The 276,533-nt window shown below is 40.6% G+C and overlaps 2 protein-coding genes and 1 long non-coding RNA gene across 4 annotated transcripts; 1 reads left to right on the forward strand and 2 right to left on the reverse strand.

Annotated features, from left to right (window-relative positions):
- The first annotated feature begins 1,843 nt into the window (after nucleotides 1–1,843).
- On the forward strand, nucleotides 1,844–89,523 carry LOC135183532 (uncharacterized). 2 transcript variants are annotated; one of them, XR_010305588.1, is made up of 3 exons: nucleotides 1,844–2,167; nucleotides 59,541–59,702; nucleotides 89,291–89,523. It is a non-coding gene; the product is annotated as an uncharacterized LOC135183532 (long non-coding RNA). The 2 variants fall into 2 exon arrangements; XR_010305587.1 differs by lacking the exon at nucleotides 89,291–89,523 and having other exon boundaries at nucleotides 59,541–64,778.
- On the reverse strand, nucleotides 22,838–24,801 carry MAP1LC3C (microtubule associated protein 1 light chain 3 gamma). The gene is made up of 4 exons (XM_064158635.1): nucleotides 24,692–24,801; nucleotides 24,556–24,611; nucleotides 24,313–24,419; nucleotides 22,838–23,357 (listed from the first exon to the last, which is right to left on the reverse strand). Exons 1-4 carry the CDS (start codon nucleotides 24,747–24,749, stop codon nucleotides 23,057–23,059), a joined length of 522 nt encoding a protein of 173 aa, XP_064014705.1. The 5' UTR covers nucleotides 24,750–24,801; the 3' UTR covers nucleotides 22,838–23,056.
- PLD5 (phospholipase D family member 5) lies at nucleotides 65,950–227,828 on the reverse strand. Its single transcript, XM_064158637.1, is given in 15 exon segments — nucleotides 65,950–66,548; nucleotides 68,530–68,644; nucleotides 72,263–72,428; nucleotides 75,825–75,964; nucleotides 79,397–79,594; nucleotides 102,002–102,129; nucleotides 123,860–123,974; nucleotides 134,731–134,899; nucleotides 163,464–163,600; nucleotides 189,163–189,192; nucleotides 189,194–189,246; nucleotide 220,712; nucleotides 223,520–223,694; nucleotides 225,618–225,700; nucleotides 227,739–227,828. Coding segments are annotated over 14 exon segments (1,677 nt in total). The 5' UTR covers nucleotides 225,632–225,700; nucleotides 227,739–227,828; the 3' UTR covers nucleotides 65,950–66,312.
- Between the last annotated feature and the right edge of the window lie 48,705 nt (nucleotides 227,829–276,533).

The following is a 276,533-nucleotide window of genomic DNA, read 5'->3' on the forward strand; positions in this document are numbered from 1 at the left end:
TTTGGCTTGAAATGCTTTCACATGTGAATACATCTCACAGGTGAGCTTCCCCTTTCCTTGAAGCTGGACATTGAAATTGCTGAGCAGCTCTGTTACATCTCTCAGAAATGCAAGGTGCTATTTCCCTTCTACATCTCTGAGCTCTGGCACTTCTTTGCTTTTAGAAAGTAGAAAATCATAAACCATAACTCCTAAAACCGTTTCAAAACTCTCCCTCGACTCAGCCAACAGACTTCTGTGTGGTACAGAACCTCTCCAGAGGCAGCATTTAGCTCAGACAGACACTCCTGACACCGCCTGTGGTTTAGTGCATGAGCTCCGATGAAGTTAACACAAGAATCCACAGTTTTCATGACACACTCCAGCTTCAGTGGCTCACAAGACAGTGCTTGTTGGTGGATGATGCTGTGGATGGCTACGGGACGTGAATGGTTGCGTTTGTCCATCTCTTGGCTAACGCATGCAGCCGCTCCTTCCATGGGCCCCACCATGCCAGGAGCACCATCAGTTGTCACACTGAATAGCTGACCCCAGTCCAGCTCCAAATCATTCAGTGTTTGGCAAAGTGTCTCATGCACATCCTCTCCTGTAGTTGTTCCTTTGGTGCTCCTCAGTGCAGCAAGCTCCTCTGTGACACCGAAGGACTCACTTGTCCCACGATGAACATTGGGAGTTGCGCAGAACCACGAACATCATTGCTCTCGCCGAGTGCCAGTGAGAAACAGGAGGAGGAGGAGGAGGACGGGGCGGCGGCGGCGGCGCGGTCCGTAGCCGAGAGGCGCCCCGTGGGGGGGGCAGGTGGAGGCCGAGGCGCCGCTTCCCGCCCAGGCCCGGCGGTGCTTGGGGCTGCGGGGCCGGCGCGCAGGCTGAGTGGCGGGAAGCGGCCGCTCGGTTTCCCGCCCGGCGGGAGGGGGTCTGTAAATAGCGGCGGGCCGGAGTGAGGAGCCTGGGGGGCGTAGTTTGAGCACCCCTGCCTTAAGCCAATCTTAGGCCATTCCACCAAAAAAAGGGAAAATGCACATGCCCGGCACGCTGACCGGAAACAAGGCAGGCTGCAAAACAACGCCAACCGTGGCATTTCTGTGGCAGACTGAGAGGCACCAAGGCTTTTGTCTGCTCTTCCTGCCCCAGAAGGAGAAAGAGGGTGGGGGTGGCAAGGTGAGTATGTAGGTGTGTGGTTAGGACGTGTCTTGGATATGTATTTTAGGTGCAATTTGGACCTTCCACCACACAAGGCCAAGTACCAGGGCCTGCACTTGGGTCACAACAGTACTGCGCAGTGCTACAGGCTTGGGGCGGAGTGGCTGGAAAGGTACCCAGTGAAGAAAGCTTGGGGGTGTTGATTGACACCCGCTGAACAGGAATCAACAGTGTGCCCAGGTGGCCAAGAAGACCAAACAGATCCTGGTCTGTATCGGGAATGGTGTGACCAGCAGGACCAGAGAAGTGATTGTCCTTCTGCCCTCAGCACTGGTGAGGCTACATCTTTAGTACTGCGTTCAGTTTTGGGGCCCTTGCGACAAGAAGGACATTGAGTTGCTGGAGTGGTGTAAGAGACTCAATCTTGTGTCTCTCGTACATGTAAATCAACGAAGATAAAAATCATCTTTGCTTCCCTCGGACAACAGCTGCTCAGGTGGTTCGCACGAATGCCCAGGGATGCGTGTACTGAAGTTGGAGACCCCTGCAGGCACAAGGACTCCGGGAACCTGCAATGATTGCTGCAATTGACCTTCCTGCTGGGTCAGCCCTGCCCACTGGTAGCACACCTGGCAGTCATTTATGCACTAATGTAACCAGGGTGGCCAGGTGGAGCTGCACAAAACCTGAGTAAAAGGCACTCGGCACGCACCAGAGAGAGTGTGCGAGAGGAGGCATTACCATGGACGTCCTGCCTGAAAACGGCAGCCCAGGAACCCTCTCTCCGCTAACCACCACCACCGCCGTGCCATGCCCTAAGTATTGCCTGCTGTAAGAAGAAAAGAAGAACTCCTGGAGAAGACAGAGCTCCACTGAAGACACCATTCGCTGGAAACATTCCTGGGTAACACAAACTGAAAAGGACTTTGGAAACTCTTTCTCTCCCTTCCGATGACAAGGACGAACCTGGGAACACCTCCTCCGAGCCAAACCAGCGGCACCCTTCCTCAGACCTCCTCCAGCTAAAGTAAGTATCTTGGGGGAGGGTTTGGGGTGTGATAATATAATCCCTTTCCTGCTCTTCTCTCTCTGTGTTTTTTTCTCTCTCTCCCCTTCTGTCTTTTTCTTTGTTCCATTCACTTTATCCTTTAGTAAATAGTCTTGCTTTTGGTATTTGATTCCACTTTTTCACTGTATATATTAGTTAGTGATGGACAAAGTAACAGCAACACAAGAATATGTGGATATAGTAGTTAAGCCAAAGCCGTTTATTACTATAGCAGCAGTCTTTCTATATGCCAGTCTACAAATTGTGGTAACTCTACCAGTTATGGAATACAGTGATTGGGTAAAAGACTGTTTTCAACATTCTTATTGGATAACAATGAAGTGTTGTCTATCTTGGCACAGAATACTTTGAGTTCTTTGTTCTAAATTTACTATGCTGCTGTACAAATGTTACACAAGGCTAGCGTATTGGTTTACTATGTTTCTAACCTTAATCTTGTGTCAGGGATGTGCTCTGGCTGACTCCCTTCTTCAGTTCCCACACCACTTGTGCCTTAATTTCACAGCATGGGAATATATAAGAACAAATCTCTCTTCTCCAGACTGAGACAGGTGTGTCCAGAGAAAGATAATGCAACTGGTGAAGGGGCAAGGAGAACAGGTCTCATTAGGAACAGCTGAGGAAACTGGTTTAGACTGGAGAAAAGGAGGCTGAGGGGAGACCTTATTGTTCTCCACAACTACCTCAAAGGAGGTTGTAATGAGGTTTGTCCTGTGTAGCTTCTGTAACACAATAAAAGATACCATTCCATCTGTTTAAAATTCAGTGCCTTATGTATAGGGCTGCATCTAAATTCCTTCTATTACCTTTTTTTTATCATCTGTGGTCACTTTTTAAGAATTTCACATTAGACTGAAGACTGTTGGTCAGTGGTGAATGACATGAGTTACAGCCCTGTTTGCAGTAAACCCTTCTTCCCTGTTCTCATCACAAAGTTCAGCCTATGTGTCTCATAATGCACCATCTGAGGGTACTGTTCATTTCAAGGTCTTATCTATGGAAAGTGAGACTACACTTTTTCTTCCTTCATATAGGAGACTGTAGGAAACACTAGGTGAGGAGTGCAAAAATGCTTGTCAGAGAGACTTGCCCTGTGTGAAGGATTAGTTTCTGTTCCAGTAGCTCTCATTCTTCCCAGACTCCTGTGATCCAGGCAAAGTCTTACTTTTAACAGCTGTAAAACTCTGGATTTGGAACATGACAGATACCTGTGTGAGGTCCTGTTTTGGGAATGTTTCTGTAATGCCTTTTGAAGTAAGTGTTTAGTGTTACAGATGTGTGTGTGTGTGTGTATATATATGACAACCTGGACCATAGCTATAAATATTAGAGGTGCATAGACAGTGTATGGATAAGACAGACAAGATTAGAAGTTTTGGTTTTAAAGTAATGCAAAGAATAATAGAAGTTAGCATTAACTTCTACAGCATGTCTCAAAGAGGAATTTGGGATTTGTTCAGCTTGTTTCAAGTCCAGTATCTTGAGGAGTACCAGTTTATTTCTTGGAAAACATTCACTTTAAGTACCTGCATGAAGGAGAAATCATTGCAACACTTGAAATAGCACAAGCACTCAAATGACAGATTTGCTTTTTAGTATTTTAAGTCTAGATTGTCTTCTACCTTTTGGTTTGTGTTATTTTTACTTGCTATATTAAAAGAGGTGTATTTGGTTTGGCTGAGCTGGAGTTAATTCTCCCCAGAGTATCTTTCCAGTGCTGTGTTTTGCAGTGATGTAGCTGGGTGTTGGTGACACATCAGTGTTGTGGGTACCTCTCAGCCTGGCACCAAGGTTGTCCTTCTCAGTGTTTCTCCCTGCCCCCAACAGCAGGCTGTGAGAGATGAGCAAGATCTTGGGAAGGGACACATCAGGGCCAGCTGAACCAAACTGACAAAGGAGTATTCCATGCCATGTGATGTCAGCCCAGATGGAAAAGCTAAGTGAATAAAGAGTGGAGGCATTCATTGATGGTGTCTGTCCTCTGGAGTAACCACTATGTGTATTGAAGTGCTACTTCCCAGGAGTAACTAAAACATCATCTGGCTTGATGGGAAGTAGAGAATAATATCTTTGCTTTGGCTTCTGCATGCATCCTTTGCTTTGGCTTTGCATCCTATTACACTGCTTCAATCTTAACTCCTGTACTTCTGTTATATTTTTCCTTTCTCCTGTCCTTCTGAGAAAGGGAGTGATAGAGCAGCTTTGGTGGGTGTCTGGCCCCAGGCCAGGACCAAACCACCACAGGAGGTCAGTTCAACAATATTTATCTGTTGTTTGCCACACATTAGAAAACAAATCAAGGAAGGGCCTACATTTGTTTCTTCTAAGCTCATACTAGTTAAATTTAACAATATTATTTGATTTCTTGTAAATTATTATAATCTTTCTTCAGTAATGATTTCTTTTGGCACTTATCAGAACTCAATATCAAACTCTGAAAGAGCTCCTGAAAAATAGTGGAATTTTCTGATTTGAAGCCAAATGAATTTTAATTTTGGCAGTTCTTTACAGTTGGAAGTAAATCAGAACCTCTTTGTCTGGTTACTTGACTCACTGCCAGAAGGTGACAGTACCTCTTTAGTAGCAAGGGAAAGAAACATGGCTGTTACGGAATTGTTTAATTATGACAAGGTGGGTATTAATAAAATTATTAATATTATTTGTTAATATAGGGGGGTTTGCTGACCCTGTGGTCAGGGTGAAGACCCTGTGGTCTTTGTAATTGGTTGCTCAAGATATGTAGAGGATATATACAGTATATAGGGCAGTCTTAAACACTTCTAAGCACTTTAAGCAAACCCAGAGAAAGCAAACGGTGATTTAAACTGGAGTTCCTTGCCGCGCAATATGCCCCTTGCGCGCTAGGGGCACTCGAGAGGGCAATGCTGCTCGACGAGCAGCTAGTCAAAGCGCAGAGTTAAGCAGAGAACCTTTGCAAACAGGCTTTAGAGAAATTATTCACTCAAATGTAGTGTCTGTGGACTCTTTCAGGGGCTGCCCTCACAGTCCAGAATGCAGTACACGCTGTATCGAGTTTAAACACGAAGAAAAGTGGCGCTGAGCCACATGCTGACTTAGGGCTCTGCGACCTTGCACGGAGCCTTTCAGAGTTTCCTGGGGCTTGCAGGCTCTCTGCGCCTCAGGCTCAGTCCCAGACCCCAGGACAGGGTCCTGCTTCACTCAGTGCGTCGAAGCTGCATGGAGGTTTGGGTGCAAAGCTCCTCTTGCTTGCAGGCTGTAACTGTGAGTTGCAGTGGTACAGCTTACTGAGGGCTCTTGGCTCACCTGGTGCTTACTCTTTTATGCATAGTTAAGGCAGCTGTTTGCCTGCCAGCGGGGTTCCTGATGAGTTACAGCTGACAGTCCTGGTTCCAGACAGTGCTTGGCAATTACTTTCTGCCTGCAGGGCACGTGCTGGGCACTTGTGCTTCTCCCAGGTAAACTGAGGCATGACAGAATTCTGTGTAGACAGGGTTTAAAGCATCAAGGCAGTGCACAGAGCAACAAAGCAACTCATTTACAAGCTGGTTTATCTTTATCAAGGGAGGTTATTCTTCCCCTGTGCTCAAGACTGGTCAGGCCACACATTGAGTGCTGTGTCCAGTTCTGGGTTCCTCAATTCAAGTGAGACGTTGAGATACTAGGATGTGTCCAGAGAAGGGCAATGAACCTGGTGAGGGCCTGGAATAGAAATCCTGTGAGGAGAGGCTGAGGGAGCTGGGGGTGTTTAGCCTGGAGAAGAGGAAGCTCAGGGGTGACCTCATAGCTGTCTACAACTACCTGAAGGGAGGTTGTAGCCAGGAGGGGGTCGGTATCTTCTCCCAGGCAACCAGCAACAGAACAAGGGGACACAGTCTCAAGTTGTGATGGGGAAGGTATAGGCTGGATGTTAGGAGGAAGCTCTTCACAGAGAGAGTGATTGGCATTGGAATGGGCTGCCCAGGGAGGTGTTGGAGTCACCATCCCTGGAGGTGTTCAAGAAAAGCCTGGATGAGGCATTTAGTGCCATGGTCTAGTTGACTGGACAGGGCTGGGTGCTAGGTTGGACTGGATGATCTTGGAAAAAATATGTCATATTTATATCCATCATTCAAAGAGGAAACTATTCTCAACCTGAATAAATATACCTACTGTGTTTAGGGTTCTTGTGTCTTGATTTGGGAAGAGTCTGTCAGGAATCAGTACTGACTACAAACCTTGGTTAATTGGCATTGTTATCACATCTGGAACTGCTGAAACAGTTGTTGCTACATAATGGCTAGTAACACTGGCTAAAAATTATATTAAAATTTAGTACAGAAGGTAATATTACTTGAAATCCAGACCATAGCTTTCTTGTTCATTCTCTTGTGCAGAATTTATGACCAGAGAAACGCCTGTCACAGAAACCATTCCTGTGACACAAATAGAAGTAGTTCTAAGTAGAACAGAATCATACAATGTTAGTTGGTGAATACATTTTCAGCAGATAATTGTTTATTTAAGGCATCTGAGCATGGAGGTTTTGAGGTCAGTTAGCAGTCATCCTTGTATCATCAGCATATTTTTTTAAAACAATTAGCCAATTTGTCCAAACTAAATATTTTATTTAGCTTGATTCAACTTCTTTTCTCCAATGAAGATAATTTCAAATTAATTAATGCTAACTTGAGTAGTTTTAGTAACAAATGCAATGACCTTCAGTTTTGTGCTAGTTTGAGCCTAGCTAGAATGTTTTGGTGAGAAGCACTGGATTATAGGCTGTGGAAGGAAAACAAGGCTGATGTCTACTGCACTCATAGGCTTGCTGAGATGTATAAAAATAAGAATCAAAAGATAGATAAGGTACTTCTCCTGCTGGCGAGCTTGGAGCTGCATCTCTCTTCTAACCTCACCCTCCGTTTCTTTGACTAATCCACTTTGCTTCCTAACCCCCTGGCTGAACCTCCATTCTTCCTTGGGACTGGGGTAAGGTTGATAGGGGTAGGGGGAAGGTGAAGGTGCAGTTGGGAGCCCCTCCTGGTGACTCAGGTTTCTGGGAGGGTTGTTGTGGTTTTGTATTTACCTTGTACATTTCTGTATATACTGTAGTATATTGTGCTAGCTGTAAATAATAAGCTTCATTCAATTTCCAGAGCTGTCTGAGTCTAGTCTGGGTGATTTCCAAAGTGTGGGGGGGTGCAGGTAATACCCAAACCATCACAAGTGTTCACTTGAATTACAGTGGACTTTGTAAGAAACTATCTAGGACTAAGTAATATAAGTATTGGTTATAAATAATTTATAGTATAAGTGTAGAGAGCACTGACATCTGAGATGTATAGTTGCTAAGTATAAGAAACCATCAAAGAGTTGTGTTTTTTTTAATGATAAACAGTATAAAAAATATTGAAACCCTCTTCTCCTGATCTGCAGCTGCTAAGTAAAGTAAAGATTAGTTTATGCCTTAAGCTGATCAAAACTATGCTGAATTGTTCTGTCTTATGAATGTTCAGAGACTTAAAAAAAAAAGAAGCTAATATTAGTATTGGCTTCAAAATCTAGTTCTTGGAGGTCAGTCACAGTGAGAACATCCATCTTCTTACTAAACTATACAAAATATTTAATTTTGGAGGCTTCTGTGGTTTGTCTTATTTTTCTTGGTTTCCTGTGTCTGGCAAGCACATTTTGCCAGTGCCAGAGCCCTGAAATGATATCACCCGTGACTTACCACTCAAAGATGTGTGCTCATAGGAAGCTGAACCCTTATCTTCTCTCTTACTGCTTTTTGACAGACTTCTTGCAGATCTGAGACCAGAACTTGGTCTTGGTGAGATGACTGAAACTTTCATTTTTAATATAAAGAGAGAGAGGTATACATTGGAGTGAAATGTAAAGAGCAAAGCATGTTTTCAGTCTTCTTCAAAAATGTGCCAGTAAGGAAGTGTTCCAGGTTCATGGACTCTTGGATTTCCACTAAGTGCTTTTACATCCACTAGTATACATTGCAACTAAGTAACATATACTTTCTGTATAAGAACAGATAATTTCTTAGATTGGAAAAGACCTTGAAAATCATCGAGTTCATAAAAAAAGGGTGTGGTTGTAAGAGAGAGAGATTACAGTGATATCTTCTATCACATGAAGGAAAAAAAGCTTTTTTGAGAAATATTGTATATTCTTAAATCATAAGACAGTGGTGTGGCTCTGTTCCCCCATTAAGAGTGGCTGTCATCTTCAGCCTTTCTTATCAGGCCACTTCACTATCAATTCAGTAGCTTTTCCTCTGACTTTCAAAGGACTGTCAAGATGTAGAAAGAGGAGGTTAGGGGTACTTCTGAAGATCAAACTGCAGCATTCCTGCAATGGTATCATGACTCTTTCTTCTAGGTTGGTCTTACCTAGTCTAGATGAGATAGGTGGGAAAGAGGTGAAAGAAAGCAATGAACACTGCCATCATGAAGAAACTCTTCTGTGGTATGAAAAAGAAAGGTTCTACCTACAGTTTTAGAAAACCAGATGTCTGTTCTTCAACACTGAAGAATCAACATCCCTGCTAAAAGTAACTGTCCTGGAATAGGATTGGTGAAGAACTTTGTGTGTGGTTCTGGCTAAGCTGCACTTTCAGCTTGAACTTTAAATTCTAGTATCTGGCAAAGATGTGAAGCACAAGAGTATAGTCTGTGTATTAGGTGTAGCTTCTAGGCCCATGCTCAAAGTTAACAATAAATTCTCTTAAGAGTTCTCAAAGTTTTTGTGTTACACAAATGTCTGCAGTAGGTCATCCTCACTTGGAATGATAGGATGATAGGATGCTAGCTACTGAATGCAACTGAGTTGAAGCTGAACATAATCTAGGAAACCTGTTGTTTCTCTTGATGTATTTTAGCTTCTGCACCAGAAAAGCTAAAAAGTGGAGGATCAAATAACATAGATCTGTTAAAGGAAGCAGAAGGGACGTCCAACCAATTAGAATTTGTCATAGACTTAATTCCAGGAACAAATATTAACCTTATTACCTCTCTCTCGCCCTGAAAGTTCTGCTTGCATGTAACTTTGAGTGATAAAACCATTTTCTTGGCGATCTTAATGTTTCATGCTTATTCTGTACAACACAACGTGAATAAGTGACAGACAAGAATGCATTTGTTTTTGTCAGTTCTATGTCTAAGCCTCCACTGTCTGCGGTATAACATAAAAAACTGCTTCTGTGCTTGAGCTGTGTACTTAATGCTGTCCTGATATGGTTGTGGTTGAGATTGTCTGAACATTCTTCAGCTGTGCCTCGAGGAGAATAAGTGCAAAAATGTTACATCTCTTGTGAAGTGCTAGCGTGCTCTACCAATTGATGCTAGTATTTTATTTGAGTTTTGGGGTTGCTTATTTAAATGCCAGTAATCTAAGTTTGGAAAACTTTGGTCTTCCATATGGGATATAGATTTCAGATGTGTACATGTGTGTGTGCGTTGGAGATGAAGATGCTGAAATAGCCTTACAAGTGTTCTATAATTCTTAAATACCTGCGGCTCAACCTCTGTCCTGGAGCCCTGTATACCCCAAAATTCCTCTCCCTCTGGTTTGAATGGGAGAGGAAAGGCTCGAAAAACCTGTTCCCCTGCCCTGCAGGCGTGAAGAGGAGGAGCAAAGGGCCCTTCCAGCACAAGGTGTGCCCGTGCAGTGCCCGCGCTGGAATCGGGCTGGGGATTGGCTGTGGTCTTCATGCCTAGGCAGTGGTAACTTGACTCCTTGTCTAGGAAGGGTATAAATATTGGGGTACTTCCTGCCTTGGGGCTTCCACCCTAGAGTTCTCCCCTGCCTGGATAGTTCCTGCAGAAAGAGTCCCCTGGTGCTCTGAAGGATAAGCTCCTGAGGGACAGGACTGTCCCTGCTTTGGACGGCTTCCCACCATAAGCACCCTTTGTGCAAGCTAAGGAGGCTCGGATGTCTTTTGAAAGAGAGTGAGCATCTGGACTGCCCTTTCTCTCAGACAGCCTGACTCACTTGTGGTAAACTTTTGGCTCAGCCTGATTAATAGTGGGGAATTCTATGTTTAGTAGTTTAGCCTTTTCCATTTCCTGACTTCCAAAATAGTCAAATTTATGATATCCTTGTAAGATCTTCTCAATCAAACCAAATCTGCTAATTAAAAACTAAATTAATTTCTGTATATAGTTTTGGGGGCAGGAGAATAAAATTATTCTATTTTTCTATACTTGGCCACATTAATTCCCTGCCTCCACAACAACCTCTAAATACTACATATGTATAATTAACTTCTCCGGTGCTGCATTCCAACTGCCTAGATATGCAGGTACAAAATTGTCAATTCTCAATGTGTTCTGTGATGCCACTGAAGTCACACATACTGAAGCTTAAACATCAAGAAAAATACTGTAACTTAAATGAAAGCAAAGATGACTTCTGAAGTGATGTAATGCAATGTATTTTCATATATGTGATAAACTATTTCAAAGAAATTGTTGGCCAGTGAGATCACTCAATTGGCTCCAGTTGTGCTTTTCCAGAAACAGATGTGGCATTGTGCATTGAGAGATCTATTCCAGTTGTGCTGTGGGAGAATCCATTGCTTACCATAGATCTCTTTAAAAAAAGCACATTTTATCTCATTATTTTCAGGACAGATTACATGTTTGGACTTCAGGACTGTGGGAAACCAGGCATCACTTAGAGCAGACAGGTGTTCTTTAGTCCAGGGATTGGCCTGTATGCTGAGCAGCTTTGGCACCTTGGAGACTCACAATATTGTTCAAACCTACCTTGGCTCTACCCATCAGGTTTGCCTACATCTGTCTTGACCCTAACAGGACCAGAAATTCTGGCTTGCAAAGTGCCTATCACACATAATGTGAGTCAGAATATTCCCTGAAGAGCGTGGTCAGAATGATAGATTATTTGGAGCAGGGGAGGGTGTTTGTTTGCACACATATAGCCCACTGAAAGTGGCCTCATTTTGCTGGACAGTGACAAGGTCTGGTATATTTCTTTTCAGTTACAAGTACTTCTGTTTTTTTCCTTAGTGACTACATTTTTCCAAACAACACAAAATATTTTGCTTAGAACGAGTACCATTAAAGCAGACATTGCAAAAATGTTTAGGAAAGCTGACATCTCTTGAATAGCAAGGCAAATAAATGCCCAAACAACTTCATCCTAGCAATGCTATGTAGCACTCATTACATGTGAAGGAGAGATCTAGAAAAGGATCTTTTGCCTCAGCTTGACATGACTATAAATGTCTGGCCTCATTAATCTAGTTCTGGGCCCCTCAATACAAGAGGGACATTGAGGTTCTGAATGAAGTACAGAGAAGGGCAATAAGGCTGGTGAAAGGCCTGCAGCATATAGCCTACAAGGAGTGTCTGAGGGAGCTGAGGCTATTCGGTTTGGAGAAGAGGAGGCTGAGGAGAGACCTCATTGCGCTCTACAACTACCTGAACAGAGGCTGGAGCAAGGAGGGGCTCTCTTCTCCTTGGTGTCAAGTGAAAGGACTAGAGGAAATGGTTTCAAGTTGCACCAGGGGAGGTTCAGGCTGGCTGCTAGGAAATACTCTTCACAGACAGGATTATCAAACATTGGAATGGTCTGCCCAGGGCAGTGGTAGAGTCACTGTCACTGGAGGTGTTTAAGCAGCCTGTGGACTTGGGGCTAGGGACATCATTTAGTGTTCACCCTTCAATGCTGGATTGAATGTTGGACTGGATAATCTTTGAGGTCTCTTCCAACCAGATGTTTTCTGAAAATGCTGGGCTAGTCTTCATTCCAAACTGCCTGCACTGCCTAAGAAGTTATCGTATGCCGTTGTTGTGTGGTTACAGCAAATGTCTGGACTGCTACCAGAAAAGATTTGTTGTCTCTTCTCTGTTCCTCTCCAGTAACACACTACCTTTTCCCTGCTGCTTTTCATGTCCTACCTCTGGTGTGCACATAGTAACCCTTTGAATCAGGCCAAAGAACATTATCTGTCTGAAAACTAATACCAAGGAAGGAAGCAAACAAACAAGTCAGGGCTCTTACAGGGAAGCAGGAACATACAAGAGCAGAAAAGTGGGTAGGACATTGTGGACCACTGTAGATTTATGCTGAAGTGCTCATATAACCATGTTCTCAGGAATTCAGAGGAAAAAACACCTCGAGTTGAAGAGAGATCAGTTTATCAGGAAATTGGAGGAGCTGCCATAAATCCCAAGTTCCACGTGAAGATCGTTTATAACATCTCTTTCAACAATTCACAGTTAAAGGTGGAGATGGATACCTGCCATACATGGTACATCAGTAATCAGAACCCACCAAAAAAACAGCCAAACAAAAAACCCCCAAAGCCCCTACCCAAACAGGAAATTCATCTGCTGCCTTTTTTGAAAGTGCTTTTACTGCTAAGCCAGGGACTGCCCTGGAGCTGATGTAGGGAAGTCCTTCCACTGTCTCTGAATATGTGATAATCCTGTGAAGGAAGGCATTCCAGATTGCCTGGGAGGAGCATGATGATGTTTTCAGCCAGTTTGGATGGAAAAGAGGCTGGAGGTCTGCTCTGGCATAAAGTTTACATGTTTCATAGTAACTAGGATGTGGTGGGAGCAAGAATAAACAGTAGATGTGAAGAAAATAGAAACCTATTTAAGTTCATACTGCCAAAGGCCAAGTGCGCATAAAAATCTCCTTGCTGCGAACTATACCTGAGATGTTCTAAAATCCTTTGTAGATATCCTTTAAATTCAATAAGGTATCTTAAGGGAAAACAGACAGTCATTTTTGAATGAGAGACAGATAAAGTTTTTTTCTGATTATTCTCTACACCAGCAAAATTGGCAGTGGTGCAGGAAGAGAAACAACAGTAGGTCAAAATCATGTAGACATCAGCAGTTAAATCCAGAGATGTGTTTGATGATGTCCCTGTAATTAACATGCACAAACATAGCCTAATTCTGTTGTAAAGATATGTATTCCCTGCCCCTTGGGTAACATAGTCTGGGAAAGCTCATTCCACATCATTTAGAATTTTTTTTTAGTTTGAGTAAATTTTTTATCACAGCAATGCACAACTGACATGTATGATTTTATTTATGCTATGTAACCAAGTTAATGTTCTTAGTACTCTGCTGCATATCCCACTACACCTTTGCAGGAGGAATGATTCATCTTGGCAGGCTTAGCTAGTGAAACTCTATAAATAACTATATGTGAAGCATATGGTTCAGGATAGAAAATATTTTGAGAGTGGAATAAGGTCAGGAATAGCAGCTGTAGCTAATGCAGTGAGATTAGATCACTCATAGGCAAACCAAAGCAAACTAATCTCCCAAACTCTTTATGCTTACAAACTAGTTAGAAAATACAGGACTACGAAGGATATGCTCCTTTTAGTTAAAGCTGACTTGCCTTTTCTACCATGGCTCTAGTAAAACATTTTGCTTTGTAAGGAAGGCAAAGTTTCCCATGTGTGTAGGCAGGCAGAAACAGCTGGGAGTTAACCAGAAGATTCAGAAAAGAGGATAGCTGGCAGGGGGCAGCTGAAGTATGTGACTGCAGGATTCCGAGAGGCCAGAGTGTATTCTGCTGATTCATTACTGGGACTTAGGTTGGAAGTCACAGCAAGGGAGAGTTGTGTCTTTTTCAGTCTAGGTACTCATTTATTTTTTTGCCCCTCACTCCACTTTGAGGAATACAGTGCCCTTGAGAGATAGGTGTTTAAATGTAGCAAGAATATGCTGAAGAAAAATCTGTAGGTAGGAACAAAACACATTAAGGTGAACATGTGAGGAATTACAGTTGTAATTGAAGAGAATCTAAGAATGATGGACCAGGGACTTCATGGGAGAAGCTGTTTCAGAGACAATGTTTTCTTCTGTTTCTGCTTGTTCAAGGTGAAAATTCTCCTTGCAGCATCAATCCTGAACTGTATGCATTACGCTGGATGTAGCAGCAGTCATTCCAGTGTTAGGTGCAGGATTAAAATTATTTTCCCTGTACATATGTCCAAGGATTGTATTGGCTTTTTTTTTGATGATTTGCAACACATGGTGGCTACTGCAAAATTCTTATTCTCATGTTCTACAAAACAAGTCCCAATATCATCTCCTGTAACTATAGGTCTAGTGAGACTTCACATGTTGCTGTTACCATTGCATGTGTTTGCCTGCACATCATGCAGTAGCAGTGACCTGCCATTCACTTTATGTTGCTATTGATGGAGACATCTGTAGGCTTTATCACTGGTAGATTTATGATAGGGGATATTGATTTGTTGTTCTTCTAGATTATTGGTTAAAATACTGTGCTAAAAATAGCACAGACCTAGAAACATAGCAGTACAGAACTGAATTAGAAGTATAATTACTTAGTGCTGATTTCCACATGTTCAGTTATTTTGAGATTGCTCCTTTAATCAAAAGTCTGTGTAATACCAAGACAGACATCTGACAGATTAAGTGGAAATCTGAACATGCTAATACCAATACCCATTAAATCTTTACTTCAATCCTACTGAAAACTCTGATAGACTAACATATACTTTCAGTTAACACACTAGCATCAGTATTCATCTCCTTTTAAACTCTCAGCTAATCAAGTCCTTGATATGCCCTAGCAGTACTGATGCCAGGCTGTAAGGTGTGTGTTTACCTTTGCTAATTCATTTACTCTTTCAAAATGCTATCACAATACTAGCCTTCAGTTAGTCCTGTCTGAGTTTTCAAGTGTCTTAACTGATATCAGCAATGGCCCTTTTATGGTCCAGCAATTGTAACTGCCATTTGACTTTCACAAAGTCGGAGTGTAGCTTCATTCTTCAATTTGACTTCTTTAGTAGGGATATTCTTGCCTTAATCATAGGGTTCACTTTTGCATGAGTGGTCAAGTGATCAAAGGCATTTACCCAGTTGTTGCAGGGGCTCTGATGATCTCATGCAGACAGCTGGATCATGGACCTGGAGCTTGTCAGGTTGGTTTCAAGCATTAACACTTTCAGCAGCAGCACAGATTTAAATGACTTCATGCTGTTTTGAGACCACACTTGCATCAGTGTAGACTGTCCCCGACAGAAAAGTGTCAGTGTGGTGGGGCTTGATGATGCCTATCAGTATGCAAGAAGCTTTCCCAGAACAAATCTTTCCTTGTGCTAAAGTGATGTGTTGACCTTAGTCTTTTTCTTCAGAGAAAAACAAGAATATAAGAAGATCCTGCATGCCCTCCAGTGTTCTGCATCCCCTTCACTGGGATTACACAAGCATGTGTGATACAGATACAATCTAAGAACATTCACTACCAAGACAAAAAATTAATCTAAAGAGCAAAGGTGTTTTAATAGAAAACAGATTCAAAGGAAATAAGGACTAGGAAAGGACCTTCAGTAATCTTCCACTTGCTGCATCTTCCAGGGATGGACACTTCACAACTTTCCCACCAAGTGATCATGGCATTTCACCTCCTCTTTCATTAAGAAGAACCCTAAGTTCTTCTTGCTGCAGTTTAAGCACATCACCTCTTGCAATAGATGGTATAAACAAGATTTTCCCCTTTTCCTTTTCAAAGAGCCTCTCATTTATGAGGAATATACTTTCCCTTTTCCAGCCTTCTTTTTGACTCTAAACCACCTCAGTTCTTACATCCTTCATCATGAGATAGAGTCTAAATCTCTGCTTATCATCATTACTGTCTGAATTCTCAAGTAGTTCATATTCTTTTTGCAGTGCATGAACTCCACACAGTATTTCAGGTAAAGCCCTGCCATTGTTCAGTACAGCTGAAGGCTTATTGCACAGATCTCACAGGCTCCACTCTTGTTTAGAAATCCCAGAATGGTGTTTGCTTTTTTCCACAACAGCACAATAATGTTGACTTAGCCACTTGTTTTCTATCCTGTATTTGCCTGTCTGATTATTCCCATATAAATGAAGTTTTGCCCAGTTATCCTTCTTGAATTGTAACCAGGCAGTTATGAAGGAGCTCTTCACTCTGCCTGTAAAATATTTGCAATATTTTTATGTGTCTTATTGCAAAACCCACAAGATACATAGCACCAGCTATTACATGGAAAATATTGCCTTTGGATTTATGTCTTTATTTCTTTAGAAGGCATAGGGAATAAAGTGTTAGATGAGCACCGACTCTATGAGCAAATACTTTGTATGGGAACAAGATAAGAAAAGCAGCTTAGTGTGGTAAATTCCATAAATTCTGATTTGTTTAACCAGTACTTAAACCCAGGTGTGAAGCAAACTGCAGCAAGAAGAAAAAGGGAGGAGCTGACATGGATGACATCTTTGTAAAGTTCTATGATGTCAAGCAGATGATTAAAGTCTAAGTCTGGAGAAAAATCTCCAGCATGTATAGATTTCCTTTGCGTTCTCTTGAAATGCAGTCATGACTTCTGGTGCAAAATAATCAAGGAGTTAGTTACAAAGACAACATCTCTTTCCAAAGATGTCAGAACCAAAGAAAAACCTTCCTTTTAAGGTGCTAACATGGCCTAGCTTGCAGACCCATATCATCTTCAAGATCTACTTATACCAGTAGCAGGTCACCTCCCTTTATTTCTTGTAACACCCTCTCTTTGAACAGACCCCTTCCTACAGATTGTTACTTCTTTCTAGCTTGCTGCTGGATGATTCCATGTGAGGCATCCTCTTTCTCTGTGGTAAAATCAGCTGGACAAGCCAAGATGAGAAATTAAGCTGCTACACTAGCCTCTCTTGTGCCTGTAGCAAAAATAGGTCAAGCTGATGAGCAGAGCTAAAACACACATCTGTTCAACTGATTCAAGAAGGGAACTGAAACTCACTAGAAGGGAAGAGCTACCTAAATGGCAGTAACAGCCTCACACATCCCATTTAAATTGCTGCTCCAGACCTAGCAGAGGCTTAGAAACTTGAGAGAGACCAAGGCACAGACAAATTTTGTGACTCCAACATAGACTGAATTACAGTAACAGAACAGCTGTGACTTCTTCTGCAAGCAGCAACTAAAGGCATATAATTTATAGTTTTCAGCAATCTTGGAATCTGTACTCAATTTCTGCAAACACAGAAGACTGATTCTTTTCCAGAAAAAGAATAGGAACAAGAGTCAGTGAGCATGAGTATGGCTGGTGAGAGCTGAGGGTTAAATCAAGTCCAGCTGCCTCCTAGGAAAATGCAGTATTTCTCTTGAAGCCTCTCTTGACAAGTTCGTAACAGAGCTAATATAGTTTAAAATGGCAAAATTATCTTCATAATGCTTGCATGGGTTGCCCTGATAGTCTAAGACAACACACACGTCTGCAATAAGCTGATGATCCTGCCCTCACCTGTACTACAGCATCTGTTTTTCCAATTGGTGGCTCTCTTCTTTTGTTGATGACTAATGCATCAAGCTGCTGAAAAATCAGTTATTCTTCTACAGCCAGTCAGCACTCAAACACATATCTCATATCGTTATCTTAACTTTTGACTACAGGTGCAGCATTGTAGGGAAGGAGAGTCAGAGAGACCATATTCATATCCACTACTTGACATTAAGTTCTCTGGGTAAGAGCCAAGCCAGCTGCATTGTGGGGTAGCACCAGCACCAAGAATAGAATGTCTTTACTTGCCACATCCTCCTTTCAGCACCCTTCTTTGTTTTTCCAGTTGACAGTTTGCTTCTCATTCATGTAAAGGCTACATCCACCCTCCATCTATAAGCATGTGTGCATGTTTTCTTTCTCATAATTTCTCTTTGTGAGCTAATGGGTGTAATAGTTGCCTTAGTGAGGTCACACAGAGTCTCAGGCTTTCCAGGCAGTCACAGACAGGCCTGTGAAGAATATGTGGCTGCAGCTGCTACATGTGGAAGCACTGACACACATACTTAAATCCCTGGCCCACTCCATCACGTCTCACCCACTGGTTAGCTGACTTAAAGATTTCCCTGCAAATCCATCTCTGAGGCTGTAGGGTCTTGGCTCTGTTCTTGAGAGCAGGAAATAAGTTTAGGTGTATCAGGAATGTCTTGATCATCAGCAGTTGAACCTAGTTCTTTCTGTTATCTCAAGACACAAACTTTAATCTCTGATTAAGATTCAGACTGTGCTGTTGCATACAGAAAGTAAAGCCAGGAGTACTTGCAAAAATAAACACCATCATCCAAGCCCACCCTGCAGCAAATCATAAACAGCTTCATAAGGGCCCTTTACAGTCCCTGCCGGACATGATGTCAGTGTTGAGTGGCCTAAGCAGCCCCTCCTCAGTCCCTGCCTGCTCTGGAAACTCATGTACTTGGGCAGGTACTCTCATTCCCACCCAAGGCATTGTAAAAGCAAACTAAAAACATCATGGGGGAAAAAAAAAGTGGAAACACTTACCATTACAAATCATCTTAAGTTCCATAGGCAGAACTTTGTGTGTTTGCACTAAAACATGACAGAATGATTTGAAATTGTATTAAAAGAATGGGATGTTGTAAAATTCAGGAGAGTTGTCAGGAAATCTTTCCAGAACAGCAATCCCTATGGGAAGCACATGTGCCACTAGAAGATTGTACAGTAACATATGAAATTATGTTTCTTAATTACCTTTCAGGGATCCCTTGGATGCTTTCCACATAAACTCTCTCTCTGCCCTCCTCTACTGTATAATCCATAAGTTAAAAACCAGTATACTAAAAATAGTTTCCCTCTTGGTTCGGTCTTTTAGTTTTCTCCCTGTAGTTTCCATAGAGGCTTTCTTGACAGGCAAATATAGCAGTGCAATTTGCTGCTGAAGGTTATGCTGTTCTGTTACTTCATTTGCCACCTTATTTTACTGTCTCTTGCAAAACACAACTCCCTTATTTGAAGGGGAAGCTACAGTCTGTCATGTATGTTTAACAGTACCTTGTAAAAATATTCTTACTCCAAAAGTACTACCATCTGGAAGTAGTCAGCATACAAAACCAACAAAGTGCCCATCTAAGTTTGTAAGACTTGTTGCCTACAGCACTCAAGTGAGAAGATGAGTATTTTCAGTCATTCATTTACTCTACCCACACAATGCTAAGTCATTTTTGAGCGCAAGCCTTTTAGAAAGCTCCTACTGTTGCTTACATGCTAAAGCCCAAGGTGAGGTCATTATGCTTGCCTTGCAGCAACAAATGTCAATTTGCACTCCATACAGTATTGTGCAGTTTGTAGATGGCTGTAGGACATCAGCTGTAACAAGGAAAGTACAGACAGCTAAATCTAGTCTTAGCAGGCACAGAAAAAAAAATTTGATTGATACACATTTGAAATTCAAATGTGTTGGTGTCCCGGGTTAGGGTGGATCCCTCTCTCAGTAGAAAAAACTCACCACAACACAGATTTTTTTGGAAAGTCAGGGAAGGATGAAATTGTATTTCTTATAGTTTATTTCTCTTTATACTGTTATACCTAAACTACTAGGCAAAAATGTAGTAACCTTAAGGAGGATGGGCAAGGGGTCAAGTGGTGGTGAAGCAGCAAAAGCAGCAGCAGGGGAAGATAGCAGGCAGGTGTAGCTGAAGCAGCAGAAGCCAGCAAGGGGAGAACAACAAACTGTGCTTCTAGACGTAATGTAATTTCATTGGAGCATTAAAAGCTTTAACTTATCCATTGTTGCATTCTATGGCCTATCCCTGGAATGTTCACCTCTCCCCTATGTCTGAGCTAGAAAATCAGCTCAAATGGCCACAGTTAGGCATTGTTGACCATATTAAAGAGTTTATAAGTAGGGGGGAGGAGGCTGTCTTTTGTTTTTTTTAAATTGCTCCTGCACTCTTCTCCAGCTGCTCTTATGAGCAGAGTGCATGCAGCCCATAGCATGCACCTCAAAAGAAGTTTGTTCAGGTATTGGAAACAATCCCTCAGAACAATCACAGTACAGACAAGAATGGCATGTTTCATGAAAATCTCATTTTTGCCCAGCAAGGTTGCAGCCCCAGCTGCCTTTGTATTTCCCTGTTAATAACTCCAGCAGTATCTGCAGTTATTAAGACCAGACATGTTTTAGTATCTTGGTAAAGAATTTTCCTATATGATTCTACTTGGCTATGCTTAAGTCACAACTCAAGTATTCTATTTGCAATAATGCTACAAAAAAAAGAGTCATCTCAACAGCAATGGCAATTTCAGCCCTCATCCCACACTTCATTTCAGTTTGGCTTAATATTTGAAGATGGGACAGTGCTTGGTCTCATGGAATAATAGAATCAACCAGGTTGGAAGAGACCTCCAAGATCATCCACTCCTCATAGGGTTTGTGTTCCAGGCCTTTCACCAGCATTGTTGCCCTTCTCTGGACACATTCTAGCACCTCAACATCTCCTGAATTGAGGGTCCCAGAACTGGACACAGTACTCAAGGTGTGGCCTCATAAGAGTGAGCAACATGAACCCAATCTAACAAGATACTTCAGCAAAACTTGTTTGTACACAACTGCTCTGAGGCCAAAACACCAAGCACCCTCCATGATTTAGTTGGTAGTCTATGGCAGAAAACATTTTCTCTGATAGGTATTTTCTACATTAAAGAATACAAAGACATATCATAACCCAGAAATGAAGATACCTGCACAAACAAGTGGCATCTCTGTCTTATCTTTTTAGATTAGGGGTATGCTGGAAAGAACAATAACATTTACTTACCACAGCATGGTGTCCTTTGTTGTGAAAAGTTATGTACTTGTCTAATCAATGGGTATTTGCTTGAGCAAATATTAGCTCTTCAAACAGCAGCTACACTGGAAGCAGCTGCAGTTATCTGTTGCTGAGGTCAGAGCAGTTTTTCTGTTTGCTTCTTTTTCAGTCCTTGTTCCTTGCACTTAAGAGACAATAGGTTGAATCCAAAACCTCTACTCACACCAAAGCAACCCCACAAGCAGGTATCTAACTTCTAGTTTATTTTTAAGAGACTTTTTAGAAACTAGTTTTGATGGTTAATACTATCTGTTTTAACAACTCATAAAAGGATAAGTCTATTACTGTTATCCAGTGATGAAGCTTTCCCAGTTCACGAGACTTCTTTCTAAGCTTAGCAGACTAGTTTAAACAGGTTTGTATGATGCTCTTTAGCTGCAGTTGACTGTCTCCTTGTGCAGCTTTTTGGATGACTTGGCCTTTTAGACACCATAGCCTAATGTCAGTAAATACAGAAGGGGTCAACACTTACACTTCAGCCACTACATTACAAACCAAGAAAGTTGGCTGTTGGACACAACATTGCTCCAGCCGAGAATCCATAGTGCTTCTCTCTTCACGTACAAAGTATCACACATGACAGTAAGACAGAGGAGCTAACGAAGCAAAATATTAGCCCAGCTCTTAGATTAGCAAGAGAGTTTGAATACAGCAAGACTTAGCCTTGCATGTTCCACCTCAAGGTTCCCACAGCTGTTCAACATTGCTCTACGGTACTTCTGCCAAACAGGTGTCTCTGCCTGAGGTCTGGTAACAAATGACTATTTGAGTTCAGTTTGTGCAATGGAAACTGTCCATTACAAACATAAGCTCAATCTATCCAAGCAACTGATTCTGGGATCTCCAATCTTGTGTGTTTTTATAACCTGTAGTAACATAGCTTCAACATTTCCCTTTCCACTGTCATGTCAATGATTTATTTCTCAGCTCATGAAACATGAGTTGGCAAGCACTACCTTCACTAAGACAGGTACTGCTCTAAACCCCCTGGTTCAAAGGCTTGAACCCATGTCTGCTCAGAGCTTTAAATTCAAGAAATTATTAGTGCAAGAGAACTACTGCAAATGCTTACACACAATCCTTTCCTATGCATAATTTAAATAACTGTCAGCACTTCTCTTTGCAGTCTAATAACTCCTACATTACTCATTCTGCACATCAGTTTGGTACTGAACAGAACCACATAATATTGTAATGATTTAACCATCTTAAGATGAGGCTGGTAGAGACTGATGACTGCATATTGTAATATATTAAAATAATTGTTCACAATCAGAACATTTACAACTATCCAAGACATTCCTCACATATGGGAAGGCCAGTAGAGAGAGCTAGAGCTGTACATCAGACTAAGCCTCATGTCAAGAGTTCCCCTAATATGGTTAGGAAACAATTCTGTATAGATGAATTCTCACTACATGGCAGTTTTGACATTTTCTAGAGACACTAGTACACCTCTTCATCGAGTGTGACAATTCTATCCATCCTTGAAAGAAGGAGCACTGAAACTCTTCAGGGGAACTGACAAGCAGTTGCCTATAGGGAATGAATATGATAGCTTTACCTCCTGTCATAAAGTAGCAGAAACTACTAGTAAGAAGAGATTTTTGAACACTTGATTACACTACAGTTCATGCTATCTGCACCGAAGTTATGCTGACTACCAATCACTTTTGCTTATTTAAACAAGTAGTTATTAGTTTAGTCATAGTTTTTATCGTAACAGCAGAAAGTAATTTCTCCAAGTGTTTAATTAAACACTGCATTTAAATACTGCTCCAGTACTAGCAGAGTCTGCTTTACCTTGCAACTCATATCTAGCTGCTTGTTAGGTATACTTTTGTTAATGTGTGATATAACTTAACCTTTGTTATTCCATTCAAAAATTCAGAGTGGCTGTGCAAGCAATGCTTCATTTAAGCATAGTGCTCAAATGCTCCAAATTATTTTAGCACCTTTTCCTAGATAGACTTTTATAGTCTTTCCCCAGATTAACATTCAATTCAATACTTAAAAAAGATTCTTTATTTTAGTCTTATGTTCCAAGATAACCTTAAAAATCAATTACATAAAAGATTGATATTGCAAAAAAGTGGAGGTGCAGTTCAAAAAAATCCTATTGTGTCTTCTAATATAAAAATATATATTCACATTATTATATAGGAAAAGCATACTGCCATTTCTGCCTTAAGCTGGTCCTGCCAGCTTGGGATCATAGCTCCCTACTCAAGAGCTCATATTGGCAGGAGCATCTCTGAGGTTCATGTCACAGGTGTGATTTGTAGGAAATTGCTTTGCTGCAGCATGTGGACCCAACTTTAAGTGTTTAAGGAATGTCACAGTTTTCCCTTCAGCTGTAGGTAAAAAGCACCCAAACATCTCCTGGGAAGCATATGTCATATACACAAAGCCATCTTCATCTTTGTAGTCCCTGTATACTTCTGCCATTGTCAATGACATACTGGCTAGGCTTTTGTTGTTCACCAGCAAGTAGAAAGCTTGTGTAGCTGTTAGAGCCATCCTGCTTCTAGGTGAAGAAGGAAAAACAGAGGATTAAGCATTGCAAGTTTGATAACATTTCAGCTTTAGTCTATGAAATACATCAAGCAGAGCAGCTGCTTAAACTAGGCTCAAGAAATGCTGTGTGAAGTTGTTACATGGCTTCACATTTCCTTCAGCTTCCAGTAACTTCTGCTGATAAGCTTGCTCTCTGGAGAAAGGCTTGCACTGTTAGACCATAAGTGCTACTGAGCCTAGGCTTTGAGTTCCCAATTACCAGGGAGAAGGACTGAGTAGAAACCAAAAGCTTCTGTAGTACCACAGTAATAAAACATTCCAGCATGGTCTGTTTGACTTATTAACTAGAGCACCTTCAAAAGAAGAGTCCTTTCCAGAGACATTGCATACAAAGATCAGGATCTAAGCTTTCCAAGAGCAAAAAGTATATTTTACAGAAGTTGTCATCTAGAAAGATCTTTTCCACACTTAAAAAAAGCATACTTTGTCATGGAACATCACTAAATACTTTGGGAGACTTCTTCCCTGTAGCGTTTTATACAGAGTAATTTACAAGCACATTTCATCCTGCTCACATCTAAAACCTGCCTTGAACTGGAGCAAATTCAGCAAGTCACAGTAAAGAGAGAAAGGCAGTAACAACTGTAAGCAAAGAGGAAGCACAGAGCCCCAGCACCAAGTTCATCATGCAGGAAGAAAGCAGAACAGGAATTTGATGTCCTTACTCCCTACAGTTAGGGGGAAGAAAGAAAACTTTATGAATCCAAGAAGCATAGACCTTATTCCACCATCCCCTCCCATGCCTCTGAAAAAAACATTTGCAGGAGAGGGAAGCCGTTACTAACACCTTCATCCTGATGCCGTCAGAGAGAGCAAGATGTTCCAGCACAGCACGGAACAACATCTCATCAGAAGCAACAGCAAGCCCCGGCTGCAGCACAGACTCACAGGCGCTGACTACCTACCTGATGATGGTTATGAACTGTGTCATGGTCAGCTCCTCAGGAACAAGAAACTTGGTTTTGTCCAAGAGAGGCAGATACTTCTCTCTATGGTATCTCTCAACGATTACCTGTTTTAATTAGACTCACACTTAGCGAAGCCTAAAACATCAAGGTTCCTCCCCTCCCACCCTCCAATTCAGAGAGCTTCCCAGAGTTTCCCTTTAAATTACAGCAATAACCTCCGGTAACAAAACAGAGCTTTACCGGGATTTTAGTTGGGAACTTCGCTCGGATTCCTGCTACTTCTTCCAGCCGGGTGGCTGCGCGGGAGAGAGGAGAAAGGTTACTCGTGCGGAAGGCCCTCCGCGGCGCAGCCCCTCCGCGCACCCGCCGTCCCTACCGAAACTCTTCCTCATCTTGAACGGCCTGGCCGCCTGCGCCCCGGGCGCCGCCTGCATCCTCTCTGCGCTCCGCTCCTGCGGCGGCTGCCGCCGCCACCCCGCCCCACGGCTCTTATGGGACCCGGCGCAGACCCCGCCCCGGCTTGCGGTGCCCGGTGCAGCGCCGCGCCGCGCCAAGAGCGGTCCCCGCAGCTGCCGGGCGTTCCTGCCCTCCTTCGCACGCTTTCCTCTCCTCGTCCCGTCGACAGCGGAGCGCCAAAGGAACGTGGAACGTGGAACGTGCTGCTGGTGAGCCTGCCTCTCTAGTCTGTCCTAGCAGCATCGTTGCTGTTCTTTGCTTTCTTTAGTGTAAATTATCCGAACTGCGAGATACTGTGCATACAGGACGATGTAATAGTTTGTGAGAGGTCTTTGACTACCACACAGGGTGCTTAAAAGGTGCTGCCCAAGGCTGGATTGTCTTCACCTGTCTTCCCTTTACAGCTGTCCAGTCCAGAATATCAGTTACCTTCTTCATCTTTACAAACTGCTTTCTAATTATTTCTTTGAGTTTAGGGAAAAAAATCAAAACCTACCCAAACCTTGCAAACCCACAAACGAACAGGCAAACACAAATAACAAATGGAAAAAAACCACACTAGCCTGACAGTGCTAACCCTAACCATTCCGTGATTTTATGATTAATTTATTCCTCCCTCCCCCCCATATTCACAGCATATCAAATTGCTTGTTTTCTGAATGACTTGGGAGATGAGTTTTAACTCTGGGTGTTTTTTATCTCTAGTGCATGGTTGTGATTTTAAGCATGTTCCAAGCAGTCTTCAGGTGCATCCATTTGCCAAATTGGATGAAACAGATTCTCTGCCTTTTGTGTTGCAGATGTGAGGGAACCTGACACGCTAGAGTTCCACTTTCTGTGTCACTTGTCACTGCATACGAAGTGCAAAAGTGTGACTTTGTACAGGCATCAGAGGTCCAGCTTCCAGAGAGAGGTGGTTTCTTAACCATAAGATCCTACATCAGCTCCTAGTAGGGAAAATGAGTATCTGGCAAGAAGAAGAGCCAAAGAAAGGGAATTCCCTGGTGATCCCTGAAACTGATTATCAGTTACAGCTCTAACTTCTGTTGAGAGCTGAGTAGGTGCTGACTTAAGCTTTGGTTAACAAGTGCTAACTAATAATGTAATGTCTTTAATTGTTTGCAGGCAGAGAGAATTGGAGGTCTAGTGTGTGACTACATAGCACCTGCATTGAAATGCTCAATTTTAGATCCACATGTGAAATTTATTCCTTTTTACCTGCTTTCCCTTTTAAGTTATTCTTGTGTGATATAATTAGTAAACTGTTAGAGGAGTTTACTAAGAAGAGAATCATAGAAGAACACTACACTTGAGAATGGAATACTCAGAGGACCCTACTGAAACAGAAACAGAACTACCAAAGGGAATCATTACACTAGTTTTGCCTGCTCCAATAGCCCAAGATTACAGTCATAGGAGTCACATGAGTCCCTGAACATTAACGCATAAGCTTGGAGTTGCATATCTTATCTAGCCTAGTTTTGTTGTCATACTTAGAGCCTCTCCCACAGTCTCAGGCTTGCAGCTGTGTAATTGAATTCTGATATATCTGTTGGCTTTATATGGAGAAGATCCGAGCTTCACGGACTTAATCATACAGAGTTTGTCCCAAATGAAGTTAGCACAAAAGCAGCAATGAAACAGCATCTCCTTCACATTGACTTAACACCACTTGAAGACACTAAAAAGCTTGTCCAATATCCTCATGGTGTTTTAATTAAGGAATTATTTTCTCTGTACAGGAGGGTGCAGTGTCCAAAATTTGAGCATACTATAGAGTTATAGAAATGAGGGAACTCCTATGAAAAACTGAATTGCAGTATATGAAGAGAGTCTGAAACAACCTTGCAGGAACATTTAGGGCAAGTACAAACTGGTTTGTCTGAGAAGTATGGCTGTAGTCTGAATAGATGATACTGCAGCAGAGGAGAATGTCTGAGCAAATGACCGAAGGTTTTGCTTGTTGATCAAGTGAGGAGGTGCTTCTTTCATGGACTGTCTAGTATATGTGAGTTGTCCATTCCAAAAACTGGCTGCTTTACCTGCCAATTCATTTTACACTTTAAGGAATTTTCACTTCTTCCCTTGTTTCTTGCACTTTTCATCCCAGTTTCCTGCATTTTTTGGAATCTGGGTTGGGGAGTGGGTAGAGAGTACTCTGTACTCTGCACTGGTTAGACCGCACCTTGAGTACTGTGTTCAGTTCTGGGCCCCCCAGTTTAGGAGGGACATTGAAATGCTTGAGCATGTCCAGAGAAGGGCGACGAGGCTGGTGAGAGGCCTAGAACACAAACCCTGTGAGGAGAGGCTGAGGGAGCTGGGGTTGTTTAGCCTGGAGAAGAGGAGGCTCAGGGGAGACCTCATTGCTGTCTACAACTACCTGAGGGGAGGTTGTAGCCAGGAGGAGGTTGCTCTCTTCTCTCAGGTGGCCAGCGCCAGAACAAGAGGACACAGCCTCAGGCTGCACCAGGGGAGATTTGGGCTCGAGGTGAGGAGAAAGTTCTTCCCTGAGAGAGTCATTGGACACTGGAATGGGCTGCCCGGGGAGGTGGCGGAGTCACCGTCCCTGGGGCTGTTCAAGGCAGGATTGGACGTGGCACTTGGTGCCATGGTCTAGCCTTGAGCTCTGTGGTAAAGGGTTGGACTTGATGATCTATGAGGTCTCTTCAATCCTAATAATACTGTGATACTGTGAATGGGCTCTAACGTAAGACTCTTTTCTTAGACTTCTGTTTCATTCATACTTGTGTTGCTCAAAAGAAGGTCATTATTGGTGTTAAAGGCCTGGAGATGTAGAAAAAGTGCATTTACTCAAATTGTTCTTGCTTGGTAGTTGTCATTTGAATAATATAGGTCTATGTGGATATTCAAGTCTCCCTGTGTTATGCCAAATATAAGCAGCTCAGAAAAAAAAAAACAAGCCTTCTCTGAAGAACTGGAGATTTGAACTTCCCAGACAAGATAAAATGAAGTAGAAATCTCTGTCAGATGCAAAAATTACTTAATGCAAATCATTCATGCAACAGTTTGAACACAGTATCACCAGGAAAGTTAAAACATAAATGATAACTCATTCCATGTTTTTGGAGCAGAAATTCCATGACCTGTTCACAGGACCACCCTGCCTCTTAGAAAATTAAAACAAACTCCAAAATAAATCAAAACAAAGCCCCCAACAACCAAACAAACACAAAACTATGCACATAAACAGCAATATTTCATATGTGATTTTACTTTAAAACTATAGAACTCCTTACCAATTGCCTTTATACAGCTGCATGCTGCATTCTAAGATCACACTTTCAAAGAAGAAAAATTATATAAAAAGTGCAGAATGCTTGAGAGGGACAAGTTCCTTCCAGAAGGGTCTAGTCTTGACACATCACAAAGTCAGGATAGCACTATAACCTGTCCAATGTGGCTATATATGTATGTCCAGTTGCCATAGAGTGGATCTATAACTTAATATTTCCTTAGAGAGAAATGCTAAGCACCTCTTTGAATGGTGAATTACTCTTGAGCTTTGTGAATTCCGCTCTGTTCTTTCCTGCTTTGAAGAAGGTTTGAATGACTTTCCTGTAGCATGTATGAACGTTTGAATGACATAATCTGTGATTTGCAGCTGTTGGGGTTGGTTACACTAAGGTCAGTAGCAATAAAAAAGGTGTAAAAAGATACTGAGGCTTTTACATCAGTGTACTGAAGTCTCTTGTTTCCTCTGCAGGTATTTCTGAATACTCAGGTACGTTGCAGAGGCACAATAACCTACCCAAAACGGTGGGGGCAGTGAGGTTTTACATTGCCAAAGCTTAATCTGATGAGCTCAGGAGGCAGGGCTCCCAGTCTGAAGCTGGGCTAAAGCTTTTCAGTCTCTTCTGTCAGGGTGACTGAACAGTGTGATGTCTAATGAAGGGAAATCCAAGGTTAGTAAAGTTAGTACACTTTAGTAAAGTGAAAAACCCAATAAATATTAAAATGTGAATGGCATTAGAAGTTATGTGTGTTCCAGAGGAAGAGATTCACTCCACTGTTAGATGGTGAAAAGTGCTCCAGTTTGCCATGGACTGAGATTAGGTTTTCTTCATAAATCAGTATGCAGGTGCTACTGAGTTAATTCCAGTGTAGCAAAACTTGGATGACAAATGGGTCTTCACTCAGGCTATAAATTCCACCCAGCACTTAATAATTCTGAACACAAGCAGATATATATGCAAGAGAAGCTGATGGATACAGTGCAGAAAGCATAAAACAGTTATGTGTAGACTAATAATTCAAATATGAATGATACAGCACCAGAGGGACTGAGATTTATTTATTCAAGCAGCCTAACTGAGAAGGAAGGAAAACTGCAGCATGATGTTCTAGGGAAAATATGTGACTTGGCAAAATGAAGGCTTATTTGCTGCACTGAGAGAGTCTGTGACTTCTACAGTATTATGTGTAGTTATCGTAAATATATGCTTTCATGAGGGTTGTCTATAACTGAAAATAAAACTGGCAAGAGCAGTTTGAAAAGGACCTCAAGCAGTCAGACTCAGCCAGCCAATTTAATGGCTTTTAAAAGAGCCATCCTGAACATTTGTTTCCTCCCTGAATATGGCAAGTTGCTTTCTTCCCTTCTACAACTCTGAATCTGTCTTTCTTCTCTTGTGACACAGAAGCAAAACCACCCTCATGGCTAAGCCTTAAGTAATTAATATGCCAGTAACTAATTGTCTGAATACCAACAAGCCAGCTGGAGTATTCTTATGTTTTAGAGGATGCTTATTCCAGTATCTCAGGTTTGTGGTCCAAACTCATCTGCTAGTTGAGCCCTAGATGATGAGCTCAGAATGCTAAGAGTAAAGGTCACAAGTTCTGGGCTGATTTGCTAGTATTGATATGTGCTTTCGGTCCTTGGCCTCCTGATTTCTTAACCCTTTTCTTGAACCTAAATCATATCTCTGCTGTTTATTTTGGTGTAGCTGCAAGAGATAGCAATTATTTCTGTTACTTTTGAATGAGAGACTGTGTGACAATCTTTTACCAGAGCTTAGGATTCTAAGATTAAAATGTCTCTTCTGCAAAAGAAGTTTGAGTCATTTAATCTCTTTTCTCATTCTTGCCATTCTTACTGTCCTGCTGGTGTTTGGCTCATTGTGATGGAATAATTTGTTTATGGTCATTTTTGTTTTCAAGTGCACTAATTGTGCTTTTCTTGAGTGCTCTATCTTCCATTTAAAGTTTTAAAGAAATCTCTCAGCATTAATTCATTACATTTTTTCAACTACATTGATTTTCAACCAATTAATGGTGAGATATACTCAACAGTTCAATCCATGTGATCAGTGCTTCTGGTTTAGGATTTTAAATTTGAGATTTTGAAACCTAAATTCTCAGCAATTTTCTGCAAGTGATGTTTAAATTGGAGATTCTAACTAGATGCAAAAAAAAAAAAATCAGTGCCTTTTTTTGAGGAAAGCTGACAAGGTTATCTAGTGAAGGTCTCTGCAAGTACATGTTATACCAGTGGTTTACCAGTTTCTGTCCCATAGGGGCTGAGCTCAAATTCTAGAAAGATTCTAAAAATGGCAAGCCATCAGTGGATCCTCCTTTCCCATCATCTACTCTGTTGTTCTAATTGTTTCACTGGGTTGAAACTTGGGTAGGTTTCTGAGCCCAGAGAGTGGTGGTGAACAGAGTTAAATCCAGTTGATGGCTGGTCACAAGTGCAGGTGTTGATCTGTTGGAGGGTAGGAAGGCCCTGCAGAGGGATCTTGACAGGCTGCATGGGTGGGCAGAGGCCAATAGGATGAGATTTAACAAGGCCAAGTGCAGGGTTCTACACTTTGGCCACAACAACCCCAAGCAGCACTACAGGCTGGGGACAAAGTGGCTGGAGAATAGCCAGGAAGAAAAGCACTTGGTGGTACTGGTAGATAGTAGCTGAACAGGAGGCAGCAGTGTGTCCAGGTGACCAGGAGAGCCAATGGCATCCTGGCCTGCATCAGGAACAGTGTGGCCAGTAGGACAAGGGAGGTTATTCTTCCTCTGTACTCAACACTGGTCAGGCCACACCTTGAGTCCTCTGTCCAGTTCTGGGCTCAATTCAGGAGAGATGTTGAGATACTGGGACGTGTCCAGAGAGGGGTGACAAAGCTGGTGAGGGGCCTAGAACACAAACCCTGTGAGGAGAGGCTGAGGGAGCTGGGGTTGTTAAGCCTGGAGAAGAGGAGGCTCAGGGGAGACCTCATTGCTGTCTACAACTACCTGAAGGGAGGTTGTAGCCAGGTGGGGGTTGGTCTCTTCTCCCAGGCAACCAGCAACAGAACAAGGGGACACAGTCTCAAGTTGTGCTGGGGGGGAGGTATAGGCTGGATGTTAGGAGGAAGTTGTTGCTAGAGAGAGTGATTGGCATTGGAATGGGCTGCCCAGGGAGGTGGTGGAGTCACTGTCCCTGGTGGTGTTCAAGAGAAGCCTGGATGAGGCACTTAGTGCTATGGTCTAGTTGACTGCACAGGGCTGGGTGCTAGGTTGGCCTGGATGATCTTGGAGGTCTCTTCCAACCTGGTTGATTCTGTGATTCTTAGATGGGCCTTACAGCTTCCATATGGGTAAAATCCCACTGAAGGAGGATTCTTGATTTGTGTGTTGGCAGTGCGGTCTCTTAGGCAACTGTCTGTATGTTGGATCGTAATGATATAACATTTAAATTGCTACCAATTTATTTTGTGCCACAAGATTTGCATATTAGAGATTAAGCCCTTGATGAAGAATAAACTAGTAGGCTGAATTCTTTATTGTATTGGGGTTTTTGCATTAGCTACAGTAAAAATTAAAAACCTAGCTTTGTAAAATCACTAACATTTATACATTAACTTTTTGAAATTGCAGTACCACATAAACAATAGTGTTAACTTTATTCAATATATAATCTGGAGGCATCTCTGTAAAAGATTTCTGGCTAGTGGCCTTTAAACATAAAAAAAGCTGTGACTTCTGGAGTCCTGTGTCTCTGTATATATCATGTGATACTCGACCTGCAGTTCTGGAGGATTTTTGCCTTCGTCACTTTTCACTAGAGAAAGCACATTCAGGCTGTTGTAATGAACCTGCTCAACAGAAGGCATTGAGAGAAGAAATGGTTGGTGTTTTCAAGATACTAAATGCAAAACTAAGACTAACTGAGATTTTTTTTCTTTTAACTAAATGAACAGAAGCACAATAGAAAGCACAACAAACAGCCCACCTCACCAAATGCTGAAGTTTTCTAATTTAAGAGCAGTGGAACCATTCTTCACTCAGTTTTATATGCATTTTACTGCTCTTTCTCATACATTAAGGATTTTTAAAGACTATTTACATTGCCTTTTCTTGGTGTTTCCTTTGCAACTGGCATATTTGTAGAGGAAGTATCCTCTCTACAACCAGAAACTAAAGTTTTACTCAGGGAAACGTCATCTGAGTGATCTTGAGTGCACAAGGTTTGCTTAGTGCTGGCATCATATGTGGCAGCACTGGTGTTCTTTGGACTTTCACACTGTGCAGAGTAATTCTTTTCCTCTCTCTTTTTCATGGTCTCTGCAGTGCTGCATCTCTGATTTGAATACATGTCCTTCTGCCTCTTCTTTGAGATCACTTCTATTGCTCTAGTTACTTTCTCTTTGGCAAAACTGGCAGAGTTTTCTATTAAATGAAAGAAACAATGTGTGAAGATTAATGCCTACACTCTTAGCCAACTTTTACTTAATCCATAATTTATTTGATTTCCAAAAAGAAACATCTAGACTGGCCAGTGTAGGAGAAAACCAAAACTTGCTTTAGATCAAGACTATTCCTGCCACAAGGAGATTCTGATGATCCTCATGCAGTAGGCTCACATCAGCCAGTTGGTAGACAAACTTATTGCAGTAAATAATACTAAAGCCTTAAAAAGGACCCATCATCCTTGGCATCAACACAACCAGAAGCTCATTATATTACTAAACTGGAGTTTTTAAGATTGACTGCAAAAGTAGGGTCTTTGCTAAACCAGTAGATTAACTAAATACAACACTATTGAAACAAGATCTGGGCTGGGATCCTGTGCTTTTACTGCTTTTACATCTGAGGATAAATTGAATGTGTGCATTAGTTGAATTTCTTGTTTCCATTTCAATTGTGATAATTGTATGCTGTTCAAGGAGACATAACTATCTAAGAGGTAGTATGAGACCATCATGGGTCATTCTGTTTAAGATGCTACGATCTATGATCTAAATGTCTATTATTGCAGACTATTTAGGCATAATTTAGTATCATTAAAGTTATCAGAAGGGATTTTAAGCATACGTATTAAAAAGAATCACTTCATTAAGGCATGATGCAAGTAGAGAGATACAATTTATAGATGAAGAGAGCAGAGATCTCCCTCACGCTGTGGGAAGAAGTGCTTTCTCATCTGAAATCTTGCTTACAAGGGCTAAAAATACCTTTAGCAAGATTTTCTATTCTTGTTAGTTAAGTTAAAGCCTGCAGAAAATAACAGAAGGTAATGAAACAAAGGTAGGCTATAAAAACAGTCAGTTTCCTGACTGTCAATAGCCCTGCTTATAATAAGTGTCAGCACTGTAATTCTTTGTAAACATCACAGGGTTATCAAAAAGAAATGTTTTATGATGGAGCCTGAAAGACTAAAATATTTTGAAAAGTGTACCAATGGTATGTAATAAACATTTCAAGGTGATGCATACTTTATGGACAGTTACATACCTTTGCCACTTTTTTTCCTGGCAGTTGCCTTCCATTTAAGTGCAGAAGCTCTGCCAGTTACTTCAAGGACACTTATTCTGTTGAGGTAGACTCTTACATCTTTAACAATACCAAATTTTATTCTTAGTGCATTGTCTTCTTCTTGACATGCTTCTTTCTCATATTTTTTTTGCATGCCTTCTGTGGATGAAAATGCAGGCTTGTTGAGGAACTGAAACAAGAAAGAGTAGGAATTGACTATCCAAAAGTGCCCAGCTTAACCTCCCATCTTCTTTCTACATTATCCTTTACGTCAAGGATGTGGCTTAGTAAGAAGAATTTAATTCAGGAGAGCCCTTGCAAGCTAGCACTTCTCTCTCCTTTCACTGTTACTTTAAAATATGATAATGATAGCATTCATTGCCTGTTTTCAGAAACCTCACCTTTTCACTTGGGTAATATCTTGCCATTATCCTACATTCAGCTCTACTGTTCACTAAATAACAACAGGCTGTTCCCATTAAATGCAGCGATTTTTGTCCTATTCAAATACTAAAATATTGATGTATCTCATGATGGATTCCCCCCCCCTCAGCATTATGATTTTTTAAATTGTAAGATCTTAAAGACCTCCAAGCTTTACAGTTTTTTGCTGGAGGTTTTTTGCTTCTCTCACAAAAGTGAAATAAACCCCAAATCACTTCTCTTTTGCAGCACTTGTCCTGTTATAAATAAGCTGAATAATGCATGTGGCATTCAGCTATAACTAAAAGTAAAGTAATTTACTGTCCATACACAGACATTTAGGAGTTCACCATAGGTTACTACCTGTTGTTTGCTCCCTGTAGAAGATGAGCAATGCTTGGGCTGTGAGATGGTAGTCACAAAGTGTGAAGAGACTTGTGTTGCATCTGAAGTTTTACCTTGGTATATAGAGGTAGCAATGCTCATAAGAACTTTTGTGTCCTGTTTGACAACATACTGGCTTGACAGCAGTGGATGTGGAACTTCAATCATTAAGTCATAGACAGCCCTACATGTAATGAGCCAGACTCTGGTTGTTATAACCGACATATCACAGCCATACATTTCCACTTCCGGTGACAGAAATTCATGCCTCATTTCATATAGAATGTAAACTTGCCCATCATATATCATTAGAGCATTTCCCTTAAAGAAAGGAATTTTCACTTGCTCTCCCATAGGACTGATAGATGAAAGTGAGTACACATTCTCATACTCCTTATTCTTGATGTTGGTCAGTGATTTCAGAATTCCTGAAATGACACTGTTATATGACTTTACAATAAGAGTATAGGATCTTGCTGTCTTTCTGTCTAGCTCTCCTTGTGAAAGCTCTTTCACTGGGGCTGCTGGAGAACATTTCACATCTTCACTTAGTAAATCTGGACTAGAATTGTGTCCTGTTAAGTTTGAGCTGGTTGGTACTAAATACTTTTGAAGATTCTCCCAAAAGGGCCTGGAAGCCTCTTCCACCTTTATTACTGGCCATATATAAGTTACACCTGGTATTTCTGTAGCATGTCTTGGTTTGGAGATGTGTTTACCTGTGGACAGCATTAGTTGTTGCATTTTAGGTGGTAAAGATGAAAATGCTATTGATGTGATTTTGGCTTGAGGTGGTATCTCCAGATCATGTTTTAAAATCTGTACTTGAGATTCTTTAGTAACTTCAAGAAGTTCATATCTTCCCAAAACCGATGCTGTGTCTTCTTGGTCAGCATGAGCTGGTGAGAGAAATCTTTGCAGAGTATACTTTTTATCTGAGGTTTCATTACTCTGAGCATTAAAAATTGTTGAGAACATTCCTCTCTCTGCAGAGGTCATGCTAACATTTTCTAGGATGTTGAAACTTCTAGTAGAAAAATCTTGGCTGATACTCTAGCATCAGAGCAGATGTAGTACTGGCTTCTGTTTTCAGCAAAGCATTATGGTTCTACTTAATGTATTCTGTTAAGACAGATGGGCTACTGTGATCAGGCAGTTGTATACATCACCACTTTCCAGAGGAAAGAGAATGCAGGAGTTTCAGTACCTCTCATCTATCTTCATCTCTTTCCCAAAGGGCTTCATTTATGCAGCCTAGCACATAAAATAAGAGTTGATAAAAATTAAAATGTGATTATATATCCTTTAATGCAGAGTGACTTTTTCTAACTAACTCATATTGAAAAAAAACAACCCATAAATATATTTGTAAATTAACTAAATCTCATCCAGCCAGTAAGATTTGTCTTCAATAATAATTTGTGACATATTTCCAATCCTGAATTAAATTGGCAGTGAGCTTCTGCTTGCTTCAGTAGGAATTGGCTCAGTGGTGCAGACTGCTGGGGAACAAGATGCATTTTGTTTGGGTGTAGCATTCCCTCATGTAAAAAGATACACTCTTGAATACAATGACATTAAAGTGAATACACATTTCTAAATAAAACTGGCTTGATCAGAGGCATCTGGAATAAATTTTCTGCTTTTCTTTCTCACTTATTTGACTTCAGCAATCACTCCTAGCTTATGCTACTCCCAGCTGTAGCAGAATTGTATCTGGTAGATTTGTCATGGCTTTTAATAAAGATTTACCAAAAAAATGAAAAAAGAAAAGGCAGGAAAGAAATCATGTTCAGTATCAAAATCTAAGCACATGTAATTATAAGACACTAAACAACTATAAACAAGTATATAGTTGAATTGACAGTATAAGGATATAGAACATTTTCTTTGGTGTTATACAATTTTTTTCAGTGAGGTCAATTAAAAACCTACTTATACTAGCACTATGGACTTGAAAGTAAAAAAGCCAAACAAACCAACGTTCATGTTTTGCTTGACAGTCACAGAACTCTAAGGTATTTCTTAGCCTTCCTGAATATCAAAAACCACAGTGATTTCTCACTGCCGTAGCTAATTAACTTATAAAAGGAAATGTAATGAGTTCAGTGAGCCTTTGTTCAGAATCATAGAATCAACGAGGTTGGAAGAGACCTCCAAGATCATCCACTCCAACCTATCACCCATCCCTGTCCAATGAACTAGACTATGGCACTAAGTGCCTCATCCAGTCTTTTCTTGAACACCACAGGGATGGCGATTCCACCACATCCAGACCAGATTCAGGAAACAGAGGAAAGGCAAAGCTGTCCTGCTGTGGCAGTGATGAACACAGAGGCCCGTAGTGGTAGTCCTTGGCAGCCCATTGCCATCCCAGCCTGCTGCAAGCCCTTCTTGAAATGAGGAAGTTCTCAAGGCAATGGGTGCTGCTTTTACAAGCTCCAGTCCTTTCTCCTTGGCTGTCAGGCCCTGGGCAAGGAGTCACTCCCATGGAGGGGCTGTGACAGATGTGCTATGGCTGTGCACTGGGGCTACCCTTGAGAACTTGCCAGGCATTGCCATGAGGCATCTCCCTAAGACTGCAGGCAGGAGGGATCTGTGCTCCCTGCTGCTTTGCCATGCTGGGAACAATGCTCAAAAATGTTTGAATAAGTAGCTGATTTAATCTGAAATGCTTTAATTGGATATTCACAGAAGTACAGGATAATTTCTAATAGGCACCTCTTGTGATTGTCTCATCCTATCCTGCCACAGCACAGGAGTTTATGCAATGAGTTGTGGCCAGACTTAAGCCCTACATGCTGGGCTTTGAAACAGCCTACAGTTCCAGAAAGCACTGAAAATAAGCTGCTTTTTTGTTCCCATCCAGTTAGTAACTAGCCTTGGAAAACTACTCACAGCAGAGTCAGACACCTTCTTTTACCCTAAAGAACAGAACAAAGCTAGAGAAACATAAAGCAGAGATTAAAAGTGGCTGATGAGATGCATGCATTATGAAAATAACCACCTGGTGCTCCAAGTGTGAAAGTCTTTACAACTTCACTGCATTTGTCCAGCAGTTGTTAGGTTAAATTTATCAACCTGAGATTGTTCACCGACAGTCACCATCTGCCAAGCGTTCTTACATTTAGCCAGAGCATGTGTTTCATACCTGTCAAGTGAGGTGAATACCTACTGCCTCTGGCTGTCCATAGCTCCAAGGTCAGTAATATTCAGTATTTGCCTTTTCTTGGTGTTTAAGGATGCCTGAGAAATCAAGGGCATTTCTTCCTAGTCAGGTAATAAAAGACAGTCCTTGCCCCAGAGAGCTTATGAGGCAAAAATTTCAGAGAGAGAATAAGGACTTTTTGCCTTGTTCCTGCTGATCTACAGAGTTTTTCTAAAATGATAGCCTGCTGTGATGCTGGCAAGAGAAAGGAGCATAAAACTACTTATATGGCTCTAGCACAGGTAACTGCTTTATTGCAGGCAACCTCAGGAGTGACTCTGGCCTTCAGCACTGTCCCTCATCATTACAGGATGTTCAACATTCGCTACTTACATGCCTTTCAATTTATAAGTGTGGGTAAAAAAAACAGGTGATGGAAAGGAAAGAAAGAGATGAGCTGAAAAACAAGGTGAAGAACAAGGTGAATCTCTGGGAGTTTTGCTCTTGCCTCTCATCTCTGCTTTGTCACCTGTGAGCTCAGAGACAGTGAAAGTAAAGAAACAGCACAGTGAACAGCTTTCAAAGGTTAAGAAATATTTATAGGGAAGATGGGAGCTGTGGTGCAGCTAGGTTGTTAACCCTAGATGGTGATATCTAACTAGGAACCTTAAGGTCAGTGCTGTTCAGATTATGTATGTGTGTGTGCATGTGTCAAGGCAAGAGTGTAATGTGTCATGATTTGTACAGAATCCATTCCCAAAACAAGGAGTAGTTTGGCTCTTCACTGTACCAGAACTACTTCTACTTCTCAGCTGGTGCATATTACTTTAAGCAGAAACCTGCTACCCTTTCTTTGACATTGCCTTTTCCTACATCCAGCAAAGCTGAATTTTATCTTTTGGTGTTACTCAAAGCTCAGTACAGTCACTTACAAATTACAAAGGAAGATGTGTTAAAGATAAAATCCTAAATTCTGCCTACCTTGGAGCCCCCTGGGACTCTTACTGGAAGTGTTTGCAGTAGCTGTAATAATATGTAATAGGAAGTAAAGGTGTATATTGAATACACCATTCTTACCAAGAAGGCATCTCTGTGTTGGGTGGAGGAATAGGAGCAGAGCCCCTTGACAATCCCTGTCTCTGCTAAATCTTCAGTCTTTTCTTCCTACAGAGAGGTGTTTTTTATATTCTGACCTTGGCTTGGTGACATTTAGCATGATTTAGCTGGAGAGCTGAGCGTGATGTTTAGCATGAGCTCTGGCTCATTATCATACTTAAAGTGTAAACGTTTAATATCCATTTTGCACTTAATTGGCCAAAGTTTTTGCTCAGTCACTGTTGCCTTTGAAATGGTATTTTGAAGCTGCATGTTGTTCTTGTTTGAGCCTTGCTTCACTAGTTTTCACTGAAAAATGTCATAAGACTCCCTCCTTCATCTGCGTGGCAGACCACTTCTGCAGATGTTTGACAGAGATAACATAAGCATCTCTTGGTCATAAACATCTCAACTTTTCTCTGGAAATGTGCTAAATTAACCTGCGTTCTTGTCACCTGGCAAGCTGAGCACCCATCCTGCAACCTGATTGGTTGTCTCAGTATTTCTGACAACTGTTTTGCTGTAACCCTTGGAAACACTGTTTGATATAATCTGCCTCATGGATCCTCTCTCTTCACCTGCAGTGCTTTGTATCTGTCTCCTCGTGAGACCTCCAACGACCTTGCCTTTTTTTGCCAAAAGATCACTTGAAGAAGTGATCTTTGCCTTTCTGGTAAGAAGGCTGCAAACCAGAAAGCTGTGTTCCTTACCTGTGCGGAAGTTGGAGAGAGGGGAGAAGATTTCAATAGCGACCTGACTCTCTGTTTATATTTTTTCACATTGATTAGAGAACTTGCTAATCAATGAGAAAGTAGTTTAGAGCAGTTAAGTTACTGAGTAGATGTTAGACTCAATCTTGATGACTTTAGAAAAAACAAAGCTTTTCTTTAATTGAAATTTCCTGTTTCAGTGGCTTTTGGACCAATTCTTAGCATATTGAGCACTTGCTGATAGTACACACATATTTACGTATTCGGGTGTTGAGCTGTGACATATATCACAGTATCACCAAGGTTGGAAGAGACCTCATAGATCATCAAGTCCAACCCTTTACCACAGAGCTCAAGGCTAGACCATGGCACCAAGTGCCACGTCCAGTCCTGCCTTGAACAGCTCCAGGGACGGCGACTCCACCACCTCCCCGGGCAGCCCATTCCAGTGTCCAATGACTCTCTCAGGGAAGAACTTTCTCCTCACCTCCAGCCTAAATTTCCCCTGGTGTAGCTTGAGGCTGTGTCCTCTTGTTCTGGTGCTGGCCACCTGAGAGAAGAGAGCAACCTCCTCCTGGCCACAACCACCCTTTAGGTAGTTGTAGACAGCAAAAAGGTCTCCCCTGAGGCTCCTCCTCTCCAGGCTAAACACGACACAGGTTTTGAGAAGTGATGGCCTTGTGATAAATTCTGGCTGTGAACAAGCCATATCCTCGAAGGAGGAACCTGAAAAGGCAACTCCCCATTTACAGCCCAAGAATAAGTAAGCCCCGGGCCGTCGCAGGACCAGAACAAAGACCACCACATGGTTGTGATAACGGGCCTGCAGAGAACCAGCTGAGATCTACACAAGCCCCAGAACAGTAGGGAGTTTGTAGCGTCCCATGTGAGCAACTAAATCCTGCCAGTGCAGACACTGAAGTGCGTCAGCTCTGTCAGATGTGAGCTCTGCTGGTGTCCCAGGTTGAGGCTATAGGGGTAAAAAAATCTTCTGGGGACTAGAAGACTGTTATTCTATCCCATAATTCTGCCACCTTCCTTATAAACTCACAACAAGGTCACTTCGTTCTGCTTTCCTCCTCCTGCCCTGTGTGTGTGGCAGGAGCCACTTTACCGGGAGGAACAAGTGAGCAGGAGGCCTCCAGAGGCTTGTTTAGGCCCCTGTGGATGGCAGAGGCACTGGGGAGTATTAGATTTAGCTTTTTGGGATGGGGGAAAATTCAAGGGGGTTTGCCAGGGATGAGGTAATTGCTTTGTAATGTCTCTCTCTGTATCTCTGTCCGAATATGATTCTGTATTTTCCCCCCAGTTTCATTTGCGGGTTTAATTTCTGTCGCTATCTGTAAAAGACCACGACAGCCGGAGGTAAGCTGCCCTGCACCGCCCTGTGGGTCAGCGCAGCCTTTCCCACCTCTGCTCTCAGAACTCTTCCTTACCCTGAGATGCACCTTCCAGCAGAGAGCTGCTCCTGGGAAGCTGTAGTTGGCGGCGCTTGTCAGGAGGTGGCAGAGGAGACTCAGTGGTCTGCCCGCACTGCCTGCCGTAAAATGGACTGCCGCCGTAAAATGTCTGACCGCGGCCGCCGCCGTGCCCGGCGCCACCGAGCGGCGTTCCCTGGCGAGCTTAGCTGCCCCAGCTCTCTCACGGCACGCTGCTAATGCGTCCTTCTACACACACACGGTCCTTACGTAGGGATTAGGTTGTGTCTGGGCGATAAAGGCCCAGATAAAAAGGTATTGGAATGCCAGCTCTTTTGAGAATCATAGAATCAACCAGGTTGGAAGAGACTTCCAAGATCAGCCAGTCCAACCTAGCACCCAGCCCTATCCAGTCAACCAGACCATGGCACTAAGTGCCTCAGCCAGGCTTTTCTTGAAGACCCCCAAGGACGGTGCCTCCACCACCTCCCTGGGCAGCCCATTCCAATGCCAATCACTCTCTCTGTGAAGAACTTCTTCCTAATATCCAGCCTATACCTACCCTGGCACAACTTGAGACTGTGTCCCCTTGTTCTATTGCTGGTTGCCTGGGAGAAGAGGCCACCCCCCACCTGGCTACAATGCCCCTTCAGGTAGTTGTAGACAGTAATAAGATCACCCCTGAGCCTCCTCTTCTCCAGGCTAAACAGGCCCAGCTCCCTCAACCTCTCCTCATAGGATTTGTGCTCCAGGCCCCTCACCAGCTTTGTTGCCCTTCTCTGGACATGTATGGCAGAGGAACTCGTGCTCCTGGGACAGAGCAGCCATCAAAACCCACGGTCCCAAACACAGGAGAGATTCCTCTCCAGCAGCTGTATGTGGAACAGCTTATGGCATACTGAATAAGAGCACTTAAAGATACAAGTGCATTAATAGGGTTGTACATCCAGCCGTTAACTGGAGAATGGTAGTGGTTGGAAGGAACCTTTGACAATCATCAAGTCGAACCCTTTCAAATCAGGGTCACCTAGGGCAGGTCACACAGAAACACATCCAGGTGGGGCTTGAAAGGCTCTAGACAAGGAGATTCCACAATCTCTCTGAGCATCCTGTTCCAGTCATCTATCACCTAAAGACTTTTTTCTTGTGTTGAAGTGGAAATTCCTCCACATCTTCCACAGTTAAATAGATTGATTACACTCAAATATCTTCCTTTTTAGGTGGTCCTGCTTATTGTAGTTCTTTGCTGATGCCTGCTCCTCAAAGATTTTATCTATCTATAATTCTTAGGAAGCTGGATGTGTCATGATCAGCAGCTCTATAATATATGTTACATCTCACACTGGCAGACATTTTGGCCTCTGTATAGACATAAAGTACCAACTCACAGGAGTATCACCAGTTTTTCTTAGTAGTGAAGTCCAGCTCGTTGTGCTTGGTCACAACAGTACAGCAAGACTCAGTAGCACACAAGAGCATGGATTACTGTTGTAACCTCTTCTGTAGCCCAGGACACAGTTCCATCTGCATGATATGATTTCTAATCTTAGGAACAAAGCCAGCCATGAAGAAGTCCTGAAGAAAATGAAGAGCTGGAACAGAAGGGAATTGAAAAAAGGGAGGGAAGGGCAGATGAGGATAAACTGAGTACTAGTGCTAGCAGTTGTGACATTTCCTGCACCCCCAGCTTTCATTAGTTAACAGGTCTGGAATCCCCCAAGGTCTGCTGTTCTGGGTTAGTTCTCTTAGCTATAGACAACTGAATTCACATACATGCACTTAAACCTTTTATATTTCATTGACATCTGAATTCAGTAGTATTTCAACACTGAATTTACTCTTGCCGTATTGTCTGGCTCCTAGAAAAGACAGACTACAGCATGTGAGGAGTGACAACACTTATTATCAATCTGTTTTACACAGTAGTAGTGCTGACATCAAGATTATTCTGGCCTTAGGGACCACAGGGAGATAGGGGATTTTGAAACAGAGCTGTAAGAATGGAGGTTAAAGTCACATAAAGCTCTGCTGCCTCTTTCTGGCTTTGTTTCTCTATACCTTCTACCCAGATGAAATGTAATGACTGTACACTGGGCTTAGGAAAAGCCTAGGGTAAGAAGAAGATAAGATTATGCCCAAGCATAGAGGAGTTTGAGACTGCATTGAATTTGTGCAGCTGGCACCAGGGTAAAGTTTCCTTGTAATGTAATGCCATCTGCTGGGACTTGCTATTAGCTGATGAGGTAGTTCAAATGGACTTGGGAAAAATGACTCCAACAGGTTTAGAAAACATGCTGGCTGGGTCACAGCCATTCTAGCACAGACTGAATGCAATCACATTTTCAGTTAGCAACAATGTATGGTTTAATAGCAGTAGTTTTTAGAGACTTTTTGTTCCTTACTAGTATCTTGCCATGAAATGTGACAGTGTGTATAGATCCTATGATGTGTTCAGACTGACTGTTACTGTGAAAAGCTTTTCCCTCTGGAGTGAAAAATCAAAGATACTGTGTCATAACAGGGCAAAGAAAACTTGCATGGTGTTGCCCATGTGGCCAAGAGAGCCAGTGGCATCCTGGCCTGCATCAGGAATGGTGTGGTCAGCAGGAGCAGGGAGGTCATTCTGCCCCTGTACTCTGCACTGGTTAGACCACACCTTGAGTATTGTGTTCAGTTCTGGGCTCCCCAGTTTAAAAGGGACATTGAGATGCTTGAGCGTGTCCAGAGAAGGGCGACGAGGCTGGGGAGAGGCCTTGAGCACAGCCCTATGAGGAGAGGCTGAGGGAGCTGGGGGTGTTTAGCCTGGAGAAGAGGAGGCTCAGGGGAGACCTTATTGTTGTCTACAACTACCTGAGGGGTGGTTGTGGCCAGGAGGAGGTTGCTCTCTTCTCTCAGGTGGCCAGTGCCAGAACAAGAGGACACAGCCTTAGGCTGCGCCAGGGGAGATTTAGGCTTGAGGTGAGGAGGAAGTTCTTCACTGAGAGAGTCATTGGACACTGGAATGGGCTGCCCGGGGAGGTGGTGGAGTCGCCGTCCCTGGGGCACTTCAAGGCAAGGTTGGACGTGGCACTTGGTGCCATGGTCTAGCCTTGAGCTCTGTGGTAAAGGGTTGGACTTGATGATCTGTGAGGTCTCTTCCAACCCTGATGATACTATACTATGATGCTGCTGAAAGTACTACAGGTTGCCTAACTACATGCTTCCCCAAGGACTAGCAGAAGCAAAAAGAGAGACCACAGCACTTGCTTAAGATTGTTTCTTGAACATGAAGGCTGCCTGTTGCACAGATATGTGAAAGAGCTGGTACCATCCCAGAACCAATGCTGACACATTGCTTTGGTTCTTCCACACTCCTATTGATGTGGGAAGAGCAGCACAGGCTCTTCAGAGCTGGCTGTTTACCTTGTCAGAGTGCCCAAGATGCTTAAAAGAAACCAGGCAATATCATAGAGAGCATCCATTTTGAACGAACAAGCTCAAGGCATCTTCAGGTTAGCTTGCATGTTGTAACTGTAGGGACCAGTTCAGGATTTTTTGACTGAACTGGGGAATTCCTGCACTGTTTCATGCAAGCTTGCAGCCCTGGGAAAAAAAATGTAGTTCCATCCTTGTCTCACAGGTTGGAAGCAGAATTTGCCTAGTCATTTATTGTACTGTTGCTTTTCCTTGTATTTGACACCTGACCAAATACAGTCAAATTATTAAAGAAAAAATAATGTTGTAAAGAGAGAGCTACGCAGTGCCAGAAACTTTAACTTACGCATGGGTCAGGTGCTGGGTTCACCATTGTGTCACTTTTAAGGGAAGGACACATTTGTTATTCTTATGTCCTATCCTTGCAGTGGATAGAGTGGTAAGGACGGACTTGTCCATGAACTGGGATTTCCTTCTCACAGTGATTACCAAAGGTACAATCCTGTTTGTAATCTAGGTTTGTTGATTGAGATCACTTATATGACCGGGAATGTAAGATGCTGGTGCCAGTCTTGTCTGAGCTCAGATCTTATCCTAATGTGTGATTGGGCAACTTTCTGCTTTTAGTTCCTTTGGGAGGCATGGGGATGCAAAATGGGTGATAGGTTGGACTGGATGATCTTGGAGGTCTCTTCTAACCTGGTTGATTCTATGATTCTATGGGTTTTGTGAAGGTTTTTTTGAGTGTTCCACTGTTTCAAGTTGGTTGACTTTTTTATACTGCTGCATAGGTTTGGTTTGTGCCGCATTGGTCATGTGTAGTACTTATGCAGTGATGTATGACCTGGAAATCTTTCTGCACTGGGCACATTATGCTGGATCTTCTTTGATAACAGCCTTAGCTGTATCACCTGCCTCTTGTCTTCTTTTGAATGCCTTTGTGTTGGCTTGAGGCTTAAATTCCATTTCATGTATTGAAGGAGCAGGCACCTTTGCAAATACATATTTGAGTTCTACTTTGAAGGACAGAAATCTGGCTTGAAAATGTAAGGAAAATTCTGAGAAATGATTTTTTACAGTCACCCTTGGGGAAAGAATTGCCTTGCTCTGAATACCTGTGTGATACATTCCTTTTCCTGCTTTGGAATATCCTTTCACGTTGGTGTGTTCCATGATGTTAACATCAGTGGTGACCTGAGTCATGCTAAGTGCCTCAGAGGCATTAACGTGGTTGTGAGAGCATGACTGGATAGTCTAATATGCTCTATAGAGGTTTCACTCTCTTTCAAAACCAGGGCTTTAAATCCTATTCCTGTCATATGAGGCCTACTGTGTTGAGATATACATAACATTTACGGGCAGCATATGTGAGAAAAACAATTGTTTCAGTCCTGTAATGAATGTGTTAATATTGACTGTGGAGATAACAGTTCTTTAAAAAACCCTTCAGAATGACTGTGCATCTTTCTTTAGTGAAATATCTCAGTATCCTGTAAATCCCATGGGAAACATATGCTTCAGTGACTTGTCGTGCTGGATGCTTCAGGTTGATTACATTTGTTGTTTCAGGATGGTTAATACGTTGCTTGGTGACAGCCTCATTTAGGCTAAGATTATTAAGAAAAAAAGATTCCTACAGCATCTGGTCCATCTGCATTTCTGTGACATGGTTACTGTGTCCTTGCAGGCGTGTATTTAAATTGCTCTATCCTTACAAATGTTAAATTAGAAGACTTGCTTTATTTATTTATGGATATCTGATGTTGAACTGTTACAGAATGGTCCGTGGCAGCATTCATGTAATATTGTAGTTAGCACAACTACATCTGGCTCATGACTGAAGATTCAGTGTGCTTTAGTGAACTAAACTGAGATTTTTTTGCTCTAGAATATTTATTCCCCTGGAGTGCTGATATCTGCCACACACTCTGCTCCTGCCTAAACAAATATGTTTTGAGCATGCTAAGACACAGAGCAGTCTGTTTGAAATACTGATTTGTTTTGTCAAGGTGCACAGTGTATGTATGCTTCTTTTACTTCCAATTTTGTGGCCAAGCAGGGACAAAGCAATTAATAAATGACATTTAGTTGGCATAACAGCTAACAGTCAGCTTTAACATATGACAGTGTGCGAGACAGCATTTGTTAGTGCCAAGTTGTTTAAGATTTCCAAGCTTTAATTTTGAGACTAAAAAAAAACCCAAAACTCATAAATTTTTCTTTAAACAATTCTGTTTTAATTCTGCTCTCAAGTATGATGGGAACCAGTAAGGAGCAAGGCCTAATATACAGGTGATGCCCTCCAAAGAAGCATATTTCACCAGCATTTGGGATCACTATTGTTTTCCTTGGATCTTGTTGAAAGGCACCTCCTTCCCACTTCATTTAGGCAGTACTTGCAAGTGGTAGGATGATATTTACTAAAGGATATAGGAGGCAAAAAGTTAGCTTCTTGTACAAATTGTGTGCAGTCAGAAGTGTAGAATCTTGGGCATAAGTCACACCTTTGAGCTGTTTCTTACTGTCCCTCAACTATTAAATCAGCAGGAATTAAGCTGAGCTCTTTTACAAGCCCTGAAGTAGTTTGCACATAGCCAGCAGGCACTGTTGAGGGCTAAAGACATAGAAGTTTTAAAAAAATGTGTATTTTTTGTTGTAGGAACAGTTTGCTCTAATAATGTGATTCTCAGAATATCTGACATGCCCACTCTTTAAACACCTATGAAGTTTTCTTGGGTTGTAAATTCTTTTTGTTGTTTTTGTTGTTGCCTCAGGCTGCTTAAGTTTTGTTACAGAGGTGTAGTTTTGTCATCCCTGCACACATGCAAACGTCTCAAACTAGATACTTTTCCTCCTCAGAGGGCTGACCTAGAAAGGATGTTCAGATCACGCCAAGCACCCATGACTTTACAGTTTCCACTGTGCCTGTTAACAACTGCTGGAAGGGTAACCTGAAGATATACAAGTCCATGGGACCTAATGCATCCCAGAGTCCTGAGGGAATTAGCTGGTGTAGTTGCCAAGCCACTCTCCATGATATTTGAAAAGTCCTGGCAGTCAGGTGAAGTCCCTGGGGACTGGAAGAAAGGAAGCATTATGCCCATTTTAAAAAAGGGTAGAAAAGAGTAGCCTGGGAATGACTGACCTGTCAGCCTCACCTCTGTGCTTGGGAGGACCATGGAACAGATCTTCCTAGATGCCTGCTAAGGCACATGGAGGACAGGGAGGTGACTCAAGACAGCCAGCATGGCTTTACTAGGGGCAAATCCTGCCTGATTAACCTAGTAGCTGGCTATGATAAAGTGACTATGTTGGTAGATAAGGGAGAACTTAGGGGTGTGATCTGTCTGGACTTCTGCAAGACCTTTGACACAGTCTGCCACGGCATCCTGCTTGACAAGTTGGAGAAATACAGATTTGATGGTTGGAATGTCTGGTGGATAAGGAATTGGCTGGATGGTTGCATCCAGAGGGTAGTGCTCAATGGCTTGAAGTCCAGATGGAGAGCAGTGACAAGTGGTGTCCTCAGGGGTCTGTACTGGGACTTGTACTGTTTAATATTTTTATCAGTGATATAGACAGTGGGATTGAGTGCACCATCAGCAAATTTGCAGATGACACCACGCTGAGTGGTGTTGTCAATGTGCCAGAGGGACAGGATGTCATCCAGGGAGACATGGAAAAGCTGGAGAGGCAGACCCAGGTGAACCTCATGAGGGTCAACAAAAGCAATTGCAGGATTCTGCACCCAGGCCAGAACAATCCTCACTATCAATACAGACTAGGGGAGGAGGTATTAGAAAGTAGCCCTGTGGAAAAGGATTGGGAATGCTGATGGATGAGAAACTGGACAGGAGCAGACAGTTTGTGCTTGCAGCTCAGAAGGCCAGTCACATCCTGGCTACATCAAAAGATGTGTTGCCAGCAGATCCAGAGAGGTGATTCTGCCACTTTACTTTTGCCCTGGTGAGACCTAACCTGGAGTACTGTGTCCAGGTCTGGAGCCCTCAATACAGGAAGGACAATGACCTGATGGAGTGTGTCCCAAGGTAGGGCCATAAAAATGATCCAGGGGATTGGAGCACCTCTGCTATGAAAGACAGTCTGAGACAGTGCGATTGTTCAGCCTGCAGAAAGAGAAGGCTCTGAGGAGACCTAATAACAACCTTCTAGTGCCTGAAGGGGGCTAACAAGAAGGCTGGAGAGAGACTGTTTACAAAGGCCTGTGGTGATAGGATGAGGGGCAATGGCTTCAAAACAGAGAAGAGCAGATTTAGATTGGATGTTGGGAACAAGTTCTTTCCCATGGATATAGTTGAACACTGGAACAGGTTGCCCTGGGAGGTGGGTGTGGCCCAAATCCTGGAGATATTCAAGGTGAGGCTCGAGAGGGCTCTGGGCAGCCTGATCTTGTTGAGGGTGTCCCTGGTTCCTGCAGAGGGGGTTAGAGTAAATGACCTTTGGAGGTCCCTTTCAACCCAGACCATTCTATGATTCTGTAACTCTATGATTAATGCTGCCTCCCCTCTCACGCTGTAATTCAGTAGCCTGTTGTGCAGAGCACTGTCAGCAAAGAAGAGCTGGCACCCTTGCTTGCAATGATTCAAATCACAGCTGCTGCCTCCCAGCTATAGCTGGACTCCCAAGGTGATGCATTATGAAAGCAAAGCAGCTTTGTGTTCATTCTTCACCAAGAAGGGAAACGAGGCAACACCAAACAGCCTGGACTTGATCTGCAACAAAACCAAGAAGGTCTGGTGTCTGTCCTTCTACGGAAGGAGCTTCCTATGGCCATGGGACATGTGGAAAGGGACTATGAACAACAAGTTGCATGTGGTTTAGGAGCTGTCTCTCTAGAGGTTCTATCCATACTGGACCTGAAACAGCACATGGTATACTACTTCCATTGTATTGGGCCAGCCTGTGCTGGAAATTCTTCCATAAGATCTTCTGAGGTTGTTAAAATGATGCATTTGCTTTCTTCTTAGTAACAGTCATACCTGTCATGAAGACACAACTTCCAAAAGATACTGACTTTGACTTGTGTGATACAAGTTGCAACTTGCTATGGTAAAGAGTAGGTAGTTACCCTTACTTAACTGCAGTATCTGTTTAGTTACTCTTGGCTTTTATTACCTTAAGTTAATTGTTAAACAGCAGCTGTCCCATTTTAATGACCTTTAAAAGAAAAGTACAAGAACTTATATTTCAGTTTTCCAAACAGGCCCATTTTAGAGGCCCTCACTTAGCAGATCTTCTAATTCATGCCCTATGGAACTAATTTCCATGACTGTTAGGATCATTTGCAGAGTGTTTCATGTAACACAGTGCAAGTTTGCAGTGAACCCTTCCTGAAAGCATGTTTTTCTGCTGGTGATACACTGTGCATACTTCAGCTCCACCTGGAAGCAAGGCACTCTGCATTTAAATGATAAGCAGCCCAAGTCAGTCAAGTCAGCCCAGCAATAAGGGGATGATTAGCACCATTGAAGGGATTTACAAACTGAGACAGAACTTTCTGCAATTACTTAATGAAATGAGTTCACCCCAGTTTTTATTAAACCTCTCAGTCTGCCTCAATTGATTCTCTGAGGGGATATGAATTAGCAGGGATTGCCTTGATCACTGTTGTGGTAGAAGTGGGAATAGTGAGATCTGCCCCTTCTCATGTAAATTACAGGGATTTACTTTTAATCCTGCAAAGGAGAAGGTTGCCCCAGATATCCTGTTGAGCTCCCTCCTAGACTTCCTATTGTTGTCCCAAATCTGGATTCTTTACATGGCATGCAAAAGCCAATCAACACACAAAGTTATGTGTTTTGTTCCAGCTCTGCACAGGTGGTAATCCCACAAAGCTAGCACACCAATTGAAATGTGGTGGATATTCATGTAGCAAAATATATCAGCTATGCCTCGTGTCAACACCTACTATTGGCTGGTTTCTTGCTTCATCTTAAAGATACAGCTGCCCTTAAATTCACTGGGTAAGGGGCTCATAGGTGTATAGGACTACTCTAGCTAGGAGGTATGGTTTTTCACATTACAGTGATGTTACAATGAGGTAACTTCAACATCAGGGCACCATTTTGCTGACTTTACCAAACAATGATAATCTTCAAGGACGCAGGTCTCTGACCTTTCAACCTTGATAAGGGTACCCCGAAACCAGTTCTCTCAATATACTTTTATCTTAAGGTAGACAGCATTACCATAACTTCACCAGTTCCTCTTCCTTATGCTAGGGCAAGCATGTCACTGTAACTTTTAAACACCAATCATGTTGTGCTGTTAGCATAGGGACTGAATGCAGGTTGCAGATTTATAGGTGCAAATGATATATGGTGTTACCTTGGCCAGCAGAGACCTTTTTCCTGTGCTTGCTTTGTCTTCTGCTGTGTTCCTCCATAGCCTCCTGTTTGTTGTAATAACCCTCACCAAGGCCAGTTTTTCATTAAACTCTTTCCCATAGTGTAATCTGTTGCCCAGAGCAATAGCCTGAGGAAGCCTGGGGACTGAAAAGAGATCTAAAATTAAATCCCTGCAGAGAAACTGCCTTTGTTCTCTCCCAGAGAAATGAAATATGAGTTTATCCTTGCCAGAAACAAAGGCACCTGTACCACAGGGAAATGACATTACTGTTGTTCCTTGCCCAGGGGGGCATGAGGGTGGAATGCTGCTGCAGACAACAAGACAGCCTGTTATGAAAAGCAGTCTGACTGTGCCTTAGCCTTTGCTTCCTTGCTGAGCACTGAATGGAGCCTGAGAGCCATTCGCCTTATGCTCAGGACATCAAGCAGAAAGCACCACTGCCATTTTGAAGCATAGATTTATTTAGGTTTCTCCTTTCTTTACATTTCTAATTTGTCTCCCAAGCTCTTCTGTAGCAGGGATTTCTTTATTACAGTGATGAGTGTACCCAGGCTGGTGGACTGCATGGTAAAAAGCTGTGCTTTGTGAACCATTCATTTTCCACATTTCTGCTAGGAAAAAAACACATTTTTCAGCAGCTTGGCAGGGGAAGGAAAGGCCCAGCCAGAAGGGTGAGGCCAGCCCATTTTTTCCCTCTGCCTTGAGAACTACCTTTCAGAAGACCTTCGTTTTCTGACAGGAAATGCCTGAGAAGCCAAATAAAGCATCCCTCCCCCCTGCCCTTTTCCTCTGGGACCTTTGTCACTGTGACCAAAAAGCACCTGTGTATGACAAGGACGGAGCCACTGGGCTTGCTCGTTGCATTTTCAGTGCCTGTGTGCAGGGAGACCCTATTTGGGTTGCACAGCACTGTTCATTGCCATTATGGTCTGATTGGAGCAGCGATTCTGAACAATGTATAACTTTGAAACATGTCTCCAGAACTTGTGTGGGTTATTGCAGAGACATTACTGGGATCCAGTGGTGCTCATCTGTTCAGTACCTAAACTGTGGGCCCTGGTCCTACTTGGTAACATACTAAGTGATTTGATATTGTTTAGTCAATATCCAGAAGCAACACAACATGGCCTTTTGTCCTTCTTGTTGTTTCAAAAGGTTTAGGAATGTATTGCTGGTGTTCAGGAAGCAGTGAATGTTACATGCAAACAAAATAGCTTTTGTGTGTCCTGTACCCTAAGCTTCCACATCATGTCTGACAATTTAAATTTTGTTAAGATAAGCAGGTGAATCTAAAGTGACTGCACAGCTGTGAGTATCAGTTAGGTTTCTTGCAACGACACCAACGTGGTTGCTTTCTTAATAGCACAAGTTGCTTTCCTGGAACCTCACTTCATGATAGGAATGTGGCTGCCATACAGTGGAGATCCTGTCAGGTGGTTTGAAATTGAAAAAATATCTTTTTTTTTTTCTCATTTGGCTTTATTGCTTTACTTCTGGAATTCTCTTGCTACTTCTGACTTTAGGTTAAATCTCTGCTGCCCTTAGCTCTTGTTATGCATTAGAAAATAAGGAGAGCCTTAACTGATCCGTGCAAGAATGGATTGCAGTGGAAATTAGGAGTTGTGACATTTTGCACAATGTTTAGAGCACTTGTTGAGGAACTGTGAGACCTTCACATTGGCCTTTGTTTAGAACAGTACCATAATTCCATTACTTCAGGCTGTTAGTTTGTGAGACTGGAACCTCTTCTAGAGATTTTAATTCTTTTTAAATGAAAAGCTAAAGGCCTTTCATGTACAGATATCAATGATACAGAGACTGCCTTCCAGCCTTCTTTTCTTTTAATGGAATCATATGAAAAGAAGGAAGCTGAAGGAAGACCTCATTGCTCTCATTGCTCTCTACAGCTACGTTAAGGAGGTTGTGCCAAGGTGGGTCTTGGTCTCTTCTCTCTAGTAGCAAGTAGCAGCAAGTGATAGAATGAGAGGGAATATGGCTGCAAGTTGCACCAGGGCAGGTTTAGATCAGATACTAGAAGAAAATTCTTCACTGAAAAGGTTATCAGACACTGGCATAGGCTTTGCAGGGGGGTTGTTGAATCACCATCCCTAAAGGTGTTTAAAAGAGGCAGAGATGTGGTGCTAAGGGACATTGTTTAGCAGCAGACTTGGCAAAGCTAGATAATGGCTGGGGAGGTGGTGGAGTCGCCGTCCCTGGGGCTGTTCAAGGCAAGGTTGGACGTGGCACTTGGTGCCATGGTCTAGCCTTGAGCTCTGTGGTAAAGGGTTGGACTTGATGATCTGTGAGGTCTCTTCCAACCCTGATAATGCTGTGATACTGTGTGACTTGATGATCTTAAAGATCTTTTCCAACCAAAATGCTACTATGACTTTATGATAATATCAGATGGGTAGAAGGCCAAGAGGGAAAATGTAGGCAGTAGCTTTATATTAATGCTTCTTGCTTCCAGATGGTAGCTCCTAACTGCCTCATTAATTGCTTGACTATTAATATAAATCTTGTTCAATTCCTGTACATATTCCAGAAGGCATAATGATAGTAACCCCTTCTCCCATGTCATTCAGCTAACCAAATGCAAAGCAGTCTAACAAAACCTGGTGCTATTGCAAATGCACAGGTTTATAGGGGATTTAATAAAACGTGTGACAAGTGACTTTTCTGGTCCTCCCTTAGAAAAAAATGGCAGTGGAAGAAGTTCCATCTTATTAGAACTTCTGGTCTTGGTATTTAAGGTGATGTGTCTGGCCACGGTGTGCTAAAGGCAGCAATTAAAGTAGCTTATAAACAGTGGAGAGATTTTGTTTCTGACGTTTTATGATTTCTATGAAGCTGCCTATGTGAAAGGAGTTCCTAGTGGCAGATTTTGGTATTAAGTGTATACTGCATTTTTCTGTGCAAATGGGCAGTAAGATAAGAATCAAGTGAAATAGTTATCTTGTAAAAAACATGAGAAATATCAAAGTGAGGTGCTCTGATACTGTTAGAATAAAATAAGTAGCTTTGGAATTAAAGTAAAGCTTCTCTTCATGGTGACTGCTTCTTTCTCTTTGTTCTGAACTCATCGCTCCTGTTGCATTCAGTGAAGACATCTGTAGAAGTGTTGCTTGTGAAACAGTGTGGGTTGAAGGGCAGACAGCTGTTGCTTAACTCATTGTGACCCATGAAGTCAAAAGCTTCTAGTAAAACATAAAACCAGCTCTGACAAGAGCACATGCTACTGAGAGCAGTGGTTACCTCAGGAATTTCTGCTCTCATCTCCTACCAGTCTTTGCCTTTTCCATTTAAATGTTATCTGCTATTTAGTGTTCTCATTTGCAAATTACAGAGAACGAGTATCTCTCCATGGATAAATTACTTAGCAGTAGACCTGGTTAGAAGATTTTTAGATAGAAATTGGAAGAGGAGGTTGTGGGTTTGGTTTTTTTTTTTTTCTGTTTAGGGCTGCTGCAGTCTTAAGAGAATGCAAGAGCAGTCCCTGCAAAAAAAAAAAAACCCAACCCGGTGACTAAGGCAGTCTCCTGGGAAATGAGCAATCCAGAGTAGTGCTTGCTTCCTAAGACTAGAATGTCAATCTGAATCTATTAAAAAAGAGGAGCACGTTGCACTAGTCATAATGGTTTGGGTAAGTACTGCTTGTTGATCAGCCTTCTTGTTAGGAGAATTGCAAGTTGCAGCATTCTTCTAGTGAAAAGGGCGCCTGCTGGATTGAGGTTAGTGTATAAAACTACAGGCATCTTAGAATTTATTTACAGGGTACTCCAAACAGTGGAATACTTACCTGAAGTGTCTGGAATGCTTCCTTGTTTGATGTCAGCTTCCTTGCTTTTTAAGTCCCCATTTTGTTTTTACCATAAGCTGTGTAGCCCACACTTTGGTGGGAAGCAGACTGGGCTGTTATCCAACTCCCATTTCCACAACCAACATTTTCCACCTCTATGCATATATCCCTTCTGTCCCTCACAGCACACTGCTTTGTCTACAGCCTTTCTGGAAAAGAGTTTCCCTTTTAAGCATCAGGGTCTTTATGTTGAGATCTGTTTATATTATTTCTGTAACTCATTTCTTGAGACACATGAGAAAACCTGGGCTACCATGTGTTACAGATCTTTTTTTCTTTGTTAAGTTTGCCAAGCTGTACTGCAGTTCAGATCTGGTGGAGGTTGGAAACCTTACTTTATATTGAGCCACAACAGCAAGTAAAATTCTGGGCCATATAACATAGGAGTATGAATAGCTTGCACTTAAACAACAAAAGAAGCCAGAAGTTGGTTGTCTGTACAGCTAAGTGACACAACGTGATGGATATCCAAGTGCCTAGCCTGTCCTTTTCCTCTTTTCTTCACAGGGCCAGACAGTATTTGAGACAGTGACTAAGGCACCTTGCCCTAGTTGACTGGATAGGGCTGGGGGGTAGGTTGGACTGGGTGATCTTGGAGGTCTCTTCCAACCTGGTTGATTCTATGATTCTTTGATCTGGGCACTGCCTGAAAGAGTGATGGTTGTTGTGGGCCAACATGAGAACAATCATGCCAACTAAATATTTATGCCATAGTGTAGGTACTGTTCAAGCTTGTACCATGCCTCTGTTTTATTTACAACTACAGCCAGCAAGACTGCTTTATAGCCAGAGAGGCTGTTTAAGGTGAACAGCCTGAGCAGCATAGAGACTGATGTGCCTAAAAAAGAAGGATTTAAACTTAATGTGTCTGAAATCTAAACTGGCCTACAAAACATCTGTGTTCCAATAGCTGTGAAGGTTGATAGATGTCCAGTTCTTCAGTGCCAGTGCTGCTCAGATTTCACAGTCTTACTTGGAGGTACCAGGCTGTCTGTCTGTGTGGCTGGGTATACCTTTGGTATGTGCAGACTGTGAGCTAGGGTCTAGTATCTGTGATTTAATGCCCCCAGAAACCAACACTGATGGAGACGAGACCAGAAAGAATAAGAAAAGCATACATAACTACTGAAACAAGACTTTTTTATTTCAGTGCAGTACAAAGAAATAAGAGTAACTTTGCTTTGAATGAAAAGTACTGAAATGAAAAAATAAGCAGATGAAATACATTCGTGTAGTACTAGGAATCCTTGGATATCAAAGCAGTGAAAAATGAAAGCTGTGATGCTGCAGCATTAGAACAGATATTTACATAGTTTAAAACTAATGCATTGCTTCCTTGATTTAGTGTTATATCATTGGTAACTTAGTTTTCAGCAGTATAAGTTATTACCACTGCCAATGCTATCTTAGCCATCAGTCTTTCAAGGCAGTGATTTCCTTGCATTTAAAAAGCACTGGTACAGCAGCAGCACTCCATTACCAAGTCACCTCAGCAAAACCAAAGTCAGCCTCTCTTTTTTTGTCCCTTTTCTCCCAAAAGCATCTGCTCAATTCTGTTAATTACACTGAGCTTTGGTTACGTGTAAGGAACGCTGCAAACAGTGGGCCCAGTTCACAATCAAATAATGCAAACTCATTGGATTAAGGTAATGAGAAAGGATTGTTTAAAGGGGGGGGAAAAGAAAAGAAAAAGAAAAGAAAGACTGCTACATTGTCATCCTACAGCACCAGACACAACAGCTGTGCATTTTTAGACTTTTCCAACCAGAGCACTATTGTTCAGCTTGAATCAAGACCGTTTTTCTTAGTGTATGTAGGTAAGTTACCTTTTCAGAGGTATCAAAACATACTGCCATAATGGTTACAGCAGTTACTAGCCCCATTTAGAGACTCAGTGATTAAATTAGTTTAATAAGTAAACTATTACACAGGTATTGCTGTGAACCAAGCCCATTGTCTAAAGGAAGCACATTTCTTGCCCAATGAAGTCTTTGCTTAAGAACATATTTTTATAATGGATTTCAATTGCTGCTGTATAAGTTATTAAAATCATGTCTTCCTGCTTCAAGTTTGTACCAACACAAAAAATAAAAAAGGATAACCATGCAGTATTATGTAGCATTGTTTAGAAAATAATGTGTAAAAACCCCATCCAGTACCTGATATTAAAGCATTTACACTGCATAGGCATTCATATAAGGATATAGTGTAATAAAACTCATCAAATATACAAGCATGCAGCAGTTGCCTTATATTCACAGTTCTAGAAATGACCACATATTGATTTCCTCAAATATAAACTGGATTATCCAAAATAGATTTTGCAGCCACGTCTCTTGGCAGTGGCAAACTATGTTGTTGTGTGCATTGCAGATACTGACCTATATAACAGGCCTAAGCTATGCCGCTGTATTGTACACATCTGTGATAAATACTGTGTTTTGAAGTAGGAAGGATAATGAGAAGTTATCCACACTTCTCATAGGAGAACTTGGAGACTACGCAGTGCTTGGACAAAATAGATAAGCATATTTAGTTGTATTCTCCTTAGAGAGTAACACTGCAACCTTGCCACATATCTAGCTACTGCATAAGCTGGCCATGCAGTTTTCAAAATAAGTTTAGACAGATGTTGCTATTGAATATTTTATTCCTTCAGAAGAGTTCTAGTAGTCAACTTACACAATAGATACTTTGTTCTGCAAACTTTATGAAAGACTCTTGCTACTTTGAGGAAGTAGATTGTAGGGAAGTAGAATGCAGTGCCCAAGTCACACTCAGAGATTTAAAATGTGTTTGCAGACAGGTCTTCTTTCTTCATTTACTCTCAGTTTTGAAAGTGGTGATGTTGTATACGACGGCAAACTTGGACCCTGTGAACTGTCACAAAGTGACAGTACTCAGATTAGAACCCCTCTGTGGTCAAACGCCACGTGGAGAGTAAAGTTGAGGTCATGAGGCTTGAAGTTCTCTGTGTTTTGACTTTCTTGTTATTACCTAGCTGAGCAGCTTAATCTGGTGTGTGACTCCAGGACAACAGTGAACAAAATACCTGGAGGCAAGTCTTGTGTTAGTTGTACAAGGTTTGGAAAATTTGGCTGCAGATCCTGATACAGATTTCAAGGCAAAAATGGATCGAGGAGTGTCACTTAAAAACCCTTTCTCCATTTCTCCAGTAGTGCCTGCATTCTGTTTTTGCCCCAGCTTCTCGTCTTCATACATAGTGATGTGTGTGTCTTTAAACAACATGTGCATGTACTTCCTTCTTCTGAGCATTCTGGCTAAAGCTAGTGGAAGCAACACTGTGGGATGTTACAGCACCAATGATGAAAGTTGCAGGGATTCATCCCAGTGTATAAAGCAGCAAGGGATTCAGAAACAGCATGTAGGAAATAGCTTGAAAAGGAAAAAAGACAAGAGGCAGGGGGTACCTAACAGAAAGAGTTGCCAGTGAAAAAGGGGAGTGGAGAAAGAGACACTTGAGGCAGTGGTTGCTGTTCTCTCTGTATGACAAAATGTTGCCCTTTGTTCTTTAAAAAAGTGAGCTTTGGCATTATGTGGCAATGAAAAGGCGAGCAGATGGCTTTGGTATGTGCTATCAGAAACTCTTACACTAAAGTACTTCTGTGCTGTGGCCAGGAGCTTATTTGATTAGTCTTTTTACGCTTGCATATTCCTATTTTCTAGTAAAGGCTATGTGGCCCTTCCCAGAAAGAGCTGTACTATTTTCTGCCAGTTTCAGTTAAGAGTGGGATAGCAGTGGCACAAGTCACTGTACTCCGGCACAAGCTCTTCTGGCACAGCTACTCATTTTTCCTTTCAGTCTGCGTCATTGTGTGTATGTGTGAGGAGCCTCGGCTCTGTGTTTGGAATGCGATATAAGGACATTTAGAATTCACGATGAATATGGGGCATCAGAGTGCTTTTATTGTTTACACTGGCACTTGGGAAAATGGGCTTGCAGTTTCTTTCAGTTGGCTTGCTTTGCTGCCACAGCTACTGCTTTTCTGCCTTTCTCCACATTCGTTCACTAGGATTTCTGTGCTGACATCTGAAGACTCAAATGCTATGAGAAGTGACTGTTTCTTTATGATTACTTGGCAGTAGGGGCTGTATAAATATACACAGAACCCCATTCTATCTTCCTACCTTTTAAGCTGTATGCATCCATAGACGGACATAAAACTTTCAATGCTGAAGCCTTCGTACAACACATCAAAGCTAGCGACTCACACCTCTGTTGCATCAAGGGCAGCAGTTTAGATGTGGGGGCTGCCCACAAATGTAACAGTGTTTTGGTTTATAAATTTAAGCTCCATTAATCTGAGTTGCTCCACTAGCCTCTCATTCTTTTCCAAATGATATATATATTTTAATAAGAATGTGTTCTGGTTTTGGTCCTGATTTCTTTATTTTAATATTTGTAGTAGGTTCTTTGGGCTCCTCGCTGAATCTGTCATTCATTTTCCTTTATGCATGGAAAATCTTTCTAATCTAGTTTGGAAATGTCTTTGAAGAATCCAGAGATTGTTGAAAGCAGATGTCACAGCTGTCTTGAGTGTAGTGAGAAGAAGGAAAAGATCTCTCTTGAGAAGTCTGGCCGTTTGCCACAAAGAATGTGGTATTAAGTTGTGAGCCCTGAGTTCTCACAGGTATGCACCACCTTTTGAGAATGAATAGAAGCCAAATGCCTAAGATCTTTGCCTTGAAAAAAAAACTTGTAAGCTCTATTTCTAGTAGCAACCCAGGCTATTCCTTAAAAAGAGAAGAGAGTGCATTTTCCATTTGTACCTACCTCTTCCACCACTCTTACAAAGTGAAGAAACGAACTGAATTCTAAAGGAGTGTTTGTTCATGCTAGTTAATCACAAATTTCAGTCTTTACGAAGCTGCTTGTATGGTAAAGAATGGTTTACACTAGAACAAGAACAGCAGAAGAGGTATTTGTATCACCAGAAAAAAACTTCTCTCTCATATAAATTTTTCCAAATGTTCTCCTCTCTGCTATTTCTTCTTCCAGAATTTGTTTCTTCAGATGAAAAATGATGTGAAGTACCAGGAATTACGTGTTTGACCTCCTTTATTGTGCTATCTCTCATACCATAATAGGTGAGGGATTTCTCAATAGGCAAAAGTATATTGAGCAGCCAGGATTTTTCAGAAGCAACTAAAAGTATTTATTTTTCTTTGCTTCTCAGGCAATGACAAGTGAAAACCCAGACTGAATTGCTGGTAAAACAGGAGGCAGTGAGAGAACAAGTGAAATAAGGAGAACAGCCTTCTGACCTTTGGAAAAAAACCCAGCTGCTCCAGAAGTGTCCTGCTTCTCTGTCAAGTTTCAGGAAAAATACTGACTGCAGGTACAGTGTCAATTGAAGCAACACAAATAAGAAATAATGTGGAATAACTGAATGCTGAGGAAATCCATTTGAAAACATTTGTTGGCAAACCACCCGTGCCCTTCAAATGGATTACTCCACAAAATGATATTCCACACACTTCCATTTGAAGAGTTTACAATTTTATATGTTGCACACTGTCTGGCTTAAGTCACACCATGTATAATGGTGCATATCTTTAATTTTTCAAATGCAGATTCCTCCCCCCATTCAAATCTCCATTACATCACTCAAAGTTATACTTGAAAGCAATTCTAGCTTCTAAGTAATTTATGAACTTCATGTAGTTAGCATTTTTGGAGGATTCTTTTTTTTTTTTTTTTTTTGGAGTGTCAATAATTTGACAAATTTGATTGCCTGAGACTTGTACCTAGTTTTCACAAGTTTATTAGGAGTTCAGAATGGTATTTGTCAGATTGGACTATATTTGTATATTCAGATATCACATGCAAATGCTGTATATGAGATGAAATTTGCAGGTATGGGCTATGTTGTAAATCCTTATACTGCACTAGAAACTTCTGATGTACAAAGAAGAACCTCATTTCAAACAGGGCTTTACTTCTCAGTACCTGCTACATAGATAATTGATGGGCTTTTATTCATGGTGGTTTTTTTTTTCCTCTGCTAAGTTGTAATTGTTAAAGGTTCCCCCCTCATTCTGAAAACAATCGTGGAAGTTCACTCATACAAAGGAGAGCAAGTGGGATGCATAAGAAAGGCAGAGTTTTGTAGGAGAAGGAACAAAATGAGAAAGCAGCCCAGAACTTTTGGGTCAGCATCACTTCCATTAACTCAGTCTGATTCATTTTTTTTTCCCTCTGTAGCAATTTTTGCTCCTTCTTTTCTACCCTCATTACATTTTATGTTGCTTCAGGATTGGCAGATACTATTCTGTGAGATGCAACGCCTGCCAGATGTTCCCACAACATCATTGTAACACATAAAATCTGCATTCTTCACATTTCTGGCCATGCAAGGCCACAGGGAACACAAAACAATCCTCTTGGCCATTTTATTATATTTTGTTATATTTTCTAGCCTGAATCAGCCACCAACCTTGCTTCTATTCTTAAAGGGGAAATTATCATGTTCGTTTTGCAGGATTAAAAAGGTTTATTGAGTCTTCCTGTAAAATTGCAGTGTAGAATTTGTTGTGAACAAAGCAGAGCTGAGTCATTGACTATAGCAGATAGTTTACAGACAGAAGTGAATTGTGCTCTTAAAATCTTGATTTTTAACAGGGTTTCCAGAAACAAGTTGTGGTAGCTTGATTTTTGTCCTATGTGTATTTTGAGCTTTACAGAAAACCTGACAGTTTTTTAATGCAGTCATAGCATATACATATGGAACAGAAATATGTTTGCATGAAAATCCAATTTAAGTTATGGTGTTGAACCACTCAGTACAGCTGGATTCTTCATTCAGATTCTCCTTAAAATTCTGATCCCGAGATAATTGAAACACAATTCTAACAGACTTCTTCGAAGCCCAGGCAGAGCTAATCCAAACAGGAGATGCAATAGAACACTCCACTATCTTCTAAGACTGGGATTCATCTGTTGACCAGCATCCACAGAGTGTAAAGCATGTGAGTTCTCTTTTTCTTGTCTAAACTATTTTGAATGAGGTCTCTTTTACATGCTAGTTTGGCAAGCTTCTAAGGCATTTGTGCAAAGTGATGATGCAAGAGCAACCTGATTCAACATTGAAAAATTCACAAATAACATCCAGTTGTAATTCAAGTGAAAAACTACAGCTAAGAAAAGCAATCAGCCTACAGTATCAGCTGAGCTACTATACTCTGCAGTGTTCAAAGTGAAATATGTTTACTGGTGCCTTCAACTCAGAGGTATCATTGTGAAGTTAAATATACCAAGGATTCATTCTGTTTTTTTTACATAGATTGAATTGGGTTAACAGTGATTTAAAAAACATGGATATACATATGTAGGGAAAAGACAGCAGTGGAAGAAAAATGCAGTGCCAGAAATTACCATCTGGAAACAGACTATACACATAGTATTTCTGTATTAAAATGAAGAGTTAATTTTGAAGTCCAAAACAGTTTTAAGATAACTTAGCACTCTCTAAGGCCATTCTTAGGAATCAAGTGCATGACAATTATTTAAGATGGGGATATTATAAAGGACTTCAGTTTAAAGCACTGGAATAGCCATCTGATGTCTTTACCATCTTGATGAGAGAAGTCTGTGACATTTTCAATATGGACACACTAAAGTCACAAAAAAACTCCTTATAAATTCTTTGTGTGGGTTTCTGCTTAGGTTAGGGTTAAATAGCAGGTAACATTGCCAGCGAGATAGTAGTTTTTAGTTTTCTGCATGCAAAACTCAATAAAGTAGTAGAATTTAGGTAGTACACTCAATAATGGGGAGGTCTTAAAAGCAGCATTCTAAGACCCTTTTGTTTTGAACCACCATGAGAGCTTGTATTTACTGGAAGGAACACTTGGCCTGGTATCGTGTAAAAAGTTGCACAGCATAGCCTCAATTTCAAAGATGGCATGGTTGGGTATTTTTTCCCCAGGAAAAGTTGAGGAGGAAAACACTGGACAAAAAGTTAAATCTATGCCTGTCAGGATACAGCGATGGCTGTTGTGCTGTGTTACATAATCCATGTTTTCCTGGTATTTGAGTAGAAGATGGAGCAGTTGTGGGTCACGCTTCAGGCGGAAAAAGAGTTTTAGCTGGCCCAAAGCAACTTGAAACTTAGCATGCAAGACTTGTAAAGTAGCCACTGCATGATTTTTAAGCTTCACCTATGCTTACAGGAGCTTCTGTGTTTTGCTTTTGATAATCAGCCAGGTGTTCAGGAAATTCAGATTTCATTTCTTTTTACATGTTGGTAGGTCAGAATAATAAAACTGTGCTGTGGATTCGTTGATAAGGAAGACAGGAGAAGCTTGTGAAATTGAGTTCTAGAACTGGTCTTGCATAAAAAATGCTCAGGTTTAGATGTGCTTGTGGTTTGGACTAGTATCACCCATCCAGTATTTGTCTTTTTGTGACTCTAGCTTTAGGTGCTAACCTGTAAACATCACAATAGGTAGTCTTGTTACTTAGGAAGTTTGCTGTATGCCTCAGTACTAGATCCAAGATGTTTAGCAGGACTTCACGTGACGAACAGTTAAACAAAATCTTATATGAATAAGGCACTAGTAAATGTTTGCAGCAAACAACAATTACAGTCTACATTCTTTAAGAATAAAGCCGTTCTGTTTAGGAAATTGCCTTTAATATGACAGAGTTACCAATGCCAGATAGAAGGGAGTTAGAGAAAGTGCATCTTTTGGATTATCTCTTTGAGAAACCACTGAATGCAAATTCTTGTTAAGTCTGGAAATAGCCTGTGCAATGGTGATACTCTGGGGAATTAAAGCAAGAGGAAACTGGTCTAGATTCTGATCCCTAATAAACCAAAGTGAAATTGCTCTAATGGATTTGCTCCAGACTTACTTACATTGGTAGAGGGATCTGAAGCAGGAATTGAAGCTGCAATGGCAAGTCTAGTTAAATAGTAACAGTAATTCAAACCAAATAATTGGCTATAATCTCCTTCTACTTCTTCAAGTAGAATCTGATATTTTATTAATTTCCTATGCAATGAGGTCCAAAGATGCACTTTGTTTTTTTGGCTGATGTGACAGACCAAAGCCTTCTGTACTACTCTGGAGCTGCTACTATTCTAAACGTTATTAAAATATCAATCCATACTTTATACGAAATGAGGCTTGAATCTGCCAGTCTATTTGTAGTATGTCTGACTGCTAAGTAACTTTAGAAGGTGTTCAAAAATCTCTGAAACTCCTCCATTTATAAAATCAGAACATAACTGTCACTTCTAAAATTAATTTTACATATCAGGTCTTTTGAGAGAGTCACTGAAGCACCCAAATTTGTTTTCCAAGCTGGTAAGAATACATTTGTAAACTAATCAATCTGGATAATACTCATGACACTGTCCAGGATTACTACTACAGTGTGAGTCATTCATGTGGTACATTAAATGGAAGGCCAGTGGTAACTCCGCAGTCTGATTTCATCACTAAGTCCTGCTTTGTAAACAGACATCTCAGCTTTAACATCTGACAAATTCCTGTTCCACTCAGATCCTCTAATATTTGTACAAGATGTCATTTAAAAAAAACTTAACATATTTCAACTATTCATAATGCAAGGGGGGAAAATGACATTGCTCCATTCTTGTATATTATTGCCATCAGGTGCTACAATTAAGAGCTCTGGACAGTGGGGATTTTTTTGTTTGTTTGCTTGAATTTTTTTGGATCTTGTGTAAGGACTTAATCTCAAACTGTAGCATCACCCATTCATAGGGACCTCAGAAGTTTTCCAGATATCTCAATTAACCTTTAAGTAGGTGGTTGTTTTTTAATATGCTTGATTTTGTCTTTAGCTTTGACTCATAAGACTAAATGCGCTGATGCCATAACTTGTCTGAAATTTCCACCAGATTAATCCGGGCTAATATTTATTTCTTTAACAAAACAAACAAACAGAAATCCCACTAAATAAGGGAAATGTTGAGGATCTCTGTCCCACACTTGCTATGCATATTCTAAATTATATACAGAAGCAAGAAAGTACAGAAAGTTCCCTTCATAAAGATCTTTCCTTCATAACAACTCAGGCATTTAAAAATACCAATTCATTTTGCAGGTATTTGTTTGTTTTCTGTCAGAATACATGCTGTCATATGTGTGTAGGCTAGTAAATGGCATGTGTTTATCTGAATATTAGAAAACACTGACCATTTGTGGTGTGCAGAATTTTATCTGTAAAGGCTGCCAACTTAAAAGTTTTTGTTACATCGTTATTTCACTAGGATGAGGCAAATCTTGGCAACTGCAAAAGAAACAAACATTCTTTTGAATTTCAGAAGTGTGCCTTTGGCAGCCATAGCCAGTTTGGTGGTGTGCCTCTAGCTGGAAATTTGAAGTTGTGCCTATGTTATACCTGATTAGAATTGCCTAAGATGTGCTTACTTCAAAAGAAATGAGGAATTTTTGTTAAAGGTCTAAATGAAACCTGTGTTTTGAAAGTCAAGGTGGGGTTTCAGCTTCTTCTTAAAGTAGTACCTTTGGACGTGGTTGGTTTTCCTTGCCTTTTTGCCCAATGCTTTTGAAGTGTGCCTTCCTTAACCTACAGTCAGGTGAAAGAAGTCTGCATTTTGGAAAAGGTTCTGTGCATATTTAACAAAATGCAGAATGCAGCTTGCTGTCATGGTCACATTTCTTCAAAAGAAGCAGAGGGGTGGTAGTGAAGCATTTTTATTCTGAAACTGATCTATTACAGCTCACACTGGAGAAAATTCTGTTGTCAAAGGTGTGTTTTTTTCACACTTGTATAAAGCAGTTGCCTCTCAGTGCAACTGAATTGTGTTTGTAGAGGCACACTACTACACCAACTGAAACTGCAGTCTAAACGAAGGCATCACATTTCTGGTTGCGCTGCTGTACTCGCTTAGATGGATAACACTTTAACAAAAAATGCCATTTCACTAGTATTTTTTTTTCAAGTAAAAGTTAGGAAAGAAACAACTTCCAGGTCTAAAATCAAACAAAATGGCAATGTCCTCATTTGACAATAATTATCACATCAATTTGCATAACCCTTGACCTTCCTAAAAAGCAGTATTTGATTTTTATGTAAGCGTTGCTTTGACAATAAGTCATCAAACAATTACTGATTCTGACTTGGTAAATATTTAACTTGGGGAAGAAATTTTCTGGACACTAAAAAAAAACAAGAAAAGAAAATCAGTCCTAGGTCAGAGTTTTTTCATTGTTACATGAAATATGTATAATTGGAAAGAACTGTTGTGTTGAAAGGAATCCACATTACTTTGATAAAAAATTCCATTTATCTGAGAGGCTTTAGAGATTCTGATTAATTTGATGAGGCCAACACCAATCCCTTAAAACCTTCTCATACTTTCAGGAGATTAATTAATTACCAGTCATGTAACTCTAATGTATTTTAAGTCTAGTTAGAAGAAATAGAATAGTGATAGTCAAACTCAAGGATCAAAACTATAAAGTACTTGCATGGCTGAGTGTTTATTTAAAGGAAATAACTTAGATGGGTGAAAGTTTACTTATTCCTTTATGTTTTCTACTAAGTAAACCTACTTGTATGTCAATAATAAGTGACCATATAATCCATATAATGCCATTTCATAGCCTGAATCTTGGTTTTGCCTGAAAACGTTCCTTCTAGGCAGGATGGCAATTAGGGAAAGTCTTAAAACTGAAACAGAAAAATTGACACATGCTGTTAAATTCAAACACAGGACATTAAAATTAACATGGAAGAGAGAGATGACATTCGGTGTCAGAAGTAAAAATCTGAAAGTCTTAAATAGTTCAATATAGAGAATATAGGTTAGACAGTTTTTATATAAGTGTGCTTTTTCCTAAAAACAACCCCCAAACTTTTTTTTTTCTTTAAGTCTTTTGTCTTTAAATATGAAAGAAGGCTACACCCCAATGTAATTCTTCATTGCAATACTAAACAGTAAGATAGTCTTCCTAATTCGCGTTGCTCATGGCAGTCTTATTTGATGTTGCTTTATTAAGTTTGTGGTTAAAGCAGTTTGGGATTTTTGTTGGTTGTAAACTTTTGGCATAATGTGAATACCAGTCCCTTTCAAAAACAGCCTTGAGTTGCTTAATGATGCTTGTGCTGTTCCCCACGTCTGCTTGGTTGATTACAAGGCCAGCTCCAGCATTCTGCGTGAAAGCATTTCCTACCCAATCAAAATTACCTACAAGTAAAGGCAGAATTACGATGAGTTTCTAACTTTAAAAGACCTCACAAACAATGACCTTCCCGAAGGCACACACGCATGACACAACATCATTTTCCTAGTGCCTACCTAGGCAGAGAAAGAAAAAGGTTTTCTATACTAACAGGACAGAAAAAACTCCAGTACGTACCAGTGTGTAGTACAGTTAATTTCATACATGAAACCATGTTCTTTTATTTGCTCAAAACTAACTTGCTCTTACTTTTGCACATATTATTACTCCATTTACTTTCCTCATTGGCCCTTTCAGTGCCAAGAGTGTTTATTGAAGTATACCAATTTAAAGTATATGGGATGGAGACTGCTTTCTCCATAATGCAGAGCCAAACCAATAGATCTTCTGCAGGTTACCTGTTGATCGATACTGTTTCAGGAAAGAAGCAGGTTTTACTAGTTTATGTCACTCACTATCACCTTTGTTGAAATCTAAGGTAATGAATGAGCATTTCAAATCCTGGTGGCTGAAAGGCAAAGAGGATAAATTGGATTGGTGGAAAACAGGTTAACAAAAGTGTTTTAGTTATTTATTTTGTGTGCTTTTGTGGTTTCTTTGTCTTTCTTTTTTCACTATGACTGTTAAGTTGCACAATAATATGCAGTACTTTGGAAAAAAATGCTGTTACTAGAGGTCATCTTTTAAAATAGTATCTGAATATACATGAAATATGAAGGTATCAGAAATTTCTACCCTTCCAGCATCATTTCAGCTACTTCAGCAGAAAACATTAAGAATGCCAGAGTTGTATAGAATGATAAATTAAAGCCTCACCATAAAGGACATTTCTTTCTTTAGGAAAAGATATATCATGCCCTTAACATGCATTTGCATTATCTTCACACAGTTTTGATGTTTTCTTTCTCTTACTTACATCTATCTATCTAGCTGTATCTAAGAATGTAAAGAAAGAAGAAATAACTCAGCTGAGAGCCATACTGTGCAGAAAAGCTGTAAGTTACTGAAATTTGTTCTGGCTAAAGGAAGGAATTTAAAATGAAGTGAAAAAAAATAAAATGGAGGGCTGGGGGCATTCATAAAACATTTAGGAGATGAGAGAGGAACAAGGTGCACTATTTGAAGTGAAAAGTAAGATTTGGATAGGAGAAGAGAGGGGTGTGTGCGTGTTTAGAGCCTATCAAAGTGGGCTTTTCAGAGTAGCTTAGTTGTATCTCTGCTACTCAGGATTCTCTTTTCTTTGTGTACATGGGCATGCTTCTGTTTTGCTCCCTTTGCCCCCCATCACTGCCTCTGCAGTCATTGGCTTTAACACCTTTGAATTAAGTCAAGGTGAGGAAATAAGAAACTAAAGCAACAAGCCACAGCATATTACAATGCAGGTTTCTATCTCTGTACAATCTCATGAGGTACTTTTTCTTTCAGTAGTGTTTTTTTGATCCTGCAGTTCATGCACAGCTCAAGCAGACAGATTTTTTCAAAAGGTACTTTTCAATCTGCATTCAATGAGCATACCAATTAGAAATACCAATTAGATATGTACCTAATGTTAGGGGGGTGTCTGAAATGGCATTGCAGAAAATGGAGTAAGACTTCAAAGATGAAGATGAAAGGCATTTGTACATTATTTACCAGGACTGATCATAGCTTTAGTATTAACATGGGAAACAGAGAAGAGTCCATCTTCATTGGATGGCCGAAACTAGAGAATGTGTAAATAATCCAATTTATTGCTGTTTCATGAAATGCACTGAATTTTTGGCTCTGCTCTGGTTTTAAATACTCAAAGCTGAATCTTGCTTTTGAAAAATTGATTCACAGGGAAAGAAAGAGTTTTTAAGTGAGGCTCAAAGCTCAAGTTTTCTCCAGATTCTCCAAGCAGTGTGCTATTGTTTTAACAAGCATATCAGTTGTAGATTCTTTATTTACAAATGTGTGTTATTTCAGGCTTCTGGCTACAAACCAGAATTTCTTCAGATTACTTACCAATGTATGCAGCTCCATCAGTCACCATGTATTTGTTACGATTCAATTTGGGAAGGGAAGTGTTCTTCTGTTCTTTAAGAAAGCATGCACTCTCTTCCTCAAGGTCAAAGAATTTCTGCCATGAAATAGAATGGAAGAGTGCAGGTTAATGAGAACTGCTTTGTATCAGACAGGAAAAACTGCTCTGTGTTCTCTACTCTTCATTGAGAATGAGTTAGTGCTACAGAACAGCTTGCAGTTTTTAAGGCCAAGTATTAATTTTAACAAAACACCACACAGTTTATCATAGAATCATAGAATGTCAGGGGCTGGAAGTGACCTCAGAAGATCACCTGGTCCAGCCCCCCTGCCAGAGCAGGACCACCTAGAGCAGATCACACTGGAACGCATCCAGACAATTCTTTGTAAGACAGCAAATTTCAGATTCAGGCAGAAAAAATATAGAAGTCTTGAAAAGGTAATGTGTTATCCAGCAACAGCAGAAAACCTTTAACTCCCTGACAATGCAGATACCAGTGGGGAAACTCATCTGCCTGCACGCACACAGTATATAGATGTAGCTTAGACGAGCAAGTGAATTGCTCTGGCATTAAGTAGCACAGCCTAACATTCTTCAACACATGCCTTCAGCAGAAATACTGAGTTAATAATACATCATCTTCTGCTGATATTTCATTAATATTTTCCATTCTTATTTTAGGAGCTTAAAGCTTTAAAATTAAATGAATGCTTAGAAGCAAAGGCTTGATAGTTAATTCCTAAGATCCTGTTTATTTGTGGGGAATTTCTGGCTTTCTGGCAATTAGGGGAAAGTTCTGGGGTTTTTTATTTACCTTAGCTTAGCAGGAACACTTCTGCACAACTCAAAAATAGCTGAGGAGGTTCAAGAACATGTGCTGTAGATATGTCTGTTCATACCACTCCTTCTAGGTCTCTGGTTATCTGATGAAATTTTGTTCTAGTTCATGCATTCTGTGAGCCCTTCAAAAACACAGCACTGCACCCAACAGAGCTCACTCCTTTTTACTGCTCCTGTGAGAGTCAGACTGAGCATTCTTGCACGTAAGACATATTTACAGGGTCAAGCACACAAAACATAAGGAGTACTGGAGTTAAGATCCCAAGAAGCACAATGGGTAGCTCTTCACCTTGAGTTCACCCATTGGAATTCTTACTTAAGTTCCATGACCATGAGGTTGGTTCAGTGCACAGGACAGAGTTCCCTGAGCCACAGTTTGGTATGCAGTTTACTCCTTGACATTTGGCTGTGTTTACAGCATTTATTTAGTTCTCCATCAAAGCTTTTTCCTCCCGAGTTCTTCTTTTTCAGTGTACTTGTATTGAGCTTGCACTCTCAAAGCGCTTTCAGTTGAATCCAATAGTTATTAATGCTTACATGAACTGGACTCTAGAGTGAGATGCTGAGGAATGCATCATGAGGGACTAACCCTTTTTCTAACTGCACTGCTGATGTTAATTGCCCACTATTATGAAAGTTTTGTGGCAGAAGAGGAAAAAACTTTTTTAGATAGAACATGCTGTTACAATTCAGTGTTCACAAGTGGGAAATTGTGTCTTTCAGTTTATGGTTTCCTAAACTCCATAGCAGAATGAAAAATTACATGCACACCAGCTGGTGGCTGTTTCTGACCAGAGCACTAGGCATAGCATGTTTGCAGTGTCATGTTTCTAACTACACACTTGCAGTTAGGCAATATTAAAACTTCCAATAACCTGGTTAGAGACCAGAGGAAATCAGAAAGAGATTCCCATTTAATAGAGAAACTCCATCTGCACAGCCCTCTCTAAGCTGAGTGTGTACCTCAGGCTGCTGCCATTGCAAAAGAGCATACCCCGAAGCTGCAGCAAGTCATTGGCACTTGCTTGGAACTCTCTAGCCAAATTAGTTTTTATGCAGGCATAAAAAAAAGAAGGAAAACAATTATGACAAGGCATATCATAAGGATCAAAAGCTAAATCAAAATAAAAAGTGACTGGATATGCTTTATAGAACTCAGACATATCAACCCCCATAGAACAGAAGGATTGTGCATGCAGGCAGCAGCTTGTGCCATTTCTGTCAGACCTGTATTGAGGTATTTGGACAGTTTTGCAATTTTAAGTATAATTGCAACCAGAATTTTTAACATAAGAGAGCCTTAAAATTTCAGTGTTCTTATGTGTTCTCTCATACCCAAAACAGAACCAAAAGCAAAAAGCAGACTTTTAAAATAATTCTAAAGGTTTTAGTCTTTACTTTGTTAGCCTATTTCTTTTCCCCCATACACACATACAGTTTTGTGTCACCTTGGTCCTGGCTAGAACAGATGAACACAAAGGAAAGGCAGTTTTAAGAAAAACAGGGCTCCTCTCACATGTTTTGTGCAGTAAAGGAGTATCATGATGGAGCCTGTGGCAATGTTTAGGCCAAAATCCAACAGATAACAATAAACTCTGAGCCTTGGGCTATTCCTTGTACTAAGGCCTGAGGCAGTGACATAACCCAGTATATGCTGTCTTGCACCTTTACAACTATTTACATCTGAGGTGGTCTCATTTTTTTAGTGGAAGTTTCACTTGTATTTTGTAGCTAGCCTACCTAACCGGAATAGATGTCTAGAAATAGTTCTATTTTCCCCTTTTAGCATTTTATATTGATGAGATAAAGCCTGTACTAAAGACTTTACCTGCTGTAAATAGATGGAAATAGATAGCAGTACATAGAGCACTAGGTGCCACTTAAATATAGTTGTGAACACATAAATAGAATTTTGATGATAAATGTGGAACAAGCTACATGTTACTTTAAAATGAAGTGACTTAAGAAGTGTCAGCCACAAAGGGACTTTGTGACTTAAAAACACACTTTATGCTGCTCCTTACCTATCAAACTTGGAATAACATCATACCTTATAACAAAAATCCCTGTTATCTAGGTATGCATAAATACCACTTTGTACACTTAGTACTTGTTTTGCACCACAGTTGTTGATTTTAAACAGCCAAAAATAGTTAGTGAATTACTAATTTAAGAAGTTAAAATAATTCAGCAGATTAAGACAGTTATCTGAAAAAAGACCCAAATAAACAAAAGACCCAAATAAACAAAAGGAAGTTAATTCAAGATGAAGTGATTCAAAAGGTTTTCTTTCCAGCTTGCCTTAATTTCCTGGAAATGAACTGCATCAAACTGAAAGCAGAACTTAGCACCAACTCACACAATGTAACACAGACAGCAGTTCTCACTTTCCTGTATTGTATATCTAATATGGTCACATAATGCTTGTTCTGGTCCTCATAAATCTGAGTTTGTAGCTGAATTTAAAATAAAATCTTCATTATTTTTTCTCATACTTTGCACTTATCTGAAGGAACAGCATATGCTTATGTAGCTAAACAGTAAGATTACTTGAATCCAAACTCTAACACTTTCGTGTGCTGTCACATTTACTCTTATTAACCAGTACATACGATACACAACTATGGTTCACGCTGTTCACTTTGCTGTGAAAGACCTGATGTAGTATTTGCTTAGACCATTCACCACAGAATCTGTTTTTTGGCATTATTCTATTTTTCCATCTTAAAGTCTGTTAATGCCAGGAGTAGATTCAGTTAATTATATTACATTTATGATACCAGCAGAAAACACCTCTCACTTGTGAAGTTTTCTTGCCTTTTTCCAAGGGGTAGAAAATGTCTTAAATTTCAAAGCAATAAAGGTTATACTTACAACTTTCAAACTACAGCTTGGAACTTCAGTGCAAATAGCTTTCAGAGATGAAACAAAGTTAAAAGTAAGAGGATCTGTGTCTCTGGAGAAACTTATGAGAAGTCGCACTTTAATACTTCGTAAAACTAATGCTTCTCTTATCTTCCCATCTAAATATGGCCAGTACCTGCAGAGGATGAATGCAATATATTCAGACAACTTCCAAAAAATGGGATTTTTAGCCACCTCTAGACATCACAGAGAAAACTAAATGCCTGTGAATTTAATTCTCTATTTGTTGAATGGATGCTGTTGTTGTTTGAAGGTATTCTTGGTAAACCCACCCATCAGCATACTTCTTTGTGTCATTTTACCCAGCAGCAGAATTGTCACTGTGGAGACAGTAAGGTCAGGGATGGATGAACATATCTTCCATCTGTTTACGTGCATGGAGAGCTGCCAGAACTCTCTGACAAAACACAGGTACTTTTACTGTCTGTGGGCTGGGAGAGACTCTTGGGTCACTGGCCTCTGTTGAGAGCAGTGGGGAGACCTTGCCGTGACAGAACCAGCTAGAGGGTGCTGCTTACCGAGCCCCGACAGAAGGACCTGAATGGTTTTCTGTTGATTAACACAAATAAGAAAACAGGAACAATGAATCCCTCTCTGACTGCTCCCTCTATGCTGGGACCATGCAGGCTGGGGACTGGAATGCTTTTGGTTATTTCTTGCCTCAGAAAAGGAAAGCTGTTTCTCTATGAGTGCCTGCATCCTTCAGCAGCAGATGAAGATGTGTTGTTTAAGGAGCATGCTGCCTTCTTTCCCCACTGAGGGTTCTACAAGTTCTGCCATGAATGGGATGGTGGCCTCCATGATTCTGTTCTCATGCTTTCTAGTTAGCTTTGTGTCTCTGATCTTTGGTGGGAGCAGGTCAGGACAGGGAGAATTAAACAAAGAAAATTAACATTTTATTTATTCCAGCAGTAGCAAGGCATTTGGTGTGATGAAAACTGAGCTCTACAATGTCAGGAGATAACTTACAAATGAGAACTAGGAGCTGACAAGGTAGAGAACCTGTGGTAGTGTCCTAAGCACAAAGCCATGCTGTAGGAAAAACATTGAGGAATTCAGACAAGTGGCTGCCCTGGATCTCCCCAGTCCAGTAGATTTCCAAATTTCTCAAGCAAGTAAGGAGAAGTATAGGAGATAACATCAACTGCAACACTCTAATGGTTCGGGGTACAAAGAACCTTTGTTATATAAAGGAGAAATGCAAGGGGTGTGCATGGGGAGACTGAAGTTCCTACAGCACTACCCATGATTCTTTCACTCTAACAGTTGCCCTACCTAGTGGGTCTATTGGAAAAATCCTCTTGCAGACTTGAAACAGCTTATGTTTGCTATCAGCCAAATAAGTTACTTTTAAAAGCCAACAAAACATCTTTAATTATTCAAACTGCAAAAATGCAGACAGTGCCATGCTTAGTTTGCCTTAATTGTATTCACAGGAAGTGCATGGATGGAATGGTGAGCTTTGCTAGATGTGGAATGCATTGTGAATGTTACTGACAACTGGAAGGACCACTGGATACTTGCCTCCTGAGTTGGATGGTTTTATTATCAGAACAAGACTACATAGTCTCAACCTGCACCAAGACAGGTTTAGACTGGACAGTAGGAAGAAATTCCTCCTGGAAAGAGTGATTGCCCATTGGAATGGGTTGCCCAGGGAGCTGGTGGAGTCATCATCCCTGGAGGTATGTAAAAGGAGGCTGGATGAGGCACTTAGTGCCATGGTTTAGTTAATTAGAATGGTTAGGTGATAGCTTGGACTCAATGATCCTAGAGGACTTTTCCAACATGGTTAATTCTGTGATTCTGCAATTACACTGTGGCTCCAGTTTTGGGTCTCGAGTGCTTTTAAATCATAGAATCAACCAGGTTGGAAGAGATCTCCAAGATCGTCCAGTCTAATCCATCACCCAGCCCTGTCCAATCAACTAGACCATGGCACTAAGTGCCTCATCCAGGCTTTTTCTGAACATTTCCAGGCATAGTGACTCCACCACCTCCCTGGGCAGCCCATTCCAATGGCAAATCACTCTCTCTGTCAAGAACTTCCTCCTAACATCCAGCCTAGACCTCCCCTGGCACAGCTTGAGACTGTGTCCCCTTGTTCCGTTGCTGGTTGCCTGGGAAAAAAGACCAACCCCCACCTGGCTATAACCTCCCTTCAGGTAGTTGTAGACAGCAATGAGGTCCCCCCTGAGCCTCCTCTTCTCCAGGCTGCACACCCCAGCTCCCTCAGCCTCTCCTCACAGGTCTGAGTTTCAGGCCTCTCACCAGCCTCATCACCTTTCTCTGGACATGTTCCAGCACCTCAACATCTCTCTTGAATTGAGGGACCCAGAACTGGACACAGTACTCAAAGTGTGGCCTGACCAGTGTTGAGCATAGGGGAAGAATAACCTCCCTTGTCCTACTGGCCACACTGTTCCTGATGCAAGCCAGGATGCCATTGGCTCTCCTGGCAACCTGGGCACACTGCTGGCTCCTGTTCAGCCTACTATCTATCAGTACCCCCAGGTCCCTTTCCTCTTGACTGCTTTCCAGCCACTCAGTCCCCAGCCTGTAGTGCTGCTTGGGGTTGTTGTGGCCAAAGTGTAGAACCCTGCACTTGGCCTCGTTAAATCTCATCCCATTGGCCTCTGCCCACCCCTCCAATCTGTCTAGGTCCCTCTGCAGGGCTCTCCAGATCCACACCTGCTCCTAGTTTGGTGTCATCTGCAAACTCAATCCCCTCATCCAGATCATCAGTAAAGATATTGAACTGGACTGTGCCCAGCACTGATCCCTGGGGGACACCACTAGTGACAGCTGCCAACTGGATGTGGCACCATTCACCACCGCTCTCAGGACCTGCCCTTCCAGCCAGTTCTTGACCCATATCACAGCAAATCTGTCCAAGCCACGAGCTGCCAGCTTTGCCAGGTTCATATAAACAAAATAGTTCATACAAACAGGATGCTTAAAAATTGATTGTCTTTGTTTTTAGCAAGTTAGTTAACCAAAATGGGATACAATTCTAATGGAATCAATGTTGAATTTGGATTTTTCATGTATATTTCAACAAAATAATGGCATCTCCCACTCTGTATATGACAACCCACATGTTCTTCTCTCCTAACATGCACACACACTTGTCATGTGGAACATCTGTGTGATGCTCACAAAATGCCAGCAGCTGTGATATCAAGATAGTAAACATAACAGTATAAGAAATAGGATTAATGTATAAGCAGGTTCTTGTGTTCCTGAGTCTCAGCCACTTGCAGATGGTTGGACTAGACAATTTCTGATCTCCTTCAATAGGCAGATCCAAAGCTTAGGACCCAGAATTGTAAACGTCTTCTTAGGTCCCAATTCTGCTCCCATTTAAGTCAATGGCAGAACTCTCACTGATTTCAATAAGAGCAGAATTGGGCCCCAAGAAAATGGTCCACAGTAGTAACTAATCCCCTGTGGGTTCACTTTCTGTAGCAGACTTTACTGACACGTTTTGGTCCTGGAGGTGGGCACTCACCGTTTAGCATTGGTGTCGATGACGATAGGCAGGTAGTCCATGACAGCTATGTACACAAACTGTTTCGCCTCATCGATAACGCTGTATATAGCTTCAATGTCCAGCACTCTGTCCTTGGGGCAGAAGAGTTTAGGTGAATTCTGTGAAAGGAAAAGTTCAAATATGGCACTTAAAGTAAGTGATTTATTTTTCTCTTCCCCTCTTTCTTCCTGAGATGGCAAATAGCATCCTTTCTTTTAGTAGAGGATACTAACTGATACCTTCAGCTGTCCTGCTAGAATACTCGAGAGGGATAAAGCAGAGGTACTTGGTTAATTTTCCCCTGGGAGCCTCACCATTTTGATGTAACTGAGGGCAAAACGCAGAAGACACAAACTTCAAAACATCTACTGTCACCAAAGATGAAGTTATGTTTCAAAGAATTTTGTTCCAACAAGTTTCAGGACTGCTGTAGTGGGCACTCTCTCTTAGCAGAGGCTTGAATGGGGGAAAAAGAAGGTGCGAAACTGCTTCCCGCCCCTGCACCCTTGTGGGCTTGAATGGGGAAGGGGAAAAGGTGCCCTTTTTCCACCTGTGTACTGACTCGTGGGAAAGCCCACTCTAAAGTCTGGGATTATGATTGGCTGGATTCTTTACACACAATATATATTGGTGTGGGACACATTGGAAAGATTTAAATAGAGTGAGGAAAAAAAAGCTGGCACAGCTTGCTTTTGTGCAGATCCACGGCTCTCAGGCAGTTCTCCAAGTCTGGCAAATCCATTAGGTCCACTTGAGAAAGTTGCCTGCAGCACCTAGACCCAGCTTCTCCCCGGACCACCACATCCTGGCCTCCTGCTTGCTACCCTGAGCTGGAAGGACCCTGCCTCTGCTGTAAACTGCCACTGTTGGCAGGAATACGCTAGCAGTACGGCCATCCCTGCGCTGCTAAGGCAATGCCACTCCCTGAGAGCTGCCTCATGGAAGCTGTGTCTACAAACACTTTGACTTTGGTGGGTCTCATTTGCATTGGATTTAAGTGTCGTGTGGATTATAAACTGCAGTTCCAGAGGCTGCTGCAAAGGAATTCCAGGGAGTGTCTCCAAAATCCTACTCCACCTTCACGAGTACATCAGCTTTTCCCTAGGTTCTGCGCTGTCTCTGATTTTCTAAGTGGGGTAAAGCTATCTTGTGGCTCAGCCTTTTCCATTTGCTGACTTTCCCAAATTACCAAACCTGCCCATTAAGCATCCTTGTGGAAATTCCTGACCAAATGAGAATCTGTAAATAGAATTTAACTAGTTTTGGATATAGTTTTGAGGCAGGGCTTTCAGGAAAATAAAAATACCTGTATTTTTATAATTCCTGCTGCCTTATCAAATTAATTCCCAACCAAATCAACTGCTTACCATTAGATATTGCCTAATGCATCACTTGTGACCAGGAATTAAGTCAATTGTGTTAGTTCTGCTTGAAGTTCAATAAAAAGCCACCATTTGCTCAGCCACCATTGCAAGGAGATGCTGCGTTCTGCAAGACATTTATGTTTAAAACCTAGTTTCTGCTATAAATTTACCTTTTACCTGGTGATGAGCCAGTAAGTAGTAAGCCCAGATTTCAGCTTTTCTACCTTACATCTAGGGCTATGGAAGGTGTCAGTCAGCAAGGTGAAGCCAACAGGAATCACCCATCCATGGCAGAGAGGCCCAGGTCCTTTTGCTTTTCTGCCAAAGCAGCAAGAGAAGCAGAGCCACATGCCAAGCTGCTCACAGGCAACAACACAGTTCTCCTGGGAGCAGAGGTTCTTAAAGCCACTTTATCAAGCTACAGCAGGTGCCACTTCTCCCTTCCCTTTACAGCTGGCCCTGCCAGAGCACTGCCTTCCTACTGCCATATCACCTTCTTGCCTTTTTTATCTACTTGGGTTGCAGCTGACATGAGGATGAATAAGTTTTCTTTAGGGACAGATCCCAAGGGTTTGATTAGTCTTGGTGTCTTTCAATACAATTCCTATCATAGTTTTTTTTTTTAACCATTGACTGGTATTCTTAAGGATTCAGAAAATTAAATATAGCAAGATTTCAAGACCAGTATTCCAGATCCATTCCTAAACATGTAGAGAAACCACCAAACCCTCTCACATTTTATCAGCTAGTCTGGAAGATGATTTTGTTGCTAAGCAACACTAAGCCACGATTCCTGAGTATAACAAAAAAATGAAACGACTGCATGTTATGCCACTTGTTGCACAGATGTTGGAAGTGAAGGACATTTCCAGAGAATGATTTTTAACTCAAGCTTTTGTAAATATAATTTATGGCTATTATCATAAATTCTGGGAAGTTATTGCACTGAGATTTTGTTCCTACTCTCTTACTATTTTCTTGAATAGAACTCCTAAGTTACAGAACAGCTGGAGAAAGGAGTTCTTCTGTATTAACTTTTTCAGATGCATCCAGTATGAAGATCAGAAATTGAGAGACATTTAGAAGATAATTGGGAAAAAAATTCTTGCTGGGAATGGTAGGACTTCTAGTGCCATGGGTTCAGAATGTATAAAAGGGAAAAATACTGAGTTAAGTAAATACAGGGTCAAAATGACCTTAAAGAATAAAACTAAAGTAGATAATGCTATACAGAAGTATGAATGCTTTTAATAGAACAGGGCAAAGAAGACAAATCCTAATGTATATTGCTTTATTTAAAATGCAAGCTGCTATATCAAGTTTATTCTGAATCATTTTAGGTGTCTGGTTAAACAGCTCATTTACTCCTAGGTCATTTGCCTTCTCTCTAGCAGTGTAAACAAATCACCTAATTTGAAGAGCTTCCCTCTATTTTGAATGCAAGGGAACATGCCAAAGATTATATAGAGAAGAAAAATAATTGTCAAATGAAATCCTGCAGCATTTTCAGTCCTAACAAACTGCAAGTACGAACAATGTTACAGAAAGCAGAATGAATAAAACCAATATTGGTCTAATCTGCACTGTGAGAAAAATCAACTAACTTCAAAAACCTTTCAATGACAGACTTCTCCACAGAAATAAACCTATTGGAATAGCTGTTCTCCCAGACAACAGAACGATTTTCTGGTGTTATGAGACCATCAAACATGTTCTGTCCTGTGTGGATGGCAGCTGTAGTGATCTTACTTCTAGAGTTGAGTTTCCAGTCACTTGCATGCATCTCAGTTTTAGTAGCTGTGTTTGGTTAAGGATGTAGCAGTAAAGTGCATCTTTTTAAGTTAGTGCCAGTTTAGAGAAATACTTAAGTATGGGTTCAATTTACACCGTGTATATTCCCAATAATGGAAATGGCTTCTGATGGCAATTTCTCCCTGACAGTGTATTAGTGAGAAGACAGAATCATGATGAACTAACTGCGAGGAACTGTGACTATCTCTATATTGGCTAAGACATTTGAGATTCTTTTGGAGATGCTGCTAACACCTTCCTAACCCAGTCTCACTACTCTATATAGTTTGTACAGGACAATATTAGGAGAGTAAATGTTTAATTTCCAGGTATTAAAAAAATCTGGTGTGTTAAATAAGTTTCTTACCTCCCTCTGCAATTCATTTCAGAACTTACCGACACGTAGGCTTCTGATTTTGTCTCGTTTAGCTGGAGTGTCAGCTTATTCTGCGTATCGTACACTCCGTACAGTCTCTTAGACCAGCTTGGAGGAATTTTATTCTTGTATCTTAGTGAGCTATACAGGGCAAATATCCTTTGCAAATCCAAGACCAGGCAGCTGCAGTTGTATACGATGACACCAAGTTCCTTCATCTGTGAAATGAAAAGTTTGTGTCATTAGTGATATTTTGGCTTACGGGTCCATGGCAGCACACAGCAAGAATGTAAGCATGTCTGAGAAGCATGTTCCAGAAGGGTTCCTTGAGCTCAGTGGCAGTATTGTTGACTACCAAGAACATTGCTAGCAACACTCTTTTAAAGGCAAACACATAAGCTTCGAAGTCATGAGCAGGCAAACCTTTAAGAGGGTTTATATGTGTTCACTCTATGTCCCGACAGAATACAACATGACTTACAGATGGACACAAGTTAGAAGCGATACTCATTTGTCGCAGCACCCTTTTTGTTATAGGTGTTGGTGAAGGTTTCCTGCTTCTGGCTAGACTGGATTTTATTCTTTGTATTTATTGTATTCTATTCACAGGAAAAGCATCCTTTCTGCTGGACAGTCTAGGAGCACATGCTGCTACTAGTGACACAGTCTTAATTCAGACACTATTTGTTTTCTGTGGGTTGTGGATAAGGTGAAAGAAATGAACTTTTTTCTTTGCTAGAGAAGAAATATTATGCTCCACTTTCAAATAAAAGGATGAAGCAGCAGGTGTTAAATCCAGCATGATCCAGATATGGTACACCCAGTGTAGTGGTTTGAAGCACACTAATATTCCCCACTATCAGGAACATGTATTAAGGACATTTTTCAACTGTAGGGCGTTACCATCCTAGACAGAGGATTTTGGGTTGCTCTCCTGCTTTTCCAGGTGCTGAGCATGCAGGTGTGTCCTTGCTTGTTTCGAGACTCAGGTGGTATTTTTTACCTTTCTCTTTCTTTCTGTTTCACATATATATACTGATGTGATCTGATACTTCCATAGTGGAATTCAACTGAGAAAACTCTCTCTGACAGTATTTCCCCCTCCCTTTTTTATCTCTTGGTAAGAGGGGAGGGAGAAGGGGAGAAGTGGGGGACTTCTTGATTTTTTTTTTCCCTTGCACTAAAACCATAACAGCCAAGTAATCTAAGTGTAACCACACCCACACTCCTCTTTCTTCCATTGCTTTACAAGAGCTCAGGGAAGCACTGCTTTGGGCACAGGTGCTACTGACCTCTCATTATCTGCACTTGAGTTCAGCCATCTCCAAAAATAAAGCATCAAAAAACCCCGTATGTATCTGTTGGAAAACAATATGCAGGATGGACATTTAAAGGATCCATGCTGGTTTTAAGCAAGTAAAGTCTCTTGGCAGCACATCTCCGAAGTCTGCCTGGGGTGATTAAGAAAACAGGGGACTACAATCTCTCCAGCATGCTCATCCTTTTACACCTAAAAATACCCACTGGTTTTATTCCCTTAGGTGAGATCTCCACAGTCACATGGAATAGTTTCTGATAGGAGTGTGTATCTTTTTGCAAGGCCTGTGAGAAGTCTGAACTCCACACTAACATTATTTCAGAGCTTCTTCCTGAGGAATTCTCCCTGATTGCAGATGAGAAGTCTCTGCAAGAGGGGGCAGAAGAAGCTAAGTGAAGGATAAAGCTGAACCTTCACTCTCTTTCTATGGTGACTGAGAGGAAAACAATAAATTCCAATACTCCAATGGGAAACAAACTCAACGGGTGGCACTTTCTTCAAGTCTTTGACCTGGAATACCACATGCATAAGATTATACAACACTGAGAGATGTTGTTTCCAAACATTTACTAATGGTCACAGCCACAGGAATATTACCTAATATTCTTACCACCTAAATCAGAGTATTTCTGCAAGTTTCTTTAATCAATTAAAAAACAGAGCAATCCTCAATTAGCCTGCACAACCTGAAATTTGTGGACACTTGAAAAATGCAAACTACTTGCTGCACTGCAGCCTCTCATTTATGGATAAGACATTAAATTCAGTTTTGATAAATAGAAATTATTCCAGGCTATGCACACATCCTAGCTGCTCACTCTCTTTGGAGTAACCTCTTTGGCTTTTCCTCTGGGTACAGTATCTTTGAGGACACACTTATGCTCAGTTGCAGGTGGTTCCTGTACAGTATGTGCTGTTTGTCTCCAAACATTTTTAACTACACATTATCACTGTTTTCACTGTGCTGCTCCCTTAATTGCCAGGCATGCTATTGCAAAGGACTTGCTAATAGTATTCTGTTACATGTATCTGCATAATGTGGTTTAATTGGCTTTTCATGGCTGTTAGTTGATTCTGACATAATTATGTGGTTACAGTTTTCCTTTCATTTATCAGTCCCATTATTACTATTCTACTTCATCCCTTCCATTAAAATTAAAGATAAAATAGTGTCCTCAAAGCACACCAGAAGCTGACAGGATTGCTTCTGCGTGAGAAACGCTCTTTGGAGCCGGAGCATTTGCAGTGTGTCCCCTCTTCACGAATTAAAGGATTGCTCTTCTGCCTAAGTGCTTCCTTATGCACAGAGACAGGGAAGAGGCCAAGGGCACTAATGGGTCTAAGTGTGGTTTTTACAGCTCACCACCCAGTCTGACTGCAAAATGAAGCATTAGCCATGCCTTACTGCCAGCCTCTCCCCCTGCACAGAAGCACACACAGACCAACCCATTTAGCACAGGAACTTGACTCTCCTCCCGTGGGAGCAGGCATCTGCAGGAGTGGAGGTCATGCCCTGTCTGAGGCCCTGCCACTCACCCACTCGCAGCAGCAGTGTTCAAACTGCAGACTGGAATGAAGCCAATTCAAGAGCTGGATTTGCAGTACAGTAAGGAACCCTGCCACATCACAGCCTTCCAACTTCTAGTTGGCTTCTCTGGTGACAAGTGCCAACCAAAGCTTTTCCTGCCTCTGAACCCACGATGAGAGCTCTCGCCCATGTGTATTCCCTGGAACATGGTACAGACTGGTCTCTTCCTTCCCCTTTCTGGGAAAACACAGTTATCCTCTTTACTCAGCTGCCTGTTTTCATTAAACCTTTATAAACTTAAATTTTACTGAACCTGAAAAGTAGATTCAAAATTAATGGAAGAGAGCAGACGGTGATTCCCCTGCTTATTCTGCAGATCTTATTTCTTAGGAAACCAGGTTAGATGCTGGCCTGTCACCTCCTGACCACAAAAATACTGTTTCAGAAGCATCTTCCACACAGAGCCTATTTTTACTTCCATACTCAGAGGTGAGGAGAGACTGCTCTTTTTCCACTTAATCACAGAGCCTGTCATCCTGGAGGCACTGCAGAGAGGGAGAAGCAAGGATGTGCTAGCAAGAGACTGAATATGAAGTAGTATGTCATCTAGATTAGAAAAAGGCTTCTGTCACTTTGTGACAGCAGTGAGAGCTGCTGTCACTATAGACTTTTTTGGGAAAAAATAAGTCTCAGAAGGGAAACAAAAACCCCCACATATATTGGAAGAATTAGAACCTGAGCGTTGCTCCTTGGCTTGTAGTGACTGAAACTGAAACCCTCAGCCAAGAATCATCTATCTGTTAAGGTAAAATCCTACAGGGCAAGAGCCCTTAGGGCATTGGAAGCATTCATGCTGAGTTTTAAAAACAACTGACACAGTAATAAAAACATCACTTTTTAAAATCCAAAGTAGAGATCTCAAGAAATCAAAACCTTAGTAAAACTAAGGAAGACAAATACGAAATTAAGAGATTACCTCAAAATAGAACAAGTGTTTGGATGTTAAGGTTGCAGAGTTTCTTGTGAGTGACATTTTCAGGGCATGTGCTGGTAGCTGGGAACAGGACCGTTCTTCTTGGTACAGTATTTTGTGTCCTCTCACGAGCAAGTTTCTTCCCCTCTTTGTTAAGAACCATCATAAGTGCACTTCTCAAAGAATGAAAAACATGGGAGCTTACTGTCTTTGTTCTTCCCCTTGCCATGTATAGAGCAACTATTAAAGGCTACCAAACCAAACTTGTCATTCTTGCCCATAAGGGCTTTCTTAAAGCCCCAGAGAAGGGCATGGCTACACAAGACTCAAGATGTGGTGGCTTAAACCCACTATGCAGTGATGCTCTAAGTACAAAAATCACTTAAGCTACCTAAACTGAAAAGCAGTGTTAGGAAGGCTTTTCAAATACATTTGGATCCTAGGTTAGACAGAGTGCATGGTGTGCCCTTATCCTGCAGACTAGACAGTGTGTTTTACATTTTCCTCGAGCTACATTGTAAGAGCCAACCCCACAGCGTAGGCAAGGTACTACTAGATCTACTTAAGAGTGGTACAAACTGGTTCACAGCTCATGTCTGAATTGTGGCAAGCATAGCAAGAGGCATTAGATAGCTACTTAAGAATTTCTTTTAAAGAAGAAGCTTTTAGTAATTGCTTAGATACAAGCCTCATCCTGAAAATGACAGCCAGCTGTCCTCAGGCACTACCTGTCGTTTGCCCAAAAGCTACAGCCACCATTAGGTGCTGTGCATCCACTGCCTGTGCTACCAAAACTCTGGATTAACTACTAGTCTACTGCACACTAGACTTACTAAGTAGACTTTTTGCATACAGGACTGTGTGTGCATCTGCCATTTACCTCTGTTTGAAAATGTATTTCACTATGATTTTAATGCTGTGAATTATTTTTCTAATCACCAATTTCCCAGTGAATGACTGAGCACAACCAGAATCACAACGGAGTAGACTAATGGAGTAATAACCACAACCATGCCATACTGATGACTCAATTACCAAGACCCAGAAGGACCAGAGAGTTTCAATAGCTTCTAAAGAAAAATAATAAACAATGTATTCATTACCACATAAAAGCAGACCAAACATATTTAGAGTGGTAAACGTGTCTTTCATTAAAACATGCTCTATTTGGACAGCCTGCACTCCAAACACACCTGCTTTTTCACCTGGTTACCAGTCTTGCCTGCCCCTGTTACAAACCTCCCTTACGTTTTCATCTAGTATCATTTAATGCTCATGCACAGCATCATCTTAAGGCTGCCTTCTGTACAGTTACTCTTTACTGCTCACTAGACTGTGCTGAGTAGATCTATGTACCAGTCTCGTGCCAGGCACAGGATACATCTGAGTGGTGGCCTCTGGCAATGGAGCAGAAGGGGAAGTGCATTCTGATGGGAGTGACAATAACCAACAGACAGAGAGAGAAAAACAGATCTGAGAAAGGAAAAGACCTCTGTTTGTGCAGTATGTTTGATGTGGCTGCTGCAGCAGACCTTGCTACAGCAGGATTACAGTGGTGCTCATCACAAATTCTTTATGTATAACAGACCCCATTCGGATAGTCATTGTTTTGCTGTAAACCAAACATGCCACCTAATGCTGAAGAGACTGAGAAGGCTGCAGTGCTGCCTGTCTCGTCTCTTACAAAACCTGTGAAGCCTTTAGAGTCCACTAACAAAACAAAAGCAAACACTTTACTAGAAACTGCAACCTACCCTCAGGCATTTTGAGTCAAAATACTCTTCCTATGCTTGGCTACTAATACAGAACTGAGGCTTCACACTTTTGTTATCTTTAAATCAAAAATAATTAAATGAACTCTAAATCCAGCACATTGCTGCTTTGCTCCGAGTTTCACTTTTTCCTTGCACATTGGTAAGAGCAGAATGACTACATTACTGTTGAGAAACACTCAGCAAAAAAGATTGATACAAATGGTAAAGTGCTGTGTTTTCAGCAAGTTAATAAAACTCTGTCCAGCTTAAACTATCTAAGAGTAAATGCAAGAAATGCAACATTTAAATTAGCAGTGTCTTTGAATGTCAGCAATCCTCTAGGGCACACTAAGTGTAAGAAGTTCCTGTTATTTTGAGAACTGCAAACTGCTTGTGAAGATTACCTAAAGAATTCAAACAGATTAAATTTGGAGATTAACCATTTCATTGCATCTATTGATCCTTTTCTAGAGACACTTCTATTGAATAAATTCTATTTTGAAATTCCTAGATTCAACTCTTAAACATTCTCCACTGGATCACTTTGCCAGTCTTGCACACAGGTGTCTCTTGTGGCTGGCCTTAAGTCCCACAGTTGTGTGGGATTTGCATTGCTCTAATCTAAGCCTAAAGGTTAATTTTCTATCATTTGAAAATAACCACAGGCAGAATTTCTACTGAACTAGAAAAAGAAGTCCCTCCCGCTTCACACAAGAATGCAGTCTCAGCTGGACTCGATCCTATAACTGTCAGTAGAAAAATCCACAGTCATTCTAGCTGCTGTGCTGGAAATAAATCTGGGCATGGGGAGTGGATGCATTCAGCAGAGAGAGCACCTAGTATATGCCACTATCACATAAAGCTGTGACATGCTTTCACTAAAGAAGAGACATCAGTGGACTCTATCCCATTGGACCTGATAAAATACCTTTGAATGGGCACCCACTAGTCTTTAATTCTCACCTTTAGAAAGTACCTTTGGCAGATTTAGGTCTGTAGTTCTTGCAGAATAGAAATTCCAGGTAAGTTACAACTGCAGACATTATTTTTCCTTTTATTACCTAAGGCAAAAGGCTGCCATGGTAAGGCAGCAGAAGGACTTTAGAAGCCGGTTAATTTTTGTGTCCTATTCCTTGTTATGGTGGCCTATAGGTCAAGAACACAAAACTGCACAGTGATGCTCCTCTAACTTCACCTTACATTCAGTAGCTAGTCCCAGCATTACCTTGGCTAGCATGCTGGTCTTCAGAAAGTCATTCTGAAAATAATAGGTTCAGGGCTTCATTTGATGGGTGCTGCCATCCAGATGAAAAGCAGGCTAGACCCCCCTGGCAAAAGAGAGGCTTGTTTGAAAACAGCGTGGTTTATAAAACCCTTGATGAGGAGGAGACAGAAATGCATCTTCAAAGCAGAAAACCAGGAGTGCTCCACGTCCTTGTCACATTGGAAAAAACTCTACTAACATTTTTTCAGCCACCTGCTCTATTGATATGGAAGACTCAGCAAAATTAAATCTGTTTGGATGGACGATACAATTTGGTTAAACCATGTGCTGCTCTGAGAATGCAAGTTTGGGCTTTCTTATTGCTGTTGATGCAGCTCACTAACAAACTAAGCTTGACAGATTGCTGCTTTTCAGAGCAAGCCAGAAGGCAGAAGTGAATCAGTTAAAAATTCCTTGCCACACAGTCTATCAACATAATTAATATCACTTGGCATAATCACAGTCTAATTTATCATTTTCAAATGACTTCGTTTTATAGTTTCATTACCCTCTCTCAAAATAAGTGGAAGTGTCTCTTTAGGGAAAATGTGATCTTCCAACTGCAAGAAACCATTTTTCCAGGATGATATTTGATTTATTTATTGTTTTAGTGCAGGAAATTTAATTAATGTGAATTGCAGTTTGATTTTGTTTATATTTTGAAACACAGTTTGTGTTCCTTATATCAAAAGTGCAGGCTGGGAAGAAAAGGGCCATATTGTGCTGGCCTCTATCTCACTGCTGGCAAGCTGCATCACATCTCAGTACTAGTGTCATTCATATGACATTAATCAATTCACCAGTTCAGTGGAACCATAAAAACACTAAAAATCAAAGTGGATGATCCTGCTAGCTTCTGGAAAGGCCTGGACCTTTACCATGCACACAGACATACCCCCCCACACTGCCTCTTTCCATCTTTCCTGCATCGAAGCCTGGCCTTATCTTGCATTCTCCTCACACAGCTGGAAATCACAGCACGAGCTCTTAGTATTTGTTCTCATGCTATGTACTGCTGCAAAGGGCAACCTCTGCATGCCTTCTGCTGTGCAACGCAGAGAGAAGAGCGCAAAGGACTAACCTCAGAATACAGGCAATATTAACCCTGAACATTTCTCTCAAAGCAGAATTTCTTGGTGGCTTTCAGAGTTGTGGGCTTCAGGGAAAAGCAGCAGCACGTAGTTGACTAATTGGATGCATTATTTATAACTGACACACACACAGAGTGTGCTTTCCTATTGCAGGCCAAATAAGGATTAGTGGTGGGCAAGCTGTGTATGCAGACTGGGACAGTGACATTGCATGTGAATTACTATTCTAACTTCTGAGCCTTGCCAGAATGCCAGATCAGAATTAGAAGCCTTTCTCTTAAAGTAAGCAAAGGGTCAAAGGCTCTAATTAATTTTTGTTTGAGACCTGCTTAAATTCAGTGTACAGGACCTTGAGGTAAGATAGGAAACTGAGCAGTTTAGACAGGTAAGGTAATGTAACGAAGCAGTACACAGGCAGCCCCAGGGAAATGACTGGTCTATAGGAAAGTCTGTTTCAGAAATCCATACTTGCTCTTTGTCCTATTCTTCCGAGTAGCCACCTTAGATATTTGCAGGGTTTCTGGCTGCTTCAACATGGAAGCAATGTCTCCTGTAAAGATGTGGTCCTGGTATATGTTCCTAGGAAGAAAACTTGGAATTAAATTAATATATGATATTTCTGTCTCCTGACCCTAACAAAAAAATACCCAACCCCCCCCCCAAAAAAAAAAAAGAATGGGAAAACATTGATTCATGATTCCCAATTCTGTCTTTCTGCTAAGGCACAGTATTGCAAGTACAGGTAAAGGTCACCTGGGGCATCTGAAATGCCTCATTGTGGATTCAACTGAGGTGTCTGCTAGCTGCTATGAATAATGGATGCTATGCACACTATGGCTATATCATCATGAAAGAGGAATATTAATCTATTTATTGCATAAGGTCATGGACCTGGGTGTTTTCTACTACAGCAAATCAAAGCAGGCACTGTCCCTGTGGATGTAAAAATGGGTTATTCCTAAATAGTGTGTTATGCTCCTTGTGCAAGAAACACAAGTGTTGTGTGCCAAAGATTTAATATGCTAATAAAAGTCAGCATAGCTCTTACGTAAGCTGACACCAAATAGAAGGGAAAGGAAAAAAAGCCCACATAAGTGTGAGACAACTTCAAGGCTTGATGCCATTTTGATCTGAAGTACTGGACAATAATCACTTTATAGGCAAAACAAAGAAATACCTGAAAATACATTGTTCCAATTCAGCAGTAACACTAACTTCCAGTCTTCAAAGTCTAGAAGATCAAATTTACTTCTCACAGTTTCTGTTTAACCCAAATTCTTTGTTACAGCATATATAGATGTAATAAAATACAATGTCACAAGGATGATAAAAGATGCTTTCAATTTAAGCAGAACATACACAGTGAAACTGTGGTATATGTTCATGGTGTGTTTCTGTGCGTGTGTATATACATATATGTGACACATGCAGATTCTGTACCTCTGCTGCACATCTACTTACAAACTGGTCTGCTACTCAACCACAGCAATCTCCCATCTCATTAAACTGGAACGAAATGCCCAGTAAGTCGTTACAGAGATGAGAGACATTTCTGAAGATGCACTTCACATTTCTGTTTGCATGAGCTGCCTGCCCAATACCCATCCCTAAAGCAAGGATTAATAGCTTGCCACTGAGCAGTCCCAGGCAAACATCAATATTGCACTGTTTTGGTGATGGACATTTACTTAGCAAGAAAGGTGACTGCATGATGACTTCCAAACTAGGCTTGTGGTGACAATATCAAAACACAAAGAGGTTTAGCGATGACATTCATCTTGCACATTCATATGGAAAGAATGCTTTGTCAGAATCTGTTTTGTTCTGCTCGGTGACTTATGGCTATAGAAAGACCAGATTTATTCTGAAATACAGAACCATTATTCTTTTCATAGAGTGACTGAAATGACTGTCTTTCCTTGCCCTGACTCATGCTGATTTATAACATGTTATTTCAGCTTGATTTACGGTGTGCCTTTTTTACAGGACAACAATGACTCCAGATTTCCATGACAGGATTCCACTGCTAAAGTGGAAGGCTAGTGGACTGCTGCATTTGGGAACCTTTTGGAGTAGAGGCAGTTCTGAATGGAGACATTTAGCTGGAAATGAACTATCAAAGTGTTATGTGTGGGGGTGGAATCATGTGTTGGGAATACACTTTCATGATTATTTCAATGTTGTTATTTTAACTGTTTAGTTGAACAAGACTGATCTGACAGGGTATGCTAATAACTAAACCCCTCTGAGAGGAATCTGCCTTCATTCATTAACATCACTGACCAAGATTAGTTGCCAGCAAGTTCTTGTAGATGTAGGAGTCTGTTCTCTTACATGAGAATAGACTGTGGTGCATTAGCTCCTCCTCAGAGAGTCAGCTAGGCTTTAACAAACAAGTTCTCTTTCAGCACAACATAAATCACGTTTTTGGGGAAGTGATGGAATTACTGCCTTTCTTACATCCATGTGAGTTTACTGATTGGTCAAGACTACCACCAGCTGCTGAGCCAGAAGGCAGAACCCTGGATCAGACTGTATGGCCTGCATTGCTACCCAGGATGAAAAACATGATTAGCAGTTGGACTCAACGACCTTCAGGGTCTTTTCCAACCAAAATGAATCTATGACTGTAAAAGGCCACACTAATTGTAAGAGCTCTGACTCCTCGGGCATGCCTACCCCTCAGCTGCTGAACTCCAGCAGGAGGCTCTAGCACAAAAATCCAGCCCAAATAATTCTGCCTCATCCGTGAAATCCTGCTTGGGTTCAGGAACAGCAGTGTGCAGTGCAGGTTGGTGCAAAGAGGTCAAGTTCCGCTTCCCCCACTTTGTGCAGGCTGTCTGCAAGCCAGCTCTGGTGAAAAAACTGTGAAACCATTCCAGTGCAGCACCTGCTCTAATGCACACTGCTGTCCCAGCGTGCCTGACTGCTTCAGGGTTTCTTAATGAACACAACACAAATCAAACTACAGGACTTATAAAAGCAGCTGGTTAGAGGATCTGTAAATTCCAATTGGGCACTTGCTTTGCTGACCACTGCAGACAGGCCTTATGGAGGCATGCCTGGAAACCACAGAACCATTGTCATCACTGTGACCAATGCCTCTGAATAATTTGTCTAAAGGGAAGAGAACTGCCTGCTACACAATTTGTTTCTGGGAGATCCTCCTAAATAGCTTTTGCCAATTTCAGTAATGAAATCCTCAGGCTACTGAGTGTTATCTCTAGGCAATAAACACGTTCAAGCACATCTCACCAGTGCTGTCTGTTTACCACACTGCCTGCCTGTTCGCTTCAAGATAGCAGTAGAGGTCTTTCAAGTTGCCTTTAGTTTTACACACACTTGTATGGATGAGTTTCTGTCCTCTGTGCACTGGACAGCAGTGAGTGTTCTGTCATTTGTCATGGTTTAATCCCAGCTAGCAACTGAGCACCACACAGATACTCATCCTCCCCCTTCCCACTGGGATGTGGAAGAGAATTGAACAAAACAAAAACCCACCACCAACAGCAAAGGGAAACCAGACTGATGCCCAATCAGTTTCCAAGTTGGGGTGCCCCTTGGCCAACTCCCCGCAGTTTATGTACTAAGCATGACATCACATGGCACGGAATTCTCCTTTGTCTCATTTGGGTTAGCTGTCCTTGCTGTGTCCCACTCCTTAACTTAGTATAAAACACTGGTCAGCAACAACCAAGTCATCTGTGTGTTATCAACTGTTTTTCTCATCCTACATCCAACACACACCCACACTAGGAAGAAAATTAATTCCATTCAAACTGAAACCAGAACAGCACCAAATTCCTCCATTCCTTCACTTTTCTAAATGCTTCTAGAAATCATGAGTCTGAGAATCCTAACACACTGCTGTTATTTGTCAAATGGCTGAGGGACCACCTGAACACCAGAACCAAGCACACTCACTCTGTAGCACCATCTGTGACTCTTACTTATTTAAAGATGCAGTGATGGCATGGCAAATATTAACAAACAAGTAAATGATTATGAGGTTAGCTTTACTGGAGAAAAAAAAATGTCCTTTCCTTTGGATTGCAGACATTTGGCTTCCTGAATATCCATGCTGCTTTGGAAAGAAGTGAGTCCAAAGTGGCTATTCCATAACTGTGCTCTCTAATTTTGTTACTTATTGATTCAAAATTTATTATGGATTACTACAACATTAGGCAAACCTGTTCTTCAGAACTTTCACAGCAACAGACAAAAAATTAAGAGAAACAAATATATCTGCAATTTCCGAGATGAGAGAGCAATAAGCATATTCCTACAGTCAACAGAAAGCAAATTAAAACATGCAGCAAGCTGTGCATTGCCCTCTCCTACACTAAATAGAAACAATGTGGAGGACACGTGAGAATGGAGCACAACAGTGGGAGAGGTGTGTGTGCTGGTTTGAGGCTAACTGGAATATTTTAATGGGAGAAATTAGATCAGTGGTTGTGAAAAGAAGACAATGATGATGTCTGTGTCATTCACTGGTTTGCTGAGAGGGACAAAAAGCCAAAATATAAACAGATTTCCCTCACTTTGTCTTGGGAGTTTGCCCTATTCGTTTCTCCTTTGATCTGGTCTAATATCTTTCCTCTAATCTTGGCTAAAAACTAACATGGAAGCTTTGCTGGCTTTTGGTTTTGTTTGCCTGTCTGAGATAGAGAGGGAGAAAGAGGAGGTAGATTTGAGCCCTTCTGGGCAGTTTCCTTTGTCCAAGAGGGTGTCTGAATTTCTGTATGATTTCTAATTATATATAATATATAGTTATATATATAAAATATATATATAATAATTATATCTAATTGTAAATACTTGTAAATATATTGCATATATGTGCTCATAAATTTTTGCCATGGTGTAAACAGAGCTTGATTTTCCAAGCCCTCTGAGCTAGTCTGGTACATTTCAAATAGTGGTGGTGGGAAAGTTCCTAACCCACATCAGCATGACAAACAGGAATGTCTTCCTAGCACCTCAGAGCTGGGAATCGGTTTCACATCTAGAGAAACTAGCCAAGCTGGAGGGGCGTGAGGTCTTTTTGGTTCTAAGTACAAGGTGAAGATGCAGCCCCATGCGGTTTTTAGTCACTAGGTCACAAAACCAGGAGCCCACAGGCATAAAGAGAAACCAAGAACACTACCAGGCAGTAACAGAAGTACACATAGAAGACAAGTAGAGCAGCCACATTTCCTGTGTTCCCACCTAGTGATATCAAGGCCTCTGCTGGCAGTGCACATCGATGCTTGCAAGAGACAAACAGGCTGTTTGCTTCACAGGGACTTGTTTGTGAATACTGTATATTTCAAAGAGTAAGCCTGATGGGAAATACTGTCCTGAACGGGCTGCCCAGGGAGGTGGTGGAGTTGCCATCCTTGGAAGTGTTCAAAAAAAGACCACACTTAGTGCCATGGTCTAGTTGATTGGACAGGGTGGGTGCTAGGTTGGACTGGATGATGTTGGAGGTCTCTTCCAACCTGATTGATTCTGTGATTCTGATGTCTCAGTTAAATAATAAAGCAAAGCATCAGACATCCAAACCCACAAACTTTACTCCATGATAAATGCTGACTTTAAGTTTCGCACATTTTCAAGGGCAAGGTAACTTCCCACAAAACCCTGAAGGAAGAGGGAAGAAAGAAGAAAAGCTGCTAGTTTGGAGACAGGTATCAGCCATCAAACTGCTCTAGATTCAGTCAAAGCAGCAAAAGCTCTCAATGAAGATAACAGTGTATTTTCAGCCTGCCCTTTGAAGGCCAAGCTGCAATAACACTACAGCATGGGTTCGACGGTACGACTAGTTTTCTGTGCAGTAAGAAACAAAAACACTAAAAAAGACTATTTAATTGCCAAAACAGTTCTGCAGTGTTTACTTGGACCTGTTCTCATCACATTTTCACTCATTCACCTACTCTCGACGACCTGGGTTACACTTTTATGTTATCTTTATAATATTAGCTAGTTCTGGAAGTAATCCCACTGAAATAAATCAAATGAGCAGCACAAAGGTTTTTAAGGGTTGGATCACATGACTAACACTATATCAAGCTTTTTGGAAGCAGATACTCTTTGTCAGACATAAGGGATCTTATTTAACACACAAAAATTACTTTAGATAGCATGTACTGGTTATTATATTGTAGGCACTGCCAGTCTAACATTTACCCATCCGAGCTTGAGTGACCCTTGGTGGATGATGAAGTTGAAGGAGCTGTGTTTCATATTACAGGGCACTTGAGACTGTGCTCAATTTACTAAAAGCAATATAATACTGAACACCATTGGGACAGTAAGAAAATGAAGCAAATTAGTATTAGAAGATGGGAAGGATTGTCAATAGTCTCAAGTGCACATCAGGGATGTAACTGTTGTTCGCATTAGAACATTATCAAAAGGCAACTCTCAATAGAACTTGTGCCTGAGCGAAAAGATGTGATTCCACTAACTGCCAGACAAAGTGCCTTATCTCAGGAGGACCAGATGTGCCATTATGTAACTTCAGAAGACTAATTTAGATAAAAGTTCCAAAAAATAACTGGCTGATTATAGAGAGCCTTTTGTGCCACACAGTTCTGTAAAGATGGGATGCAACCATCACGAACAGAAAGCGCAAATGTGCAGATCCTGCACCTCGGAGGAGTGGGTCTGCTACAGCAGGTTTTTGGGGCAACTGGAAACAAATGAGAGAATCATGATCAAGTTTGAGGATGTCCAGTATGTATTACATTTTGGTTTTATGAGAGGACAAATTTGATCACATGAAGAGAAAATCCAGTGTTGAAGCATATACTTTGAAGAAATGATCATTCCCCTTTCCCTGAAAGAGATTAATAGAAAGAAGCATGGCTTGCCTGAATGTGGGGAAAGTTTTGATTTGGATCTATATCCCCAGAAATGGAGACCAAGAGAATCATAGAATCAACCAGATTGGAAGACACCTCCAAGATCATCCAGTCCAACCTAGCACCCAGCCCTATCCAGTCAACTAGACCATGGCACTAAGTGCCTCATCCAGTCTTTTCTTGAACACCTTAAGGGATGGCGACTCCACCCCCTCCTAGGGTGAGTTTTGCCACTCACTAAGTCTGGCCTTTGAGCTGATGGACTGGATTTTTTCAGTTCTTGGGAGTCTTTTCCTCATTTATCTTTTCTATTAAGCATAGGGATCTAATTCCAGAAAACTCAGAATCCAATATACTTTCAGGGCAAGGATGCACTAGATTATTCATATTTATAATTAAAAGCATAATATTGTTTATCTGCTATATCTACAGATGCTCAATAAACCTTTTTTTGAATAATTACAGCTCTCTTAACATCTTACACTGCTAATCTGACTGACACTGAATTATTAATAGAAGAACTTATTTCTTATTCTTCAAATGGAATTAAAAATTCAGAATTGCTAAAACTTTCACATGCTGGAGGAGTGAATTCTAAGGAGACAAGTATGTTTTACATAAAGCAGGGCACAGAGAGGTTATCATTCATGCACTGTCTCGCATTGCACCTTCTACAGTATTCTGGCCCCTGTTGCAAATTTATTTCACATCTTAGTTGCATCAAGCAGAAACCTAAGTCCTCAGATAAAATAGGGCACTGCTTCCAACCTGATAAACAGCATTGCTTTATAATTATGCAGATAGCAAATCAGCAGTTTCTAACAACAATAAGAGTAAGTGGAGGATGGAAATTAAACTGCCTGAAAAGGTAATGCTATTGTTTAGTAGTCCTGTCAGATACCCAGCTGGGACACCAGAGAGTGCTCCAAGGCATTGTTGATAGTCAGCAAGAACAAATCATTGATCCTTTGCAATGGAGATGATTAGATAAACTTCTGCTATTCAAAACATTGCCCAAACTCATTTCATGAAAGCAGCAAGGTCAAAAAATCCTACTCATAAGACTAAGCCTAATGCACTGAGGATTCATGTCTTCATTAAAAAAAAAAGGTGAAGACATCAGGGATTATTCTTCCAGTCCTCCTCCTGATGGCCTTACTAGACAAAGAGAAATCAAATGTCTTTCTGAAGTCTTACTTTGCACTGGTGAAACAAATCGCACAAAGAATCCAACAGAGGCATAAAATAAATATGAAAATGAGAGCAATTTCACATGATTTGTCTTTTTGTTCTTGAAAACACTACGTTTTACAGCCTGGATGGGTTTTTCTCCCTAAAAAACGTACATCTCACTGCCATTCAGCTGAAACTGGCCTGAATTTAAAACAACCAGAAGAATGAACAACCAAGAAAACATATGGACTTAGGAGACATTTTAAAAAGAAAAATCCTCTGCTGGATTTTCACCTAAGAGAGAAAATCATGAGTCTGCTTAGGACTCTTCCTCAGGCATCATCCAAATAGAAATTGAAGTAGGACTTCTGGAGATAGTGCTTTTAGGATGTCACAGGTAAGACAGTGTTCATGACTACCTGCAGTGAATCTGGATACTGAGGCTTATTTAAGACTCAACAAGATGAGAGCTTTCGCAAGTACTTGATTATCTTTCACACCTTTCACTCACAGCTTCCATTCCTGCAGGGAGGTGGATCTTGGCTTGGGGTGCTTGGGCAGAAAGTTACTTTGGACCCTGTCATGTGGCTGCTCACAATTGCCTATCTTGGGCATGACCAGACTGTGTCCTTGGTGCATTCTCTGTCTTCCACCTCCTCACAGATTTTTGATCTCCAGGATTTCCACCTTCAAGATCTTTCCTCCAGCCAAGAACCTCACCTTCTTCTGTTCACTTCCCTTTCTTTTTTTCCAAGACCACTTCTTCCTAGTGCCTCTTATTTTCTGGCATGCCAGCACTCATTCTTCTAAACAGTTGTCACAATCTGAATGGCTTCTGTGCAGAAGTGGGAGGCACAAGCAGCCTCTTACCTGGTGGTCCCATCACTAACATGAAGAGATCAGATGTGCCACTTCTGCTTAGCCTAGCTGTTTACAACCACATCCAACCAGTTACAGGCTTGCTTACAAGCCAGTTACATGTTTCTGCTTGAAATCTTGAACATGCATATTTGGACACTAACCTCCACACAAACACCCAGCTGTCTGATACCTGTTAGTATTCACGATGTAAGCTGTTGTTTTGCTTGATTCCACAGCCAGTGGAATTGGATAAATTTTACTTGTTTCAATAATTTTCAGTGATAGAGTTTTCCAGAGACAGATAATTTATTGCACACAAATGTATTCTTCTGAAATGGTTTAACTAATCCATCACAGTTATTTGCTCACTGGATTCAATTATTCATGTGTGCATAAATCTTTTTAAAATGTGCTTTTAGTATGAAGAGCTCCAGAAGTGTTTTTTTCAGCTGACCAAAATTTCTTTCTCTACTACAGGAATGAAGGTGTTAAAAGCATTCTCAAGCTCTTCTGGAATTATTGGAGGAACAAATATATGATACTTTTTTTCACCTTTTCCTTTGCATTAATACTGCAACGATTTTTATATAGCTGAAATGATTCATGTAAGTACATTGAATAGGTTACCTGGTCAAGGAGCTAGAAAATAAAATACAGCACTGCAGCTGCCTTGATTCTTAGTAGCTTGAATCACAGGCAAAAAGTAGTAAGCACATATACCTAAGCAGGTTGCACAGCTGTAGGCCAAAGGTGTTGCTTGGTTTTGATGGTTTCAAGACTAAATTTCTAGGGGATAACTGGGAAACCTGGGAAAATACTTTATCAACTTCATTCTTTACTGAATGCATGTCAGTGAAGTGTAAAATGGAAGTTGTACAGCTGACCACACAGATCTACATAAAAACAAGTGCAAAATAGCATTTAAAATGTTATCCTCGCAATTTTCTTCTTCTAGTACCTCCCCAAACCACACTTTGAAGGCAGAATGCCACCATGAACCACAGGAAACCATCTCTCCAGATGTCTTTCGCCAAGCTGATAAACCTGCAAGACTTGTTTCTACAGATTTTGCACTATTTTATCACTTTATAAACATTTACCAGAAATAAACTAGATCAACAGACAGATTAGTTTACTGATAAACCTTGTATAGCTTACTGTATCTAAGAAAGTGGTATCTGCCTAAGTGATAATAAACTCTGGCTGTTTGTAACCCAGAATTTTCAGTGGGTTCTTGTGGGAACGGAATGAGAAGGATAACAACAGATGGATGCTGACCTTGGTTCTCCCCAGCTGCTGGCTACCTTATCTCAGAAAGGATAACAGACACCTCATTAATGAGGAAAACAAGGTGTGGTTTATGCTGATGGACTGGGTTGTTCTTGCCTAATTATGCTAACGTGTAGGTGTGTGCTCTATGCTCCGAGACTACATAATGAGAGCCAAAATGATCAATAAACATCTCTGGCATAATTCACATTGAATCGTCTGGAGTCCATGTGGCATTGCTTTTGATCACACTGATCTCTGTGTAAGCTCTGGCTACATTCCCACAGCAGCTAACAGGTTTCTGCAACAGGTTATGTTATTGTATTTCAGTATATATCCTGTTTTCAAGGAGCCTAAACTGTATTTTTTCCTTTGCCTGTGAGGTTTGCTTTCAGAACGAAGCAGAGAGCTGACACAGATGACTTCAGCCAAAATTATTAGAGTTTTGGCAAACTTACAACCTAACTGAAACACAGTTTTACTTGGAAAGTAATGATGTACTCTCAGCCTTGCCCATAATTTAAAAGCTGAGAATCTACCAAGTATTAAAACTTTGACAGTGAAGCCACAAGGATATATGGAAGTTTCAAGGTTGGTTCCTAAGTAATGTATGCAGCATACAAAAATCTCTCCTTGATGCAGAAAATTGCCTTTCAAAGGAAATGCTAGCATTGCTGCTTGTCAGTGCTGGCAAGCCAAGAAAACGGCAACAAAACTCAGTAAGCCTCATAGGAAATTGATTTCTAGTGTCCCCTTTTTAAGCACAGAGAAGAATTCTCCACAAAACCTGCAAAAACAAAGCTGACCTCCTCAGGCACGTTAAGTCCTGATGCTGTTTTCTAAGGAGCTGTTAGAAGTTAAATCATTATTTTAGCTTTAGACTCAGGCTCCAAGGAGAAGAATAATGCTAACAGACTTTCTTCTATACCTTTGCAAAGGGACCAACCAGCAGTTGGATCTACCACAGTACCCTGGCATAAATATTCTCTAGTGTGCCAAGCTGCTAAATATTAAATGCTCTGCACTGCTACATCACAGAAACATTTCTACAGGCAAGAGGTAAGAATGGTCTGAGACTATAGTGCAGGGTGAAACACTGTAGAAATCTGCTGCCTGTCTGGTGCAACTGCTGCAACAGAAAAGTAGGGAGGTGCTCCTACATGAGGCATGCAATTTACTGGCCTGAATGTATGTAAAATTTCAATACAGAGGAAGGAACAAGCATGTACATATTAAATACAGGGGAAGGCACATGAGAAGATATGACAGCCATGGCCAGCTACTGTCTTAAGCTTTTTACTGCACTTAGGTATTATTAGGTGAAAAACTGGATGGACTGATATTATTTACACTGAAACTCTAATGCTGAGTAAGAAGACTTTGTTAGCTGCAGAGTGACTCATACTGGAGGCTTTGTTTGAAGGAGAAGGCAGCTGCTGTGGTTGACATGCAAGTACCTTAAGTTTCTTCAACAGCAAGGAGCTACATTACTCTGTGACATGTTGTCAAGATCTAGCAATACCCACTGAAGTGGTTTGCTGATTCAGTAACCACAAGTTCTGTTACTCTTGAAGTTGGATGAGCTTTTTAAAAGTGATAACGTGACTAATCAACAGCCCAGCCTGCCATTTCATGGTCCTCTCCCTGCAGGTAAACCAGGATGTAACAAGAAATGCACAGTGCCATGACATCAGCAGTGAGTTCCCTGCCTCCTGATGCAGCCCAATCCCACTACTGCAGGCAACACAAGCGCAAGGACATGGGGCTGGGCACGCTTGGCACCATCTGCTTTGCTAGTTGCAGCTAAACTCAGTCCTTACTTAGGTTTCTTTGACAGAAGCAAAGAGAGACCTGATCCCTCCTGTGCAGCTACACTGTGACCCTCATACTGAGAACAAGGACCCACGGAAAGTGTGTTTCACCAGTAAGGGCTCTGAACACTGTGGGTTTTAAGACTGTGTGTGGAAAGCATTTTCCTTGAGAAAAGTGCTCAGAGTGAAAAAAACCCAGAGTTCTGTGATCATTTTGCCTCGTATGTGAAAGGACAAGTTCAAGACAGATTATTGTTTTAGCACTGCATATCAGATCTCTCTGACAGCTTATTAACCAGTAACTCCAGGGTAAGGTAATTGGATACTCGTTATCTGATGTCAACAGGAGCCAAGCATCTGATTTCCTCAGGCTTTTCTGAAACCTTAGTGTACATTTCTCAACCAACTGAAAGCAGATTATTTTTAGCTGTATTTCAGAGAGATTTTTTTGCTGTTCTTTAATAGATATTCTTCTGAGCTTCATCTTACCACTAGATGTAAAAATATACTGTCATGTGACAACAGGATAAAAAAATAACCAAATGTATGCAGAAAAAAATAGAGTAATAAAATTAACAGTAACATCTGAAAGGTCATACCACAAAGAACTCACGTTGAAGTTTAATGTAGGTGTGTTACAAGAGTTAAGAGTTACTTCAGTCTGAAAAGACCAAACTTCTAAGGAGCTGTAGTAGCTGTGATGCAGTTGATAAACACAACCATTAAATAGAACAGTCTGTATGGTAGATGTGCTGCTTTTCTCCATGTTCAGTATTTTCACTAGTACTCCAAACTCCCATTCCAAGAAGAGGTTACAAAGCTAAACTATTTTGAAGCTAAATAATTTTGTGAAGAGCTATTTTATTATAATATATGAACAGTTTACCTCATGAGGCACAATGGATAAACATTTCATGTCTAAAGTGTGAAAAAGCCCAAACTATGTTCTGACGTTGACTAAGAATACAACATCCTCTTAGTCAAGGCTTTCCCTGGAGTGCTAACATCCTCTTGCCTACCAGTTTGCCAGATTTCTTTGTAAGCATACAAAAGTTACATTTAAAAAAATGATTGCACAGAGAAACAGTAAAAATGTATTTAGCCACTCTACTGAAAAGGCTGACCTGGTATTATTCACAGTATCACAGTATCACCAAGGTTGGAAGGGACCTCATAGATCATCGAGTCCAACCCTTTACCACAGAGCTCAAGGCTAGACCATGGCACCAAGTGCCACGTCCAATCCTGCCTTGAACAGCCCCAGGGACGGCGACTCCACCACCTCCCCGGGCAGCCCATTCCAGTGTCCAATGACTCTCTCAGTGAAGAACTTTCTCTTCGCCTCCAGCCTAAATTTCCCCTGGCACAGCCTGAGGCTGTGTCCTCTTGTTCTGGTGCTGGCCACCTGAGAGAAGAGAGCAACCTCCTCCTGGCCACAACCTCCTCTCAGGTAGTTGTAGACAGCAATAAGGTCTCCCCTGAGCCTCCTCTTCTCCAGGCTAAACAATCCCAGCTCCCTCAGCCTCTCCTCGTAGGGCTGTGCTCAAGGCCTCTCCCCAGCCTCGTCACCCTTCTCTGGACATGCTCAAGCATCTCAATGTCCCTCCTAAACTGGGGGGCCCAGAACTGAACACAGTACTCAAGGTGTGGTCTAACCAGTGCAGAGTACAGGGGCAGAATGACCTCCCTGTTCCTGCTCAGTTCCAGTCTCAGCCCAAAACACACCTTAAAACCTTCAGCAGAACCAATATACCTTCTTAAAATCAATACACCTTCTTAACGTCATTAGAAACCTTATCCAAAATAATTCATGTGTTTCTGAGATTCTGCTCATATTTAGAAAGCAAGATTTTTAGTGCAATTAATAATTATCTAGGATGGCTTCACTTTCCCTTCTGTTATGCAGTTACAAAGATCTAAAAGCACAGGCTCCAATCCCTATACATGGCTGACAGCAGCCTCACGCAGTCATTGAGTAATTCTAAGACTGTTACAAAAAGAAAAAAAGCTACAGACACCTACACAAAGGCAAGTAAGGTGCATTGCTGATTAATTCATTCTTCAAAGTGGTCATAGACTAGAGAGGGTCCTCCATACTCCAGCTGTTGCCAGATGCCTTAGTACACATCCTTCAATTCTCGCATTCGTGAGGAATCAAAGGAAGGAATTCTCTCTAATACATTCAGCCTTCAAGATCCTTATTCTGCTTGACTTTGTGCCTCCATAAATCCCTCCCTTCCTAAAGATGGGGGGGACTACCCACAATCCAGTTGGAAGCTGTTTCAAATCTGCTTTTCCATATTTAAATGACAGATAAGAGAGGCCAGATCATGACATCAGCATGAGGTTTCCACAGTGGTTTGTTTCCCAAGAGGTTTGCTCATTTTCTCTGTTTTTTTTTTCCTTCAGTAAGCGAATTAGAACTTTCCATCTTCAAACAACAAAATCATCACACAACTCAATAAAGGCAACACATTGGTTTTTTTTACAGTTTAGCCCAGAGCATAACTGTTGAAGACAACTATTCCCATGAAAAGAAGTAAAATTTATAGTAATATACCTCTACAAACACAGAAGAGTTGCTAAAACCATGGCAGCATAGCTTTGGATGTCAGCACTTTTGCCAGCAAACTAGCAGAAACAAAAAACTATCCAACTCCACTATCTGGCCAGAAACCTTTCTTTTCCTCATTATACTCTCCAAGGGTATAGGATTACTTTTCCAATTAAATTACCTGTCCCAGTGATCTCCAGTCCAGGCTGGCACTTCCAATGTACACGTGCTGTTTATCAACAATCCAGAAAGACGACTGAAGGCGACCTTCATTATATGCTGACATGTTCATATACAACACTTCAGCACCTACAGATTTAAGGATAAAACAATAATTAGCACTGTTTAAAGTAACATAATTTACATTATTAAAAAAAGAAATTACTTCACATTTCAGGACCTCATCATCCCAAATTAAAAGGGGTGGAATTAAATGTGCCATCAAGATTTAAAATCAATGATAAACAGTGTTACTGGCCCACTATTTAAGATCTTAATTAACCTATATCCCAGAAAAGCAGGCAGAGATAATACTCCCATGCTGTTTCTTTAATTTTCTTCCATTTTAGAACCAAATAATTGCTGTTTTTCCAGCACTGTATGTTCCTAAAATATTTTTAAAGGTCTATTCTGTAACTCAAAACTGCACTATATTAGTGACCTTTAAAATACGAGCCAAATTATAACATCTTCATGAAACGCAGACTTTGTTCGTTTCCTTATACCACAGTTAGGAAGGTAGGCTATCACTGTATCACCAAGGTTGGAAGGGACATCACTGATCATCAAGTCCAACCTGTTACCACAGAGCTCAAGGCTAGACCATGGCACCAAGTGCCACGTCCAATCCTGCCTTGAACAGCTCCAGGGATGGCAACTCCACCACCTCCCCAGGCAGCCCATTCCAGTAGCCAATGACTCTCTCAGTGAAGAACTTTCTCCTCACCTCCAGCCTAAATTTCCCCTGGTGCAGCTTGAGGCTGTGTCCTCTTGTTCTGGTGCTGGCCACCTGAGAGAAGACAGCAACCTCCCCCTGGCCACAACCACTCTTCAGGTAGTTGTAGACAGCAATAAGGTCACCCCTGAGCCTCCTCTTCTCCAGGCTAACCAATCCCAGCTCCCTCAGCCTCTCCTCGTAAGGCTGTGCTCAAGGCCTCTCACCAGCTATGGTGGCCTGTTGTCTATAATAGACCCCCAACAAGAGGAGCAGGGGTGGGGAATTACAGAGTTAGGAAGTAAACAAAGGCCCAAAGTATGCTGAAACTGCTCTCAATTCTGCTAATCTGTGACAGTCAATTTACCACTTTGAACTGCATAGGTAGGATTATAGACCACTAAAATCAAAGGAGTTACTTGTTGGGCAAAAGCACATTGGCTACCTCACACCAGTAGGAATGTCTGAACTGGCCCCATCAATATGTCTGCAGGACTAAATCTAGACTATATTTAGTATTAGGTGAGTTTAGAGGATTTCTCACATCATTTTTGTTCCTTCCTTACTCCAAGGGCTTGAAAGATTAGCTGATAAGATTAGGTGATGAATTCAAATTGATCATTGCTGAAGGTACAGGCACCCACTCATCTTCACATTTTAGCTGTGACAGTAACTGGGGAAGAGCAGTGCCAATAAACAGCAGCATGGAGAGCAGTAATGGTACCAGCCATCTCCCATTAAACATTTGTGGTATCTTCAGTACCATGAATTCCAGTAATCTTTTGATAGGAGTCACACTTGCAGAAGAATTCCAGCATATGTAGAGAGCTACACATTTCTTTTAATCTATCTCCTGATTCTGTCTACCTTGACTGGAGATTTTAAGCAACAGCTACCAGTGCTAAATATTTGGGGGTTTATGAAGAGAATTGTAATTCTCGTTTGAACAAATGGTTCTAGAAGTTCAGACATCAAGCAGAAAAATCAGGTAAGGTGCCACATTTTGCAAGACACTAACCATACACCATAGGACTTGGGGCAAGTTACAGAATTCAGTTCATTATACAATTACATTTGCTGTGACCCAATAATCTTTCCAATTTCTTCTAGGTTCCATCCATCCACATCCATCTGTGCATAAAAAGAAAGGTATTTTCCAATTTTTCTTAGTATGTGCTGTTGCTGACTTTCAATTCATGCATTAATGAGCAGAACTGTTGTAATTAATGAGATAATGTGTGTCTAATAGAAAAACAAATATCAGAAAAGACTATAAGAGGTGTTAAATGGTTTAATTCTTTTTCCCAATGAATAAACAAAAGCAACTCACCCTAGCAGCTAAGGAAAACAATTTTTGCAAGGTACAGAACTTGTAGTTGCTTATCTGAAAACTGTGTTTAACAGCAGTTTGTCATGATCAGAGTTTCCTCCCACACATCCAATTTGCAAAATTAAATAGCAGTAAGAATTTAGCACCCACAACACACCTAGATCAGTCAGGTTATAATAGCAAAGGTAAACCAGTTGGAAGTTACAATTATCTTACTTCTCATAGGCAAGAGCCTAAAATAAACACATTTTGTATAATATCCAATGCCAAACAAGCAAACAAAAAAATGCTGTTTGCCAAGGTTACAAGAAGGACTCTTTAAAAAGCAATACTAATGTTAAAAATAGCAGACATCATCAGAGACCTGACCCAAATTTCAGAAGTTGTAAACCATCAGGATTTGTGGGTGTGAGCAGTTTAGACACGGGCATAAGCAGTGGGATGGGACTCTCACTCTAAAAGGTAGTTGAGGCTTCAGTTGCTCTAACAGTAAATGTTGCAGTGCAGGAGATACTCCTATCACACACAGCCCATTAAAAGAAAAACCTGGAACCCAGTTTCTTTTCCTTCTGGAAAAAGCCAACTCATAAGACTGAGGAAACAGTGTCTCCAAGTTAATTAAAAGTCACATGTTGCAAACAGCAGCTGCTGTGAAGTCTATTAATGAGTCCTTAACTTTGGATGCAAGGAAACGTGCATCAGTATTGATAATTACCTCTATTCCAGAAGCCCTTGAGATGTTTTGTTAAAATAGGCTTAGCAGGCCTTCAACACAATCCATCATCCCTAGTGTGGTCCAGGTCTCATGAGGAAATTAAATTGGATTGATCAATATGTGAAGCCATAGCAGAACTCTTTATCATGCTGCAGCCTCAATTACGCAAAGCTGTGGGTCGACAGAGTTCAAACAGAAAGCACAATTTGTAGGCTTGACTGCTAATAGAGATGCCAGATTCTTTAACCAAAAATAAAGAATCTAACAATTTTGTTTCACTGGAGATTCAATTTCAGAGCGAGATCTTAGAGAAAATCAGTGCTGCCACTTAAAACTCAAGTTGATTTGCCTGTCCCGTAAAACTGTGAATTCTAAAGGTTGGGCTGGATCACTCTCCTGGAAGAAAGAAGAGCACTTTAGGGATTAAAGCCTGCTTTAGGTAAAACCAGACATTGCTCTGAGCAGTTTTTTTGTTTAGGTAGGAAGGTTGTGCACTTTGTAGAATGGAGATGAGTGACAAAGTCTGGGATACACAGAGAAGACCCTGACGTTGAGTACCTGGACCTTCCTTGCGTGTTGGGAGCACTGCTCCAGGGAGGTGCCAGGCTGCTACTTGGCCTCTTTTTCTCACAATGGAGAAAAACAACACAAGACATTATTATTACTGCAAAAAGACTGACTTTTTGTTAACTTCCAAAAGAAATCCAGCTCCTGAAGAAGGATGGCACAAGCAAGTGCTATTTCTGCCTGCTCTCAGATACTCTACTAACAACGCTAATGAAGGCTTCGGGGCAAGTTTCACTTCAGGAACAGCAGACTAAGGCTAGGACCTCTTCTCCATGTTTGAATCAAAACACTAGGAAAGAGAATTTAATCAAGAGCTCATCATAAATACACTCTATAGTGAATAACTATAGCTGTAGGTTTTACTGCTGCTCAAGCAAGGTCACCAGGCAGCTACACAAACTGGGATACTCTTCCCTGTAGGAGACTACAGGAAGCTGGGGCTCACAAGGCTGTCACTCATCTTATGGTCTCAGGTTTATCCAACAACTGGAAGAAAGTGCACCAAAGAGGCCTTGGATCTGACACCTGCAAGCAGTCTGTGACATTGCCAGATTGTACTAGTACAGAAACAACATCATTGAGCTAAATCATCTGCTTGGTGGATACAAGAAGTCATATTTAAAGAAGACCCAGAAAGAGCAACGATTTAAACTGTTATTATCACAGCTGCTTTGAAAGCAAACATGCAAATTCTGCCTGCAACAGTTTTCAACGGCACCAGTTACAGGCTAAACTCACTCTGGAGTTAGCAAACATAACGCCCAAGAAACAGAAGCTGCATTTGCTTGTGCCACGGCTAAAATTGGCCTTCTGTCTCCACAACTTTCTTACTTTCACTATAGTTTTTCTAAAGGCAGAGAGAAAGAAAAATGGGAAAGCAGGAAGGACTTGGGGATTGAGAGGACTGCCAGACAGATATCTAGGAAGTTACAGAGACAATAACAGTTTATTTATGACTGGCAGAGCAAGGATGAGAAAAGCACCAAGAGCCCTCACCTCATTAGCCCTGACAGCAGGAAACAGTGGCACAGCAGAAATCAGGGTGGAAAGAAGCAAAAGTTACATGATCTGATGGCATACACTGGGACTGTGCATCATGCAGAGCCCTGGGACAAAGGGTCATGGAGGCAGGCTGGGCTCTGCTACTCCCTGCTAGGAATGTGAGAGTTGTAGAAGTGAGGAGACAAGCAAGGGCTTTTAAATGTCTCTTTTCCTCCATTCTGGAAAACAACTTGTCAAGTGCAGACTGTAGAGGCACAGCAAGCAACGGAAGAGGAAGCACACTGGAGTAGATGGATCTACACAGGGCTGTTGATAGGATGGGGGAGTGAGTAGGTTGTAGAGGGGCTGCAAAAGAGAAGGGACACCAGGATCCAAAGAAGTGCTAGCATATGAAATGAGTTCAGCCAGTGAAAGCAAGACTGCTTACAGCTCCTGTGCATTTACAGCTAAAACCAACAAATGTGCCTGCACCACATCCAGTCACCATTCCACCTCACCACCAAGATGGCCACAGCAGGAGCATCTGCCCTACTCCACTTACCCTACTGTTGCTGTCCATACACTCGTCTCATCACCATGTCCAGAGGCTTTGCTCACAGCATTATTGGTCTCTTTCTCCTAATTCTGTGTATCCCCAAGCAAACACTTCAAGTAATGAGACCTTTAAAAAGGCGTCTGAGCATGTGAGCTGTGGCCTTTCAGTTTCATTCCACTGCTGACAGTCACCTGGCACACAAAGATACACATTTCGATCTACCGTCTGGAGGGTGGCCTCAAGCCACAGTTCAGAGCAAACTTAACTAGTCCATGCTATGAACCCTAAAGCCCACAAGCCCATGCACAGCTGAGCACAGCTGGTGCTAAACCAGCCTGCACTGTACCTTGTACAGCCTCCCTGGCAGGCTACCACATGGGTAGGAGGAAACACACGCAACACTTGCTGTGGTGCCATAGACCTGCTGTATTCTTTCAGCTGAACTGACTTTTCAGATCAGCACAGATGCAATTTATCATCATGTGCTACCTCAGAAAGATCAGTAAGAGATCCTTTACTAGCCTTAGGTCCCAAACGTTTTTAAAAACACAATTTGCTCACTAGGATACAGTTATGGACTTTCTATACCTGTAAGTGAATGTCTCCTTCCCTACATTTTGCAACAGACATTTTGGTTCCCTTTATTTGCTTTCAATTACAAGCCCCAACACAAAGTACACCCATGAATAAAAATCATTTCCATTCTGCCAAGACGTAAATCCAGTTTTTCATACCCTGCTTACAAGTGGCAGAGTAGCTGTCTCACATTGGGCAGACACAAATGACCCAAGCAGAGGATCATCTGCCCAGGAACGTTCATGCTTTGTTCTCAACTGACTGAAAAAACCCTGGTGTTTTTCCAGGAGCCCCATTAACATGACTTGTCAGCACTCAGAGGAAGACAAGTACAAAAGCAGAGGAATGCATAACTTGACAACAAAGTTATTTTTGCTAAGTCTTTGAATGATTAAAAGACAAACTAGACTATTTACTGTTTCAGCACTCTTTATGGAATACTGGATTTGAAATGCAATTTAAAAGTCTGTCTGCTCCTCAAAGATTAATGATTCAGACTTATTTTAAGGAGAGAACAAACACTCAAGGACTTTTAGGGAAATCTCTGATGGTAACATGTAGTAACTGAATCAGCTGTTCTGTTTACACTGCCATCTGCTCCTTAAACACATCCCTTCCCCTCCTGCCCCTTTTAAAACACTACCAGGACCGAATCCTACCATTCTGGGATTGTGTAGTAATACTAAGTTTAAGATCATAGCAAAAAAACCAAACCAACCTGCCCCCAACATCCCACAACTAAGCAAAACCAAATGAACAAACCCCCAAAACCAACAATCCCCCCCAAAACAAAATGTAGAATAAAAAAACATGCCTCCTGTGGTTTATTGGGGTTTTTGGGGGCAGTTTCATATGCAAGTGCCACACATGCAAAAACTGAAATCATAGTTACTCAGAGAAATCACATTCTGGTACAAGCTGGAACAATCCCCTGAAAGCCTTTGTAATACAACTTACACTCACATCACCTTGGCTCTAGCCTTGAGAATTGTGGTAAAGGGTTGGACTTGATCTATGAGGTCTCTTCCAACCTTGTTGATACTGTGATACTGTGACTAAGGGGTAGGGCTGATGTTTCGAAAATGTAAAAGAACAACTCATGAACATGTACAAAGCTAACACTATATTGTTGGCTCGTCCAGGTGGGGCTGCAGTGGGGGTGAAAACATTTGCTGTCCCCTGTGTACTGCCATCGCCCATACTACTGACACGCTCCCCAGTCGGCTCATGTGCCCGTGCCTGGCCAGACCTGGCAAGTTAGACTCCTAGAGCAGATGGGCAGCAGTCAAGGATCTCCCTGTGGAGTTGTGATTGTGAGAAGACAGAGGCCCTGTCACTGCTGGCTGACTTCCCAGCCCCCTCTCCAGGCACTGAGCCAGCTTCTCACCTTGTTCCCTTCCCTCCCCAGCAGACTGTAACATGCTGTTGGGCTCTGTCCTGCACGATCAGGGAGCACAATTAGGGTTCTACACTCATCATTACTTTTTGGTGTTGTTTTTCACTCATTCAGTGATTTTAAATAACCTCTGAGACAGCACAGCCCCAGAAACTGCACTGTCCACACACTGAGGAAGCCAAGAGTCAAGTGTAGAGAGAGGAGGGAGGAGAAAGAAGAAGAAATAGCAAGAAAGAAGAATGACAGAAACCAACTCTCTGACTGAAAACAAAGTATTACTGAATTACCACTGGCATGGTTAAAAAACAACCACCACCAACAGAAAATCCCAGGACTAGTGCCATGAACAGATCTCATTTTCAACAACTCTTCTTCTTCCCTCTCCCACCTCCACAGCTGTGCTCAATTAGTACTTCAGGGTTCAAGGAATTAACTGGTTCAGAAAATGTATTCAGATTAAAGAGAAATAAACCCAAAATTGTTGTTTCAAATACAGGGTAATTCACTAGTCCAGCTCATCATGTGGCACTAAACAATGTTTCTGACACAGCTGAGTGTGGGAATAAGTGGCTCGTGGCTGGGTGCAACAAGATGTAGGAACTGCTTATGCCAGTGGTGCCATTTAAAAGTACACTGATGCCATTGCAGCCTCCAGTTCCTCTCAAAATCAGGCCCCTCAGAAATTCCAGGTGTCAAGCCTCTGTATTTGTTTGCCTTTATCTTGCACAGCCATTTGCCTCAGAACGAAGGCAGTGCTGGCACTTGCTTGGGATGACATTTCCCACATGCTTACACAGAGGTCCACGGCGACACAAGAGATGCAGAGAAGCCCTGTCAGGGGATCCTCTCCTATGCAGTTTGCTCACTGGATGCAGGATCACAAATTCTTGAGTACAAAGGAAAGGTCAGAATTAATTTATTTCAATTGCTTGTTTAACTTCAATGACCTCTTGGGAGCTAGTTAGTTCTCCAGGTAACATTTATCTAAGCATGTCCTGAAGGTGCCAATGTTGGCCTTTGTTGCTAGCCCAAGTCATTAAAATGCTGATTTCTCAGCCGAGTACCCTGCTGCAGACAGTTTGGCACAGGAATGTTACAGCTCTCATCCATGCGGACGCATCTTGCACTGCCTGCTAGGCCCTTTTGCCTTGGCATTAAAAAACAGACATAGAACCAAAATGCTTCCCACCCCAGGTCACAGGAGACACAAAAGAGAGAGGCCTGACAATATTTCCTACCCACCTAGCCATATAAAAGTTCTGATTTACTGAGAAGCAGACATGGATCTATTTTAATTGCATAATGGGCGATCCATGGCAAATACAACTGCCCAGAGGTAAAAGGTCTCCTCTCTACTCACAGAATAAAGCACAGGCACACTCTGCTTGAGCTGCCCTGTGAACAGCAGATAGCTCAGCAGCTCAGCTGGTTAACTGCCTGTGGGAATGTTTCATTAATCTAGGTACAGAACTGCAAGCAAGGAAGAAACTCCTAAGACTGCAGACCACTGGTCTTCCCAAAGACCACCCACCCATCCAGCCTGTCCAGGTCCCTCTGCAGGGCTCTCCTACCTTCCAACAGATCAACACCTGCTCCTAGCTTGGTGTCATCTGCAAACTTACTGATGCAGGACTCAATCTCCTTGTCCAGATTATCAATAAAGATGTTGAACAGGACTGTGCCCAGCACAGATCCTTGGGGAACACCACTAGTGACAGCTGCCAACTGGATGTGGCACCATTCACCACCACTCTCTGGGCCTGGCCCTCCAGCCAGTTCTTGACCCATATCACAGTGAATCTGTCCAAGCCACGAGGTGCCAGCTTTGCCAGGAGCTTGCTGTGGCAGACTGTTACTGTAGAATTCTACTTTCTACATTTTTGTCTGGAAAAAAACTTTCTTTTTAATTTGAACAAAGCCATGTTCATGTCACAGTGTCCTTGGGAAGCACCATGCTGCCCCTTGGGAGGCATCGTGCTGCCCCTCAGTAGGTATTTGATAAGCAAGCACCTCACAAATGCAAGCAGCCAACACTGCAGTTCAGTATGTGAACCATGTCAGGAAAGCAGACAAGCTTCAGCTATACTCCTTCCCATTTACATTTGGCCTCTAATATCAGTGATTTCTGTACTATATTTGCTATAGATACCCTCACTGTTTGAGACTAAGTTTAGACCTCCCATTTTAGACTATCTTTCAAAAGCAAAAAATTCAATGTAACTTAAAATTACCCAAATAGCTTTTCCTTTCCCCCTAATCATTTTATTGAAAGTAGAAAACATTTCTTGCCTCTTTTAACAGATTTTGTTGCCTAATTCAGCAAACATGAGAGAAATCCTTATTTTGCACTGTCTTGACTCTGACATCAGCATTTTTCCCATCAAATTTTTACTTTTTTTTGGAGCTATTTAAGGTATTTCATATCAATAGCCATAGATTATGTTGAAAAAAAAAACCCTGAATAATGAGAGCACTGGTGATCAGTTCAATTCTTTCCCCTTAGCAGAACTCAGCATTCCTCTAAATAGCATTTTCTGAGTATAAATCTGTTTTGTGAGTCTGATGATTGAGTACAGTCTGTGAGATAATTAGTGTACAAAAAAGTTTGATAGGATTTAATAAAAAATGTTCCCCTTGTTTTTTTGCCCTTCATTATTGCAGAGTGGGCTGCTCGTTTGCTAGATGGAGCTACAAAAGTGATTGCTTTAGAGACTGGGAAAAGCAATTTTCTTAGCTGATTCAGACAACAAAGCATAGTACTGCTTAAAGGAAGACTATAACTCTATCAGTAAAAGCATCAGTAAAGTTGGACTGTGGCTTGCTCTCTTTGCCTAATTATAATTGCATACATTTTTACTACTGGAAAAAAAGCTATTCTAAATACAATAGAGAGATTAGTAAGCTCACACACCTCTCTTCAAAGTCTCGTCTCTTTACTTGGATTAGCATTATGAAGCACTAGATTTCTTCCTAGATGAAGCATCCAAAAATTCAGGGACTTTTCTTCATCTTAACACATGAGGAATTAGGATCATAATCTTCTGTGAATGAACAAGGCTAAATCTCTACCAAAAAATGCAGCAACTGTTCATCCCTCTTTTTTTTTAACTTAGCAAAATTACTTCATCTGACAGTTATAAGTTCTAAATCCATCAGTACTGGCAGCAGTGACTTCTAAATGTGCTGGTTAGCAACACCACCACTTGTGCCATCATATCCAAAATGTGGTCCTCAAACATTCATAGCTCTGCTTTGGGTTCTCTTGGTTTCCTTTCCATGAAGGAGAATCTCATTTCTGGAAGAAGAAAAAGCATACTGCAGCGTAGGTGGAGAGGTGAGGACAGAGTATGCTTCCTCAGGGAGCAGTCTTGGTATTAAGCTGCTGCTTTTTATCTTTGCAACGCCTTCATAACACAATCCAGTTTTTCCTAGGCACTTTCATTACATAATTCTCAGAGCACCCCTACAGTATTACCTACAGGCTACCAAAAGCCACCAGCACTAGCTGACCTAGCTGTGACTGTAGAAGGAATGCAGAGGGACAGTGAGAAAAAATCTGGGCTGGCCAGCAGCATGACCACTTCCTTTTACTACTACTTCTCCCTTGTCTCTCAGCATCTTTCCCTACCTCTTTCCTTTGATCTTATCCTATTATCCAGCTAAGTCAGCCTTTAACTTTTATATATTTTTTCCAGTTCATTCTGATCTCCATTGCAATTATTTTTCTCTTATCTATTTTGTCACAAGCCCACCAAGGATATGTTCCACCTGTTGCCAGCATTCTTACCTAATCTTTGACTAATTACTCAGTTTTCTGTTTCTGCCCTTCATGTTTCTTATCCTTTATTTAATTTTCCCCACTACTTTTCTCCCGTGTCATCCATCCTCCCTCTCCTTCATTCTGTTCCACTGAAGTTTTAGAATGCACTGCTACCAGGCATAGTGTTTTGTGAATGAAAAGAACAACAAATACACTCAAAAGTGATTGCAGGAGGTAAAGTGAAAAACCGTCCATACACCACAACAGATTGCTGAACTTCATGACAAGGCAGGTCCTAACTGACAAAAAAAGATATTCAGATCAAGGGGAACATCCCCCTCCACAAGTGTGTGGTTCTGCTGATCCCAGCGGTACAGACCCACCTTCAGTCTGTTTGCACTGTTTTATGGCTGAGAACAGCTGCTTTGCAACCCTTTGCTTAAGAACTTCTGTTTCTGAAATCTTGACATTGCAACCATTGTAATGTGCTTTCAATGTACTTTTGAAGCTTAATATAGATATTACACAGTCCCAAAAGTCTGCTGGTATTTTTTCCCATGGCTTTATTTAAACATGACTCCTGAGATTAAAAGCATCAAGAACAGAGGTGTGTTTTAGAGTTAGTGAAGTGATTGTCAACTTCTCCACTACATAATTACTAATATTTGCACACTATATGCAGTTACTATTCTGCTCAAATGAAGGAAAAGATAATGAATGTATTCTGTTCTCAAGGGTATTAGAGACAATCACTCTAGAAAGTTGTTCAGTAAGAGATAGAAATTACATAGAATAACATAGAGATCCCATTCTGGGAACTCTTCTGCCAGTTGAATTACTTTAGAACAGCCTTGATGTAATTTCTTTTCTGACCATTAAGGTGTGCAAAAACTCACTACACCCCAAAGTGCTGTAGAATCATGAAGTTCATTTGAAAACTGGTAAGATTACCAGAAGGATCACTACTCTTGTAATACAGATAAGCTTGGTAACTAATACGGTTATAAACCAGTGACATTCGGTTACATGGTTTTACTTTATGGCATAACAGTACTGGGTGCAGGAACCCAAGGGTAGGCACAATTGAGAAGCCTTTCCAAACTGTTTATCAAAGGAAAGCCAAGTGATGCCAGTTAAACAGTATCACCTTGGTTTGGACATTTATTAATGCTCTTAGATGCCTCTGACAACTTCTCATATGACTTTGAGCACACAATACTTTAACTGTACACGTGAAACAGGAGTGATTGAGGTAAGCGGTGAAGAAGGTAGAAGAATGTAGCAACAGACTGAAGTGTCTGTCTCATGTCCTTTCAGATGATGGTTTTCTCAGAGCTGACTTTGTAGTTGCATTTCAGTCCAGATGACATAAAAAACCAAGTAACCAACCCCACCCTCTCTCAAAAAAAAACCCAACTGGAAAAAGATGACACTCACCATCGCTTGTGAGGCTGAAGCCTGCTTGCATACAGTAACAATCAAAAATGCACCAAATCATATTAGTGAGAGTTCTGTGACTGACCAAGGTGCAGTTCTAGAAGAAAATTCAGGCTTCCAGTAGATATGAAACATGTAGGAATCCCATAAATTAACAAGACAAAATTCACTGAAAATAAAGTAACCCACTTCCTTTGGGGAATTAGCTTTCACCTCTCTTCAGGATGAGATAGTGCTGGTGCTTTCACTTACAGGAGAAAGTATGGGGTGCCAAAATTTCTCCAAAGGGAGCACAGCTACTTAACAAATGCTTTCTGAGTTCACGTGGTCCTGGCAGCGTTTATCAGCTCATTCACTAACTGTAGGTGGAATGTTGCAGTTATCCATATGTTTTAAGAATGTCACAACTAATTTCTGCTAATGCCAACGATTATTGTACTGAAAATTGTCAGTGAGTCAAGCCAATTACTGCCATATAAGAAGAATCCACTCCAGCATGTAAACTATTAAGCAAGACTTGGATACAGTCCTCGTGATACAAACCTGCTATGTTGGACCTGACTAGCTGCTACCAGACAAAGGCAATTTGGCTGTTCATAAAATGGCTGGGTTACCAACACTCATACTGCCCATTTCTGCCAAATCCATGAATGTACATGTATTAGTAAGGGAGTCAAGTGCAAAGACAGCTGCAAATTGAAATGAAGTACTAAACTATTGTTCAATCCACCATGAAAGACCTTTTCAATTACAAATGTCAAAGCAGAAAAATCACATTATTTCTACTAAACACCTAGCATATTAATAGTGCTTTTCAGTACACCTAGCCTTAATTCATTAAGGAAAAAAAAAGTGACATTCTTTACCTAAGGGTCTTTAAAACAATGACAACAGATACTGTGACTGGTATTTTGTAATGCAGAACTATTCATTACCAACAGGAGGGCACAGTCCCTTGGAACACAGCCCTTCCTCTCAGCAAAGCTACTCATTTCTAACTAAATGCTACAAACACAGATGCTGCAGCTTAGAATTGGAATTTATTGCTTGCATGTCTGGCTCTGATGGGCACAGAGCTTTTGGCTTAAGTAGAACATTTTCCCCTCTCTCTCTTTGCAAAACAAGCCAGGTACAACCCAAAATATGCCTGCACATGTTCCTGTGCAACCTGATCTATGTGCACCTGTGCTAGCAATGGGCTTGGGCTCTATGATTTCCAGTGGTCCATTCCAACCTATACCACTCTGTGACAGGTTTATATTCTCCTTCTAAACAATTATAAAACTATTAAAATCATCTTTGAAACCAATCTAGACCTTTCCCATGCCCCAGAGCTAAGTACTTCTGAGGCTACTCCCTGCAAGGGCTAGTCTACTTTATTCTTAACATAGCCAGTGGCAGCTCTTTTATAATCTGCTCAAGGTCCACTGTCCCTGTGTTTGGTACAGCTTCCCCTTCTACTGAAACCAAATCTTCTTGGCTGAATGTAAATGAACGTCACTGTGGTTTACCCTACCAAAGGCTTTCACAAAGCTCCATGTTGCCCACAATCCACATATTTTTCAGGCCCAGAGAAACTTACCAGGAAAAACTCTCTCTTACTCCTATCTTTATCTTTTCTAGAGACAACTACAGTTTCTCCCTCCCAGATGATGAGCTCCACATTCACGGGGTTTGCAGTGTACCAAGGTTCTAGGTTAAACAAGTGCTTAACTCACAGCTGGTTTCCTAAGGAGAAAGTGGACTGATGTTTCCTGGGTGATCTCCATCTTTGCTATGATATAACAGAAGTTTATCAGTTCTTCTGTGTTAAAAATACGACATCTTCTTCCCATCCCCCTACAACTAGATAGGAAAAGGAAATAGGACTGTGGCCAAAGGTAAGAACTCATGTCCCACAAGCATCACAGCTCCAAAACTATGTAGCACTTTAAGTGCTCCAACAGAAGCAGACAGAATACATTACCAAACACATACTATGATATATAAATCACGTTCATTATTGCTGTCTTTTGTACAATAATTTCATTGAAACAGAAGTACAGGGGAAAAAGCCCAAACACTAAAGGTCCCTAGGCATTACACAAATTCTAAACTTCATGGTGGCATGGCAAATTAAGCCTATTTAAACCAAGTTCCAGCAGACCTACTGCCCTTACCAACCCCCCCCCCCCCCCCCCCAGCTATGTGTTTCCTATCTCAGTGTTATGTCTGTAAGATCATTCACTGAGTACTGCAGAAATCTAATGCATATGACAATTATGCCAGCCAAAAAAAAAAGGCAATCTGTAGCCAAATCAGTCCCCTGAACTGTCTTACCACATGATCATTCATGCAAGAAGGAAGGCAGGGACAACATATGGTGGGGAGGGCAAAGAGAAAGCCGGGATCATGCAACTGCCCAGGCATAAACTGATTTGTCACAGAAGAGTGTCTGTCAGTGTTTACAGTCTAAATTGCACAAATAAACCACAAAAATAGCTAGATCTCCACTTTCTACGAATTTCTTTGTCTTCCTGCAATAATGTTACTTTTTAGTTTCTCTGTTTTCGTTGCATCTGTTTAAGGGAGTGTAGTCCTGGGTAAATGCATGTGAACTGCTCAGTGAGTAACAGCTGCACTTGTGATATAGTGACTAGACCAGGCCCTAGCACAATGACTTTATATTACTCTCCAGTTTCAGTGATAACATTGATAACTATTAGTTGAGCTAGTTGATTTTTATTTAAAACAGAAGAACAGACTCCTCTTTTCATATCTGCCTTAGCTACCTCTGACAAAAACACCCCACCCATTCCTTGCAAGTGCAGGAAAAATGATTCATGAAAAGGGAGTAATAGGAAAAAAGCAAATAGAAGAGGAATTAAGAAAAGCAGTTTGAAGAAAATAAATCCATTGGCTTGCCTTAAAAAGCATTAACACTATCAGCTAAAATAAGATCAAAATTAATAAGGAATTTAGACTCTGTACGTGTAAGAAATGACACAACAGCCTGGAGGCAACAGAATTTAAATGTTATTGAGGCACAAAGACTGGTACAGAATTATGTGTAGGGTGTGGGAGGGCTACAAGAAATATTTCAATCTAGTAAACTGAACCACAGCTGAGAAAAGGCTAAAACAATAACCTTGGAAACAAGCATTAATAACCTACTGTAAGAGCACAAGGAGGATAAAGAAGACCATGTTTGTTTACACGCATGTACTAGGTTTAGCTTGGAGTTAATTCTCCTCAAAGCATCTTTCTAGTGCTGTGTTTTGCAGTGCTGTAGCTGGGTGATGATAACATATCAGTGTTTTGGCTACTGCTGAACTCTGCTTTCCCAACATTTCCCCACCTCAAGAGTAGCACGCTGAAGAGTTGGGCAAAACCTTGGGAGGGGTCGCAGCCAGGGCAGCTGACCCACACTGGCCAAAGGGGTATTCCATGCCATATGATGTCAGCTCAGAAATAACAACTGAGTGAAAGAAGAAAGTGTGGGGATATTCATCCATGGTGTCTGTCCTCCAGAGCAACCATTACACGTGTTAGAGCCCTGCTTCCTGGGACCGAAGATCATCTGCTGATGGGGAGTAGAGGATAACATCTCTCTGTGCTTTTGTTTCCGTGCACAGTCTTTGCACTTTGCCTGTGCTTAGCATTATTAAATTGCTTCTACCTTATTACTGACTTCTATTCTATTTTCCCCTCTCTCCTGTCCATCTAAGGAGGGGAGTGATAGAGTGACTTTGGTGGGCATTTGGCCTCCAGCGACGGCCAAACCACCACAGTCATTTTTGGTATGTTGGCCAAGAAATATAACATAACTGCATCTTTGTTTTAAGCTTGTTTTAGTTAAGATAGAAGCTCCTCTGCTGGTCACGGAACTTGCTAGCAGCATTCCTTTGTTTTGGAATATTTCCTTTGTTTGGGAACATGTTGAGACAGATAATGTGTTGCCTCCTGGTGTTGGTAGCCCTGCTGTTTTGTGGGAGTTATGTTGGGAAATTATCATCTCTTCCTCCCCACCTGAGATGAATATAGAGTCCTATTATGCAGGCCCCCAAGGTTCTGGTTCACACCTATGTGAGCTCTTTAATACTGCTGATCAACGTCACTGGCACGCTATGGGCTTTGTGGAACATGGTGCCATCACGGCATGAAAGGAGACAGCCTTCAGGTCAGGAAATAGTGAAATGTGACCCAAGATGGCCAGTCCCTGGGTGGCAGGGATGTGGAAGGATTTGTGCAGATTCCTAGGATGGTTATCACATCTCATACTCTAGGACTTGACCCCAGAAGAGTTGAGTTAACCTGGTAAACTGATGTGACACCTGATAGAAGAGTACCTCACCTACCCCAATGAAAACCAGCAACTTCTAGCACTCTGCTGGGGCCTGGCCTGTGCTTACTGAGCCACAGTTCAGTACTCTAAGAGGACTGGGGCTGAGGCAGGTAACCAAAATGTCACCTGAGGATAGCATCGCTGAGATGGGGACCCAAACAACAACCAGAGTGATTGCCCCAGTCGTGAAAAAGAAGCAGTGGTCAAGAAGGTCAGTAGGTCCCTATCATCGGTTAGTAAGGCATGAGGAGGACTGTGATCAAGAGGCTTGTCCATCAACTGGGAGATAAGAGGGAGTGAGATTAAGCAGGAAGCAGAGACTATCTGATCTCTGACCTCAGCAGAGCTTGGAAACATGCATAAGGATTACAGCTGCCAGCAGGAGAGTGGGTTGCCACTTGGCTGCTCCAGTGCTGGGATAACAGAGCTCGGTTTCTGTACGTCGTACCTTTCACAACAGAGTCACACACATACATGCATATTATTTGCACACATGTATGAAAGTGAAATACAGTTTTAAGATTAAATGTAGAGAAGCAATACTACCCACCCTACAACTTCACATATAAACATAGGATGGTCATTTATAGCCTCTTTAGTAGCAATTTTGACGTGATCTGGAAGAACTTAACATGAGGTAGATTTTAAAAAACAAATGCACCTTTTTAAAACTTAGACTAGGGAAAACAAGTGCTCAGATCTGGCTTTTGATGTTTGTGCTGCTCTTAGTAATCACTAGTTGTTCCTGAGAGGCAGAAATAGCATGCAACCTCATCTAAGGGTGATGTGAAAAGAAATTCCTTAATAGTGCGTTTGCAGAGCACTCAGATATTACAGTGAGAAACAGCACAGAAAAGCCTACGTGGAAGTTAATCATTCTGCATTCAGTGTAGTATCTGGCAGATGCACAATAAAAAAAAAAAGCCTGGAGACACACATTAAATATGAAGATGAAAAAAGATTCCAGTCATTGCCAGCAGAAATAATATCCCCTGCATAGGCATCATTTGCCTTAGGCAGTAAATGTTTGATGTATTCCCATTCTATACAAGGGGGAAACTCAGAATCGATGTGGTGAGATTACAGCAAGCACCAGTCAGATATTCTATACAAAATATAGAATCTGATAATGTAATTAAAGCCTATCACAAATATATGCTCTGGGACTAATATTTCCTCATTTCCACATGCTTAATTTCATGACTAAATAACACTCCCACAGGGCAGCAATTCTCAGCAAATGTACATTATCTCAGCACTCAGAGGCCCTTGTCACCACACTTCTAAGTGTGTTATGTGTTGGCACAGTAAATCAATCCATGTTCCATGTTGCAGCTGCTAGACTGCTTTGGTAATCAAGCTACAGCAAGGTCAAGAGTCAGGATAGCAAATAAATGGGAAAAAAAGGCTAAAGGGTGGCAAGAAACCTGCATGTTTACAGCTACCTCACATAGCTGTACTAATACTGCAACTGTAAAATACATCAGTTATCCACATGAATTATACTTTATCTTATCCCATTAGCTCAAATCTGAACTAAAATTGCAAATTTCTCCTCTGTTAATCAGTAGGGATGGCTGTTGGAGGGGAAGGTTGTGAAAGGGGGACTTTAGATTGCACACTTGAGTTCGGAAAGGTCTGTCACAGGTTCTTTCCACAGTACTTCAGAAATGGAGAGAAGATGCAAGGGGACTCCATGCACACCTGCCTATTAAAATAAAAGATGTGGCAGAATAGTCTGCCTGGCAGAAAGTCTAAACATCTGTGCTGAGATGCAGCAGTGCTGTAACATATCATGGTTCCTAGGATGAAAAACTCCCAAACCACTGATTGCCTGAGACAAAATGGATGACCAAGCAACCACATAAAAAAGGTTCCTCAAGCAACCACATATAAACCTATTCCACAGCACTGAGACTAAGATTTTCACCTGCACTACTTAAGTCAGAAAGGTCACACCACCTCAAGATGCAGATTGAGGCATAAAACAGTGGGTTGAGGAACTGCAGCATCCTTCAGGGTTCGTGGGCAGTATGTCAACAGGTACATTCTGGGGCTGACACCAAAATTATCCTTCATTCTAATCCCAGGAACCAGCCTGCAAGCACAGTGACGCAGATTAAGAGCTTTGGTCACCTAGTCTGCTGAAAATAAAGGTAAGGCTCTTCCACATTCAGTGGGCAACTGAAGCTGTTTCCCATGGTTGAGAGGACAGCTTAGCCTACTGCCTGGACAAAGTCTGAGTCACATACAATCTGCCTGGGAAATAAGAAACTAACCTATGCTTGCCAAGTAAGGTGAAAGCAGGCTCAGAAATGCGTGAAACTCCTTGAACCCCATAGGCTATGTGCTGTCTCTCCATGCTCTCCACGCTACTCCAAGCACACGGGAACAAGCAGCCCAGTTGATTAGCTGGTGAGCCACACAGCACTGCTTGCACCTTCCTCTGCCTAATTTAGACAGACATTGCCAGTAGGAGTTCGGGTCTGTTCAGCCAAATATACTATTTCTCCATCTTGGGAAGCTTCAAAACTTGGCTGAGCTATTGATATGTTTACTGATTTCTTTCTCACAAGATGGAGCATTTCTATTAATAAAGGTGCATGGCAGACTTTCTAAGACCAATCAGACCAGTCGTGTGGAGAAAAAGAATTATCTTTGTGAACGCATATGCACAGTTTCCTTGCAAGGATCAATTCTGACTGATTTCTGAGGATGCATGTAGCCAGTGCTTCACAAGCAAAATCGATAACTTTAGTAGAGAGATGTTTCAGCAGAGCATAGCAAAGCTTAATTACATGTTTGTCTTCAGCTAAGACAATGGTTGTAAGTAACAGTAACTTTTTCTCAAGAAGACATGAAAAAGGCTGGCATGTTTCCCATTCCCCATGTTATGAATATTACTGAACTAATAGAAACAGAGATAGACATTTGAAGCTAGCCTACAGGTCGGCTTGTATTTGACACAAGCAGGACACACCACGCTGTTCATACAAAGGCTGCTCATTTCAACATAAAATTAAGGCAACTAAAGCTACCTGAATGTTAGAAGTTAAAAATAACAGTTCAGGTAGCTTTCCTGACCATAAAAAGCAATCAACAAAACTAAACGCTGGTGAAAGAGCTGACAATCACCATGCAAAAATTAAGACATTCTAACAAAAACCCCTCAAAAGTTGTAGAAACAGGCAAATCAAAGCATGGAATGAGGAGAAAAGCAAAACCCAAACCACATACATAGTGAGAAAATCAAGAAGTTAACAATAGTGATCTTTGGAAAAGTCCAACAGCACACAATGATATCTTCAATTATAGAGTTCAAAGAAGATGATAGCAAAACTCCCATGAATTAATACATCAAGCTAATTGTCCCTATTTTTTTTCTATCTCAGAGTACTCAAATGTATTTGAATACTCCAAGATTTCCTGTCTGAGAAATTAGAACAAAGCATAACATGAACTCAAGCTAGCAAATCTGTAAAAGCCTATGTTCTGTTTGATTGGTTGCTCAAAAAGCTAACAGGTCGGATTAATTCCCACATAAACCAAAGGCAGTGTCAGTGACAAACTTTGCTCCCTTTTTAACTAAAACTTGGTTTGTTGATGTTGTTTGTTTGGTTGGTTTGGTTTTGTTTGTTGGTTTTTAAAGAATAGTTTACAGTGTTGGATATTCACAATAGGGAACTTGGAACATTAGAATCATAGGGAAAAGAAGTCACTTTTTCAGTTTCACTGACATTGATATTAAAACACCTATTTCTTTTTCAACAGATCAGGAAAAGAATTCCTTATCTGACAAAGCTCATGTATTCTTGCATGCTTTCAAAGGATCAATATCACTTTTGGTTAAGCAGCAGAAACAATTAAAGCCCTGAAATAGCGTTATGAAACGGCAAGGTTCTGTAGTTATTACATTTAAATGACATGTCAATCTTGATCAAAGTATTATCTCTTTAAGGAAGGAGGATTTTCATTAGTAATGTCTTGTATTTGACTAGCAAGGAAACGATGTGGAATTCAAACACATAACTATTGATTTTTGCTGGAAAAGGGTGATCTTTACTCTCTACCGTACACAGACATGCTATGTTAGGCTGCTGCTACACATAGCAACTGTTTTGCTTAATTCATTTTTGAGATTTCCCTTTGTGATCCACATAGTAAGGTGTCAAAAATGATCACTATCAAAATATACAGGTTCTTTTTGCCCTTTGAAAAACATATCCTAACCTTTAAATCATACTTTTGTCAGAGTATATAAGTAATTCATAGAATCAGCCAGGTTGGAAGAGACCTCCAAGATCATCCAGTCCAACCTAGCACCCAGCCCTAGCCAGTCAACCAGACCATGGCACCAAGTGCCTCATCCAGGCTTTTCTTGAACACCTCCAGGGACGGTGACTCCACCACCTCCCTGGGCAGCCCATTCCAATGCCAATCACTCTCTCTGGCAACAACTTCCTCCTAACATCCAGCCTAGACTTCCCCCGGCACAATTTGAGACTGTGTCCCCTTGTTCTGTTGCTGGTTGCCTGGCAGAAGAGACCAACCCCCACCTGGCTACAGCTTCCCTTCAGGTAGCTATAGACAGCAATGAGGTCCCCCCTGAGCCTCCTCTTCTCCAGGCTAAACACCCCCAGCTCCCTCAGCCTCTCCTCATAGGGTTTGTGTTCCAGGCCTCTCACCAGCTTTGTTGCCCTTCTCTGGACACATTCCAGCACCTCAACGTCTCTCTTGAGTTGAGGAGCCCAGAACTGGACACAGTACTCAAGGTGTGGCCTGACCAGTGCTGAGTACAGGGGAAGAATAATTAATATGGTATTACTCAGGAGAAGTGTGTATGAGATTGCTAAAACTCCTAACAGATTCTAATTTCTTTCAGCCTGCTCTTTGCTGGTTTTCCATGCAGTTTTGCACAAAGCAAATTGAGTAATGTAGTGCCAGTGTGTAACCCCTCTGTGGATAGGGATTTTAAGGCTCAAAGCAATGATTAGGAAGGCAGACACCTGTGAAATATACTTGGTACAGAAAACCTTGTCAGTTGGCTAGGTCTGTCTGCAGGTGCATTTTCCTATGCTTCAGAGTCGTCAGTACCATGGACACATTATTATTTAGGTATCATTCAAAGAAGGTAACTGTCTTGTCACACCAGGTATGGCACTAGTCTCTCAGGTTACACTGCACATCATTAGAATGGCCATAGTGAGTTTAAAGACCTATCTAATCACTGCACCACTTTTACAACCACTTGCAAACTGGAAACACCAACTTCAGCAAGAGAGCTCAGATTTTGAACCTTCAAACCTTCTAGACAGGCAGACTCACAACTATGAACCAGAGAAAGTTGAAGGATTATAAGGGTAACAGTGCTAAACCAACAGTGTGCACCTGATTCTGCATCTTAAGTTAAAGGAACATTCTGTAGCAGTCAACGGCACAACAACATAAAGACCTTGGTCTTACCCTTTGTTTTCAAGTCGTTTAATACCTTGGATTCCACGGGCAGGATGTCACTCACTAGTTTTATCTCGATATTTCGGGATGCCAGTTCCAGCAGCTTTTCAAACAGACGCTGACCCTGGGAAGAACATTAAAGGGAAGCAGAACTTGTAAGACATGGAATTGTTCAAACAGCCTATCAACAAATGAAAGGTGCACGTTAAAACAACACAAAAATCCCTTTTCAAGATGCTTGGTAGGTTTGCAGAGCACTGTAAAAACATTAGTATATGCTTTTGCTGGCTTTGTTTTATTGCTTCTATTTTTCCCATGCCTATGGCAATGTATTCAGAAAATGATAGAAGATTCCACTGCTAAAATTCTCTTTATTCAACAGAGAGGGGGAGATGTTGGGTATAGTAATGTTACATAAAGTGATTTTATAGAAATGTCTGAATTTGGTACACTGAAGCACAAGCCAGGGGTTTGAAAGCAGGCCACTGAGCTGGGTGAAAGTGTAGGAACAAAGTGCCTCTGAAAGAAATGTGGTTTATGAAACAAGAGGCCTCCAGTCTAATTGTTTTATGGCCTTCAGAGCCTGGTACCATTTGGTGCCTGTTTTCTTACTTAGACGCCATAACTGTCTCCTTAGGATTAAGTTGATAAATCCTCTGAAGGGCTAAGATAATATAGCTTTGCTAAGAAAAGTTATTGTGCCTTGTTAGAAGATAAGAAATACATATCAAAGAATCACAGAATCATAGAATCAACCAGGTTGGAAGAGATCTCCAAGATCATCCAGTCCAACCTACCACCCAGCCCTGTCCAGTCAACCAGACCATGGCACTAAGTGCCTCATCCAGGCTTTTCTTGAACACCTCCAGGGACGGTGCCTCCACCACCTCCCTGGGCAGCCCATTCCAATGCCAATCACTCTCTCTGCCAACAACTTCCTCCTAACATCCAGCCTAGACTTCCCCCGGCACAACTTGAGACTGTTTCCCCTTGTTCTGTTGCTGGTTGCCTGGGAGAAGAGGCCACCCCCCACCTGGCTACAATGTCCCTTCAGGTAGTTAATGTAGCTAATGTATCCTAGCAATTAGTGCGTAATCCTAACCTAGTCCTAGCGCAAATGTATGCAACCAATCAGAGTCTAACATGATTTGTAATCCTGTTATGTAGCCTTCTTATAGAGAGTCTATAAACCCACGTTTGGGTGTAATAAACTGGAACTTGCTTATGTTAAGCCTTCTCCCTGTCTCTTCATCTGTACCCATGGTACTCAGCATGTGGCAGTATAGGTGCTGAGTAAATATGTTTCTAGATACGGTTAAGCCTACCCAAAATGTTAGCATAACAAAGAACTTTTTGTTGGAGAAATACTGCTTTGAAGGCCAAACTTGTTCTCTTCCTTTTCCCAGACTGTGCAATACTATTGATGGTAGGTGACACACAGAAAATGAAGTGTCCAGGGGATTTTAAGCTACAGAAACATATTCTGAAATTAACTTTCTTCCAAATAATTACAATTTGTTAAGCAAGGTTTAGAAGCTCGAGGTAAAATAATTTATTACATTTATTCTGTAACCTTTTTTGGTGTGTACATTGTTCTAACCATGGTACAATATATTCTCAAGTGGTCACATGCTCTTCTTCAGATGAGCTATAACAGGAAGGAAAACAACTACCCACGTGTATTCCATATGTTTTTCCTTTTTTAAACTGTTATAACTTCAATATTTTAAGCCCTATTTCTATTAAAGAAAAAGAAGGGGAACCTTGAACTGACCTAAATACATGTTAAAACTGAAATAACCAAGTTCCACGTAAAACATTAAATTTTAAACCACATTTTTCCATATTCAACAAGAAAAAGTAGATCTTCTAAATGGAGGTCTAATTTTTACATTCCCTATTTTAACTTAAAGAAAAATGCTTAGAGGCACCTAACTACACAACATCAATAATAAACTATCACTACTATGCTATTAACACAGCCACAGGGTCTGTTTTCTTGCTGCCATTCTAGCTTATTGCAGCAGACACTAGTTAGTGTTAGCAGTCGAATACACAAAGCTCTGAGTTTACACAGCTGACCAAGTCCCTACTGTACCTACACACTTCACATTAGATCCAATATAGTGTTGGCCCCAAGGTAAAGCTGAAACAAAGCAAGTGATACCAACTTTCAGACAAAGAGGTAGAAAAAGTTTTCCACATCTGAGGCCTGGCTAGGGGGACAGGCTCTGCTCACTTGCTCCCTCGGATAGGACAAGGAGCAATGGGTGTAAGTTGCAGCACAAGAGGTTCCACCTCAACACAAGGGGGAACTTCTTTACTGTAAGGGTCATAGAGCACTGGAACAGGCTCCCCAGGAAGGCTGTGGAAACTCCTTCCCTGGAGACTTTCAAGGCCTGCCTGGATGCCTTCCTCTGTGATCTGTGCTAGATTGTCTGGTCTTGCTCTGGCAGGGGGGTTGGACTTGATGATTTCCTTGGGTCCCTTCCAACCCCTAATATCCTGTGAATCTGTGAAATGCCAGAGCTCAGGCAGTCTTTGCACTCACTTCTTCCAGGTCAAACACCAGCAGTTTTAATTTTAATTACTTACATATTTGCAATAAGTAAGCATGAAAAATTAAGGACTAAAAGGCTGGCATGACATAAATTCATTTTACACACATAAACTGCTACTCTGAGTTTGTATGTGTTGATTTAATTTACTAGATAGAAAGACAGAAGAGACTGCTTCTGTTTGCTTCATCCATAAAAAAGTATTTTTGTCTAGAAGCACATTAGAAAGCTTTAGCATACAAAAACAAACATGGAAAAAGCATTCATAAAACTGATGAAACATGATTCACATAAATGCAAATGAATATATGAACTGCTCTGTTAAAGAAATGCTTAGAGAGTTAACCTCTAAAACCATTAAAATTGTTTCACAGAATGATTCTTTACCTTTTTTTCCCCCAGGGTAATTATTTTTACATATTATTGGCACTTCTACCTGCACAAGATTTTATTTATGAAAGATTTGCAAAAGCTTTGATAAACAAGGCTGCACTTTCTCTATGAATTTCTTGGACCAAAATCTTTAGAAGGACCTCATTGCTGAAACTAATTTTCTCTTGGTCATCTAATGTTAAACTTTGTGTTCTTGTTCTGCTTTTAAAATATACATAGGTGTTTTGGAAAGTATAAGTGCCAGGGTGAGGACTGCAATCTCCAGAACATCAGTAGGGTTTCAATGCACAAGTTTCAATTCACTTGCACAATGGAGGGCAAGGACAGGGAGGAATGGGTGCTAGGTTGGACTGGATGATCTTGGGGGTCTCTTCCAACCTGGTTGATTCTGTGATTCTATGACAGTGCAGGCATAACAGAACTGTCCAGCTCTGTGTCAGTTATTTGTCCAGCTCTAGGACCCCTAACAAAAGAGGTACATAGACATGCTGAAGTGGATCCAGAGTAGGCCACAAAGATGATCAGAGAGCTGGAGAACCTTCCCTATGGGGACAGGCTAAGAGATCTGTGGGTATTCTGCCTGGAGAAAAAAAGGCTTCAGGGAGAATCATAGTAGATTGGATAAGCTTGAGTGCTAGGTTGGACTGGATGATCTTGGAGGTCTCTTCCAACCTAGTTGAGTCTATGATTCTAAAGAGTCTATGATTCTAAAAGAATTAAAAAAGAATGATAAAAAAACACCTAACCAACCAAACTGAAAAAAACCCAAATGGCAGCATTTCCTGAGTTTTACCTGATCTTAGTATGATCCTTGACAGGTCACCTGTCTGTCTCTTACAGGCTAATGCTGACAGCTGAACAGCCTGTCCTAGGGGCAAACAGGTGACCTGGAGTGCAGCCTTGCATTCCAGTGAAGACATCTCTGAAAATACATCTCTTTTCCCATCAGGAACACCACAAGCCACATATCTATAAAACTATTTTTTTGTCCAGTTATGTTCACCAAACTGGTAAAACCTGCAACTGATAAAACACTTAAAGCATCTCTAAGTTCTGATGATTAAGATTAGGGAGTGCACACATGACAAATATTTGTGCTTACACAGGTATAAAAAAACCACCTCCTGGTGCCAAACTGGAAAGAATTCCCTCAGTCTCATCTGTCGCTGCATCATCCCTCAGCAGGCATTCATATGCTCACCAAGGCTTAGTCTAGACACTCTAAACAACTATGAAAAATTCACAACTTGCTTTTGGAAATCTCTACATACCATAATAAATCAAGGTACTAGAAATTCTTCTTTCGCTGTTGAAGAACCTGGCCTTTTGCACCATTAATATTAATTAGAAACCCTGTTTCTATACTTTCTGACATGTTTACTTGCAACTTTTCTGTTATGCTCTATGAAAAGGGAAAAAAAGACAGAACAGAAGGTCTGAAGAGTTTTGTCACTGCTGTCAGCACATTTGAAATGCTTCTGTGGAATACAAATCCTCATGCTGTCATTCAGATCACATTCCCTTTGTGAGACAATACAAGGCTGCTGTGTGACGATGTGACAGTATCAGAATCATGTCTATAATCTCAGCTTGTGAGTACAGAGAAACAGTAGCAGCCAAGTACTATGAAACTGCAGTATGCTACCTTATACCATATCTGCATTTTAGCAAACATTTCCACCAGAAATCTGCCTATCCTGAGAAATTATTCCCTTAGACTTTTCCCTGGGCTGTTTAAAAAAAAACAACCCTGAAAAAGCATGCAAAAAGCATTTGTTACACTACAACCTTGACATTCTCATGGCAGCTTTAAATTGTGTTACATCTGAAAAATCAATCCCAATTGTACCTGCCACAGCCACCTGGTGAGTGAGGGAGGAAAAAAATGTTATCATTACTAAAAGGCCTTGAAAATGTCCCCCTAAGCAATTTCTTAGCCATCACTAGGCAGACTGACTCTAGCCTGGTTGATTTCCCGTGCCTGATGCTGGTTTTAGCAGCATGTGCTTCTCATTAAAAATAAAACAGAGATGATGTGAACATGAAAATGCTCTATTTATTGAAGTACTCTAAAACTGAATCATTGTGCTCTTCAGTAACTTAAGATTCCTAGAGTTTAGACAATGCTTAGCTTTTTCTTTTCACAGAAACAAAATTTCCTATTTTTCTTCTGGATTTTTTTCTACATAATTATAATAATAATCTTTAAAGTTGTCCTATGATTAAGACCCTGGGTGTATGTATAAAACATCACTAAAAATCATAGCATGCTGGCAGAAACCAGCACATAAATCATGGAAACTTGTCTTTAATTTCTGCTGTTTAACAGAGAACAGAGAAACTCAAGTGATCTCCTCAAATTCATCTAACAAAACAGGCAATGAAAATGGACAGGACATCCTGTCACTTTAACCCCCCTTCTTTTTAAATTCCCAGCTATGCCTCCGTCTGTGTCTCCTGCACTGAGGAAATGCCACCATCTGAGAGGAGAGATGCAAAGATCAGCTTAGAGAAAAGAAAATACACTGTTATGCTGGAGATGTCATGGAACAGGCCATCCTGTGTGCCATTGCAAAGCACCTGCAGGATGGCCAAGGGATCAGGCCCAGCCAGCATGGGTTTAGGAAGGGCAGGTCCTGCCTGACCAACCTGATCTCCATTTATGATCAGGTTACCCACCTGGTGAATGTGGGGAAGGCTGTGGATGTAGTCCACAACACTGGTCAGGCTACACCTTGAGTGCTGTGTGCAGTTCTGGGCTCCCCAATTCAAGATAGATGTTGAGGTGCTGGAACATGTCCAGAGAAGGGCGACAAAGCTGGTGAGGGGCCTGGAACACAAACCCTATGAGGAGAGGCTGAGGGAGCTGGGAGTATGCAGCCTGGAGAAGAGGAGGCTCAGGGCTGACCTCATTGCTGTCTACAACTGCCTGAAGGGAGGTTGTAGCCAGGTGGGGTTGGTCTCTTCTGCCAGGCAACCAGCAACAGAACGAGGGGACACAGTCTCAAGTTGTGCTGGGGGAGGTCTAGGGTGGACATTAGGAGGAAGTTCTTGCCAGAGAGAGTGATTGGCATCGGAATGGGCTGCCCAGGGAGGTGGTGGAGGCACCATCCCTGGAGGTGTTCAAGAAAAGCCTGGATGAGGCACTTAGTGCCATGGTCTAGTTGACTGGACAGGGCTGGGTGCTAGGTTGGACTGGATGATCTTGGAGGTCTCTTCCACCCTGGTTGGTTCTACAACTCTATGAGCTCTTCTTTGTACTTTGCATTTTTTAATAACTGCCAAGTCCAGGTACTTAAGTTCTGGCACTAATATTTAGACTACCAAAATTAAAAAAAAAACCACTTATGATCCCTGGGCAATGCATGACTGAGTGACATGACTCATGGTCAGAGGTTCATTTCGAACCTGGACAGGCTAGCTTACATGAGATGCATTATCGGATGGAGCCGCAGACTTCTCCCATCAAGCCGTGTGCACAAAAGGTAAGTAAATAAAATCAGAACCATCTATTTTTTATCTGATCATTATAGAAAACAGATGCACACCTACTCTTCAATCATTTTCTGTTCATCCAAATAGCAATCCAGGAAGATATGTGCCATACTCATGCCATACCAATAAGCCATGATGGCATTAATTCTTTGTGAAACGTGAAATGAAAGCTGTGAGCAAGAACTTGCCAGAACCATAAAAGGTGAGATGAGACAGGGGAAATTAATTGTGAAAATAATGAAATTGGCACAATCTTATGTTCACCTCTCTCTTCACTGCATTTGAATTGAAAGCTACCCTCCAAAGCCATTTCCATTGTCCTCCGATATATCTAAAGCATCAGATTGCCACAGGAGGAGTCACATTCACATGTCACAAAAAACTCAAACAACCACCCTGTTATCCTGAAAATGCATGGATGGCAACACAAAGTCACCAAAACACATGGTTTTCTTCTGAATAAGAAAAGCAGGCGTAGAAAGACCCAGCATTTTACCTAACAAATATTTGTTTACTTGGCTGCTTAAGCTATAGAAGCATTTAAATCACTGTAGCATCCTGTGTTTGCACTTGGACTCTAATTTAGCAAGACTCATGAACTCAAGACAGCTGAGCACAGCAGCTGAGACCTGGACAGCTCAGTCAGCAATGACTATTTAGATTTGTAACAAGAAGACATGGATAGGTAACTGTCAAGGATGCTTGACAGAAAATAGAGCAGGAAATTCTTCAATTTTACATATGCATCTGTATATAACTTTTAATATATAAATATTTTTATATTTATATATATGTCTCAGTTCTAATTTTAAATCCCAGAGACTCATATATATTTGATAGAACCAAATAACAATTTTATAGAGTGCCCTTCTCTCTTCCCCCTTCTTTCCCAAAAGAAAGGAATTAGATGTAGAGAAAGGAAAAGGTAAGCACACCCAAATAATCTCACTCTGATTTGGAAGTTAAAAAAGAAGAAAAGTTTAACAAGAAATTAAAAAGGTATCTGAAGTAGGGAAGCTACACAGGCATAGGGAAGGGAAAACAAATCCCAAATGTGTAAATACAACCTGATTTTGATGGTGATGGCTTTGTCTGCCTCGTGGGTGATGGCCACGTGGTAAAACAAAGAGAACCAGGACCAGGATGGTGATGCTGGTAAGCAGGGAGGCAGGGAGCACAGAGAGAGAGAGAGAGAGAGAGAACAGGAAGCCCCCCTGCTTTTATGGGTCTTTAGACAGGAAGGGGAATGGGCTAACCATCACCTGGTAGTGTTCAGACCCACCCCTGGGAGGGGTCAAGACCACCTAGGGTCAGGTTCAAGGTCATCCCTGGAGGATTAACCCTGTACAACATTGGACATACATATAGACTTTAAATATATCTGTACATGTATATATCTGTATGTCCAATATACATTTGGACAAAATGGACAATATCTATACATACAGATAATATGTATATTGGGCATAAACCACATATGTTTGTACACAAAACTGCAGAGTTTCCTGTTGGATTTGTCCTCAATAAGTATACTGGACATATGTGTTCATATATGTATGCAGGTGTGTATGTAACTACACAAACAAACACATGTGCAGAGAAAGTAGCTAAACCTTATAACTGATGTAAGAAAGAAAAGGCCATCTAGCCTACTCAGCTTTTCTCCTTCAAGAACCTTGCTTTGCAATATGCCTTGAATATTCATAACATGAAAATTGCTAGTTAGAAAGCAGGATGTGTGTCCACATGGAAAGTGGTTTTGTCCTTACTTTCTGATAAAACAAGAATCATTTAAGAAACAACAAGAACTTACCCACTAAGCACCATACTGCTTAGAAGGTTTGCATCTCACTCCCCTATCTTTCATCGTGCTTTTGCTATTTCGGGGCAAATTTCTCTCAACTCAAATTGTAAAGACTTGAGAACATTCAGCTTATACTGCAGAAAATTACTAGATTACAATTACTGAAGCTTCTCTGAAATTTCACTTGAATTTTACAAGTGGAGAAAGCAGATGTAAGGATAGAAGTTTTCTTCCTTCCCTTTCACACACTAAGATTTGTGAATGTTCTCTGTGGCAAGGATTGGCTAAGAAATGCTGCCTCTGGGCAATTTCTTCAGCAATCAGATTGGCCAATAGCACTACACTGTTTTAGCATGAATAGACAAGCTTGACAGAAAGATCTATCAGCTGTTCAGCCCACACTGCTGTACAAATGAGGAAATGACTGGAATATTAATTGCCTTTAAACAGAAGCAATTACTCATTTTTGTAAGGCTCCTAGCAGGCAGAAATAGATAACTAGAAGAGAATATTATGGAAAATGTTTCCTTTTTCTGGCTTTAACAGGCATTTGGAGTATGAAAGAGCAAATCGAATTCTTACGTCTCTGCCATTCCCTGCTCTGACATTCAGCAGTATCTTACAGTTTTCACTTTGCATGTGAATGTGGAACAGTGAATGCATTTCTTACTTAACTACTGAACCCTCAATTTCTAGCTTGATATTTCTGTTCTCTGTTTGAGTTTTGGTTTTGTCTGCTGGTTTTGAAGCAAATGACATACTGAATTTGTTTCAGGCAAAATATTTTTTCAAGTTTCATGCACATACCTAAAAACATCTAAAGCACTACATCTTTGAATTCATCTGCTTGAACAACAGGACGGGGGTTTGAAGTTTCTTAGGCAACAAAATATGCTTCGCTACATAATTACGTAGGGAAAAATCCTCAATATTTGATACTCAATGAATTTAGTCATAAACTATATTCCAATATTTCTAAGCATTCTAAAAGAAAGGGTTTTCACTGCATTTTCCATTTGGCTGCTCACCTCAGATTTTTAGTCCTTTTAAATGGACACAAAGCAGAATTATTTTGAAGAGAAGTTAACATATGCCATTCAGCTAGGCTATAGCCTAATTCAAAAGAAGCAGAGTCCAGCTCATGACTTGAAAAGGCAGGTTATTTGCAGTACTATATTTAGTTGCTCAGAACACCAGACTTTATTATCTACCAAAATGCATCATTTTGTAGTTTATGGCGTAAATAGAACTAGAGAGGCAAGTGAAGAGTCTCTGACAGAGCATGATAGAGTTGATCCCACACAATTACCTGGCTGTCATTTTAACTCTATGTCATGTCAGCTGAGTGGCTTTTTTCCAGCAAAGAATCCATTTGGTGTAAAAGAAGAGATACTCTCAACCTACCAGTTCTTGGACATCATAGTTTCACAAGCAATATTTAGTGGAAATCTCCCTTGATCATATTCTGAGAAGATACCTTTCAAGAACAAAGCATTTGTTGGCACAGCACCATTGTAACACAAGCCTCTCTCATTCACTGTGATTTACAACTTTTCCTATTGCTCTTAATTGCAGACATCTTGGAACACTGCTTCCTCCCAAGACTCATTTGAAAAGGTATGAGAAATCATCTGATACTAAATTCTTCTTCCCAAGTGGAATTCTGTTCCACTGTTTGGCTACAGAATTGATCCACATGCTTGCTCTTTTACTTCATCATCTGCACCAAACAGCAATGCATACATTTATGCCTAGTGCCACATAATGTCTGGATGTGTTCACACTGGTACAGCTGTGCATGTTTAAGATTATGCAATGACATCCTTTCCTACTGTGGAAGCAATATGAATGCATGTTAGATGTGTTATCTAGCCCACATGCACCACCACTCTCAGAAAACTTGTGTTGGCAGGAAAATCCTCATAAGAAAATGTTCCAGAGGTTTATTACGTTTCTTTGGGGTAGTTTTTGGTTGGTTAGTGTGCTAGTTTGAAGCAGGCTAGAATGTTTTGGTGAGAAAAAGTAGATTATAGGCTGTGGAAGGAAAAAAATAGTGATGTCTACTCCCCTCAGAGTCTTGCTGAGGATGAAAGGAAAACATTAGATAACACTCACTTTCTGGCTGGGCTGCTGACTGAGCAACATCTCTCTAACACACCTTCCACTCACCTTTGCTTCTTAACCTCTTGGCTGAACCTCCATTCTTCCTTGGGACTGGGGTAAGGTTGAGAGGGGCAGGGGGAAGGTGCGGGGGTGGCTGAGAGCCCCTCCTGGGGACTCAGGTTTCTGGGAGGGCTGTTGTGTTTCTGTATTACCTTTTACCTTGTGTATTTCTGTCTATAACTGTATATACTGTAAATATCTGCTTGTATATTGTACTAGCTGTAAATAAATAGCTTCATTTATATTCCCAGAGCCGGCTGAGACTAGTCTGGGTGATTTCTAAAGTGGGGGGGGGGGGAACACCCAAACCATCACAGTTGGTTAGTTTTGGTTTGGTTATTTCTTTTTCCAGACTACTTCAGTAAATAGGTGGGCTACAGAGAAGGGCTGTAGTTCTGAAAAAATTAACTGTGAAACAACAAGAACAGATTGTTAAAGTCCCACCCTCTGGTCAGGCTAGAACATACCTGGCATGCTGATGGATGACTGTGATTGAGGTCCCACTGGGAAGATACTATGTCAACAGACTTTTCAGCCATATTAAGCAAATTCATCCAGCCTTGGAAAAGAGACAAATGAGATGGTGCACTGTCTGAATAGTTGATCCCTTCAGGTATATTTTCCACAAGAGCAACCCTGAGAATAGATAAGGAAAAAAAAAAACAAAAAACAACAAACCACCACTTAACAAAAACACTTTTTCTTTATTAATAAGTTCCAAATTGTAAAGGATGTCAAGTTTTTGGCCTATGGTTCAACATCCTCTCCCAGAGACTCAGCAGTGAGCCACCCTGCAACTTACTTTGAAGTTGCTACCTGTCAGGCTCTGCATTTCCCGAAACAATACAACTCAGAAATGACCTACTATTAATGCAGTAAAGCCAATTAAGCTTTTGAGGCTCTGCAAAATCCACACAGAAAAGCTCTTTCAACACAGTAAATTGGAATCAGTCCTTAAGGTGGAAATGAAACAATCTCTTCTTGCCTTAGTCACCTTTGCATTTAATTTCTCCTTTCCAATGCGGCAAGCAAGAGACATTCTCCCAGGTCTGTTTTTACAGCTGACATTTTATTATACTGCAGTCTCTGTAGATGAATTCTTCCTTTCCAGCTGTTTTAAGCTAACTAATTTTTCTCCTTTTGCTTATCTGCATAAGTCTCTAACTTGGATCCAGTGGTTAAGACAAGAAGAATTATGCCCTATTAATTTCCTGTTCTTTCTGTAAGGCTCCGTGATCTTACTGTCTAAATCATTCAAAATTACAGTATATGCATTCACACAGATCCAAGAAGCTAAACAATCACTGTAGTAAACTGATAGTTCAAAATCTGCTCCTCTGCCCCAGAGAAATAATGTCTTTCATTCAGCATACTGCATCACCATCAAACTTCCTAAAACTGCACCAAGTGAAGTTCCTCCCAACATTCAATACAGGAATCTTAAAAGTAAGTCAAACAGGTTTCTCAATTCTGTCTTGCAGTAAAGAGATTAACTTTTCAACTTATCCACCAAGAGGCACTTCTGTAAGTGCCACCAACATCTGCCACTTTTACTATGAATCATACAAACCAGGTATAGGAGCCCTGTCACAGGAACTTGGCAAATACTCCTTTTTCATTGTATCCAAGTACATAAAGTATTTCCAGACTGTTTCTGTACTTATTAGAAGCATTAATTATCAGCTCCAACATTTGTAAACATTTTAGAAGTGCATTATTATTATGGACTTCTAATGTAAAGAAGAATTTTACACTGACAGAAAGACAGATCGGTGCATCATTTTGTCTTATTCAGTTATAGGGTCACCTGAAAACTTTTACTTCAGAATATCGAGCATGTTTGTGGAGTTAATGCATTAAAAGACTGGAGATTATTATTTTTTAACAGTGTAAAGAAAGCCCAGCAACAATGGTGATAAAGTACACCTGTGGTATTTACCACATTCTGGTGGCATTGTCCATGACACATTTTGAACACGCTCTTCTCTTGATTAATATTAAGTGCATTAAAGTAACATGTTTGTAACACTACTAATTTGACTCTAAAATGATTAAAGCATTTCATTACAAAAATGTCTTCAAAGCATACTTTAAAACACTGCCCACCCAGTTTACAAACTCTGCAAAATAACAAGCATCTGGAAAGTTTAATGCTCTTATTACTCAATTAGCAATCAAATACTTTCAAAAACAAATATTTGATTCTAGCAGTCAGGTTTTTACACTTGCCTCTGGTGCATCTAACTCAGTTACAGAACTTAATAACATTGTTAGATCCCCTGAAAGCTTGGTTAGTTCATTCATTACCAATACTAATCATATTGTAGCTCTTAGCAATGTCCTTGTTCCCACAGCTGTCTTAGGGAGAGTTGTAGGATAGCCACCTTCAAAGAGCAAGAAATAGAAGCACAGTAGATAAAATAATCTCTGCAAGGTCATAAACCCCTTTTCCCAACAGTCAGTGGCAAAGATAAGAAATTAATCCATGTCTTTCTAGCCTCTATCATTCCTTGCAGAATCACACATAGTTATTATGAATATTCTTCAAAGACATTTTTCACATCAAATGATTATTCAAAACCTAATCTATCAAATTTGGTTCTGATTTAGCTAGAATTTAAAAATGCACATCTCTCCCCTAGCAGAAGATGTGACCAAAACTTCTCAACATTAGAATATTGCCTGACATACATGGTATTTTCTGGTTGAACCTAAGCAAATGAATATACAGCAGCTCACAAAACAACAGATAGGATTGAATATGCTATGATCACTTCCAGTGGCTGGCAGTGGTGCTTCTTATGGGCTATACTGAACTGCTGCCTCACTGGAAAACATTAACCTAACTTCTGTTCTTCTTATCTCTGTCTTTGGCAAATTGAAAGCTGCCAAAGGGCTTGATATGATCTGGAGATCACATGGCTCAACCTCTCTTGTCAAAGCAGGGTCAGTGACAATAGGTTGATCAGGACATTGACAAGTATATTCCCTTACCCACAGCAAGCTCCAAAGTTAATAAAGGTCAACACCAATTTTCTAAAGTAACTGGTTTCACCTTCAGAATCTTTCCTTTTCCTTTGCCACAAGAGAAAAGTTCCAGTGCTTAGCTGAGTTTTGGTAAACCTTCTGTACAGAATTTTGAGTTTGTAAGCCTCGATTCCATCAATAAAAGCTAAAATGTAGCTCCTTTCATTTTATCTTTTGTTCCAGTATGACCCAAAAAGAGGGTTTTAAAATAGGGCACAACAAAAACTTCCAGGAGAGAAAGCAATTTACGGACCTTGAGGATGATCAGACATAGTGACCTAATTTATTTGGCAAAAATTGCATATAACACAAAGTGAACCAGATCAAATATAGCATGGTGATTACATTGGACTTTTCCTCTCTTCAAAATGATCAGATAACCATACACCTGCTGGATGAGATGTCCTTCCCTTTCCCAATTTCCCATTGCTCTATTTCACCTGATTAATGCCAATGTAGGCTAGCCTCTTCAGTTATATAGCTGTACATTCTCCAATCTACCTCACACAGACTGAGACACCTGAAAGCAATTGCTGCGAAGTATAGAGACAAGGGTCAGAACAGAGATTTAAACATCTCCAATAGAACTGTGGTGAGCAATATAATGGTATTTAATACCTACCAAAGAGGAGACTCTGACCTCAATAATAACACTCTTATGAGCTCAGCTACATGACTTGTATTTAGCAATTCCAATTTTTTTCTGTCCCACGCTAAGAATTCTTCTTCATCTTTGACAGTTCTTTGGTCTGAAATTGAGAAGGTTTGTTTCTGATCTCACACCAATTTTTTCCTCTGAAGGAAACAGAAATACTCTAAATTTAGCACCTGGGTTAATTAGAGTAGAAAAAGAGCTAGGGCAGTGAAAATAGGCAGAAGCTATGTGTCTGTCTCTTGAATAAAGTTTGGGTTATCGGCAAAACATTACAGCTCTGCTTGTTGGCAAGTTCAGCCACAGCAATTACACAACTGAAAAAGTAAAGTTCTTTTGATAGTTCAGATCTCACACATGAAAATGAGAAACTGTAGAATGTAATTCATTTCAGTTTATTCCATTGCAGAGTTATACACTACAGAAAATCCAGGTTATATGCACCTTGAGCGTCTGAACAACATCTGAACTTACCATTAAGAGGAAGAAATAAGACAAAAAACCCCCACACTGCAGTGATTTTTTGACACAATAAAGAAATGAAAGATGAGCAAAGTGCTATCTTTGTCATAAGGTTGTTATGTATCAGACAAGGGAGGAAAAACAAAAAGACTGGTAAACGTGCATGAGTCCTCCCCCTGCACCGGGTCCTACTTAAAGACACCCTCTTGTGACACCTCTCTCTTAATCCAGAAGCCCTGGAACCACCAACCCCTGGCCTAAAGTGCTCCTCAGAGTTCCATATCCTCCTTTGTTATAGCCTTTTTGTCTCAGTATCCCTTCAAAACCTACCATCTTTCTCAGATCAGTGCTTTCAACTGAAGCATTCACCATGTCATATTAAAACCCTCCACTTCCTTCTATATCACATCACTGCTACCTCTTCTCCCTTGGCCACAGTCATTAGCAGACTGGTGTGATGTTTAAACTGAAAAGCTGCTCTCACTGTCTCTCTGACAAACAATGTATTTTTCAACTTGGTTCCATGTAATGATAAAACACTGCAATGAGAAAATTAACACACATCTTAAGAAATCAAACTGTACTTTGATGTTAGAGACACACAGTGTCAGATTCTTGATTTGAAAGAAGATTCTTCATGTCTTGATTACCTTAATTTTCAGAATCTAGTGACCACTCATGAGATATAGGGGTAAAAAGGTAAAAACCTGTGGTGTAAAAAGTCCACTTAGATGATACAAAGCAGATTTACTGACTTCCCTGTCCCTGAACATGTGAATTCACAGAATCACAGACCCTCAGGATGACCAAGTCCAACCTAAAACCCTACTGTACAAGATTCACCTTAAGCCATATGCCTAAGCACCACATCCAAACGACCCTTAAACACATCCAGAGGCAGAGACTCAACCACCTCCCTGGGCAGCTCATTCCAGTGCATGACCACTCTTTCTGTGAAATTTTTTTTCCTAATGTCCAATCTAAACCTACCCAGCCTCAGCTTGAGGCCATTTACCCTTGTTCTGTCTCCAATTACCTATGAGACCAGCAAATAGGCATCAATATCTTTTGAGATCAGTACACTGAGGTAGGCAGGTAGATGGCAATTACGACCACCTTGCAAGGCAACTATTAACAACCTATTAAAACAACAAAATATCTGCAAGTATGAGATGAGACTTTTGGAACAAAAAATACCAGACACTATGTGTGAAGTTTCTGGGGGTAAGATCATCCTTTACCCGATTCATCTAGATATCCTATATAGTTTCTTTTCTTATATATAACATATTAAGTCAACAACTATACATGGAAAATAATCATGTTTAGCACAGGAGATACATCTTTTATGTAGATTTAAGTACAATCATCTTAAGGAAAGCAGAGACCTGGTATGAAACTTTCTAAGTATGACACAATTTAAAGAAGTTGGAGAGGATAGTGAAAAGCATTTCATAACAGTAAGGTTAACTGATTTGCAATACAGTTTTCCAAAGAAAGTGATTATATTTCATTAGAATACCAAGGGAGGTAAGGAAGGAAAATGTGGAATATGTGTATACCCACAGAGCAGTCTTCCTCTGCTTGGGCAAGAGGAGTGGTTTAACAGGGTTGGTGGTGTGTATGTAAATGGGACTACCAGCCTGCTGTGTAGGAGTGTGTACTGAAATACAGCTATGGCTAGGGTGCAGCAAAGCAGCTTTCCTTCTAGCCCTGCTGGTCAAGCCAAGAAGGTGCACACTGGTCCTGGATTCTGCTCCTCAACACAGCAGTATATCAGTGGCTCCTCAGTCACACTGCTCACCTCAGCCACTGTGGATGTCACCACAGAACCCTGACATTAGAAAAGGCCACAGCATTTTCGTTAGAAACACATGACATCCAGAGAGTTTGCTAAGCAACATACAGCTACAACTGCTTACTATCCTGCACCTACTGCAAACAACTCAGTCAGATCTCCTAACTAGTGGCCTAAATTCTGTGAACACCTTCCATGACTGGACTCAGAAGACACATACCCCTCCAGCCAAATGAGTGGCCCAATTCTGTTTAAGATGCAGCTGCAGGAGGTGGCTGTGGCACAGGAGTGGCAATAAGCAGCCCTGACAACTTCAAGTGTTCACTGGACAGAAGCCTTAAGCACTTCAGCTAATAACTAAAATTAGAAGTTGACTTTCAGCTTTCCCCTTGTATGGCTACCCTTTCTTTTACTTAGTCTCCTTTCAATTTTTCTTACAGGCCCGCAGAAGTGATTGCAGTATGTTAAATAAATACCATATTTAACTTCTCACCACTTGGGCCTTTTGATAGTTTCCATAATCAGCTTGGAGATCAGTTTGTTATAGCTACTCCCAAATATTTATTTGGTTTTGTGCCCACTCATCATGATGTCCACAAGCCAAATATAGCACACAGACGTGCACAGTGTCCACCAAGCTTGCAGACTTCATGTACCAGATCCTTGGGGTACAAGAAAGAAAATCAAGGATTTCGGTCTAGAGTTAAGTCAGTGGAACAATACTGGGTTTTAGAAGTTGAAGATTAGACTCAATTGTATGGGGCTGCAGAATAAGTAACAACAACAACTCCAGGAATGGCTCTTCTCTTCGGACTGCCTAATAGATTGTTTCTTAAGAAAAGGATGATTCTCTCCCTTTCACAACATCATAGAATCAACCAGGTTGGAAGAGACCTCCAAGATCATCCAGTCCAACCTAGCACCCAGCCCTAGCCAGTCAACCAGACCATGGCACTAAGTGCCTCAGCCAGGCTTTTCTTGAACTCTTCCAGGGATGGTGACTCCACCACCTCCCTGGGCAGCCCATTCCAATGGGAAATCACTCTCTCTGTGAAGAACTTCCAGGAATAATGTACCAACAACAAAATCCTACTGCTTGAAAGATCCTCAAAGTGACCAGCAACATAATATTTCTGTTGTAACATATGACATATACCTAAATTTCAAAACAGGACTCACTGCACAAAACCACAAGTCATCTAAGTTTTGAACCCGTGAATGATCTTTTTTTAAACATATTTTAGGTGCTCACAGTTGCATTTCAGAAGCAGCTTTCCATTACCAAAGGTAAAATTGCTTCTCCAAGAGGGAAAGAATTAACTAGATGTTTTACAAGGTCATTTCATCCTACTGAGGACAGTATTTCCCCTGTGCCAAAGCAGGTCTGAACATTAGTCTGAAATTCAATCCAGCCTGCCAGAATCATTTTAATACTGGAATTAAAACCACAGTCATATGAAATAGCAAATGGAAAAGGAGTGCAAACATGGGGAAGAAAGAAAAAAAGCAACATTAAAGAGTCTTGTTTGTAGTGACATGACTGATACTTGCCTCAGGTCAAAAAAACATGTAATCAAACCAAAACTTTAAGCAACCTTATTGATTTCCTTAGGACCACTCGTATGCCTGATGTGGACAGGCATTTTCTTGAATTAAGTAGGTTAGTCCAGCTTGATACTAATCTTTTCCCTCTGTTATTACACATCTAGCCTCATACCAGAGCAATACTTACCAATTCTTCTTGCTTCATAAATAGGATGCCTCATATAAACTTATTTAGCATCATTAAGACTCAATATCAAATCTCTCAGAAGAAAAAAAAAATAGAATGCATTTGGAGGGTACAAATAAAACATGTGCAAAGACCCTTCTGGAATAAAACTAATGTGTGATTTTACTTCAGATTCTGAACCACATTAGCACACCTAAGGAAAAAAAAAAGTGTAAATTAAAAATATTTAAAATTATTTCCAATTATTTTAAAATTAATATAATTGGTTATTAAAATCCAGTCATAAGTAAGCAAATAAAAAAGCTGAAGGCTAGCAATCACCAACAGGTATCATCAGCTGAGATCCTGAAATCTCTCTTTACCACATAGAATTAACATCCTAAGTATGTAGTGGATCAAAGAAACCTTTAATTTACTGCATTAACTTTAATGACTGTTAATTTACTGTACAGAAAAGATGTGGAGTTTGATCCTCTGGACTTTAGTCTGGCATTTAATTGTGATGTTCTGCTTCACAATCACAGAATATATCCAGTTGGAAGAGATCTCAAAGATCATCCAGTTTAAAGCTCGACTCAGCACTGAAGGGTCAGCACTAAACCATGTTGCTAAGTGCCAGGTCCACGGGCTACTTAAACACTTCCAGGGACAGTGACTCCACCACTCTCCTGGGCAGACCATTCCAATATTTGATAACTCTTTCTGTGAAGAAATATTTCCTAATATTCAGCCTAAGTCTCCTCTGGTGCAGCTTGAAACCATTTCCTCTCGTCTTGTCACTTGACACCAAAGAGAAGAGGCTGCCTCTCTTCACTCCAACCTCCCTTCAGGTAGCTACGGAGAGTGATGAGGTCTCCCTTCAATCTCCTCTTCTCCAGACTGAACAACCCCAGCTCCCTCAGACACTCCTCATAGACCGTGTGCTCCAGGCCCCTCACCAGCCTCCCTGCCCTTCTCTGGACATGCTCCAGCACCTCAATGCTCTTCTGGTAGTGAGAGGCGCAGAACTGAACACAGTACTCAAGGTGTGGTCTCACCAGTGCTGAGTACAAGGGAACGATCAGCTCCCTGTTCCTGCTGGCCATAGTGTTTTTAATACAAGCCAGGATGCCTTTGGCTTTCTTGGCCACCTGGGCACACTGCTGACTTGCATTCAGTTGACTGTATACCAATACCCCCAGGGCCCTCTCCAAGTCACACCTTTCCAACCACACACCCTACCACGAAGCTCAGTATAGTCACAACTCCTAATTTCTCAGAAGAACCTCTCCTCTTTTCTGTACTTTCTGCAACCACTTACATATGTACAGACTAAACAAATAAAAACCTAGTATGCCACAACAGATACATACTTTACAGAATAATTATTGGAGTAACTAAGTCTTACCAATTCTGATTGGGAGAAGAAGGTTTATCAAAGCCTGCCAAGTGAAAATACAGTATCAAGCTGAGCAGCCAAGCTATGAAACTAGAAATGAACGTACCTACATCACGTAATAAAGGCAAGTGTACAAACATAACAGACTAAAATCTATATGATAGATGTCTTGTGCTACTCCTAATTTCGATTTTGAATATTACTTTATTCTATAAAGAGAAAGGAACTCGACAGGAGGAATTAACAGTAGATTAAGCACAGATTTAATTAAGTCCAGTTCGACTGGAAAAACAACACGATATCCCAATGAAAGTCCTACGCTTTATAGTCCCAGCTTTCCCACCTTCATTCATGACAATAAGTGCTTCATTCCACGAGGGAAGAGCGTAATTTGCTAGAGAAAGTCTGCAATGGTGACACCTGCAACCGAGTTTCCAAGAGACACAACAAAGGTCCATCTTAGGAAACATTCCAGTGTCTTATTTAATCATTTCACTTCAGGTGAAATCTTGCAAGAAATCATGAGTACTTGATTATCAATACCTAAATTGCTACCACAAAGCTGCAGTGTTCTGCTCATGGCTCTCTTTGTACCCAACAGATACAAGCCTTGGATATATGTGTGAAATCTATTTCGTGGACACAGACCAGGAACTAAAATTACCATTTGTTCCTCATAAATATTTAGGCTTGCTTTATGACATTTCCCTAGCCTATTGTTAGGGTATGATGAGTCTAAAATTTGGCTGTGACATGTCCTTTCCCTCCTCCAGTCTAAAATATCACAGGATTACAGGATCACAGATGTCAAGGGTTGGAAGGGACCCAAAGAGATCATCAAGTTCAACCTCCCTTCCAAAGCACGACAATACAATCTAGCTCAGGTCACACAGAAACACATCCAGACAGGCCTTGAAAGTCTCCAGAGAAGGAGGCTCCACAGCATCTCTGGGAAGCCCATTCCAGTGCTCTGTGACCCTTACAGTAAGGAAGTTCCCCCTTGTGTTGAGGTGGAACCTCCTGTGCTGCAGCTTACATCCACTGCTCCTCGTCCTATCCCAAGGAGCAAGTGAGCGGAGCCTGTCCCCCCCTCCTGACCCCCAGCCCTTAGATATTGATAAACACATACTGAATCCCCTCTCAGTCTTCTCCTCTCTAGACTGAGCAGCCCCAAGTCCCTCAGCCTCTCCTTCTCTGGCCACGGCTGCAGCTCTGCCTAACCCTGTGGTCCCGAGCCAGCATCGCTGCCCTTGCGTGCCCTGAACAACAGACCTTTACCCCGCTAAAGCCACCCAGGGAGGCAGAAAATGACCCTTGCCCTCTTTCTGCTTTTTATCTTTTCCCTCTCCAGAACAAATTGTGGGATTTAGTGCCAGGCACACACAGCCCACAGCCCAGAGGGTAAGAAGGGCAGGAGGGATTCGAGGCCAGGCTGGTGGCTGCAAGGGCTCCCCAGAATGCCCCATAGCAGCCTCCTATCCTAATCCCAGTGGGGGCAACCCCACAGCAGAGCATGGGCCCACGGGCACTGGCCTGGGATGAGCTCTCCATGTCCCCATGTTCAATATCCCAGTGGCTCCTTGTCCCACTGTCCTCATGGCTCTTATCCCAGCGATCTCTTGTCTCCACAGTCCCCTGTCTCCATGATCCTCCATTCCCACAGTCCTGTCTCCACAGCCTTTATGTTACAAACCTCTTCAGCATCTTATCATGTGCCAGAACAGTTTCCTTTTAGACTGTAATTTCATGGCGGTGTTTAAAGAGAATGGAAGAAAAAGAGCTTGAATTGTGATCATAGAATCATAAAATGTTAGGGGTGGAAGGGACTTTTGGAGACCATGAGGTCCAACCCCCCTGCCAAGGCAGCACGAGCAGGTTACACAGAAATGCATCCAGCCATCTTTTGAAAAGTCTTAGGAGAAGGAGACTCCAGAACCTCTCTGGGCAGCATGTTCCAGTGCTCTGTCACCTTCACAGTTAAGAAGTTTTCCTTTACGTTGAGGTGAAATTTCCAGTTTGTGTCTGTTGCCCTTTGCTGTATCACAGGAACACCACTGAAAAGAGACTGGACCCTTCTTCTTTACATTCACCCTTCAAATATTTGTAAATATTATTAAGATCCTCTCTCAAGTCTTCTCTTCTCCAGACTGAACAGCTCTGTGTCTCTCAGCCTTTCCTCATAAGACAGATGTTCCAGTCCCTTAACCACCCTCACAGCCCTCTATTGGACTCTCTCTATCATTTCCCTGGTTTCTCTTCAGCCTTTCCTCATAAGACAGATGTTCCAGTCCCTTAACCACCCTCACAGCCCTCTATTGGACTCTCTCTATCATTTCCCTGGTTTCTCTTCAACTGAGGAGCCCAGTACTGACTTCCCTAAAGTGAACAGCAACATTTCTAACAGTTCAGTTAGAACAGAACTCAATGATTTTAAATGACCTCCAAAAAAATCCATACATAAGGGATTCTAGAGTAGCTCACTTTTCACAGTATCACAGTATTATCAGGGTTGGAAGAGACCTTAACTGTTTAATCTTACTAATACTCAACTTCAGTTAATAATGGTTCAGCAATTTTTTGTCCCTCATGAGTTTGTGTGCATTTAAAAAAACAAACAAACAAAAACTCTAACATGAAAGAACCACAAATGTTTTAATTTGCAAGGACTAAAAATTGCAAGTAAGCATTTTTTAACAGCCAAGTTTAAATGCTTATTGATGATCAAAAGTACTGTACAAAAAAGCCATTTACGGCTGTTCAATATCCTGGCTGTAAGGTCCAGGATCCACCAGGAGTATCCTGATCAGTGGACATAGATGCACACAAAATTAAACAACAAAACCAAACCAACCAAACCAAAAACCTGCAACCAAACCCAACAACAACAAAAATACAACAAAGAAATAAAACCCCCAAACCAAATAAAACTCAGTAAACATCCCCCGCCTCCCCCAATCTCTCTTTACAGAGTTGCTCATTCCATTTGCCCTCTGAACTTTGCCTTATTTCCTACCAACAGTTTTAGCAAACAACACAAAGCCTGGTTGTGTCCCTGGTATGTTGATTAATATGCTCTTCCAAAGGGAAATGTACCAAGGAAAAGCTCATAATGCAGCTCTTCTGCTTTCCTCTACCGCTCACTCTACAAAGGCAGGCACCAACAGCATCACTGCTGTGGTTATGAGCTCAGTGGTGTGAGCTTAAGGGAGGTTATTCTTCTGTACTCTACACTGGTCAGGCCACACCTTGAGTACTGGCTCCAGTTCTGGGCTCCTTAATTCAAGAGAGATGCTGAGATACTGGAACGTGTCCAGAGAAGGGTGATGAAGCCAGTGAGAGGCCTGGAACACAGCCCTGTGAGGAGAGGCTGAGGGAGCTGGGGTTCTGCAGCCTGGAGAAGAGGAGACTCAGGGCTGATCTCATTGTTGAAGGGAGGCTGTAGCCAGGTGGGGGTTGGTCTCTTCTCCCAGGCAACCAGCAACAGAACAAGGGGACACAGTCTCAAGTTGTGCCAGGGGAAGGTCTAGTCTGGATGTTAGGAGGAAGTTGTTGCCAGAGAGAGTGATTGGCATTGGAATGGGCTGCCCAGGGAGGTGGTGGAGTCACCATCCCTGGAGGTGTTGAAGAAGAGACTGGATGAGGCACTTAGTGCCATGGTCTGGTTGACTGGACAGGGCTGGGTCATAGGTTGGACTGGATGATCTTGGAGGTATCTTCCAACCTGGTTGATTCTATGATGATCACATACAGAGGGTGGTGATCAATGGCTTGAAGTCCAGATGGAGAGCAGTGACAAGTGGTGTCCCCCAGAGGTCCATATTGGGACCTGTGCTGTTTAATGTTTTTATCAATAATACAGACAGTGGGAGCAAGTCTGCAGACAACACCAAGCTGAGTGGTGCTGTCAATACACCAGAGGGACAGGATGACATCCAGAGAGACATGGACAAGCTGGAGAGGTGGGCTCAGGTGAACTTCATGAGGTTCAGTAAGTGGAGGGTTCTGCACCTGGGCCAGAACAATCCTCACTATCAATACAGACTCGGGGGGAGGCTGATAGAAAGCAGCCCTTTGGAAAAGGAGTTGGAGGTGCTGGTAGACAAGAAGCTGGACAGGAGCAGATAGTGTGCACTTGCAGCTCAGAAGGCAAATCACATCTTGGGTTGCATCAAAAGCAGTGCTGTCAGCAGATCCAGAGAGGAGATTCTGCCACTTTCCTCTGGTGAGACCTCACCTGGAATACTGCATCTAGGTCTGGAGCCCTCAGTACAGAAAGGACATGGACCTGATGGAGCGGGTCCAGAGGAGTGCCACATAAATGATCAGGGGGTTGGAGTACCTCTGCTACAAGGACAGGCTGAGGGGGCTGGGGTTGTTCAGTCTGGAGAAGAGGGGGCTCTAGGGAGACCTAATAGTGGCCCTTCCAGTATTGAAAGGAGCCTACAAGAAGGCTGGAGATTGTTTACAAAGGCCTGTGGTGATAGGATGAGAGGCAATGGCTTCAAACTAGAAAACATCAGATTTAAGTTGAACATTAGGAACAGATTCTTCAGTACAAGACTGGTGGAACATTGGAATAGTTTGCCCAGAGAGGTGTTTGAGTCCCAATCCATGGAGAATTTCAAAGTGATGCTTGACAGGGCTCTGGGTACCCTGCTTCCTGCAGAAGGAGTTGGACTAGATGACCTTTGGAGGTCTCTTCCAACGCAGACTATGCTATGATTCTAACCCTTCCATCCTGGGTTTTTCTATAAAGCATTTTGGCAGGTGAAGACAGACAGTTCCATTTTGGAGCTTATAAGGCAGTCCTTCCTTTGTGCACCAATAGAGGAGAATATCACCTCTAAGCCCATTCTTAAAAAAAAAAATACAGAAAGCAAACAGTCTGTGCCAAATTCCTGCAGTGACTGTGGAGCCAAAGCACCACTGATTTTATTGACGGTATAAGCTTCTCTCCCATTGCTTAAAACTCTGCATTCCAGCTGCATCACTCCCTTAAACCTTTATTCAGCAGTGAAATATTAAATTAAAAACAAATTTTTTTTTTGGTATCTTGTCCTTAAGCAGGAAAAAAAAAAAAAGCATTTTCACAGCACTTCTGCCTGTCAGCACTAAAATGCTCTAATAGGTTTTGCAGCTGGGTAGAGAGAACTGAGAAATGGTCAGCGGATTCTTATGGCAGACTGCTGGGAGACAAGTGCCTGAGGGTGCAGAGGCAGGAGAAAAGAGCTGAGCTGACCAGCCTTTACACTCCACAGAAAATCCAAACAGCAGCTTTCACCTTCAATGAGCATGCCAAAACAAAGGCTTTTCACAACTCACGGGCTCTGTGTAGTAAGAAACATTGAAATCTTTAAATTTTGCTTGATCTTAATAAAAGAAGCAGCTTACTGTAGGACAGCATTCAGAACTCACCAGTTTAGCTACTGAAAACTTCAGCTCACACAAGCTGTATTCATATGTGGGGTCTAAGTTAGAGATCTTTATGCTATAACTACTGCATGCAATTTGAGAAAGCAAACAAGAGCAAAATCAGAGAACTATGTCATTCCAGGTTTCTACCTGGAGATAGGGATGGTAATACTACTTCAAAGGATGTTACCTAAACGTACAAGTAAGGGGCATGGTCTTTGGAAGTCTCTTCCAACCCAAACCATTCTGACTCCATGGTGAGAAGTAGCAGTAATTCCAGAAGCTAGTCAGTGCATGCAGTCTCCACAAGAGCTTCAGGCTGAGGCTGGCATAAGAGGATTGAAACTATAAGCTACCATTCCTCAGTAGTCATCCAGCATTTGGACATTTGGTTTCAAGAGGTGAGTTAAGTCCAGAAATTCAAGTCTAGCTAAGGAGTAAAATGCACTTTCCCCTATGTGCATTCTTCTCAGTGCACTTTGGCTCTTGGTTAAACACTAGCCATATATATTTCTTCCACAAAAGACATCCTTTGGCCAACCCAAGAAGAGCCTGCCTTGATGTTTCAGTAGACCTTATTGAAACATACTTACTGTAGTCAGAAAAAAAGAACCCTTCGAAGGAACAGGACAGCCTAAGTATTTTGATTTCAAGTGTAATAAAATTGAGATCACATAAGCATATTCTTCTAATAATTACACCAAATGTTTTTTAACTAATTGGCCAAATTCTTCTCTTAGCTATACTAATACATGAAATTGTGGATTTATTTGATATTTGCAGCACTGTGGCCAACAGAAATTTATCCTTGAGATACTCTGTCTCCAAATATAGATTAGAGATAGTGTGTCTAGGCAAGGAACATGCATGTGTGGAGGAGTGAGTCTGAAAACATTCTGAGGAATGGCATTTATGCCATTTCTTAGACGACTGGGGTATACGGGAAGGAAGCCTGTAAGGAAAAGGTCAAGGGAAGTGCAAGCACACTGGCAGAACCTCATAAAGCCAAACTTCAATGACAAAGCAAGGAAAGAGAGAAAGAAAATAAAACTACAGATGGCTGTCAAGGGAAAGGAAAATGTAAAAAAGCTGTAAAGGTAAGAAAGCAACGTGGAAACATCTTCCTACGAGGAGAGGTTGAGGGAGCTGGGCCTGTTTAGCCTGGAGAAGAGGAGGCTCAGGGGTGATCTTATTACTGTCTACAACTACCTGAAGGGAGGTTGTAGCCAGGTGGGGGGTGGCCTCTTCTCCCAGGTAACCAGCAATAGAACAAGGGGACACAGTCTCAAGTTGTGCCAGGGTAGGTATAGGCTGGATATTAGGAAGAAGATCTTCACAGAGAGAGTGATTTCCCATTGGAATGGGCTGCCCAGGGAGGTGGTGGAGGCACCGTCCCTGGGGGTCTTCAAGAAAAGCCTGGATGAGGCACTTAGTGCCATGGTCTGGTTGACTGGATAGGGCTGGGTGCTAGGTTGGACTGGATGATCTTGGAGGTCTCTTCCAACCTGGTTGATTCTATGATTCACTGCATGGCAAAATCAGAGTGCAAGACAAAAAAACCAACAGAACAGTCCACACTAGCAGTACCACCAACTACTTCATCACAGAGTCCGTAGAAAAAGTATGAACAATTTAACAATCGCCATTCATTATTCAAAGCATCCACACTCAGCTGACTTCTTGCAACCTGCCTTGCTTCTCAGGTTTGGAGCTAATGAGAGGAATGGTGTTTCCCTCTGCCTGCCAGCGTTCTGCCCACGTGATACAGCCACAGTCCTTCTCCCACCATCAAGGTGTTGTATCACTCAGCACCTTGAAGAAATCAAAACCTCATCCTTGCAAAAAAGCAGATCTGTGGCGCACATTACCACACCTTAGACAGCTGGATGCTACACTGAAGGGTAAAAGTACGAAAACACAAGGACCCTGAAGATCTGAGACCGAAACGAAGAAAGATGAGGTACGTATTACAAAGCTCTGACTGGAAAAAGCACCAGTGTGATGCAGTTCTGCTGAGTTTATCTGGCATTGCTGGTTATCTGGACTGCTGCAGATACTATTAACCGAGAGACACTACATCATTTGGGTTTCTCGCTTTGCGACCATACTGTAATTGAAGATCTAGAGGATATGCTTATCAAAAAGCCCACACAATTGCTTTCTCTACATATTTCTAAAGCTCACACTTAATCTCTAGACATGAAAGGACAAGGTCACCATCAGAAAAGAAACATTTTAAGGCCCAATTTTAGTTAACAAAAGCACTATTTCCCCCTGCAACTTTCTCCTTAGTTTTGAGAAAGGATCAGCCAATTACTATTTTTTTTAATTTATTTTTTTGAACACTACATTTCTGCCCTCTCACCAGGAAGATGCAAATGATTTTATTTCTGTCCTAAATGTCTCCATTGAAGTTTCATACAACAGTACTCACAACACACACACAGATTTTTTTTCCTGAGTTTGTTTTCTAAACAGCTTTTTGGTTTGGGTTTTTTTTTTAATATACTCCCAATTCTGAACTAATGTTTTTGAGGTTTGCTATCTATGAATGTTACAAAAGGTCTTCCAAAGACAGTAACAAAAGACTGCCTTATATCAAGTGCCAGTTTCACAGTATCACAGTATTATTAGGGTTGGAAAAGACCTCACAGATCATCAAGTCCAACCCTTTACCACAGAGCTCAAGGCTAGACCATGGCACCAAGTGCCACGTCCAACCTTGCCTTGAACAGTCCTGTACAAAACTGCATAGTAGCCACACAAGTCACAAACCAAGTTAACAACTTTTTAGTTTCTTTGAGCAGAGAGACATCAATTTTTCTCCCACCTGTAAAACACAGCAAAACCTCCTATCAATTCTACTGAGCCTCTGAAAGGATTAGAAGATATTGTATAAATAGCCACTCTCATACACCTTAATTAGTTGGTGAGATGTTTTTGTTTTATTTCTACATTCAGCTTATGCCTGTGTAGAGTCTTACAACATATTCTTTATAAGGCCTGAATATCAGAAATAAATATTACAGGGATATTTAGTCTTTTTTTTTTTCCAATCACAAAATATATTGCCTTTCTATTTCCTTCCACACACCCTCCCATCTTCTTATATGAACACTTTGCAACTGTAAATAGCAACATAAATTTGAAGTCGGTAATCATGTCTCAACATGTAACAAGTAGGAACATGATTGCTACCTTCTTTTTTCTTAGCCTGTGCATTTTTCTAAACGTCTTGATTATCTTGGCATGACTTGGGAAGGATAAAAGTGTTAGCTCACAGCTGCAGAAACCAAGTAAGGATCAAAATACTACTTTTCCTCATAAATAAACATGATTTATGATGTTAACTATAACTTAATGAGACTCTTCCAAGTAAGAGCTCTCTGCCCCAGAATAAAAAGAAAAGGATATGCTATGGTGTTGACATTTACACAACCCAACAATCCCCTAAGCTTAATTAACGCCCTTCCTGACCAATAAGAGAAAACCTACTTTGCAAAATGATGAAGGAAAATTCAAGATAAAACCTTTATAGTCAGCAACTATTTGAAATCAACTCTGCAAATTCAGCAGATAAGGTCAAGGTAGGAACAGCAATAAAAGTCCACAGATGAAAAGGATAAAGTACTCAAAATATCTATCCCCAAAGGATATTGCCAGCATTCAAATTACAGAGGTAAGACTCCATAGAAAAGTACTAGGATATCTTTTTCTATCAAAGGAGTGTTTTAGACTGATGCACGTAAGAGAAAACAAAACAAAGCTGTGCTGGTTTGCAGCTAATTGGAATATTTCAATGAGAGAGCTTAGATCATTGGCTGTGAAAAGAAAATAATGATAAAGTCTGTATCATTCATTGGTTTGCTGAGAGGGATACAAAGCCAAAACTGTTTTCCACTAGGGGAAAGAATAGTTTGTCTGATGTCATACAGATGTTGCAAATCCACTGCTTTGTCATACCATTCCTCAGACTTCCAATAGTGATGGACTGGCTCCATGTTGTAGAAGTCTGCCTTTGCCCAAAACTCTAAAACATCTAGGGTATCTTTGAAGTGACTGATATACACCTCCTACAAAGCACAAGACTGGAGACTTGGAGACTGATGCCATTCCAGTAGCTCTGGCCAATGCTCAAGAAGACTCTTCTACTAATTCAGCACTTAGCCTCCATGGCCCATAACACATCACCCCTAGCATCTTCTAGTGCCTTCACTAAACCACATGCTTGTCTACTTTACACCAGCATCTGTAAAACATGCACTGCCGAGTTGGTTAAGTGACCTCAAAAACTGGTAAAATCAGGACAAGAAGTTTTGAGGGTGTTTGAATAAAACTTAGATGGCAATTGCCCTCCTCATGCTGATGGCACGTTCTTTAAAGTTTTGGAATTACTTATGAATCCTAGAAATGCCTGGATTTGTGCTTGGGATTGCCCCGGCCCAGATGCAGGACACTGCACTTGGCCTTGTTGAACCTCATGAGGTTGGCTTGTGCCCACCTCTCCAGCCTGTCCAGGTCCCTCTGGATGGATCCCTTCCCTCCAGCATGTCTGCTGCACCACACAGCTTGGTGTCATCAGCAAACTTGCCTCAATGCCTCTGTCCATGTCACTGACAAAGAAGCTGAACAAGAGTGGTCCCAGGACTGATCCCTGAGGGACTCCACTTAAACATGGACCCGTTGATAGCCATTTGGAAGAGGAAGTTGTCCTCTCTGCAACCCAGGAACATCCTGGATTGCTGATGCCTTGCTGTGTTAACCTATGCATATTCATATCGTGCTAAACTACTGGTAAAAACTCTATTTTCCTCCAATACTGAGCCAGTAGAATCCAATCTCTGAAATTTATTAATGTAAAGACTGATTCAAGTCCAGTTGGCAAACAAGAAAATTGAAAACTTACTTTATTTTCCCAGCAAATTTTTTTAAGGAGTATTTTGGATGATCAGTGAAGATCAATTAGCTGTATACGTGCCAAATTCACAAAACAGAATATCATCTGTCTGAGTACAACATGTTTATTCCAAGAATTCCAAGCAGACCTTGAAAAACAGTGAAAAGTAAAAGCAACACTTTTAACATGCCATTAAATATTCATCAGAAGTTTAGTTTGAGGCAAGATAAATCCTCCCCCTCACATCAGAAGGCAAGCAAATCACTCACAGCTCTTAGAAAAGCCACTTCAACACACAGTATGTGAGAGAACCAGATTAAAATGTGCTGGATTATGATGCTGTTAATCATGGAAACTCCCTTTGAGTTGTATGACAATTTTGCAATGTGAACCTGCTCTGGCAAATAATATCCAGAGGTCCCCTTCCAATCCTTATCACTTTGTGATTTTGTGTGTGTGATTCTGTGAACGGACTGGTGTGGTGGTTTAGGAGTTTCCTGACACACACACACACACACCCCGAATTCACCAGACTAACTCAGCTGGCTGGAAGTTAAAAAATGAAGCTATACTGGCACAATTTACAAGCATATATACAGATATTTACTATTACATGCAATTATATAGAAGTTAAAAGTAATACAGATATATAAAACCCCTCCTGAACAGCAGAACTGCCCAGAAGTGCTCTCAAACCTATCCCTCTCCTTCTTCCCACCCTCCGTATCCCCAACGAAATAAACAAAGTAAGCCCCATATAGCTCATGTGATTAACTGCAGAGACCAGAGGGTGAGATATCAGAGGTGAGAAGGAAACTACTAGTCGAGTTATGCAGCTTCGGGCAGAGATAGTTAATGCAGCAGCAGAAGCCAGAGACTGACTGACTTTATTTGCATTTCCTGGTTTTATATCTCTCAGCAGAACAAATGGATGATATAGACATCACTGTTACTTTTCTTTTCACAGCAAATGATCTATTTTCTCTCATTAAACCATTCCAATTAGCCTCAAAACAACACAACTGGTCATTAAATAGAGAACAAATGACAGATATGGAAATGGCAAATCCAAGGCTGGTATTTGTGCATTATTTTTCCATTTACCAGTAAGGTTAGCAGAATGTAAATTCATTATGGAAAGAAAAACTAAAACATAACATGAAAAAAAGAAAGGGGTAATAAAATGGATTAAGTCATCCAATGTACTTTTCCCTCTTAGTCAAGACAACTGGATATGGGTAAGTCAAAGGAAGCAAACTCATGCTTTCTTAATGAACAAAATTCATAAACAGTGAGGTTCAGCTGCCCAACACCCAAGAGTACTTCATTATCTAAAGCATTACTCACAGACAGTGATGCTCTGACTAACTAGAGATACAGACACAGGGAGACTATAAAATATCACAGAGAGGTGCTCCTGGCTCTCCACCTATTAGAATCTATGTAGAGAGGTGGTCCTGGCTCTCCACCTATTAGAATCCACACATTAACATCAGTAGAATCTTCTGAGTAATAAAGGAAATTCCTAATGCTTCACTCAAGTAAGGGTTGGACATAATGCTTAGCCCTCAGTGAACACCACAGCTACCTTTTCTTAACTGTGTCACTAGACTGGGCAGTCAGCCACCTACTCAGCAGGTCATCAAAGGCAGTGTCTACTATATTACACCTGTACTCCTGACAAGTATCAAATCAAGCTAGCTGACAGGACACTCAGAGTACAGATTAAACACAGGACTCAACACATCTACTGTAGGCTGATGGGATAATAAGTACTTTTTTATATATATACTACATTGAGAGTGGAGAGGCAATGGAAAATAAATGGTGCCACTGGAACAGGTGCTTGCCAGGTTCTGATGTAAATTCAGCCCTGGATGAACGAATAAGTTACCCTGAAATGGAGCATAACATCAAACTCTGCTACAAATTTTAGCCACTTTTAGTGCTTTTCATGCAGACAAAAGGAAGAAGAATCTGTCAGAGAGCTTTATTAATTTAGCTCACTATTCTCACCAAGCAGAATAAAAACCTTTTCTGAAATGTCACCAATCAGTCTTCAAGATCACAAAAATCAGTAATTTTATATAAAATAATTCCATTTAGAGCACTCTTACAAGCTGGTAAAGAAAATGACCTTGAGAATCTTAGGAGTCCTGCCAGAATTAAGTAATTTCAGTTCACTGACCATATTAATAAGAAAAGAGGAAAGGGGGGAAATGGAAAGGGGGATGGAAAAGGATTTGATCATAGAGAAACCTTAGCAAACTACACAGAAGAAAGGCTAGTCTGGTGCATTAACTGCCCCTTTATCCCACTTGCATTACTTAGGAATGTTAAAGTAATTGGAATGTGAGTTCTATTAAGGTTGGAAGATTTTCTTTGATGTGTGTTCACAAACTGCAAATCATGAAACCAGAAGCAAACAAACACGTACTTTAAAAAATCTTCCAAGAACATAAACCACATCAATTTCCCTATTACATCCTAAACAATGCTCAGCCTGACATGAAAAGCTGCCTTAAGGAGACTTTAGGGCACTATATTCAACTCCAGAAGAAACCATTAGATTTAGCTGAATGAAGAGTAGGAGAAAAATGTGGTTTGTGATTGGACTAGATGATCTTTTGAGATGCCTTCCAACCCCTAACACTCTGTCATTCTGTGATTTGGACAAAATGAGTTGAAGCCCAGACCTACTGGATATGGTATCATCAGTGATGATCTACTGGCAACATGCAGAGAAACAGGTACATTTGGGCTCACCTTTTTTAATTTATGAAGCTGAAAGTAAGTGCAAAACACACAGGTCTTTTTTTTTTTATCAGTGCAGTATTAGAGGAAAACAAAATACATCTTGCTCTGTACAGATACTAAGAAACTGTTAATACAGTATCCTTTCCATTGAAATACATTTTAAGAAATGAAAAATAAAAGGTAGGAAAGGTAGAACTTCCTCTTGTGCAGGGGCCTGTTGAATTATGGATTTCCCTTCCTGGATCTATAGCCTCAACTCAGATTCAGCCTTTCCAGGTCTCTCTGAAGAGCTTTCCTACCTTGAAGCAGAATAACACTTCTGCCCTAACATGGTGTCATCTTCCTGTGGGGGCACTCAATCCCTTCATTCATCATGTTGACAGAAATCATTTTGATGCCAAGTGGCATAGGTATTTTGTAAATAGAAATCTTTGTTTGTTCTTTTATAGGCTTGTTTTAAAAATCTGAGCATCGAGTTCTCCTTAGACATTATTATGCCTGTCATAATTTATTAAATAGAAATCAATATAAACCTTGCTATGCTCAGAACCCACGCAGCACAGAGAAGATCTCCCCCACAATCAGCCAGGGGCAAAGCACTTCCAAGATAAACCTATGTAAGCATGTGCTGCAGTATGCTTAAATAATAGCTCTGCAGACAGGAAATAGCAGACAAGAGTTGAAGGAGAGGTTTATAAAGCAACAGAAACTATCAACTGTGAGCTCCAATTGCACATTCTCTCACAATATGAGAACAAACACTTAATGACATATATAGCAGTGCACATAACATATTATAACTCTCAATACAATTATTGTATACAACTAGATTTAATCTCTGGAACTCAGCACTGCAGGGTGCCATTGGGATGTAAACCTCAGCATTTCAACTGGAAGATTCTACTTCTCCACTTTATAGAGGATACAAACTCTTCCCAAAACAATCCAAACAACTTCCAAAGCAAACCAACCCCGCCTAAGTATCACCACCTACTTGGTTTTGAGCAGAATTTGTCAGAGCTCCCCTACAATCATCCAGTGAAGCAAACAGCTTTGTCACGCATGTCATACAAAAGAGAAAACTCCTCAAAAAGTTCCAAGCTCAGAGGAACAGCTGCCTGAATTATATATTACTCTGAGGGCAAAACAAATCATCAAAATAGCCAAATTGTGTCACAAGAAAAGAGTCTGAGGCAGAATTCACCTTGAGCAAAAAAAAATGGGGAAAAAACATAACAGTTTTAGTGCATTCTAAACTGTGCCAAGCTGCTGCCATCGCTTGCTCTTCCATGTTGCTGTTCCTTAGCACCTCTCAAGACATGCAACCAAACCTACAGCCAGGGGCAGGAGGCTGTGCCAGCTGCTACTACCGCTTCAATGGATCCTGGAAAAGCTGGTGAAGAGGGGATAATCAGCGGCATGTGCAAGCTCTGTAGGAACTCTAGCATGACCAGCAGGCAGCAGCAAGCAGAAGTTACTGGTGATAAATCAAAATTACCTTGGTTCAAACACTTTGGATAACACAGAACATCTCTCAACAGCAGGATTTTCTTTGTTTCCAGGATGGCCATTTAAAAGTTTTACCAGCCAGTTTCAATGAAGCCAAGTAAGCCTTGACTGACATTATGACAGAGGCTAGCCAAGATTCACTCACAACACATTAGCCATTAGAAGTTTTAGACTATTTTCAAATTACACTAATCTAATTTTATTGATACAGTGCATAATGGACACACAGCAAGACAGGCAACATTCCCAGACTGCTAAGTATATCCTCTTAATCAGCTTCCAATCTATCAGGGCTGACTGACAACATTAATGTGGACATCTCAAGAGAATTATTTGTATCCCATACACCAAGCCAAACTGCAAAATCTGAGCATTTCACAGTCATTGCTACATTTCTGATTCCTTAAGAGACAATTTGTTGATATTCCTTTAAAGGAGAAAATACATATGGCTTTTGACCTTTCCAAGTCCAGCATTCTAAAATAAAATTGTGTGGAATAAACCCAAGAGTGTACAATTCCCTCTGAATTGAGTAACTGCCTTTTAGCAAGCCTGGTGCAGGTATAAAACAAAATACTACTACTACCACCAAAAAAAAATCTTCTGGTCAGCTACTCCCTCCACATATAGCTCAGTATACAACAACTGTGTGGGGCAGTGCAAACAAGTATGAACAGCATTATTTCATCTAAAAAGTCTGAGGACCCCTGGTTTAAACAGGGCTGTAGTTTGAGGACCCCTGATCTAAATCAACACTTTTCCAGTCAGATTCTGGTTTCAGTTCTGAAGTGAGAACTTGTTCGCCTGGTACGTTTTACAGGCCTTCTCCCTCTAGCTCTTCACAGTATCACAGTATCAACAGGGTTGGAAAAGACCTCACAGATCATCAAGTCCAACCCTTTACCACAGAGCTCAAGGCCAGACCATGGCACCAAGTGCCACGTCCAATCCTGCCTTGAACAGCTCCAGGGACAGCGACTCCACCACCTCCCCAGGCAGCCCATTCCAGTGCCCAATGACTCTCTCAGTGAAGAACTTTCTCCTCACCTCCAGCCTAAATTTCCCCTGGTGTAGCTTGAGGCTGTGTCCTCTTGTTCTGGTGCTGGCCACCTGAGAGAAGAGAGCAACCTCCTCCTGGCTACAACCACCCCTCAGGTAGTTGTAGACAGCAATAAGGTCACCCCTGAGCCTCCTCTTCTCCAGGCTAACCAATCCCAGCTCCCTCAGCCTCTCCTCAGCCTTGTCACCCTTCTCTGGACACACTCAAGCGTCTCAATGTCCCTCCTAAACTGGGGGGCCCAGAACTGAACACAGCACTCAAGGTGTGGTCTAACCAGTGCAGAGTACAGGGGCAGAATGACCTCCCTGCTCCTGCTGACCACACCATTCCTGATGCAGGCCAGGATGCCACTGGCTCTCTTGGCCACCTGGGCACACTGCTGGCTCATGTTCAGACAGGTATCAATCAGCACCCCCAGATCCCTCTCTGTCTGGCTGCTCTCCAGCCACTCCGACCCCAGCCTGTATCTCTGCATGGGGTTGTTGTGGCCAAAGTGCAGCACCCTGCACTTGGAGCTACTGAATGCCATCCCCTTGGACTCTGCCCATCTGTCCAGGCGGTCAAGGTCCCGCTGCAGAGCCCTTCTGCCCTCCAACCCAGCCACATCTGCCCCCAGCTTGGTGTCATCTGCAAACTTGCTAATGACTGACTCCATGCCCTCATCCAGATCATCTATGAAGATGTTAAAGAGGATGGGGCCCAGCACTGATCCCTGTTCTTCATTTGAACTGCAATGTACGTGCCAGTAGACACAGTAATTTTTCAGCAGTACTTGCTAACTCATCTGAGAAGTGCATGCATATTTCCTCAGTTACTAGGACAAAGCTGTAAATCCTTTTAATTTACGTATTTGTGCCTTTTTTTAATTACAATCTGCAAAGCAGGCTAAAAAATGTACATGATGATACAGCAAAAGAAAAAAAAAGAATTCTAGTTCTTGAACCTTCCACTCAATATGACAAGAAACACAACGTGACATAGTTTGTGACCTACAGCTATCTGAATTCACATTGTAGCAGTTACAAGATCCAGCAGGGCAAGATCACAGGATGTTAGGGGTTGCAAGGGACCCAAAGAGATCGTTGAGTCCAAGCCCCCTGCTGGAGCAGGGCAGTACTATCTAACACAGATCACAGAGGAACGCATCCAGAAAGGCTCCAGAGAAGGAGACTCCACAGCCTCTCTGGGGAGCCTGTTCCAGTGCACTGCACTTCTCAACCACAGGCTAAGTTTTTCAGCAAGAAGCTCAAAGATTACAAATGAGAACTCATAATATAATTTTCAAATGTATTAATTTTCTTTCTTTTCCTACGTCTGCTTTGAGATGGGTGGCAACAATCCCTTCAGCCATCAGTGAAGACATGTAAACCAGTTTGCTTTTCCACCTCCCTAACTTGCTTTTGTTACAAAGCCCCCAAGAGAAAATAAAATATAACTAGGTAGAAATAAATACCTTAGTAAAGAAGCAGGTGTTTTTCAAGGCATATGCAGCAAGAGTTTAAAGAATGATTAACAGAGGAGGAACCTCATGTTGAATTACAGGCAGCAGAAAGGCTGCATTTGCAGTCATGAACAACAATACAATCACAACTGCTGAAAAATACTGCTTACAAGGTATTGTAAGTGATTGCTCTCTCAGGCTACAAAGACATCTAGACTTCTAGAAAGGTCTTCCTTTCTCTCTTTTTAAAATTTCTCACTTGCTATTTTTTTGGCACAAGCTCCAAAATCTCTAGCCAAAGAAGTATTTGAGACCACAGCTCTATTTCAGACATACTTTCCTTTACAGTAAAAAGACAGAAAGGGAATTGATTTTTCAGAAGACAAAAAGCCTTTAACAAACCACCAATGAAGTTCTCAAATCAATAACATCCCTTCCTACCCAGCTTCTTCACAAATCCAATCAATTAAAGTAAAAAAAAAAAGCTAGGATCATACATGTAACCTTTCATTTGACAATAACTTTATCCAAAAGAAAGAAGAAAAGAAAAGACCATCATTTACCATTCTGTCTCAGCACATCCTGACATCCTGTAAACCTAAGAGCCCACTCCTGAATTTCAGTTAAAATACACAGCAGAAATACAAGAATTCAATAATTCATGTCTACTTATTAAAAGTGCTTTCCTAAATGTGTGTCACATGCAGTAATTGATCTTACAGCATTTAAGTGTGCAATGTGTTTAACACAAAGGAGCCTAGTAGAGAAGCATTCAACATTAGCAAGGTAACAGCTGCCAGCACTTGGATGCTGATATTAAAACCGGTTTAGGCAGTTTACACACACAGCACTGATGTGCCTTCTGGTTCAGGCATTAGTAGCTAGATCACGCACTCAAATCACTCTGTGAAAGGCACCTTAAAATAGAGCTGGGAGCTGAGTTCACTTTTATCACTGTAAATGCAGAGCAATTTCATTGACTCTTACGCTTGAAGTCAGTGTGCTCAATTTCACTCCCACAGTCCTCTAACAGTCCAGGACAGAAAAGAGTGACACAAACCAACCAGTAAAATACTGAGCAAAGCTGTGTATGCTTTGGAAAGGCAGACCAGTGCAACTTGTAGGAAGAGGGGGGGAAAAAGCAATGAATTGTTACACGTGGGAAGAAAAAACAATCACCCAGTTTTTCATAGCACTGTATGCTGCTCCCACTTGGCAGCTTTTTCCACCTGAAGAATACAAAGTGAAGAATGTTCTTCCTTGGCTAGGTCTACACAGCTAGCCAGAACAAAATGGGAGCCACTAGTCCATACAACTAAGGGGAAAATATGGTGCAGCAGCTGCTGAGTATACTGAGGTTGTGTGCAGCACCTTGAAACCAATGAACAGAAAGACATTCCCCTCATCCAACCTAGTTCTGTCAAAGATTCACACATGAAGATAGTGGGTGTGGAGGTGACATAGGCATATCTTTAAGAATTTTGGAAGGCAATAACTCACAGGGAAGAATACTTAAGACCCCAGTGGGGAGAAAGAAAGTCAGCTGAACTTTAGAATATTCAGACGAGATGTTTGAAGACTGCCCAGAACGGCACAGAATGCCAGCCATGAAATACAGTGAACAGATGAGAGCCAAACCATTTTAATGCAAAAAAATGCCCAAACAAAACCAACAACAAAGCTAAACCCAAACAAACAGGAAAAAAAAAACCCAACAACTAAGAAGCTGTAATAAAAATGTCACAAGGATGGTAGGTTTTAGGATGAAGCTACCCGATACTGCAGGTATATCCTGTTTGAAAGAAGATGCAAATGTAATCCCCTTCCCCCTCAGCATCTTTTTAAAGCAGCATGTTAAAAAATGTTGAAAAAATCCAGTATAATTGCAAAAAAAACATAATCCAATTTGCTGGATTGTGAATTGTTGCTGACTGCACTGTGACAAATGCAGCAATAGAAGGGCACCATCTCCAAAGAGTTTTCACACAAAATCAACAAAGTATAGCAGAAATAACAAGAAAAGGCTCAAAGAAACTTTTTTTTAAGAAGTCAATTACTGCACAGGAAGGCTGTGGAGTCCATCCCTGCAGCTGTGCAAATCCTGGCTGTGCACATCCCTGAGCAACCTGCTTTAGCTGACCTTGCTCTAAGCAGGCGAATGGACTGAAGCATGCCCAGAAGCCCCTTCCCACTCCCGAAATTCTCTGATCAGATTAGAATGGATTTCTGAGAAATGACTTCAGGATGACTGTGTTTCCATAAAATGAATCAGAGAGAATGCTCTATCTACAAGCTACAACTCTTGAGGAAACAAAAAAAGTAGAAGGCAATTGTGAAAGAAGTCTACAAATGTTTGTTAAATCAGCTGTACTGGTGGACAGAAAAGGACCTTGGACAATACCATTCAGGAAAAGTGTGAGTCATCACTAATGAACAGATTCATGAAGGAACCTCATAGAGGGAAGCAACAAAATAAAACTCACAGTCTGAAAATAAAAAGGGGGGGGGGGAATCTCATCATGTACTTAAATCTAAAGTTAAAAGATACACACAACCATTGTAGGTGTCTAAGGCAAATTTTAATCTAACATAATCTTTTTGACCATATCACTGATTTTCTTACACAGCTCCTAGGCAAGCCACTGTGTCTAGTAGCAGAGTGCACCAATAATATAAAAGGCACTGTATTCTAAGGTTAAGAGTGATCAGTGACTTTCCTGGAGGAAGCAGAAAAGTTCTCAGTGAAAGAAATACATGACAGAATTGGGAACTGTTTGAGCCATCTCACTACTCATTTACTGAAATTAGTGGTCTTTGACTTCTGTTTACAAAATAACTGAACTAACTCAAGGGCCTTGCTGAAAATGTCACCAAAAATAGCTTCCAAAAGTGTGCTTTATTTTGTCAAACCAACCTCCAAAAACCAGAAATTTACACCAAGAAACCACTAATTTCTCTGTTACTTAACTCCTCTTAAGCACACTACAGGACTGCAGTAATCACTATGTGCCAGAATATAACATATATATGTTTCTCGTTCACCCCAAAAGAGAAGTTTTGTTTGTTACCTCTTACCGACAGTTATTTTGACAGTTCTTTTCTGAAAGTCCATCCTCATCTTCTCCCATAATATCCACTGCCGAAAATATCAGTGCAACCAGAATTGCAAAGCAGCATACCAGTGCAAAGATCACAATGCATCTTTGCTGGGACTGAAAGAGATTAAGATTAAAAGAATTTTAATGGCTGTGAGCAGATTCCAGTCAACAACCTGAGACTTTAAAACTCTTGCATAAGATCTAAAATTCTTTGAAGATCTTACTGCCATAGCTGTCAACATGAAAAACACTTCAGGATGAAAACACTCTTCAAACTGTCCTTCAGGTATCGCCTTCAGATGCATTTTAAATCTCTCAGCTGTTGTTAAATAATTCATATTACAAATAATATTCATAATTTAAACTGTTTTCTATTTGTACCATGAGGAAAGTATGTGATAAAGTAATGATTCCTGCATTAGCTACATGTTTTCTGATTGTGTCTTACAGATAAAGTACACTCTTTGGATGCCACTCAATAAACCTTGAGAGTTTTGCTGTGTTTGGCTGAAACATGTCACTACAAGAAGACTGATGACCAAAGTATTTTTTCCTATTGCTGCACAAAATGAAAGGCAACAAAGGGAGACTTGCTCAGTATGCTAGGCAATGCCCTCCATATCTCAGATTAAATATTCAAACACTGCATAGCACTATCTTAGTCTACGATATGAAATCCTGCTGTAGTAAATCAGATAGAACAGTGTAAAACCCTACATAAATGTGGCAACTCCTAAAGTCAACCCCCTGGCATGCAATATACATAGCTGCATGAAAGTAATGTTCAATGCAATGTTCAAACAAATAGGTCTATTTCTCTATTGAAGAAAATTTGTCCTGACACACACACGCACACATATATATATACAAATATAAATCTAACTACCATTGCAGGTTATTTTCTTAATTTTCATTATTTTTCTGTAATTAAAAATAAAATCACTTTTAAAAGCTTTATAAATAAGTGGGAATGCAGGAAAGTATATTGGAAAGCAGGAAAAGTGTAAGGAAAAAGAAATGTCATGCTTGCATATGAAAACCAGCTTCATAATATTTCCGTTGTCTCTGACATTTTAAGAGGTTTCAGAGTAATAAGGACATTTTCTTGCATGCATAAAGAAAAAGCTTGATTTTTTTAAAATTAATAAGCACCTAAATGTTCTAAACTATTGCACATCCCAGAAAGAACAAGCTCATGCATTTCAAAACAAATCAGACACATGTGTTTTCATTCTTTCTGTGGAAATCTAAAACACAGCAAACAACTTCCTCAGACAAAAAAGAACAACTCTCCTGAAATTTAGTGTAGAATGTATCCTTTTACCTAACGGTAACACTGAATACTATTGTATGGTTATGGACATGCATATTAGACACTTCTATACATTTCAAGTGTAAGTCTAAATCTATGTTTTCTAATATATTACCTACAATCTTACAAGAATGCAGCTTAAGAAAATCTTCACCCAGTTACAATGATTACTTCTGGAATAAAATGTTGACCTGTTTCCCCCCCCCCCCCCCGCTGTTACTTGTACTCATGACAACACATGCAAAGAATCAGAAATGCCTTCATCTGAATGTCCAGAATCATAGCATCATAGAATCAACCAGGTTGGAAAAGACCTCGAAGATCATCCAGTCCAACCTAGCACCCAGTCCTAGCCAGTCAACTAGACCATGGCACTAAGTGCCTCATCCAGGCTTTTCCTGAACACCTCCAGGGACGGTGACTCCACCACCTCCCTGGGCAGCCCATTTCAATGCCAATCACTCTCTCTGCCAACAACTCCCTTCTAACATCCAGCCTAGACCTACCCTGGCACAATGTGAGACTGTGTCCCCTTGTTCTATTGCTGTTTGCCTGGGAGAAGAGGCCACCCCCCACCTGGCTACAACCTCCCTTCAGGTAGTTGTAGACAGCAATGGGGTCACCCCTGAGCCTCCTCCTCTCTAGGCTAAACACCCCCAGCTCCCTCAGCCTCTCCTCATAGGGTTTGTGTTCCAGGCCCCTCACCAGCTTTGTTGCCCTTCTCTGGACACGTTCCAGCACCTCAACATCTCTCTTGAATTGAGGGGCCCAGAACTGGACACAGTACTCCAGAACTAAGGCTGTAGTCTGAGGCACAATAGGACTTAAGAGAAAAATGATAAAACATTGCCTTATGGCCTCCTATGTGGCAAGGAAAACTAAGAAGTGCCAAAGATAGAGGTATTTAGATGTGGCACATTGCTTTATGCGATTTCATCACCAGGATGGCTCACCCTCACTAAGAAGACCTCTGTCTCAAGCAGCCTTTTACATTTCTCTAAGGGTGTTTGCAGAAACTGATGTGGCTTCCTTCAAGCACTGAGTGTATCACCATGGCAGCAAGGTAGCAAAGCAACTCCCATACCGGTAAGCCAAACAGAGACACTTCTTGCCCTCTGGTCTTTAAGACCACTGGATATGACCCAGCATGGCTCACAACACTAGTGTTCTTTTTCCTTCCAGCTCAGGGTAACTGCAGCCATTATACTCACTGAGTACAGCATCAAGCTTATTTTACGGGCAAATCTGCAGCAACAAGCAACCTAGCTACCACACAGCATAAATGATTTCATACCTTTGCTTCAGGGAATAACACCCATATTCTTCTTGCTGCATTGCCATGCAAGCAGCACAACTACAGATAGTTGCACAGTAGCTGGACCAGCAGGGACCACAGCAGGCTCCAAGGCTGGGCAGGCACACACAGAGGCAGCAAGAGATACTTTACTAAAAGGAGTCTATACTACCTCTATCACAAACATCATATGTCATAAAACTACCCTAAACCCCTTTTAGTCATCTGAAAACTTAAAGGTCAAAAGGTGTAAAAAATCTGCAGTGTATCAACAAATTATACAAGAGGGAAAGGAACCCAAGGGAGCTGGTGCAACAAGTGCCATAGAATTTTAGAACCATTTAGTTTGGAAACCATCTTTATGATTCTTAAGTCCAAACTATACTCTTAAGTTTCTTCAATACCAGGAAATTATATGGTAGTAACTTCTAGGTGGTTATATTTAAGAAACAGAGAAAGAGAAGGCCAGAATGACTCACAGTAAAGAATTTTGGGAAACACATTCAAGCCTTCTGTATAGTGGTTGGAATTTGTATGAAGTCAAAATCCCTGTTCTTTCAGTTCTGCACATGTACAGCTTGTCAACCTCTGCAATTTTACTGTCTGCTTCTCGCTATGAGAAGCAAAAAGTTAGTACCACTCATAAGACCTCTGCCATTCACTAAACACAGAACTGCACAAATCCAATTTAAAGGTCTTATTTGCACAGAACCTTTACATTATGCAACAATTACATCTGATTAGTTATTTCTTTTTTAACTACCAGCTTGACAGTATGGTTAAAAGTAGTGTAGACCTAGTAAATCCATATATAGAAAAAGAAGCATCTCATGAAACTGACAATGGTATTTTTCCCTTGAACCATGAAATTGCAATAGTGCAAAAGTCCAGGAACTGAGAAACATTATGAAAAATGATAATCAAAATGATTAAGAGGCTGGGGCAGACAGCCTAAGAAGACTGACCATAAAAGGCTAGGGCTTTATAGTTTGGAGAGAAGAAATATGACCAAGGGATACAAAATTACCCCAAGATATAGCAATGCTATAATCAAGGTATAGCAATGGTGAAATTATTATTCACCAAGTACTGCAATAAGGTAAAGAGGGGATGTTTATTGAAACTTATAGGGGTTAAGTTTCAAAATGATAGTATTTTCTTATGTGGTACATATCAAGCATCTGGTGTTTGTTGCCATGGGAGGCTGTGAAAGCACACAGCAGAGCAGCAGCAGCAGATTTAAAAAGAAATTAGACAAAAACTTTGAAAACAGATGCTAGAGAAACTGGGAAGAGGTAGACACGATGTTGGAAATGCAGTATAGGACTAGACATGCCCTGGGTTCCAGCTGTAAGACTCTACATACTCTTAAACTTGCTATTTTTCTACAGAAAGATCTACAGGTTCTAGAAGAATCCAATCTGAACATGAATCAATCATGTCATGCTGCTGCGTTGACATACACAAGGCAGAAATAATCCTTACCCCTTACTTCAAGTTGGCATGTTTTGTTCATCTGTCAAGACTACATGGAGATGGTCTAGAGAAAAATCAACAATAAATATCCACAGAAAGAAGAGAATCAAGAGTTAATTCTACAAGCAACATTCTTTCATTTCCAAGCAAACATGGCATAGGAAGTCACACTGTGGTCCCAGCAGCCTATCCATTTTCTTTTGCAACTGTAATTTAAAGATAGATTTATAGAATCACAGAATGATAGGGGTTGGAAGGGACCTGTAGAGATCATCTAGTCCAACTCCACTGTATGCCTAAATCAGGCTGCACTCAAACATGTCCAGGTGGGTTTTGAAAGCCTCCAGAGATAGAGGTTCCACAACATATTTGGGCAGCCTGATCCAGTGCTCTGTCACCTGTAAATAAAGCTTTTTCTTATGTTTAACTGAAACCTGTGTTCTAGTTTGTGCCTGTTACCCCTTTTCCTGTTACTGATCATCACTGAAAAGAGCTCCCCCCACCCTGTAGATATTTATATGCAATAAGATCCCCTCTCAGTCCTGTCTTCTCCAGGCTAAAGAGCACCTCTGATCACTTGTAAGAGAGATGTTCCAGTCCCTTAATCATCTTTGTGGCCCTCTCCAGTTATTGGACCCTCTCCAGTGGTTCACTGTCTCCGTTCAACTGGGATGCCCAGAACTGGACACAATACCCTAAGTGTGGCCTCACTAGGGCAAAGTAGAGGAAGAAGAGGAAATCTCCAAAGAAGGAGACTCCACAATCTCTCTGGGCAGCCCATTCCAGTGCTCCATCACCCTCACTGTAAAGAAATTTCTCCTTATATTGAGGAGTCTACACATATCCAGTGTCTCCTGCAAGATTTAAAAAAATGGCATCACAAAACACCATTGAATTATGTGAACATGGCCTGAGCAACCAATGCAGAATACTCTTAATATCTCATTAGAAAAAAAAAACAAACACACTTTAAATCTGGACCCTCAAGTAAGGTCTCTTACAACATCTAGTGTTAGGCCCATTATTCCACCAGGAAATTTGCAAGTAAAAATTGCTGGGCTAGAGAAAGCAGGACTTTCTTTCTTTTTGGATTCAGTATATTGTAAAAAGGATAATTATCTTCAGAAAAATAAGGCAAGCAAAAAGCCCCCCAAACCAAACACCAGAATTGATGACAACAGTATTAATATTTTGGGGTGATCCAATATTAAAGATCTTAGAAGTACATTTAAGGGGAAAGTGGAGAGATGGGGGAATTACATCCTGTATGGGGAACAAATCTTAACAACAAAATCCCATGGTTCATAAAGAAAGAGCTGGGGAAAAAAGCAAGGAATTGAAAGATAAGAAAGAACAAAGGAGCAAGAGGTAGAGATAAAACCTGAGAGAAGTGGAAATAAATATAAACCCAAAAAGATAGAAGAAATAAAGGCAAAAAAAATTACTAACACATATACCCATGAAGTCCTTAACTTCATTTATTAGCTCATTTATATGCAGATAAAAGACCCTCTATATACAATTTTAATTGACAAATAATTTTTTAATGAACTCAGTCCTCTTTAGAAATCAGGTGAAACACAGCAAATAATCACTGAGCAAACAGATGTTTAAAGGTTTATTACTTCCCATCAAGAAGTGGATCCTACAAGGCAGGTCTTGAGAAAGAAGCTTGAGAAGCAAGGTATTTAGTGTGTTGCAGAATGCCTCATTTAAAACCAGACAGCTGGTTGGGAGGATCTAGCAAATGATAAAAAGCCTGGTCTATAGTCTCCAAGTCCAGCTATCAGAAGGTGTTGCACAAAATGCTCTTTGAAAATGTTTGCCCTTTATGTATCACTTTGGAGTCCCCAGCATAGCAGGCAGTTAGAAGTCCTTAAGTAGGAGCCCTAATTCCCTTAAAGTCTAGTTTAATGTTGATACTCTTAACTCCTAATGGAAAATTAGACTGAAAACACTAGAATCTCTACAAACTAGAATCTTCTGTGGACAAGGAACTGCAGTAATTTGCCATACTGTATCTGCCTCTAGTCAGTAATTCTCTTGTTTTCATAATCAACAGAAACACAACAGTCTACATTACCACTATCTTTTCCATATATTTTGTGTGCCTTCATCATAATCTCACTTTTACTAATCCTAACCCATAAAATTCTTAAACCTCTCTGGGAATTCACTCTTTGTTGTACAGTTTCAAATTTCAATCTAGAGATTAATCATATTTTCACTAAAGAGAAATGGAACACTTCAAATTGTAAAGAGGACAATTACACATTTCTTCTTAGTTGCTCACGAAATATGTTCAAAACTTTTCCCTTTAGACATTTCAGAGTAATTTTAAATAGCTCACCAAGAACAGAAGGATACCTACGTGTGAAGTACTTAAGTCACATATTTAACAGGCCAAACACATATTTCAAGTTTCATTTCCATTTGGTGACGTTTAAACATCAACATGAGGCAAGGCACTATAGTGTCAGTTTGGTTGCAATGACTCCAGTGATTCCATCCCACTCCACTGGATCAGTTGAAAATACATTGCCGTGGCAGCACAATTCTGCCCCAAACAAAGCAGGACTGTAGCAGCTACAAGACAGCTTTAGCTCTTCTGGCAAAGAAGATAAATAAGACAGCTAAAAAGGTTCTAAATTTTAACCCTATCATGCAACTAAGGAACGTTCCAACAACTGAGCTGTTGTTCCAGTAACTTTAACAATCTGAATCCAGGACAAGAAACATTTGGTGTGATCTGACTAACTGGTATTTAGCATTGCAACATCAAAGAATTTGAGGATGCCTGACAAGAGACTAGCCAAATGTTAGTCAGCTATTTTATGTGCACACAACTGAAAAAAACCCAACACTTTAATGTGCAAAGGATCTTTTAAGGGAAATATAATAAGCCTAAAAATGTTAGTGCAAGTATGTCTGTGACAGATCATTCCTTATCACTTTGGCATCCAAAAATCACAGAATCGTAGAATCAACCAGGTTGGAAGAGACCTCCAAGATCATCCAAGTCTGACCTAGCACCCAGCCCTATCCAGTCATCTACACCATGGAACTAAATGCCTCATCCGGGCTTTTCTTGAACACCTCCAGGGATGGTGACTCCACCACCTCCCTGGGCAGCCCAATCCAATGTCAATCACTCTCCCTGGCAAGAACTTCCTCCTAACATCCAGCCTAGACTTGCCCCAGCACAACTTGAGTCTGTATCCCCTTGTTCTGTTGCTGGTTGCATGGGAGAAGAGACCAACCCCCACCTGGCTACAGCCTCCCTTCAGGTAGTTATAGACAGCCATGATGTCCCCCCTGAGCCTCCTCTTCTCCAGGTTAAACAACCCCAGCTCCCTTAGCCTTCTGTGCCATAAGCCATACGTATAAGCATGGATATTGATACGCTCATAAACCCATACACGTAGTAATGACTGTTAACAGTCAATAATAAACTAAATTACAAGGAAAACATAACAGTATGTAAGATTCAGTTATGTACTATTATTTGCAAAGGTTGACTAGACTATATGCAAATGAATACACTGCCTTCATGCTTGTGATCTCAAATTTACAAATGGTAATGCCTTTGTTGTGTTTAAAAGTAACTTTAATGTATTTTACTGCTTTATTAACTGTTGGAAAAAAAATACTACTCACATACTCAGTTAAGCAACCTAAAACTTGCTAAAAGCACAGCATAAACTACAGAAATCTCATTTCTTTCAAAAACAAGCTTTATCTAATAAGGCTTTAAGATAAACTAAATGAAATTTAGAAGTTATAGAGAATTTTTTTCCCCCCCCACTGTTTCCATATGTCATTTTTTGGCACGTTAAATGCTCATATGTACAGTGAGCTCAAGCTTCTTGCACACAGCCTTTAATTGTTTGACTCTTTTTGACAGAATCTAAGAAAAAAGAAAAAAAAAAAGAAAAAATGGCACATAACTGGCACATAAACATCACCATGGAGGCTGTTACACACAAATCTGAGATCAAGTATGGTTCTACAGTGTAAGAAAGTCACCACTCCACTTGAAGCATGTTTTTTCTTACCCAGATTAACAAGGCAAAATACATTACCTTAAACTGTTTTCACTGAGGTTTAAGCATTCCATTCTGCACCTGGGAGAGGCTAACAGTGCACACACCATCAATTACAACAACATTCCCATAAAGCAAGCCTCCTACCATCTAAGGCTGGTGGTGCAACTGAACCCAGAGGTATTAACTTAGCATGAAAGAATGAACCCTAAATGGCCAGTCTGCCTCTCATAAAGTGTAAAAAGCAAATACTAAAGATTTCAGAATGTTTTTGCTTTTATTTTTGAAGAGCTTTCTTTTACTGGTTCTGATGAGACACACTTGAGGAAAAAAAATTAACAATATTATAAATTGACATAAATTCAAGAAGTTGTCTCATATGAAAAGCATTTATTTTTAGCTCACTCTGAATTTCTAATTACTAACTGTGAGTACACGCTGAAATAATAGATTTGCCATTCAGCCAAGCAAGTTAATTCTATTGTCACAGAGAACACAACCAATGTGACTTGCACAATAGGAATTATATTCTACTTTAAAGAGAGATAAGGAAAATAGAAGATTATGATACATAGCTAATCAGAGATATAAAGGTAAAATAGTTAATTATAGTGATTAGTGTATCTGATCTATGCTTTCTTTCTTATGGCATACTTGAGAGGCACTTCAGCTACCATGTTTTTCATTCTATAAAATTCTGTATTTGAATTAAATGACAGCACTTGTAACTTCTATATCTTAATTAATTCTACCTGATGGATAATTCCTTTAATGGCTAGAAAATATGTAACATTATGAGTAAAGATGAGACTGCTGTATTGACTTTGGCTTCTAGGAACTCAAAATTATATACACAAAACACTTCTGGAAACAGGATAGAAAGATTATTTGGCCCAGATCATTCCTTGCCTGCCCAAATCTTTGATGATGTTCTCTGTATCAAGGTTCCTGAATTTCTGCAGAAAATGAACATGAAGCAGAAAGTCTGCCTCCTTTGTATCTGACACTTGTCTATGATTCCAAATGACCCTTCTTGCAGTGAGCAAAGGACTGAAGAGCATGGTGTCACCAAAAGCAGCACAGACCCCTATTCTGCAGTGGAAGCTCCACTGTGAAGAAAGCCAGACTGGAAGTATCCGCTCTCACACTGCATCTCATGAAGGCAGCTGACAGTCTTTAGAGGGGTGCCAGGGGCTCTGCTTTGCTTACTCTTCTTTCACCAAGAGGAACACTGCTGTTGAGTTTCGTTTTGGTTTTTTTTTCCCTTTTGTTGTTGAGGGCAGTGGTTTGACTCTGGCTTGTTGGGGTTTTGTTGGTTGGTTTGTTGTTCAGGGTAATGCAAGCACAATGTAAATTGTTTCTGGATGTTCTTTTCATTCATCCTTCCAATCACATTCAGTGGTTCCTTGTGGCAGAATTTTCTTGCTAACAGGACATGAGCTGGTAAGCAATAAGCAAACCCATGCTGCCCCGTGTCCTTGGGGCAGTCCATCTTGGACTCAGAATATCAGGTGCTGGGTGGCTCCCCTCATGCATAGCTGCAGGAGGCTGAGCCCGCCAGCTGCAGGGGATGGGCTCCTATAGGTTGTTGATATCAACTGACCTATCTATACCTTACACATAACTTTGAGCCAATCTGTACTTTCCACTTGTACCAATCTCAAACTAAGTTGTGCATGCCTCTTCCAAGTACCATATAAGCTGCTGTATTGCCTCACTAAAGCGTACTGCTTGCAGCTAACTCGGACTGTGAAGACTCGTCAGTACCCCGATCCTGCCTCTGCTGGATTCCTGCGGCCACACTTCCTCCTTGCCTGCTCCACCACACCTCAAAATAATTCATCATTATCACATTTTCATTCTCACTAACAAGCCCCTTCTCAGTCCTGCCATCTTAGACATTTCTTTCTTCACACAATGCATGGAAAAGTCCAGGAAAAAAGGAGATCAGGTGTCAAAACCAGAGAAGGGAACAGATATCTTAAGTGGAACATAAAACACTAGCACCAGAAGCAGGATCAAGTTTTGGTGGGGTCAAACATATTAATTTTCTAGGAAGTGCTACAACTTTATTCCTAAATCATCAGTCCCTTCCAATCCTTAACATCCTGTGATCTTCATAACACTTGACTGGAAAACCTCTTGAAGACCTCCACCTTTATTTTCATATTAAGTCAACCAACGGATTTAGAATTCATTGAGAAGGGAAAAGATGCATGAACACGCATATTTGCACACACAGCCTTGACCACAAAAGTCTCAGTTCAATCAGAAGATAGTTCTAAAGATTAACTATGATATCCAGTATATATATATATATATATATATATATATATATATATGATTGTCATGATTTAAAAATTAAAAAAAGGTAAAATCCATACAGATACATGGCTGTTACCATGAAAACCACCAAGACTTACTTGAGTTTGTGGCTAGATTTATTCTTCTTTTAAATTAGGTAATTGAGATTTTTTTTTTAAATCATTGCCAATTTGGAATTTTCATAATTAAGTAAAATAAAACATAGAATGAAGCCATGGTGAAGTTCTGGCTTCTTAATTCTGTATCACAGCAATGTAACATGATGTATCCACACAGCTTTCACTGATGCTTCAATATTCCTGAAAGGAGAGAAGGTGTATTGCACCTCACCAGTAAAGGTGATGATGATGCATCAAAGAAGGTTCCAGGAAAGGGTAACTGCATTCCCAAGTGTCACTAAACATTATCACCTTTCATCCTACTTTGAAGGGCAATATTTTTCTGGAAGGTTTTGTTTCTTTGCTTTTTTTTTCTTTTTTTGACAACAAACAATTTGGTAAACTCTCTTAGGAGGAAAAGAAACAAAGTTATTTAGTATAAAAGTTTCTTATGAGAGACTGTCATTGAGGAAAATTGTTTTGGGCATGGATTTGTACTTACAATAGATTACAAGTCCTTTCTAAACAGTAAAATAAAATGAAGCTTCAATTTTCATTTAAACATCAAGGCCCTAAAATAGTAAAAGCCTTAAAAGAAAGAGATTTATCTGGTAATCTCAGTCTCAGGATGATAGTCTCATGCCCAATCTAAAGCTATCAATAACTTATCAGAAGCTGTCCATCATTGCTTTGTTAAGTTCTACAAAGTTCACACAGAGATCCACTTTTCATGTGCCATACTGCCAGAAATTCTCATAAGCTTCCAGGGGTCCCAAAATACAGATATTTGCTCATTTATCAGAAAGCAGTAAAATGCTAAATAATGGTTAGCATTTTGGAAGTACTTTGAGTTATTTAAATCTTGCACTGTCATATTACATTGATTAGCATTTAAAGGTTTCTCCTGAAAGCAGTAAAACATGTGCACAATCTTATTTCCAGGCAAATTCTACTGTGTATCAAAACCATAAAAGAGTAGTTCCCAAACTTTCTGGATCACTGAAATATTGTCAGATCTCAGGAACTGTAAGAGAAAACCACAACTACTTATCAATAAATCACAACTGCAACAAAAGTGAAATAGTACTTAATAAGGTTCTGTGGGTCAGCTACAAATCACAGACTCCCACAGATCCCCCCAGATTCCATCCTCCTGGCACTAACCCTTTACATATTTATAAACATTAATGAGGTCACCCCTTAGTTTCCTCTTCTCCAGACTAAACACCCCCTATCTTCCTCAGTCTCTCCTCATAAGGAAGATGTTCTCTTGACTTACTCACCACAGCTCTTCTAATACATCCCAGAATAACGTTGGCCCTTCTGACCACGAGAGCACATTGCACACTACACCCACTAGGACCTCCAGGTCCTTTTCCCCTTCACTGCTCTCCAGCAGGTCAGTCCCCAACCTATACTGATACCTGAAGCTGTTTTTTCCCATGTGCAATACTCTACACTTGTCCTTGTTGAACTTCATTAAATTTCTCCCTGCCCAAGTCTCACTGAAGGGCAACTCGACCCCCCAGTGTGTCAGCCATTCCACCCAGTTTTGTGTCATCAGCAAACTTGCTGACAGTGCACTCTGTCTCCTCATCCAGGTCACTGACGAATATATTGAACAGTTCTGGTTCTACTACTGAGCCCTAGGGATCCCACTAGCTATAGGCCTCCAAGTGGACTCCATCCTATTGTCCTGGTAGGGCAAAAAATCATTATGTGAATTAAAAAATCCTGCTGGTCCAAAGAGAAACTTGACAAGACTGTAATTGATACAAGTTCATCCTACACAGAATGAACAACCAATAAACCAAATAAACCAGAAGGAAGATAACTGTCATCACTATCTTAGGCTAGGCAAAATACATCTGTCTGCAGCTGGCCAAAACAGAGAAGAAACAAATATAGGCAATCCATTGTAGCTGAGCAATTTCTGACTATATTTTGACCAATCCCAGAGTAAACAAGAATCTAGTCTCTTCTGCAATCTGACAGCATTCTCATGCTCTGAATTTAGTCACTTCCTCATTCTGGTTTGAAGGGGATTTGTAGTGGATAAACTACACAGCAGTAAAAATATACAATCTACATCAGTTCTGTGAATAACTCAGTTTGCCAGGTTATGGTCTTAGGACCACAGAAACAGATGTATTAAAAAAATAAATATACCATCAGGAAAAAATATAAATAAAAATAATCAGTTAACAGTAAAATCAGGTTCACTAGGTTTCAAAAATGAAAACTACTACAATGTTAGGAAGCAGGATCTCAATCTTAAATTTATAAACACATTCTAACATCTCTATAACAGACCCACATACATTACACCTACAAGTGCAAATTAGCTATGGAATTATTCCCTGGATTACTGGTTTCCAAACCTTAAGAACCCCTGAAAGGCACCAAGACAGCAAAACATAGTGCTCCTTGCCTTCTAAAATACTGATTATTGGGGTAGGAAGAGTATTTTATAATTCAGATGACAGAGGAGATGTGTTTTAATTTCTCCTACGCACTTTCCCTGTCTCCATTTAAAGGAGATGCAACATGTATGAGGGCAATGCTGATAGCACAATTAAAAGTTACATTAATACACCATTCATTTCTTAGAGTAACATTAAAAGCATCTGTGAATCTTAATTTAGATGCTGATAAGGGACTTTAAATGTAGAGCAACAAAAATGTAAGTCTGCTTGTATTATACAGTCTGCAGAAGGAAAACTAGAAGAATTAACTATTTTCTCAGAACTGAAGTGATGAGCTTGAAAGTACAATTCAAAAAATATGAAGGATGGTTCAGTAATTCAAACAGTATTCAAAGAACAGGAGTCCCTTGAGTGGATTTTGTGATGAGAGTAAATCCCAGTGTTCACCTTTGTGCTTTCAGTCTTAACAACCTATCACTTCCATCTGTGCTTAGCAGTACTTTAGCCTTTACTATCCAAATCACAGATTCCTTGCAAACTGAAGTCTGTAAACGTCTCCCCTGCAGCAGACAACAGCTTCCAACTGAAAAGTCCAAAATTCTTGAAGTTTAGCTTTCAAGCAAGTAACTGCTGGAAGTGATTCATTACAAGAGATTGCACTGGCTGGAGGAAGAGGATGAGGCTGAATGTCCTGAGGCAGGGCAGCAATGTGCAGCCTGGACTGAATAATTTAATCTGCTTTAGAAGCATAGCTCAAATAGAGGTGGTCTTGACAGCTTCCTAGATAACCTCTCTAATAACCACGGAAGCTGCACAAAACAACAGGGATTATAGAATCATAAAATCAACCAGGTTGGAAGAGACCTCCAAGATCATCCACTCCAACCTAGCACCCAGCCCTAGCCAGTCAACTAGACCATGGCATTAAGTGCCTCAGCCAGGCTTTTCTTGAACTCCTCCAGGGATGGTGACTCCACCACCTCCCTGGGCAGCTCATTCCAATGCCAATCACTCTCTCTGCCAACAATTTCCTCCTAACATCCAGCCTAGACTTCCCCTGGCACAACTTGAGACTGTGTCCCCTTGTTCTATTGCTGGTTGCCTGGGAGAAGAGACCAACCCCCACCTGGCTACAACCTCCCTTCAGGTTGTATGAAGCACTGTATCTATTTAAGCCAGATGCCTGTAGTTGGATGATGTGAACATTCCTCCTATATTCAGTTCTCAGCTGTAACAAAGCCAACATTTGCACAATTAAAAGATGTCATGGATCCACTCCATTCTTGCTCATTGCCTTCTCATTTTCATTGAAACTTTTAATTCTCAGTGATCACTAAACAACAGCAGTATGATTGTGGCAATGATCTACCATGATTTTTAGACTACTAACTGAACCAGAAGGCCTCTACTAAAAAGAATGACTGCTTCCTGGATGAGTTTTCTAGGAGGCATAAACGACTTGTAGGTATCATACACCTATCACAACAAAAGTTGTCAAAGTTCATAATTAACTGCACATACACTGATCAGCATTTGGAAAGTGAAACACAACAGGCTGCAATTTTAACAGTTCAGAGTAAACTCCCACATCTCCCAATACTAGCCTTCACTTTCAAATATAATCCCTGGACCTTCTGATGCAGGTTTCAGCACTAGAACTCTCTGAAAACCCTTTTCCCTTGACACTGAGCAAGGAAAACTCTTAGTTCATGAGATCATCTGTCACCAGTGCCAACTGCAACATAGCAGCAGGAGCAGTGTTGTGATCTTGACTGTGATTTGCAGACTGGATACAGGTTTCCAGAGCCTGAGTTCATCCAGTTCTTACCTGCACTGCTTTCTGTGCTGGATGGAAAATAGAGTTGTTTTTTTTTTTCTGGCAATGCTTACATGTTTTGGTGGCAAAGGCTTGATGGGAAAAGCAACCTACTTCCTCCTCCATCTCTTCCCATCTCCACTCCCCCCAGTAAAGGTTGTAGCACATTGATAAAACAGCACGAGGAAGTTTGGACTGCCACTGCCTAGGGAGCACATATTCCGTGGGCAGGCAGACTATTTCACTTGCCAGAGCTGTCATGCCAGCCTTTTCTACAAACATTAGCTTAAGACAAAATAAAAGAAAAAATATTAAATGTTTTAAAAGCTGAAAGCAGAGTGAAGCAAATGCATGGTAATTAACTAGTTTCCTGGGTAACCAAGGGCAGAATGATCAAATCTGCCTGCTTAAAATTAGATTTTTAAATTTACATTAGACATTTTAAGAGTTGCACCACTTCCAGATGTTCTGAGCTGCAGCTGTTTTGATGAACTGCACCTCTAGCAAAGTATGCAAGAGTGAGTCCTCAGTTTCAGAACACAAGTCAGTGAGTCTCCTCCTTCCCATAACTTCAGTATACTGTACAGACAGAGCTTGATTTGCCAATGTGTCAGCACCCACAACCTTCCAGATTCAAGCACAAGTGACCTTTCAAAAATCTGAACAAGGTGAGACTAAATTTAAGCATTAAGATGTCTTCCTAAACACAGGTCTGAATCCAGTCCACTCTACTAAAAAACGTAACACAAAAAGACAGGTAAAAATCCAAGTGTCTGATTTAGAGGGAAAATTAACAGCATGAGCCCAACAAGAGAGAGTGGAAAATTCTCTCACATCCCTCTTAGCATGTATCCACATTTCTTCAGACAGCTAACAGGGAAATAATACAGATGAAGTGGACAACAATGAGCATACGTCCACTGAACTATCTCTCTCCATGATGGACAGCCTGTCTTTAAAGTCTTACATGGGTGCTCCAAGTGCTTTACCACTCATTTTGTGTTCTGTCTGTCTCTATTAACAAGCATGACATCTCTGTAATCAACTGTGCAGTGATGGCTTAAAGAATTACTTAGAAATTTTATTTACCACACAAAGAATAAAATGCACACACTGGCAGATGGGCAATCATAAAAGAGAATTTGGACTATCTAAATCATTTTTATTTTAGGAATAGATACATCTTGTGCAGTTTTCTAAACCAAAGAATCAGATGTCTGGAAACTTAACTGTTGTAGCTTAAAACTTTATTTTATACTATTATTTTTCATCTTTGTGTGTGGGAGGTTGTGTGCATGGTAAAGAATATTGTATTAGCTGGATAATAAGTGATTCCTCATTACAAACAAAATCAGACGTGCTTTTCTTTGGTTTGTACAACAATGCCAGCCAATGGCTGGTGTCACTTAATGAAATTGTTGTATTCCCATTGAGTATGCCTTTTTCCAGGGAGGTTATAACATGATCATAGAAGTAATAGGTGCATGTAGTTCACTAACTGGGATTCAGAAAACAACCTGCTTGGTAAAAAAGAAAGTTAGAGGTTCTCTCTGCAGTTCATTGCTTTTTTATTTATTTATGAGAGAGAGAAAATACATGCTCTAAAAATTTGGGGGGAAAAAAAAAGATGACAGGTGGTAAAGAAGCATCTGAGCTATGTTCCAGCTCTGTAAGCAACTGAGTTGTGGGAATTCTCATCTTTCAAAATAATTTGAAATCTTCAGAATGTTATTCCCTATGGTGTTTCCTAGAAGCTTTTCTGCACTAATTTAAGCAAGAACAAACAACACTGAATTTTAATTAACTGTCAGGTACATCAGTTTATATTCCAAGCCTCCTCCAGGAAACAGCTATTTTAGAATTGAAGATAGAAGTGTTTATAACACAATAAATAATATGCTTCTCACTGCAACCTAGTGAGTGTCAGGCATTGAAGGTAGTACAAATCTTTAACCAAGCACCATCTGCCATGTCCTCCATCCATTTCTACAGAATACACTGTCCATTGAGAAATTATGCTTCTAATTTAATATACACATCTACGTAACACAGTCCAAGATCAGAGACTCGGCAGAAAGTACCTCTACCCAAAATAAGAGACCTACGTAAGCTCAGGATACAATCTCCATATCTAGTTTCTGCAAGTTTGCCAAACACAGCTGTGGGTCTCACTTTGACTATAAAAACAAACAGCACTTTTTTTTTAAACACTCAGACTGTTATATTGGTTTAGGTTATGATATCTCTTCTACCTGGCAGAAATTGGGCTGCACGGGCTTGGTCAGGATTTCTCTTTGAAATCGGTGCTCATGGATTGCACCATCCTTCCACTAGCTGCTAAAGAGACAGTCCAGGTCAAAAATCTCCCCTCTGTATTTTGTGCAACACAATAACAAAATACAGAGCAGAACCAGTGCAGGGTTGAAGGCTGGACTAGAAGATCTTTGGGTCTCTTCCAACCAGATGTATTCTGTGATTCAGTGAAATGGCAAGAAAGCTCAGCTCCAGTTATTATGATGTCCCTGTACAGTGCAGTTGCAATATCCTGACATAATTCTTACTGAGTAGCAAAGATTACTAGCAACCAAGCTGGAAAGAGCCTGTCTTCAAAACACAACAACTGGTTAACTCCCATTTTCCAGTTATAATGGCATGGGTTACACTGGGGTTTGATTTTCAAATAATAGTTAAGGAGATGGTTTTAACGAACCCTCCTCCATGTCTAAACTGCTGTGCCAACTCTTTTTCAGCATACACTTTCTGCTGCACTACAGTTACACCTAAGAGCAAGATACAGCAACCTTTTAGCAAAGCACAATATTCACAAGCAGAGGCAGGGTGGTGAGCACCAGCCTTAGCCCTGTTCCTCCCATAGCATCTCTTATCTGAGGGCCAATACAGATAGCATCCTCAGGAGACCTGAGCATCTCCTGATGAAGGTTTCCTTGAGCAACTCTAAGAACACAGCCAACAACGTGCATTTTTGACCAAGATTGTTTAGGTGCATCTAAGTTGCCTGTTCTTGTCAACAAATGTCTTCACACATGCTACCTAAAGTCTTGTTGGGAGTTAAAATCCGCTGAACACTTTTTCTTTCCACAGAAAATGGAGGAGCAGAGGGGATGAGGATCAGGAACTGTAGTAATTTTTTGTCTATTCAGAATGTGATTAGTCCCAGGAAAGTCACAACACAACATAGGCAGTGGCCACTTACCCCTAAGCAACTGATTCTGGTTTCATTTCTGAATTATTTTCTAGGTAGGACAGTATTCAGCAGGAAGTGAATTAATATTATGACCTAGTGGTGATACCTTCAGAAAAACGTAGGTATGAACCATAACAGTGGCAGATACACACATTTTCAGTTGCAGTAACTGCACAAAAAAATCTACATCTCTGGAAAGTTTTTATAGTTCACATAACAGGAAAATAATCTTTAAACTATAAATCAAACCCTTACAACACTAACTTGTGTACGTTCTGTATTAAAATGAGAGTGTAATATGCCAAATAAAAATGTTGATGTAAAATTCCTTTCTGAAGACACAAAGATTATTAGAAAAAAATACTGTTATAAACAGGAAACAAACAAACTACTCAGAACAGATTTACACAGCTGGTAAATTAACAGCACATACTATCATTCCAGAGAAGTTACTTTTCCCCTATAATTACCTATTTCTATAAAGTACTTTCTTAAGTAGTATCTTGCAAGTATCTTTTAAGTAAATGCATTTAATTATAATGTTCATGAAAAATCCTCCTACTCCCTCTCCATCCTTGACTGGAAGCATATATTGTATGTGCTTCCCCACCACCACTGACACAGATCAAAGTGAATATTTCACTCGCTTTGCGCCATTACAGTAATCCACAGCAAACACACTACTTGTAAAAGCTTCCACTAGAGAACCCACAAGGTTTCTAAACCTGATCATACTATTAAGGTCTTTGTACATCATAGAATCAACCAAGTTGGAGGAGATCTCCAAGATCATCCAGTCCAATCTATCACCCAGCCCTATCCAATCAACTAGACCATGGCACTATGTGCCTCGTTCAGGCTTTTCTTGAACACCTCCCAGGGACAGTAACTCCACCACCTCCCTAAGCAGTCCACTCTAATGGCAAATCTCTGCGAATTAGTCATTTTTTAGCCTTTATTCATACTTCAGATTATTCTACAAATATTTTCACATTTGCTTTTACTAAAAAATACCTCTAATCAACAGTGAAGCCAACTTCATCGACAGATTTATGACAGAGGCATAGCTTTCTGGGACTCACAATGGATAAACAAATCAAAAACTACTACAGACATTAATGCAACACAGAGTCAGATAAATTCTAAAGTATTGTGTACTGAATTTCATCCTATAATACAGTTTAAAAATTGCATGCTCTCTTTTATGATGCCTGACATGAAAATTAATTTCTTCAGTCAGAATTCTTTGACTTCAAGGAGTTCTGAAATTGATACTGTAGCAAGATTCATATTTATCTTGGTACACACACTTGGATTCATTTATTTCTCCCAAGCACTTAACTGTACATTGCATCAGAAATGTTCTGCATATTAATCCTGTGGAGGTGTTTTGTTTTCTTTTGGTTTTATTGCAAATGAATGAACAAACAATGGGTTTCTGCAATGGCATCCACTACAAAAGCTGTTACTGCCAGCATCAGAGGAATGAATTGCTGTTACTATAGATCATGTTCTCAATACATCCAAAATTATAGCCATAATAACAGTTTCCTAGAACTTTTTCTTCCAACGAACTTTTAACCCAAGACTGCAGCTGCCTCCTTTAGGAAATCTAACAATACAATTACCTGCCAACTGCAAGAACATTAAATTTACCAGGATCACCAATACAAAAGATTCTTTCAGGATTTAATATTTCAAACTCTTCTGCAATTTCTCAGGAATCCAAACTGAGCAATTAGCTTTGGATTATGAATGCATTAATGACCTTGAAAGAGAAAATACACGAGGTGCAGCTGGAGATAAGAGAACTTGCCATCACTTGCTGGCTACAAGGCCACACTAGCACTGAAGAACAGAAGAAATGCAGTCTAAAGGCAGCCCAAATGCACAGAGGGAGCAGCTAACTACAAGAATCATTTTATGACAACCCTGCAGGAACCAGATGATAGCAGAGGCCTTAATATATTCTGCCTATAGCATTCCTAGTGCGCTGTACTCATCACTTATAGAACTAATTATTCTCATGCTTTGCATGTGCAAGGAAACCAATTTTCTCTCTACCTGTGTTGTAGTGGAAGAATTATTAAATGTTGAGTGCTGCTTTTGTGTTCTGAAATAGTAGGATGAAAAGTGGGACAAATAAGGGTTTCTTTTTAACAAGCTTATCACTTTTGACAATCATACAAAAAGAAAAACCAGACAATTAACAGTAGTGGATGCAACAAGTTTAGAGGAGTCAGGAAAGAACCCAACCCTTTTTTTTTTTTTTAATAAAAAAACAACTTTCTGACATAAATTTTGCAGAACAGTTTCAGCCCATGGAATATCCTTCATTCTCACCTAAACGAGTCAAACACCTGCAGAGCAGTAGTTCTTTGTTACTCATGACTCAATGGCTCATACAACACCTCTGGGCCAACTCAAGTATATATTCTTCAGGAACTTTCTCTCCAGAACTAATGCTGATAGAATCTATACCACATTACAGAAACATTTTCCTTTCTAAACAGGAAGGATTACAACAAAAACTATTAAAATTATTGCCAGGGAAAACATTCAATCAGCAAGCCTAATCCTACAGCATCTTCCTTCTTGTTGCTTTTCTCAAATGAATCTCCAGTCTCAGTCATCACCTGACCATTTAAATCAATACCCATGTCGTGGACAAAACAGAGTTCGCCCTGTTACTGCACACATGTACATCCACTCATAGGAAGGGCTATGTCAGCAGCCTCACACACATGCATCATCTCATATCCTGTGACAGGGAGAATGATAAAAATCATGTGTAGAAGCCACATTTTATCACATATGGGTAGAAGAGGGAGTAACACATGGTCTCGGAACATCTCTGACCTACCTGAAAGACTAGCACTACTAAGTCAAAGCTATGACTACTAAGAAAGTCATCTTACTACAGCAATGAAGGCAGAAGTGTTGTGGGCTTTTTGTTTATCCTCTTCAAATGAATAATGATCTACACCAAAGGTTGCCAAACTTCTGCCATGGATCTCCTTCCAAAAGCTTTAGTCATACATCTGTGTTGCATCTTGGTAAGACGAGGAAAAGCAGAACCTCTGGCACAGTTCCAGTGGAGTAGATGGCACTCACCTTGGAGCTGTCAACTTTGTGATACAGTAGGGCTAGCTATGCAGCTGTATCCCTAGGTGACATAGCAATATTGGAAAATATGTTTCAGTAAAATGTACCCTGAAAACTCAAGTGTGAGTTCTAGAGAATTCCTTTAGGTCTGGTAGCTTTCCATCACCACCCTGTGTAGTGGAACGAGCTTGAAAGTCCAGCCAAACTGTGCATCCTGCCTCCCACCTCTACAGATTATGCAGCCTCAGTTCTGAGCAGTGCACATTCCCTATATAAGCACCAGAAATACATCCTTAAGGGCACAGCTCCATACCTGGCTCTTCTTACAATTGCAAACTATCCAGTGGGTATAAAGCAGTCAGTATATTTCTGTCTTCTCTAAAACACTGCAAAGCAAAGCAATGCAAACAAACAGATATAAAGAAAGATCTATTATCCAGATACCTTCTCACTTTACCTCTATTTCTTAGGAAGTGGCTTCCATCAATTATATTTCACCGGGAGACCAGACTGACCTTTTCCTCTGCCTTCATTTTCTCTAACCTTCATTTTTCATGTCATGACAGGAGGATTAATGCTAAAAGCATTCATTTACAGTAGTTTCTTTGTATGGGTGAAGGAATAGAATTCTGTTTAGAACACAGATGCAGCAGACATACTAGTACATCATATAAACCACAGCAAATAACTTCCTGAAAGCAACTCATTTAAGTTGTACCACCAGTGTAATGGCATGGTTTTAGAGATGGATTTCAGAGAGCAAAACCTGATCTACGTATTAGAGTGATAATGAATCAAAAGAAGAAAATCTAAAAATCCAATCATTTACATAAAAAAAAAAAAAAACAATCAGGAAAAAAAAAAAAACACAATCCCAAACGAACAAGTCCATCACCACCAAAAAAGTATTCCCATTTAGGAATCCTTTCATAAGCCCTGTGTGATGGTTTGGGTGTTACCTGCCTCCCACACACTTTGGAAAAATCACCCAGACTAGACTCAGTGGCTCTGGAAATTGAATGAAGCTTTCTGTATGTTTACAGCTAGCACAATATACAAGCAGATATTTACAGTATATGCAGTTATTTATAGAAATATACAAGTTAAAAGTAATACAGAAACACATCATCCCTCCCAGAAACCTGAGTTCCCAGGAGGGGCTCCCAATCACCCTTCCACCTTCTCTCATCCCTCTACCTTACCCAAGACTTTGCCTAATGCTCAAGGTAGCTTGGAGGGTTGGCCAGGGGGGTTAGGAAGCAGATGGATTAGTCACAAAGACAGCAGGTTAGGTTAGAGAGAGAAATTCAGCCCAAAGCCCAGACAGAGAGCAACTCTGTCATCTATGTTTGTGTTCTTTTTCCTTATACATCTCGGCAAGCCTATGAGTGCAGTAGACATCACCATTGTTATTTTTTCACAGCCTGTAATCTAGTTCTTCTCACCAAAACATTCCAGCTAGGCTCAAACTAGCACACTCTGCTTGCTGACACTTTCTTCACCAAAAATATTCCAGCTTCATAAACATGGATATGAGATGTCAAAAGACAAGTTTATTTCATGATGAATAATCTCTATTACATACCTGAAAATATTTCAGCATTACACTTCAAACAAAAGTCAGAGTGGTGATCCCTGCCCTTCACAAACTACTCATGGATCATGCAAGTGTGCAGTTCACTCTAGAATGGTGCAGAGACTTACTGGTACACTGTAGTAAACATCTTATCGCAAAGCTGTGACACATCACCTAAACTAAACTGTCCCAAAAGTTAGTTGAGATATAAGTCATTACTAAACACACACACAGCGCCTGTGATTTCACCAAAGCTGCACTGCACCAGATTTCCTCTAAAGAAATACATCAAAACTTTTCTAGTAGTAGCATTCTGAGAGCTAGGATGGAGTAGCTCTTGTGGACTATGTCCACAAGAACAAACTATCTTTTTACCCAAAAAATAGGTAGGAGAACAGCCAGTAGAACTTGAAAATATTACTCAGTCTGCCACAGCAGACACAAAGCTGTTTTTCCTTTCCTAAAACATACTTCACAGATATATATATCTTACACATTTATAGCATACATTTTTAATACCTTTTCAGGCAGATTATCAGTGTTCTATTTAACCACAGGGATTTTAAAAAGTACATAGACTAAATTAATTTGGATGAAGCAGGTATCAAATTCTTGAGCAGGCTTCTTAAAATTTTGCACCAGAAAGACACTTAAACCCAAACTTTGCCTACCCAGCATCTCTTGCTAATGCTAGATGATACCTTATTAGAATTTAGCATTGCAAAAGTCACGTTCGTAACTTTTTGAGTTTTCAAATAAAGTTGCTCTGTTATTTGTAATTTTGCTTTTCTTCCTTAGACTTATTGGGAAAAAAAATTAAGAAAACAAATATGGTATCAAAAGAATTTGACAGCTTTCAATTCTGGCCTCTTTAACACCATTTAGAATTTATATTCCAAAAGAAATGATAATTTCAAAAATGCAGTCAAGCAACTTTTCCCTTTAGGCTAGCTATGTCATTAGTACCAAGGCTTCATCTTTTGAGGAGCCAGATAACTCTCTTTTATTTCCCTTTTTTATTTTCCTTCAACAACATACACAAAATCCTTGCCCAGACAACAAACCGAAATAGATCCCTTCTGAACTCCCTGCACTAGTTACCCAACTAATCCCTGTCAAGAAAGATACAATGCAAGCTTAGCTTAAACACTGCCAAAAACAAATACATGGCAACACATGCAAGTTATGTTTCTAGAAGGAAAGGTTTTCTTTAATTTGCTGTTACTGAAAAATATCTTTATGTGATTTACACAGGAACTAAAGAACAATACACCTGGAAATAGATGTAATCCCTTTTATTAATAACAATTAACATTACAGTTAAGGTCTGGGAAAAAAACAACCAGACCTCCTGTTTTCAATCTGTTCCTGTATCAAATAACACTAAATCTAAGCACATTCCTTCCTGACAAGAAACAACACCACACTACAACCTCTTCAGTACCACACCAGTATTTATAGCTATTCAACACAGGGCATTTTTAATGAAGAAACTAGTAACAGCAGTTGTAGCAGTGGTGATGACCACCATGCTTAAATTCATACTAAACACCTTTCCAAGATTGCAGCCTGGTTGCCATTCAGCTGTTGGTTTTGTAATCTATGCCGCACATTGAGAAGGAAAATCTAAATCCTTAACACATCAAAATGTGTTTACAGTTGTAACCTGGACTATGTAGTCAGGCCAAGCTAACATGATTTGCTATCTATTGTACTTTAGTATTTTATTTCTTGCCAATCAGGGAAACCACTTAAAAAGGACAAGATCAGAAAGCACTCAGTGATAGTTTTAGTCCCTGCATTCTAATTTTTACAGCACTGAACACCACCAGATATACAAGCAAGATTAAAAAATACAGAAATCAGTCTCACATCTGCTGTACACTTTTCCAACTCCCATAGCTGCTCTTTTTTAAATCTCTTCTATTTGAATCACAAAAAGAATAATTTCCCACACATCAGCTGGGCTACCAAGTAAGCATATTTCAGCACTCTTCAGACTTGTTTAGTGATTTGTTTTCCTTTCACCCTGATGTACTCTTATTTCATAATCAATGTATTCTTGGACTTTATATGCACTTAAAAGGAATAGCTGAATTCTCATATGGGAGATTGTTTTTTTAATTGAAATATGCATCAGGCATAGTCTTGACAGTGAGCCTTGGGAGCAAACACACCCAAGATTTGCATTCCCCCTCCAATTAATTAATACAACAAAAACTGCTAGTGGGAGTATTTGTATTGTATCTTCAGGCATTGTTTAAACTACTAATGGCATTGGCATCAATTTACAATAATTTTAGATTTTATTTACATAGTTCAAATTCTACTTCTGATATTTCAGACTACTGAAATTGCTACAAAGAAGAAATGCTCTATCCTATTAAGTTCTCCTTGATTATCATTCCCATTAAACAATTAGAGAAGCACAATGTAACTAACAGGTCTTCACAGACTGAAAATGCAGAAAATAAACCCAAACAAAACTTCATAGCTCCCTCAAAGTCACAGGCGTGTACTGAGCATCTCTGACTCTTTCTAAAATCAATACCCTAAATCCACCATAGGAATAAAAATTAAACAACCACCAAACATATAAACATACATCCTGTAGAAGCAGGCAGCAGAGGTCTATCTCTATTTGTATTCATAAAGTCTGTGGCAGTGGTTATTAATGCAAAATTATTTTAAAAGACCATTCAGCTGTCCTTCTGCAGTAATACAAGCAGACAGGCTTACATTTTACATCACATTCTAGTCAGCAGTGCTTCTCAATTTTAAAGATTTCATATAAAGCTGCACAACATGTTCAGTGCCAAGGATATTTGTCACCAACTTGCTTTGCTGATCTCTTCCATTAAAACATTTATAATGCTACCCTATCTTAGGCATGCTTTCTTGATTTAAATACTGATCCTTACTAATCCCCTAATCACATTTTAAGCATTCCTTTCAAAGTAATAACATAGATCTGTTGAAAAGTAGTAATGAGCTTCTTACCATTCTGATCCGGTATTTTCCTCGTCTCTGAAGTCCAGCAGCAAGGAGCTGTTGCTGATGCACTGCTTACTAGAGACACAGAGGCTTTGGAAGCAGAGAATGTTTTATGTGGTTAAAATGTATCAGCACTGATTACATTTCAGTCCCTCAATTCCTAGTCTTGATGCTCTGGAAATCAGCCAATCTGAGTGATAAAGAGGTTTGCAACAAGAAGTTGCAGAATATTCACAGCAAGTGCTTCACGGAAATGTTTTGCTTCTCGATACTTTTTTTATATCCACTAAATGTTAAAATAAATCCTGGCTGTCTCTTCCCTCCTCCTCTTTTTTTTTTTTTTTTCCTCTTTTCCTCCAAAATGAGATTCATATATTGTTCACAAGGGACTTTAGCACTTGCTACAGCTAGGCACAGTGCAGAAAGGCATCATGCCAGATTACGCATACACCTCTGCCAAGACACCTGAATTTTGACTTGCAGCACACCCTGTTATTCCAAACATGGACCTTCCTAAGCCAAAGCTCCTAACTTAGCCAAATTACACAGTGTTTTTGTAAAGCAGCCAAATGCCCCTTTGGGTTAGCTAAAAGCATCTTTGATCTGCAATGTGGCTACCCTGTTGGCTTTAAAACAAAACAAAACACAACAAAACACCTTTTTAATTTTTCTAGTGTAGGTGGTAAGTTACAAAGGGATTAAATGATCAACTGGCATTTCTACTACATGTTTCTACTCCTACACCTCTCAAGAATATGGCACAGAAATATCTGTGATGTTGTAACTTCGATTAATTAATTAGTTAATATTACTGTCTTAAAGTTCTCAACAGCAATCCAGGATATTACTGTTATGAGTGTGATACAAAAAAACAACAAAGAAAGTCCTGACTCCATAGGCCTTGCATCAAACACCATAAGACATGGCAAACGAGGAGGCAGAGGGAATCAAATCAGACAGTACTAGCTAGTTGGATAGGTGCTTAGAGTAATATTCCAGCAACTTGACCATTTTCAAGCTTTGGGGCACCATAATAAGAGTTCTATATAAAGAAAGGGGCATCAAGAGGCTGTGGAGACTACACTGGAAATGTTCTCAAGGAAAAAGCATATAATTATAATAAGAGAGCACAAGCCTGAGCATGAAACTTTAATGAATAGATGAATGAGGAGGGAGTGACGCTTCTGTAATCTCTGAGAGTTTAGAAAGATCTGTTCAAGGAAAGAAAAGACAATCAGAGAAGATGCTCATAGCTCTCTTCTCCTTGCAACAGGATATGAAGGTTGGTTGAATGAGACTGCAGGACTGACCTGAACAAAGCAAGGGAAAGGACGATTAGACTAATTGGCAAGTTTAAAAGGTGTAGAACAGCTGGATGGACGTTTTGATTGTCTGGTGAAACAGCAATCAACTTAATTTAAGAAATTACATTTAAAAAATATATATATATTTAGTCACCAGTATCACTGACCATGTTGTCTCTGAACTTCAAGAATGACTGATTAAATCACATGTGATGGAAATCAGGGTACAATTTGGTTCTTTGACAGAGTGACAAGGAAGCAATATTAGGCAAGTCATCTACAGGAGGTCTGTTTTAGCCATGCTACAATGTTGATATCTAGCTTAAGGTCTCTTTACTCCCAGTTGAAGAACAAAGGTGCAGTATAAATAAATTTGCTAGCCATTATAACAAGGATTAATTTGATTTACATTTATAGGTGAGATAATCTGACGTAAATAAAAGAAAGGGACCTCAATCCTGAGGAAAAGGAGCAAGATGAAGTGGAAAGATGCACTGAAAGGTGATTAAGGTAGGAGGACAAAATTAGGCAAAACAGATTCTACAAAACCAAAAAGGAGAACATTTCAGGACGAAAATGGGCAATAGTATACAAGGTAGCTTACAGGATAAAGAAAACAGCACTGGTTTCACTGGTCAGAAATCTATCTACAAACATTTTTACTTGATCGTTTTCAACAGCACAAAGCAATCAAGAGATGCACTGGGAAGAGCCCAGTGCCATACCAGAATTTTGGCAGTGGCAGTAAGCAATTTATACAGCTGATTCAATCAGACTGAATATGGGATTTCCATCAGAGAGGCTCCACTTATAAAATCATTGAGACCCAAAAGACATTCAACAGACAGTCACTGAAATGACTCAATTGCAATGAATCAGGCTACAGAGGGTTTGCCTTTTTTAGAAATAAAAACTTTTCCACCAGAATGTTTTCATCCATCTACTGGTTTGTTTGGTTCTTTCCTGCAATCCTTGGTGTTTCTGAAACCCTTTTATTCACAAAAGACATCTACTGAGATAGTGGTAAGACCGTGAATAACTAAAAGACATGCAGCCAAGTCTTGCTCCTGTATGTTTTTACATGAAATGTGCAGGGAACAGGGTGATACAGCCTTATACATACATGTAAACCATTTCAAACTCTGTCTTTCAGTCAGCAAAGCCAGAATGCTAAAACATAAATTAACAAATATAAATTTCAGACTAAATTCTTACAGAATCTCCTCATGTTTAAAACACCTTCTAAACCCAAGTGCAAACATCACAGAATGTTACTGATAGGCTCCGCTAGGTCAAGGTAAAACTCCTACCACAAGGCTCCCTTTGTTGCCTCAGTCTCTAATACCCACCTTAGCTAGGCACTCCACCCACTTCTTTACATAGAAGGAAACACCTCCATCCCTTCTGAACAGCTTGTAACCATCTACAACCACATTCCATCCATAGGATTCATCCCAAGTTTCTGCAATTGCCACTATGTGATAGCTTTCCTGTAGCAGGAGAGCTTCCAATTCCTCATTTGCTACCCATGCTGCCCGCACCAGCGTAGAGGCACTTCAGTTGAGTCACCAGCCATGTCACCTTATTAGAGGGGTGCCACATTGCTCCCCAAAGGCTTTCCACAGGAGCTACCCTCCTGTCCCTCATTACCTCAGAGGCCCTTGGCTAGGCTCTGTAAGAACTTGCCTTTGCTGTAGTGTTCACAGCATGTTTCAAAGCAACAGTCTGGAGCCTCTTACTATCACCCCATCTCTCCAGCCCTGGTGGTGTCAACCTGTCACTTGCCGCAGAGCCCTTCCCTCTTCCAGCCTAGTTTAAAGCCCTTTCAGTGAGCCCTGCTAACGCATATACCAGGATCTTGACCCCACTCCAAGACAGATGTAGTCCACTTGTTGCTAGCAGAATGTCACCTATACATCACCATCTAAAAGACATTTCCATACAGAACAAACACTATCAATACAGGCATCAAAACCCCCCAAAAATTCTTCATCGTTAGCACTATTGCTTCAAGAGAAAGCTCCACTTTTTTTTGTTTTGTTTTGGTTTTTTGGTGTTTTGTTTTTTTGTTGTTTTTTTTTTTTTTAATATTCCTCCCAACATGAAGAGTTAAAAACAAACCAACCAACCCAGTGCACCCACCAATGCAAAGAATCATAGACTGGTATAATTGCATCGACTTTGCATCTACATAAGCCTTAAAGACAATTTTTACCCCCTTTCTTCTCCTGAAATTCCTTAAGGATCCACGTGGAAAGAGAGTTTAAAATTTTCCTCTTCAGAAGAAGAAAATGTTTTCCTCCCAAATTTGGGTTAAAACCTTTGTTTTAATCCTTGCAGACCTGCAAGGGCAGGTAAATTTTGCCAGATTATACCACTCTGAGCAGATTAATCAGCACAAGGAGCTCCATGATTTGGAGGCTATTTGAAAAATATAAAGAAAGCACCCAAAAGCATCTGATCTTGTTTTTAGGCACCTGTATGTAGCTAGCAGGCCACATAGTTTAAATGACTATTCAGATACTTTTTCTTACATAGAGAAGTCCTTGAAAGCTCTAAATCATCAGAGAAATTGAAATGTTATCAGAAGCAATTATTTTTGTGATGAATCATAGAATCCTAGAATCAACCAGGTTGGAAGAGACCTCCAAGATCATCCAGTCCAATCTAGCACCCAGCCCTATCCAGCCAACTAGACCATGGCACTAAGTGCCTCAGCCAGGCTTTTCTTGAACACCTCCAGGGACGGTGCCTCTACCAATTCCTGGGCAGCTGTATCTACTCTATTTCACATGCACATGCTCTGTACAGCTAGTAAACTTTCACAGTAGAGCCTTCTCTTTGCAGCAACTGAATACTTGTGCTATAAGGTACAAAAATACAAAACAATGACCAAAGAATTGATTTTTTTGCCCTGACAGCATTTCTTTAATTTCAGCATTTGAAGTCTGAAGACAGAACAGAAAACCAAAGTACTTCAATTTTTCATTGTGAAAAGTCCTAATAAATTTAAATTCAGAACTGAGTCATTATAAAACATTGTCTCTTCCCCCAGGTTGCAATCTAAAACCTATGAATATTTTGCTATAAATAGTTAAAAATAAATCACATCTTCAGTAAGACAAAAGTATGTGATATTATTTGACTTTGCAGAATGAAGATAAATAAAGTTAGATATGCCTGCAGAAATTCTAAAAGCCATCAAACCACCTATACAATCATCCACTACACCTACACAAAATAGGAAATTTATCAACAAAATATTCTGAATGTTTTTTAAAAAATTATATATTTCACAAAGTAATTATTTCTCCTCCCCCATTCCTCCTCCAAACCCCTCACTCTTAGAAAAGGTCTAAGTCCATCATGACAGTCAGGAACTATACAGAATGATTAACACACACTTTCTCATTTTGAGGATATTTTATTCCATTAGGAACTGGAAAACCATAAACCAAGGCAGAATAGAACAAAGCTCTTCAAGATCTTAAGGTACCCAAGAAGCTTAAGATCCACACACAAATACTCTCAGTATGAAGTTCAGCCTGCCTTGTCTAGATGAACTTGAACAGCAGAATTCAAATCTGATTATTGTTAAAGGCTTGGAATGGATAGAAATGCTCTAGAAAACTACAGTTGGCAGTGCAAGATAACTGGAATGAATATGACAACATAACATGTCTTACACTGGCAGCCTAAGGTAACTGGAATGGATATGGCAACAAGTAACTCTGTGTTCTCTACATTACCATATGGAAGCCTGACATGACCAGAACCACAAGACCTTGTACATTGTGTGGGAGTAAGAATTGCATTCCTGTTTATTTATCCAAACACTGTTTTCATACAAGAAACATCACCTCAGATAGTGCCTCCTCTATTTGCTTGGGTATTTTCACCAGGCCCATGATTTCAAGACATCTTCACTCTAATACACTACCAGCTTGTTGGATATTTTGGCCATTATTATCAAAACTGTTTTTCTTACAATCAAATTGTTTTCTGAAGTAAATAAAACAAACAAAAAACCTCCACAAAACACACACACACAAAACAAACAAACAAACAAAAAACCTAGGTCCCTGTCATAGAATCAACCCAGTTGGAAGGGACCTCCAAGATCATCCAGTCCAACCTAGCACACAGCCCTAGCCAGTCAACTAGATCATGGCACTAAGTTCCTCAGCCAGGCTTTTCTTCAACACCTCCAGGGATGGTGACTCCACCACCTCCCTGGGCAGCCCATTCCAATGGCAAATCACTCTTTCTGGCAAGGACTTCCTCCTAACATCCAGCACAGCTACAAAGAAATATGTCCAAAGTACAATCCAAGTGGCAAGTGGTGAAGTTCTGCACTCCCATGTGCTAAAAAGGAATTATCCATTACTTCAAAAATCTAACTAGCACAGAAATTCCAAAGCCAAAAGACCCAACTATAAATTATACATCAGTATTCATTTTTAATCTGGTCATCAGTTTTGCTGGTGACAAGGGAAACCAAGAAAATTTGCAGGGAAACTAAATTGTTGGAAAGAGAAAAAAGAAGGGAAGAAGGAGAAGAAGAAGAAGAGATGTGAAGGAAGTAAATAAAAGAGAAAAAAAATAGGAGGGAGCAATACAGTAGGGAGTCTCAATCTAGTCCCTCTTCAAGGCTCATAGGTTTACAAAACTGACACCACTAAAATCAAAGATATCACCACCTAATCTGTTGGTCTTCCACACATACAACAATATTTCACCTTGCAAAAAACTCACATGAGCCATAACCTGAAATGCCCTCAAAATTCATATATTAATGTCATTAAGACCTTCCACTAGTAAAATCATGTTCATTAAGAGGAAAAACTTAAAAAGCGCAGTATTAAATACTTTGGATGATACTCTGGAGCAAAATTAGAGATTTAAGGAGTTCTAGTGGCCTTGCAGGAAAGAGAATTTATGTGGAAAATTCTGTTTGTAGAGAATAAAGCCTCACAATAGAAGGTATGTAATTTCAAAGCAGTAGAAATATGATGTTACAAAACTAGAACAGAAGCTACAGAACAACAGAGACTACTTACCAATAAAGACACCACTCAGCAGTAGCCAAAGGATGAAACATGGTCTTAAATGGTTAGCTGTCATAAAGATTGCATGTAGTACCCAGACTTAAACTCATCACAGATCATAACTGAAGCATGACCCTGTCCGCACCGATTTCCTGTTATTTAAGTAGGCAATGTTAACACAGAAGATGAGTTTTCATTGCCATGAAGACCAAACACTGCTCACAAGCTTGAAATAAATATTTTTCCATTATTTTGTTAAGGAGCTGAAAGTGTGAGAAGAGCTGCAAAAGAGGTGACATCATATTAAAAACATCTCCTTTTGAAAAAAAAGATCACATAGAAATGAAGAGCTAAAACCTGCTTATCTATCAGATGCAGCTGAAAAGCATATAGGAGTGCTGCCTCCCAGAGTTCAGATGCCTGGAAACAGTTCTATTTTGCTGTGGTACACTGATTCAGTGTCCAAGGAAACAATCTCCAAGGACTGTGAAATGACTAGATTCCCTGTTTCCAACAACCATTGTACCAAGGGGGCAACCCTGGACCACCTCAGCTCCAGCTACGCAGAGACCTAGGCCTCTGTGTCACCCAAACAGCACAATCAGTTAACAACTTTAAAATGGAGCTGAATACATCTCTCTCTTATTTGCACATGAATGCCTGCCCACCCAACCTCATAAAAGAAAACACAGTTAAGGGACTGACACTGTCCACAGGCCTCAAGATAACTGCACATAGCCTACTTCTCCCACCACTCCTTCACCTGGAGCAGCCAGGTGGGCGATAAGAGCCTCTTCGGCCCCCTGGCTAGATGGCTGCAGGTGGAGAGAGAGGAGTGTGGTGCAGAGCTGCACTGAAAGGGTGGGCAGCTTCCACCTACTGTCATCAGCATCAGCAGAGATGGTGACATTGTGCATGCTGCAAATGACTCAGGCCAGCACAGCATTTCTTGATCTAACTACTGAAATTAGTACACAAATAAAATTATATTCTTAAGCAAGAAGTAGGTGTTTAAGGAGTCCAACTTAGCGAAGTTTAGAGTTCAATCTATCCTATTTTGAGTTCAATCTATCCTACTTTGAGCACTAACCACAGATCACTGTTTTGCAAGTTTAGAGAGTATCCACAGCAAGCATCCTTCCATCACAAAGCAACTCAAGAAACGTTTATAAAAATCCCAATACACATACTATGATCTTACTTTTTAGCCAACACAAAGGAGAAAGTTTGTCTCTTTTCTTGTATGTGAAAACAGGACACAGCCTTAAATACTGAACTTTCTATCAGTACAATACCTCAGCAGCAAGCAAACTGTGTCCGCTACTGAAGAATACGGTTAGCAGAGTGGTATTCCACCCAACAGCCTCCGTTCCTGAGGAAATACTTGCCCATATTCCCAGGGGAAGAAACCACTCACCAGAGGTGGGTGATGCACTCGGGCACACCCCTGCTCGCCGGGCTCCCTCAGGGCCGGCAGGGGCTGTCGCTCGCCACCAGGGGGCGGTGCAGCACCGCTCCGGCCTCTGTCACAGCCACTGCTGGAACGGCAGAAGCGGATCCCGCAGCACCCACTGAGATTCACTTAATTAAACTAAGCAAGATGGATCACAACATATGCTATTGAGTACTTAATAAACCCGGGTTTTATACAAAAAGCCCACCTAATGTACGCTCTGAAACCCAGGCAAATTTAAAAGCAGCTAATTGTTATACGTGCATTTGGATTTGGCCTCCTACACCACACTGGCTGTGTGGAAGTAATTCAGTTTGGTCTCCAGGTGACGTTAGGCTTAATGCAATTTTCCTAGACTATAAAATACATTTAATTCTGCTGCAGTAGCCTGCCTAAAGCCAGTCTCAAACTTGGCACAGAAAAGGCAGAAAGATCATAGCTGCCACTTTGAGACCGAAGTGGAGAAACAAGAGAGACCAGAGAGTCACACAGTATCACACAGTATCATCAAGGCTGGAAGAGACCTCACAGATCATCAAGTCCAACTCTTTACCACAGAGCTCAAGGCCAGACCATGGCACCAAGTGCCACATCCAATCCTGCCTTGAAGTGCCTCAGGGACGGCGACTCCACCACCTCCCCGGGCAGCCCATTCCAGTGTCCAATGACTCTCTCAGTGAAGAACTTTCTCCTCACCTCCAGCCTAAATCTCCCCTGGCGCAGCCTGAGGCTGTGTCCTCTTGTTCTGGTGCTGGCCACCTGAGAGAAGAGAGCAACCTCCTCCTGGCCACAACCACCCCTCAGGTAGTTGTAGACAGCAATAAGGTCACCCCTGAGCCTCCTCTTCTCCAGGCTAACCAATCCCAGCTCCCTCAGCCTCTCCTCGTAGGGCTGTGCTCAAGGCCTCTCCCCAGCCTCGTCGCCCTTCTCTGGACACGCTCAAGCATCTCAACGTCCCTTCTAAACTGGGGGGCCCAGAACTGAACACAGTACACAAGGTGTGGTCTAAGCAGTGCAGAGTACAGGGGCAGAATGACCTCCCTGCTCCTGCTGACCACACCATTCCTGATGCAGGCCAGGATGTTCAGCAAGGCTGCAGATGACACCAAGCTGAGTGATGCTGTTGACATGCCTGAGGGACGGGGTGCCAACCAGAATGATACGGATGAGCTTGAGAAGTGGCCCTGTGTAAACATCATGAAATGAAACAAGCCCAAATGCAAGGTCCTGCACGAGAGTCAGGGCAACACCCTTGACAGCAGCCCTGCAGACAAGGACTTGGGGGTACTGGTGAATGAAAAGCTGGAAAATAAGCTGGCAATGTGCACTCACAGCCCAGGCTTGTTGCATCCTGGGCTGCATCAAAAGAATCATGACCTGTAGGTTGTGCAAGGTTTTTCTGCCACTCTGTCACTCCCACCGGGAGTACTGTGTCCAACACCGGAGTCCTCAACACAAGACAGACATGACAGACAAAACAAGACAGACCCTTTGGGTGGGTCCAGAGTAGGGCCACAAAAATGATCAGAGGGCTGGAACACCTCTCCTGTGAAGAAGAGCTGAGAGAGATGGGGTTGATCAGCCTGGAGAAGGCTCTGGGTTGACATTATTGCAGCCTTTCAGTACTTTAAGCGGGCTTATAAGAAAGATGGGGACTATCCTTTTAGCAGGGCATGTTGCAACAGGACAAGGGCTAAAGGCTTTAACCTAAAAGAGAATGGATTTAGACTAGACTCAAGGAAAACTTGTTTTACAAACAGGGTGATGAAACACTGGCATAGGTTGCCTAGAGATGTGACAGAGGCCCCATTCCTGGAGACATTTCAGGTCAGGTTGGATGGGCATCTTAGCAACCTGATAGAGTTAAAGATGTCCCTGCTCACTGATGCCCCTTCCAATCCAAAGCATTTTATGATTCTATGAAATAGAGCAGCATCCAAGGAGATCTTCAGATCTTGGCATGATCTCAGGACTACAACAGACGAGGGTGACCTACATGTGTTAAACTTTCTTGATCACGATGTCCTCAGAACATGATCAAAGCTGTACTCGGAAATCTAGTGTCTAACAGAAAAATAAGGCTCTAGAAATCTGTGAGATGCTCTGGAAAACTCCAGACAAACATACAGAGACACAGCAAGCTACCGTTGCAAGGTCATGTGGACAAGAAAAAGTTCAGAAAAGCATTGGATCTCTAAGGTTTACATCCCTGTGTGACAAACATGATGGCAAAACTCCAAGCAACACGGCTAGAAGAACATATCCCAGTGTAACTAGCTGAATAACAAATACAGCTATTTTAAACACCAATACATGAGTCTCACCAACTGCTTCTTGGAGAAGAGACTGATTCTAAGAAAGAACTGTAGAGTATTGTACTTGTTGTAGAGCATCAGCATTTGTTCAGGTACCAGACATTGCAATGCCAAATTAAGTGGTGCTAATTAAACCCATTTCCAAATGAAAAGAGCCATGATAAAGAAATTAAAACAGACAAATCACTGCTACAAATTGGAAAAACCTGAGAAGCTCAGGTATACCAAATACATCCTGTTCCAGTTGCTGCTTCCAGTCCCCAGGTTTGGGGTGCTGGCATTTTCTGCTGTGCTGGCTGCTGCTTGCTCGGGTGAGCAGATCAGGTTTTTTACTGGCTTCTGCTGTCGCTTTTGCTAAACAGCAGTAAATTGCTAAGTAGCATTTTAGTAAACTCCTCATCTCAACACAGAGGGTTTTTTGGTGTTACTTCCCCTTCCCCCCAATTTGTGTGTGGGGCTTCCTTGTGAGAATGGGTGTATTTACCTAGGACAACAGCAGACTGTAAGACTTCAGAGCATCTTGTGAAGAGACTGCAGGTGGTCAGATGCCTGAACAGAAGCCACCTCTGAAAACTACAGAATACCTGAAAAAACCTGTGATACCAGTGGATGAGAATCTGGCCCACTTGCAGTCAAGCATACACAAGAATTAACTACATGCAGGAAGGCCACAGAACAACAATTTTGCTGCAAACTTGACTGTCATTTCTAGAGACAGGAAAAACACGGCAGTCTGAGTAACACAGGCTTCATGCACTTTCATGATCTTAAGATGAGAGAGAAAGTTGCCATCTGCCCAAAGTCATCATAGTCAGAGTTAACTCAGAAGACACTAAGGAGAAGTAAATTATTAAAATCAGATGTAACTTAACACAAAAATAATCTCAGCTTTACTTTTATGTAGCAAACATATTGCTTGTGTTTGAAATTAAGTTTTTAATGATTGCCTGGAGTCAGATGGCAGGATGACATTAATAGCTATAATTAGGAAACAAGAGTGAGAAAGAGCTGATCAATAAGGCAGCAAAAAACCTCAAACCAAAGCAACTTGACTTCTCTGAATGCATCTTGCAGATGAAAGACTTTAATTTCCTTGTAAGGCTGTGTTTTCCAGTTGAGAAGGAAGTGACTGGACAGTGGGACAGTGGTTGAGCAGCGAATTTAAAACCACTGTATACTGAAGCATGAGAAAGAACAATAATATACTGTGTGTGCCTGGTGCATACAGTCATTGTACTACACTGGCAAAGGAAGAAAGGACTAATATGCATTCACAGTAATTTAGATTCATACCCATATTTTGTGCACCGTGTCTGAAAGCTACTGTTCAGAAATTTCATGTCAGGTAATGAATAACTTAATGAACTTATTACCGGTCAAGCTGAACTGAAGGTACAGCTTAAATTCATTAATGGTTTAATCACCTAATGATTTTAAGCAATCAGGTGAGTTCCAAGAGGTGATTGAGGCCCAGGACAAATTCTTTGCCACTGTAGCACACACCTTGTCACCATAGTTGTAGCTGTGTTTCACTTGTTGCCGTTCCACTTGTTTACACAACTGAAAAACACAGCCTTGAAAAGACTGAAGAGTAACCCCAGCTTGATCTGTCAGGAAAAAAATAAACCACTCTTTAAAAACTAAGACCTAAGGAATATATACAGAGAATCCCACACGTTGCAGAGTGATGTCTTAAGCCTTTCCCATTCTACCTTTGGGCAACCACTCTTCAGCTAACAAAACTACTTTCATGCTACATTTGTTGAGTACTGTGATTTTCCTAGCAGTCTGATCTAGCTAAGTTTCAGTAGAAACAGACCCAAATAACTCACACAAAGAACTCAAGAATCTACAAATCAGACACTTGCATAGTGAAAACATAGTTGGAGTCTCCTCCACATTGCAGCTGGTTTTGCTATACTCTCATTGCCTTACAACACAGAGAAGCTTGCCCTAAACAGCACTTCTGTGTCCTTCAGCCACACATCTTCTTGAATGAAGAAACTTAACAATACAATGCTCAAATTTAACTATCAATTAAAATCCTTTGTACATTGCACAGAAGACTTTCTAGCTCTGTAACACCTTTGCCACTTTCCTTCCAAAAAACTATTATTTCCATTCCTTGTAAGGATTATACATAGCATTTCTGCACCCAACAGAAAAAAGCTTCCTCGATACACTCATTTCCTTAAGACAATAGCAGTACTTTAGTGTGCTGTAAATAATTTGACCATTAACTGGAGAAAGAGACACAGTACATCCATGCATTTTACAGGAACTATTAAAACCATGAATCAGCCTAGACTGAGTTGCAAATTACTTTCCACAGATCTACATCTTTTGTGTGTGTGCTTCATTTATAATTACATAAATTGCATTTGGATTATATTCTGGTCTCAATATTTGGAGGTAATTACTGACATCTCTTTTACACTATCTTTTTTTAAGGCTACATTATCCTGGCATTTAGGAACTTAATGCTTTTCCTGATATGAGGCTGAAACTATGAGAAGCACATCTCTTAATCTCTACTCCAGGGCCACATTCGACAGTATCCTGAATGTTGTTCAAAAAGATCTCTAGATCTCCCTTCAAACAAACATACAAAGAAGCCCCAAAAAAATCAAACCAAATGAAAAAAAAATCCAAAACACCCACCTATGCAATGTGTTTGCACTTAGTCTCAAAACAAAGAAGTTCATTCCTTCATTAAAAACAGTCCCTCAAAAAAGGAAGTTATACTTGGATATGCTACTCTTCTGAATCTCTTCTGATCATATTTCCATAAACAATTTTCATGCATTTAATAAGTCTTCTTAACTCTTAAAAGCCTCCAGTTGATTTGATTTGAGAAGAACGTCAAATATATTTGTGTAGGAAAGAAACTCAAACCAACAGACCCTCCCCAACCACAAAGTTTCAAGCCCATAAAGTGAAATTTTAAGATCCAGTATGCACATGTATGCCCTTCATTATCTTGAAAAGTTTCTTTTTTCTGTATTTGATGATTATATCTAATCATAGAATCAACCAGGTTGGAAGGGACCTCCAAGATCATCCACTCCAACCTAGCACCCAGCCCCAGCCAGTCAACCAGACCATGGAACTAAGTGCCTCAGCCAGGCTTTTCTTGAACACCTCCAGGGACGCTGACTCCACCACCTCCCTGGGCAGCTCATTCCAATGCCAATCACTCTCTCTGCCAACAATTTCCTCCTAACATCCAGCCTAGACTTCCCTCGGCACTACTTGAGACTGTGTCCCCTTGTTCTATTGCTGGTTGTCTGGGAGAAGAGACCAACCCCCACCTGGCTACAACCTCCCTTCAGGTAGTATGAAGCACTGTATCTATTTAAGCCAGATGCCTGAAGTTGGATGATGTGAACATTCCTCCTATATTCAATTCTCAGTCATAATAAAGCCAACATTTGCAAAATTAAAAGATGTCATGGATCCACTCCATTCTTGCTCATTGCCTTCTTATTTTCATTGACACATTTAATTCACAGTGATCACTAAACAACAGCAGTATGATTCTGGCAATGATCTACCATGATTTTTAGACTACTAACTGAACCAGAATGACTGCTTCCTGGATGAGTTTTCTAGGAGGTGCAAGCAACTTGTAGGTATCAGGATTTGTATCATACACCTATCACAACACAAGTCGTCAAAGTTGTAACCATGGCAACACTGTCACCACTGTAACCATGGCAACACAGTAAACATTGTAAACATGGCAACACGGTAACCATTGTAACAATTGTAACCATGGCAACACTCACCATTATAACCATTGTAACCATGGCAACAAGTAAACATTGCAACAATGGCAACACGGTGACCACGGCGACACGGCAACCACGGGCAACACCGTAACCATGGGCAACCACAGGCAACCATGGGCAACACAGCAACCACAGGCAACATGGAAACCATGGCAACCATTGTAAGATTTCAGCTTTCTTCAAGAGTTTAACTTCTGTAAACACACAAATCTCCTGATTATCCCTGTCTTGTACTGCATACTGACAAGCAGACAATAATAGTTTTCAAGACAGGTAACTACTTATTGATATTCCAGAAAAATAAGAGCGACAGCAAGTTAAAAACAAACCTCATGTCTCTTTTGATGATACAGCATTGGATGGACCTTTAGTCAAGACACAGCACAATACAATGATTTTCTCCACGTTAAGCCTGACTAATCCTGCATTCACTTTCATTCCTAGAGTCCAGCTTACAATACAGATTCATCTACCACTAATAGCAATAAAGTCACAACTCAATATAACACTGCCAGCCTGGGGCAGAGTGGCTGGGAAGTTGCCCAGAAGAAAAGGACCTGGGGGTGCTGTTTGACACCTGGCTTAACATGAGCCAGCAGTGTGCTCAGGTAGCCAAGAAGGCCAAAAGCATTCCAGCCTGGATCAGAAATAGTGTGGCCAGCAGAAGTAGGGAAATGATCATGTCCCTGTACTTGCCACTGGTGAGGCTGCACCTTTGTCACTGTTTAAGGTTTCAGAGCAAAAACCCCACAGGATAGAATTTGCATTATCTTCCTGCCCCCACTAAGGGAAAAGATAGGCAGAGGAGGTAAGGGGTAAACAAAAGGGACTGCATGAAATCGGAAATTAAAGTAGTTTTGCCAAATGACAAAAGGTATTAAGGGAAACAGGATGTACAGATAAATTGTGGGAAGGAATATATACAAAAGCAAATCACTGATGACAATGGATTCTGCCACAACACATGGATACAGGCCCAAAACACACGGAATGCAGGCCTGATCACACTGAGGTTTCCAGCAGCCAGCAACAGCTCCCTACCAGGGCAGAAGGCAAAAAGAAACAGAGCTCACCGAATCTTCCTTTCGCCTTAAATAGAAGATAGGCAGGAAAGGGGAGGGAACAACATGACCTGCTGACCCTAGTCGAGTTAGGTTCCACCTGCCCATCTGTTAACTTTCAAACCACAACATTCCACCCCCCTCCGCTTGAGTTAAATTGCACAATTTTCTTGAATCACTCACCAAGTGTGTCAAGGACTTCTGCAGAGATCACTCCTCAGATAGGTTTGCCCCCACCTGAAGCAGGAGAAACCTACACAATTTTCCCCAATAGATTCCTCTCACAAACAACAGGAATTTCATCTACTTCTACAATATGCACCAGGATTGATTGAGCAGGACAAGCCTGGTTAACAGACTCTCTGTTATTTACCAACCAAGTGGCTTATGCTAGATGTTTGTCTCAAGTTTTTTAAAGTCTCGCCCACCTCTGCTTTCAGGGTAGTCTTCAGTAAGCCATTCTAGGGCTCACAGATCACAGAATCATTAAGGTTGGAAAAGACCTTCATGATCATCAAGTCCAACCATAACCCAACTACCATGACCACTAAACTATATCCTGAAGCACCACAATCTTTCCCAAAGCTAGTGCATGATAGGGAATGAGATACATCCACTCAATCACACGTTCTTTGGCCCAGCTGCTTCCAAGGTAATTCCTGAAATTGGTCCCATTATCTGGCTCAATCCTCTCTGGGGAACCATGTGACCACACAACTTTTCTCTCCAGGCCCAGAATGGTGTTATGGGCAGTAGCATGAGCCACATGATGCACCTCCAATCCTCCAGTACTTGCCTCTACCATTGTTAGCACAAATTGCCTACCCCGGCAAGTTTGAGGAAGGGTAATCGATCTGCCATGCCTCTCCATACTTGTATTTCAACCATCATCCTCCACACAACAAAGGTTTCATCCATTTAGCTTGCATTGTAGCACACATATGTCACAGTCGTGGATAACCTGTGCTGTAGCAACCACAAGTATATCTACAAGTCCATTGGTATGTTCCTTGATGTCCAGAAGAGTCACAGGTCCACTGAGGCAAGAACACCTCACCATAAAAAATACTAACTCCTTCTACAATAGTCTCCTGGGCCAGCCACCATAATCCCCACTTCAGTTTGTACTCACAGTGCAGCTGTACTTACTTGGACTAAACTCACACATGCTTTTCAGGAGCACAATTTTTCATACTCAGAAACTGCTATTAGGTGTTTAGTCAATGGAACTGTACTACAGTTAGTCCTGCTTAAGCCTTCCAAATGTGTATAGTACGGACACTCAGCCTTACCACCAAATATTTTGCTTTAAAAATCTGATTATATTGCTGTGTATGCTTTGCTATTGTAGATACAGTTCGTGCAAGTGCCAGAGATAGACGAAAATTGAGGCCAGGATGTCTCATTTTACAGACATTTGCAATAAAAAAACCACCACAACCCTGGAAATTAAATACAGTGACTAAGACAGCAATCTAGGAGCCAGAGAACTAATTTAAATCCCAAATCAACAAACTGAGCAAGACAAGTTACTGTTCTATGCCTTTATTCTATTTCCTTAGCCTTTATGACAAGACCTGCTTCTCACAGCATTTGTACACTGCATTGTACAAAACCTCAGTCGAAAACACTGATCTCTATTATCATACAGTATACTGTTAAAAAAATAAAGGTGACCAACTTTCTTTATACACTCCCAGGTTGGTTTTAGCTTGCATATGTCCCTGCACACAGATGGAAATTAAACAGCTATTCTTAAAAAAAAATATTCAACCCAAACATTGTTTGGTATAGTAACATTAAATGTAGTGATTCTATAGAGTTATCTGATTATAGTACAGCCATTGGAATTTGAAATACTGGAACATAAGCCATGGACAGGTGAGAGTGCATGAGCTCAGTACGTGCTAAGTTAAGATAAAGTGGAAGGTTGGAATGACCTGTCCTGGAGTCCTGTATACCCCTAAATTCCTCTCTCTTCGTGGCTCGAAATGAGAGAGGAAAAGCCGCCTGGTTCCCCCCACCCCCTTGCCTGCCCTGCAGGTGTGAAGGGGGTGAGCAAAGGGGTCCTGCTCGCACGAGGAGTGCCCCGTGCAGTGCCCGCGCTGGAATCGGGCTGGGATTGGCTGTGCCCTTTTGCACCTAAGGAGGTGGTAACTTTGCTCTTTGTCTAGAGAGGGTATAAATATTGGGGGCTTCCCGCTTTTGGGGTTCCCGCCTTGGAGTTTGTTCCTGCCTGGACGTTGGTGCCTGCCTGAGAGTTCTCCCCCCCCCCCCCCAATCACCTGGCCTGGATACAGAAAGAGCTTCAAAGACTGCTTCACCCATTGACACCCTTGGTAATCCTAACGACCCTTAACAATCCACCTGCAGCTGCTGAAAGGAACAGAGGGACAGACCTCAGGAGGAAGTCTGCCTGATCCTGAGTTATTTTGGCTCAACTTTATTAGTAATTGGGGAATGCTATTACAGTACCACAGTATTAATTAATAGCTAAAGCCTTTTCCAACTTCTGACTTCCAAAATAGTCAGATTATCGATGGCATCCCTGTAGATATTCTCAAGCAACTGAATCTGTTAATTAAACTAAATCAATCTTTGTATATATAGGTTTGGGGGCAGGTTTTGGGAAAATACAATAACTCTGGTTTTGTATAAAAATTCCTGCCTCGGCCACAATAATTCCCTGCCTCCACAACATGACCTTAGAGAATGGTGTAACAAATATAAACAAATGTAAGGCTGGAGCCTGTGGTTTTCACCTATCTCTGCTGACTTAGATTGCTGAGACACAATGTACATGTTGCTGAGAGAATATGATGAATGTTTATGCTAATTAGTATGTAATTTGTAACTTAAGTACATGTAACCGTTTACAGTTTAATACAATTTGTAGCCTTCTGATGAAAGGTATAAAAACACATGTTTGGAATGCAATAAATGGATTTGCCTTCTCCCTGTCTCTTCTTCTAATACCCATGGCATCGAAACCTGGGGCAAAAAAGGGACCAACAATACAAGTTAAAAAACCCAGTAACTCCCTCTCACAGAAGTCTGATGAGCATGAACATAAAACAGGTACTGTCAGTTATATTCTATAACCAAAGCATATTTACTGCAATCTGTCAACCAAGAGCCTACAAACCACTTTATCCATAAATTTTTGCTTAATGACTACCTTACCTATACCAAAACTACAACTGCTAACTGATAACAGTAAACTTTTAGCAACAAAGCTGTCTCTTCAGCATCTATCTTAACAAAGAATGTTGACATGACTGATTTTCTGAAAACCACAAACAGCATTTTAAAACTATTTGCATCTATCTGAATATACTCTTGGAAACTAAGCACAACCTCAAGCTCTCAAAAACAAGAGTTTCATAGTAATCAGCAGTGCACAAGCCATCATCCTTTCTTCCTGAGGACCTTAAAATTTAAAGTTTCAAGGTCTTGATCACGAGTTTACTGGAATTAACAGAGTTTTCAATGGCTTTGGATAATGTCCCAGAGAAATAGACAAGAAGATAGAGCAAGTAAGCAAAAAAAACCAACCCCAAACACACATTCAGAGTAAGGATGAGCTTACATTAACATTTTGAGAAACAATTTGCACATTTGCTTTATTTCAAAATTGTAATACAATTGTACTTCGGGCTACATGTACACGCAAGAGGCAGTACTTTATTTACACTGAACTCCTTTAGTTTATTTCAAGATAAAACTGTAAAACCAAACATAAAAAAGTATTACTGACCCACAGGAACTCAATAAATTTGCAAGCAGAGATCATTATTTCACAATTTTTAGAGGAATTGTAAGGAAAAAGACTAGATACTTTCATCATTATTCTGCACAGCAAAAATGCAAGAATAATGAGTTCTAAACATTTTCTTACCAGAAGCTACTATTTTCATTCCTTTTCCTCATGCTCAATATATAACTACATGCAAAATTAAGCATTACACTTAGCTGTAGTTAATACAGTCCAGAGGCATAAGAGTAAATTAAGTGACTTCCAGTCTTCCTTTCAATTTTGTTGTCTGTGATTTACTTGAGAGGGATGTATTCATATGATCAAGTGATTGGCTTCCAGTGGTCAAATTACAAAACATACACTGTTGTAAGAGCTGATAGCAAGTACATAGACTATTTTATTATACCATTTCTCTCTCTTGCATTCCCCAGCAAAGCAACCTTTACATTCTGAGAAAATGTGATCTTTCACCAGTGCAACAGGTACTAGTTAACAGGTCTCTGTGTCCATTTTGCATATGAAAACCACAATGTAATGAAAGAAAAAAAAGTATTTTATAAAGGTACACAGAAATTTATCCTAACATGTAACTGTCAAAGACTGCCTGTTGGTTTAACTACTCCAGTGACTTTAGAAAAAAGAAATGAGGGGGTGATTTATTTTTATAGATTGGTTTGAGTAGTTATATAGGGTCTTCTACAGTCTCTTATAACATCCTCACAGGGAGTCTGATGAAGTACAGGTTGGATAAACAGACAGTGAGATGTACTGACAATTGGCTGAAAAGCCAGGCCCAGAGGGTGGTGATCAGTGACACCAAGTTAGCTGGAGGCCAGGAATTAGTGATATGGCTCAGGAGTAGATAATAGGTCCAGCCCGCTCAACAGCTCATTAATGATCTGAATGATGAGGAAGAATATATCCCTCAGCACAACTGCAGATAATACAAAACTGAAGGCTAATATGATTGTTCTATGATCCAGAGGGACCTAACAAACTGGAGAAACAGGCTGACAGGAGCCCCACTAAGTTCAACAAAAGGGATGTGCAAAGGCCTGCATGGGTCAAGGAACAATCCCACCAGTACTTACAGCTGTACATGTTGAGGGCACTCAGCTGGAAAGCACCTTTGCAGAAGAGGCCTTGTGGATTCTGGTGAACACCAAGAAACTGAATATGAAGTCATCATTAAGAGAAAATTCAACATTTTTTGAGTCTCACAGTAGCACTGCTACTGTTAAATAGCCCTTCCTCCAATACAAAAAAAATCAAGTGCAAATACTGCCTCTAATCTCTTAATCAGAGTAACAGCCAGTCTAACTGCAGACAGCTTGTCTTGGGAGTCATCTTGTGAAGCTAATAGCCAGGTTGCACTGAAGTGCAGCTACTGGGCAGGAATTTCTTAAAAGTGGAAAATGCAAATATTTCCAGTCAAAATGATACCAAGCTCAAGAATCAGACAAATGGTTTTCATACTTCCTCACTTTCTGCCTTCCCTGTTGAAGATGATGTAGACATAACTTCAATTTATCAAAAGCACACTGCATTGAACTAACCTGAATGCCTCCTGTAAGAGATGACTGTAGACAGCAGGAAAGCAAAGATATCTTGACATTAGCAAGGCTTCTGACAATTTCCCATGTAATTCTGACAGAAACTAGCAAGATGGGTACTGCATAACCATATAAAACAGGTGGCTGAAAACTGGATGACCTACTGGGCTAAAAGAGTTGTGGTCAGCAGAATCCCACTAGTGGCTAGACCATACATGAGTATCTGAGTCCATATTGTTTAACATTTCATCTGAACAATCTGGACAGAGTGACTGTGAATATGTGAGCATATTCACAGACGATACAAGGCTAGCAAACAGATTTCAAAAGTCTCAAGAGCTAGGCTGAGAGGAGCCCTGTGAAGGCCAGAGATAAATGTAAAGTTCTACACACTGGGCAGGGGACCAAGGACCAATAAAACTACTGAACAGTGTGATGCCTTTTGAATAAGCAATTGACATTAGTCCACAGCAGAAGCAAAAGGATTAATTAGATAGCATTAGTAAAGATACCATCTTGTCTAGAGTAGCAGAACAACATAAATCTCATGACTTTTCAGCTAAATCCTTAGGTAAAGAATATAGGGATTTCATAACAGTAAAAAAAGGTGTGGTGGTGGTTAAAAAGAATGGAAAACAAAGATCCTTAAAACCACATCAAATCAAATAACCTAACAAAACCAAAAATAAATAAATAGCCTCTTGGAAACAGGTTTATGACCAGTATGACTTCTCTTCAGATCTACAACAAAGTATTTGTCACTGAAAAGGAAAGAACATGAACTAGGTTTGAATTTGAGATTCCAAATCATAAGATGAAATGAAAAGACAAGTGAAAAATCAACACCTCTAGCCCTTTATAACTGAACATACTGGGGAAAGCCAGCTTCTCAGGAGTGACATAGAACTTTCTGCAGACAGTTTGAGTTTTAAGTAACACCTTCTCCTTCCCTTGAAATTAATCCATATTGAGTTTTTCATTAAGATGTATACACAGCCATGAATTCAGGATTTAGGCAATAAAAGAACCAGTATTATTTCAAGCACCCACCAGTCCAATGCCTTTTTACCTGCAATTGGAAATTATCTTTATGAACTAGAAAAATCTACTGTTAAGTCATTTCAGAATTGAAACTGTTGCTATTACTATACTTGGTGCTAATGCTGTACTTGGAGGCAACTGTTACCACAAAAGACTTGCGCTTTTTGGACTCCATGATCTTATCCATACTCTCTCTATGTTCTCCTATCTCAGAACACCAATGGTAGCTGAGAAAGAGAACAAAAAAACCCAACACTTTGCTGATTAGCCAAAGTATCCACATTAAATCACTTCATGTATCAAGTGAAAATGTTCCTGAAACACCATGCAAACTAAAGAATTTCAGCTCTGGAAAACAATGCTGTCATTCAAATGACAAATGGAGACTACTCATAGCATGCAATAGGTGATTCATATAGAAATAATTACAGCTGAAGTTACTGTGACATGGTTCAAGTAGTAACAACCTTACAGATTATACAGCAGTCATTAACTAATAAAAAAGCATTTTTTTAATTTCTGTAGTCTTATAGAATCATACAATCATAGAATCAACCAGGTTGGAAGAGACCTCCAAGATTATCCAGTCCAACCTATCACCCAGCCCTAGCCAGTCAACTAGACCATGGCACTAAGTGCCTCAGCCAGTCTTCTCTTGAAGACCTCAAGGGACTGTGCCTCCACCACCTCCCTGGGCAGCCCATTCCAATGCCAATCACTCTCTCTGCCAACAACTTCCTCCTAACATCCAGCCTAGACTTCCCCTGGCACAACTTGAGACTGTGTCCCCTTGTTCTATTGCTGGTTGCCTGGCAGAAGAGGCCACCCCCCACCTTGCTACAACCTCCCTTCAGGTAGTTGTAGGCAGCAATGAGGTCCCCCCTGAGCCTCCTCTTCTGCAGGCTAAACACCCCCAGCTCCCTCAGCCTCTCCTCAGAGGGTTTGTGTTCCAGGCCCCTCACCAGCTTTGTCACCCTTCTCTGGACACCTTCCAGCACCTCAACATCTCTCTTGAATTGAGGGGCCCAGAACTGCACACAGTACTCAAGGTGTGGTCTTGGTTTAGAATACTCAGGAAGAGGATTCTGGTTGAATCTTTGCATAAATCAATGGCAATTTATCTGACAGACTGCAGAAAACAACTAACATTCCTGTATCTCAGAATATTTAAACAAAAATAATTTATCTCAGTGTATTTTAACAAATCAAGTGAGACTATTATGTGTGAAAATTAACATCTGAGGGGGAAAAAAGGAAGAAAATGCCTCATTTTTATTTTACCACTGGTTTTGGGTGACATCCATACACACAGACATTTGAAGTGGGCTTTCTGGGGGTTGAAAACAAAAGCTCTCCTCAGAAACATTAGTGTATGTGTACAATTTGCAAGTGCATGTGTCAGAAGTGTTAGCATAGTCATCCAGAAATTATTTATGTATCTTCTCTGCAGAAAACAAACATTAAAGAAAAAACAAGTTTAACACAGCCTTCCTTGCATCCAGTTATACAGCAAATTGCAGCAACACAAAAAAGTTAAATCAACAGAAACCACCAAAAAAGATTGTCAGCTACACTGGGACTTTGATAAAACTAACATTCAATTTGAAAGCTTTCAGCTTTTAGAAAGCAAAAGTGACCCCATTTATCTACATCATATATGTTTTTAGAGGCCACTATGGATTGCAGGATGTCAGGGCTTGGAAGAGACCCAAAGAGATCGAGACCAACCCCCCTGCCAGAGCAGGACCACACAATCTAGCTCACACAGGAATGCATGCAGGTGGGCCTTGAAAGTCTCCAGTAGACTCCACAACCTCTCTGGAGAGCTTATTCCAGTGTTCTGTGACCCTTATAGTAAAGCAGCTCCCCCTTGTGTTGAGGTGGGATCTCTTGTGCTGCAAAGAGTCAATCACAAATGTTGCTTTTTCTGTCCTTGCTTTGCTACACTACTTGGCCAGTTTGTATGTGGACATTCACTATAGGGTATACCAAAGTGAAAACAACATGAAAACAGGCAAAAAAACCCCAGCAGTAACCACAAACATGACCCCAACACTAGCACAAGAATACTGTACTAATAACAAGTGCCAAACTGCTGCATCGTAAAACCTGAAAAATAAACCTGCCCCTATAGTTTTTTGGGGCAGATTTTTCCCTCTCATTTCACTACCTGATCCAAAAGCTTTCAAATTTTTAGTTGAAATATTTTCACCTCTAGAGCCCTGAAAAAGCTTCTATGTTTCTATCCTACTACTATGAGCAAGTTCTCTGCTCTTCTCAATAATCTTTCAGCCTACAGGGTGTAGTGGTTTGGGAGTTACCCATCTCCCCCATACTTTGGAAATCACCCAGACTAGACTCAGCTCTGGAAATTGAATGGAGCTTTATATTTGCAGCTTAGCAGAATAGACAAGCAGATATTTACAGTATCTACAGTTATAGACAGAAATATACAAGGTAAAAGGTATTACAGAAACACAACTCCCCTCCCAGAAACCTGAGTCCCCAGGAGGGGCTCCCAATCACCCTTCCACCTTCTCCCACCCCTCTACCTTACCCCAGACATTGCCTTGTGCCCCAAGGAAGAATGGAAGGTCAGCCTGGGAGGTTAGGAAGCAAAGTGGATTAATCAGAGAGACAGAGGGTGAGGTTAGAGAGAAATGCAGCCCACAGCCTGAACAAAGAAAGAGCGATTCCCTTATCTGTGTTTGGATTCTTGTTCTTATACATCTCAGCAAGCCTATGAGTAAAGCAGACATCACCCTTGTTTCTCTTTCACAGCCTGTGATCTAATCCTTATCACCAAAACATTCTAGCTAGCTTCAAACTAGCACACAGTGGGGGGGTGTTTAAGCTTCCCAATTCCTCTCCTCGTCTGCTTGCCCTAATTGTACCCTAAAAGCTCCTCTGGGCCTCACGGTTCAAGCTGCTTTCAAAAAAAAAAAGTCCATCACTCATCTCCCCCTTCCTGAAAAATACAGTAGCCAGGACAATAGAAGACCATGAGTTTCCTCTCTGCTGCCAAGTCTTTTTGTTGGTGGTGGGTTTTTTTCCCTTTTAAAAATTAGCATACACATACATAGACAAATACTTAAAGCTAAGTAAGCACAGCTAAACCAAACTACAAACTACTATGAATCCAATACAACTCAAAACAAAGGGAGGCTACTACCAGGACTTATGTTGTTTTCAGATTACATCATCATGATGTCTCTAATTAGACATGCAATTATTATCTAGAACAGAAACATCTTCCAGAAATGCTGTCATGGTGGTAATGATCAAATGCCTGTTAGTAGCTGGTTCTTCATCAAGCCATTCTACCAGTCAGCAATTCCATACTCAGAGCCTCAGGGAGTTAGCCAGACATACTATCAAAAAATAACCATGTCCACAAATCAACTGAGAACATCTGATGCCAAACAGAATCATACTGTGGAAAAGCAAAGCAACAAGTATTTGCAGAAGTTATTCCAAGTACTGAAAATGTGTTAATAATAATTGTAAAAATAAATCACAAATAGATGTTGGAGAGAAAATTTCATCAGAAAAGAAATCACAGAAGGCAACAGCTCAAATACAGTCACTAGATTTGTGCTAGTTTGAAGCAAGCTAGAATGTTTTGGTGAGGAGAACTAGATTACAGGCTGTGAAAGGAAAAACAAAGGTGATGTCTACTTCACTCATTGGCTTGCTGAGATGTATAAAAACAGAAATTCAAACATAGATAACTCACTTCTCCTGCTGGTGAGCTCCGACCTGCATCTCTCCAACCTCACCCTCCTTTTTTCTTTCCTAATCCACTTTGCTTCCTAACCCCCTGGCCAAACCTCCATTCTTCCTTGGGACTGGGGGAAGGTTGAAAGGGGTAGGGGGAAGGTGAGGGGGCAGTTAGGAGCCCCTCCTGGGGACTCAGGTTTCTGGAGGGCTGTTGTGTTTCTGTATTACCTTTTACGTTTCTGTCTATAACTGTATATACTGTAAATATCTGCTTGTATATTGTGCTAGCTGTAGATATAAGCTTCATTCAATTTCCAGAGCTGTCTGAGTCTAGTCTGGGTGATTTCCAAAGTGTGGGGGGTGGGGGACATCCAAACCATCACAAGATTAAACAATTTTAGAAAGGATTTTACAATCTTTCAAAAATATCACTCTCTTATTTAAACTATGTATTGAAGAAACAAACCAACACAAACACAACATAACCAGAGAGCTGCAACATATGGAAGTTTCAAGTATTTCCTGTTTCTCTTGTGTAATGTGGCCTGTAAATCTCAAAGTATTACTATACACTGGTGATCCTATAGCAAACAGGCATTTCTACATCTGCTGCCAATTTCTCCCTAAATCATAAAAAATTCCATTTGCTACCTTTGCAAAGGTAGCTAACTTTGGCTAACTTTGAAAGATGCACTCTTTCAGTTGTCAGTTTCTGGAAGATAAAAGGAACTTTGCTATCCTTTCAGAAATAGGTTCCATAATACTGAGAAGCACTTTTTGTATCCTTTTCAAGGCACAAGAGTACAGGTGCTCGTATTTCTCCACACTGAAAATCTCTGAGCTCTCAACTGCAAGGAGAGGAGACTTTGAAGGAACAGGCTGTTGGCTGAAAAAAAAATGGTCACACTGGTGGCAAAAGCTTCTGTTGTTAGCACAATCATTGTATTTTATATTACTAGATCTACAGACTGCACTTGCAAGCCTGTTGCTCAACTGAAACTGTCACAGAACTCAGAAGCCTTATGTTTTCATTGCAGCTTAAATGTTTTCAAGTGTGCAAACTCAGAACACTTAAGAACTCCAGAAAGTGTTACCCTGCCAGCACAAAAATTATGCAAAAAACTTGTGAAGGAAGAGTACTTTTGCCTACCCTACTGTAGTTCCTCTGTGAGGGTGGCAATCAACACCAAAATAGGGCTGTGGATTCGTCAGAGAGGTTCAAGAGAACAGGGCAACAGGGTCAGGACAAGGGAATAATGAAAAATAATTTTTAAAGTAAGCATTACAAAATAATTAAATTATGGGAAAAAAGGAAAACCCAAATGCCTTGCTTTGGGTTGATAAATGCAACCTTGGAGAAGTAAAACAATGAAATAGTGGTGCAATACTGTGGCTTCTACTAATTGGATATAAAGCAACAGTTACTTAAAGCCAAACAGAATGGTTAGAAGAGTCCCAGCCCAGACAAACCAGGCAAACAAAGTGCACAATTTGAAGAAAAAGCAAAGCAGCTTTAAAAAAAAAAAAAATAATCCAAATTTAAAACCATCTAAGGTTTCACCTGTCACATCTTTGCAGAAACAAACTGACTTAGGCTGACGTACGTTAAGACCACATACCACACAACCAGAGAATATAAGCTGCCACACTCCAGCTTCCTGCAGTGTGAGTTTGAGGCAACTAATTCATGATAACAAAGTTCAGGGAGACTAATACTACATAAAATGGGATAAAACATACCAGAAAGGGTTAGAGTCCATCTGCTTGTTACCTGTTCAAGAAAGAACTGAAAAAGTCTGCAGGGACAGCAGCTCACGCTGACAAAGAAATCTGCTTTGTTCAAAAGGGTAACGTTTCCCAGAACACTGAAGCGACTTTCTTTCAGGCTAGATGCAAACTATTGGTGATAATCAAACAACAAATCAGGCTCACTGTAAGCGCCTGAGAAGTCATTTGGTATACTGATATCTTCTGATGCTCACAGCATCTCAAATAAGCACCCATCGGTCTTCAGAATTGCAAATTTGGCATGTCACAGTCTACAAACAAATCACTCAAAAATAGTTTAATTGCAAATAATTTCAAAATTATTGGGGTTTAATCCATCCATGTTCTTTTTATTTGCTTGTTTCAAGCCATTCGTTTTCAGTTTCTGATTCCTCAGAACCATCCCATCAAACACACCAGCTACGCAGTCTTTATTTAACTGGACTTCCTCAAAAGATTAATCTTCTCAGGGATGTAAAGATCACAGATACAACAGATGCAGTACTGAATGCACTTCATCCATACCGTTTTAAGCAGGACATGCACAGAACTGTATGCAATGACTCTAAACGGCTTATCTGAAAAATGGCAAAAGTAAATTCTTCATGAAACATACACATGAAGAAATTCCATGGTTTAGCAAGCACTTCTGTGATGGTTTGGGTGTTCCCCACCCCCTGCCCCCCCACTGCATTTTGGAAATCACCCAGACTAGACTCAGCCGGCTCTGGAAATTGAATGAAGCTTATTATTTACAGCTTAGCACAATACACAAGCAGATATTTACAGTATATACAGAAATATACAAGGTAAAAGGTAACACAGAAACACAACAGCCCTCCCAGAAACCTGAGTCTCCAGGAGGGGCTCTCAACCGCCCCTTCACCTACCCCCTACCCCTCTCAACCTTACCCCAGTAACAAGGAAGAATGGAGGTTCGGCCAGAGGTTAGGAAGCAAAGTGGATTAACAGAGAAACGGCAGAGAGGTTAGAGAGAGATGCAGCTCAGAGCTTCCCAGCACTCCACTCATCATTTCACCCCAATGTATGCTGTCTGTTTTACCACTGCCCATGAAACGGCCATAGGCCAACTTCTGCCAGCAGCCACAGGAAAGATGCCGTTTCAGAATTTCTTGATATTCCCTAATCACTTTGGGTTTTTAGGAACGTAAGCCTTTCTAGATGCTCAGGGTTCCTTCCCAATAAAAAACTATATGGAAATACTATAATTTGACAAGTGTCTTCATCTTAATTGTTGTCATTAGTCACATCTATACACATTCTTGTATTTTCTCACCTATTTCATGTTCACAAAGGGTAACAAGTTGTTTGGTTTTTTTTCCAATTATTGTCATTAAAATACATGCATATTTCTACTTAAATACAGCACAAAACAGATGATACCTGTTGTCAACAAACAGAGATCATACTCTGTTTTAGCTCTGATTTGATTTTCAGCATGACAGGCATTTTCTTCACCTACACTCTACAATACTTCTCTTCCGCATTTCAATCAGAAACAAAGGAATAATTTCAGATGCAGCTTTGCTTTACTAATCTTTCTTTCATTAGTCTTTACAGATAACTTGCAGTTTCCAATGTACTTGTCAGACTTCCTTCTGTATTCAGCATTCTGGAACACCTTAAGGGTGGCAATGGGATGTGTATGACTTTTTACACACTCACATGCACCTTACAGTTTCTTAATACCCGTTTGTTACACTGCAGTGTCTTCTGTCCTTCTCATAGCCTCTTAAAAGATTTCCCTGTGCTAACTGAAATAATATATCCAGCAACTAGCCTGACGATACAGAGCCTTAAAGCACAAGAAAAGGTGAGTACTGCAAGATTGATTTTCCCTTCAACTGCCTAACACCATGTACTGGACTTGGGTTTTTTTCCCCAAACCCTTCACAGTTGAGCATGGAGCTCGCATACAACTTAAATCCATAGAAGTGAAGTCACTGGAGACTTTGCCACTGCTTTGAAACAAGGTCAAGCTGCACTGATGAAGTATTGTTCAAATCACTGTCACCTTTAACACCATTCTCCTGAGTTCAGCTGAGGTAATGCCTTAAGTTTATTCAGCAAACACACATCCCCTTATTAGAAAGCTCCTGCCTACAAAGGATCAATCAGAGAATTACAGGCAGCAACACAATAAGCACTAGTGAGACTTGCCACATGACATTATGTGTTTCAAAACAAGCACACACCTGCTTGTTATGAAAGGCTTTGTGTAGCATATACTAGAATAGCTTTTAGAGAATTAGAGAATCAAGAACCAAGTAAATATGCCTTTATTACAGTAACATGAAAGTTAAATTGATCACAGTTGCTATCTCAGCACTGCTCCATACTTGGTTCTGCTCTAAACAGTTCAAGATGCCTTGGGGGAATCCAAAATTGACAGAATGGCAAGAATTACCTGAATCACCATTTGTTTTGTCAGCAGAAATTCTCAAGCACACTAGCTTTTTTTGTTACATTAAACCTTTCATTACAACTGTAAATAGAGGAATAAGAATTAGAATAGAATTACTACTATTTATGAGTTCCAGCAACTATATGAATTATAAAATAATCTCCTGATTATTTTGGCATATAATTAGAAACAGAACTCACTGAGTTTTTAAGAAAAATCGGTTTTAATAAGAAAAATTAACAAAATGCATAAATGTATTCACCTATGAATAATGGATATAGAGAAGAGAATCTCCAGCTGTTGAAAAGTGAGAAAAACAGTACATTTGTCTCTGTCTTCGGAGACCAAGCCAATGAGGTATTGCTAAAAATAGCACTCCAATATTTCTCTGTTCAGAGATAGATACTATCCACACTGTCAGACTGCACGAGGCATTGTTCAAAGGAAAAGAAGCCAAATCCATACAAGCAATACACAAATCCTATGTTACATTTGGAAAGCCTTTATCAAAGCAAAAGGATTCTAAGGAACAAATATTAAAATATTTTTTAAAGTCACACTAAGTTTTGAGAGGTAAGCACAAAAAAAATCTATAATTTTGCAGCCTAATACAAAGATAATTTCTGATTGAATTCATAAGCCTCATTGGCACCAAAAAGCCATTTGCTCGTCTCCTCCTCCTAACCCTCCACACGTTCTCTCATTTTTAGCCACGTGGCCCTTCCATCCACTAAGGCATAGTAGACAGGTGACCACAAGAAGCTCAGTATTTAAGTCACTTTGAGGGAAGAGCAGGCTATCTGGCTTCCTTTGCAAGACAGATGAATCTCAGTAACTGGCTCAGCTGCATCCTGCCAGATACAGTAACACCTAGGCACACTTCATTATTTCTCTGTTCTAGAAACGTGGGCATACAGGTCACAAGCAGCAGGACAGGTCCCCAGTTTGGCTGATGAGTGGATATGTATGGCTGACATGGACCTATTCCCTAACCTAGATACTTTCTCAAAAGAATCTACTCTAGTTCCCAAGAACCACAGAGAGATTACAAGCAACTTCACTGTCCACTAAGGCCACAAAGTGTTACTGACACACCAGGACTGCCACTGCACTGAAAAATTAATGTTATACTTTCTAGCAATTGTCATCTAGTAACACAAAAAAGCTTCCTAAAGCCTCCAAACCTCATTTAAGAAACCTCCCCAACAGCTATAGTCTTGAAGCAACTTCTTAAAGGGCCGAATTTTAAATGCTTTAACAAAATTAAGTAAAAAACTAAACTTTATATTTCTTAGAAAAAGGCTACTACTACATCTCAGAGGAATACCTGAATTTGTTATAAAACAGAATATATGCTTGAAGCATCTCTCTTGTATCTTACAAAAAAAAAAAAATCTATCCTGGTTGTGTTAAACATTTTAAAACATTTAAAATTAAGTTCTCTAGATTACTGAGATACTAGGAAAGCAGCTAGATAGTACTTGTCATTACTGGAAGGATACAGACATGATGGAGAGCTGCTACAAATTAAACCAAACAGGGTGACCCCTACCAGCTAAAGTCTATCAAGTTAGGTACTCCTTATCTCCATCCCCGCCTCTTCCTCCATTGTTCTTAATTCACGTTCCATTTACAAAAAGGCAATATACACGAAGACGAAACCCCTAACAGTATGCAAAGGAGACATTAAGAATACTTTACATAAGGGCTTTCACTCCAACACTGCCAGTACCAGCCAAACAACTTTCCAAAACAGGCATGAGGAACTACCTGAAGCGGATACACAGAATCTGAACGATCTCAGTTGTAAGAATTTCACAGGTTTGCAGCATCACTGAGGACACATTTGCAATGTGAGAATTCCTCTAGTAATTTTCTCAATTAAAAGTATGGCTCGTTGACACATCAGCTACAGTACACATGTACAGTGACACCTCACTTCAACAAAAACTCCTCGCTGGCCTGTCTGTAAACACGTTACAGCAAATCCACTCATCTTAAATACAGCATCTGATTTCACAAGAGAACATGGTTGAGTTGTGTTCAGCTCTTGCATGCTACAATTCTGTTATGGCCACTTGGAAAGATAACTCACATAAACAATTAACCAGTGAGGAGGCACTGTATTAGCAACCATTTGAAGAACAATCAATTATCAAGACACCAGCAATATGTTCCAGGTTTCTGCTTCCTCTTTGAACAGCCAACAACTAAAATTTTGAATAGCTTTAAAGAAACTGTATCCTATTTGTGCATGTGAACATGTTCTGTGCTTTCAGTAGAGATATGGCAAGTGTTGAATATTGAACCACCTTACTACGCTGTACAAATTGAGATGTTGCGAAAAACTCCAATCGAACCGAAAAATACCACATCAAAACCCACAACTTTTTAACATTTTAAAATATATAAACAAATTGATAAAAACTGGTTTCAGATGACATTTTTAGCCCTTCAAAGTATATAGGGATTAATAAGTGTCACACATTAATAAATCATGCCACTGGCTTTAAAAGCCAACATAATGTATCTTCTGAGGTCTGCAAGGATTTACTGGAAGCAGCATACAAAATATATTGGCCCAATCTTATCCCTGTTATAACTACACCAAAATCAATTTAAGAAATCATTTCAATGAAGCAAAAAACTAATGGCCTCCCCAAAGTCTAGAATACATATCAAAAGTTCAACATCTGTTCATGCATATATTCACTTACTATATACTCTTATTCTGCCTACATCTGTCATTACGTAGCATCAAATTTATGATGACAATTCTTTCAAAATCAGTGCCTCTGTGAATGCTTACTCCTATTTTGACTTTTCTTTGTAGGTATTAGATAATGTGCTTATCTCAGAGGGAGCTGCAATAAAATGCTATTCATGTCCTCCATTCACCTCACAAAGTATGTGTGTTTTCATTATCCAATACTGGCCATAAACTATCATATGTCAATGACAATAACATTCAAAACAATGCATTTCAAATTAATTGGTCTATCTTTTAGAGTGGAAGAAGAGTGCAGGAAATCAGTTCTTTGGCATGGAAAGATTCAAAATCCTCAAAGATTTATCTGAAAATAAAAAATACCACTTTGGTCCAAAATCATGTAAGCAAAATACAATCTAGAAATTAATACTTATTCACATTCATTTGAGGGAGCTATGTAATAGCCTGTTACAACCCCCATGCAGTTACCTTAAAGTAATAAAGTGGTTCCACATATATACCATTGCAATACTTAATGTATTGCTGGGTATTCACAATAAATGTCAACAAATAGTTCATGACAAGCAAGAAATATCAATGTTTAATTTTTTTTCTTTACAATGTTCAAATAGGAACTGGGAATAAAAACAGCTGTATCAAGTGAGAGGGAAACTCCAGAAAAACATGCATTCATAGCAGACTGATGATGGAAAAAGCTTTTCACACCAATGCAGCGAAGTTGTTGGAGATTACTATTCTGGCAAAACATTGATATCATCCAAAAAAACCAGCCAAACAAAAACTAACAAAAGAAACAAACAAAAATCCCAACTAAACCACACAAATGTTTGCACGTGTAATCTTCAGACAAATTAATGCCTATTTCTCTTGTCCAGGCTAATATCGTGGTACAATTTAAAAATCCCTATTTTTGACCATGATAATACTCAGATACCAGAACAGTAGTTAGCTATCAAACTGTTGACAAAGTATTCTCCCCCCACAATTAGTAATCATTCAATTACATATATCAACATAAGTACATGTAGCAAAAACCATTTAACAAAAAAAACAGAGCTCAGATTTTTATGCTTTCCACATTTCAGCTGTACTGAAACAAGGCATCGACCTTTCTTCTTGGTTCGCAATGGGAGAATACTCTGCTTACAAGCTTATTACTGTGAAGCCTTGTCTTAGTGTGAAGAATCACAAAAATGTATAAGAAACCAGACAAGTCAGTATCTTTCTCAACATTTGAAACGTGGTATTTCCAACAGTTAATCACTTCTCATCATTTCCCCAGACACCTAAACATTTAAAGTCCAAGATTTCACTGACAAAATACTCTGTAGATTATTGGGGAAACAGGATAATACTCCATAAACTAGTTGATAGAGAAGCTTTCTTCAGCTTTCCTCTTTAATCTACTATGCCATCTAGGATTCTCTCGTAATGAAATGCTTGTAAAGAGACTGCTCCTAGCCAAGAGACTTCAGATGGCTCTATCACCAAAAAAAACCCCACTTTTCTGTGCATCTTGAAACCAATGTAACTGTGATCACAAATTATTCACTAATGTAAAGAATGGCAGACTGTTGCATTATGCAAACCCATCCACGTTCTTCTGCATCCTTGTAAATGCGGCTACTTTCCTGTTGTCGTTGTACTGTACATTAACAATGGGTTTCACCTAATGAGCTATTCTGAAAACTCTTACACTGTATGCAGGTCATCTCAACCCATTTCCTTTACGTTAGAAATAACACAAAAAATGCTTTCAAACATCATCCAAGACTGGAATACTTACAAGCACCTTAAATGCTCATAAAATATTAACCAGAGCTATCAACGGTATCAATTCTATTGTGGTCCCAAACACACTTTGTTAAGTCATGTATTACTGCTGCAGGAATATAGGTCTTAAAGGAAACCTGCTCTACCTCACACACTGAGTATTTTCAAAGTCCCATGCATGAAGAACAAGGAGATGAGGAGGGGCATGAAAGGAAATCACAGATAGAATTTTAATCTTTTTTTCCTTTTAGGAATTATAGACCTATAACCACTGTGAGATAAATGTTCTAACCTCCATCTGCACCATCCTAGTCTTTCTCCTCCCACATCAGTGCTGAATTTGCAGGAATCAAAGAATGCTTAAACCAAGAACATTAAAAAAATACTTGCAGTTAGGAAGAGACTTGCATGTGGTTTGGGAACAGTAGTGACATCCTATTAAACTCAGATTTGAACAGCCTGGAACCTCTTAGTAGGTCCTTTCTCTACCATTTGGGAAAGCCATGTCCAACTACTGGAGCACCACTTCTCTTCTGGATTTCAAGCTGGTAGAGAGATTACCTAACAGAGTACCTAGACAGAAGTCTACAAGGAAAAAAAGGGGTGAAATAGAAACGGGCTTACGTGCTCCAGTTTGTCTTTCCTTCTCAGCCAAACACTGGCACTGTAGTCCTGCTGCTTGACAGTGCTGTAGAAGTTCGCGCCTACTCTGGTGAGGCTTGGAGAAGGCTCCCTGGGTCTGCTCTTCAGCCTCATCTGCTCGAAACCCTCATGGGGGGATGAGGAAAGCCAGTCATGCCTGACTTCCATTTTGACATGACAAGGCAAAGGCCAAGAGAAAAAAAATCAGGAGAAATCAAGAAATTCAGAGGCACTAGATGAAGAGGGTCCAAAAATGAACAGGATGGGGGAAGGAGAAGGAAAGGAAAAAAAACCACCAGACGCACACAAAAAAAGGACAACCTCAGAAAATGGTAAGAGAATAGGGGGGGAAGAGAAATTACAAGGTGGGTGGAGGGAGGAGGAGAGGCTGCAGGTAAGACAGAGAAACGGGCAGAGCGAGATGAAAGGGCACTCGCAAAAGAAAGCGCTCCAAGATGCTGCTGCTGCTTGTTGCCCTCGCTGCCAGCCAGCTGCAGTCCAGTACCGACGCAGCGGGAAGCGGCTGCTTGCGGTTCTGCCCGGGACAGAGGCGATGGGAGGCGCGGCCCGGCGCAGACGGAGGCCGGGCGGGGCCGCTGGCTCCAGCCCGCCTGCAGGTTGGCGCAGTGGAGGGGCCGCCGCCCGCCCGAGGATGAAGCCGGCTCCTCCCCCGCCTCCGCAGCCACCTTCGGGGGAGCGGAAAGCAGCACGGGAGAGACCCGCTCCCGCCTCTAGGAACGCAGCTGTCGCCTCCTCCCTCCCACCCCGGCTCCTGGGGGGCAGGAGACTGCTCGTTCCCCTGGGGAAGTTCCTTCGATCCTTCTTTCCCCGTCTTGACGGACAGCGACCCGAGGTTCGGCGGACGGTTGCCACTCCCTCTTGGAGAAGCCTTTGTCCGGCATCGTTTCCCCGGGGCTCCGGCGTCACGCCCTGCCCAGAGCGGAGCGTGTCTCTCGCCATCGCCCCCCGGGCCCCACCGCGGTGAGGAGAAGCGGGGCTACGGCCCCTGGGTCCGCAGCGCCAGCCTCTCGCCGCAGCACCTCTGCGTCCCCATGTCGCCTCCCTCCCCCCTGGCTAGGGGCGCCCGGTGCTCTGAAGCGTAACCTGACCGAGCAGCCGCTCCCTTCCCCAGGGCAGCCAGGAGCACACCTGCTCTGGCCACGGGCCCGACGCACAGAAGCCAGACACGGGGCAGGACGGAGCCACGGGCCAGGCTCAGGGTCCAAGCTCTGCCTGGAAGCCACGCAGCCCCCTTCCCCCACATGCACACGCCCGCCGCAGCCGCTTCGCCAGCGCCAGATCTCAGAAATACAACCGCTTCTGGGTCCTAGCAGGCGTAGATACCTGAGAGCCTACAATTTCTCACGTAAGAGTGTTTTGGAGTGGTTTCCACAGTCCACTAGCATCTTCTTCAGCAGAAGTTGGTATGCGTTGCTATTTAGCTCAAACTTGTTTCAGGAGAAAAAAGGACTTTCCTTTTTCATACACTGTAAAGCCACCTCGCTAGCTGCCCACACACCCTACAAAGCTATATTAGGCGCCGACAAGAAAACTTTCTCACATAGCACCAAGAAACAATTACTGGATCTCAGAAATGCATTTTAGTTTCTGATAAATACTTGCTGGCAGACAGTCTGTATACAGTCACCAGAGAACTAATGTAGGTATTCAGATACAGAGATAGTAAAAGACTGCTTGAATCCTGTTACCTGAAAACAGCTTTTGAATGGTAAAACAGTTCAGACTAGAGGACATTGCAGAAGACCTGTCTGCTAACCACTTGATCTGGAGTCTGATAAAAAAGCACGTTTCAAATAACCTTATTATTGGGCTCAGGGTGTATTACAACAAAGTGTTATTCAGAAACCAGAAAGATTCTCAAGATAAAGACAAAAGCACATCACACCTGGTAACTGAGTGCTAGCATGGTTACAGGCACGTGGTAGGAACACAAAGCATAGCCTTTTCCTCTAAAAGGGCCATTTCATAATAGTTACCTTAATACCAGCCCTCAAGAACAGCATAACAAAACTGCAACAACACAAATCATCGAAGTTATATGCAAAGAATTGTTACTTACCAATACAAAGGCATTGCAGCTTGCTTTCTAGAAACTACCTCTTCGGTTGTTAGAGAAACTCTGGCTATATGCTCTCATACCACCTGGAACAAAAATTAGGAGCATGTGACTATAATGCATACAGGACACACCTGAAGGCATGGAGATTTAACTTAGGGCATATCACAGCTGTGGCAGTTTTGAGTTAACACAGAATAGCTTGATTAAACACCTGCTGAAATGAACTTTACTGCAGACGCCATTTGTGGATTGTTTATGTCCATAGTTGCAAACATTCAGTCACAAAGAGAGGGAGAAAAAGCCTCTGACTTTCTTCAAATACACCGTGAGAAGTTTGTGTGTTGTAAATAAGAACACCTGCTTTTGCATAAGAGGTTTCACATTGTTTCTGTAGCAGTATATAAAGCACTTATTCCTCTGGGCTTTCTCATTGCTGCTTGCAACTATCAATAAAAATAAAGGTTTTAGTAGCACTCTACAGATGACACCTGCTATCTTTCTCATTCCTTAATACTCTGACAGAGCAGAATCAATATGCTACTGTACTTCAGTGCAGTACATTATTCCATTCCTCCTGGATTATTTTTCTAGTAAGGATTTTCTAGCATTTAGATGATTTTTCTAATAAGGTTATTTTATCATACCTTAACTTCCCTAGCTACACGATCAGTCACCTTCTCAAATGTCTAGCTGGAGCAGTCACAAAATGGAGTGCTGAAGCTGCTTTTAACCCCTAGGCTAAAAAGCTGGTTTGCTTATCTTTCTAAATACCTTCTTGTTACCTAAGTGTTCTGTATGTGCCTTTCTATTACTACTGCTGCCAACATTAATATTACCTTTATTGTTATTAGGAATGAGAGAGAAAAGGAAACGAAGCCTAGACCAAGTCTTTAAAATCATGTGAGAAAGCTATGTTTACAGAGCCCTTGGTGCTTCCTAATTCCGTGCAGGAAAGAACATTTTGAGTGAGAAACCATTGTATAATGACTATAAATTTATTGTGTTTTCATAAACATTTCACTCATGTAAATTAACAAGGTAAGAATACAGCTTCAGTTCCCAGTTAATGCATGGCCATTCATCTATTTTGAAAATAGTTTAAAAGCCCTTTCCAAGCTTTTCTTTTACAGTTTATTTCCAGTTTGGACCTACACAAAAAAATAAGTTTGTTCAAAACCACAACTGCAAGCCTATCAATCAGCTTAATTCAGAGATAATTCAACTCATTAAATTTCAATCAGTTCTGTAGTAGATGAGCAATTCAAATTGACTGTATTGAACTGGCTTAAACTGTCTTTCTCTTCCATGCAATTTTCAGAATTACCCAAACACCTGTTCCTGTCAAGGCATTTCCATAGCCAGGTGACTACAGCAGCAAGAATGACTGAATTACAAACATCATACTTGCATCACTAGCAACTGATGCAAATCACAGAATCACAGAAGCATTCAGTCTGGAAAAGACTTTTGGGATCACCAAGTCCAATTGATAATCCTACTCTGTAAGGTTCACGCCTAAACCTTATCCCCAAGCACCACATCCAAATGACCTTTAAACACATCCAGGGTTGGTGACTCAACCACCTCCCTGGGCAGCCCATTCCAATGCCTGACCAATCCTTCCTTGAATTTTTTTTTCCCTAATGTCCAGTCTAAACTTACCTAGTCATAGCTTGAGATCATTCTCTCTTGTTCTATCACTAATTACCTGTGAGAAGAGACTAGCACCAGCATATCATGCATATAACATGATTTTACTTTATTGTGATCCACACTGTCATTTTCTGTAAACCACTGCCTATTTTAGCATCAGGATTCAGAGAAACTCTTTCTAGGCAATCTACAGAACTTTGTTTTCTATACCAACAGAATGAATGCTGTAGAAAGGACTGTTAACAGGCCAGTGCAAAGAAAATTACCAGAATGTAAGTGGAAACATGTATTATAATATCATTTTTAATAAATGAATAAAACAGCTTCTTTTTCTTCCAAAAGTCCAGACAAGTTTTAAAGGAGCTGTCTCTGTGCTCCAGGTTTCTAAACCCTTTTTTCACTAGGGGCTTCTAGGAATACAGAATATATACAAGAGCATTAGACCTTTTGTCAACAACGGGGACATACCTGAAACAGTGAAAACTCCTACAGCAAAACTTTCTTTGTGGCTGGATAGCTAATATACACGAATATGTGTAACTGGCCTTTTTACAAAGCACTAATTTATGGTGCAGAGCTGGAATGCACACAGGCTCTGGCCCACTTAGAATTTACTACACCTGACCAAAACGGCAGGCAGCAATTGCCTGCAGGTTTCAGTTGGTGTGCAGTCAGAGGGCCGTGACTGACACCAGCTTCAACAGCACTGCACCTGACAGCCAAGCAGGAAGGTAACTGTTAGCTTCTTACCTAGCTCAGCTGAACTTGCTTTCTCATTTAGAGATTGCAAACAAGACTCAGGTGGGGAGGTGTTTCACACATGCCAATACCACTGGCACATCTGAGATTAAAGGACTGGCCTTCCTAACCATTTTCAAATAACCAAGTCAGCAGCCCCTGCTTAGCTACCCAAATTTTAGCAGCCTACAAAGAAAAACCCATTGCAGCAGACTGTTTCATCCATTCTAACAGGCTTGGAAGGCATGTCTCCCAGTCTGTCTCCTGTCTTCTGCAAGCAACTGCCTGTCACCACTGAAAAATGAGTTTGCCATAGGAAAGAACAAGAGAAATAAAAAATGAAAGAAAAAAAATAATAAAAAGAGTTTTTTCCCCTATCATTTGATCACCTACAGTAGCATGCACAGGGTCAGAATAGTAAAACTCCTTAGATGTGAAGTAGAGAAACAGTAAGAAAAAATGTAATGCTACACAAAGAATTGAAAATAATTTCTGCATCACTGCTTTCCCGATTTTTAAGCAGTTAAACATACAACCTTAGTACAGAATATCTGTAGCCACAATTTATAGATAGGAATTGCACTCACAAGAATGTAATATTAGGGTCAAAGATAAGGTTACAGTGAACGTCTGGAGTTGAAGGTGTGTCCTAGTTTAGAGCTTCCCAGAAACCCAAAGCACAAAATTAAATATAGGATGCCTCCCCTCTCCCCACTTTGGAAAAAAAATAGAAATTAGGCAGAAAGAGTGAGAAGAGGTAAAACATCTGAAGAAAAACAGTCTAGCAACAATTTTGGAAGTTAAAAAAAATCAATAACAAATAAAAGGTATTTAATGTAAGGGAGTTCACAGAGCTATAAGGGGAGGAAAACAGATATGAAAATATGTACAGAACCAGATTGATGACAGTGGATTTCCTGGATGGGGGTGGATTGCAGGAGGTAGCTGGTCAGCCTTGTGGTTGGCTGGCCATGTGGTTAGGCTGGAGCATAGTCATAGAGTCATAGAATCAACCAGGTTGGAAGGGACCTCCAAGATCATCCAGTCCAACCTATCACACAGCCCTAGGCAGTCAACTAGACCATGGCACTAAGTGCCTCATCCAGGCTTTTATTGAACACCTCCAGGGATGGTGACTTCACCACCTCCCTGGGCAGCCCATTCCAATGCCAATCACTCTCTCTGCCAACAACTTCCTCCTAACATCCAGCCTAGACTTCCGCCGGCACAGCTTGAGACTGTGTCCCCTTGTTCTATTGCTGGTTGCCTGGGAGAAGAGACCAACCCCCACCTGGCTACAACCTCCCTTCAGGTAGTTGTAGACCGCAGTGAGGTCCCCCTGAGCCTCCTCTTCTCCAGGCTGCACACCCCCAGCTCCCTCAGCCTCTCCTCATAGGGTTTGTGTTCCAGGCCTTTCACCAGCAGCAAACCAGATGATGGTCAGGCAAAAGTGGGAGGCAGAGAGAGAAAGAGAAGAGGACATTTGTTCGCCTCTTAGAGGATTGCAGACAGTTGCGTCTGGATGGACCTGCCAATGGGAGGGGTCAGGAGCACCTGGGGGGAGGCCCAGATTCCAGACCACACCTACCAGAGGGGGCCAGGGGGACCTGGGGTCGTGCTTCCAGACCACTGAGCCACAGGAGGGCTTAACCTGCAACATGGTCCTTCAGATTTCAGGTTATGAGCAAGTCAGACACCAACCTCAGAAACAACATGGAAACATTGTCTAACACTGATAATGTTCCTAGTTTTAGCCTCCACATGTCTGTATTTCGTGCCTCAAATTTTAACCCTGAACTCTTTCTTCATTCCATAACTGCTAATTAAATCAAACCCAACAACAACCAACAAAAAGACAGAAACCAACGACGCTAGGAGTATCATTACTCTTGAGACATCTCCCTTCTATGAGATTTGTTTGAAATCAGCCATGTGTTTCAGAACGTGTCAGCCTGTGACTGACAGACAAATGTTGTGATTGTATAAGCTTTGTTTCCTCTAGAAACCAAATAAAAAATATCTCAGAGATTAACTAGTCCATCTCCCATTTGAAATAAAATACTACCCTGCAGAGCTCTCCAAAATTTCCAATTAAGCTAGAACTCCAGGGCTAGAATTTTTCTCCTATGGCATCCTTTCCACTTCCAGATAATCTTAAGAGGGTGCTAAACTGGCCCTGAAAGTGCATTGTGTGCTGAATGTATACCAGTGTGGACTAGGGTGCCCTCACTTTCACCAGGGTTTGTGACAAAATTTGTATCTTTCACCTAAAATCAAATTCTGCTTCATCTTTTCATCCCTCTGTCCACACTCATCCACATATTTGTGAAGAATATTTTCAGCTCTGAGCCTCAACAATCTTGTCCAGACAAGATTTCATCCGGCACCTTAAAATAACATTCATTAGTGGCACGTACAAATGGGGTCAAATCCTGTCCTGCATTGCACCTCCACGTCCCCACTGGAGTCATGAGACAAAAATAATTGTGTAATGAAGGTCTAACCAGGGAGGGCAAAACTTGGCCTACATTTCTGTAAAACAAAACTGCAGCAAGTAATGTCTGTCCACCTCCCCTGAGAATGAGACCCTTTATGTTCGTGTGAAGGGCTTTTTGTGTGTAGTTTACTGGATAGGCTTATGTCTGTCTCAGCCTGGGTTCTTCATGCTGTATTTATCTGGTTGGTGAAGCTAAGTGCAATAGGCAAACCACTGACAAAATCTAAGCTCTTGAGTGCTCTTGCAACGAAGTGAGTAGCTAAAATTATTCCAGAGGAGTGGTATTCAGCAGAGGAAAATACTGCAAGGGACAATGTTTTTTTCCCAGTGAACTGGAACTGAAAACACAGCAGGTGGAGGGATCTGTACCAGCAGAAGGAGGGATCTCCAGGGATAGAGGAATGCTTTTCCACTTTTATTTTCAACACATACATTAATTATGGTTGTTAACAAGAGATACATTCTCTGCATCTGCACAATCTGCATTCTAGGGATGGAAGAGAGAAGAAAATTCAACAGCCTTTCATGAATAAGTAACAAAGAATGTAAAGAAAAATCCAAGTAGAGGGGGAGGGAAGTAAAACAAGGAGAAGAAAACACTTGTGAATGCTTTTCTGTGGCTAGATAAGTAGGTCCATATAGGGAATGAACTGATTCTAGGTTTAGCAATCTGAAACTTCCCTTAAGTATATCTTCACAATGCATTAATACAGGACGAAGGAAGAAACATACTTGAAAAAAGAAGTACAGAGATAGAGATTCTTAGTGCATAATTATACTTACTCAGAAAAATTGTCAGTAAAAAAAAGGTCCAAAGACACTATCTTGTTTCTAACATCAAAAAGAGTATACTTTAAAATATTCCCTTTTTTTTAACACAGAAATTTGCACATTCATCAATATATTCTACCCAATTTCAAGCTACTTTGCTTTAAAATGGCCTAAATTATAACTCTCAAAACCACCTGTTCAACGATGCAAGTTGCAAGTTGCAAGCTACACTTTCAGAATCTTTATCAGAGACAGCTTTCTAATTGCAAGAAAGTTTAAAAGTAGAAATGGCTGATCTGTATTCATCCTATTATGTGTACTATAGATACAGCTGATATAAAATGTTTTGCACTGAACTGCTTATAAGCATTTGGATGCTGGTTTCCAGTTAAATACAGGTAGAAGGGTCATTGTTTACTGAAATATTCCCCACAGAAAGCAAGCAGAAAGTTATGTCGATAAAATCCTAACATTTCTTCCCCAAAGAGATGTGTCAGTGGCATCAGACATATTTGTGTGATGAGAAAGATGCTTATTAATGTGACAGCACCTAAAAAATAATTTAAGAGCTATGAGACAATATGACATGAGTTGTTTAACTGATGATCTTGGAGGTCTCTTCCAACCTGGTTAATTCTATGATTCTATGCTTATCTTGATCCAGCAACATTTAGCAGGATTGTCTTTCAATCAAACCAGCTAAGTGTATGTCATGGTTTGGGAGTTCCCCTCCTTCCTCCCCCACCCCAGATTCACCAGACTAACTCAGCTGGCTGGAAGTTAAGGAATTTTACAGCATAGCACAAATTCACAAGCAGATATATATAACTATACAAGTATTTACAATTATATACAAGTTAAAAGTAATACAGAAATTCCTTCCTGAGCAGCCAGACTGCCCAGGTGGGCTCCCAACCAACTCCCCTCCTTTCCCCCTCTCAGAACTAACCAGATAAAGCTCTGTATAGGTCACATGATATATTTGCAGATATCTGCAGTGAGATGTCAAAAGCCAACAAGGAGTTAGGAAATGGTTTGATTTGGTTCCATAGGTTTCATGCAGAGGAGTTAAGGCAAGATGCAGCCAGACACACAACTGAAGAAGTAGTGAGAAGTGAGCGCCTTATTTTGACTATTTATGTCCCTCAGCAGGACAAATGAGTGATATAGACATCACTATTATTTTCTTGTCACAGCCAATGATCTAATTTCTTGCATTAAAATATTCCAGTTAGCCTCAAACCAGCACAGTGTGTAAGACCAGAATGGGAGGCCAATGCTCACACATGGTACAGGGTGGTTTGACGACCATGTCCTTACAACTATGTGTCCCTTGTATAAAGCTTGACTGCCCTATAAAGAAATACATCTGTGATTAACATTTCTGGATAAGCATATTGAAGGTTAATATTAATCTGTGACTAGCATACATTGTAACACAGGTACAGTATAAATCACAGACACTGTCACATGCAGTTTTGGGACTCTGTGCAAGGTTTTGCACAGATGTATTCTATGAAATACTGTGGTGGTTTGGCTCTGGCTGGAGGCCAAGTGCCCACCAAAGCCACTCTATCACTCTCATTCTTAGATGGACAGAGGAGAGAGCAAAATACAACAAAAGCCAGTAATAAGGTAGAAGCAACTTAATAACGCTAAGCACAGGCAGAGAGCAAAGGCCATGCATGGAAGCAAAAGCACAGAGATGTTATCCTTTACTTCCCATCATCAGATGCCCTTCGGTCCTGGGAAGCAGGGCTCCAACGCATGTAACTTGCTCTGGAAGACAGGCACCATGGGCAAATATCCCCACACTTGCTTCTTTCACTTAGTCCTTACATCTGAGCTGATGTCATATGGCATGTGTTACAGTTTTAAGGCTATGCCTGGTTTTCTCAGAAAACATCCAGTCTAAAGAGTAAACAGTTTAAGGGATTGGACACAGAATAATGCAAGATAAGCTTCTCTGCTTCCATTGGACTGCAAATACCTTATATTTTGCAGCACAGTCTTGTTTTTTTCTCTCTCTCTGGCTGCCTCCTGCTTGCTTCTGGCTTCTCTGCTCTACCTATGACCTTGCATACTGCCTGCCTGATATTCTTGTTTGAGTTTTGCAAAGGTACAGTTTGGGAGGTAGAGAGAGTGGGCCCCTCTGGACTTCCTTGTATCCAGGGGTGTGTGGATCTGTACCGAGTGGAGAGAGAGAGCAGAAATATGTACAAGGGAGTATTGTGCTGTTGTTGAACTGTAAATGTATGTAAATATACCTTTACATTATTATTGCCTTTTGTACTTCTATATTTAGTCTACTTTGGTAAATATAATTTCATTTAACTTCCAAAATTCTGAGTAAATGTGGTACATTTACTGCAGAGGGTAAATTTCAATTTGTTGGGTTCCAAAATCCAAACCACAACAGTTATGGAACAGCCCTTTGGCCAGTTTGGGTCAGCTGGCCTGTCTGTCCCATTGCAAGATCTTGCCCACCTCTCAGCATACCCTTGGAGTTGGGAACTGTTGGAAAAGCAGAGCAGTAGCCAAAACACTGGTGTGTTATCAACACCCAGCTGCAGCACTGCAAAACACAGCACTAGAAAGAGGCTCTGAGGGGAATCAATTCTACATCAGCCGAAACCAATGCAAATACTCACTGCCTTTCAAGTGCTCTATCTAAATAAAGAAGGCCAAGATTGGAAAAAAGAAAGGAAGCAATATCATTCCAATTTAGTGGATATAATTTGAGAGACAGACAATGTAAGTGACATGCCAGAAATTACTAAGTAGCCTATAACAGACCTGAGGATTGAGATGAGAACTCCTGGAATTGAATCCACTGTTTGTCCAGAAGATACACCACACTTTTGTGTTTCACTGCAGACAAAATTTTGCCCCACTGGTTGTGTAGTAAAGGATCTCACTATGTTCCTCTGCTAAGACTGTATTACCTTTCAGTGAGGGTGCTGAAAACACTATAGACATGCTGTCAAACTAGTATGTCCTCAGCTGGACTTGGTGATGTTCATGACATGATTTTGACAGCTGCATTACAGACTTCCTCAGACTCCTGATTATTTTACAGCACTGATGCTATTTCACAAAGAGGTCTGAAAATAATGTAACACAGAGTGAAGGAGCAGCAAGGTACAGAAAAATGAAAATCCAGAATGTGTCAAGTGTTATTTGTAAGAAGAGGTGGGAAGGAGTGTGTGGCAACTGTCAGTGCCAAATGCCAAGAGGAAAAAACACTCTATAATATGATGGTGACTAAAAAGCAGGCAATGTAGACCAGGGACCTGTAACAGTACAAGGTAAAAATGAAAGTACCATTCAGGTACTAGAAAGGTGCATCAGCCTTGACAGCAATCTGAAAACAAAACTGAAGCACATTCTTAGAGTAAAGATTTACTGTTAGAGGGCCAGGGTAGTTTTTTTTCCAAGACAACCTAGTTCAGAGGAGGGAGAAATATGCAAGAATCAAAACCCAGTGTTAGGTTTTTTCCCTGGTGCAGATACTCTCAACTGTGTGGCTTGCTACGTGAGAGGCCAGGAGTCAAAGCTGCCAAGACTTTTTCTCTGACAGATTGTTTTCCAACCAGAGCAGGAGTAGTTGCTTTGAAGATTAAAGCATTTATTTCTATGGTGTCTCACATTAAGTACAAGTCTTGTATCTGCCACAGACTTAGTGGTGGTAATCTACACTTCATTATTCCTGGCAGTAAAGGAAATGGTGAACAGAATCACAGAATCATAGAATCGCTCTGCTTAGAAAAGACTCTATGATCATCAAGTCCAAACATTATCTAACTCCACCAAGTCTGGTGCTGAGCTGTGCTCCTGGGGAGCCTGTTCCAGTGTTTGATAATCATTTCAGTGAAGATATTTCTTCTGATACCTGTTCATTGTAGCCAGGTAGGGGGTGGCCTCTTCTCCCAGGTAACCAGCAACAGAACAAGGGGACACAGTCTCAAGTTGTGCTGGGGAAAGTACAGGCTGGATGTTAGGAGGAAGCTCTTCACAGAGAGAGTGATTGGCATTGGAATGAGCTGCCCAGGGAGGTGGTGGAGGCACTGTCCCTGGAGGTGTTCAAGAAAAGCCTGGCTGAGGCACTTGGTGCCATGGTCTAGTTGACTGGCTAGGGCTGGGTGCTAGGTTGGACTGGATGATCTTGGAGGTCTCTTCCAACCTGGTTGATTCTATGATTCTATACCTCTCCATGAGACCATTTCCTTTCACTTGTTTCTGGAGAGAAGAGACCAACACCCACTTTGTTACAACCTCCTTTCAGGCAGTTGTAGAGAATGATAAGCCTCATTTTCTCCAGACAAACAATCCCAGTTTCCCTCAGCCACTCCTCATGAGACTTGTTCTCCAGACTCTTCACCAGTTTTGTTGCCTTCCTTTGGACATGCTCCAGCACCTCAGTGTGTTTCTTATAGTGAGGGCCCCAAAACCAAACACACTATTCAATGTGTGGCCTCACAAATGCTGAGTACAGGGGCACAATCACTTTCTTGGTACTGCTGGCCACACTGTGCCTGATACAGGCCAGGATGCTGTTGGCCTTCCTGGCCACTTGAGTACACTGCTAGCTAATATTCTGTTGGCTGTCAACAACCCCAGGGCTTTCTCTGCTTGGAAACTTTCCAGCTACTCTTCTCCAACCTTGTAGCATTTCTTGGGGTTGCTGTGACCCAGGTGCAAGAACTGGCAATTTGCATTGTTGAATCTCATACAGGGGCCCTCATTACATCAATCCAGCCTATCCAGGTACCTCTCTAATAGGACTGGGCATTAAGACAGACCACTGTAAAACACTTAACATCTCTAGCTAATCTGCCACTAAAACACTGGTATCTGCTTATGCAGTATATCTGTTTTGATTAGTTGGGCCCCTGTTCTATTTCATCAACCTCTCATTTTTATCAGAAGATGATTGACTGTTCTGTGGGAACCTAAGACAAGCAAGCACCTTGTCACCAGGTCTGCATTTGCCATAGATTAGCCAATCTGCTGATTTGCTTAGAAAAAATAAAACCAGTGGGGACTGAAGTGGAAGAAGACTGAAAGCACTGACACACTTCATTCTTTCCCTAGTCTGGCTACAAGAGTATCAAGCAGAGTGTAATCAAAGTATCACCAAAGTCCTGGTATTCCATATCAATTGATTTTGCCTTATTCCATCAGTGAATTGCCAAACAAGGCAAAAGTACATGTTTCTGCTCAGGTTGCCAGACACCTTTATTCTTGTCAGAATTTTTTCCTCAGGTTTTAGTCATTTGGCCTAAATTTCTCTATTCTCATACCTGCACACCTATTTTTTTAACAAGTTTTGAAAAACTCAGCACCTCAGCTAAGATACTTTTAGAGCAGATTAGGAAAACAGATTGTCCTTTTTTGAACACCTCCAGGGATGGAGACTCCACCACCTCCCAGTGGCAAATCACTCTCTCTGGCAAGAACTTCCTCCTAACATCCAGCCTATACCTCTCCCAGCACAACTTGAGACTGTGTCCCCTTGTTCTGTTGCTGGTTGCCTGGGAGAAGAGACCAACCCCCACCTGGCTACAGCCTCCCTTCAGGTAGTTGTAGACAGCAATGAGGTCACCTCTTCTCCAGGCTAAACACCCCCACGTCCCTCAGCCTCTCCTCACAGGGCTGTGTTCCAGGCCTCTCACCAGCCTCATCGCTCTTCTCTGGACACGGTCCAGTATCTCAACATCTCTCTTGAATTGAGGAGCCCAGAACTGGACAGAGGATTCAAGGTGTGGCCTGCCAAGTGCTGAGTACATCATTCATTATTCCATTTCCTTGTGTCTTGTCACTGTTCACCAAAGTGAGGAGATCACCACCTCCCCCTCTGCTGCCCCCTTTGTGAGTATGTCTTATCTAAATTGAGCATGGAGTCTTCCTCAAGTCGTACACTGTTGCTGATTATGAGACCACAGACAATGGCAAACAAAGAGGATGGACTATCCTAATGACAACTGACCAACATTATGAAACCTGTTAATTGGACATGGGGCAAAAGCATCTTAGTGTAAACAGAGAGGCCAGTGAGAATAATACAGCATTTATCTATTTGCCTGCTGTGTAAAGTTCTTCCTAAGCTGAGTTTCTCTGTTCAAAGTAGAATCAATCACTTTCAATCTGCTGTGAGGAATACAGAGTTCAAGACAAGAGTGTCATTACTTACATTTGATTTTAGACTAGAGATTCATCATTCAACACCATTTTAATATACTTTAGTTTTACCATCAAAAAGGAGAAAAAGGCTGTAAGAATTTTGTATTTAGTTTTCTGTACCAGAACTGTAGTGAAGCCAACTTTAATATTCATTAATATGTTAAGGGAGTCCATTTTGATTAACTCTTCACAGAATCATTTCTTCAAAGACTAAGTTATTAATAATGAATGTCTTGCAAATCTAGTAGGGCAGTCATGGTCTATAATTTCTTTTTATAACACAAGCTGTAAAGCAGTTCAAAACAGACACAAGAAGAGTGTCCTAAACATTTTTAATTGGTCATGATGCTACTTATTTCTCTCCCTGTTGTTTTCTGATCTTCTCCCTGCTTAAGCAGGACTTAGCTACAAACAAGGTAATAAATAGTGCCAGGAAAGAACAGGTTAGGGTTCCCCCCAGCTAAATTTTAGTTGTAAAAGACTTATGGGGAGTGCATCCATTAAAATGATTAGGGCTTCGAAATATCTTTGCACAGTGCAATAAAAATGTATAGTAGTTTGTTACAGAGCCAGCTTCAGAAGCTTAAACATTTGCCAATCTTCTGCTTGGCATTAATTGGACATTTGGTATCAGAGAGATAAAACAACACACAGGAAAACAAACAGAAAGAGGCTGAAAATGCAGAAGAAACTAGACAGGAAAGCTTGGAAATAAAGATATTGATAGCAAACTGCAGTCTCTAACAACAATAACATTATTAAATATCTCTCACGTGCTTCTATATTCCAGAAGTTATTCTGTGCAATGCAGAAAGGGAAGAGGGGAGGAGTGAAGAGGGGAGCAGAGGGGAAAACGTGTGGATTTGTTGGACTCTGCTGTGTTCCTAGGCAAGTACAAAGAGCAGAGAGGATTCCTTAAAAGCAAATAGGATAGGAGCAGTAACTGAATTGTATGCTTGTCTCTTCTGTATATATAGAAAAACTCTGTATTATAGTTTTGCCTACCTTCTGTATTCCTGGTGAGAAAGCTGACACAAATGTGGAAACAGTGAAGGAAACACAAGGAGTGTAAGTCGTTCATTTATATGGCACTGAACAGTTGGAATGTGTGTTTGACTTTCATGTATAGTTCAGCTGAAGGTCAAAAAAGTGCAATATTTCATTGTACTCAGCTACCTCAGAGATGCTGGTCTATCTTTAAATGCACATGGATCATGTAAAATAATTGTGGCCTATGGGTTTATGTTAAATAGCCAAAGGATTTGCAGTCTGTGCTATGCTAAAGATTTCCCCACCTGCCTGGTGTTCAGCTATTCTGAGGAATCTTCCTCTGAGTTTTAGGCTTTTTGTTTTCACAGGAGGCAAATCATAAACTGTTATACACACTGCTGCTTACAGAGTCAAGCTATGTTTTGGTAATGTTGTAGGGTTAGGTTTTCTTAACCTGAGTAAAGCAAATAGATATGGCATAGTTCATAAAACCAATAAAGAAGAGTTCTGCAGCAGTGGGTAAAAAAAATAAAAGCCATTTACAACAAATCCTTATAGCAATATAGATACACTCACAACTAGGCATGGACTAAACATTCTCCTTGAACTTCTAGTGTGTCTTCTGCACTTTGGAACAACATTCTGTCTATTGTCCACTGGACCTCCCTCATAGGACATGTATCAAGAGAGTAAAAAGAAAGAAGAATATGAAGAAAAACAGCACATACACATTTTCTTTATGCTACCAAGCATGAAGAATAGAAATAGAAAACAATAGAAAAACAAGTGGCCTTTCATTCCTATTGCTGTCCATAGCATTTTCCTCTCTGGATACTGTTCATTTTAACACATTGGTCTTACTATGTACATCTAAGCCGCTGCTTCATTTTCTGAGCCTTTATGGTGCTCTGAAGACCTATGAGAATCATATATCATATCATAGAATCAAACAGGTTGGAAGAGACTTTCAGTCCAACCTATCGCCCAGCCCTGTCCAATCAACTAGACCATGTAACTAAGTGCCTCATCCAGTGTTTTTTTGAACACCTCCAGGGAAATACGATGTAACTTCACAGTAGGAAAGAGGGCAAAAGCTCAAAGTAAGTGAGAATTTTCTGCAGAAATTATAGATTGTTGCAAAGCAAGACTTCATTCACCTTCACCCAGTTTACAGACAGAGAAAGGGGAGATTTTTCTGCAGAAGCTGAATTTATGTCCATTTCCAAAATAGTCAAAACTTGTAGTGATCTAAGTGAACATTTCTGGATTGAAATAAATTGAATTTCTATTCAAGCAAATTAAAATGCCACTTGCAATCATAATGAAAATAGAAAAGAGGGAGATGTTTGTTTGCAGTTTTCTTCAGTAACTTTCTGTGTATTGGAAATATTATTTGGTTCATGCTTGATAAATTCCACAGACATTACATTTAAATAAGCAGTCTGTTGGATGGTATAGATGATCAGTGACTGATAATCACACCACACTGCAGTTCAAAAAATACCCAGATCTATAATGCAAAAGCACAATTACATGTTATTTGGAATGACCTAATTCTGAGCAATCTATTTTTGGGTGAAAAGTCTCTTTTTTCTACCCCAGGTTTCTGATATACAAATCAAAATTACATTTTCAAAAACAATAACTCAGAGAAGTTGAGATTTTAACCCCAAATTTTCCTGTCTTTCACTGACATTCCACAGGACAATATAAATTATACAGGGTAGGGAAAAGGGAGAGAAAATGATGCAATCTTTTTGCATCAAACTCCAGATTTTTTTGTAAGATTTGATTAACTGTATTCTTTCTGAGTTCACAAGAGAAAGACCTCCTGTACAGAACACAACACAATTCTATTTTTATGGAGATCAGTACAAACAGGCACTTACTGCCTTTTTGTGTTGTCCTCAGTCTTGGAAGATTTTGAGTGTCAAATACTTTTTATATTGGCTGAAAGTTAAATATGCAGTAAAAATTTCACCGAAATATTTCACAGAAATATTCATTATTTAAGCTAAAGGTAGTTTAAAGTGAATATTTTGCAAACTGTTTTGCATCCTGCTCTCAATTTTCTGAGTGAACATGCCTGGATTAGGACTTCTGGGCAGCACCCTGATTTAATCCATAATATTCTCAAAACAGATAACAAAACCTCTGCCTCCCTCAAGATTAACCAATTTGGAACATACAAAGGTAAGTCTCCTCCTCTCCTTGCCATTTTCCTACAAGCACAGTTGATTTAACTCTTGAGGAAGTAAGGACATCTCAGATTTAGAGAAAGAACAGTGCTTTTGGGAGAACCATGAAAACTGCAATTGCTCCATTGCTCTACTAGCGCTGCACTTTTTTATTGGATTCACAGAAGAATGGGAATTCTTAAAGCTACAGCACATTTTTTTGATGGATTTTACGCATGTCTTGGGTTCAAATGCAGGTTCCCAGAGACTCTAATAATTTTAGTAGACCAATGACAATTTATAGAATTTATAGAGTGCCCTCCCCTCTTCCCCCTCCTTTCTTCTAAAAGACAGGGAGAGAGAGAGAGGTAGGGACACCCCAATAAATCAATCTCACTCGATTTGGAAGTTAAAAGGGAAAAAGTTTAACAATAACTTAGAAAAGGTATTGGAGGTAGGGGAGTTTACAAAGGATAAGGAAGGGAAAACAGCAAAATACAAAAAGGGATGGATACAACCCGAGCAATGTGATGGTGTCTCTGCCTCGTGGCTGCCAGGTGGTGTGCTGGTATGCAGTGTGCGTGTGTGTGTCAAGAGGGAGCCAAGGAAAGAGAGAATGAGGAGCAGGAAGTGCTCCTCTTTTATACCATAGGAAGTGGGGGAAGTGGGCTAACCATCACCTGGAGTGTGGCCCACCCCTGGGGAGGGGCCAAGACCCCTAGGGTCAGGTTCAGGGTTACTCCCCCAGGAGTGTTAACCCTATACAACACAAAATGCTGAACTGAGCTATTTAAATACACATTTAGTAATAGCCCTGTTTCTTAACGTCTTTTGCTTCATATCCAGTCAGACATAATCATCAGATAAACATCTTCCACAGTAAAATTGATCCCTTGCTTAACATGACCAAGGAAAAAGAGCATGGAACAGATTTTCCTGAAAAATAAGCCAGCAATAGTGAGGTAAAGAGAGTTTGTGTCGGTGAGACACTTTTCTCTCTCACACATTCTGGTAATTATGTATGCAGATGCTTATATTTTTTTTGTTAAAAGAAGGAAAATTGTTTGCAACTGCATATAAATTGTAGGGGTTTGTGGTTTGTTTGTGTTTTGGGTTTTTTTTTTTTTTTCTGATACTGCTGTTCTTTTTCTGGAGCAATAAAAATTAAAGTAAAGCAAATAAACAAACCAGGACTCAGAACATCAATGCAGCATGCCAGTTTCCTCACTGCTTCTATCCTCTGTGGTTAGTAACAGCAGTGCTCTTGTTCTGAGGCTCCATTCTTATTTATACAATATTATTGCAGTACCTATTGCAAAGTTACTCTCTTTTTTTTCCAAAGCCTGATGGTATCACCATCATAATAAGCCAAGCTTAGGGCATTACCACAAAATAGAACTGTAGTTGTATGAAGAGTGTTTCAAGAACACCTTGAAAAGGCACTTCTAGATCCGTGCAGTTCTAGTGCTTTTGAGATGCTGTCAGCAAACCAAGCAACACCATGAAATGCACAGGCCACTTCAAACAGAAAACCATGTCCTTTTGGCAGGAAAGGCATGCGAGGTGCAGAATACAAAAGCATCAGCAACAGACTGGCACCTGTGTTTGATCACTAGACTGAAATGAAATTTTAACAGTGCTTTTTCCATTGAAGGTATAGCATACAATGATCTGATACTGCTAGGTTTTCTCCTTAGTAATAATCAGTGTCCACAACATTGACAGTCTCAGTCATCACTTTGCTTAGGAGGGAGCCTTTCTCTCAGCACCTCAAGTCTATATTCGAACAAGAGAATTTAATGAGCACCATCATTCTGGTTCTTGAATTTATCTCCCTCACAAAGTTTAGCATTCATGACCAAAGTTTCAGTTGTAATTATAGCAATCAGTCAAAAAGAATGATTTTGATGAATCAGAGACATTGCTTATGTGCATTAAGTAGACAACTATTCATAGAATCAGAGAATCAACCAGGTTGGAAGAGACCTCCAACATCATCCAGTCCAACCTATCCCTCAGCCCTATCCAGTCAACTCGACCAATATTAGCAATATTAGCAATATTGAGAGAAAAACACATGATGGTTTGGGTGTTTCTCCCACACACACACTTTGGAAATCACCCAGACTAGACTCAGCCAGCTCTGGAAATTTGAATGAAGCTTATTATTTACAGCTAGCACAATACACAAGCAGATATTTACAGTAGATAGAGTTATATACAGAAATACACAAGGTAAAAGGTAATACAGAAACACAACAGCCCTCCCAGAAACCTGAGTCCTCAGGAGGAGCTCTCAACCACTCCTTCACCTTCCCCCTACCCTTCTCAACCTTACCCCAGTCCCAAGGAAGAATGGAGGTTCAGCCAGGGGGTTAGGAAGCAAAGTGGGTTAGTCAAAGAGGCTAGAGAAAGAGGTGTAGCTCGGAGCTCCCCAGCAGCAGAACTGAGTTATCTATGTTTTTTTATTTTTGTTTTTATACATCTCAGCCAGCCTATGAGTGAGGTAAACATCAGCCTTGTTTTCTTTTCACAGCCTGGAATCTAGTTCTTCTCACCAGAACATTCTAGCTAGGCTCAAACTAGCACAGTATATCTTAATTTTAATCCCAGGTAAATGTAGAAGAGTTGCAGACACATAGAAAAAAATCCCCACAGGTTTGACAAAGGTTTGACTACTACTTCCCCTATGTTTAGTTACATAACAATCATTCTAAATTCCACAGGGGACATGAATTCTTTATCAGGCTTAAGTCATACTGGAGTAAATTCAGAAAAAAAAAACAAAAAAAAAAACAAAACACAAGCTTCAGTTTGTACTAAAGCCAGAAACCTCATCAATTTAGTAAAGTCATAGACAGAAAAAAAAGATACATAATGGAATAAGTTTGGGGATTAAATGGAAAGTCTCTAGCAACTTCTGTGGACATTGATAGTTTGTAAGGTTCTGTAATGGGCTAGATTTTGCATTCATGAAAGGCTGTTTCTGTATCTCTCTACACAAGGGAAATAAGCAGCCTAGTAACTCTAATATCTATTAATTACTTATTCTGGACTCCAGGTACCCTCAGTGTACAGGTACAGAAGCACTTTGAGATTACTTTTTGTCTTCCTGCAATCTATTTCATCAAAGAATTTCAGGAAAACTGGCAGACTTTGCAGTTGAGAGAGGCATTTGGGAGAGCTGTGTCATCTTCCTGTGTAGAATCACAGAATCATAGAATCAACCAGGTTGGAAGAGACTTCCAAGATCATCCAGTCCAACCTAGCACCCAGCCCTATCCAGTCAGCCAGACCATGGCACTAAGTGCCTCATTCAGTCTTTTCTTGAGCACCTCCAGGGATGGTAGTTCTTTGTCTTTGTGTAGCCAAATTTTTACTACCTTTGCCATAACACAGGGTCTGGAATTGCAACTATTGCCAGGGGGAAAAAAATAATAAAAACTTTAGTGAACTTTAAAATAAACTAACTCAGGAAATATGTTAAATAACACAAGTTCATAGGGGAGAACTAAAAAATACCCCAGCTGCTATTGCTGCACCAAACTATTCTGAGTCAGGAGGAGTAACTTCAAACAATGTGCATTATTCAGTCCATATGATATCAGTTCCTATAGACTGATGCTACTTAAAGTACTAACAGTACTCTCAGAAATAAAACCCAAAACCTATTTCATTAGGTTTTATCCATAGTATAATGCCATTTACTTTGATATGGTCACAACAAGGATGTACCATTACTTAAGCTGCAAGTACTAAGGTGCCATTATAAATACATTTCTTACAGAATATTTTTAACATATCTTTCCTTGCCTATAAATCATTAATATGGAAATGTTCTCTTAACAATTCCCCATATGTACTGGATTTTGAATGTTTGCCCAATATCTGCTAAGCATACATAAGAATGAATAGGAATGTCTGAGTTAAAACAATCTGGGCTGCTCCACTGCCAAAGGAAAAAAAAAATCAATGTATTTTACTTTCCTTTATATGGAGAACAACCTGAATTTGCTTTGTATATCTGTCTGAAGTGATCACTAGAAGTACTGTACAGAAGCAGAAACAAAGCTTACAAAAATTTATACTCCATAATTCTCTGTTGACTCCTATTGCATTCATTTAATTTATCAGCAGCAAGCCCATTCATAGCAATAACTTCCAAATATGTGGCAATGTGGGATACGATATCAAAATGAAATTTTGACTGGAGAAAAGTCAATTACAATTTCAAAGACCAAAGTTGTCAGAAGAAGAAGAAGAGACATTTTAATCTGAGGAGTCATCTCAGCTGTAGCATGTAATTTCCTGAGATCTATTCAATATTGCAGCTGTAAATCTGAGCATGACCAGAAGATCAGAAAGAAGTGTATTTCTGCAGCTCTTTCCAAAGCAAATAATAAAAACGATGCCTTCAATCTCTTCCTCTCATTGCTTTTAAAGTGTACGAGGAAAACTGAAGCATAAAAGAGAGCTGCAGAATGCCGAAGCAAAGGTAAATTTCAGGGCAGTTTTCAAAAGAGAGGCTCAGGTGGGAGAAAGCAGAGAATTAAGGTTCTCTTATTACTACATTAGGACATACTCATTATTATGTATATTGCCTTACTCTTAGCTTATCATCCACAATTTTTTTTCCCTAGACTCAGCCAGCTCTGGAAGTTGAATGAAGCTTATAATTACAGCTTAGCACAATATACAAGCAGATACTTACAATATATGCAGTTATATACTGAAATATGTAAGCTAAAAAGGTAATACAGAAACACAACAGCCCTACCAGAAACCTAAGCCCCCAGGGGGGCTCTCAACTGCCCTTTCACCTTCTCCCACTGCTCTCTCTTACCCCAGATCTTGCCTTATGCCCAAGGAAGATTAGAGGGTCAGCCAGGGGAGTTAGGAAGCAGGTGGATTTAGTCACACAGGTAGCAGATTAGGTTAGAGAGAGGAATGCAGCCCAAAGCCCGGACAGAGAGCGTCTGTGTGATCTGTATTTACATTCTTCTTATTATACATCTCAGCAAGCACATGAGTGAAGTAGACATCACCATTGCTTCCTTCTCACAGCCTGTAATCTAGTTCTTCTCACCAAAACATTCTAGCTAGCTTCAAACTAGCACAGGAAGGAAGAGGCTCCATTTTGGCCAGAGACAACATTATCAAAAGAGGGATGTTTAAGAAGACTTTTCATCAAATCACCTATTAGGTGATTTGACACTATTAGGTTTCAATGGTCTTTCATTTCCTTAACTGCTTGTCTCACCTAAAATTATCCAGCTCATGAGGTCAAGAAGATGTTTAAGAGATTTTACAGATAATCAGTGAGACAGCAAAGTTGATCATAGTGGAACACGAAAAATTCTTCATCAACTGCAGTTAGGATTGATGTCCTTCTAAAGGATGCATTCAAATGGTCAGATGTACCAATTGATTTCAGAAATTCTATATTAATACTCTAAAATGTCAAGCAGACATTTAAAATAGTTACCTGACTTTTATTTCTATGTCCTTCTAAAAGATGCACTCAAATGGTCAGATGTAGCAATTGATTTCAGAAATTCTATATTAATACTAAGAGGTCAAAGAGACATTTAAAATAGTGTTCTGATTTTTGTTTCTATTAATATCATTAATATATGGAGCAGAAAAATCTAATACATGTAATAGGAGAATTGTGCCTAAGAGATTAAATAACATTTTACTCAAAAGCAATTTTTTTCTGCTTATCCTTAAAAGGAAGATGGATCATTGTATTAAATAATTGCAACTGATATTTATTAAAATTGTAAAACAGGTGTGAGAAATATATTTTGGATCCAATTGATTCGTGGCCACAGATAAGGAGGGAGGAGAATTTTGAATGGAGCTGCACTCCCCCTTGCACCACCACAAAAGTATGGGCTTAGCTTGACGTAAGACAAGAGAAGCAGAGCAATAAATAATTAGAGACCAGAAATGCTGAAGGGGGAGAAAAACAGGTGAAGAAGACAGCCCTTGTGCATGAGCAAAATGGAAAAGGACACTGCTGGCTTCAAGTTCATGAGAAGGTCACTTGAAGAAGACCTCTTACTTCACCACTGAAGACCACCAGAGGGACCACCAGATAAAAAAGGACATGTGTGGAAAAAATGACCTCCCTCTCTTGGAACTGACAAGAAAAATCCATCCTTTTCTTAGAAATAGTAATGAATATGCATTAGAATAGGATATATAAAGAGGAGATTTAAAACAAGCAGTGTGCATTAGGGTGGAGTGGACACTCCCCACGCACCCAGGCCTGTACATTGCTTGATTTCTGTAGCTCTATTAAAAGCCTTATTTTGCATGAATATAGGTTTATGCCTTTTGTTTATGACACAGGTGCATGCTAAAAATCTCTATACAAATGGGAATTGCAATAAGCACACATTTGAGGGTAAAATGAAATTGTCTGTAAAGCTTGTTGAACCACTGTAGCCATTTAAGTTTTCCCGGAGCCCAGAAGCCCAACAGAACAGAATTGAGGATGCCTCTCCCTCTCTCCTTAAGAAAAATCTAGACAGAGGAGTAAAAGGTCTAAAACAGCCAAAGAACAGCTTTGGACTGATTTGGAAGTTAAAAGGTAGTTTTAACAATAAAGATAAAGGAAGGTTGCAGAGATATAAAGGAAGGGAACAGATACAGATATATATGCTACACCAGGTTGGATGGCAGTGAATTGCCTGGATTGAGAGGGATTGTGCTTGGATTCAGGCCCAACACGAGGTAGCAGGGTTGGCTACGTGGTTTGGCCAACCACCTGGTTGTCAGGAGCAGCAGCAGCAAGGAGATGTTGCAGAGGCAAAGGCAGGAGTGAGAAAGTGAGCAGAAGCTTGACTGCCTCTTAAATAGGGTTGTGGAGCGGAATATGGAGTGGAATAAACTTTGACCTGGGAGGTCCTCTCCTGGGGGTCAGGTTTCCAGACCAGTCCCCCACCGCAGATGGGCTTAATTTAGCACAAGCACATATTTCAGAAAACACCTACAGAACTACAGAAGTAATTTGAAATCAATTGATCAAATTGTATCAGTTCAAGCTATCTTCTTACTGAAAAATGCTGAAGGGCAGGAGAACTATTGGGATGATACCAGTCACAGAAACTATCCATTCTGAGTTGAAAGGCTCCTTAAAACCCACTTTGAATCAAGCTTCAGAAAAAGGCAACATCCTTCTGGAGAGTGTGAACAAAATGAGTCCATTAAAAAGTAGCTGCAGCCTGTAAAGGCTTTCACTGTGGTCACAGCTGGAAGCTGAGCTGTGGATTTGTAGGTCAAACTTAAACTTACTGCTGATAAGTGTTGGAAACTATGTGGAGCATTGACAGGTTCTTTTCATGCACTGGCCTAGATTTAGCCTGATTCTGGTCAAAGGCTTTTTTTTTCCAGAGAGAAAAACCTGACCTTCCTTATATCCTGTCTCATTTATTCAAGTCATTTAGTCTAGAAGACTCTAAAGTCAGTAGAATAAGAAGACAATCCAAAGCATCAAGGGAATACACTAAGTATGAGCATACTCCAGTTTCTTCACCTTTGTATGACTGACTGCAGCAAAGGTTACTCTATAGCATTGTAAGGTCATGATTCCTGTGAGCTATTCCCAAAGGGAAAGTCATTATAGCTTTTATCCTGACAAACTCAACTTCAGGATGTTGACTCTCCAGGTCCAGCTGAAGAGCTGTGACTAGTGGTGTCCACAAGGGATCAGTGCTGGGGCCAGTCCTGTTCAGCATCTTCACCAATGACATTGATGAGGGCACAGAGTGTCTGCTCAGCAAGTTTGCGGACGACACCAAGCTGGGAGGCTTGGCTGATGCAGCTGAAGGCTTCATTTTTTCCCTGTCGATTCTAATGCTATAGATGATAATACAATCTATTATTTTTTCTCATTAACTGAACTCTCATTTATCACTGTTGAGGGAGGAGGAGGGCAGAGAAGAAGGATATGCTCCAGCATGTCCACTTAAATAGGGCAACAAAGCTGGTGAAAGGCCTGGAACACAAACCATATGAGGAGAGGCTGAGGGAGCTGGGGGTGTGCAGCCTGGAGAAGAGGAGGCTCAGGGGTGACCTCATTGCTGTCTACAACTACCTGAAGGGAGGTTGTAGCCAGGTGGGGGTTGGTCTCTTCTCCCAGGCAACCAGCAACAGAACAAGGGGACACAGTCTCAAGTTGTGCTGGGGGAAGTCTAGGCTGGATGTTAGGAGGAAGTTGTTGGCAGAGAGAGTGATTGGCATTGGAATGGGCTGCCCAGGGAGGTGGTGGAGTCACTGTCCCTGGAGTTGTTCAGGAAAAGCCTGGCTGAGGCACTTAGTGCCATGGTCTAGTTGACTGGCTAGGGCTGGGTGATAGGTTGGATTGGATGATCTTGGAGGTCTCTACCAACCTGGTTGGTAACAATGCTGAACATGTTTGTTTGATTGTTATGTTTTTCTCTTTAACAAAGACATGATGACCATCCAAAGACTTCTCTGACCTAAAGCAGATATGCAGAGCTGAGATGGTTACTCAAGGCTTCTCTTCAAGGTCAGTGGGAGAAATAGGGAGCAATTCTTTTCTTTCTAATCTGCCTATCTATAGCAGTTCTAATGAATCACTTTCTGTTTCTCTGTTTGACCATAAAGAGAAGGCTCAAGTGACTTGCTTAACTGTATATGCCTACAGCCTAAGTGTTATGTGTCTGAAGTTGGGTGGGATGAATTCCACTCTAACCTCCTAATTTAGATTACTACATTTAGCTAGAAACTTCATACATAGCTCCAGGGTATCCAGTAATCTATCTTTCCTTTTTCTTTTCTTTTTTTTCCCTCCAAGTGTTGAAAAGTGTACTGTTTTATTTGTTACCTCTCAGTCTTCAAAGCACAGTTCGGCTTTAGTTTTCAGACAGCAAAAGAATTTAGCAGATACATCCCACCCCAAAGCACAGCCCAACTATTCTATTCAGGCCTGTAGTTCACACTTCACATACACATCAGGCAGTCATCCATATTCATGTAGATAAAGGTCTTTAGCTATCAGAGAGTCTGTAGTTTGTGTTTAATGCTTGCTCAAGATTCATGGCTTACCTAACATAAGTGCATAGCTCTTGTTCAAAGGTTACATCCAGTCATTTTAATATCACCACATCAACAAAAATCATTTCAATTCCATCAAGCCTTGAGTTTGAGTAGCACAACCAGACAGTTTGGAAGTGAAAGCTCTCAAGCCAAAAACATATTCTTCTGTTATAAGAACTATTCTGGGACCAAGAAGGAGATAGTGAAGCAGGCTCATTGATGAGGTTAACAGGAAGACATAAACAAAATCAAGATAGGAAAATAAGCACCAAGCAAAGACAAAAGCTCATTTAGGCCGGATCTACGGAACAAGAAAGAACAGTGGTGAAAAGGACAGTGATGTAGCAGCTTTTGACATGCTACAGAATCACAGAATGTCAGAGGCTGTAAGGGATCTTGAAAGATCATCCAGTCCAACGCCCCTGCCAGAGCAAGATCACCTATACTAGATCACACAGGAATGTGTCCAGGTGGGTTTTTAATATCTCCAGAGTGAGAGACTTCACAGCCCCCCTGGGCAGTTCCAGTGTTCTGTCACCCTCGATTCCCAAGATGTACCAAGTTCTGATTGATTAATTCTCTTGTGATGTCATTTGAGCAGAACCAGCAACTCTTTTGAGATCCCTACGACAACCCTCAGCAGGACCACTAGCTTCTTTTTTAGGATACTGGACAAATTTTTCAGATGCAGCAAGTAATGGATAGTGCATAAAAGGTGCATAAATACTGTGACTATTCACAGATTGCTTGGGAACAAGGCAGGTCCCTGAAAACACTCAGCTGAGACAGTTGCTAGAGAGAACAGTTCAGAACAGTTTATGAAATTGAACAATTGGCCAAACCCTACTGGAGGCAAACAGAATAGGAACAGAAGCAGAGAGGATTCTGACCTGAATATTAAGAGAGAGCGTGTCATCCTTTTCTGGTAGAGTTCTGTCTTAGCTCAGAATCTGTAAATTTTGACTTGAATCTCCTTCCAGCACACAGCTGGGATAGCAGCATACTGAACAAAATTAAATCACAGTTTTAACAAATGCAAATTATATGTTTTGGTTAACTCTTAGAAGACTTCTAAACTTTCCAAAGAATTTTGACAAATAGGAGAACATTATTTATCATTTACAACTTACTGTGTCTCCTACTTGACAATATAGATCAGTAATCTCTTCATTGATTTTTTTGCCTCTTTCAATGATTCATAATGCTGTACATATTGGGAGAATACTTTTTTGTTCATACAGCTACCTATTAAAAACAAGGCAAGACTCATTAATATATATATACACACATAACTCTTTGATGGTTAATTAACAATAATGCAAGATTTTTGCCAGGTCAGAATTTGATGTAAGGAGATTACATACAAATAAAATAATTCCAAAGAAGTTCATCATCTGATTGAAGGAAACACTTCCCTCAGCAGCTGGAAGCATTTTTGGAAGCAAGAGAGACTCACCTTATATGGGAAAAATGAAAATGTGAATTTTACTACTGCTACTTAACTGTCATCATACCAGAGCTGTTCAAGTGCAATCCATGTGTGTGTACTACAGTACCCTTTGGAGCTGTAACTTCTACTGATGTTGTAAATGAAGCCTCCATGGAGCAGAAGCAGCAAAACATTTCCTCAGAGAGGCAGGAAGAATTGCAGAGTTGCAGCTATTCTGTACACAAAGCTCCCACCTAGTAAAAACCCACATCTCCTTGATGTGGCTAAGTGGCAATGTTTGCTCAAAGGTTTTAAAACTGTTTGTTACTGCAGTGACAGCTGCAACTATTGCTCTGGACCATCTCCTTTAAGGAGCTAGAAGGGTTGCTTCTGCATTAACAAGCAGCTCAGACACTGCCCTGCTGTTTCAAGATGTAGGAAGAAGGTAAGTGTGATGTGCATGCCACAGGGCTGTTCAGATGTCTTAAGAAACTGAAGAACTTGAGATGCAGGTCTCAGGTTGGGGAATGAAGGCAGAGATGTAGAGGGAGTAAAGAGAAATATAAGCTGCTATGGACTGGAAACATTAATCTTGAAGGAAAATGGTTAAGGTGATGCAAGATGGTAGGCTGACCTGGTGGATTAATGAAAGTGTGCACTGGAGCTAGAGGATGCATGTACATGTATGTATTTACTTCACGGGGTTTGTTCATTTTTACTGTAGAATATTACTTTCTTTCACTAGATTTGTCAATACTTTAATATCTCTACTTACATTCAGGCTTATTCATGATACAAATTAAACAACCTATCACCATTCTCCTTTTAATACTGTCCCTATTGGAAGGCCTGATTTGCAGAACAGTAAAGTGAATGCGAGATTGCACAGACTTCATTATGGGCTATAAGCACCTGTGGAAATGAGGCCAACTTTATACTTGGGTATTGCACCATACAGAGGTAATGAACCAGTGACACTGCTGAACATCTTCTGTATAAGACATTCATGACAAAAACTGTACATTGTAATGTAAAGGCTGATATTTTGAGAGTTTGTGTTTCTTTACTCACCTACTGTTGCTGGAGCTTTGCAAAATCAGTGAGCACAGAAAGGTGGCAAAAGGAAATGGCTTTGATTTTTAATGGCTGTGAATGTGAGACCATTTTAATTTGATGTTTAATTTATCACTTTATTTTAATACTAAAATATTGCCACGACTTGTTAAAACACATGTCATGAAGACAGAAACCATTCCAAATACAGACATAATGAACTAAAGTATAAACTGAAATATGTTTGACAAGAAAGTTAGGTTCTTTCTGGTTTAAAGTAAAAACTTTAATTTATGATGACAAAAATATATTCATGGATCTTTTCCACGTTTCACAACTGCAGCTATCATTGCATGGTTTGGATGTGCTGGTTTGAGGCTAATTGGAATATTTTAATGAGAGAAATTAGATCACTGGTCGTAAAAAGAAAACAATGATGAAGTCTGTATCATTTCTTGGTTTGCTGAGAGGGATAAAAAAAGGCAAAATGTAAACAATTTGTCCCACTTCATTCCAGAATACTGTTTCCTTTTGCTTCTCCTTCACTCTGCTCTGGTATCTCTCCCCTATCAAATGGCAATTTTTATTTTTTTATTTTATTTTTCAAAAGAAAACCCACCCATACCATACTGCCATCACACTAACCCACCACACTGGGCTGCAAGGATCAGCAAGGGCTATCTGATTCCAAACCCTTGCCGTGGGTCTCCTAGTAGATCCAGTTGCTCAAAGTCCCATCCAGCTTGGCTTTGCACTCTTAAAGGGTCAAAGCCTCTGCAGCTTCTCTGGGCAGTTCATGTCATAATGAAGCCTGCTCCATTTACTTCTGAAGTCAGGATATGTCTTATATGGTAAACCTTGCCAACTTGCCATTGCATCCTGCTTAAATTTCTGTAGGGCATGCACAGCTTCAGCACAACTTTCTCAAACTCCAGCCACGAAAGCATTTTTAAAACTGACATCTTAGAAGAAGTAGGGAAAATACCACTTTCCACAAGGAAAATACCACTTTCCACAACATTCAGGCCTAGTATGTCTGAATTATTCTCAAGTTGCTTGGTTGGGATTTTTTTATAAACAAAGGTGATTTGGGTAGCGAATCTGTTAGAAGTTATTCAGACCTTATAGTTCTGCTTTAGTGTTTGGAAGTCTTGTTGCTTATGCCATGCTTGTTGTTTGACACTGAGGAAGTAAAATTTAGAGTCAACATTGCCAAATATTCTATGTTATAGTACTTGCCAAAGAAGGATATTTTTTCTGAATTCTAATCCAGTGCTGCTTGCAGGATCCTTGAGTAGTGCAACAGGGGATTTATAAATGCAGCTGCATTTTAACCATGCCCAGCAAACTTAGTGCTGAGCAATGATTAGAGACTGTCCCTGTAATCTAATGCCCTCCTTGACACTGTCTGTGAATGTATTAATAGTGGCAATGGTAATTATATGCAATGGACTGCACCTCCTCTCTGCTAAATTGAAACCATTACAAATCACTGATATATTAAAAACTGTTAGGAAGAAATTAATCCATAAGTGAACAATGGAAAATAACTAATAGAAACTATGAAAGAAAGGCTAACCTTACCAGAATATTAATGATTTTCTTTTAAAGTATGACACAGCAATGTATTCCACTGAGCTACAGCTCTTTGCTGGCACCAATGTGAATTTACAGGAGATTTCTATTAACAAGAGACCCTTTTTCTTGCTTAACATTGTCAATTCAAATGTGAGAAGTACATTTAAGAAAAAGGTATAGAACTGAAGAGCTTCAGAGTTTAAATAAATGCCTTCTCCTTCGTTCATATCAGCATCCTTCCATGCTGCAGTATTTCATTCAAATCAAACTGTTTGCATCCTCAAAGCCATCAAAAATTAGACCAGGCTTTGAGCCTAATTGATTGCAATAAAAGTACTGATTATGTAAACACTGAGGCATAATTTGCAGAAGCATGAGAAGGAGCACCCTATGTGCACCCATTTGCCAGAACATAGAAACGTGGTGTGATCTAAATTGTGTTTCTTTTGTAGCATCCACAGAAAAACAAGCCTGGAAGCTTTCTGTTTTAAAAAAAAAAAAAAACCAAGACCTGTGTTTCTCTTTTGAGGAAATCTCAGTCTCTGCTTAACCTCAAAGTCCTGACATAATCCAATGCTTTTCCTTCATCAAAACTGACCCAATTACATTAGGTATTTTTAAACTGAGTATTGCCCTTACTTAAAAGATCAGACTGAAATGTTTTAATTGCATCAATTAAGTAATTCATTAAAATGTCACAGCACTGGCAGATGATGGTCTGCAGAGCTTGTGTGTATGTGATCTTGTTTGCTTTAATGTTTGTTTCGTATCACCCATAATAATTTTACTCAGCAGAGATGCTTCTATGTAAGAACAATGGAAAATTCATTATTTTAATGCCTGTAAAATTGATGAACATAGGTGCAGACCTGGAAGCACATTTTTTTCTCCTATTATTTTTTACAAAACTAATTATTTTCTGAGCAAATCATTGAGAAGCCATGAGCTATGTAATAGCAAAAGCTTTCATTTTGCTGAATATTTAACCCATTCTCATAGATAATGTGTTTTCACTGGTTGTTCAGTGTTCCATTAATTATCCCAGATGACAGACAAGGCTTATTTGAGCTTTAGTTTGAGCTGCAGAGAACACAAGTTTTAAAAAGTGGCACTTTGATTTCCTGGTTTCATCACAAATGTAAGACATAGAATCATAGAATCAACCAGGTTGGAAGATCATCCAGTCCAACCTATCTCCCAGCCCTAGCCAGTCAACTAGACCATGGCACTAAGTGCCTCATCCAGTCTTTTCTTGGAACACTCCAGGGACGGTGACTCCACCACCTCCCTGGGCAGCCCATTCCAATGCCAATCACTCTCTCTGGCAACAACTTCCTCCTAACATCCAGCCTAGACTTTCCCTGGCACAACTTGAGACTGTGTCCCCTTGTTCTATTGCTGGTTGCTTGGCTACCTGGCTACAATGTCCCTTCAGGTAGTTGTAGACAACAATGAGGTCACCCCTGAGCCTCCTCTTCTCCAGGCTAAACACCCCCAGCTCCCTCAGCCTCTCCTCATAGGGTTTGTGTTCCAGGCCTTTCACCAGCTTTGTCGCCCTTCTCTAGACACATTCCAGCACCTCAACATCTCTCTTGAATTGATTCAGATTTACTATTGCTTATAAAAGGTGTTAAAAAATTGTTCTCAAGTGACCACTGCTTCAAAGCCATTCCTATTAAGTAGATCAAAAGTAATAACTTTAGCTAAATGAAACAGACATCTTGTTTATTGATAAGGTCATAAGGTTAGTAGGTAGAAATATATGCAAGTCTTGTAAGATTTGCACTTTGACTAAAGGCAAGTTTAATAAACTAAATCAATAGAGTGTTAGCGCTGCATGTGTTAAGTAGATGGAAACACAGTGACAGGAAGCGCTAGCTTAGATACAAAGATCATCAGGTGCAAATCCTTTAGGCCCTATGAACACCCAATCTATTTCGCTTCAACTCCCTAACACAGGAATTAAATCTTGTCCTAGGCTACTTCACATTTCTAATATTGACCTGCTTTCCAATGACGAGATGAAGAAAGTGCTAAAAGAAGAACAGCAATCTGCTACTATAGCAGAGTTAGTATCTAAGATTGCTTAGCCAACAAAAGTCAAGGATATCTGCAATGGTAAAATGAAAAGAATCAAATCCAAGTGCTTGACTCCTGACTGAGACTGAAAGAACTTAGCTCTTCTTTCTCCCTGAGGCTTTGCCTGGATTTTTCAAACCAGTTCTACCCAGGGCATCCCCACTTGGTAAAGACTGCATCAGTCTAGGTTCTTTGCATACTACACAATTCTCTACTGGGCCATCTTCAGCAACCAGAACACCTCACGTTATTAACAACATTGGTACTAGATAATAAAAACAACATCTGTACTAGATGATAAAAACCCCACACATTAGTGGACTGTAGATAATCTCTCAACCTTATTTCAAACACTTTGAGCATGTAAGTAATTGAGTTTTAGGGCTACAGAATACCATGTAAGCCAAGTGCTAAGTAGTTGCCATGCTCTAAAATGAACCATCCTGAAGCACTGTAGGCATAGGCCCATACATATAATTTGGCCTTTATTTCACTATAAAGATCTGTTGGTTTGGATTTTTGTGGGAGTTTGTTCGCTTGGATGATTTTTGGGTTTGGGTTGTCTTTTTTATTTGGGTGGTTGTTTTTTATTCCCCTATGGAATGAGCTAGGCACATATATTTCACAGAGATTTATAAATATCATCTAATCCACCATGATGGTATCATCTCTGTTGTCACAATTGTGGCACCACAAAGCAACAACTAGTACTCAAAATAGACATCTCCTTCTTTTGTTCAACAGTTTTGCTTTTAAAGTAGGCATACTTAAACACATATGCCTTGCATGTGAGTGAAAGAAGGAGGGGGCTGCATTTTGCAGCTGCCTGATTTCCAGTTAAGTTCTCTTCTGCAGCTATAAAAAGTGATGGCAGAATGCTTCCCCTTCACCCCTCTGCCCACAAGATTCCTCTTTCTTAGTGTGGTTGTTAGGTCATGGTCTAACTGTAAGATCCAGAGGACATTTCAGGATTGTCCAATTTGTTGCAAACTGGATGTCAGATTGTGTTCTAATAGTTTATTCACTGGCCAGAAGGCAAATAAATCTTTGGAGATTATATGCAAGTACTACTAGCAGAAGGGAGAACAGATGGAATTGACTTTCTACCCTGCTGCTGAATAGTCCTGGATTAAATTGTCCTGTCTAGATTAAGGCCAAAAATAATCTTCCTTTTGCCAAAATCACTGGGGGATCTCTCCATTTGTCATGGAGGCAGGGACTTAACATGGCCAAGTCAGGAATTATAAAAATAGAATTATTTTATTGTCCTGAAAACCCCACACCCAAGCTTTATACAAAACTAGTTTATTTGCAGGTTCTAATTCAATCTGGAATTCTTCAAAGGATGTTATGGACAAATGTAGAGATTTAGGAAGTCAGGAAATGGGAATGGCTAAGCTATAAACACAGCTTTACCCCACTATAAATCAGGCTGAGCAGAGAATCTAAGAGAACAGCAGGCTTTACTCATAGAGGTGAGATAGGTATTCAGCAATGATCCCTTGCTGGATTTCTCTGTGGCTTAGCTGCCTTCTGACACTGCAAGCAATATCTGGTAGTCTGGATCCACATGGCAGAAGTCCAAGGCGGGAGGAAAAGCTGAAGAACTGAGAAGTGTCTCAAGACACAAATTCCGCAAGACAGAGATTTGTGGAAGCAACCCTGCCTCAGCAGTGTCAGGAGAGAGCCAAACTGCTAGGGTCCCTCCAGTTCAGACCAGCAGCCAGGAAATCAGATGAGATATGGTCTGACAGTAGCCGGGTCCAGGTGCCACTGGTAGCTCTCTCAAATGGACCCCAGGACTTGCTAAGCTTGTGAATTTGCACAGGATGGTGCACAAGTAAGGAAGAACCACCCAAAAGCAAGGATGGTGCAAGAAGCAAGAGCTGTGTAAAGGTAGTAGCTGACCAAAAGTGGGGACTGTCCAAAACGGGAACTCAGTCATGGCAGGAGCTCTATCGAGATGGTGGCCTGTCCTGTTGAGAGCTCTGTCAAGGTGGGAACATTGTGCCTTTTCTAGACAAAGTGTCCATTTGGCATTTTATACTGGGCTCAAAAACCCAGCCAACCACCAGCCCAATCCCAGCACAGGCTTGCACATGGGTCAGTATATTTGTGGAAAAGGCACCTTTTGCTGTTCCCCCTTCAAACCCACGGGGGGAAAGCAAATTTCACACCTTCGCCTCCCCATTCAAACCCATGGGAGGGGGAGAAGGAAGGAATCTGGAGTACTCCAGAACACCATTGAGAGAGAATATATGATGGTCATAGTTTGAATGGAGAAGAACTGTATTTTTTAGAGCAACTGATACAGATGGACAAAGTAGACAAGAATTTTTGCACTGATTTCTTTCTTTCAGATCAAAAAACAAAAAGCAACAGACTTGGAATACTTGTGAAAAATTTCTCAGAGATTAATTTAATTACATTCATCAGCCTAGAAAAAAATTAGTAGGAGTTGTTAGTTGCAAGTGATATGTTAGCAATAAGAGGAGGAGAGAAGTTCAACAGCTCCTGTGAGAATACAGAAAAAGAAGTCATTATCACCTGTGGCGCAATGAAGTATGAGTGGTGTTTGACACAAGGGAAATGATAAAACTTTGATCTAAGTGTGTGACTTTTTATGCCTGAAAATTATGAACTTCAAATCTTAGGCTTGCCTTTTAATGGTATTTTGAAAGTCTTCCTGGAGTTCAAAGATGTAACAGTTGTTGTGAGAATGCTTTGCCATTGGCAGCAGAGCTCCTTTAACAGTTGTATTAATATGCTTTGCATGGAGTCTATGTGATCCTTGACTGATGTTAAAGATACTTGGTTCTAATTTAAATTCCCAGAGACTCAAATAAATTTGATAGAACCAAGTAACAATTTATAGAGTGCCCTTCCTTCTTCCCCCTTCTTTCCCAAAAGGAAGGAATTAGATGTAGAGAGAGGAAAGGTGAGCACAGCCAAATAAATGAAATCTCACTTCCACTCGATTTGGAAGTTAAAAAGAAAAGTTTAACAAGAAATTAAAAAGGTATCTGAGGTAGGGAAGTTACAAAGGTATAGGGAAGGGAAAACAAATACCAAATGTGTAAATACAACCTGATTTTGATGGTGATGGCTTTGTCTGCCTCGTGGGTGACGGCCACGTGGTAAAACAAAGAGAACCAGGACCAGGATGGTGATGCTGGTAAGCAGGGAGGCAGGGAGCACAGAGAGAGAACAGGAAGTCCCCCTGCTTTTATGGATCTTTAGACAGGAAGGAGGAGTGGGCTAAAACCCATCACCTGGTAGTGTTCAGACCCATCCCTGGGAGGGGTCAAGACCACCTAGGGTCAGGTTCAAGATTACTCCCCCTGGAGGGTTAAACTGGTACAATACTGTAATGTTAAACTTGGGATTTTGCAAAGCAAAGAGCTACATTTCAGGGAAAAAATCTCTCACTGTCAGTCATTAATTGCTACCTTCCAACAAGCAGCAGAGAAGTGTGAAGAAGCTTGTCTTTGAAAATGAACGCCATTGTCACGTAAGACCAAGAAAAACAAAGAAGCTACTTCATTATTTTATTGAGACTGGACAGTTTGTCAAAATGTACTGAAAAGTTGTCCATTTGAAAGTGTATGCATGCAGCCCATGCAGACTAGAGGAAGTGTATCACAAAAAAGATGTTTTCCCTTCCTTAGAAGTCTGTAAGATTACATCGGAAGCCTGCATTAAGGACTCTATATTGCTTACTCATGTTTTGTAGATCATCACTTGCTTTATTAATCCTCCATTCTAAGGCAGGTCACAGAGTGAGTACCTTATCAGTAGTACAGGAATGCAATAACCTGATGGGGAGTGAATTTCAGAGGGAAAAAAAGTTTAAGCTTTCTGAGAACACAGTGCCCCTTTTATAAAGGTGAGCGGGTTCTTTGTCTCCATTTTCTCTCCACATTGCAACAAGCTTCCGTGGCTTGCCTCTCAAATATTGTTTATAAGGAAACTTTGTGCTTTGGAAGCAAAATACAGAAACATATATTGGCTACTTAGAATATTCCAGAGGGCTATGAGCACCCACTTGAACTGAATACAATGTTGGATGTACACGAGGGCAGAAGTGAGCATTCATTAAAAAGTATGCTGGGTATCACAGAATATGGGCAAACCCAGTTGCTGTACTGGTTTGATGCGTGGAAACTTGATCCCTGCTGTTCTTATTCCCCATGAAATTGTCAACAAGCAATTTTCACCCCTTCATGTGGCATGATACTGAATTCAGAGTAAAAAAAAATGGGGGAGGGAAGAAGGCAGCATTACACTAATGAGACTAATGTCCTTATTATGATGAGCTTAATAAGACAGAAACTCACCTTAATTAATTAGCTTTTAAATCAGATTCTAAAAAAAGGATCTTGATTTTAAGTGGGACCTCAGATTAGCTAATTAGTTGATGTTTGCAAAGTGTGGTGAATATGTGGAAGGAGAGGGAACTTGTTCTGCAGCATAGGATTTGTGCTTCATCTGGGGAAGTATGGTCTCAGCTGAGGCTTTGTTTGCAGTCTAAGTTTGCATATAATGCATGGCAAGTCCATTTTATTCCTCTAAAAATCAGGAACAGTCAAACTAGACTACTTTGGTAGGGCAGTAAGGTTCAGGGAGTTGCTGCATGTGATGCTCTTGAAATGCCATGAAGTGATATTAAGTGTGAATTGAATCTCACAATCTATTGCAATGAAATGCAGTCCTAAGGTCTGTGCTGGTAAGGGGAGAGAGAGGAACAAGAGGTTTTTGTGGCTTTTCCACTGCCATGGGAGTGAGTGAATACAGTGATGCTTTTGTTTCATTTGTATATGAAGTTGCTTTGATCTGTAGATGTGCAACTGAGGTGAAGTTATCCATGGTACACAGGGAAAGGTAGAAAATAGTAAAAACAAAAGAGATTGAGGGTGAAGCCTTCTTTGAGAGTGAGAAGTATAACACATTGAAAAATGACAGAAAGCATAAGGCAGGCTGCTCCATGGGAAAGGGTGAAGTAGGAGGCAGGTACTTAATATGAGTATAATAATTAATCTTCACTTTCATCTTTCCTTGGCAAATGACAACACATTCAAACAAATGTTATTCTCTGAGTACTACTCAGAAATAGTGAGCAGAAAATTCATGGATATTTTACTGTTATGGATTAATCTTTGAGTACCTGTGAAGAACAGCTGAAAAAAAAGGATTCTTTTCTTAATGCTTCTGTGCAAACCAAAGGTGTGAAAAAGTACACATGTTCATATGCCACTATTTTGGCTCTTTCTCAAATACGTATGAAAAGAATATGACACTCACTGTATTCTTTACAAAGGTTTGTGGGTCCTCATCACTAGAGGCTTTCCTTTGTCTGTGTCTGTATTTAGTATATGAAGTGTTGTGACCTGAGCAATAGGCCTCAAACCAAAGCTCACCACTAGATGATCCTAACCAAGCATTAGATATTATTAGTGTTCACTCGTTAGTGGAATATAGTCAAAATACACAAGCTCATTATTGAAAGATGTACCTTAAACATAATATATTTGTTAGTGAGGGTGAAATGTCGTGAGCATGTATTTAACTTTTCGTGTTTAGAAGAGTATCAAAGCCATGTAAACAGATGTTCAGCCTCATTTAGTACATCATCAAGGCCCTGTAGGGGAATGGCCTTGCTTGGTGCACCAGCGAAGACCGGATTTGAGAGACTGGCAAAGCCATGCAGCCAGATCATTGGCCCTGTTGGTCAAAGGATGTGGTCAAAACCAGACAAGCACACTCCCTTAGTTCCTCCCTGGGCCCTGACCAAACTACGAGAGGAATTCAGCAGGAGAACAAAGGCAGATATTTATGCATTTGCTTACATAAACTTGTTTGTTCAACAACATAAAAGCTGGACCCTTTTACAGTGATTTTGGAAGCCTCACCTGCAAGTGGATGCACTATGCAGGATTTCCCAATTGCAAGGAAAGGTTCCAAAATCCTTGCTGTGGCCAGGACTCCCCAGTGATTGAGGATCTGTTTGACAGTAAAGTGTTGAGACAATTGATGATGTATCTTTCTTAATCACTATTACACAGTATCACAGTATCACAGTATCATCAGGGTTGGAAGAGACCTCACAGATCATCGAGTCCAACCCTTTACCACACAGCTCAAGGCTAGACCATGGCACCAAGTGCCATGTCCAACCTTGCCTTGAACTGCCCCAGGGACGGCGACTCCACCACCTCCAGTGTCCAATGACTCTCTCAGTGAAGAACTTCCTCCTCACCTCAAGCCTAAATCTCCCCTGGCGCAGCCTGAGGCTGTGTCCTCTTGTTCTGGCGCTGGCCACCTGAGAGAAGAGAGCAACCTCCTCCTGGCCACTATTGATAACCTTATATAGTAATGATCAGGTGCATTGCCTTGTTGTATTTTAGCTTTGCTATGTTATTATCATTATTATTTTGCTTATTCTTTTACTGCTCTATACATAAGTAAAAGATAAGTTTGCTTCTGTAACTTGGTGTCTATGTCCCTTGTGATAACCCTGTCAATTGACAATAACATAAATTGGCACCATAGACAGGATTTGAAAGATAAATGCAATGTGTGAAAGTTGGTACTAGTGTTCAAGCAAAGATAAAACATCTTAATCTTTTGGAGAGGAACTTCTTTGATGTTTAGCACAGGTTGAACTTTGAAAATTCCAATTGAGTGTCTTTTCTATGTTTCTACTTGGAATCCTGCCATTAAACAATAAACTATATAATCATTTAAAACTCAGCAACGCCTACAAACAGCATCTAATGAGCTATGGATTTGTCAGCAGTGAATTTAATCTTTCATCATATTGAGTATTTATCTACCTTTTCTGATCTTTAGACCAGACTAATCTAATTACTCTGGACACTTCAAAGCTGGTAACAACTTGTCTTATCTGAGAAAATCAGAACCACTGAAATTGTAATGTAAAATGAGACTGCATAACAGGTGTGCTAGTTTGAAGCAGGCTAGAACGTTTTGGTGAGAAAAACTAGCTCATAGGTTGTGAAAGGAAAACAATGGTGATGGCTACTCCCCTCAGAGTCTTGCTGGAGAAGAAAGGTAAACATTAGATAACACTCTCGCTATTTTGTTTCACTCTCCGGCTGGGCTGCATCTGAGCTCATCTCCCTAACCTCACCCTCCACTCCCCTTTGCTTCTTAACCTCTTGGCTGAACCTCTATTCTTCTTTAGGACTGGGGTAAGGTTGAGAGGGGCAGGGGGAAGGTAAGGGGCAGTTGAGAGCCCCTCCTGGGGACTCAGATTTCTGGGAGGGCTGTTGTGTTTCTGTATTACCTTTTACCTTGTGTATTTCTGTCTATAACTATATACTGCAAATATCTGCTTGTATATTGTGCTAGCTGTAAATAATAAGCTTCATTCAAATTTCCAGAGCCAGCTGAGTCTAGTCTGGGTGATTTCCAAAGTGTTGGGGGGCAGGGAACACCCAAACCATCACATACTCTCCCAAGGACAAAGCTCTACTCCCACAGTTGCCAGTTTTAAAGGAGAGGGATGAACTTTATGGCCTCACCCTTATTACTCCTCCTTCTCTTCCTCTAATTTTCACCCTTTCCCCCAAGAATAAATTCCTCAATCCCTACCCATTCACTGCCAGCATGTCCATTTATTTCTTTACCTCAGCATTTGTACCCCAGCCTGTACTCTCTTGTTTTTAGTTTCCTCAGTTCAAGATGGAAATACTTGCATGCATCCTTTACTTACATCTCCGAAGTACGCTTCTCTCTCTTTCCTTGACAGAGTGTATCACTCCTATGTTACCCTGTGGTCCCCAGTAACGTGGAAAACACAAAGAACCTGGAACATACAAAGACAGACATACTGCCTGTGAATGATAGACACTTTCTTTTGGTAGTCTCCTTTTCAACAATATTAGGCATTGTTTGGAACTAAGCACAATTCTACAAACTGAGAAAACAGGTTGATTTCTAAATTGGCACTGCCCTTACATTGGCAGTGCCCCCTAAATTTCTAAATTTGATCCCTAGGTTGATCAGGTTGATCCCTAGGTTGGATCAGGGATTGGAACTAGATAATCCTTATGGTCCCTTCCAACCCTGACTGACTCTATGATTCCTTAAGTGATTTCAGCTCATCTTTAAAAGATAGTAAGAAGTCTGATAAAAGCTGCTAGTGTGAGGTATGCTGTCAGGGGACATGACAGTGATAAGTTTTGAAGAGAAAGCTCGATAAAGAGGTTTGATGAATTAGAGCAGGTTTTCTTTGTTTCTGCTTAATTTGATTCAGCAGGGGTTATAAATATGAGTCTTGGCATCTACATTCTAAGAAAAAGAGCACAGCAATCTCTTCTCCCAAAAAATTAAACCAGGTGGGGGTTGGACTCTTCTCCCAGGCAACCAGCAATAGAACAAGGGGACACAGTCTCAAGTTGTGCCAGGGTAGATATAGGCTGGATGTTAGGAGGAAGTTGTTGCCAGAGAGAGTGATGGGCATTGGAATGGGCTGCCCAGGGAGGTGGTGGAGTCACCATCCCTGGAGTGTTCCAAGAAAAGACTGGATGAGACACTTAGTGCCATGGTGTAGTTGACTGGCTAGGGCTGGGTGCTAGGTTGGACTGGCTGATCTTGGAGGTCTCTTCCAACCTGGTTGATTCTATGATTCTATGTAGTCATTAAACCAATACACTTAGCAGACTTCTTGGTTATTAAAAACAAGAAAAAAGAAATAGTGGCTGTCTAAATAACATCATCTATATATAATCTGAAGAAAAAAATCACTTGCTACTTGTTTATGGAAGTATAAATGAATAAAAAATTAAATATACAAAAAAGGCTACAGTGAGCCTTAATTTATGTGGTCTGCAGGCTGCTGCTATCTTTATGCTTTTCTGTGTTTACTTACTTTTGTTCTCTTTCTTCACTGTAAAGATTTTAGAGACTTCCTGACCTAATGCTATGACTGACTTTTCCAAAAGGCTCTTTTCACTTCTCAGCAGGAAGCTAAGAGCTGACTGTTGAAATTCTGTTCCTTTTATCATGTTATTTTCAGGAAATCACTTCTTTCAAAAACTACCAGGTTTGAGCTGAAGGGAAGAGAGGAAAAACAGCAGCCACGTACATTTCTCTGGTAAGTCCCATGCTCAGTGCAGGAATGAAATGGCATTTTAAGCTCCATAGCTAAGCATTATTTAGTCCTTTGCTGAGGCTGACAAGTTTGGCAGTTAATGCTAGAGGTTAGAGAACAACCTATCCTCCAGAAACAATAAAAGACAGGCAAGCACCAGTTATTCAGTGGATACCCATTCTTCTGAGCTGAAAGATAGGGATAAGTTGCAGAATGAAGCCCCATAGTCCAGAAGAGATGGTTTGGTGATCTGCTGCACCACTTAGACATACACAAGTCTATGGGTCTGAGTGATGTACGCCCAAGAGAACTGATAATGGCAAATTAGGGTGCAGGGGGGTCTGTGCTGTTGTTAAGTTGTACATATATATATGTAAATATACTTTGTATATTTGTATTGCCTTTTATATTCTTATATTTAATTTCTTTTTGCAAATACAATTCCATTTTTGCTTCCATGTTCTGAGTGTAGTGAAATTGTTCTTGGAGGGGGGGGGGCAGATTTCCATAAAATGTTACTGGGAGGGATCCAGTCCAACCCATAACACCTCAGTTCTGGGAAAAGTCATGACACAAATCATCTTGAGTGCCATTACACAGTACATGTAGGACAATCAGGCAGTCAGACCCAGTCAGCACAGGTCCTGCTTGACAAACCTGATCTCCTATGACAAGGTGATCTGCTTAGTAGATAAAGGAAAGGTTGTGAATGTTGTTTACCTGGACTTTAGTAAAACATTTGACATTGTTTCTGACAGCATATTCCTGGAGAAACTTGTTGCTTATGGTTTGGATGGGTGGACAAATAAGAGGGTTAAAAAATGGTAGATGGCTGGGCCCAAATAGTAGTAGGGAATGAAGTTAAATCTAGTTGGTAGCTGGTCATAAGTGGTGTTTCCTCAGGGCTCAGTAGCAGGGTCAGTTCTCTTCAATATTTTAGGGACACCCTACCCTAGATCAGGCTGTCCAGAGCCTCATCCAGCCTGGCCTTAAACATCTCTAGGGATGGGGCCTCAACCACCTCCCTGGGCAACCCGTTCTAGGGTCTTGCCACTCTCATGGTGAAGAACTTCCTCTTCACATCCAGTCTGATGTGGCTTAGCACAAGACTTGATAGAGTTAGATAACTGCTGGACTTGATCTTTTCCAGCTGAAATAATTCCATGATTCTATTGTTCCATACAGTCCAATATTGCCATAGCAAACTAGGCAACTGTGCTGGCTGAATATTGCCATTACCCACCACACCTCCAGGGAAAGAAATTCTCCTCTCCTAGAAGAATGTCCTTGCAATAGCACAAAGCAAGTGCAAAAAATCCCTAATACCACTTCTTTCACATATAGAAACAATGAAATAGAAATTGAGACTAACTTGAAACTTTCTTCAAATTCTCTCAGCCTATTACTTAATGCCATCTGAAAATCCCTGAAGCTCCACTTTACCTAACAGAATTCACCCCAATAAGAATTCATCTTCTGGTGTTGCCTTCAGCCTTCCAGTGTAACAGCCACAATAAGAGCTAAAGCTGTGATTCTTTTTTTCTGAGAAATCTCTTCAGATATGTGGACTGTGGGAATTCCAAATGGATAGGGAAATTATTGACAGTAATAGAGAGGGTCTCTGCAAAAAATCACACTGGCTTCATTTGTGGGTTTGGAGAGAGAAACTATCAAAGACTGGACTATCAATCTCTCTTGCTACCTACAGGTCTGCAGACTCTAGGGGGGGAATGAAAAAGGAAAGAAAAATATGTGAAAATAGTGACCTCTTGCTACTCACAAAAGCTGGAATCCTCACTCTGGCTCTACGGAACCATTCAGAAATTTAAAAGCAGATACAAAGAAGAAGGAGGGCTGGGTGCTAGGTTGGACTGGATGATCTTGGAGGTCTCTTCCCACCTGGTTGATTCTATTATTCTTTGATTCTTTATATTGTCTCATGCTTACAAGGTGGACCCTGAATAAGGAAGGCCTGTGACAATCTGCTGATGAACATACACTTTCCTATTTCACTGCCCATGTCTTATACACTTATTTCAGTGCTATTAATTGCAGCACTGGGTTTTGAGGCAAGGTGAAATGAGGTCCCTTTACAAAGCGAAGTTTTGCTACAGCAGCTTATGATAGGAAAAACTAAAAGACACAAAACTTTATTTCAGTATTGGATAAAAATCAAATTTAAAGTGAAATTAGTATAGCAATTGCAGACTTTGCACCAGCTCCAGAGCTTCATTGGCTAAAACACTTGATTCAGTCAGGTACAAATTCAGACTGTCTTATCAGCACCTCAGTGTTTGAAATACTAACTGTTGTCAGAGTGCAGTCTGACATTGCCTTAGTTAAGAAACTTTGGTTCCATGAGATTTTCAGTATAGCTAATGAACTAGAATAAGGAAAGACACTATATCTTTATATCACAAAGGAAATAAAAATGCAAAAGCAATGAAAATTTATTAATATAATTCATAATCCCACAGAGATAAAGTTTATTTCTGGTGTAAGTAGAATAAAAGAAGACCTAGAAATATTATCCCGCCTTTTTCTCAGTGAACTTAAATTTTCCTACCAGAAATTCATATTCCTCTGTTCTGTTTGGAAAGAAAACATGAATGGAAATAGCTGCAGAAATCAGAATATATTACCATATAGATACATTTTTAACAAGAGGAATTTTACCAGTTCACCACAACAGATAGACAATTTTGAGTGGTATTTTGGAGTGTGGCTTCATGAGACATTTTTTGCATGAAATGCAAATAATGAATGTCTGTTTTCTAAGGCAGCATGTATTTCATGTTTTCAGTTTTCTTTATGCTGTTTTAAACACTCTGATTTTGGTTTAATTTGCTTTTTTTCTTTTCTTTGCTATTTAGCCCTAACCAAACTGAGTTTGTCCTCCTTTACACATTTTCTTCTCGAGTATTCTGCCATTGTGGTACTCTTTTCTGTACAAACATGTTTGGATCTTTGAAGAGAAACTTTTTCTCAGCATCTTGGTCTCTGTCTTTACAAATCTAAATAGCAGCAGCCATATTTTGTTTCATTTCTTCTACCTTATCCTTGGCAAATTTCCCAAACTTTCATTGTGTTTTACCTTAGCATTTTTGAAATTTGGATTTGAACAATATCTCTGAAGGGTTTTTTTTTTTAAAGTGGAACCTGAAATGATATGGATTATAGAACTGCTGTGTTATTTTGTAAGGACATTGTGTATTTCTCTAACACAAAGTCGTGCAGAATCAGATTCATAAACATCTTTGGCAAAAGGGATAATGAGCCTTGCTAAAATTCAGACTCAACAGTATTTCTTGTTGTGATGGTTTGGGTGTTACCTGCCCCCCCTACACTCAAGAAAATCACCCAGACTAGACTCAGCTGAGCTAGAAATTAGAATGAAGCTTTATATCAATAACTTGGCACAGTATACAAGCATATATTTACAATATATACAGCTATATACAGAAATATACAAGTTAAAAAGGTAATAAACAACAGCCCTCCCAGAAACCAGAGTCCCCAGAAGGGGCTCCCAACTACTCTTGCACCTCCTTTCCACCTCTCTACCTTATCCCACACTTTGCTTTACATTCAAGGTGAGTTTGGAGAATCAGCCAGGGAGGTTAGGAAGCAGACAGATTAGTTACACAGAGGGCAAGTCAGGGAGTGAAGTGCATGCAGCCAGAGCCAGAGAGCAAATCCGTTGCCTATGTTTGTGTTCTTGTTTTTGTACATCTCAGCAAGCCTATGAGTGAAGTAGACATCACCATTGTTTCCTTTTCACAGCCTATAACTCCTCTCACTAAAATATCCCAGCTAGGCTCAAACTAGCATACTTGTGTTTCTTTATTTCTTATCTCCTACAAGTGAAGAGCTCTACAGAATATCATTAGTTCTATGTTCAGAAGATAACAGATACTACGCTTATCCCAGCATTTGATGGATGACAGGAGAATGTACACTGCCTATTAAAAATCCAAGGTGTGGTTTGCTAATACCTTATGCTTGGAAATAAAACACTGGTAGACACTGTAGCTCTTAACAGCATAGTATTTGGATCCACCCTGTCTTAAATGTAGCTGTCTCCGATGTGTCCAGGATAGTTTAACTATTCAAGCTTCGTGAAAAGCGAATATATATAGAGAGAAACAGCTTCAGCAAGTAATTTATCTCATTCTAAAGTAACTGAAATAGACTTGATGCATCACTTCCAGGGGGATTTTCTCCCTTCATTGCTTTCAGAAATCTACTAAGGAAATTTAAATTGCTTTAGATGGTAACAATAAGACAAGATTAATTTTGTCCACCAGGCCTGTGCCTTTGGAAGGTGTATTACTCAGTAAGTGGATATTACACCCTTTTGAATGCACTGTGTCTGCTTTGGGCTTTTCAGTAACTCAGAGAGATACTGCCAAACTAGAAAGAATCCAGTAGATTGGTACCATGGTGGCTAAGTGGCTTAGGCACATGATAATATGACATGTTGGAAGAAGTAAAAGTAGCTGGATCTGTTCTCTCTGCAGAAGAGGAGACTAAGAGTGCACCTAATAGCAGTCTTCCATTACTAAGTGGATGGCAATGGAAAAAGCCACTATGCTTTTGAAAGTGAACAATGAAAGAAGTAAAAGCAATACTCACAAGTTACAGAGAGGCAAATTGCGAATGTAAGGAAAAATAATCCCACGAGGATTGCACTTAAAGACAGGAGCTGGCTGCCCAGTGTCCGGGGTTCAGATCTATGTCTGTAACAACCATGGAGCACAGACCTCCAAGAGCTCCAGAATATCCAAGAGTAGACAGGGAATTGTAATATTTGGGTACTTCATTCCCATAATTCTGTTATCTTATTCTATTCCAGCAGGCAGCAAGGCCAGCTCTTCCTCTTTCTTCCCCCTCCTCTCCCAGGGAGGCATGCTCTCTTATCTGGTAACATGGGGGAGTATCACAGGCCTCTTTGGCCTGACTGATTTCTTTTGCTCCTGAACAATCTTGGCCTGGCTAGGCCTAAGGCCAGTGAGCAATCTGGGGGGGGTGAGGAGGGGGGTGCAGTTCAGGCCTGGCTAGCCTGAGCTAGCCTAATGATGGGAGGGAAGAAAGAGCGCCAGGGTTTATGGTAAACCCCAGGTGGGAGAAGAAAAGGGAGTACTGAGGTTTTGGGTTTGGTCTGGTTGGAGGGAAGTTTGGAGAAGGTTTTGGTTTGACAGAAACCAGTAACAGAACAAGGGAACACAGTCTCAAGCTGTGCCGGGGGAGGTCTAGGCTGGATGTTAGGAGGAAGTTGTTGCCAGAGAGAGTGATTGGCATTGGAATGGGCTGCCCAGGGAGGTGGTGGAGTCGCCAGCCCTGGAGGTCTTCAAGAAAAGACTGGATGAGGCACTTAGTGCCATGGTCTAGTTGACTGGCTAGGGCTGGGAGCTAGGTTGGACTGGATGATCTTGGAGGTCTCTTCCAACCTGGTTGATTCTATGAGTCTGTGTTAGAATCTAGACTATGGATTGTTGTGTATTTCGTATGCTTTTGCGCTGCTTTGCATTTCAGATTGTAGTTGTTAGTAGCCTCTTTCACTTAATCTTGCATTATATTCTGTATTTCTATTCGATTCTGTGGGAAGGGTCTTTCTTTAATTACTTTTAAAGTCATTTTGGAGCCTGTCTTCCCCCACTGCCCATTTAAATGAAGACAGACAGAAAGTTTCTGGAATCCCTTTCACTGGATGCAAAATTCCTGTGCACAAGGTTCAGAGTTGCTCTGACTGAGCAGTTAGCTGTGCTGTGAGCAGGTGGTTTAGGATGCCCTCCAGAAGTCCCTTCCAAGAAAGTCTCTAAATAATATTTAGAATAACTTAAGAGTAACTGAATGTTATAATAAGTGTAGGTGAAATGGCTGCATTAATGAAAAGTAAGGTAAAATATACTACAGATGCACAAAGCCAGGCAATCTCTCTATCATTTCAGCATGAAAAATTAATTGAATTTACTTTAGAAACTGGGTCAGAGACAAATTGTTTCATGCATAAGGCCTAGTTTATTCTTTACCACATCAAAATCAGAAGCTTAGTTTATCTAAAAATAGCTGGGGGTGGCAGGGAGAATATCGTGCAAACACCACAATGAATAAAGCTTGAGGTTCTAGAAAACAAAGCCATTATCTGACATGTACTTACATATATATGAACATTTACTGAACTGATAAATTATTTATTTGGTCTATGACTTTAGCAGTGCTCAGCTTCAAATGCTCCGTTCCAAATGTAGGCAGTCTATTGGGCAAGTCTAAAAACGCTGAAGGATGAAGACTTGATCATCCATTGAGACAGCAAACAGGCAAAAACCTTAAAGCTCAGAATTTTCTATTTGCTACAGTCCAATCACTGTTTATCAGAACCATGAAAAATGTTTCCAATAGTGTTGTTGGTTGCTGTTACACTTTCATGGATTTACATTCACCATAGATTTAAAAGGAAAACATAATCCATGTAATATTCAATTAGTGCACCAGTGCCACTCTACTGAGGAAATCAGAATTGTAGATACTCTGAGAACAAACACCATTCAAAACACTCCTTTTCATGGGATAATACTCTCATTTAAAAGGTATTTAAATCAGACCATAGTAATATAAGAATGTTTTAACACTGTTTACACTGACAGCCTGCAGTTCAAATTACAACAATAATGAAAAGTTGTCACTTGACCCTGAACGTTCAACATCTGTCCAACTAAGACTGCAATAAAAATGAACATGTATGAGCAACAGTGTCAATAGACTTAAATTTCATTCAATTTTTTCATGCTAAACCATAACATTTACTACAGATTTGCCTCTCTGAGGAAACACTACAGACAATCATGATATACATACACACACACTCACATATATATATATATATATGTGTGTGTATATATATATATAGATAGATATAGATATGGTGTGAAGATGTTTAAAGCTACTGTAGTGCAGTATCATTTAAGGTAACAAAAGCATAATCACATAACCAGCTTTTGTCACACAGGATATATTTTAATATCCTATTCTACAACTAAATGAAATTCTGTGTTAGTCTGTTACACTGAGATTGCCACTGACTATTATGACAATAAATTCTGGTCCTATTAGTTTCTAAAAACTGATTTGTATGTCTATTATCTCTGGATCATCTGTACCATTCTCTCTAGGAACTCTAGAAATAGAAACACAGTGTTGCACAATGATACTCTGCTGGCTTTTTTTTTTGCCTGTATTGCTTTTGTGATCATTTCACTTAGAAGCTTACATTTTACTGCTAAGTTTTTTGTATCTACTGTGTCATAGGTCCTATTCTTAAGAAATATTTTCTACAACATTCATTATCACTCAAAATCATATTTCTACATATTTTTCTTTTTCTCTTTGTAGTTACCATGTTTCATGCAGAAAACCTATTAATTATTTATCCCTCGATTTAATGCAGTGCTGAATAAAGAATAGCCAAATGGCTTCAACTTACACTTTGCTGTACAGCAGCACTGAAAGAGGATTCATTTCAGTCACTGAATTCTCCATAGCAGCTGCATTAAACATTTTATCTAACCCTTCTTTTCCATGCATTTTTTTCCACATATTGCTTTATATGAGATCAAGAAGAAAAGAGACATTGTTTGAGCAGGATGAAAAATTGGTTACTTTTATCCAAGATTTATTCTTTCTGTAGATTAAGGTCCTCTCTTACTAATCCAGCAATAAATTGCAACGGCAGAAAATAATCCCGCAAAGACAGCAACAGAAATACTTGGAGAAGCTTTCATTGTTTGTAATGTTGATTGACAGCTCACAGAAACACCACAGCAGCCTCAGAAATTAGTGTATTTCAAGGAGAAATATTAAAATATTAACAGCAAGCTGGTAGGAACTTATTGGTAAGCAGCTTTTGCTTTGTGTTACAAGAACACATGACAATTGCAACAGTGTAAGGCTAAAAGTAAACCATAGGTCATCCTGGTTAAAGCTGTTCAATGACACAGAGCCAGCTTTCAACCTTAAAGTGCTTCAAAATTTTAGTATCTAAAATATATTCTGAATTCAAAATCAATAACATTTTGTACTGGAGGAATAAGAGAGCTGTCCCTTGAAAACACATAATCCCTCAAACAAAACCTATAGTCAGCATAGAGTGGGAAGCTGGGGAAAGCAGAAACAAGCATGCCATCCAAAAAGATTCCTGACAAGTAGGGGGAAAAAAATGTCTTTTGCTTTTTACTTGTATGCAATGAACACATTTTTCCATTGTTATGTAGTCTTGTGAGTTTCTCTATGTCATAATTCACAAAACCAAATTCGATTTTTTTTTTAAGAGTAACAGATTGTAAACAATGGCCCTCTGGTTCCAACATCAGTTAGTTCCATAAAGTTGGTCCTCCTGGACCAACTTGGACCTCATTCAAGTAGGTATTTATAGAAGAAATATCACATAAAGGCTGAGGAAGGAGAGACTGTTTCAGTCAGCTGTATTCCTGAGTGGAGCTTACTACAATTGTCCTGCTGTAAAAAATGTCAAAACTCACAGTAGTCTTCAGCTACTATTTCTCACAGTTGGAACAGTTTACAAAGTGAAAAAGGTAACATAGCAACTATTTGTTAAAATGTCTCTGACAATATTTAGACAGATGGTATGGTGAAAAGACATTGGTAAGTGCAGGTTTGAAAGAAGAGGAGGCTCAGGGGGGACCTCATTGCTGCCTACAACTACCTGAAGGGAGGCTGTAGCCAGGTGGGGGTTGTTCTCCCAGGCAACCAGCAACAGAAGAACACAGTCTCAAGTTATGCCAGGGGAGGTCTAGGCTGGATGTTAGGAGGAAGTTGTTGCCAGAGAGTGATTGGCATTGGAATGGGCTGCCCAGGGAGGTGGTGGAGTCGCCACCCCTAGAGGTGTTGAAGAATAGCCTGGATGAGGCACTTAGTGCCATGGTCTAGATGACTGGCTAGGGCTGGGTGCTAGGTTGGACTGGATGATCTTGGAGGTCTCTTCTAACCTGGTTGATTCTATGATCTTAGTCAGTCCACACATTTAGAACAACCAGTTAGTACAAACAATATTGCACGCACACATATACACCCACACAACAAAAAAAATCATTAAAAAAAAATCAGTCTTCAGAAGTTTCCCTTGCATGGTTTAGGACAGACATCATTAAGGTGTTAAATTAGCCAATACAAGAATTAATGGATAGTTACATAAGCCAAAGGATGTCCATGAGAGACCCACAGTCTTGTAAAAATAGATGAACATTGAAACAGTGTATGCCCTTTACATCCCCAGATTTAATATTTATACAGTAGTTAGTGATACTGAATTTCATGTTACTTTTTTATTCCTTTCATTGCATAGTAGTCTAATTCCAATCAAAATCTATTTATAAAATTTCCTAAGTTTTTAATAGAAGACAGAATTTTAATAAAGTGCATTTGAAAAGGGTCACTGCTGGATGTGTTTGCCATGGAGCCAAAAATACTGACAAACTGTTTTCCCTTGGACACCTGAATGAGCCAAAACCACTTTCTAAACTGCACATACATTGCAGGCATAGCAGCTCATTCATACAATATAGACAGTATTATGAACAATTTAACATATGGCTCATGAGCACAAATAAATATGTCCTTAAGAAAGGGCAATCAAGGAAAAAGATTAACTGAAAACATGTTTCAGATTATTTGCAAACTTTGGAAGACCATAAATAAAAAAACCAAACCAAACAAACAACAAAACCAACTCTTTAACATCTTCAATATGAATCTGAATGAAGATTTAGTTTTGATGACAACTCTCTTTCATTCTGCACTTCTTTATCCATTCCCAGGGAGTCTATTCCAGTTCTGAGTTCCTTAAAATCTTCTCAATGTGCCTAAAATATCATCTCCACCAAGTGCACTTCAATTACATGGACCTCATCACTTTGTTTTTTACAGATGTGCATTGTACTAAGTAGGGGAAGAAAAAGACTTCTCAACTCACTGTCTGCTCATTTGGAAAAACGTTCTGTCTTTCTAAACCTTACACCACAGAAGATCTGCCAGATACATCAGAGGAGCCAGTTCAGTCTCACAAAATGATCTGGTACAGAGTGCTGATTTAATAGCATCCAAAAGTGGAAACTACAGTCCCAGCAGGGATGGAAAAGTAAACAGGTGTTGTCACTGCAGGAGTGAATGATATGCAACATTATCAGTATTCTTACTGCCTCCATTTAAGGCCATATAAGCTGATTCATGAAGTTCCATGCTAAAGAAGAAAATCAGCAAGTCAGAAGGCAGAAAGATCTTCTACTCCCCCTTAAGCCTGAATATAAAGTATATCCGCTGTATCACTATTAACAAAGTCAGACAACTATCAAGGTCAGACAGGTGAAAGTGTCACAACATGAATTTCTGGAACAGAGTTGGAAGTCAGGATCTCTGTGCACAAGACTGGGAAATCTGTAGTCTAGTATTCCAGACTCATGAAAGCTTGAGGTTGCATCCATTTTTTGCATGGGTTTTGTTTATATTATTATCTGTGTTATTTTGCTGAATGCTAAGTGATTAATTTTCCTTCTTAAACTCCAAATGAATTGCATTTATTTTTAACCGAGTAGGGAACATCACATTGCACGAAAAGAGAAGGTGAAATAATTACCTCAGCTGATTGCATTTTAACTGATAGTGAGTTTATTTCAAATACGTGCCTATTATTCTTCAGTTGAATAGATCAATAGATTCCCTGTGATATTTTCCAACTTCTTTCTCCCCAACATATAGCACAAGTTCAATTACAAGCTGCCCATTGTTCCAAAATTGTTGTGGGTTAAAGACTATCAGCACTTTCAGTGATGTAAAATACAATGTTACTTTAAATTTGTGCATGGTTTCACATTCATCTGTACATGGAGTAATTGATTATTATTTTACCTGATACAGAATCACACAAACTGTGTGATTATTGTGATTCACTTTCCTGAGCTAGATAGTGATTTACTTTCTCTCAAAGACTCCTCATTTTCTGTATCAGCCAGTAGCTAATCTATTCATTTAGAAACTTTGCCTAGGGAAAACAATTAAAACAAACTTAATAACTTTTCCATCCATTTAGAGTCTTCTTTATAAGAGTTCTGATGGAGGCCCTTAGGTAGAATTCCAACAAGAAGATTTATTAAGGTCAGACTCGCTGTGCTAGAAAGTTCCTTAAAATAAGTACCCAGCATTAGAAGAAAGGATAAAGAAGGACAGGTGAGAAGCCAATACTCGGAATATGTACAAAGACACAAATGCCCTGACCTTGAGCCAAGTAATTAAGCAATACATTATCAATGCAGATACGAAAATACATAGTGCAACTGAGGTAATAAGATCCACTAATTTCCTCCTTTGCTGTTTAGTTGAATGCTATTCCACAAGTTCTGAAGGAGGAAAACCACATAAACAGCATTCCTTGAAAAAAAGGATGTGGAATGTAATGTGGTTCAGAAAACATGAATATGTTGAAAAACCCTTGAGTCTCAATTCTTGACTTGCTTAACTTTGTCTTGACTTTACCTGAGAACTTGCAGGTTTTCAAAACCTGAGATAGCCATTT

Source organism: Pogoniulus pusillus, chromosome 18 (genome assembly GCF_015220805.1).
Source record: "Pogoniulus pusillus isolate bPogPus1 chromosome 18, bPogPus1.pri, whole genome shotgun sequence".
Taxonomy (NCBI): Eukaryota; Metazoa; Chordata; class Aves; order Piciformes; family Lybiidae; genus Pogoniulus; species Pogoniulus pusillus.

Excerpts from the sequence above, each read along its gene's own strand:
- MAP1LC3C (XM_064158635.1), bottom strand. The coding sequence starts at position 24,749 with ATGCAGGCGGCGCCCGGGGCGCAGGCGGCCAGGCCGTTCAAGATGAGG. Across the intron at positions 24,612-24,691 it reads CAAGATGAGGAAGAGTTTCG|CCACCCGGCTGGAAGAAGTA; the intron begins GTAGGGACGGCG and ends TCTCCCGCGCAG. Across the intron at positions 24,420-24,555 it reads AGTTCCCAACTAAAATCCCG|GTAATCGTTGAGAGATACCA; the intron begins GTAAAGCTCTGT and ends TAATTAAAACAG.